Here is a 260612-nt window from a genome sequence, read left to right as displayed (position 1 = left end):
AGTTCTAATAAAACTCACCTTTATTAATGAAAAGTGCTTTGTTTACATAATTTTAGATTATACCCTTGCTGAGAAGGGGAGCAGAATAATTTGTAATTTTAAATCCCTTTCCTCCTATGTTACACAATATAATACAGTAAAGGCCTAAGCAGTCACTGCAGTAAAGTCTGTGTTACATGTGGTTATACACCCACATCAGTCAGTGATAGGTGAGTGGTTGCCATTTTTTATATCTGTTTGTCGTCTCCGTCGTGGAATTTCCAGTTTCATAGAATACAGTTAAAACTATTCAGACTGACATATAGTGACAAATGTTCAAACAGAAATAGTTATTAGTAGACCCCTGATTTGAAGGTTTTTAACAGTGCATTAATATTCCAGCAATTAATATGTGTACCTTGTGAGTGTAACTGTAATAATATTATGTTTAAAAGTTGAAGCTGTGAAATCGGATAATATGAGAATCAGAAGGGCTTCTAATGAAATTGCTGCGTCATATACTACACTCAATGACAGAGTTAATAATAGGCATCCTTTTAAGTTATGAGAGGCAGACAGTGTTAACCTGTGATGAATGACATTTGGTGGAGGGCTTCATGACATTTGCTGAGTGGGGATTTCCTATGACAGACATTTGTTACTTATGTCAAGAGTATTCAAGTAATAAGGAAGATTTATAGATAACAGACCAGGAAAGGAATGGGTAAATATATTCATGCTACAGAATAAAATATTAATGGCCTGATTATGAGAAATTGAACAAAGATCAAGATGTGCCATACCAAGAGAGATAAGGGACTATTTTATCAATCTGAAGGAAACCCTCCAAGATGTGCCACCATCCAACATACACTCCTGGAAATTGAAATAAGAACACCGTGAATTCATTGTCCCAGGAAGGGGAAACTTTATTGACACATTCCTGGGGTCAGATACATCACATGATCACACTGACAGAACCACAGGCACATAGACACAGGCAACAGAGCATGCACAATGTCGGCACTAGTACAGTGTATATCCACCTTTCGCAGCAATGCAGGCTGCTATTCTCCCATGGAAACGATCGTAGAGATGCTGGATATAGTCCTGTGGAACGGCTTGCCATGCCATTTCCACCTGGCGCCTCAGTTGGACCAGTGTTCGTGCTGGACGTGCAGACCGCGTGAGACGACGCTTCATCCAGTCCCAAACATGCTCAATGTGGGACAGACCCGGAGATCTTGCTGGCCAGGGTAGTTGACTTACACCTTCTAGAGCACGTTGGGTGGTACGGGATACATGCGGAAGTCCATTGTCCTGCTGGAACAGCAAGTTCCCTTGCCGTTCTAGGAATGGTAGAACGATGGGTTCGATGACGGTTTGGATGTACCGTGCAGTATTCAGTGTCCCCTCGACGATCACCAGAGGTGTACGGCCAGTGTAGGATATCGCTCCCCGCACCGTGATGCCGGGTGTTGGCCCTGTGTGCCTCGGTCGTATGCAGTCCTGATTGTGGCGCTCACCTGCACGGCGCCAAAAACGCATACGACCATCATTGGCACCAAGGCAGAAGCGACTCTCATCGCTGAAGACGACACGTCTCCATTCGTCCCTCCATTCACGTCTGTCGCGACACCACTGGAGCCGGGCTGCACGATGTTGGGGTGTGAGCGGAAGACGGCCTAACGGTGTGCGGGACCGTAGCCCAGCTTCATGGAGACTGTTGCGAATGGTCCTCGCCGATACCCCAAGAGCAACAGTGTCCCTAATTTGCTGGGAAGTGGCGGTGCGGTCCCCTACGGCACTGCGTAGGATCCTACGGTCTAGGCGTGCATCCGTGCGTCGCTGCGGTCCGGTCCCAGGTCGACGGGCACGTGCACCTTCCGCCGACCACTGGCGACAACATCGATGTACCGTGGAGGCCTCACGCCCCACGTGTTGAGCAATTCGGCGGTACGTCCACCCGGCCTCCCGCATGCCCACTATACGCCCTCGCTCAAAGTTCGTCAACTGCACATACGGTTCACGTCCACGCTGTCGCGGCATGCTACCAGTGTTAAAGACTGCGATGGAGCTCCGTATGCCACGGCAAACTGGCTGACACTGACGGCGGCGGTGCACAAATGCTGCGCAGCTAGCACCATTCGACGGCCAACACTGCGGGTCCTGGTGTGTCCGCTGTGCCGTGCGTGTGATCATTGCTTGTACAGCCCTCTGGCAGTGTCCGGAGCAAGTATGGTGGGTCTGACACACCGGTGTCAATGTGTTCTTTTTTCCATTTCCAGGAGTGTATTTAACTTTGACAAACTCAGTTTTACTGATGACCAGGGAGTCAGCAAATTTATGGTAAAACGTGGAGCAGATTCCAGGCTCCTGTCAAGCATGTTTCATGATTTGTGCATGGCTGAAGTGGTCCACCTTACGTAGTGTGTAAGGCAAACCACATCTACCTGCGACAGTGTGAGAAGAGCAATCTGACTTAAGTGCTAATGGTTAGTTTGACTTGCAAGCAGTTATTCAGGAAACTTTAGCTCCCACATGTAAGAAAATTTGCCGGGTGCAAAATTGTAATTTGAGAAAATCTGTCTTTGGAGGTAATTAAACTTTGTGAAGAAAAGACATAGCTTTTGTTTCACCACCTCCAAACTCGGCACATCTGTCAGCATTTGGATGTAGCATATTTCAGATGTATGAAGAGAGCGCAGACAGTTTTGGGGACAAGAGAAGCAGTGCAAAGCTGGATTGCGAACTTGACACTTCTCTTACTGCAGTTGAGTTTCTTGAAACTTTTAGCCAATCCTCTTCTCTTGTAAGTCAACTATGACGACACCCATTAGATATAAGGGTCACTCCAAAAGAAATGCACACTATTTTTTTTTAAATCCATCTTTTCTTCTACATGTTCGAAAGTCTTACAGTGTGTAGATATATCCTTTAGGAACAATATTTTCATTTCTCCACATAATTTCCATCCCTCTCAACTGTGTTACGCCATCTGGAACCAGTGCCTGTATACCTGCACGGTAAGATTCTGGACCAACCTGTTGGAGCCACTGTTTGACAGTGTGCATGAGGAAGTCTTCATCTTCAAACCTTGTTCCACGAAGAGAGTCTTTCACTTTCCCAAAGAGATGATAGTCACATCGAACCAGGTCAGGACTGTAAGGCAGGTGTTTCAGTGTTGTCCATCAGGGTTTGTGATCGCTTCCACGGTTTTTTGACTGACATGTGGCCGTGCATTGTCGTGCAACAGCAAAACATCCTGCTTTTGCCGATGTGGTCAAACACAACTCAGTCGAGCTTGAAGTTTCTTCATTGTCGTCACATATGCATCAGAATTTATGGTGGTTCCACATGGCATGATGTCCACGAGCAAGAGCCGTTCGGAATGAAAAACATCGTAGCCATAACTTTTCCAGCAGGTGTGGTTTTGAATTTTTTTTTCTTGGGTAATTTTGCATGATGCCACTCCATTGATTGCCTCTTCATCTCTGGTGAAAAATGATGGAGCCATATTTCTTCACCTGTCACAATTCTTCCAAGAAATTCATCTCCACCATTCCCTTACTGTTTCCAAAGTTCTTTGCATACCGTTTTTCTTGTTCCTTTGTGAGTCACTGTCAACATCCTGGGAATCCATCTGGCACAAATCTTTTTAACACCAACACTTTCAGTATTCTGCAAACACTTCCTTCCCCTATCCCAACCTAGTGCGACAATTCGTTCACTGTGATGTGTCTGTCAGCAGTCACCAATTCGTTAACTCTCTGCACATTGTCGGAAGTGTGTGCAGTAAGAGGCCTGCCGCTGCAAGGACAATCGTCAATATTGCCGTGCCCGCTTTCATAACGTAACCTGCTTGCCCACCAACTAATTGTACTGTGATCGACAGCAGCATCTCCATACACCTTTTTCAACCTCTTGTGGATGTTTACCACTGTCTCGTTTTCACAGCACAGGAATTCTATGACAGCACGTTGCTTCTGACGAACGTCAAGTTTAGCAACCATCTTGAAGACATGTTGTGACGGCGCCACTCACGGGAACAGGTTGAACTAAGTTTGAAAACAAGCGGGAAGTATGTATCTACACACTGTAAAAGTTTCACACATACAGAATGAAAATTGTATTTTTACAAAAATAGTGTGCATTTCTTTTGGAGTGACCCTCCTATAATTAAACATAATCACATTTGCCTGGTTCTTACAACCAAATAATTTATAGACGTCCCCTGCATCTCGCTTAATTCAGAGCTAAGCTATGAAGTAAGTCAAAAGTCTATAGACAATTTTTTTTATTTATTTATTTACAACAATCACATTCACTAATACAGCAAAGAGTAGCATTTGATTACTCCGTGTCCTCTCCTACAGCATCTGTGGCACTTACGGCAATACTTGTCGGTGCTGCTTGTCTGATGCAACTCCTGTCTTCCCATGATAAACGTCAACCCTGCACACACACACATGCGTGTTGATTAGATAAGATTCAGTTTGCGTTCCATAGACCAAAAAATGACATGATTCTTGTTGTTGTGGGACATTTCAGAAAGTATGTCATAAAAACATTTGAATATAATACTTACTTCCCTGATCATTTGTCAGGAGATAGTCGAAAATAAGTTAATACAATACAGTAAAATAGGACGGCTAATATTTACAGAATTAACACACTGTCAGAATGACACACTGTTATGCACTATTAATAAATTTATCATACGCAAAATACCTAATCTTGACTGTTGTGACCAAGTGTTGTCACAACTGAAATCTAATAGATATTTTGACTTAAGCTGACTTAACAGTCTGTGTTAAGATATTCATCTATGGAGTAGAGGCAGTTGTCTATCAAAAGGTCTTTCAAACTCTGTTTAAACTGTGATTTATTTGAAACCAAGTTTTTAATAGTTGCCGGCAATTTATTTTGTGTTTCTGAATATTGAACCCCTTTTTGGACCAAGGTAAGTGATTGTAGCCCTTTATGTAGATTATTCTTATTCCTAGTATTGATACTGTGTACTGAGCTATTGTTTGGAAATAGAGACGTATTACTTGCAACAAAAGTCATTAAGGAATAAATATACTGAGAAGCAGTGGTTAGAATACAATGTTCCTTGAACAGGTTTCTACAAGATGTTCTCGAATTTACACCTCAAATGATTCTTATCACACGCTTTTTCACCCTAAAAACTTGTGCTCGGTTTGATGAGTTGCCCCAGAATATGATCCCATATGACATAACAGAATGAAAGTAAGCAAAGTATGCACTTTATTATATATATATCTGTCTCCTACATCTGACATCATTCTCACGGCAAATACAGACTTGGTTAGGCGCTTAAGCAATTCTGTGGTATGCCCTTCCCAACTGAATTTATCATCAAATTGTAATCCCAGAAATTTAACACTGTCAACCTCTTCGATCTTCATGTCTTTATACGTTCTTCTCATGCTGGAAGGAAATCTCTTACATGTTCTGAACTGCATATAGTGGGTCTTCTCAAAGTTTAATGACAAAGAAATAGCTTTAAACCACTTATTAATGTCAGTGAAAATTTAATTAGCAGCTATTTCTAAATCTGTGTTTGACTTACTACTTATTGCAGTGTTTGTATCATCTGCAAACAAAACAAACTTTAACATCTGGCAATGTAGCAGATCAGAGGTCATTAATATACACTAGGAAAGGCAATGGACCCAAAATGGAACCTTGAGGAACACCACATGTAAGTAATTCCCAGTGAGATGAAGACTGACTGCTTACTACACAGGTATTTTGCAACGACACCCTTTGTTTCATGTTAGATAGATAAGACATTGCCGGTGACACCATAATACTCTAATTTACTTAGGAGAATGCTGTGGTTCACACAGTCAGAGGCTTTTGACGGGTCACAGAAAATGCCAGTAACCTGTAATTTATTATCTAATGAATTAAGTACATTCTCACGGTAAGTGCAAATAGCTTTCTCTATATCAGAGCCCTTCAGAAATCCAAACTGTGACTTGGATAATATATTATTTGCAGTCATATGCTTAAGGAGACACTTGAACACATCCTTTTCAAAGATTTTTGAGAATGCCAGCAAAAGTGAAATTGGTTGTTCTCGAATTTACACCACAAATGATTCTTATCACACGCTTTTTCACCCTAAAAACTTTGTGGTATCTCTCTATCCCTCGTCTTGTAAAGAGGCTTACCTTCAGCATATTTTAGCCAGTCTGGAAATGCTCCACTGATAAGAGATTGATTACACAAATAATGTAAGATAGAACTTAACTCTCATGAGCACTCTTTGATTAACTTTGTTGATGTGTTATTCACCGAACCTGATAACCCCAAGCTGTCAGTAACAGAAATGTAGTAGTTGTGTAAGAGGTTTGCAACTCTAACTGTACTTGTTACCAAAGTTTCATTTATTTTTTAGAGTCATCTGTTCCTCTTCCTTTTTGGCCCCACCTGTCTCTCTCTTCATAATATCCCATACAGTTTTTATTTTGTTACCTGATGGGATTATCTTTTTCTCATAATAAAGCTGCTTCGATTTCTGGATTACTTGCTTCAACATTTTGCAGTATTCTTTGTAATGCATTACAATTCTAACCTCAGAGCTGTTCCTAGATAGTAGAGTGTCTTCTTTTTGTCCCACGTGATATCTTTATTCCTTGTGTAATCCACAGTTTATTTTTTGGCTCGTGTGTGAGTTGAATTACCTTAAGGGAAAAACAATTCTCAAAAGTGGAGGCAACTTTATTAATGAATGCTTTGTATTTTCAATTTGAGTCAGATGTATTGTAAACAACTATCCAGTCCATGTCTTTGAGCAGTTTCCTGAATTTCTCAATTTTTTACATATTTATTACCCTCCCGTACTCAGATTTAGTAGATTTTTTTATCCTGACAAGTTTCAACATTTATCACAAGATGTTGCATGTCATGAGCAGATAGCCCATTTACTATTGATTTTGTGATCTGACTTTTTTCCCTAGATTTGTCTACAAAGATATTATCAGTAGCAGTCTCAGAGCATTTACATATCCTAGGAGCAAAGTTCACAGTAGGAACTAAATTGAATGATAGTGTTACTGACTGCAATAATTGTTCACTGACGGGGCTTTTCAATAAATCCACATTAAAATCTCCAGCAACCACTATGTCCCCCCCCCCCCCCCCCCTCTCTCTCTCTCTCTCTCTCTCTCTCTCTCTCTCTCTCTCTCTCTCTCTCTCTCTCTCTCTCTCTCTCTCTCTCTCTTCTACGAGGTGGGACAGCAGAGGTTCCAGATCTTTTATGAAGAGGTTAAAATCTGTGTATTCCTACTATTATAAAGGACTTATTATGAAATACTACTTATGTTACACAAGCTTCTAAGTGCTGCTCTGAGCAAAATTTATTAATATCAGTATTCTTGAAATCATAACAGTTTCTGACAAATATGGCAACTCCTCCTCTCTCCATATTTCCTGTGCAGAAATAAGAAGCTAACTTGAATCCTGTAACATTTAACATATCTATACCAGTGGTCATATGATGTTCAGACTGTATCAACTGGTTTGCTCAACTCTTAATTCTTCAACACAAATAAGCAACTCATTAAGCTTACCCCTTAGTTCCCCGATATTGTGATAGTTGATTTTGTGCACTGGCTGAATTACGACTGGATGAACCTAATATTCCTGCCAATTTTTGAGTATCTTTAGTTTCAATCGGAGGCTGTCTGCGTGAATTGTGTAGATTAAAATTTGCTTTCTGGCTGCCTGTTTTATCAAGGTGAATGTCATTTTCGGCTTGTCTCTCAACAACTTTCGTTTCTGCCCTTCCTACCCTAAAAATATTGCTGATCAGTCACTTGTAACTACTGGTATTTTACCGCTTGTGACAGTGCCCCCCCTCCCTAAGTTATTTGCTATTAGCCCAGACAGCTTACCCTTCCCTTCCCTTTCCTGTTGAGGTGAAGGCCATGCCTAGTATAGTCCCACCTGCTGATAGACCCAACAGGAACTGCACCGATATGAGACCCCATACCCGATCCATGCAGCCACTCCACCTCTAAATTAACTCTCCTAACAGAAGAGTTTAAAAGAGGCCGGTCATGGAAACTCAACAGAGACAGTCCCAACAACATTATATCTAGTTGCTGAAGCTATCTTCACCAGGTCACTCTCAATTGAATAATTTTGGTTCTATCTATGCGGTTGCCCACTCCACCCACTATTACCACGGTGTCTTCCTTTGTGAAGTCTTAACAAAGTGAACCTACATCCTCTTATAACCTGACCGAGACTTGCACTTGCAGTAAATAGGCTCTCTCTCACACTTACCTTTAAAATATCATGTGTTCAAGGCAGCAGAAGATAGAGTGGTTCCGGAATTTACATGTAAGTTCTCGAAATACTACGTATCCTCCTCCTCAGATCGAACACGCGGTATTTTATACATAACCATTATGTACATTGATATCGTACCTAGTATCCACATTTCAAAAGTAATCATTTATTGTATAAATTTATATACATGTTCTAGTCCCCCCCACCCTGCATAAATCCTTGTACTCTATGGAGCAGGCTTAAGATTGTTCTCTTTCCACTAATTCTTTACTCTACTTTGTTTTTAGAACATAAGCTTCTATTTATAGTTTCATTCCACATTACTCTTACTTATAAATGGTGAGGACTTTCACTTCACTTCACTTCCAATCACAAATTCCAGGTGTCATGGACATTTAAATATTACATCCTGTAGTCTTAAGTTTTTGTACTATTTTTCCTCAGCACCGACTAGTATCATTATTCATAGTAGTTTGTATTCTGGAGGAACTTTGGGCAAATGAAAGTGATCTTTCCGATACTCATAAAACATAATTCTAGTGGTATATAGAATTCAAACTTACCAGAATAATCCCTATAAAATGTGCAACTTGTGTCACAATACTGTCCATTTCCCCTTTTGGATCAGTACCTATACCTAACATATGGGTTGACCCTATGAGTGCACTCCCTGCTTCAGTTTCAGTAGGTACGCCCCACTTGATGCCTATGGTACAGGTCAATCTCCTTCTTAGTGCCCCTGTCCGAACAGTACAGGTCAGCCTTTCTTAGATCTGCCTTTTATATTCAGTAAATGCTGGGTGCATTCCCCTATCCTTTACGAGTAGGCCTCATGGTTCATTTCCCTACTATACATCTTTATGCACACTATAATGGAATGTTTTCTGGGAAAGTTACAACTCTATTTTACACCTCAACACCACTTCTTGATACTTCATTTAGTCTCCATCATAGTGCTCCCTTTCTTTTCAACTTATACATACTTTGTATATACTATGTCTCTATACACCATTTAATATATAATATGTTTACTTGGGTTATAAGTCTCCCACTAGCCTACAAATCCTCAGAACATTTGTTAGACTGACATTCCTTAATAATTACCCCCACTGATTTCTCTCTGACTTAGGAGGGTCTTCTTTTTTTATTCCCCCCCCCCCCCCCCCCCCCATGCCTCCGTCTTATGCCTACTCGGAAATGGTTACAGTTCTTATACATATATGATACTGAATCGTTATAGTTCATTATATGTGAATCCTTTCTCCTACAACACTTGACTGTTGTCCCCCTTAAAGATAGACAAGTTTTGTTCTTTGTAATTTTTTCCTTTGACGCTTATTTACTGAGATATTTGGCCAGGTCACAATCAATGGACCACCCTGTATAAAGTTGTTTGTGTAATAGAATTTTTTGTGTGTATGTGTAAGTATGTGTGTGCAGCCTGATTCTTCAGCCTACATATACAGGGTGGTCCATTTATCGTGACTGGGCCAAATATCTCACTAAATAAGAATCAAACGAAAAAACTACAAAGAACGAAACCCATCTAGCTTGAAGGGGGAAACCAGATGTCACTATGGTTGGCCCACTAAATGGCGCTCCCATAGGTTAAATGCATATCAACTGCGCCTTTTTAAATAGGGACCCCCATTTCTTATTTCATATTCGTGTAGTACATAAAGAAATATAAATGTTTTAGTTGGACCACATTTTCACTTTCTGATAGATGATGCTGTAATAGTCACAAACGTATAAGTACGTGGTATCACGTAACATTCTACCAGTGCGGACGGTATTTGTTTAGTGATACATTACCCGTGATAAAATGTACTGTTTATCAATTGCGGAAATGGTTAATATCGTGTTGATGTATGGCTATTGTGATCAAAATGCCCAATGGGCATATGTAATGTATGCTGCTCAGTATCCTGGACGATATCATCCAAGTGTCCGGACTGTTTGCCAGATAGTCACGTTATTTAAGGAAACAGGAAGTGTTCAGCCACATGTGAAATGTCAACGACGACCTGCAACAAACAATGATGCCGAAGTAGGTGTTTTAGCTGCTGTCTCGACTAATCCGCACATCAGTAGCAGACAAATTGTGCTAGAATCGGGAATCTCAGAAATGTCGGTGTTGAGAATGCTACATCAACATCGATTGCACCCGTACCATATTTCTATGCACCAGGAATTGCATGCCGACTACTTTGAACGTCGTGTACAGTTCTGCCACTGGGCACAAGAGAAATTACAGGACGATGACAGATTTTTGGACGCATTCTATTTAGTGATGAAGCGTCATTCACCAGCAGCGGTAACATAAACCAGCATAATATGCACTATCGGGCTACGGAAAATCCATGATGGCTGCAACAAGTGGAACATCAGCGACCTTTGCGGGTTAATGTATGGTGCAGCATTGTGGGAGGAAGGATAATTGGCCCCCATTTTATCGATGTCAATCTAAATGGTGCAATGCATGCTGATTTTCTACGTAATGTTCTACCGATGTTACTACAAGATGTTTCACTGCATGACAGAATGGCGACGTACTTCCAACATGATGGATGTCTGGCACATAGCTCGCATGCAGTTGAAGCGGTATCGAGTAGCATATTTCATTACAGGTGGACTGGTCGTCGAAGCACCATACCCTGGCCCGCACGTTCACCGGATCTGACGTCCCCAGATTTCTTTCTGTGGGGAAAGTTGAAGGATATTTGCTATCGTGATCCACCGACAACGCCTGACAACATGTCTCAGCGCATTGTCAATGCATGTGCGAACATTACGGAAGGTGAACTACTCACTGTTGTGAGTTATGTCATTACACGTATTGCCAAATGCATTGAGGTTGACGGACATCAGTTTGAGCATTTGTTGCATTAATGTGATATTTACAGGTAATCACGCTGTAACAGCATGAGTTTTCAGAAATGATAATTTCACAAAGGTACATGTATCACATTGGAACAACCGAAATAAAATGTTCAAACGAACCTATGTTTTGTATTTTAATTTAAAAACCTACCGGTTACCAACTGTTCATCTAAAATTGTGAGCCATATGTTTGTGACTATTACAGGGCCGTCTATCACAAAGCGAAAAAAGTGGTCCAACTAAAACATTCATATATCTTTACACACTACACGAATGTGTAATAAAAAATGGGGATTCCTATTTTTTTAAAAAAACGCAGTTGATATCCTTTTGACCTATGGCAGTGTCTTGTAGCGAGCCAACCATAGCACCATCTGGTTTCCCCCTTAAAGCTAGACAAGGTTTGTTGTTTGTAGTTTTTTCCTTTGACGATTCCGTGAGATATTTGGCCAGGTCACAATCAATGGACCACCCTGTATAAAACAAGTTGTAGGTTATTGGAAACCACAGAAAATAAGGAGGACTTCAGGGATAGAAGTATATGAATATGGAAAGCGGGAAAGATAAACCAGTTCTCAGATGAGAAGTAAGAAAGGGAAAAGTAGAAACGGATGCTAAGATTGAAGAAGATATCCCCAAAGACAGGAAACCCCCCCCCCCTTCCTTGCAATTCCTACTTCGCTGGTACTTGAGTGAGAAGCCAGAGGAGGTATGGTGCTAAACGTCTCCTACAGAACGGACATTCTCAACTTCACCTTAGAAGATCCCAGAAAAAAATAATAATCTTGGCAAACCCTACGGAACGGCAAATGGTGAAGAATCAGCCACACTTGTTTGCGAGAGTTGTTTGGAACGTTTGGTGTGTTCCGTGTTAGCCATGCATGTACTTAAACTACCCACCCCTTCCAAAAACTGATATAAAGCCTCCCCTAACATCACATCTCATAAAGGTAAAATTATGTATCGTGTTATCACAAAATCCCATTTTCTATTAATCTAACATTATTTGCAGTTTATTAATCTGCACCCAGATTTGCATCTAGACCAACTGGATGAGAGATTACTGTATTTTCAAAGAATAGCTTAGGCAAAAATAAGACCTAACTATATGCTGATGGTGGAAGAGACTGGCTGGCTAGGCATTATAATCGAAGCCACCGCTGACTAGAGCGGAGCGTGAAGACGACTTAAATATGTATCGGGCACGATCCTCTTAACAACCGAGGACACCATCTTCCAAATACTTAGCGGGCCCACTCCTTCAGAGACCACGGCGGCTGCTGTCGGCCTTACAATAGAGATCGCTGATGACAAGAGCGGAGCGTGAATGTGACTTAAATACTTAACGGGCTCGATCCTCTAACAACTTCAAGATGGCGTCGGGTACGCAAAGTGTTCTATAGAAAAGCCAGTTATATACAATTTAAGTCGTCAAAATAGTGTTTACATTGGTATTCGTTTGTGCTCTTCCACACATTTATGGATCCATAAATCGTGCATTAAGAACATACAAGTGATAAACCCGCATTGTGAATGTGACTTTGTTCAGTGCAATGAACGAGATAGTGAAATCAAGAAGTACAAGCCGGTACTGAAGAATTCGTCTCAGATACGCTTAAAAAAGAACTCTTAATGGCAAAAAACTATATTAAAGCTATTGAATCATTAATGAATACACTCAGTGTCGATATAAATTCTTCGTGTATGAAAAAGGAACAACATGCTATTTACAATATCTGTACGGAAACGGTTTGCGCTAGACAAAGTGCTTCAATATATGCTACAAATACGAGAAATACATTTCAACTCCTTGCGCACGAGAAACATGCACAAAAGAAGACTGGAATCGCAAAGAAGTCAGGTATTTGAACTGGTATAGACATACCACCGAAAGTCTGAAATCGGAAGCAAACAAATAGTATGTAGAGCAACTCTAAAGGCGTTACAAGTGTAGTAAATCGCTTAAAATTCGATTTAGGACCAGAAAGACAAAACAAGTCACTGAGAGAAGAGGCAACAAAACCAAAAATTTGTTTTTTCTCTGATAGCAATGGGCGAGATTTGGCCACTTTTCTTATGAATAAGCAATCGGAATTTTTAGTTACAGGAACTGTAAAACCCGGGGCTCCCCTCCAGGAAATAGTTAAAGACTGCAACCCACACCCAAATGACGTCTGTGTAGTTATTGCTGGAGCTAATGTTTTATGTAATAATGAGTCAAAAAATGCAGTGAGAGCATTACACGAAACGTTGGAAAGAATTTTGCAAATTAAGACGATCACCGCTAGCATTCCATACAGACATGACTTAGTAAAACGATCATGTGTAAATACTGATATAAGTTTGACAAACAAAGTTTCAAAAAATCTGTAAAGCATTCAAACATGCCAAGTTCTTAGACATTGACTCCGAAGAAATAAGCTACTTTACTCGCCATGGAAGGCACAGAAACCGCCTAGGAAAATGTACTTGCTGCATTATTAACAGAAACGTCCAAATGATATGAAAGCCCCGCGCCACCAATCTCACTGAAAGCACATGTACGTATTGAAACTGGACTATTGGAAGGAAAAGAAACAGCTGCATCAAAAAATTCTCTTGCAATTAATGAAGAAGTAGATAGGAAAACTTCACCTACAAAAACACAAGAAACTGGCGGTGAATTATTAGACACTCAAAATTTGTATGCCGTTACTCAAACAACAGCTCAACAAGAAAAGTTTATGATATCACAACATACTCCCACCACATCATATTCATCATTGGAGAGTCACGTTTCTTGTGGGAGTGCAGCTTCAAGCAGCAAGATCACAATATCTGCGAGAAGATCGTCAAGAAAAATAGAAAAAAGTGTCAGCTAATGAGGAAGATTTTTTATGGTCAAGTCACCTCTTTTGCAAGAGGATACAACAGACATAAATATTGTTCAAATAGAAGAATGAGACAACCTTAACATATACTGTCACAATGTACAAGGATTGAGAAATAAATTAAGTGAACTTGAAATTCTTACGAGTGATACTAATGTTTTGTCAGCCATGCACTTACTGTGTATTAGTGAACAGTGGCTAAAAGAGTCAGATTTACCCCATCAGTATGTTCAAAACTTTAGATTAGTTCAACACTGTTCTAGGAAGAATTACAAAGGTGGTGGAACTTGGATCTACATAAGAAATAGCATTACCTGTGAACCTTTCCATCCCTGTGAAGTGTATTCCTCAAACAAAAGCATTGAAATAGCTGGGGTAGTATGTGCCGACCTAAATATGTATAAATGTGTGTATACATATCACCTAGTGGTAACTTTTCTGTCTTCCTCAGAAACTTTTCACCACTGCTAGAAAAAGCATAACACAGAAACTCGAAAAATATGTGATAATCTCAACATTGATTTCCTTGAAGAATCTTCTTAAAAGTCGCAATTAGTAAATTTAATGGTGTCATTCAACTTAAATATGAATGTTACATGTCCAACGAGATTAAATGGCTGTCCTGATCACGTTGCTACTAACACTGATTCCACTGTAAGAAGTATAGATGTTGTTTTTGCAGATCACAGTGCACTAACAATACATTTTAGTGCACCACTCAATGTACTCCCAACAGGAAAAAGTTATTCAGTGTAGAAGTTACAGGAACAGTAACATAAATAACTTTGTACTTAGCTTAAATAAAGAAGACTGGTAAACTGTATTTGCTTCTTCGACTACAAATGAAAAATATAACAATTTTCTGCAAATTTTTGAATACTACTGTAATTGCCTTTCCCAGAGAAAAAGATTATTATTAACAAAAAAAGAATGCTTGGGTCACAAAAGGCATTAAAACTTCATCAGAAAAGATGATACTGCTGTATAGATTTAGCAAACTGGACAGCAGAAAATCCAAAGAATTCAAGGAGTACTATAAAAATTACAAAACCACATACAGGAGAGTTATCAAATGGGCTAAAAAAGCTCATAATGATGAAACAATTAGGTGCTTTTCCAACAAATGTAAGACCGTCTGGGGTATAGTAAATGAACAGACTGGTAGAAATTTAAGGATACAGGATAAAATCACACTAAATATAGAAGGACAAAAGACTAAAAATATACATAAAATTGCTAATAAATTCAACAGCTATTTTTCAGAAATTTCCAGAAATCTCCTAACCAACTCTTCAAATACTGTACACTCTCCTCCCAAAAACCTCCTGACTAACTCTCCAAACACTGTACACTTTCTTCTCAAAAACAATATGCCTCTGAACTCCTTTTTCCTATCTCCTACAACACCAACTGAAATTAAAGATATTATTAAAAAAAGAGTTAAAGATTTATTTTGGAGGGCATGATATGGTACCCTGCTTCTTACTTCTCAAGTGTTAAAATTACATCACTGGAGCCCTGTCATATATCATAAATACCTCATTTCTGGAGGGAACATTTCCAAACCAGCTAAAACTTGCTAAAATTGTACCTCACTACAAGAAGGGAGAGAAAACGGACATAGCAAACTATAGACCAATTGCCCATGAAGGATGTTTTTCATTGCAGTAGGTGCTGCAGAATTTCCCAATTTCTTTCACAGCCCTTTCACACAGGATAGAAGACGGATTAAAGTTGGAGATTAATACTTGACGAATATCTTCCCAAGCTATAAATTCTTTACAATCGTTTCCAACAAACTTAGGTCCGTTATTGTTCAGAAACCTTTTTGGTTTTCCTACCACTAGAAAATATTGTTACAGACAGGGAATCGCGGTTGGTGCATTTGCTTTCTTAATAGGATACAATTTAACATACAGTAGAACGCCTCTAATCCGACCTTGGATGGTCCGTCACTTCGGTTAGTCCGACCATGCTCAGGCTCGCGAGCCTGTGCCGAGTTGTCACTGACTGGACGCCTGTCGGGCCATTGCTGCAGTGTCTATCGCTTTGTTATACTGTACGTTATTATGCAGTTTTATCCTTTGTTGGGATTAAAAAACGTCGTTGTTTGCTTTATTCCGTGTTCTCTACAGTAGTTATTACTGTAGATTCGTAGTGTGTACAGTTGTCTGTTTTTCAACATCTCTGGATTCAAACGTAAACACGTAACTCTTTCATTAAATGAAAAATTAGCAGTGCTACAAAGACTGGACTAAGGTGAATCGCTCCAAAAAATTGCAAAGGAACTGAATGTAGGTGTTATGACAATTAAGGATTGGAGGAAGAATCGGAAAGACATTGAATTCTATACAGTAACGATGGTGGAAACACTCTGAAGAATCGCAAAACATTAAAAAAAACCTAAACTTGAACTGCTTGATAATACATTGTGGATGTGGTCTTGTCAAGAAACAAGGAAAGGAACTCCAATATCCGTGCCAATTCTCAAAGAAAAAGAGATAGTTTTGCACAAAAAACTGGAAGCCGAAAGTAAATTTGCTGCCAGTGAAGGCTCGACTGATCGTTGGAAAACTCGTTATGGTGTCCGATTTGTTTCTATTTCCAGTGAAAAACTATCTGCCGATGCCGGAGCTACTAAGGAGTTTTCTGTTAAGTTTCAAGAAATTGTAGAAGAAAATGAACTGTTACCCTGCCAAGTGTATAACATCGACGAGACAGGGCTGAACTTTATAATGTTGCCAACAAAAACCGCTCGCAGCTTCAAATGAATCCGTGGTAGGAACGAAACTTATAAAAGATAGAATAACAGTCATTCCTTCTAGTAACGCAGATGATACCCACAAGTTCCCCTTGTTCGTCATTGGCAAATCTGAGAAGCCAAGGGCATTAAAAATTGTAAACTTATCTTCCTTGACGGTTTATTACCGCAATCAAAAATCTGCTTGGATGGGCTGCAACCTTTTTAAATCCTATTTTTCTGGCGAGTTTGTGCCATCGGTCGAAAAAGACTTGAAGCAAAAAAATGTGCCTGTTCATGCTCTACTGCTGTTGGATAACGCACCATCACATTCATCTGAGGAATATTTGGTGAAAGGAGGCATAAAAGCTCCATTTCTGCCTCCTAATGTGACCTCACTCATCCGACAAATGGATCAGGGCGTTATCGAATGGTTAAAAAGGCGATATCGCAGAAAATATATCAGCTCAACCTTGGAAAAATCTGAAGGAGATCATAACGTATTTGAGGCAATGAAATTCCTGAACATCAAAGATGCTATCTACACAATCGCTGCAGCATGGGATGAACTGAAACCTGACACACTGCGGAAATCGTGGCATAAGCTTTGGCCACAATTTATGACTAAAAATGAGCATACCGAAGATGAGCAAAACAACGACGCACAGGAAATCGTTAAAGATTTATAAACTTTGGAGCTGAACGTCCCTGCCAATGAAGTTGAAAAGTGGATCAACGAATGTGACAAAGACTGAGACACTTTTGAAGAGCTCAGTGACGACCAGATTGTTGCCGCTGTTAGCCAGGAAACTGTGAACGAGGTCTCGGACGGCGAAGATGAACCTCACACCCGGATTTCACACAACGATGCAAAAAACGCTTTTGACGTCGCCCTTCAATACATCGAGCAGAATCCAACTTCAACTTCTGTGGATAAAAAAATGGAGGGATACTGCAGCTAAATCTAGAATAAGATCTGCTAAACAGAAATGTATCACTGACGTTTTTTCCAAGTAATTTGTTTTCGTTTTTACTGTAAAAACAATGCATACAGTATAATCATTTCTTAGAGGTAAACTACTGTGTGTGTAAAAACAATGCATACAGTAAATAATTTCTTAGTTTACACATACAGTAGTTTATCTCTTTGTAAAAAAAATTCTTTTTTATACACAGTGCTACAAACATTTTTGAGTTTACAGTATTTATCGCTTTACGTTATTAAGTACAGAACAGTACCGTAATTTGTTTGTAGTTTTTCCTTTTAAAACCAATGCATACTATAGTGTGTGTAGACATTTTTTAATTAATATATTGTTTAACACTGTGTAAAAAACATTACTGTGGACATCTTTTATTTCTTAAATCGTTTTATTTTTTGTACTAAATGTCTTTTAATATTTTTTGCAATAAATATAAGATTTTTTGGGTAATCCGATTTTTTTTTTCCATTTCGACTATGTTCACAGTCCCATTGTACTTCGACCAACAATCTATGAGGACAAAAATGTACAACACTCCTCTCTTTTATTTCATGATTGATGCAAAGAAATCTGGTGCCGTAAGCTCGTGTAAGGCCTTAGTAATGATTGCATACATTTTCTACTTAACATGAGTGTTAATCTCTTTTACCTCCTGACAGATTTCAAAAGTCCTAATTAAAGATGCTACCTTTTGTCAGACCTTCCACAAGCCTTATCACAGTATCACCACTTATACCAAGACCAGTATCATTATGTACAGTTCCTTTCCCTCAGTATATTTCAAAATCGTACACAATTCCACTAGAACCAGCACGGGCAAAAACTTTTATAATCCACTTGTGTGGCTTGCTTTTTACATACTGTTTCAGCCACGAATGACCTTTGAAAGGAATGATTAATTCATCCACTGAATGATATTCTTAAGGAAAAACCTTCTTTGTTTTTTTCTACAAATGGCCTCACCTTGAACAACTTGTCATAATCAGGGTCCTCTGTTTGTTTCATTTTAGTGTTGTCATTCACATATTAATAATTTCTTAGCTTATCAAACCTATTTCTAGGCATTGAGTCAGCTATTGGAGAAAATCTTGTATCCTCTGCCCCATACATTCTGTAACGAGGCATTTTCACAACACCTGCTAGGATATTTATCCCTATATACTTTTCTATTTCATGAACATTTGTATCTAAAGATGCACCTGTTTTCTGTGTGCAGTATAGATTAGATTGCTTGACTAGGTTATGGATAATGTCATCACTACACATTCTTCTGAAATACTGCAAAGGTGTCAGTTCCTCTCCTGGAGAGTCAGAAAAGACTGCATTACATAATGTGTCCACTTCTTCAATGTTCTTCATTCTCCACCAAAGATCCTGGTGTGTATCACACTGAAATTTCTGAGCTGAATGATTTGGTGCAAGGTTTAGCTCAGCAAGTAATCTTGAACCTAGGGGAACATCATCTTCATCATTGGCTTGAGGGTCCAGAATTTCAACCACATCAAAGTCCATTCCCTGAACAAAGTGTATATCCAGTGTAGTAGGGTCCTGCTGCCGAGCATTTTCAATCTCTTCCTCCACATCAGACGTATCAAGGTCCAAATCAGATAAATTACCTTCGAGAAGTAGCAATATTTCTTCTTCTGATGATGATTCATGATTGCGAGTCATCTGGTACACACACCAGGAATTTTTTACTAAAGCAGCAAAAAACTGGTAAATTATATCAATAAAAATTTTTAACATATTAATATTGGTTAGTATAATAAAGCTTCAAAAGAAACTTGAAAATATTAGAGTTACACATTTTGGTAAACTTTAGTCGAAGTTATTGCATGTACTACATTTGGTAACATAACAAATGCCCAATGATGCCAAAAGGAATCACTCATATTTGTGACTTCCAAGCAGAAAATTACTGTAACTAGCATTATTTTCAAAGTGTTTACTAGTTAATTTACACTTTCAACAATAATTTATTAGTGCAACTTTTATATTAGTTTGCTTTCTTTACCTTGATATAATATTTTGAAGGTCCAGCTGGGTGCACTGTACTGTAGACACCATGCAACAATACTTTTGTCAAGGCATTGTAGCCTGGTGCTCCCTGTTATAGCGAATGCTCGGTAGCCAATCTAAGAACAATGAACTTTAGAAAGCCCTACACACTTGTTAGAATCTTTCGACAAACAGTTCGGCCTTGGGGAAAAGTTAAATATGATGATGTCATATGGCATCACTGGGCTGGAAAGGGTTAATAACCATAGTGCGCCCTCGGAAGAAAAAGGCAAGCAAGAACGTATTTTTCTCAGTGAGGATGAAGAAATGCAAGGTGGAGGGGGAGGGGGACATCTTTGGCAGGCCTAATATTGAGAGTGTCTCTGCGAAAGGAAATAAACTCCTGGAAAATTGAAATAAGAACACCATGAATTCATTGTCCCAGGAAGTGGAAACTTTATTGACACATTCCTGGGGTCAGATACATCACATGATCACACTGACAGAACCACAGGCAAATAGACACAGGCTACAGAGCATGCACAATGTCGGCACTAGTACAGTGCATATCCACCTTTCGCAGCAATGCAGGCTGCTATTATCCCATGGAGACGATCGTAGAGATGCTGGATGTAGTCCTGTGGAACGGCTTGCCATGCCATTTCCACCTGGCGCCTCAGTTAGACCAGCGTTCGTGCTGGACGTGCAGACCGCGTGAGACGACGCTTCATCCAGTCCCAAACATGCTCAATGGGGGACAGATCCGGAGATCTTGCTGGCCAGGGTAGTTGACTTACACCTTCTAGAGCACGTTGGGTGGCACGGGATACATGCGGACGTGCATTGTCCTGTTAGAACAGCAAGTTCCCTTGCCGGTCTAGGAATGGTAGAAAGATGGGTTCGATGACGGTTTGGATGTACCGTGCACTATTCAATGTTTCCCTCGACGATCACCAGAGGTGTACGGCCAGTGTAGGAGATCGCTCCCCACACCATGATGCCGGGTGTTGGCCCTGTGTGCCTCGGTCGTATGCAGTCCTGATTGTGGCGCTCACCTGCACGGCGCCAAACACGCATACGACCATCATTGGCACCAAGGCAGAAGCGACTCTCATCGCTGAAGACGACACGTCTCCATTCGTCCCTCTATTCACGCCTGTCGCGACACCACTGGAGGCGGGCTGGACGATGTTGGGACGTGAGCGGAAGATGGCCTAACGGTGTGTGGGACCGTAGCCCAGTTTCATGGAGACGGTTGCGAATGGTCCTCGCCGATACTCCAGGAGCAACAGTGTCCCTAATTTGCTGGGAAGTGGCGGTGCGGTCCCCTACGGCACTGCGTAGGATCCTACGGTCTTGGCGTGCATCCATGCGTCTCTGCGGTCCTGTCCCAGGTCGACGGGCACGTGCACCTTCCGCCGACCACTGGCGACAACATCGATGTACTGTGGAGACCTCACGCCCCACGTGTTGAGCAATTCGGCGGTACGTCCACCCGGCCTCCAGCATGCCCACTATACGCCTTCGCTCAAAGTCCGTCAACTGCACATACGGTTCACGTCCATGCTGTCGCGGCATGCTATCAGTGTTAAAGACTGCGATGGAGCTCCGTATGCCACGGCAAACTGGCTGACACTGACGGCGGCGGTGCACAAATGCTGCGCAGCTAGCGCCATTCGACGGCCAACACCGCGGTTCCTGGTGTGTCCGCTGTGCCGTGCGTGTGATCATTGCTTGTACAGCCCTCTCGCAGTGTCCGGAGCAAGAATGGTGGGTCTGACACACCGGTGTCAATGTGTTCTTTTTTCCGTTTCCAGGAGTGTATATACAAAGTAGGCGATATTGATCTAGTTGATCTGAAAGACAACAATGGAAACTGTAAATTTATTCTTGGGAAATTATTGGTGTCAGTGAAGAAGTAGAGGACCTCACAATCAGTTTCATGAGGAAAGGGGTCACTCACAAAGAAACTTCTGTGAAGCAAACTTATATTGTAGCAAAAGTAAGAGGTTGAGATATCAGATGAGGTCTACATGTATTGATGTTACACATATCAATTAATATAGTTACATATTTACAGTAATGAAACAGCATTATGGGTTTGTGATAGGCTATGTCTTGTTAAGGGGACTTGTTTGTGAAAAGCTACAAACCGATTTTTTAAATTTTTGTCTTATAAAAATTCTCTGTAGGTTTCTGAATGAGAAAAAGTTACTTCCAGGAAAATGGACCGCATGTAGCGGTTCCACCTGCTTTTTATTTCTTCGTTTGTTGTCCTTGGTGTCTTGTTACTGGCTGAAATATGGGGTTTGTAATTCCGACAACGACTACTTTAAATGATGTAGCCAACAGGTGCACAATTACGTTTTAAAGTACTTTAATTTCACTGTTCACAAACCCGTTATAATACACAGTTACATATGTTTGGCCAGTGCAATATTGTTTAAACTTTCCATAAACCACATTAATAGTTTGCAGGCGAAACTCCACAAAGTCCTACTATAGTTTCTTTCTGAACATCTACAATCAGTAAAACCTAACCACAAAATTCACGCTTCTCAAAGAATAAGCAAGCACATATTGAGCACATACTGTCATTGTTGCAACACACAGCCGAATTGTTTAACTTATTACACTGTTAAGTAGAAGCATTGTTGTTCAAACCAGCACAGGCAATTCAACTGAGGACTGACTGTCTAGTGACCAAAAATTGAGCCCTTACATATCATCACAATGATAGTTACTGAAACTACACATTGTTTAAAGTAAAATTTACAGAAATTACTATTAAAACTTAACTCATTAAATTAACTGAATACATCGAAACATTGGTTCTTTTTAGCAGTTTCATCTGCTGCAAGAGTTAGGCCAAATTATTTGTTTAAATCATGAAATTAACCAACAAAATAATGCAAACAATACTCTTGACAAAACTGTTAATTACTTTGGATTTAATTCCTGACTGGTTTTGCTAACATGTTTTCGAAGAGAGCTAAATAGGTACTTTAAGATTAACAGTATGTCATCTTCCAAATATTTACAATTATCACAGAATTTATATTTGATTATATGACAACAATAGAATTTAAGTTAAGAAACAATTACTGATTTCGTCATATAATGAAAGGTACTAACTAGGAATAGTTGGAATTAATTAGAAAATCAATTACATAACCAAGGTAATCACAAAATTAAATTTGGTGTTATATTTTTAAAACTGAGGGCCAGTCGTTCTCTGTTATGTAAATGCAGATTATTTTCACATAAGCTAATGTTAAATAGTTGAAAGTAACAAAACTAATTTTAAGGAAGCAGATGGCAAAACAAGAAGGAAATTAAAATTATTCCAGCTTGCTTCGTCACATGTAAAAAGTACCAAAATTAGAGTAATTTATAAGTGGGTGCATACACCTCAATGTCTCTATAGCATACAGTTAGCTCTGTTAAAAATATAATTTTGCTCTCATTTGTTTCGTTGTTATGACTTTTTAGTCACTTATGTGGGCTAACCTGCGAAAGCTTTACAATTGCTTATATTTTGTTTATAAAAAGAGTTTAGTCATTGTTTGCTGTTGTTTTGGAGCGAATATTTTGTTTGATGCGAAGTAATTGTGTGCATGAGTTTTTTATTCCACTTGAAAGCAATTTGGAAGAATTAAGAAGTTCAAAATTAAACAATGTAAATTTTATGGAAATCCGTTCACCAAACGGATTAACTCTGCTAATACTGAAATAAAACGTGATACAACACTTGAATCAGCTTCAACTACTCCAAGTGCTTCGAAGCTTGAACGGAAATATTTGGACAATGGGCTTGACAGTATTGATGCTGATAATATAGAGACGCAAACTACTGATTGAGGTTGTGTTAATGTTGATATTTCTGCTCTATGTGAACCAATAAATAAAGCTTTGCAGTGAAATGAATGTGGCAATAGTGGTGTGAAGGTAGTTAAGATACATGCTAGAAGGGGTTGTGCATCAAAATTAAGAACTGTATGTAATTTTTTGTGATTTAAGCGATTGTGGTTATACTTGTGGCATAACTAAACACAGAGTGCATAACAAAAATATTAAACTTGCTTATGCTATGAGGTGTACAGGCCAAAGATACAGAAGTACACTAAGTCTTTGTACTCTTATGTACATACCTCCCCCTACAAGGTATTACAGGTACAATAAAATTATTCTACAGACTTCAGAAGATGTAGCAAATGATAGATTGAAAACTGCTGTTCAGGAAAGTGTAGACATTAATGACAGCAATACCTGTCTGTCTGCAGCCCTGGATGCATCCTGGCAACGAAGAGGCCATAGTTCCCCAAACGATGTACTGATAGCCACCTCCTTGGACAATGGTAAAGGCACTGATGTAAAATGTATTATGAAGTACTGTCATGGTTGTACTAGTGGAACTGAAAATTATAAAGGTTTGATTAATTTTAGTGGTTATAGTGGATCTATAGAATCTTAAAGTGTGGTAAAGATATTACACAGGGCAGTGGAGAAATATGGTGTGATGTATATATCTTACCAAGGAGATGGAAGACTCAAAAGCGTATCAAAAAGTCTGTGAATCCAAACCTTATGCTGACACAAAAATTGAAAATATGGAATGTGTTGGACATGTCCAGAAAAGGTTACGTGCAAGATTGAGGAATTTGAAGCAAAAGAAATTAGCTGATGGTAAGTGCATTAGGGTATGTGGTCGGTTTACAGATGAAGAAACAGGCTGCAGTAATATTACGGACCAGCCATAAGACAAAATAAAAATCACCTTTAGGGAAAGAAAACGACAGTATGTGCTACCTTCATTCATAAATTCTCCTCAGGTGACAAGATTGCTATAATGGAAGTTATAAAACCTGTACATAGGGGTCTTAGTGACACAAGATTATTAGAGAAATGTTTACACGGTAAGACTCAAAATCCAAATGAAAGCTTCAACATCGTATAGGGAAATGGATACCAAAAACTGTTCTAGTAGGATTAAATACTTCGAAAATAGATGTGCTACATGCCGTTCTATGTTTCAACAATGGCGCAGTATGAAGGCTTAATGTTATGGAATTGATGGGAGGGCCTGGTGGATTAAATATGCATAGAGCTCTAATAGCCATTGACTGAAAGAGACTCTTTGATGCATAAAAATCAGTGTTGGAAGCCACCAAAGATGCAAGAATAAGAAGAACAAGTGTGAAAGAGAGAAGGTAGGAAGAACAACACAGGAAACAAGATGAATATGGACCTGGGACGCATTAGTGCCAAGCAAGTTTTAGCTTTAACTTGAATTTCCTGAAAGTTAAATTATTTTATGTACTGGTACACTTTGGCTAAAAACTACACTCCTGGAAATGGAAAAAAGAACACATTGACACCGGTGTGTCAGACCCACCATACTTGCTCCGGACACTGCAAGAGGGCTGTACAAGCAATGATCACATGCACGGCACAGCGGACACACCAGGAACCGCGGTGTTGGCCGTCGAATGGCGCTAGCTGCGCAGCATTTGTGCACCTCCACCGCCAGTGTCAGCCAGTTTGCCGTGGCATACGGAGCTCCATCGCAGTCTTTAACACTGCTAGCATGCCGCGACAGCATGGACGTGAACCGTATGTGCAGTTGACGAACTTTGAGCGAAGGCGTATAGTGGGCATGCGGGAGGCCGGGTGGACGTACTGCCGAATTGCTCAACACGTGGGGCGTGAGGTCTCCACAGTACATCGATGTTGTCGCCAGTGGACGGCGGAAGGTGCACGTGCCCGTCGACCTGGGACCGGACCGCAGCGACGCACGGATGAACGCCAAGACCGTAGGATCCTACACAGTGCCGTAGGGAAACGCACCGCCACTTCCCAGCAAATTAGGGACACTGTTGCTCCTGGGGTATCGGCGAGGACCATTCGCAACCGTCTCCATGAAGCTGGGCTACGGTCCCACACACCGTTAGGCCGTCTTCCGCTCACGCCCCAACATCGTCCAGCCCGCCTCCAGTGGTGTCGCGACAGGCGTGAATGGAGCGACGAATGGAGACGTGTCGTCTTCAGCGATGAGAGTCGCTTGTGCCTTGGTGCCAATGATGGTCGTATGCGTGTTTGTCGCCGTGCAGGTGAGCGCCACAATCAGGACTGCATACGACCGAGGCACACAGGGCCAACACCCGGCATCATGGTGTGGGGAGCGATCTCCTACACTGGCCGTACACCTCTGGTGATCGTCGAGGGGACACTGAATAGTGCAAGGTACATTCAAACCGTCATCGAACCCATCGTTTCGCCCATTCCTAGACCGGCAAGGGAACTTGCTGTTCCAACAGGACAATGCACGTCCGCATGTATCCCGTGCCACCCAACGTGCTCTAGAAGGTGTAAGTCAACTACCCTGGCCAGCAAGGTCTCCGGATCTGTCCCCCATTGAGCATGTTTGGGACTGGATGAAGCGTCGTCTCACGCGGTCTGCACGTCCAGCACGAACGCTGGTCTAACTGAGGCGCCAGGTGGAAATGGCATGGCAAGCCGTTCCACAGGACTACATCCAGCATCTCTACGATCGTCTCCATGGGATAATAGCAGCCTGCATTCCTGTGAAAGGTGGATATGCACTGTACTAGTGCCGACATTGTGCATGCTCTGTTGCCTGTGTCTATGCGCCTGTGGTTCTGTCAGTGTGATCACGTGATGCATCTGACCCCAGGAATGTGTCAATAAAGTTTCCCCTTCCTGGGACAATGAATTCACGGTGTTCTTATTTCAATTTCCAAGAGTGTATTAAAGATAGAGAGCTGAAATTTTGTATATTGCCTTAAAACACACTTAACCAAAAAGTAGACTAGTCTTGTGACATACCTTTGAAAGTACCTGAAGTCATTTCCAAAATTTTTAAATTTTTGTACCACCATATTTTCAATCATCTGCTTCAAGGACAAATAGTGTAAAGAACTTACAGGACAAAAATAAACCATCTATTTTGTTTATGTTTTGACTACTGTGTACCTATGATCTATGTAAATAATTAGAATGAGTTTTTGACTTGCAACAAAAACATACAATTTTTAAAAGAAGTTTGATAGCTAAAGCTATGGTTCATTCATTAAAATGTTCCCAACAGATGTCTTAAAAGATGGTATGCATTATATGGGCTTACAAAACCTACTCTTTGAGTTACACTGTTGAGAAAACTGGCAATTTTTTAAGAACCACTATTCACATGGACATTAAATAAAGGCAAGTTTACACTAGCCATCACAGCACCATCTCATCAATGTGTATTCACACCGTCTGTCACATAGCACAGAGCTTCAAGTCACGTGATCTCAACTCACGTGGCCGCCCTAATCTGTTATTTTGATAGCGATCTTCACAAGATGCTTTTCAACTGTTTTTACATGTGAAATGCAGCTTGCAGTTAGAGCTTATCATTAGAGAAGGAAGATAGAGTTGCAGAACAACACAAAAAGGATGTGGGTCCAAAATAATGTCAGTATGTGGAGAAAAGAGATCTCACATATTATACAAGGAGCTCATAGAAGAGAAATCTGTATGTTATACATATTTTAGGGAGTCTAAGCACCATTAAATAGCACCCAAAATTACTGTATAGAACACAGGGTTATTAGCGGCCATCACCCCTTGAAAAGTAGATTTGTGTGAGGTTAAGTTGTGCAGCTTTGTGCAATAGTCATGTCTCCCAAAATACCTTTCCATTCAAGATTTATAGGTTTTTTCGTCTTGCATTTGGCTTTTAATTGTTAAAGTACCTTTTTCTAATGGAACTGGCCAATGAAACCACATAAATATTGACCACCGATGCTGCTTCACGCACAAACCACAGAGCAGTAAATAAGCCTACCACAAACACTTATTTAAATAAACAACTCTAATACATCTCTTGACATATACATCACAAAAAAAGTATTATGCTACTGTTGCCATGCCTGGAGGTTTCAGCTCATTTCTTTATCAACATCACGAGTCCACACAGTCTGTCGCGTCCCATCCCATCAAAACATTCTGAAATGCATTTCAAATGACAACATCCACACTTGCCGGCCTGTCACGCCACCATCGAGGTATCTTGGGAAGAAACTTTTGATGGCTAACGTCTTGTGTTCACTGTTAATCACATGACACTAAAGCTATTTCCACCTGTTACATGGTCATTTGCACATCCCTATGTTTCGTTTCACTGTGATTTTCTTGGTTGATATCAGCTGTCTGTTATTTATTATAAATTGTCTCGTTATTCCTTTTGTTAAAAGTTATAATTTTATAATAAAATATGACAAAACAGTAATTGAAGCAACGAATCACCCATCTGAGTTGTATGACATGAGCGTGCTAAATTACTTGTTTTCTACTACTTTTATAAAGCTCATTTTCATACATAGTGTGCAGTTAATATTTTACAATGAGATGGACTGCCATAAGGCTGACACTTGAAGTGAATAACGTACTGTGGGTAGAATCAGATTGATTATTCAGTGGAATTCGTTTGTTTATTGTCAGGTATTTGTGATGTTTCAGAAAGAAATGGGCTGAAACTTTCAGGCACTGCAACAGTAGCCTAATGTTTCTTTGTTAAGTATACATGAAGCAATGTATTATAGCTGTTTGTTAAAATATATGTTTGTGGCAAAAGCTCTCTGGATTTGCCAGAATCAGTGGTCAACATTTATGTGGTCACGCTAACTAACCCCAGCGCAAATAAGGCACTTGAACTATTAAAAGCGAAATACAAGACTTAAGAGAAACCTATAGATCTTGAAGGGAAAGGTATTGTGGGAGACACGACTATTGCACAACAATTTGCACTTATCTGGCAACTAACTATATTCCTTTTAGTAATTCTGGGTGCAATTTGATGTAACGCACGAAAAAACTGGTGCTTCAGGTTTCTTAAACACTCATAAAATGCAGATTCCTCGTCTGTGAGTTCATTGTAGTGTGCGAAATTCCCCTATCGTACCACGTAATGACATTTTTTGGACCCACATTCTTCTTCTGTTGTTTTACACTGCCTTCCTTCTCTAATATACAAGCTGCTCCTGCAAGTTGCACTTCGTGCGTAAAAACAGTTGAAAAACATCTTGCAAAGATCACAATTCCCTCGAAAAAACAGTTCAGGACAGAAATGCGAGTTGAGATCACGTGTTCTGAAGTGACTTGATGTTCCGTGACGTGATGGAGAGTGTGAATATTTACATCTTGACACGATGCCCGGTGTGAATCGCCTTTCCTAATCAAGCTCATTCTACCCACAGTGCTTTTTCCACTTCAAGTTGCAGCCATATTGCAATCCATCTCATTGTAAAGTATTAAATACGGTGCCGGTATGTATGAAAATGAACTTTATAAATGTAGTAGAGAGCAAGGAAGTTAGCACGCTGTATTGGTAAGTAAGAAAAGCACTGACAAGAAACATTAGCGTGACTGTTGTAAGCGTCAGCAAAAGATGAATTTTACGATGACGGAAGGCAGTAAGAATGAGGGAAACCATTTATGTTGACGAAATGTTAAGAGCCATATCAACTTTGGCAGAACACATCAGTATAATAGAAAAGGTATTTCAGAGATTTATAAAGTACGGAGTAACAGCAAATCTTAAAAAAATCTAACTTTGGCGAAGAACAAGTAAAATTTGTAGGACATGTCTTATCAGGACAGGGTATATTACCAAGTTCAAAGAAACTAAATGCCTTACGTAATTGCCCACCCCCAAGGAACAGAAAGCAATTGAAAGCATATATAGGACTAACATCCTTTTTCCAAAAATTTATACCACAGCAGCTTATGAATAGCGATGCCCTTTTTGTTGATAAAGAATAAGCCTTGGTTAGGCCACGCGGGATTAGCTGAGCGGTCTGGCGCTGCAGTCATGGACTGTGCGGCTGATCCCGGCGGAGATTCGAGTCCTCCCTTGGGCATGGGTGTGTGTGTTTGTCCTTAGGATAATTTAGGTTAAGTAGTGTGTAAGCTTAGGGACTGATGACCTTAGCAGTTAAGTCCCATAAGATGTCTCACACATTTTTAAGCCTTGGTTATGGGATGAGAGATGCCAGGCAGACTTTACCAAAATCAATATGCATTAATATCATCAAACATTCTGAGTCATCCTGACACATCGAAAGACTTTCGTTTAAGCACAGACGCCTAGTCTCAGTGACTGGGGGCATGTTTGTTCCAGATACAAGAAGAAGAAGGAAAAACTGTACCCAAAGTCATCGGCTTTGCCAGCAGAACTTTATCAGAGGCGGAAAGATCTTATTCCGTATCAGAACTGGAAAGTTTAGCAGTAATTTGGGCGTTTAAGAAATTTGAATATACGAGGGTCAGTCAAAAAGTAATGCCTCCTTTTTTTTCTACGTTTAATTGTCAGGAAATTTAAATGCAATTACATAGGTTGAAAACCACAACATTGAGGATCATTTTGTCATTTTTCAATGTAATCTCCGCCCATCTCTACAGTTTTGGTCCATCTTTGAACAAGGGCATGTATCCCAGCACGGTAAAAATCACAGCTCTGCTTCCTAAGCCATTGACGCACGGATGTTTTGACGGCCTCCTCATCTTCAAAATGAATCCCACGATGAGCTTCTTTTAGTGGCCCGAACAGATGGAAGTCTGATGGTGCCAGGTCAGGGCTGTATGGGAGATGAGGCAAAACTTCCCATCCAAATTTGACAATCTCGTCAGAGTTGTGACGACTGGTGTGTGGTCTTTCTTGCATTGTCATGCAAAAGAAGAACATCTGCCATTGATTTTGTTGGGCGAACTCGCTGAAGACGTGCTTTAAGTTTTTTGAGGGTTGTGACGTATTGAACAGAATTTATTGTGCATCCCTGCTCCAAAAAATCAACCAGAATCACACCCTCTGTATCCCAGAAAACTGTTGCCATAACTTTCCCTGCCGATCGCACAGTTTTGAATTTTTTCTTCCTCGGCGGGCTTGTGTGACGCCACTCCATTGACTGCCTCTTTGATTCGGGTTCAAAAAAATGCACCCATGTTTCGTCCCCGGTCACAATTTTTGTCAGAAACTCATCTCCCTCCAAACGGAAGCGCTGCAAGCGTTGGGAGGCTATTGTTTTCCTTGCCTCTTTATTCTGATCGGTTAACATTCTTGGAACCCACCGTGCACAAACTTTTGAGTACCCCAATTGTTTAATAATCGTGATCACACTGCCTTTACTAAGAGAAATAATGCGACACACTTCATCTGCAGTCACCCGACGGTCACCACGAATGATGTCATCAACTTGCTGAATGTTGTGTGGAGTCACTGCACTCACCGGCCTGCCGCTCCGCTTTTCGTCAGTCAACGGTGTTTTCCCTTCAGCTTCCTTACAACGACGAACCCATCGTCTAACAGTGCTGACATCCACTGTCACAACACCATACACCTTCTTCTGTCTTTCATGAATGCGTATGGGCGTTTCACCTTCTGCATTCAAGAATTCAATCACACAACGCTGTCTCAAACGAACATCGATGTCGGCCATCTTACAAACTTCTGCTGTGCTGCCACCTGTTGACACAGAAAGTTACTACTGCAGTGGATTGCAGAAGAAGGTTTGAGGAATGGCGCCAAATTCAAATTTTTCACTTAACTTAATTTTTTTAAGTAGAAAAAAAATGGGAGGCATTACTTTTTGACCGACCCTCGTAAAAACTCTAAAGACTATTGTGATCACCAATCATTGTCTTTTCTCTTAGCATGTAAACTGTTGCACCAAAGACTAGCGAGGTGGTGTTTGTACCTGCAAGAATTGAATTCTGAAACAATATACATAAAGGGCAGTCAGAATTTTATTGCACACGCATTACCCAGATTACCTCAGGGACTAGACGAGTTGAGTGAACTGTCTGAGCACGATTCAGAAATCCGTACATTATTGATGCAAAGTAGTAAACATAAATCACACTACAAAAAATTTTGTAAACAAATCAGAATAATACAGCAACAAGACAACAGGTGTAAGAGGATAATATAAAATCTAAACCGAAATGCAAACCACAAGGTAAGTAAATGGTATCACTTGTACAAAGGCGTTTTGTTCCACTAGAAGCACGAAAGTTCTAACCATTGGTGCGTATGCCTTCCAGAGAAATGTATCGACGAATTTATCAAACACACACACAATGTATGGGGACATTACAGAGTAACAAAATGTACAGACAAGATTTCCAAACTTTGTTATTGTCCTAATGTACAACGATGTGTTTCACAAATACTAAAAAAGTGTGCTATTTGTCAAAGAACAAAACCAACAAATATGACAAAGCTTACAGAACTACACCCCTTACTTACATAAGCTCCACTGGAAATGGTTTCTCGATATCGCAGGGCCATACCCTAGAGCAAACGGTGGTGTCAAATACATAATAGATCTATATGATATTTTCACACAATACATCAAACTTTATGCAACAAAACCACCACATCCAGAATTGAAGAGGATTATTTACAAAGAGTAGGGAAACAGATTAACAGATAATGCAGCCTATTTCGCAAATGGAAACAATTCATGAGTACACAGGGCATTAAACACATCTTGGTAAGTTTCTTCCACTCAGAAGCAAGTCCCTTGGAGAGGGTGTTTAAAGAATTTAATAGATTTATAAGGACTTACACTCATAATAAAGATTTAAAATGGAATGAATATGTGACTCCATTTATGCAAATAGTAAAAAATTTCCCCCACTCTTCCACAGGTTTCACTCCTAATGAACTTATGTTTAACACAAAGCAAACTGACGAATGGGAATCAGCCATACCAAAATTACCTACTAAGGAATTAACTTTACAGTATAAAATCAAACAAGCAGTAGTTATACTAGAGAATAGAGCACAATACAGAAAGAGAATATACAACAAAAAGTTAAAACGAGTTACACATTTTTTCGAAAGGCAACGAGTCCTCTTGAGAACACATCCCAAATCGACAAAGAGCGGTAAGTTGAACAAAAAATGGCAATTACTATACTTAGAGCCATATATTATTGTAAAATACCTTATCTTGGAACTTATAGGTTGGTATACGAAAGAACAGGGAGAGACAAAGGTCTCCACCCTCACAAAGACTTAAAAGCTTTTCACGAGCAGTGACGCGATGTCACAGCAGTTTTCTTGTCATAAAATATATTTATAATTAATGTCGTAGTTTTATAAGTAAGAAATTTTATTAGGTGTATTTTAAATGAAGTGTGTATAAACTCAAGTAATTTTCGTGTTTCCTAAGCAAAGACAAACATTTGTTTGGGAGGAAGTGAAAAAACACAGCTTCATGCGAAGCAAAATGCAAACTGGAGCAGCGTACGACTCAGCTCTGCGTGCTCTATAATGGATGCTTAAGTCAGTACTAGGGAAGAGACAATAACCTTGCACAAGTGCAACAGGCTAACTCACGGTGCAACCAAATAGAAAAGCGAAGCTGCACAAGTATCAAGCCCAATTTCAAAATAAAAAAATAACATGTAACAACTATATTTACTATGGGGGAACGAAAGAATATAATATTACATTTATATCAGCATGCAAAGTTCAATCAATACTAAAATATATGCATTGTAACTCGAATTAAAAGAAATCATTACAACGAAACATACAGGATGTGTTAGCTAACAAAAGGATAAGATACCGTAGGAGACGTCAAAGTAACTTTCTTTGCAGAGTAAATGAATAAAAGGAATATAAATGCAAATAAATAAATATATAAACAATTAATAATGAAATATGAAAAACTTCTCCAAACGAATGTGATGACCAAGTATATGCGTGGCTTATGAGCTATGAAACACAACTGGTTTTTAGGTTGTCTTTTATATTGCAGCGACCAGTGCATCGACATGGCGCAGAAGAAGAGATTTACAACGGGTGTTATAGGTAGCAAAAGAAAAAACAGGCGCATCTCAAAGAAATGATTTAGTTATTAGTATGTCTATGTGTATACTTTGGTCATCAAGCAAATGAAAAATAAGAATATACATTGTCGCAGTGCAATTACAAAACATTTATTGGTACCTACTGAATACAAAGTGCACATGCTCACGGTGGCATATGACCTAAAATGAAAATAATCAATTCATATTGCGTCACATGCAATTATAAACGACGACATTTCCACATAATCGTAAAGAGGTAAGCATGACTTAATGCAAAAACTTTTGCGTTAGGAACACAAAGCTAAATGTATACAATTATAAGCAACACAATGGTATACAGTACATAAGTCGTTAATACGTTTCGGTTCCATGAAAACGGAGTTCCCTGGCAAGTGATTTAAGAAAGGAAGAACAGCATTTCCTTAATAATCCATAAAACAGTAGAATAGTATTACTTATTCCATCCCCAACACAGGCAGCAGCGCCAAGCTGTACTTAAGTCAGCAATGTGTAAAGTAAAATCGTGATGTAAATGTTTCTCTCTATTTCTCCCTTGGAAAAAAGTAAATTCTCATGACTGACGTATGCATGACCTGAAAATAAAATGTGGATATGTTAAATGCGTATATAATAACACAATGTAATGAAATGTAAATAAGGTATTTGTATTTATGTACAAAAGAAAATTTCTTGGGAGTTAACAAACAAACTTTACTAACCAGTAACTGTAATAATTTTCTATGTTTAATACAAATAATGGGTGGAATGTCAGCTTTAGATATAAGCTATTGTAATATGCATATGTCAAAATGTTTTTGTGAATTTTATGTGTATATTGAGCCATATGTAAAAGATGAACTTGAAAAACTAACAGAAAAGAAAAAAACCTCAAGGACTAAAAACAATTCTCACACCATAGTGAACGACGAAATATATAGTGGTATCCAGACAAATGTGCAATAGTGCAATGTGTAATGTTTTAGTACTTAATAATTTTCTATTTTTAATACAAATAATGGGTGGAATGTCAGCCTTAGATATAAGCTATTGTAATATGGATTGTTATGTCAAATTTTTTTTTGTGAATTTTATGTGTATATCAAGCCATACGTAAAAGGTGAACTTGAAAAACTAACAAAAAAGGAAAAACCTCAAGGACTAAAAACAATTCTCAAACTAAAGTGAACGATGAAATATATAGTGGTATCCAGACCCATGTGCAATAGTGCAACGGATCAATTATGGTAATGTCATGCAGCAAACTACAATTCTGCAAGCATCACTTATCTTGTCGTCGGGTGTTGATACGCAGTGTTCATCCCACTGAAAATGTGGATATGATGGAGAAGATCCTTCCCGGGCAGTACGAAAGGTGAATTATATGCCGCAGCATCGGTTCTTGGAGAATAAACGCACATGCACCACACTCACAATGGAAAACCAGGCCACAACGAGCTATTCTACGGATAGTAGGGATCTCAGAATGAAAATGACACTAAAAGTGGGAGTGGAAGCGCGGGCGACCGTACCCAATAATATGTGGAACATTTAATGGTTGTTGCGCAGACAACAAACATATTTAGAGCGCATGCGCACAGAGACTAGCAATGTTGCCAAAGAGACAAGTAATCGCACTTAGAGCGCCCTCATGTAAATACTTGGTAAATTATCACTCCATATTTAAGTTGTGTGTTTTCCTATAAGATGTTATATAATCAAAACCAGCTGACATATCCAACCCAAAAATACAAAGAGAAATACGCCGACAAATAAAGATCATTGTACCCTCTTGAGCACAAACTTAAATTTCAGCTATACGAATATATACAAAACACTGTGGGCTTTCACTGCATGTTACCACACAGTATGGGAGCAATTCTATTAGAACGTAAGAAAAGCACTGACAAAAACATTTGCACAACAGTTGTAAGCGTCAGCAGAATATGTATTTTACTATGACAGAAGGCAGTACCAAATGAGGGAAACCTCATTCAATTTTTTTGTCAATTAATAGAGAGACTCTGTCTTTAGTTCTCGTGGCAAGAACGTTTTCCTTGTGAGTCAATGTTTTGTTTGAATAACAAGCCTATGAAAATACTACGTCTCAAAATTCGTTTTTTGTGCAAAACCATGAAAGTTTTCTTTTCTTCCACACACCATCTCAATGTCAGGTCCACAAGTGACCTGCATTGGAAGAAGAAACCCGATTAAGAACTGTTATACACACGGATAAATACATATGGCGGAAGCAGATGAATATAACCAAGGACACCACATAATTTCATGACACCAATGGCCCACAATTTACGAAATTTGTGAATTAAAGGAAAAGAGAATTTATTCCCTGCAGAAAACCATAAAAAATCATATATGCCAATAGCATACAAACAATTTGTTTAATTACATATATGGCCCCCCATGAACCATGGACCTTGCCGTTGGTGGGAAGACTCATGTGTCTCAGCGATACAGATGGCCATACCGTAGGTGCAACCATAATGGAGGGGCATCTGTTGAGAGGCCAAACAAACGTGTGGTTCCTGAAGAGGGCAGCAGCCTTTTCAGTAGTTGCAGGGGCAACAGTCGGAATGATCCACTGATCTCGCCTTGTAACACTAACCAAAATGGCCTTCCTGTGCTGGTACTGCGAATGGCTGAAAGCAAGGGGAAACTCCAGCCATAATTTTGCCCGAGGGCATGGCAGCTTTACTGTATGATTAAATGATGATGGCGTCCTCTTGGGTAAAATATTCCGGAGGTAAAATAGTCCCCCATTCGGATCTCTGGGCGGGAACTACTCAGGAGAACGTTGTTATCAGGAGAAAGAAAACTGGCGTTCAATGGGCCGGAGCATGGAATGTCAGATCCCTTAATTGGGCAGATAGATTAGAAAATTTAAAAAGGGAAATGGATAGGTTAAAGTTAGATATAGTGGGAATTTGTGAAGTTTGGTGTCAGGAGGAACAAGACTTTTGGTCAGGTGAATACAGGGTTATAAATACGAAATCAAATAGGGATAATGCAGGAGTAGGTTTAATAATGAATAAAAAATAGGAGTGTGGGTAAGCTATTACAAACAGCATTGTGAACGCATTATTGTGGCCAAGATAGACACAAAGCCCACGCCTACTACAGTAGTACCAGTTTATATACCAACTAGCTCAGCAGATGATGAAGAAATTGAGGAAATGTATGATGAGATAAAAGAAATTATTCAGGTTGTGAAGGGAGACGAAAATTTAATAGTCATGGGTGACTGTAATTGTGGTGTAGGAAAAGGGAGAGAAGGAAACGTAGTAGGTGAATATGGATTGGGGGTAAGAAATGAAACAGGAAGCCGTCTGGTAGAATTTTGAACAGAGCACAAGTTAATCATAGCTAACACTTGGTTCAAGAATAGTGAAAGAAGGTTGTGTATATGGAACAAGTCTTGAGATACTAGAAGGTATCAGATAAATTATATAATGATAAGACAGAGATTTAGGAACCAGGTTTTAAATTGTAAGACATTTCCAGAGGCGGATGTGGACTCTGACCACTATCTATTGGTTATGAACTGTGGATTAAAACTGAAGAAACAGTAAAAACGTGACAATTTAAGGAGATGGGACCTGGATAAACTGACTAAACTAGAGGTTGTACAGAGTTTCAGGTAGAGCATAAGAGAACAACTGACAGGAATGGATGAAAGAAATACAGTAGACGAAGAATGGGTAGCTTTGAGGGATGAAATAGTGAAGGCAGCAGAGGATCAAATAGGTAAAAAGATGAGGGCTAGTAGAAATCCTTGGGTAACAGAAGAAATATTGAATTTAATTGATTAAAGGAGAAAATATAAAAATGCAGTAAATGAAGCAGGCAAAAAGGAATACAAACGTCTCAAAAATGAGATCGACAGGAAGAGCAAAACTGCTAATCAGGGATGGCTAGAGGACAAATGTAAGGATGTACAGGCTTATCTCACTAGGGGTAAGATAGATACTGCCTACATGAAAATTAAAGAGACCTCTGGAGAAAAGAGAACCACTTGTATGAATTTCAAGAGCTCAAATGGAAACCCAGTTCTAAGCAAAGAAGGGAAGGCAGAAAGGTGTAAGGAGTATATAGAGGGCGATGTACTTGGTGACAATATTATGGAAATGGAAGAGGATGTAGATGAAGGTGAAATGGGAGATATGATACTGTGGTAAGAGTTTGACAGAGCACTGAAAGACCTGAGTTCAAACAAGGCCCTGGGAGTAGACAACATTCCATTAGAACTACTGACAGCCTTGGGAGAGCCAGTCATGACAAAACTCTACCTATCTGGTGAGCAAGATGTATGAGACAGGTGAAATACCCTCAGACTTCAAGAAGAATATTATAATTCCAATCCCAAAGAAAGCAGCTGTTAACATGTGAAAATTACCGAACGATCAGTTTAATAAGTCACAGCTGCAAAATATTAAAGCGGATCCTTTACAGACGAATGGAAAAACTGGTAAAAGTCGACCTCGGGGAAAATAAGTTTGGATTCTGTAGAAAAGTTGGCACATGTGAGGCAATACTGAACTTATGACTTATCTTAGAAGAAAGATTAAGGAAAGGCAAATCTATGTTTGCAGCATTTGTAGACTTAGAGAAAGCTTTTGACAGTGTTGACTGGAATACTCACTTTCAAATTCTGAAGGTGGCAGGGGTAAAATACAAGGAGCGAAAGGCTATTTACAATTTGTACAGAAACCAGATGACAGTTATAAGAGTCGAGGGGTATGGAAGGGAAGCAGTGGTTGGGAAGGGAGTGAGACAGGGTTGTTGCCTCTCCCCAATGTTATTCAACCTGTATATTGAGCAAGAAGTGAAGGAAACAAAAGAAAATTTCTGAGTAGGTATTAAAGTCCATGGAGAAGAAGTAAAAACTTTGAGGTTCGTCGATGACATTGTAATTCTGTCAGAGACAGCAAAGGACTTGGAAGAAGAGTTGAATGGAATGGACAGTGTCTTGAAAGGAGGATGTAAGATGAATTTCAACAAAAGCAAAATGTGAATAATGGAACGTAGTAGAATTAAATTGGATGATGCTGCGGGATTAGATTAGGAAATGAGACACTTAAAGTAGTAAAGGAGTTTTGCTATTTGGGGAGCAAAATAACTGACGATGGTCGAAGAAGAGAGGATATAAAATGTAGACTGGCAATGGGAAGGAAATCGTTTCTGAAGAAGAGAAATTTGTTAACATCGAGTATAGATTTAAGTGTCAGGAAGTCGTTTCTGAAAGTATTTGTATTGAGTGTAGCCATGTATAGAAGTGAAACATGGACGATAAATAGATTGGACAAGAATAGAATAGAAGCTTTCGAAATGTGGTGCTACAATAGAATACTGAAGATTAGATGGGTAGATCACATAACTAATGAGGAGGTATTGAATAGAATAGGAGAGAAGAGGAGTTTGTGGCACAACTTGACAAGACAAAGGGACCGGTCGGTAGAGCATGTTCTTAGGCATCAAGGGATCACAAATTTAGCATTGGAGGGCAGTTTGGAGGGTAAAAATCGTAGAGGGAGACCAAGAGATGAATACACTAAGCAGATTCAGAAGGATGTAGGTTGCAGTAAGTACTGGGAGATGAAGAAGCTTGCACAGGATAGAGTAGCATGGAGAGTTGCATCAAACCAGTCTCAGGAATGAAGACCACAACAACATATATATATGTATATATTTGCACAACACTCACGACATACGATTCAGACTGTTGCCTTGTTGCTTTGATTAATCTTTCATCGTATACTATAAAAATACATTTAACAAAAAATAATGAAACTGTAAGGGTCTACAGGTTGCATGCAGCCGTACGGTACATAATACGCACTCGCCAGCCAACCTGTCTGGAATGCTGACAATTTACTTAGTCAGTACACGCATGTCCGGCCACAGTGCGATGTGCGAGCAAGCTATTGGCCGCCGTCTAGAGCGCGGTCTTATTAACTAGCATGTCTCTTTTCTTAGTTCACCATGGAGCCTTTCGATACGATCGTAATTAGGATGTCAGACACAGTGATGATGGGTCCGTGTAGTGTGCATGTTTTATAATCAGCCTTTGTTAATAATACTGTTCAAACTTACTTCTCGTGTTCGCGTATTGCGTACCTCAAGGACCCACCGCTTACAAATCCTGACAAATATTTCGCCTAATTATCATCCGTGGCAACAACTCAAACAACCCCTTTATAGAAGTGGTGTCAGTATGGGGATAATTACGGAAAATCTACAGTCCTGAAGAGGTGCAGAACAACATGGACTTCGAGCAGCAGCAGCAGCATAAACAACTTCCGCCTATGCGGGGCCATCCAACACTGGAATTCAAGTTGGTCTACTCCAGTTTAACTAGTATACGAAAGGTAGTGGTGGATTTTTAGTTTACGTTTGACTGACTCGTTGGCGCTAAATTAGACGAAATGTAGCAATCCAGTCAGAGTAACGTTGTCGATCTACAAACTGTTATTAATGAATTTCTAGAAGAGATTCGGCAGTTACAAGCGGAAAGAAGCGAGCATAACATTCCGAAAGACTTGTCAAATGATAGTTCATGCAGTACAGGTACAACAACAGTAAAGAAATTTTCATCATTGCCATCAGTACCCGTGTTTAGTTGGAAACCCGAAGATGATGTGAAGGTGTTTTTTCGTAAACTTGAAGGTGCTGCGCTTTTAGGATCCTGGACAGATTCCGATAAGCTAGTAGTTACCAAATTAAGAATACAGGGAGCAGCACAAGATTTCATTAGCGTGGAGCCTACTTGCATGAAAACAGAAGATTACAATTGGTTTAGAACGATTGTTGTTCAGAGATTTAAACGTAAAAACGCCATCAAAATTTAGAGAGAGCAACTTCACAGTTTGCGAATGTGGCGAGATGAATCTATCGAGCAGTTTGCCGACAGAATTCGAAACATCAACGCTCAAACAAACGAGTTCGTGGAAGATGAAAATGAAAATTGCATTCAGTTGTTCAAAGCCAACCAGAGAGCCTTGGACATATTCATTCATGAGTTGCACAGAGAGGAAGTAAGCAAAGCTATTAATTGGCACGATGTAAAATGTTTCTGAAAGCAGTAGAATCAACTGTTGGTTTTGTTGAAGCACTAAGACTACCGAAAGACATGCAGAAACTAGAACGCAGAGTTTTCAACACGACACTACACTGTTACAGATGCAATAAGCTGGGTCGCAACAGGAAGAAAGGTAATGCGAACAACAGACAATCTGCCAGATTTTTAAACAAGTACGAGGACGTACAGGCCACCACTCCGTCCGCCCCTTGCCAGACACATTGACCTCTGTTAGTTCCAGCGAAAATCAGACCGAAAATGACTTCGTGATAGGTGCTGTACATCGAGGAAGAAACATCAAACTACTTATTGACAAAGGAGCACAGATCCCATTAATGTGGAGTGCCGTAGATAAACGGGATAAACTGGAACCGCCGCTATTAAAAGTGCAAGGGTTAAACGGAGGAATGCTACATAAGTATGAGAAGCTGATGTAGAATTAATTCTTGGCCAAGGCCAAGATGAAGGTGAAAATAAAGATAAAGATAAATACACAGCAAGGGTGCAAGAAGTTTCAAATAACGAAATGCGTTATGACGGTGTACTTGGATTTGATTTCTTACCCGCTAACGGGACAGAGATATTTTGTCGCAGAAAGAAAGATCAGACTAGGCCGTAGCAACTACAACCTAGGAAATCGTTCGTCAGATCGTACCTAAAGGAGCAGTATGGGAATAGACCGCTCAAACGATGCATCAGTTCAAACCGTCCGAGTCGATGTTCAAATTAATGAGCCTCAGCAAATTCCCAAAGGAACAGGAACAACAATCTACATTGAAATTAAGTCACCCCAAAGCAAGGAAGGAACTTTTTTTATTAACTGAGCGATCCGAGAAAAGTGAGCTACTGGATACAAGGCATTGTTATGTCGCTAGAAGAGTAGGTGAGACAGAATATTGCAAAATTCCCAGTTATAATAAGGAATATGAGCAATGAGGATGTTGTTTTGCCATGAGGAATGAAAGTTGCTGAAGTGTCGAGTGTAAGTAAAAGTGACGTAATATAGATTTCAGATGAGGTAACAATGCTGCAGTTATAAACACAGATTTTGGTAACAGTACCATAAAATTACAATGTGGCGACGAAGTTAATAATGATCTGAAGCGCAAGATTAGGAAGAAGATAGTACATTTGACAGCAGATGAATGGAAGATTTTAGCGCCTGTTTTGTTGGAGTATGGAGATTTATTCAGAGAACATGCCAATTTACCTGTCACTCATTTAGTTCAGCATCGTATTCATACAGGGAATGCAGCCCCAATCACACAGAATTCTTACAGAATACCATTCAGTGGAAGAGAGTTGGTAGAAGACATGATTAAAGAACAATTAGAAGCCGGAATTATAAAGCCAAGAGATCCTTTAGACCCACCATAGTGTTCGGCTGTTGTAATTGTAAAGAAGAAATCAATTTCTGGAGAACGACAGTTCTGTTTTTGTGTTGATTACCTGTCTTTGAATGCTGTGACCACACCCGACATTTACCCCTTAGCAAATTTAGTTGAATCCTTGGATTACTTGGGCAGATGTCGAATTTTTTCAGTATGTGATATAACAAGTGGTTATCACCAGTTACAGTACATCCAGATGATCAGGCCGAAACTACATTTGTAACAGCAGCAGGAGTGTACAAGTATCTTCGTATGCCTTTTGGATTTCGTAATACTCCAGCTACATTTCAACGCCTGGTGGATTCATCTTTATGAGGGCTCACCCCCAACACAAGCACTTGTTTACCTTTATGATGTAATAATTTTTGGTGAAATCATGAAGCAGCATACTGAGAGAATACAAGCTGTTTTCGAGCATATAAGAAGCTCAAACCTGCCTTTATCAACAGATAAATGTCATTTTGAACAAAGTAAAGTTAACTATCTTGGTCATGTTATAACCAGGTGTTAGACCTGATCCAAAATGAATTGAAGATGTAAAGAATTTTCCTGAACCAAAGAACTTGAAAGAACTACAATCATTCTTGGGATTGTCAAATTTCTACAGACGATTTATAGCCAGTTATGCGAATGTAGCACATTCAATGGCACAGCTACTGTAGAAAGGAGCCACATTTAATTGATCAGCAGAGTGCAAATGGCAATGGAAGAACTTAAAACTTCTCTAACCACATTCCCAGTGTTGGCCTATCCGGATTTCAGTAAACCTTTTATGCTTTCAACAAATGCATCCAATTTTGCTATAGGTGCAATCTTGTCTCAAGAAGTTGATGGTTATAAATATCCAATCTTATTTGCTTCCAGACAGTTAAACAAAGCAGAATGTGATTATACTACTACTGAGAAGGAGCTTTGTGTTTTGGTTTTTGGTATAACACATAACAGATGTTTCTTAACAGAAAGAGAATTTACAGTTATTACAGATCATGCCACACTTAAATGGAATTGAGCTTAAAGGATCCAAGGTCCAGATTAACAAGATGGGCATTAAGATTGAGTGAGTACCAATTTAAGGTTATTCTCCAACCTGGTAAACAACATGTGAATGCCGATGCAATGAGTCGAAAAGTCAATGTTTGAGTTATAATAAGTCGAGAAGAAGATTTAAAGGCAACTCAAGAAGAAGATCCACAATGAAAATTATGGAAATATGATCAACGTTTTGTGGAAATAGATGGATTATTGTACAAAATTACTAGTAAAGGAAACCACCTAGTTCTCCCAGAAAGCATGAAAGAGCACGTCATGAGAGAACAACACAATTCTTTATTATCAGGACATAGTGGTAAAAAAAGCAACAAACATTAAAATAGCTCAGATGCTTTGGTGACCGAGCTGCAAAGTTGATGTTTTCGATTTTGCTTCAAAGTGTGATTCCTGTAATAAATGGAATAATGTAGGAGAAAATAGAGCACCATTGCAAGAACTGCCAGAGAGAAGTGAACCATTTGAATGAGTAGGACTAGAGGGTGTAGGAGCGTTGCCTAAGACTAAAGATGGAAACAAATACATATTGACAATGTTAGATCATTTCTCTATATACCATCTCATGATACCAATACCTGATCAGAGCTCTGAGACTATAGCAAAAATTTTTGTAAAAAAATGGATTCTTAAGTTTGGATCACCATTAAGTATAATTAGTGACCAAGGAACGAATTTTATGAGTGAATTACTTAAACAGACTCATAAGCTCATGCTTATAACTCATTTAAGGACTACACCAACATACCCTGAATGAAATGGAAGAGTTGTGCAGGTCCACAGTACAATTATTAAAATGATTAGTGATTATGTGAGCAGCAAACACAATTGGGATGTCTATTTACCGTACTTGATGCGTTGTTACAATGCCAAAATGCACAGCTCAACTGACCTAAGTCCATATGAGAGCATCTATGGAAGAAGACTGCATTCACCCTTGGACTTAGCACGATCGACTGCCAGAATCAGCAACAAACACGTAAGGGATCTAGCACACAAGCTAAAGGAAGCATGGAGGTGAGTGAAACAGTGAAATCATCAATCCTTTCTTCAGCATACAACACGACCGTCAAGCAGCAGTGTCACAGTATAGAGCTGGAGATCTTGTGTATCTGAGCAAAGTGGTGTTAAAGAAGAGTCAGGTCAACAAGTTTAAGAAGTTTTGGAAGGAATCAGATCCAATCTTGGAGGTGTTGACGCCAGTCACTCTTAAGCCCCAGCTGCTACTTTTTTCATTTCTGGGTAGATTTCCTGTAGTATCGCAAGACGACAAGGACCGACCGAGAGGCAGACCGGCTGTTCTCAAACCCAGGAAGCGAGAATCGCGAGGTCGCAGTCCAGACTTCAAGGCTGAGGCATCACCACATTACGAGCGATCCTGTTGGAGACACCCCTACAATCTACGTAAATGTCTGTAATGTGTGAGAGTGCAATGTGTGTGCTTATTTCAGCCATGTAATTATGTGAATTTGTTGTGAAAATATAGTACTGAGCTGTTACACGAGTGCACACGTGAAACTGAACCTTTTATTCCACAGGTTACCTCAAGAAACTCTTTTATTTTATGTTCATTGTTAACTCTAGTATTTATAATTAATTAACCATGTTCATTTTTATTCTAATGTTTGCTATGATAGCGTATTCTAATAATGATGTGGTGATAGTACCACAGAGTACAGATGTTTTGTTTGAACCACAATCAGACATTGTAGTTTCAACAAGTAATGCAAAACTTGTACTCCAGCACAATCTGAGTGAAATCCAGCAACAGTTCAATTCTGTAAAGAAGCAAATTGATCTAATTCGTTCTGTTAAGGGTAATGATACAATTTGGGAAGTGGGTACATCTTTGTATAATAACTGGATCACAGCTAAAATGCAGGTAGAATCTACATTTGCTAATTATGAACAAGAGATTTACAGTTTTTTAAAGCTTAGGCCACACAAATCTTTAATTATGAATGAATGTGCCTGGTTTGATTTTGGAGGGAGTACCCTTCGTGCTGTATTTGGTACTTTAACTAGTTGAGATCTACTGGAAGTTAAAGGCAAAATATTAGCTCTTGAACAACACTCCAGAACAGATTCAACTAACCTCTCTAGCGAAATTGTCGTATTAAAGAATATGCAAAGAACCATTACTAACCACACAGTTTTGATTGAACATATTGTAAAGCAATTTATCTCAAATTTCCACGTAATTCGTAATGAAATGAAAGCAAATATCCAAGAACTATTCCAAGGATTAAATGCTGTGAGTGCACACTTAGATGTAGACACTCTTTTGTTAAGGATTACTGATAGTTTATCAAATGATAGAATTGATGGTCTTCAGAACAGCCTTAGAAAGTAGTTCAAATAATTGTTTGAGCAGTGTACTACTACACCCAGAACAATTTTTACAGATCCTACTATCAATTGAACGAAAGTTAGATGCAACATATACTGTGTTTTGCCCTGTTAACCACCACAAGCTCTTTAATGATTGAAGATGAATTAACTGTTATTGTTTCTATATCCATTGCAAGATCAAAACATTATTTTGAAATGTATAAGATTTATACTTACCCTGTGAAATGGAGACAGGCAGGCATTCCTGTTAAATATGTACTGAATTCTTATCTACCGATCAGCAAGGATCAAAGATATTGTGTGTCCTTAAATGAAAATGATTTGAATATGTGTAAACGTAGTCATAAGTTAATTTGCCCTGAATCGGCAGTATTCTTAGACAGTAGAGTGTACAGCTGTAAGAAAGAATTGTTTATGAATCATCCCCCAAGATATGATTGCCCTAGAATTTTAAAGCATCTGTATCATCCATTTCTTAACCATTGTTCTGAAGGTATAATTTTCTCATTTAACTCCACCCTTGATGTCACATTTACATGTAAAAATTATGATACACTTGAGCCCTTCAAATTGAGTAATAGTGGATTAATCTTGAATCCCAACATTGTGATTTATCATGTGAACTATTTGATATGCCTGGTGTAATGCCAACTACACTTCATGCAATTGGACATTTTCCATTAACGAAAATGTTATCTCCTTATTACAATGATTCATACATATTAACATATGGAAAGTATTCCTTATGTTTTTCGGAAGACAATAATTTAATTAAGGACATCTATTAAAAAAGTAATAATGAGTTAAGCTTTATTGAAGCAGCGAATAGAATAAAGTCCATCGATTCATCCAGTAATGTTGATGCATACTTGATTGTCAGTATTGTATTGAACTGGTTTTATTAATTTGTCTTTTGTCAACAGGATTTGTCATGTATAAAATTGTCATCCTGAAGGCACGCTTCTCTGTATCGAACGTTACTGTGTCTGCAAATGAAATACGTGTTGCAATGCCTTCTGATGGCACAAATGGCGAAATAGATTCATAACGCCCAGGAGGTCGTTTTGAGCCGCCTATGGTTGCTCTTTTTGTCTGGGGAGAGTGATATAAGGGTCTATGTGTTGCATGCAGCCGTACGGTACGTAATATGCGCTCGCCAGCCTACCTGTCTGGAGTGCTGACAATTTACTTGGTCAGTACACGTGTGTCCGGCCACAGTGCGACGAGCGAGTAAGCCACTGGCGTCCGCAGCGCGCTGTATTAAGTAGCATGGTCTAGGATGCTAATATGTCTCTTTTCTTACCTCATCATGGGGCCTTTCGATACGACCATAATTAGGATGTCAGACACAGTGATGATGGGTGCACGTAGCATGCGTGTTTTATAATCAGCCTTTGTTAATGAAACCTTTCGAACTTACTTCTCTTGTTCACGTATTACGTACCTCAAGGACCCACTGCTTACAAATCCTGACAAATATTTCCCCTAATGATCATCTGGGGCAACAACTCAAACAACTCCCGTCTTAAAACGAAACAATTTATTACAAACAACTAATATCAGCCACGAAAAACCGAATTTGGAGATGTGCACATGGCCATCTATCGGGTGGAAATGAGCTTAGGGATCACGAGATAAATAACTAACAGATGAGGTCAGCTGTCAATATTTTCTACCTGAGAAACCTGGATGAGACAGGATGGGCAATGTGAATGCTGCCATCTGAAGTGCATTTCAGAAAGTTTTGACGAGATGTGACATGACGTGACATTGTGAATTGGCCGTGAGTATCAATTTATTTGAATATTTCCTACAGTTTATAATTATATATTAATTATTATAAATTATTATATATTACAAATAATTTACTAGTTAATAATTATAATATGCTAGCAAAGGTTTCCAAGTGATTTTTATTTTGTACTTGTTCAATCAACTTTACTGTCACAAACTTCTGCAAGTACTTCTTGTGATATTTCAGCGGTGATCGACTTTAGCTGCCTCCTATGCTACACTCGATCATTGCTGCATCGATTAATATGTATCGATAATTATAGATATGCACTTAATTGTGTTACGAAATAAGAAGGGTAGAAGATTAAATTATATTTCCTACATTTTAATTAATTACTGAAAGAACGATACTGTACAGAAAATCGTAAATTTTGATCAGCTTTATCAGCAGTAATGGCACTGTAACATCCTTGCTTCCAGACTACTTTCCTGCCGTGCGCTGCTTACATTGCTTAAGTTATATAAAAGTGATGATATTCAGTTACTTCACGGTGTTCTCTGAAATTTATTCGTAACTAGAAAGTGGAGCACAAACAAAATACGCTATGCCATACAAGTCGTCTGGGCTGGGTTGCTAAATCATGTATCAACCAACTGGTTGTTTAGGAATGTCTTAAAAGTTTATCAGTTAATTTGTTATTAACTGATAAACGTTTAAGGTTGCCACTGCTGTTTCTAATCTGAGATCTATACAATTCCCATTTATACGAGCCCAGTCGTTCATTTCATATTACAGTTGACGATATTAATTCTTATGTCCATGCAGTAGTTCATTCCCAATAGAGGATTTTTTCCACAGTCCTGGTTTTGTCTGTCCGTACATGGTAGTGATTTTGAAATGTTGAATAAGCATGCATATATCCTTTATCTTCTGTGTGTTGATCTCCGTATTCATCTTCATTCACTGTGATGAGCAGGCTTCATGGCAGATGGGAAGTTAGAATATTGCACTGTTTTATTTATTTATTTTTGAGGTGATATTAAGCTATTTCTGTGCATCATGTCGATCTGCTGCGTAATTTATTGTTTCTCTCCAGATCAAAGAAACAGAAAGCAGGTAATTACCAGTCTCAAAACAAAGTTTCAAGTGGCGCCTAGCATAACACAATGCGATTTTGTATGTTAAATCAGGAGTAGTCAGCGATGAATCTAGAATTCCATTTCCTGGGGGGACACGCTTCTGAACGAGAGTCTTGTATGAAAGTTTTTAGAGAATAATTATATTTGCCAAATAACTATTATCCATATCATGACTGACCTCTGGCTTTGAGCTCATATTCTGTTCACATCGCATGACGAGTATTGATGTGTTATACCTTGACGTAATCGTCTGTCTACTATTATTTTGTGTATGAATATTAAATTTTAATTGAAAAGAGGGATAGAGAGGGGGGGGGGGGGGAGCATGCGCTGTAATATTAAAGAGGAAGCATGCTTTTTCGGCAATTTTTTGGCGAGTGTCAAATCTGAGGAGTCATAAAACACAGACCGCAATTAGCAGGAAAATTTCCTTTGCACATTTTAAAGATACAACCATAATTAACTTACAGACGAATTATCGTTGCTTTCCGGTTAGTCGTTTTGCCCTAATAATGGCGGGCGTAGATTGCTGCAATTCGCCTAATGGTGATACATATTAACAAGACGAAAAGTCTAAATGCAAGCTCTGTTGTTGCCTATCACAAATGTTATGTTTTATGCATATAAATTTACATGTTGTTAGTATTGTGGTCTTCAGTCCAGAGAGTTGTTTGATGCAGCTCTCCATGCTACTCTATCCTGTGCAAGCTTCATCAGCAAGTACCTATTGTAACCCACTTCCTTCTGAATTTACTTAGTGTATTCATCTCTTTGTCTACTTCTACGAGTTTAACCATCCACACAGCCCTCCAATACTAAATTGGTGATCCCTTGAAGTCTCAGAACGTGACCTACCAACCGATCACTACTTCTAGTCGAATTGTGCCACAAATTTCTCTTCTTCCCAGTTCTATTCAGTAAGTCCTCATTTGTTACGTGATCTACCCATCTAATCTTAAGCAGTCTTCTGTAGCACCACATTTCGAAAGCTTCTATTCTCCTCTTGTCTAAATTATTCATCGTCCATATTTTATTTCCATACATGGCTACATACCATACAAATACTTATAGGAAAGACTTCCTGAGACTTAAATCTATATTCTATGTTAACTAATTTCACTTCTTCAGAAACGCTTTCCTTGCCATAGCCAGTCTACGTTTTACATGTTTTCTACTTCGCCCATCATCAGTTATTTTGCTCACCAAATAGCAAAACTCCTTTCCTACTTTAAGTGTCGCATTTCCTAACCTAATTCCCTCAGCATCACCCGACTTAATCCGACTACATTCCATTATCCTCGTTTTGCTTTTGTTGATGTTCATCTTATATCCTCCTTTCAAGACACTGTACATTCCGTTCAACTGCTCTTCCAGGTCATTTGCTCTCTCTAACGAAATTATGTCATTGGCAAACCTCGAATTTCTATTTCTTCTCCATAGATTTTAATTCATTCTTCAAATTTTTCTTTTGTTTCCTTTTTTGCTTGCTTAATATATAGATACAGGTAATAGACTACAACCCTGTCTCACTCGTTTCCCAACCACTGTTTCCCTTTCATGTCCCTTCACACTTGTAACTACCATCTGGCAAATTGAAATTGCCTTTTGTTCCCTGTATTTTACCCCTTCACCCTCAGAATTTTAAAAAGTGTATTCCAGTCAAAATTGTCAGAAGCTTTCTCTAAGTCTACAAATGCTAGAAACGTACATTTGTCTTTCCTAAACCTGACTTCTAAGATGAGTCGTAGGGTCATTATTGCCTCAAGTGTTCCATCATTTCTACGGAATCCAAACTGATCTTCCCGGAGTTCGACTTCTACCAGTTTTTCCATTGGTCTGTAAAGATTGTGTGTTAGTATTTTGCAGCCATGACTTATTAAACTGATAGTTCAGTAATTTTCAGGCCTGTCAAAGCCTGCTTTCTTTGGGATTGGAATTACTATATTCTTCTTGAAGTCTGAGGCTATTTCGCCTGACTCATACAACTTGCTCACTAGGTGTAAGAGTTTTGTCATGACTGGCTCTCCAAAGCCTATCAGTAGTTCTTATGGAATGTTATCTACTCCTTTGGCTTTTTTTTTTTGGCTTATATCCTTCAGTGTTTTGTTAAACTCTTTACGCAGTATCATATCTCCCTTCTTGTCTTCCTCTATGTTCTCTTCCATTTCCATAACATTGCCTTCAAGTACATCACCCTCGGGTACACCCTCTATATACTCCTGCCACCGTTCTGCCTTCCCTTCTTTGCTTAGAACTGATTTTCCATCTGAACTCTTGATATTCATACAAGTGGTTCTCTATTCTCTAAAGGTCTCTCTAATTTTTCTGTAGGCAGTATCTGTCTTACCCCTAGTGATATATGCCTAGACATCCTCACATTTGTCCTCTAGCCATCCCTGCTTAGCCATTTTGTACTTCCTGTCAATCTCATTTATGAGGCGTTTGTATTCCTTTTTGTATTTTCTTCTTTCATCAATTAAATTCAATATCTTTTCTGTTACCCAAGGAAGTCCTTAGCTGAAGCCATAATAACCCTCATAGACGTAAGATGGCAGAGACTGTTTACAACTGCCAAGTTTAAACTGTGAGCAATGCAGTGCACATAATGTGCTTTTGGTTGTTTATCTAAAACAAACTTTTTTTAGTCCTCTGAACTTACCTTTCATATTCGAGGCACCATCATAGCACTGTCTTCTTAAGTTATCCATTGACAAATCAAGGCGAGCAAAAATATCTTTTAAAATACTAAACAGAGTTTGTGATTCACGTTGTTGGGTCTCGTATAAGCCAATAAAGTCTTCGTTGATAATTAAGGAATCATCGACAGAACGAATACAAAATGACACTTGTTCATGAATTGAAGAATCACGTGTTTCGTCAGCTATAACAAAAAATGTTCAGTCTTCTTGATTGAAGACCTTTCTCAGCACAGACTTTCCTAGTAGATCAATGATCTCATTTTGAATATTGTGGGACGTCCACTTATACCCTGAATGCCCTATCCTATCTTTAAACTCGGGTATGTCATTCTTTGAGAGTTCCAACAATTGAAAAAAATTTGAGTTTACATCTTCGTGCCCTCTAATTGTTAGTCCTTGTCGGCATATAAAATGCATGGTAGTAAAAATTGTCTTAAGAGCTAAAAGGCCTTTCTTCATATCACTATTTATTCAATTGGGAGGCCACACTTCGGTTAGCGGTAGAATTTGGTTTCAGAACGCCTTTACGCGTAAATGTATTTTCATGAAGACGGAATTTTTCCAAAGCCTTTTCCAGTTAGAAAACCCTATGGAAGTAAACGCATGTTCTTTTTTTTGAAGAAAATTGTAATAGATTTTTAGCATCTGTCTCTGCAGGTTTTGCAAAAACCTTTTTCGGTAGATGCTTCATATTCTAGCCACGTATATTTGATCAACCAAGACTTCTGAAATGATATTCCCTTACCGGATTGTCCAGGTTTCAGCTGTGAATGGTTCTCGCCTGAAGACAACAAAGCAATTGATGACAATTGTTGGAGGTTGACTTGTAGTATCACCAACATCCAAGCACACCTTTCTGGTAACAAATTTATCCATTGCAAACTTAATTCACAATACACTAAGAGACTAAAGTAAACAAATAAAATATAGCCATATAAAATAGTCCAATAGACACTGAAGTCAGCACTTAACATGTCTGCAGCATGCACTGAATGAAACTATCCACACTGAATGACTGCTTTATATAGCCAGTGTAGTAATGTCTCTGAGAGTCAAAGTGGTGTGTGGCGGAGGGTTCCAGGCACTTCCGCTCCAGTCCTTTTGATGTTTCTGTGGCTGCAGCACTGGCTCGCCGACGCCAGACTTTACCCGAAGGTTTACGCACCGGGATAAATTCTAAGTATGCCCGCAGCACCACAACTATCATGAATGATACCATTCATTCTCAGTTAACTTATCGTAATAATTATTTGTTTTAACTCATTACTGAATATATTTTAAAAGGTAGCTACCATCACCCAAGGAAAATAAAAAGTCCCAACATAATTTTGTTATTTTACAAAGCACAATATAACTAATAATTTCTTAAATTATTGGGGGGGGGGGGGGGTGTCAGGGGCAGATCCCCCAAATGAATTTTTGAGGGGCTCGGGCCCCCCCCTCAGGCCCCATGGAGTCTGTGCCTGTGAGTATCAGTGTTTGTGGTAGCATTGATGTTGGCGGTCTGTTGGCTCTGGTCACCAGATCAATTTGCCTGCTGAGAGTCTTCTTAATTAAACTCAGTACTGGTTCCTAAACCTTGCTAAGATTATAGCTGCAAGATTCGTTGATAGGATCCCTGGTGCAAATTTCTATTGCCCCTCTAATAATGCTGTCCCAGTGTTTGGAAGTCAGTGCCAAGAACCTCATGTGTTTGTTCTCCATAGCATGATTCTTGGACAGACAGTGCTCTGCAAACACTGGCCTGTTGGGACACATCAGTTGAGTGTGCCTCAGGTATTCTCAGCAATGATCTTTGACAGTGCACAGACACTGTTCAATATATATCTTTCTACATTGACACGGGATCTGGTGTGCGTTGGCCTTCCACATATTGCACCTTTGATGCTTTCCAGTAATGCTCGTGTTTTATTGGGTGGGCAGAAGACAGTATTTACTTGGTGCTTCTTCAATATGCATTGGATTTTTTCTGATAATGTGCTAGTGTATAGTATGAAGGCAGTGGCTGCCTCTCCTTCCATGTCTTCTTCCATCTCCACAGGCTATACTGTTTTGGTGGGGCAGAGAGCACACCTAACCTGCCATTCTGGTGGTGTTTTTTTAAAATTTTTTTTTAATACAGTTCTAAGGTGTTCCAGCTGTTGGGGCGCACACGCACTACTCCTAAAATGGTGTGCACCCTGTATACTAGTGTTTTTCATAGCCCTTTTCTCTTCAGAGGGTGTTGGCAGCTGTTTGCATGTAAATACAGGCCAGGGTGCACTTTGTTCCCATACGCATCGTGGCCCAGATTGCCATCAGCTATTCTCTTGACCATTACATCCAGGAAAGGGGATCTTTCTTCTGCTTCCCTCTCCAGAGAGAATTTGATGTTGCATCACATGGTGTTCAAATGGTAAGGAAGTCAAGGAGTTTGTTCCTTCCATAGTGAGAAATGAGAAAAACACTTGGGCTTCCATTTGGATAATGCCAGGGCTTCCTCCTCAAAGTACTCCACATACAAAATGGTGACCACAGGTGAGAGTGGGCTGCCCATTGTGACTCCTGTTTTTTCACAGTATTCTCCATTAAACAGAAAATACAGGGAAGTCGGGACATGCCCAAAATGATCTGTGGTCTTCTCATCAAATTTCTGCCCAGTAAGCTCTAATGATTCTCAGACATCACAATGATGTCAAAAGTCACCAGGATATCAGTCTTTCATCCTGAACTTGTCAAGGCATTTTACCCAATCTATAGAATTGCAGATATGATGTCTATTTACCCACATGAGGGCTTAGTATTTCCGTCAGGTATTTTGCCAGCAGGTATGTAGATGCTGTAATGTTGCTGACAAGGGGCAAAATGGCACAAATCTTTATGGTCTTAAGGGATTCATAAAATCTTGATAGTGCAGGTCCTCGAGGTAATAGTTTCTTCTTGACCCTCTGGTGAATTCGCATCCTTAAGAAGAGCCTAGTCTTGATATCCACCTTCTTTGCAGGGTCATTGATCTTCCTGTAGGAGTCGTCATGTAGCAAGCTCTGCATCTTTTCAATGTAGTCCTCGTGGAAGAGACCAACAGTAGTGTTGCCTTTGTCAGCAGGTAAGACAACAATCTCAGGTCCCTCATAGCCACCCTCTCTCAGCTGGTAATGTTTGACTTCATAGGCTTAGTTCTTGTAAGAGCATGACAGGTTTCATGACTTACTTTTTCAGCTGCTTCAGGCAGTAGTCACTATGCAACCTCTTCAACTGTGCTGACTGTATGCGACCAGAGTTAACTCTGGGGTGAGAGCACTGTTAAGCCCTTCTGAAACCGCATATTTACTGAGCTCCATGCCGATCACAGTGTCTCCAGTGATGCCTCTGACATGTTGACATCTTGTGGCCTTTTTATGGGTAGAATTGGTTGCCACCAAGGTAATACCACTGCCATTATACCATGCATATTGTATATATGCTAACATCCCGGCACTGCTCATGTCTCGTACATGGACAAAGCAATGTCACACCGAGTCACTGTGCAGTTGTTGAGTAGTGAGCTGACTGGCTAATGTGCAGTAGTGTAGTGAGCTGACCAGCCGCTGCACTGGAATTTGAAGCTAAGCACAGTAATCACACTGGTTGCCCACTGCCCTGATGCCATTGAATGTTGCTGCTGCACTCAGCTTCAAAATCCACACATGAAATTCTTCCATATTGCTGATGTAATGCTACTTGACTAACGCGCCAAAAGATTTTACTCTAGTATGTGAATATATCTTCCTGTTAACCTTGTTGCTATGGTCAACTATTTTCCTTTATCCAATTCAAAATTCTTTGGTTTTCACCAAATGAAAATCACTTCTTAAACATTTTAATTACTTTGGATGACAATAGCATGTTATCACCTGTATCTTCTTCATGTTTACTTCGATTGCTCTGGGCTATCACATTTTCTTGTTTCTTATTTCTGCAAGAGTTTTCTTCTTTAGCACCTCTTATTGATGTCTTGCACTTTGGGTGCCAAAACTATATGGTTGGTTTTGAATTTTATCCCATGTATGATCTGTCAGCCTGATGCACGTCTATCAAATTTTCCTCATATTTAATTTCTGGTTACTATTTTCAAAATTAATTCCTTTCGTGGTTCTGCTAAGCGGTGCCACAGAACCGTACCATTAGACTTCACCTTGCTGCAATGCATGGGTACTGGAAGAGAGCTCCAATCTGCCCAAGCTACTAAGTGACGTAAACACCTTAGTGGTAACTTCTGTATTTTAAGCCCCATGTTTTCAGTGTATAGCCTCAGTTACAGTGATGGATGAACGGATCTCTTACTTCACAGATCATCACAGATTACCGTATACAGGGGGGGGGGGGGGGGGGGGAGAATTTTTTATGATCATTTACATTCTTGTGCACATCTTTCTCCTTGACCTCCAAGGCACTGCCAAGCCCCAATGTCCAAAGAATGAGTGCTCTGCCACAGCAGGTGGAGAGGTTTAGGTGCTATCACACCTTGCCACTGTCTGGAGCTGCATTGACTTACACTTCATTTGCGCACATATCAAACTAGAGTATGTACAGTGGAACTTTCTAGATTTAACTACTTTAACTACATTTTCACTTATCTTTAACACTTATTGTTGGCCTAAGAGGATAAATGTGGAACATGTTATTCCTAAGAATGAAATGTTACACCACAGCATCAATGTAATATTCCATACCAAAGTTCTATAACAAATATGAAGATGAATACTGCCCCGACATCAAAGCATGTATTTTTCTATATCACATTTTTTGAGATGGCAATATTTTATTTAAATTGCCAAAACCAGATAATTGCCCAAAATGTGATTCAGATGAAACTGAACTGAACATTGCAAAAACGGCCTGTAAGAAAGAGAAGTAAAGCACAGCAAGCAGTTTTTGATAAAGACAGACATGAAGTAGCTTTTATGACAGGCATCCACCGCCCCCCCCCCCCCCTCCCTCCCTTGTTATCTTGTTACAGGGCCAATATTCTCTTAGAGGAAATTGTGAAAATATAACATCAGCATTCATTGTCAGATCATTTTTTGTTTGGGATGAAACAGTAGCAGCAAGGGGTTCAGGAAGAAGTAGCTCTGGGCACAACAAAAATTGGAACATTATGTACATTTGGATGCTGCCTATAGCAAAAGGAAGATTTTTGACTCTGAAAATCATTTCCCACTCTAGACATTGCATGTTGCCAAGTGATTGAGACTTTGGTGCGACAGAGAAATAAGTTCACCAATAAGCAGTTATGTACTCCCCTTGAAGACTAAGCGAACATCTAAGTATCGCCAAGAGAGACTACTTGGCACCAATGTTATGTCATCAGAAGGTTTTATATGCTCCAGTGATATGAGATCTGTTTAATCAGAAGAATGGCACATGGTGTTACTGAGAAATGCTAATTGCCTCATCCTCACTGCAGATGTGTCAAGGATCTTGTTAGTACCAAACTCATTTCATGGGGAAGATTGGCAGAAAATCAAATTAAACAAATGAGATTATCCTCCAACCTTACAAGGTACCAGTCATTGAACGAATCCTGTGTCACTTCCAAATGGACCAAAGAAAAAACAAGACCTCAATTCTGCACTAAAGTGGATACCTCTTATTTCTCACAACTTCTACAGAGCCATAAAAACTGAGGTAACATCTACAACTGAGCAGCAGTGTGAAAATGCTTCTGCTGACAGGACGTGATGACTATCAGTAGTGTTGTGCTAGTTACAGGAAAACAATGCATGCCACAAAAGATGTTGACCACTGATAGGAAAAAAAACATTTCTACACTATTAATACAAAGTTTGTATTTTTGCTCTTGATTTTCGTGCTTCAGTCTGAACAGTGAATATTACAGTAGTAGTAGTAGTAAAATATCAATGACTAAGATTTTTAAAATTTTTCAACTGAGTATCAAGCAGTCATTGTTCTTGCATTCCATATGTACAGAATTAACTGTACAGTACATTCTACCATCGTTTTCTCTTCCCATTTCATGTGTTATGTTTTGAGACATTTATTTTTTTATTTTTCAGTTATTACCTTTTGTGGACCTGGGTTCTACTTCTGCACTGTCCATATCTCTTCTTCATTTACTGCTCAGCTGCTGTTAATGAATCAATTTTTCAATTATGTTACCATTTCATTGCTGATTTTCAGTTTCATACTTGGGCTGTGATATTTTATGACTATTTAGTTCCTGGATGATCCTGTTCCCAAGTTACCTCCTCTTTGTTTGATGAAAGAACACTTGGTTCTTAAAGAGAGTGTTTGGTGTGTGTGTGTGTGTGTGTGTGTGTGTGTGTGTGTGTGTGTGTGTGTGTGTGTGTGTTTTATAGAGGATAATTATTTAGATTTACTGAAAATATGTAGTGCAATGAAAGTCTTTTCAGATCCACTATATTTATGGCAACAACACATGAATGAAAAACACAGATTTCACTGATCAAAAATAGACCATCACGTTGCAAGTGAAAACTGCATTTGCATTAATTTATGGGATGCAAATTTTTGGCGTGCTGTTCAATGTATATGGAAACTTTATTATTACTATTGGTTATTTTTAATACATAAAAAGGAATAAAAATACAGTAGAGCTCAAGCAAGTGAATTATTTGCCTTACATAACCGTAGTGCATTTTGAACATTGTCACTTGTAGAGTACAATCTATTGTGCTCAACACTTTTTTTTCACTGAACTTTGAATTTAAGAATAACCTTATTTTAAGGTTTCTTTTTACTATCTGTTGAAGGAATGCCGTGAAAGGCACTGAACTGTATTGCGGAAAAATACACAAACTCTTCCTACATCTATAATATTCAAGCAATTGCTTAGCGAATTCAGATTTTAGGTACTAAATGTGGTAAATACATTTTATCAAAAATTCTTTGTAATTTAGTTAATAAAAATCTGTGGTACAGAGATTTATAAAAATGGCAAAATGTGATAACCATCCTTAAATGTACACATGGAAGCTCAGATAACTGTTTTACAAATCACTGCAGCTTACGTATACTTAAAAAAAAGTTTTAACAGTTCATGATACAAGTGCCAAAAGTGCTTTCTTGTAATCTCCTGATGTGTCACCCTGGAAGAAGAATGCAGCTATAAGTTCAAGAAGGTATGCAAGTGAATAACAAATGAACAATTCTAACACTATTTAAACACTAACTATTGAAACTACTACCAACAGATTTTGCATTGTGTTATGACTATGACAACACTAGTGGTATCAAAAAACTAAGCTACTTACTGAGATAAAGCTCTCCAATGTTTTTCCATAACGCTCCTGAAATGATTGCTTAATATCGGCCATATCCACTTCACATCGTGTGGCCGTAATCCTTATTAACGTTCTGTCTTTTGTACCAAGTCCAGCCATAGCATCGTGGAGCCTTTCAGCAAAGAATCCAGCTTTGTTTCGCACTGATTTCACTGTAGGTGTAGGAGAAGACCAAATTAGTAACAATTTATACCACGTAAGCACATGCACACAAAAAAGCAGAGACCTTTTGATTTTACGTCACTGAACTATATGTGTACTGTCTACTACTACTTTCAAAAGAATAAATATACTGCTATATAAATCTATTCACCCTAGCTTATCAAAATCAAAACAAAATCTTCTAAATCTGGAAATCTGTGAAATCAAACAACTATATTACAACAATTACATGGTGATGGTAGATAATCTTTAGTGTACAGTCTTACACTACCAGTGTACTGTGTTCTCTCTATGGGTCCTGTGAAACTGTTACGATGTGTGTTCCAATTGACTGGCCTACAGCAACTCTAATTTAACATACGATAAGCCTCATATCAACATTTTCACTTCTGTCATGAGATTTTTTAGGAGACTTGAGTGGGAGTCCAAGGGCATTGACAAAAAAAAGAAAGAAAGAGCACTTACAGAAACAAAACTTGGGAAAGGATTTTAAGAATCCATCATATTCTTCAAAAATCAACAAGAGAAGAAGGTACACACTAGAACTGACAGCAGAGAAGGGGAAATATCAAGTGGTTTACATTGTGATATGACAAAAGTTAAAGAAACATCCATTGAATGTAAGGAACACTAAAGTTATATACACAGAAAACTAACAACCTAGTTATGGAAAATAATTAAGAAATTCACAGATCAAAAACAGTTGTTACCTTAGGAAGTGTGAAAAACAGCACAGTGGAATCATTTGCACTTGCTTCATTCTGTTCCTTTACATAAATATATGGTTTGACTCTGAATGCTTCTGGCAAGAGGCTACCTGCATAGCTATTTGCCACCAAAGCAGTATCAAACCTGTTCCAGTGGTATCTGGAGTGTTCACTCTTTTAGAGTAAATTCATGTGAAAGAGAGCTGCAGAGTAATATGGTTACAGTTGAAACACAAGGAAATGGGAAGGTAGATTAAATTTCAGCAGACTTCTTGTGCAGGGCCTATATCATAACATCAAATGGCAAGCACTGAAAGTGAATGGATTCATCTTGATGACTACAAACAGATATACTACTGTAGAACCAATAAAAAGAAAGTGGGAAGGGGGTTACATATGGAGAGAAAAATAATAATGGAGTTTGCACTCTTCAGGTTATTGCAAATTGTATCTAACACCTCAGAGGACAGTACCAATACTGGAGCAGAAAAAAGAAGCCTATACTGCTGACAGTTTACAAATCATTGGCAGAAAATATATTAACATTCATAATGCAACTAGAAACAGTTTTTAATAATGTCATGCAAGCTTAACTAGAAGATTTTTGTTTTTAGAGACTTTAACCTTGATTTTCTGTCAGTTTTGACCAGGGCATAGAGGAGTTCGTGTCCACCTTTAGATTATTTTCCACAGTTAAAGTCTCTCTCAGGCATGAAGGACACAGTCCACCAGCTATTGTCAGTTTGTTTGTAGAACCAACAACCTGTTGTGATTGATCTCTAAAAACAATTGCAGATTCATCTGCACCTGAAGGTCAAACGTTAACAATGAGATTACTTGTTGCGACCTCCTTGGCAGATTTGTTGCAAATACACTTTTGGAGTGCTACTGCGTAATGCAGGATCCTCACTAGATAGAATTAACTGAATATATCAAGAAAGTCCGAAGATGTCAAGCATGTTTTGTATTATCAAGAAATAGAGGAGAGTGTACTGCAGACATGATACACGATTTGGGGTGGACAGTGTAAAACACACGTTTCTTGTTGCAGCAGCATCCTCTCATAAAATTTCAATCACCAACTTTCTCCTCCAAATGAGATTTTCACAATAAAATAAGGGCAATCAGGGCTTGTACAGGTTTTCTATACAGGTTTTCTTTACACTGTTCAAGAGTGGAATAATAAAGACATACTGAAGGTGGTTCAATGAACCCTCTGCCATGCACTTAAGCATGATTTGTAGAGTATCCATGTTGATGTAGATGAGTTTGCTGCTGGATAACAGAGAGGGTGTATGTGTCCCAGGAGAACAGGGAACTCCGGGGGGGGGAAACAGGAAATTTTCCATCCAGGAGAAAACTGGGAAAAACTTGGGAAACTTTTAGATCTCCAGGAATTTTTCATTGTTTTACTTTTCAATTAAATTTTTGTAATTTTGACTGCTAAGAACTTTTACTCTAGTAAAGAATTTTACTATATCCTGTTATTGCATAATAATACTGCAACATTAAAGGAAACAAGAGGAAAAACAAAATAAAACAAGTTGCAAAGGAAATGTGCCATTAAAACAACAAAACACAGTGCATATACTATGTAATGCTTCATAACAACAAACTGTGATGTCAGAACTATTTACATTATGTTTGTTTGAGCTGTTGCCAGCGGGTTCATGCACATGGGCAGCTGAGTCAACATGATAAGCACCTACTCCCTCTTCATGCTACTTGATGTGGGGCTGGTAGTCATTTCAGCAGTAGCAACAAACTGCAGATGCTACCTGGAAAAATTTTCTTATAAACCCAAGCTTCTCCACATGACCCACATTTACATTTCATGATTTTGCTGTTTCTTCTTTGTTTAAAGCCTTCCAGTCACTCTAAAATAAAACTGATTTCTGTGGCCAGGAGCGATAAAGTGAATTGAAATACACTGACATAATTGTGGAAGTTATTTGCAATTTTATGATTTTATTTTATTTCAACATTTCTGGCAGTCCAGTAAATATTGCCTTGCAGAACAATGAAGTTATTTCAGTCTGTTTGCTACAGAAATATGGTCTTTATTAATCTTTTCTGCAGAGGCAGTCACAATTTATTTGAAACCACGTGTTTCATTCCCCACTAATGACTAGTTTCAACTGTTCACTGAATTTCAGGTGCACATTTTCATCTTCTGGCACACATGGCCAATGTGGGGGTTAATTTGCACCTTTTTGAAATCTTAAAGGAAAAATTTTAGGTAAATGTGAATAATTTTATTTTGATGTTTTATTTACCTCTCTTTACCTTTTTTCTTTGAACTTTACTTTTTTTGAAAGATGGAATGTAAGAAAACAAACTTTCACATTTTTAACTTAATTTTTTTACTTACTTTGAATTAAAATTTTAGGTATGTGAATTACTGTAATTATGCACATTTACTGTAATGATTTACCTCCATTTGCCTCTTATTTTCTCTTAATTTCATATGAATTTTATAATAGAATTTATAATTTTTATGTGAAAAAAGTGAGCTAAAAATTAGAATTTGGGACAGTGGAAGGAAACTGTAGGTACATGTTAACTTTTAAAAAGTAAGCTCCATGAATCTGGACATACAAGTCTGCATTTGAAGCCAAATTATGCATTTTAGTATACTTTATGAAATTTGGATGCTCTTCGAGTATCCTTAAATGCCCTATTTCTTTTATAACATAATGTAAGAAGATCTCATGATGGTATATACATACAAATACTTGGGCTTCCTGCACTACCACAGTTGCGAATTTGACTATACTTTCATAATACAAAGGTATGCAATGTATTGTAATACAAAAGTATGCAGCATACATTGTAACGAAACAAGCTGTATTGGGTCATGTGGGGTATCCGATACAGTAGGTTATGTAGTATGTGATAAAAGCTAAAACAGATGTGGGTAGTGCGTAAGGACACTTGATGAATAAAGTCACCTAGTGCAACAGTGTGAAATAGTTTTAACGAAAACATTGAACTGTGTCACAGACCAGTAAATGTATGTTCTTAATCAGATGAAGTAATGTACAGTTAGGATAAGTCATTATCACTTAGATACAAATTCTGGATGTTTTGAAGAGAAAGAACAAGTTCTGAAATTAGTGTTAATAGTGTCTAAATGTTAGTAACCCTTTTCATTCAGGGTTGTAATTATAATTTAATTATTAAAATTCATTGTTTACCATAATGCAAATTAACTGTGTAAACTATTAATTTTGGAAAACCTTAATATTTATGTATCTTTGCAAGTCAGGACAACATTCTTACAGAAATCACCAACTAAAAATTTGTAATTATACTCGTAATGAATGTTTCTGGAACAGTCTATAGAGAAATTTGGTGCAATGTTCACATATTACGAAAACTAGCGAAGAGTCAAACTGGAGATATAACCCGATTCAGAAAGACAATTCGTATCATAAATAATGTTAGACGAACGATCCATTAATTTCTTTGTAATACGATTTAAAGATTTGAGTGCATAATTATTCTATATTTTTAGCCTTCAAATGTTGTGAAAAGCCATTTTGGACTTTTAATTGTAATTTTGGTGTTTTAGAAATATTACCAGCTCAAAAATGTTTCATAAAATTGCATAATTACATGAAGATATTCAAGAATGTTCTGGACTGAATAATGAAAACTTAACTGTTAAATGTATGTATGTTTCAAGATTGCACTTGTAAAAGATCGTTAATTTTGCAAATATGCATCATCATTGTACTCGTTTTAATTTCTACTAAAACTCTGAAATGTCAGTTTTTGCTGGATTAACTTATTAAAATTGTAACCTCAAACATGAAATGACATAATAATGTCAAAGAATGCAACTGTTAAAAGATGTATAAATACACCTTGTCCAAAGCTTTGGTGTGGAGTGCAGCTGGAGTATTGTCTGGTGAGTTCTGGTTCCTGTAAACTTGTGACACGAGTTATCAACAAATTAATTTGTGTACGTCTGGTAGTGAGCAAATTTATCACCTCCAAAAACATAAAACATGGCATGATCAACTGTACTATGTTATCCATGAAATGATGGAATTGCTTTGTTAGATTTGGTGAATGGAGCTGGTATGAGAAGTTATGTTAGATTTGACATGAGAGCTGGGCTTCTGGACTGTTACATTTTAATGTGCTGCTGCACATTAAAGATGTTTCCAAAATGCTTTTTTTGGGAGGGAGGTTTTGTTTCGTGAAGTGCCGAGAAACTCTACACCAGTGTATAAACCCTTAACCAATGTAAAGATTGGTATGTTTTATAGTTTTGAGGATGTCGCACAATATTTCATCATCACAAATGTTCAAGATCAGATGGTGGTAGTTGCTCTAATCACTGCCACAAAATGCAATTGGTGATACTCGCGCAGCAGTGTGAAAAATTTACTGGGGTCACAAACAATAATTACGCATGCATGGGGAAGCAATTATAGTTGGAGGAAAGCAGCATTTACAGTGCTCTACATCTACATCCATACTCCACAAGCCACCAGACGGTGTGTGGCGGAGGGTACCTTGAGTACGTTTATCGGTTCTCCCTTCTATTCCAGTCTCTTATTGTTCATGGAAAGAAGGATTGTCGTCGGTATGTCTCTGTGTGGGCTCTAATCTCTGATTTTATCCTCATGGCCTCTTCGCGAGATATATGTAGGAGGGAGCAATATACTGCTTGACTCTTTGGTGAAGATATGTTCTCGAAACTTTAACAAAAGCCCTTACCGAGTTACTGAGCATCTCTCCTGCAGAGTCTTCTACTGGAGTTTATCTATCATCTCCGTAACACTTTCGCTATTACTAAATGTAATGAAGCGCGCTGCTCTCCATTGGATCTTCTCTATCTCTTCTATCAACCCTATCTGGTACGGGTCCCACACTGCTGAGCAGTATTCAAGCAGCGGGCGAACATGCATACTGTAACTTACTTCCTTTGTTTTCGGATTGCATTTCCTTAGGATTCTTCCAATGAATGTCTGGTATCTGCTTTACCGACGCTCAACTTTATAAGATGATTCCATTTTTAAATCACTCCTAATGTGCACTTGTTATCAAGAGAAAGAAAACTGGCGTTCTACGGATCGGAGCGTGGAATGTCAGATCCCTAAATCAGGCAGGTAGGTTAGAAAATTTAAAAAGGGAAATGGATATGTTAAAGTTAGATATAGTAGGAACTAGTGAAGTTCGGTGGCAGGAGGAACAAGACTTTTGGTCAGGCGAATAAAGGATCATAAATACAAAATCAAATAGGAGTAATGCAGGAGTAGCTTTAATAATGAATAGGAAAATAGGAGTGCGAGTAAGCTACTACAAACAGCATAGTGAACGCATTATTGTGGCCAAGATAGACACAAAGCCAACGCCTACTACAGTAGTACAAGTTTATATGCCAACTAGCTCTGCAGATGATGATGAAATTGATGAAATGTTTGATGAGAGAAAAAATTATTCAGGTAGTGAAGGGAGACAAAAATTTAATAGTCATGGGTGACTGGAATTCGGGAGTAGGAAAAGGGAGAGAAGGAAACATAGTACGTGAATATGGATTGGGGCTAAGAAATGAAAGATTATATAATGGTAAGACAGAGATTTAGGAACCAGATTTTAAATTGTAAGACATTTCCAGGGGCAGATGTGGACTCTGACCACAATCTATTGGTTATGAACTATAGATTAAAACTGAAGAAACTGCAAAAAGGTGAGAATTTAAGGAGATGGGACCTGGATAAACTGAAAGAACCAGAGATTGCACAGAGTTTCAGGGAGAGCATAAGGGAGCAATTGACAGGAATGGGGGAAAGAAATACAGTAGAAGAATGGGAAGCTTTGAGGAATGAAATAGTGAAGGCAGCAGAGGATCAAATAGGTAAAAAGACGAGAGCTAGTAGAAATCTTAAGGGTAACAGAAGAAATACTGAATTTACTTGATGAAAGGAGAAAATACAAAAATGCAGCAAGTGAAGCAGGCAAAAAGGAATACAAACATCTCAAAAATGAGATCGACAGGAAGTGCAAAATGGCTAAGCAAGGATGGCTAGAGGATAAATTTAAGGATGTAGAGGCTTATCTCACTAGGGGTAAGATAGATACTGATTACAGGAAAATTGAAGAGACCTTTGGAGAAAAGAGAACCACTTGAGTATGAACATCAAGAGCTCAGATGGAAACCCAGTTCTAAGTAAAGAAGGGAAAGCAGAAAGGTGGAAGGAGTATATAGAGGGTCTATACAAGGGCGATGTACTTGAGGACAATATTATGGAAATGGAAGAGGATGTAGATGAAGATGAAATGGGAGATACGATACTGCGTGAAGAGTTTGACAGAGCACTGAAAGACCTCAGTCAAAACAAGGTCCCGGGAGTAGACAACATTCCATTAGAACGAACAAAACTCTACCATCTGGTGAGTAAGATGTATTAGATAGGCAAAATTCCTCAGACTTAAAAAAGAATGTACTAATTCGATCCCCAAAGAAAGCAGGTGTTGACAGATGTGAAAATTACCGAACTATCAGTTTAATAAGTCACAGCTGCAAAATACTAACACGAATTCTTTACAGACGAATGGAAAAACTGGTAGAAATTGGCCTCGGGGAAGATCAGTTTGGATTCCGTAGAAATGTTGGAACACATGCAGCAATACTGACCCCCACGACTTATCTTAGAAAAAAGATTAAGGAAAGGCAAACATACATTTCTAGCATTTGTAGACTTGGAGAACGCGTTTGATAATTTTGACTGGAATACTCTCTTTCAAATTCTGAAGGTGGCAAGGGTAAAATACAGGGAGCGAAAGGCTATTTACAATTTGTACAGAAACCAGATGGCAGTTATAAAAATGGAGGGGCATGAGAGGGAAGCAGTGGTTGGGAAGGGAGTGAGACAGGGTTGTAGTCTCTGCCCGATGTTATTCGATCTGTATATTGAGCAAGCAGTGAAGGAAACAAAAGAAAAATTTGGAGTAGATATTAAAATCGATGGAGAAGAAATAAAAACTGAGGTTTGCCGATGACATTTTAATTCTGTCAGATACAGCGAAGGACTTGGAAGAGCAGTTGAATGGAATGGACAGTATCTTGAAAGGAGAGTATAAGATGAACAACAACAAAAGCAAAATGAGGATAATGGAATGTAGTCGAATTAAGTTGGGTGATGCTGAGGGAATTAGATTGGGGAATGAGACACTTAATGTAGTAAAGGAGTTTTGCTATTTGGGGAGAAAAATAACTTATGATGGTCGATGTAGAGGGGATATAAAATGTAGACTGGCAATGGCAAGGAAAGTGTTTCTGAAAAAGAGAAATTTGTTAACATAAAGTATTTATTTAAGTGTCAGGAAGTCTTTTCTGAAAGTATTTGTATGGAGTGTAGCCATGTATGGAAGTAAAGCATGGACGATAAATACAGGGCTATTACAAATGATTGAAGTGATTTCATAAATTCACTGTAGTTCCATTCATTGACATATGGTCACAACACACTACAGACACGTAGAAAAACTCAAAGTTTTGTACGGCTGAAGCCGCACTTCAGGTTTCTGCCGCCAGAGCGCTCGAGAGCGCAGTGAGACAAAATGGCGACACGAGCCAAGAAAGTGTATGTCGTACTTGAAATGCACTCACATCAGTCAGTCATAACAGTGCAACGACACTTCAGGACGAAGTTCAACAAAGATCCACCAACTGCTAACTCCATTCGGCGATGGTATGCACAGTTTAAAGCTTCTGGATGCCTCTGTAAGGGGAAATCAACGGGTCGGCTTGCAGTGAGCGAAGAAACAGTTGAACGCGTGCAGGCAAGTTTCACGCATAGCCCGCGGAAGTCGACGAATAAAGCAAGCAGGGAGCTAAACGTACCACAACCGACACTTTGGAAAATCTTACAGAAAAGGCTAAAGCAGAAGCCTTACCGTTTAAAATTGCTACAAGCCCTGACACCCGATGACAAAGTCAAATGCTTTGAATTTTCGGCACGGTTGCAACAGCTCACGGAAGAGGATGCGTTCAGTGCGAAACTTGTTTTCAGTGATGAAGCAACATTTTTTTCTTAATGGTGAAGTGAACAGACACAATGTGCGAATCTGGGCGGTAGAGAATCCTCACGCATTCATGCACCAAATTCGCAATTCACCAAAAGTTAATGTGTTTTGTGAAATCTCACGGTTTAAAGTATACGGCCCCTTTTTCTTCTGCGAAAAAAACGTTACAGAACACTTATCTGGACATGCTGGAAAATTGGCTCATGCCACAACTGGAGACCGACAGCACCGACTTCATCTTTCAACAGGATGGTGCTCCATCGCACTTCCATCATGATGTTCGGCATTTCTTAAACAGGAGATTGGAAAACCGATGGATCGGTCGTGGTGGAGATAATGATCAGCAATTCATGTCATGGCCTCCACGCTCTCCCGACTTAATCCCATGCGATTTCTTTCTGTGGGGTTATGTGAAAGATTCAGTGTTTAAACGTCCTCTACCAAGAAATGTGCCAGAACTGCGAGCTCGCATCAACGATGCTTTCGAACTCATTGATGGGGACATGCTGCACCAAGTGTGGGAGCAACTTTATTATTGGCTTGATGTCTGCCGAATCACTAAAGGGGCACATATCTAACATTTGTTAATGCCTAAAGAAACTTTGGGTTTTTGTATGTGTGTACAAAGCATTGTGAAAATATCTCAAATAATAAAGTTATTGTAGAGCTGTGAAATCGCTTCAATCATTTGTAATAACCCTGTAGTTTAGACAAGAAGAGAATAGAAGCTTTCGAAATGTGGTGCTACCAAAGAATGCTGAAGATTAGATGGGTAGATCATATAACTAATGAGGAAATGTTGAATAGGGTTGGGGAGAAGAGAAGTTTGTTGCACATCTTGACCAGAAGAAGGGACCGGTTGGTAGGACATGTTCTGAGGCATCAATGGATCACCAATTTAGCATTGGAGGGCAGCGGGGAGGGTAAAAATCGTAGAGGGAGACCAAGAGATGAATATACTAAGCAGATTCAGAAGGATGTAGGCTGCAGTAGGTACTGGGAGATGAAGAAACTTGCACAGGATAGAGTAGCATGGAGAGCTGCATCAAACCACTCTCAGGACTGAAGACAACAACAACAACAACAACAACGTGTACTCCCAGATAATTTATGAAATTAACTGCTTCCAGTTGCTGACCTGCTATATTGTAGCTAAATGATAAGGGATCTTTCTTTCTATGTATTCACAGCACATTACACTTGTCTACATTGAGATTCAATTGCCATTCTCTGCACCATGCATCAATTCGCTGCAGATCCTCCTGCATTTCAGTACAATTTTCCATTGTTACAACCTCTTGAAATACCACAGCATCATCCGCAAAAAGCCTCAGTGAACTTCCGATGTCATCTACAAGGTCATTTATGTATATTGTGAATAGCAACAGTTCTACGACACTCTCCTGCGGCACACCTGAAATCACTCTTGCTTTGGAAGACTTCTCTCTATTGAGAATGACATGCTGCGTTCTGTTATCTAGGAACTCTTCAACCCAATCACACAATTGGCCTGATAGTCCACATGCTCTTTGTTCATTTAACGAGTGTGGGGAAGTGTAACACCTTGCGGAAGTCAAGAAACACGGCATCTACCTGGGAACCTGTGTCTATGGCCCTCAGTCTCGTGGACGAATAGCGCGAGCTGGGTTCCACACGATCGTCTTTTTCGAAACCCACGCTGATTCCCAGAGTAGATTTCTAGTATCCAGAAAAGTCATATTCGAACATAATAAGTGTTCCAAAATTCTACAACTGATAGACGTTAGGGATATAGGTCTATAGTTCTGCCCATCTGTTTGACATCCCTTCTTGAAAACGGGAACGACCTGTGTTCTTTTCCAATCCTTTGGAACGCTACACTCTTCTAGAGACCTACAGTACACCGCTGCCAGAAGGGGGGCAAGTTCCTTGCGTACTCTGTGTAAAATTGAACTGGTATCCCATCAGGTCCGGCGGCCTTTCCTCTTTCGAGTGATTTTAATTGTTTCTCTATCCCTCTGCCGTCTATTTCGATATCTACCATTTTGTCATCTGTGCGACAATCTAGAGAAGGAACTACAGAGCAGTCTTCCTCTATGAAACTGCTTTGGAAAAAGACATTTAGTATTTCGGCCTGTTTCAGTACCAATTTGGTCACAGAGTGTCTGGACATTTTATTTTGATCCACCTACTGCTTTGACATAAGACCAAAATTTCTTAGGATTTGCTGCTAAGTCAGTACATACAACTTTTCTTTCGAATTCATTGAACACCTCTCGCATAGCCCTCCTCACTCAGTTGGTAGAGCACTTGCCCGCGAAAGGCAAAGGTCCCGAGTTCGAGTCTCGGTCCGGCACACAGTTTTTATCTGCCAGGAAGTTTTAGATTAGTCTTTGAAAGGAGAGGAGGAAACCAAAAGGTAATGGATCAACGTTGAACACAGTCCTACAATAAGAAGCGGAGGTATGCCTGTGTGTTGTGTTGCAAATGAATGGATCTGAAGCCAAGCACATGAAACCTGAAGATGTTCATTTTAGTGAAAATGTTGAAAAAAATTCACTTAGATCACCTAATAAGAACAGACATAATTCTTGCAATGCCGGCATCTGCCATAAAATATCTAGGTATATCTATCCAGAGCAGCTTTCAGTGGAAAGACCACATAAAACGAGTAGTGGAAGAAGCACATGCCAGACTCAGATTCATCGGAAGAATCTTAAGGAAATGTAACTCATCCATGAAAGAAGTGGCTCATAAGGCACTTGTTTGCTCGATTCTTTAGCACTGTTCGTGTATCTGGGATCCCTATCAGGTAGGACTGATAGAGGGGAGAGAGAGGATCCATTAAAGAGCTGTGCATTTTGTCATGGGATCATTTAACTGAAGAGAGAGCATTATGGAGATGCTGAAACTCCACTAGCACCTGTTACAAAAGAGTCATCGTGCATCACAGATTTACTATTTTGAGTTTTGGGACAGCACTTTTCAGGAGGAGTCAGACAACATATTACTTCCCCTCACATACATCTCGTGTATTGACCACGAGGAGAAAATTCGAGAAATTAGAACCAGTACAGAGGCTTACCAACAATTGTTCTTCTCACGCGCTATTCACGAGTGGAACAGGGTTGGAGGGATCGGACAGTGGTACCAAAAGTACCCTCCACCACACACCATTAGGCAGCTTGGGAGTATGAAGTAGATGTAATAGTACTGAAAATACCTCGGCATTGTGACTTAATAGAATAATCATGTGTGCACACTGAAATAACTAAAGATAATGGGTATTTTGAATCAATCTGCAAACAATTTAAAAGTTTAGCACTGGTTGATGTTAAGGATTGTATTACTTTAAATCATCCATCTGAACAACTGCAATTGTCTAAGAGTTTTCCATGCAAGACGTAGTCAGAAATTAGTTAGTAAAGACTTTGTTGATCCAAAAAAATAGTGTGGTGTGTAATGAACTAGCCTGCTTTAGCAAGTCAGGCAACATGATGTCCAAACTCTCAGAAACAGATCAGGGAAATGTATAAGCCTGGATATACTAGTCTTTGTCAAACAAAGAACACCAGAACATAGTAAAACAAAAAGTGGACGCAGTATGAACACTACCTCCCTGCAGTAAAAACAAGCTAATTTTGTTACACATAAATTTGCAGTTCTTAAAAGTAACATTACTGAATTGCAGTTCTGGCCAGACAAAATTAATTGCAGCGTTCTCTGTGTGAATGGACACTGGACTAAAAGTACAGTAACACACTTTTTTACCATTTGGTTGCTCATTGGCAAGAAGTTACTGCAGACCAAGCATTGCTCAAGATGAAGTGTGTGTCTATATCTAGATCAGGCTAAGATCAGTGTACAATGATTCAGCGTTTAATGAAATTAAGCGTATTGGGAAGCTCACATGGGCAAGTATTAGAGATTTTTTTTCTTTTTACATCTCAAGAGTCTCTAAAGTAAAGTGAAAAATAATGTTAGTATATTGCATCAGAGTATCAGGGATTTTTTTAGATGATCTTGTCTGTTTAGAAGATTTACAAACTGAGGGTGGAACAGACATAGTATGCCTGTCTGTACATTACACAGTCATATATATGGAAAAGGTAAATGGAGGATATAAACTTTCAGCACATGTAAGTAGACACACTATGGAGAGACAAACTGCCATATATCTTAAAATGTACCGTAGTGTGGAAAATTTACAACTAAAGAAATGTGTAGAGCAACATATAGAACCATGTGCATGTGAGCTGAAACTAAGTAACTGTACTTTTATAATTGTAGCTTTGGAGGTCCCCACTGGGAAATTTTCAGCTAATTCCGATTCTTTTTTGTGCTATTTGCCAGACACAAGGAGGTAAATTATTATTTGTGGGGATTTCAACATAGATTCTCTGAAACAGTCAAATAGAAAGCTTGACCCTGAAGTATTACTTCGTTTTTTCAATTTGAAGTCAGTCTTGGATGGTACAGGAAAGCAGCACACTGGAAGATAATATTTTTATAGACCAAGATAAATCTAACAAAACAAAAAAATTTCCTGTTAAGAATGGTCTCTCACATCATGACCCAAAGCTAGTTATAGTATGTGACATGGCACCATTCAGTGATGCAAAACAAGTTCTCAAAATAGCATTTTCAATTATGCTTTAACATTTGCAAATTTTAGGGAAACCTTGCAGCAGTTAGAGCGGGATGAGGTGTACAGGGAACATGAGTATAATTTAAAATTTAACCTATTCCATGATACCTTTGTGAGTATATTTGAGAACAGTTTCCGTAAGTGAGATATAATTGTACGAAACCATCTCAAAAGCCATGGCTTACTAAAGGGATAAAAACAACTTGCAAACAAAAGGGAAATGTATCATAGCTAGGAGGAGTAATGATCTAGAAACAAACATTAAGAAATGTTATTAAAAAGTTAGATTAGCATCTCTGATAATAAAATTAAAATAATCTGGAATGTTGTCAAAAGGGAAACAGGACAACCAAGAGCACAGGAAGACTGTGCTTCTATCAAACCCAACTAAAAGTTTGTTAAGTGAAAGAAGAAGAAGATATTTTTAATAACCATTTTTAAGTGTTTTACAGAAAATAGGATCCAACTAGTCATTAGGAAATGCAAGACTGTATGTGAAAGAGGCAATATATATGCAATTTGATAACACTGAAATTAAACCCACTTCTACTGAAATTAAGAAAATAACAAATTCACACACTCACAAGTAGAAGCTTGCATGGAATTTATGGTGTTTCCAACAGACTACTACAAACTTGTTTCCAACAGATAAGTAGGATTCTGAGTCACATATGTAATAGCTCACTGAAAAAGGGCATTTTTTGAGGCAGACCAAAATATGCTATTGTAAAAAGAAAAGGGCCAGATCTGACAATGGTTATGAAAGAAACTGGTATCGTGTATTACATTTATGGTAAGCTTTCAATTTTTTGTCACATGGGACTATTGCAAAGAAACTAGACTACTAAGGTTTGTAGATCAAGTTACAACTTACCTAATCAAGAGGCAACAATTAATGCATGACAACAAGTACATGTCAAAACTAAGGAAAATTAAGAGAGAACTCCCCTAGGAAATTAAGAAAGAACTCCCCTAGGCTCTGTCCTTGGGCCACCCCATTTTTACTATGTATGTTAATCGCTTCTTAAAGTGTATGGTATGCAAAAATGTTCTATATGCTGATATGAATATGATTTCTACTGGTGAAAATATGCAGGTAGTTTTAGACAAAAATAAGGTACTACTTGGAAAAGTAATCAATGGCATAAAGTTAACCATCTATGTATAAATGAAATGAATACAGAGGAACTATTTTAATCTAAATGCTCAACAAGAAGAAAGTTTCACACTGTTGCAGTTCAATAGACCAAAGACTCTAGGAGTAAGAATACAAAATATTTAACTGGTAAATGTGCACTTATGATTTTTCTGATATATAAATTGAGGTTTCCTCTCGATAAAAAATTGCTGATTCTGTGCTACCATGCATTCTTTCATAGAGAGTTTCAGCAAGGAGCACTGTCATGGGGAAATTCTCTATGTAAAAACTGTTTTCAGATGGCTCACAAAACCGATCAGGTGTATTCAAGGATTGGGTCTAGAGAAGCCTGTAAAAAAACTTAAGTCAACTCTATACTTAACACTCCCAAGCCTTTATACGAGCCCCTCCATATCCACACCCAATGACACCTGTGGGCTGAGGATGACAGTGGCCGGGCGGTACCATTGGGCTTACATATAAAATATACAGAAATTTGTGCCAAGAATGGATGTACATATGCACCGTACCACGAACAACTACATGCTAAACATAATGTATTCAAGCCTGTCGCTGATAAATAATAGCCACAAACATCTAAATCTGAAGATGGCCAATGAACTGCCACAATTGGTAAAAATTGTCACTGCATGTAAATTTATGGTAGTTTTAGAAGTATGGTTTAAAAAAATGGCACATTATTCAGTGGAAGAATACTTTCAAAGTGACTAAGGACATATATAATTGGGGGACATCGTCCTTAATTGTAAGTAAGAGTGTCTTAGCTGTGTAATCACAATAAACTGTCTTTTACATAGAACTTAGACATACCATATACATAATGTTACATTGGAAGAAAATGTATTCACATTTCTGTAGTTAATATGCACATATGTAATGGAAGAGATGATGTATTTAGTTAGACATGATTGCGTATATTTTAGAATGTAAATTTTGTAATGAGAATAGTCAATTTGTAAATGTGTTAAAAACTGTATGCATTCAACTTCAATTGACAAAGCCAGCTGCATGGTGAACATGTTAAAAAGCCTAACAAACATACATCTGAACATCCATTTGTGCCTAAAAGCATAATATTGTCCAACCAGAAAGTTGTAGCCAATGGTAATCACAGTCACTCAATGATGGTAAACACAATATGGTTTCTACTACATTATGCTATACATAAAATTTACAGTTTTCTTAATTTCCTTTGAGCTGTCTAATTTTTCAATCCTTATCTCACCTATAGCCAATAATCCAGCTTCAATATCACCCGAAAATTCATTCTTGACAGCTTTTTCAAAATCATGACCAGTTATGCGCTCATACTCAATGAAGATTTGTCTCAGCTGTGGATAACTTCTAGAGCACAGAATAGCATTGAATGTTGACTCATCAGTCCCAAAGCGCAGCTCTCCTGCAAGAAAAACCATACAGTAAGAGGAATTTTAACAAATTTATGATTTCAGAAACACTAGATTATTCCTATTTTTTTTTTATAAACCAGTTCTAATTCTGAAAGTAGATGACAAACCTACTGATATTTTCACTTTTAACTTTATGGCAGAGGGGAAAGAAAACAGATCTCACCTTGGAATAAATTAGTGTCTTCAACAACACTAGTGACACTATTATATTAAATAGGTGTCCTTGTATACCATTTTCAATATACTTCACACGCTTAATGAAGTAACAAACCTTTGCTGGGCATTCAAAAGAATTTTATGGAATGACTTTTCTGTACAGTAAAACTTTGCTAACAGTAACAACTAAATCATTACTTATTAGTCTTAACTAGTTGTACTGTTACCCACCTGCAGAACAGTAACATGTATGCGGGACAAAGCCTACCAGCTGATTATCTCTACCTTCCAACATGTGACACAGTTTAAATTATTTATATTTAATGATATTGTAACCTGTATTCATAGACTTATTTGTCTATTTTATTATTTCTGATTCAAATGATAAAACTACATTTTGTGTGTAAATTAAAAAAAAGGTCCATAGGTGTCCACAAGCAAAACATTAACAGTACCCCCTATGAATTTATTAGAGTTTTTGTACAAACAGCTATTCACCTTGCATGTGTAGCCGTACAAATGTCATGTCATCTCTCCAAGAGAAAGAAATATAAAACAATAGCTGTTTTTATAAACATTTTGTTTCTTCAATTGTGTACAACAACAGGAAATGATATACACAAAATCTCGAAACATCACGCTAAATGATAAAAAAAAAACAAAAAATGTAGTAACAGCGCGATGTGTGTGTGTGTGTGTGTGTGTGTGTGTGTGTGTGTAGTGTATACCTATCCTTTTTCCCCCATAACGTAAGTCTTTCCGCTCCCAGGATTGGAATGACTCTTTACCCTCTCCCTTAAAACCCACAGCCTCTCATCTTTCCCTCTCCTTCCCTCTTTCCTGAGGAAGCAATCACCGGAGGAAGCAATCACAGGTTGCGAAAGCTCGAAATTTTGTGTGTGTGTTTTTTATTGTGCCTATCTACCGGCGCTTTCCCGCTTGGTAAGTCATGGAATCTTTGCTTTTAATATATGCAACTACAAACAACTGACATGAAAACATGTACATAATGACATCTTTAGGCACCAACGATACGGCAATAAAATTTGACTCTTCACACACCCTCAATTTTTGCAGACAACTATAAATTAAGAATCGAGTCTTAAGTTCATGATTCTAGGACTGAAGTCCAACACATTCCTAGTGTTTTTGGGCAGAAGAACCTTTGTCAGTACATCAGCCATCGTATCTTCTGTTGACTGATATTTCAGTTTCAGCAGATACATTGTAGGGCTTAAAGTATGAAGTGCTGTTTGATGTTAATGTGTTTTAGCTTTGAGTGAAAAACTTATGTGCTAATAATTTTCCAGCTGTCACGAAACATAGTGATGTGACAGTATTCATAAACGCAACTCCTCCATTAATTCTGACTGTTGGATCACTTCCTCTGCTGCTTTGGTAAAGCTCATTTAATCTGCTTCAGCTGATTAAAGAGTTGTGGCACTCTACTTACGTTAACACCATGAGATTACTGATCTGGGAAAGATGAAGCTGTAGACTGAATGCTACTTCCTATCAGCATCTGCAAATCCAAAAATTCCTTCCTTATTCTTGATTTAGGCCAGTTTTTTATCCATGGTTCCTTTGAGATATCAAAGGATTCACTTAACCATTTGCCAAAGAATAAAATCATGGCTGAATTGCAACAGCTTTGCTTATTGACTACATAGAAAATGTCAGATCGAGTACCCATGACGATGCACAATGATGATCCAACCAGTCCTGTGAATGGACGACGATTAGCATGTCCTGCACTCACAGCTGTTGCTCCAACTTGCTCCCAGTCGCCGATGTAATAGGTGTGAAACTCCTGATATAGCCAGTTTGATGTGATGTAATTTTGTCGAAAGATTGCTTTTCTTTAATGGCACCCAAGTTCTCAACGTAATATGTGGCAGATAACTCATCCTTTATTTTTTTTTTTTTGGTCCTTTTTCGGTCTGCTTATGCAATTAAAAATTACCTACTTAAATAAGTAAGAAGACTGGATGGTTACATATAGTGCCTCTTAAGATATAGGGATCTGAACTTTTTGCACGAAAACCAGCTGATGTTAGGGTTGCATTTAACTCTGCATACCACTGTCTACCAGCTTGGCATAGCACATAAATGGCTTTGCTAAACTCACACACTTAATCACTATGTTTCAATGTCTGCAGTATGTCATTTGCCTTCTTCACTATGTGACTGTGTCTCCACATCTTTCATCTTTAGTAAAAATTTGGCCAAGTAAAGCTATTCAATAAATATTTGTGCGTAAATGTCACCACTGAGAAATATGGGGATATTCAGTTGTAAGATATGCATGTTTAATTTAACAAAGCTGTGTGTAGTCTAAATAACTATTCTTGGAGCAGCAAGTGTTTCTACAAAATCCACTCCAGGCCACTGGTTATATCCTCATGCAACTTTCCTTTTATTTGGCAGTTTGTCCAGGATAACGTTTTGACCCCAAGTACAAAGATGAGATAAGTAAGGATTCCTCTTCAGCCACCTTTCATCAGACACTTCTTTGGTTACACGATTTTGAATGTAGTTAGCTGTGTTGATGGCTTTGGTCCAAAATGATTGCCGTAGTCTTGACTCCAGAAGCATGCAGTGAGCTACTTCACCAACAAATGGTCTTTCATTTAACACAACTACTCTGCTCCAATGTCTGGACTGTTAGATACCACTGTATTCCAACCATTCTGAGGAGGAGTCCATTCTTTCGTTGCAGTACTCCTTACTGTTGTATGACAAAGTATCTAATTTTATGACAAGTGATTTTCAACTACGCTTTTGAATTCAACAAATCTGTCAAGAACTTCTCCTTAATGTCAAAGGAAACAGACATGGCACTGTCTGCTATGGTTGCTATAAGCACAACAAAAAAGTTTGCACTACCTTGAGATATTTCTCACAATGGCCCCCAGACATCAAAGTGCAGTTATGTCAGAAGTTCATTTGAGTTCCTTCTCATCTAATGAAGGGAGTGGATGTGATAAGACACTGCATCTAGTGAGATCAACATCACTCAATTTCAAACCTGTCACATATGGATTTTGCTCATATCTTTTGACTTCAGATGGTCTAACTGAGCATGCCATACTTGCGTATCACTTTTTGTAACTTTCAGCTTGGCACCAATGCATGCCTTTGGACTTTTTTCTTGTAAGTAAAACAAATTACCAAATCTGTTTGTGATCACTTTGACTTTACCGTAAGTATATTCCATTACTGCATAAATGTCACTGCATGGTAGTTGTCCACAACTTTTACCACTGAAATGAGATTGACTGAGCTTTGGCATGTAGAAAGTGGTTTCCAGCATTATGGAGTGACTGACTGCAGTTGTGATGTGTACATCACTTTTAGCTGTTACTTACATAATACTATTGTCTGCAAGCATTAAACTCCCTTATGCTTCTCTCACCACCCACACACCATAACATGGAGTCACAAAACCATGAAGCAAGGCTCACTCAGACGCCAATGGCCTTGCCACATTGGTAACACTGGTTCCCGTCATATTACCGACGACGTGGGCTAGAACTTGGATGGATGACCATCAGGTCTGCCGAGCACTGTTAGCAAGCAGAGTGCACTCCGCCCTTGCGAGGCAAACTAAGGTGCTACCTGATTGGAAGGTAGTACCTCTGGTCTCATAAAATGACATACGGCTGGGAGAGTGGTGTGCTGCCCACATGCCTCTTTGTATCCGCATCACACCTGTGGGCTGAGGATGATGCAGTGGACGGTCAGTACCGTTGGACCTTCATGGTCTGTTCAGACAGAGTTTAGTTTTTTTTTTAGGCTCATTCATACAGAAATAACAATGAGCTTTATCCACATTTTTGGCACCTATTACACTTAGTTTCTTGAAGAAGCACTTGCATCTTTGTATCCCTTCTTGTTACAAAAGCTGCATTTGTATGCTGAGTTTTTCCTTTTTTGTTTTGATTTTTGTTCTAATTTGTCACTATCCCACTCAGAACTTATTGGGTTTTCACAAAATGTTTACATGGTTGTTAAAACATTGCGCACTCTCAATTTGTGTTCTTCCAAGATTTTTAATTTACATATTGTAACATCTGGTAGATTATCAGAAGATTCAATAGCACATCTGAAGTAATTGTAGCTACCTGGAAAACTGAAGCAGCATTACAGACAATAAATTACGGTTTATTTTGGCATCTACTGCTTGTAACTTGTCCACAGCATCTAAGAATTCAGTAATCTGATGGGTCACTTCACTGCTAAGGTTGCATTTTGTTAATCATTAGGTGTTTGAGCACCACTGCTTCATGAACAGGTCTCTTGGATGCATAGATTGATTTAAGTTTAAGCTGCATCTGACGTGATGTACATTTTGCTTTAGCTTGGTGGCACTGGTGAACCAAATTAAGCCTGCTTTTACTTTTCCGTCTGCCACTAGCCTTACTTTCTATACAATTTCTATGGCAGAGAACATTTTTACCTTCATCAGACACTCCATGTTGCAGCAAGACTCCAGATATATACTCCCAGTAGCAGTGCCTTTAATTTTATTCTCCATGTGTCTTAATTATCACACAACAGCATTTCTGTTTTAACCCTGTGTACCAGTCATGTATGCCATACATGTCAAGTCAATGAACTTATTTCCCCACTTTTCATTTCATGAATTTAAGTTTTCATCTAATCAAAAAATGTTGTGTTTGCCTGTAACATAACATGGAGCACAAACTGTGGAATGAACTTTGGATAAAACACACACACACACACACACACACACACACACACACACAAAATGTAATTACAGGACAACTTTAATCCTAACTCACTGCATGGAGAATAACAGAACTATCAACAATTTACTTGAAAACATGCGCGCTGATATCTATTACATAGCAATAAAATTTGAATCTCAACAGAATGTGTGCCTTTTTTGTTAGTTTAGTCCTCCGAACTGATGAAGGATGTCTGCACTGCTCATGCACTCAGAAATGTCAGCTGGCAACAGAAGATGAGGGAAGAAAGTGCAGAACCTCTGACTCATCATGGTATCAACAGTGGAACCGATGAACTGGAAGCTGCCACCAATGCTGGCTCTTGACAGGGTCATAGCTGACGCATCTGCAGTCAGTTGAAAGGCTGTCCACAGAAGTGGCAACAACAGATTCCAACATAGCTGCAATGAAACACCAGAAGTCAGAAGTGGGCGGATGAAGGTGAAGAAATTCCAGCATCTGACAACTGCGAATCGGGGGGCAGAGTGTGGAAGACAAACCCTTCATGCCATTCCATCAGCTGGCAGCTAAACAAAGATGGAGATGTGTAAGACCTGAACTTTTAGAATCATGGAAGCCTGCATTGGTCCACCATGTGGAAGGAGATCACAAAATTCTGTAATGGTAAATTCACCACCAAAAAGGTTGAAAATGGCCATGATCTCCTTTCAGAAAGAGGAGGACTGGGAGGTGTCACAACTGGGGCAGACTGCCTACAGTCAGTCTTTCCAAATCGAGACCTCCTAAGCTTCCTAATAAAAAATAAAGCAGTCATAAAAACCACAATGGCAAGTACACGTAGATTTGGCACAGACAAAGGTACTGTCTCTACACCATGTTAACACACCACACACACAGCCTTTTCTTCATTTGTGTGATTATCTTGATGAAGTACATGAGCTTTACCTCCAGCACTATATATGATGCCACAATAAATAGTCACAAATATTAAGTGAGCAGAAGAGACAGTGGGAGTGGGAGAAGTATGATGATCAGATTGCACACTTTGGAGAAGAGAATCAATACCTTCTATGAAACAGAAACTTCTACTGACAAAGCAAAGCTTTTTATGCCTTTTAACTACAAAGTGGATAAAAATATTCTTACCTGCCCTGAGCAAAGCCTGAGCATCTCTGGCAGCAGCAGCCTGGTCAACTGAGTAATTCTCGTCACGATTCCCCTGTAGAAATTGCAAATATATATGTATTAAAAGAAACATATGGTCTTAAGAAAGATGAAAATAAATCCCCTTTAATAGCCACATAATCATTTAATTGTAATTTTTGAACAAAAATTACAATTAAGTTATTATTTTCAGTGACAATAATAAACATCATTGTCTACTTATTAAAATAAAATTTACTTTTCCTTTGGACAATATGAAATTTTATTCCACAGCATTAGCATCAACTAACCACTTAAGAGACAAAATTGCTATCCAGTATTTACATTTAGGATGCAGAATGTTTAGTACTGCCGACAGAACAAATAAAAGTTAAAGTGACAGTGCTATCTTATGCTATTATGCTATCTTAGCTTTTACACACACACACACACACACACACACACACACACACACACACACACAGAATCTGCTGCAGGCTTTTTCTTGGACTCTCTGGCTTTATATCAATTATGCTTTTGTCCATTAATTTATTAAATATACAATACAAACTGATTAATGCTGCCTGCCTCTGGCAGAAATACACTGAGTGTTGCAGTGGATGCAAATAAACTGACAATTTGTAAAGAATGGTTATACTTTTGCTATTACCATATTTTGTGACACTTTTTCATACATAAAACATTCTTTTGTGGACAAATATAATGAGTTACAACTTTAACATACCACACAGAGAGATCTCATGAGCCGTTTGAAGTGTCCTGAAGTGTCACTGGCCAAATCTTGTTCAAGAGAAGTCCTGTACACTGAAAATAAAACAGACTTTTTAATGATATGCCCAGAAATGGGGTTACAGATTTTTCAATAACTGAATACAAGCTTAAAATCAGAATTTTCTTTCATTATGACTATTTTTCAGTTCATATAATTATGCTACTAACCCATCTCTCAATTTACTATGGAACCACACAATAACATGGTGGCTACAGTTTCAGCACAACACCACTATTAACTTTTTGATTGCTGCATGTAAGTTTTCTACACACTTTATTGAGCACTAAATCACTGTCACCTACTCTGCTACCAGCACTTTGAACACAATTCACTTTGTGCAATTAAGACACCGAGTTACCCTTATGGCCTGTCTTACCCTTTGGTGAATATTTATTAGGTGCTGCCTGTGACCTCTTGTCATCTGAATTCTACCATCACCAAGCCTGAATAAACACAGTGGCTTTGAATATTTTTAAATTTTGAAGTTTTCCATAAATGAATTACTATACTAGCAAAGCAACAAAGATGGAGGCTCAATAATTTTGGAGTAAAAAAGGATTACTCAACAAACAGTATAAGTAGTGAAACATTGTCAAGCACACAAGAAAGAATGAAAATTTCTACATATGCAGTTACAGTGTGCCACTGAACACACTGCTTGTATGGCAACTTGGCAGGTGGGCTGCACTTGAGCATTGTCAGGTGGGAGGGAGAAAGAGGAGAGAAGAGGGATAACGGGTTTGGAGAGATGGCTGGTGGCTCAGAGGGAAGCAGGTGGTGTACAGCAAGGAGAGGTGGCAGTTACTTGGGCTATAAATGTGACACGCAGGCACCAGAGCCAGTTATGTGGTGCACAATGACATGCAAGCATGAATGGGGACTAGGTGACAGGTGACTGTTGGGTGGGGGGAGTGGGTGCATGTTCCGCCACTGAGTGGTGAAATCGGTTCTTTGCTGTAGTTGGGCCGTAGCCACTCATTCTGGTAGACAAGTGGTCGACAGTAATGCCCACTTAAAATGTTGTGCAGAAATTGCAGCAAAGCTGATAAATAGCATGGCTGCTTTCACAGGTGGACTATGTCTGATGGGTTATGATAAGTCTGTGATGAAACTACAGTAGGATGTGGGTGGGCGAATAGCACAGGATATGCATCAGCTTCTTCCTGGGAATATGACCATGTGCTGTGTGGCAATGGGTTGGGAGTGGCGTAGGGATGGACCAGTATACTGTGTAGGTTGGGTGGGCAGCAGAACAACACTGCACAAGAAGTGGGAAGGATCAGGATAGGATGTCCATTTCCAAGCATGTTTATGTATCAAGGCCCTGGTGAAGGGCTTCATGAGACCAGTGTACCGGGCATTCCCTCACAGGAAATGTGGAAATGTTCATCACTGCAGATACGCAGTCTACCAGTAGCCTGGCTAAATAGGAATAACATTTTTGTGTGGAGAGAGAGAGAGAGAGAGAGAGAGAGAGAGAGAGAGAGAGCTGTCAAAATGCAGCTGCTGTTGGTTAGTGAGCTTGATACGGATAAAGCCATTACAGTGGAGGTTGATGTCCAAGGTAGCGGCACATTGTGATGAGAAGTACTAGATAAAGTGGATGGGGGAGAAGGTGTTTAGGCTGAAGAGGAATGAGGATAGAGTGTCCTGGCCCTGTGTCCAGAACATGAAAATTTCCTCAATAAACATGAGACAGACAAGAGATTTGAAAATTTGGGAGACTGAAGATTTCCTCTAGATGTCCCATAGCCACAGTAGCTGTTCTGCAGACTTGTTTATATACCTTTCCATTGAAGGAGAAGTAGTTGTACCTGAAGATGTAATTGACAAGGTATATAAAGAATGTAGTAGTGGGTTTAGAGTCTAAAGGATGCTAGGAGCAGTAGTGCATGATAGCAGAAAGGCCACGAGCATGAAGGATGTTTATGTATAAGGAGTTGGCATCAACAATGATGAGATGGAATCCAAGGGGAAATAGGGTGGGGATGCTCTAGAATCAGTGAAAGAAATGGTTTTAAAGTCAGATGTGAGTTGCTAGGCTATGGGCATATGGCTGGAGGTGCTTGGTCAACGTGCACTGGGAGCACAGCAACCATCTGCAATGGGACATCCAGGACTGTTGGATTTATAGATTTCAGGAAGCATGTAGAATGTGGTTGCAGGAAGTCTATGGAGTGAGGAGGGATACAGATTCAGGGAAGAGGTTCTGAGAAGGGCCTATGATTTGAGTATGGATTGGAGGCTATGTAAGATTTCTGAGATGAGACCACTATCACAGAGTGTGCAGGTGAAGGGATCAGACAGTCTGTAGAAACTTTCTATCAGGTGATCACTACAATTCAAGAGATTAGTTGAACCTTTGTCTGAAAGGAGGATGACAAAACCAAGAACTCTCCCAAGAGATTAGTTGAACCTTTGTCTGAAAGGAGGATGACAAAACCAAGAACTCTCCCAAGAGATTAGTTGAACCTTTGTCTGAAAGGAGGATGACAAAACCAAGAACTCTCCAAGTCACAAACAGCTGTTTTTTCTGTTAAGAGGTCTGTGTTCTTGGGAAGGGACCTAGGGAAGTATGGTGAAGTGAAGTTGGATGTAAGAATTCTTTACATGTGACAACGGCATGGTTAGGTTGAAGGGCCGTGGTAGGATGGTAGTATGAATCTGGAGATTCAAAGTTCATTGTTGGGATTAGGTTGCTTTTGGTTGGAGGGATTGGTAGCAAAGAAGTGTTTCCACTGTAGGGATCAGAAGGAGAGTATGTCTTTGGTATGTCCAGCAGCACTGAGCTTTAGTGTGGGGCGCACAGTGAAGCTTTTGGATAGGACTGAAAGTTCCCTAGAATTGTGGTCCTTACTCTAGTCCTGGTACAGGCTTGTTCTATCACATCAGAGTCAGGGCCACCTGTGAAAGCACAGATAACATACTAGTTCAGCTGCAATCCCTCCACAGCACTTTATGTGGGAATGACCATCTAGACGTCCACCAGAGTAATGGCTACTGCCAAACTGTGGCCAGGATTAGAGTTGACCACCCAGGGGCAGAACACACTAACAATCACAACATGCTGGAGTTCAACTGCTGCTTCACAAGCTGTGCCATTCTAACGGTTCCCTTCAGGACCAGCTTTTCTTAACTACACAGATGGGAGTTAACCTTTTAACACATTCGTCACCTCTGTAATCCTCTTTGCCTCAATTTCTGCTAACCCCCTACACTCACTCCTTTTACTGAACACTCTCCATCTGTCCTGTCATCTCTTCCCAATCCACACATCCCTGTCATTATCCTTCTACACTACTCAAACGTATTTATTCCAGTGGCTATGTGTGTCTTTTCAACCCATGCACCCACTGCCTCTCCCAGCTGTCATAGAATGAGACCAAACAATGGGACTGAACAATGCGATCGTAGCACAGCTTATATCATCCTGTGCAGTCTTCAGTTGCTTCAAGTAGACTGAAAATAGTTGACTGTCACAGATTAAATCTGTGTTGACCGTCTGTGGAGTGGAGGCTGTGATGCTTCATATTTTGTATATTTATGTTACTTACAAGACATATGCTGTGGATTATAAAATATTCCACCTTTTGTGTTTGTCTACTAGCATAATAATCAATCCACAAACAACCTTCCAGACCGAGACATCTGTGTGCCAGAGTAGGTATTTGAAACCAGCAGGTTTCATCTGCATAAGCAGAATAAAGAATTCCTGTTTACACACGTAACATATTTTCCATCTTTCTTTTCCCATAGTTCTTACAGGCACTGGCGAAGTTAGAGTAACTTTTTATTTCACGTGTACTTTTGTGTATTAATACTTGTTTGGGAAGTGACCAATGACAAGATATTAATTTTTATTTTGGTGCTATGTCCCCAAACTGGGTGTAACACAGAATGACAACTTGGGAATTTTGCATTTTGACCTGCTTCCTTGATACAGTTACTGTTTTAAGTGAAATGCGAACTTTGGAGTGTTCCATTCCAAAACTATCTGGACAATGTGTCCCAGTAAGAAGTCATTCTTTAATTTTAAACAAGATGTTTGTTAAGTCTGTAGGGGGGGGGGGGGGGCAGTTTAAGTAATTTTTTACTAATTTAAGTGTCAAATCCGAAAGTCCCTGTAATTGTGCTAATTGATCAGCAATTAAGAGTTCATGGTGGTAGTAGAATTTGTATCAGACACTATAAACATGTAGCGATAATTGAAAAGTATCTTTCTGTGAAGTGCAGCTTGTCAAAGAAGTTTATGAAATGTTCTTTAGTCACAGTGTTGTTTACTCTTTCTTTTCACTTTTGGTCACTATATGTAACCAGAGATGTATTTCATGCATTGCCTCTGTAGTTGTCCTTCAATAATGTTGGAATAAATCTCATCAAATACTCAACATTTATTGGTGACCCCAATGTGATCTCGCCTCCTAATGTGTTAAACAACTGCAATGGCTGCAGCTTATGAGTAAACCTTCTGTGCCGTGATTTACACTCTGAACAACAATGCCACCCATGTCGCATACTACTCGCACATCTTACAGAGGAGCCTACACTATACTCATGTCAGAATCAGCAGCCAGAAGTAAAATGTAAGCAACCCCAGCAGTCAGCTGTATATCTGTGGAACCACCTCCCTTTTGGCAACAAAGCCCAATGCATTAGTTTGTTCAACTGGAGAGAGAGTTTGTGATGATGCATGCCACCACTGATGAGATGAAGTACAGCTACACCATTGCAGCACTAAATGAAGATGGCCAGCGAAGTATGCGGTATCCTAGCTGCGCCCCCAGCCACAGAACAGTATGCAACAATTAAAAGTGCACTTATCAAATGCTTGTCTGTCACAGTCACAGATGAAGAGACTTTAGGAGAAACTGCTGTGCACAGCAGAGAGCTTGGTGATCACATGCTGTCACCACTGTTATGTTGTCTACTCACTTTGGGAAATAGTGCAGTCATTGATGACAGAAGAAGTAGCATGTGGATGTCACGCCTGCCCAAGGATGCACAAAACGATCACAGCAACATTTGCATTGTCACAGACAACCCGGACCACCAACATCGAGTTGAATGGTAATTCATAGTCACTGATGTAGTGCATCTGACATTAGGAGCAGACTGTGTCACACTCTGGACTACATCCAGATCTCTGGCACCACCTTCTTCCGGACACAACAACCAACCTAAACAGCTACTGTCGATTTCATCAGAGTGACTGTGTTGGAATGTGAACAGTAACAGGTGATTCACTGTGTATTGCCTTCCTTGGCAATATCTAGAGATTATTTGAGAATCACTCAAGGTTGCACCAGAACAAAACAATATCGTGCACCACATATTAACAGCTCCTCATCCACTGATCCACGCACAACCACATTATTTGAAACGGGATAAATGTAAAGCAGCAAGACAGGAGTTTGCCTTCATGCTGGCACAGCGAATCTGAACTATCAAGTAGCAGCTGGTCTTTTCCTCTCCATGTTGTGCCAAAGAAAACTAATGGATGGCACCCCTGTGGCAATTTTCAGCTCAACGAATCGGCTATTCCTAGTCACTACTCTGTGCCTCACATCAAAGACTTTGCATACAACATATATGGTATATGCATCTTCTCTACTATAGATTTAGTGTTGGGCTACTATTAAATACCAGTTGCACCAGAGGACATTCCAAAATAGTCCATTTGGACTTTTTGAATTTACCAGGATGCATTTGGGCTATGCAACGCTGCTCTAATTTTTCAAAAGTTCATGGACAAAGTGATACGTGATGTCAATTTTATTTCATCTATATCAACGATGCTTTAGTGATGTCCAGATCAGAGAGAGCACCTAGAGCATTTACACCAGCTTTTCAAATATCTCTGTGCACACTGTTTATAAAACCGGTGAAGTGTGTCTTTGGCACACCAGAGGTGCAGTTCCTCGGCCACACTGTCTCCAGAAGAGAGTGTTGAGGCAATTTTTAATTACCCATAGCTGATAATACATTAGTTATATCAATTTCTGGGTGTCACAAACAATTATAGGCATTTTGTTTGTAACCATACCTTATTGGTGGCATCATTAAACAAGTACCTATGAGAGAAGCATAAACCTCGTGAAGAAGTGAAGTGATGAAATGGTAGAGGCTTTGCAGAACTGAAATCTGCTACTGCAGACACAACACTGCTGGCTCACCCAGCTCCATAAGTACCTCTCTCACTCATGGTCGATGCCTCTGTAACAGCAGCCAGTGCCATGTTGCAACAGATGAACCAGTGCTGGCAACCATTAGCATTTTTCAGCAAGAAATTTTCAGTACGACTGGGAGCAGTATGCTGCTGCTAAGAAATTCCAGTACATGCTTGAGAGGCAACAATTCACCCTGGTTACGGACCACAAACCTTTAATGTACGCATTTCAACAAAAACCTGACAAAGCCTCACCCCACCAGCTTGGCCATTTACATTTCATTGGACAGTTCACAATTAACATTGTACATGATAACGTTGAGAAGAATACAGCGGCTGACAATCAGGAAGTCAAGTGGTCATAAGTGTGGTGGTTCATGAAGCCCTCGTAACAGCACAACAGCCTGATGCAGAGTTGCGAGAGATTTTGGCAGAACCCACTGGTCTACAGCTCTGGCATCTCCCGCTGCCAGCATCACACTCCTGAGTATACTGCAATGTATCACCGTCAAAAGCGTGTTCTTTTGTGGCAAAGGGTTTCCGCCAGCAAGCTACTGTTTCACTGCATTGCGGTCACACCCAGGAGTCCACGGAACCACCAAGTTGGTCAAACAAACTTGTGTGTGCTACAGGTGGAGCTACTGTTTCTGTGTTCCCTACATGAAACCATGGATCAAGGTAGACAATGCGAATCACATCTGTTCAAGGCCCTCACTTGGCTTCTAGGAGCAAAGAGGATTAGAACCACAGCATACCACCCAGCAGCAAATGGACATGGGGAAATGATTGTATCTAGAGGTAAGGGCATTCTTACATTTTCACAATATTGGACTGAGTCACTGCCTATCATTCTGCTGGGCATCTGTGCAGCTATAAAAGAGGATGTGGGAGCTATGCTAGCCGAGATGGTATATGGAAAAACTGCAGTCACGCACAAGGCAAATGCGCTCTGTGGTACTGACAGAACGACAGTCATCATTCATTTGCATTCCATGAGTTGCCAACATACAAACAAGTTTTTGTTTAGCATGATGTGATGTATGAACCATTACAGTCACCTTATGAGGGACCCTACAATGTGCTCAAGAGGGGGCAACAAACAATTTAAGGGGGACATTGGTGATAATCTGACAACAATTTCAATTGACAGACTGAAGCCCACTTATGGCACTACCTCCACCAGCTGGGACAAGGCAATAGGAAGTCAATACAGTTACATCAGCACACCTCTTCCCACACCTGAGCCCAAGTGCCACACAGCTGAGGTTAGCTGGTGATGCTGCGAGCAGCAACAACAACAACTGCGAGCAGCAACAACAACAACTGCGAGCAATGCAAAGTGAATGGTTACATGGTCACGGCATTGTGAGCAATTCAATCAACGATATCATTGACATTTGGGGGAGGGGGGGGGGGGGGGGGCAGGCAAACCTTCTTGTGATATTGAAAAATTATCTAGCTGCAAAGTGCCATTTGTCAAAGTTTACAAGACATTATGTAGTCAAGGCATGTTCAGATAATGTTTATTTACGTAGTCAGAGTTGTTTACTCTGTTTCCGTGGTTGTTATATATAACCACACTTTTTTATGCATTGCCTCTGTAGTTGCACTTTGTAAATGTTGGAATACAGTTACTTTTCTCTTACATTAACTGTGAGAACTAATAATAAAGTAAAAGCAGAGAGGAGAATGAGTATAGAGCACATGTGGATAATCAAGTACAGGATTTTTTTCAATATTTTATTCAGAGTTACTTACCAAACATCTGCTTCTTTCGATATAATTACAGAAAATGCTTTGTTTCTACAAAACTGGTTATTATTATGAATAATTAATTACAGTTGAACTTACTGTATTCATATGCCTGACGAACTGTAAGAATCTCATGGTTTGAGAGGGTGCAGAGAACTTCAATAAGACATTCTTCATCTGTTCCTAGTCCACAAATAGCATCATGTATCTCTTTAGCATAGAACTGTGGTATGGGTGTCATTAACGATATAATGAGGTCTTCAAACCTGCCACTCAGCTCACTCTTTAAGTCTGAAATCAGGTCCTAAAAAAGGTGCAGAAGCATGCCACTATGTGTTACTATTCTTCACGTGCATCTGTTTATATTTTAATATATTTTTTTCATAGACAAAGCTGACATACTTTCCCATATAATGTCTTGAATTCTCTAGCTATATCAAGACGCTGTATATTAGTTCTGTAGCAAAGAACATTTATAATGGCCTTTTCATCAGTGCCAAATCCCTTCATTGCCTTACGAAGCACTTCAGCATCATTACGTGGATCAAATGGCTGTGCTGGCCTCAGTGTTGGTGTACCCTGTACAAAAGAAAAAAGAGCATGTTAGTTTTTTAAGCAGATTATGCTAAATAATGCTTCACAAAGAAACCATATTTGATAAAACCTCATTACAAAAAGAAATATACAAGGGTAATCCCAAAAGTAAGGTCTCCTATTTTTTTTTATAAGCACATAGATTGTTTATTTCTATAATGGTAAACATCAGTTTACAGCTTTAACATTTAGCTATTTTTCAACATAATCACCATTTCTGTCAATGCATTTTTGTAGACATTGTGGCAGTTTTTGTATGCCCATGTTATACCAGCTCTCAGTGGCTCAAAGGTGTTTAACATATATCAGAAAAAGCATAAACAGTATATACCTGTAAAGTTATGAGTGATAATAGGTAGCAAATTGATTTTACTTTACTTTACTGATTTTACTTTACTGATTTTACTTCATTTTTTAATAATCACAGATATCCAGGAGCAGAGGCAGTCAGTGATCATACACCAGTCTCAGTAAAATATTTAACATTTACCAGAAACCAAAATATTAATACAAAAGATGAAATACTAAAAACAAAGAACTAGCAACAAAAAGGGAATATGCTACAAGGAAAAACATTCTAGTCAACAGCAGTAACACAGTAATGACACCATGAAATAAAGTAAAAGAAACTAACACAACCTGCATAAGAGATATTGGGAAAAAATAATGAAGAGAGAAAACCATGGATACAGGTAATAAACTTCCTTCAACAAAGGAATAAATAAAGGTAAGGAAATAATAGGTTAAGAAAGATACAGAATCAATGATTGTGATGCAAAAATGCAGAGAAGCTAAGGAACAGTGGGGACGAATGATATGTAGAGATAGACAAAAAGATGAAAATATAATAAATGGTAAGCACACAAAAAGATAAAGAAATCACAATCTGAGATAATGACAAAATCATTACATAAAGACAGAAACAAATATTACTAACTGCAGATGGAACAGCCAACAGATGGAAAGAAAAGAGATTTCTCCAAGAATGCAAAACACAGATAAGAAAGAAAAATGAAGTCACAGTGAGTCTCTTCCAGATAATTTAGTAAAACGTCATACTTTTGTATAAAATCTAGATACAACAGACTGTCCCAATTACATAATTGATGACAAAAATCAGCAGGTTTATTGTTTAGCAGGTATTCCTAAATAGTCCACCTACACATGAAAAGTTAGAAATTGTAAACAGCTTTCAGTATTTAGATCGGATTGTCTTCAGGTAGTAACATGCTTTAAAAGATCAGTAACAGAATATAAAAAAAAAAGCTTCCAAATTTTGTAGTGCAGTAAGACATCTAAGGTGAATCCTTTCCACAGACTGAAAAGATCCATTTTCAAAATAAAGAAAATAAGAAATATAAAATTGTCTCCAAGCAACAGAAATCAAGTTCCTTTATTCTCTTAATTCTTCTAGATTTCCCAGTGAGCCATTGACATCTTGAAGTGGTGATTGTCCTGCCAGATATTAGAGTCATCCATGGAGAACACTTTGACAATGTGTCTCAGTCTTTATCAGCTGCTACCAAACACTGCTAGTCTAGTGTAATGGGTCCAATATTTATACCTACTGCCTACCACTTCCACGGTCATTTCTTGGCACTCTGTGTGTTCCCACTAGAGATGTCCTGAGATGATCTGTCTTTATCTGATGTGCCTGGTCAAAAGCTGGTGTTCCATTTTGGGTCTGGTATGCCTGACAGTTATCTGATGTTCTTTTCTCTGTACAATGCAACTGGTGCTCTGCATGGGATATGTTCCTCATGTCCACAGTTTCAAATAATCTTTTTGTTCAGTTCTGTTGCTGCAACCCTTTCATTTTTTGGCACCTCTAGTACAGGATCCCAAGGTTTACTGAGTTGGCACCAGCTGTCACCATTCGTGACGTTTTCCACCACCTTTATCTCCTTTGACTATCCCACTATCTGGTGGTTCATGCTGGAACTGTTTTAAGCTCTGGATAGTGCTCAGCAATGGCTGATTTATTTACCTGTTTCAGCCAGGTGTGCCTTGAACATTCTTCTTATCTGATCTCCACTATCTTAGTTGTTTGACCAATGTGCAACATGCCCCATCAGGAAAGTATGTTATAAATTTCTGATTTTCATAAATGGCCATCTTTACGTTTCCCAGTAGACTTTTCTCGGTAGGTGGACAGAACAACTAAGTGATGTTATGCTTCTTTAGAATCCCATTGATCTTGGCAAAAATAAACCCCCATAGGGCAGGTATGCCATAGTTTTTGCAGAAGACTGAGCAGGTGCTGTAGCTGGGTGATGGCAGCTGCTCGTGTGTGTTGGTGTGCTATACCTGCTGGGACCAAACGACTCACCTGCTCTCCTTTTGACCAGTACATCCTGAAACAGCAGCTGATCATCCTTTCCCAGTTATATGGCTAACTTAATATTTGGCTGGCAAAGGGTTAAGATGTTCCAAAAACTCTTACCCTTTCCCTACCATGCAGCCAGATCACAAAGGCATCATCCACATACCTGAAGAAGCATATGGGTTTGTATATAACCACCTTTAATACTTTCTCCTGAAGCTTTTCCATGAAGATATTGGCAACCACCAGACAGGCCTACCCAAAGCCACTCGTGTGTAATATTTGCCCCAAAGATGAAATAAGTTGTAGTCAGTAGATGCCTGAACAGGTCCATTGGTGCACTGCCAAATTTCTATGCAATCAGTTCCAGTGAGTTATTCCAGTAGTACCATGGAAAACAGGGAACCCACATCAAAATTATGTTGCATGAAGTCGTTAGTGGTTACTACACATCTCCACAACAATTTCTTCAAATACTTAGCTGCTGGGTACATTGATATGCCAGTGTTGCTGATGACTGGGTGTAGTGGCACATCTGCTTTGTGTACTTTGGCAGCCCATACAATGTACGTTGAATTGTTGCTCTAGAACTTAATTCATGACCTTGTCAGGCATGCCCATTGCCTTAAAAAGAGTCATGGTCTTGTTCATTCTGCCCATAGGGTCATATTCCAAATATGTCTGCTGTGTGTCCTCCGTACAATGATTAACATAATAGGTCTACTGCGTAACTACTGGAGTTCCCTTTGTCTGCTGACAAAACCCATGCTACTGATTCTGTCATCCCTGAGTTTGAGTACCAGCCTCCCATCAATGGAAATGTTCGATTTTGGATGTTTCATTCTTTGTTATCATTCTGCAGGTCTCCTGGCAAATTTCTCGTGCCATATTTGGTGGAAGTGTGTTGGTTACTTGGTCCACTGTGCTGATGAAACCTGAAATAGGCACATTTCTAGGAGCAGTTGTGAAGTTAAGATCTCGACTGAGTACATTCAATGTGGTTTCATCAAACTGGTTGCTACTTTGTTTAATCATCATAGGAGTATCCTTTACCTGCTGCCCTTTCTTACATATATTGTCAGACTTCGCAGACAAGCACACTGAGGCATTCTTCCACATGCCCTCTGCTAGGGCTAAAGAGGCACTGTCTACCAAGTCTCAATCTTTACCTGTCAGGGAGGCCACCATGTGCAGGTGACAGTTTAAAACCCCCTGGTCATCATATATAGCCTCCAGTTCTTTCCTGAGCCACATGCAACATGTGGTGATCAGGGGGCTTTTACATCTTCACATGTACAAAATGGCCTCCTTGGCACATAAAGACAGGACTGGATACAGTGCTTCTTCATTTAGCAGATTGGGCAAGGAAGAATGCCTCAGTGTGCCTGTCTGAAGTTTGATCATACATGTACCTCCAAAATAAAACACTTCCAGTGTAAAGAGCTGGCATTTAAACTTCAGGATGACACCTGCAGCAGCAGTGTTGTCAGCAGACAAAGGGAACTCCATGTGTTATGCAACACACTGATTATGAAAAACTTCATTAACTTCTGGAGTGTCCACCACACAAATTTCTGGATGGAGTTGACAAGACCAGGGCTTTTTAAGGCAACAATGACAGTCATCAAACAAGTACAGACAGACGGCTGAAAGTACAGAAGGAGAGAGAGCTATTACAGCCAACTGTCAGCAAAAGTGGTACTGTAACATACCCAGCAACTAAGTGTTTGAAGACAGCAAAGTATTTGAAAAAGCTGCTGTGCCCATTTGTAGTGATGTGTATTCACCACATCCACAACTCCGAGCACTTCTTGCAGCATCTCACACAACTACTTACCACTGGATCTGACAAAATGGTTAGTTTTGATGTAGTCTGGGCCCTCTTGACCAAGGTACTACTGGAAGACCCACCAGAACTGACTGCAGAGACATTTCACTTATTTTATTTATGGAGGCATATATTAAGAATAGACATAGGGAGTGGCTATGGGCAGCTCTATCTACAGGGGTTGCCAACCTGCGCATGGAGAAATTTTAGAAATGAGCATTAGAGAGAGCTAGATACAAATCCATATTCTTCTTCAGGCATGTCTATTTTTGTGATCTGGCCTCATAGCAGTCACAGGCTAAATGAGATTCTGGAATATCTTAACTCACAGCACCCAAGTATTAAGTTCACTATGAAACAAGAGAAGGATGGGTTCTGGAGGCACTGGTCCGAAGGAGAGCAGATGAGTCATTTGGTCAAAGTGTTTGGCAAACCAATCCACACTTTTTTATACCTTCAAACTAGCAGCTGTCATCACTCAGCATACAATATTTAAGTTCTAAAGACACTGGCCAATGGGGCACACACCTTGACGCACTTACATAGCTCGACATCAGAAAGAGCACCTGCACTGTCTTCTGCAAAAAATGGAGAGACAGTTTGACAGATTCACTAGGCGTTTCAACAAACCACTAGGCTACATGGGAAAGAAGAAGAGCAAGATGAAGCAATAACTAACATTCCTGCCCTCAGCAAGGTTTACTTCTGCAAAGATCAATAGGACTCTCAGGAAGCATAACCATAAGTGCATTTACTGTCTACCTACCACAATAATAAGACTACTGGGAAATGTCCAAGATGACTCATTTACAAAAATCAGGAATTTATAATATACATGGCCAAAGTAGCATGTAATACACTGGGCAAACAACTAGGACAGTGGATCAGATGTCAAGAACATCAGAGGCTCACCTAGCTAAGAGGTATAACTAAATCAACCATTGCTGAGCACTGAAAACACACACACACACACACACACACACACACACACACACACACACACAAAACCCATGGTTTCTGTCACATACCTCCATATTTTGAGACAATGTTATAAGGGTCAATAGAGAGAAAGGTCACAGAAAAACTCATGAATTGTGACACTGGATACCAACTCTGCTAAGCTTGGGATCCTGCACTGGAGCCAGAAAAAATGCAGCAACAGAACTTAACAAAAATAAAATAAGAGACTATGGACATGTGGAATGAACCCTGACAGAGCAACAGGTGCACCGTACCAAAAACAATGTCAGCTTACACCCAGGAACACTAGAGCAAAGACTGAATGTATAAGGTAAGGCAATAGATATAAATACTAGAGCCATTCCATTCAATTAGCAGTCTCAGGTAACTCCTGATGAAGATAAGTCACACTGTATGTACACTGTGTATTGATGATACTGGTACCAGGTAGAATACACAACACCTCAAGTTGTCCTCCATTCTTGTCAACAAAAGATAAAAGCTGATTATGTAAGGCATGAAGCAATTAGCAGTTAGGACTGGAAAATGCCTAGTAGAAATCCTTTAAAGGCATAGAATAAAGGTGGACACAAGCTTCTCAAAACCACTTTGAAATACTCCTGGAAAGAAATCACAAGACAGACTTAGTATCTTGGTTTGCTGGGTCAGAAATATAATGCTGAATGGTGATGAGTTTTCATTTACATTTAGCCCAGTAAGTCAATTTTAGTACGTTATTTGTATACATACAAGGCTAGGGCAGGTGGTCTTTATGAAGAAGCCATCCTGTCATTTGCACAAAATCATTTAGGAAAACTTATTTATTTATTTATTTACATTTTCTTTGCATGGAGCCATTCTAATGATGGCTTTTGCAAATGTCAGACTTTATACTATGGTTATATTTACATTTATAAAATACACTATATTCTGTAGCTGTTGCTCCTTATGTCTATTTTTTACATTTATCACATTACAACTCATATGCTAATGCCTCGTGTTACAATCACTATCTTAAAATTTGTTTAAAGAATGTAAACATTTTTCTATTAGAAAAGATTTTAATTTTGTTTTAAAAACATTTCCAGTGTACATTCTTAGAGTGTTTGGTAGCTTGTTATACTGAATCAAACCACTAGTATATGGACTTCTATCAGTTATTTTTAACATTGTTCTGTTATGGAAATAGTTACACTTTGTTCTAGTGTTGTGATCATGTACATCACTGCCCTTGATAGCTTCTGTTGGTTGACTTATAAAAAATAAAACTATTTTGAAGATGTACAGAGAATATATTGTCAGATATTTGTGCTGCACAAACACTTCACGACATGAATCTCTATATCCCATCCCATGTATATGTCTTATTGCTCTTTTCTGTAGTAGTATTCTTTTTAAATGTACATCAGCTGCACAGCCCCACAGTTCAATTCCGCAATTGAGAAAGAGTTAAAGTGTTCCATAATATACCAATTTCAGTGCTTGGCTAGGAACTATTTTTGCAAGCTGGCTGAGGAGATATGGCACTACTGACTTTTCTGCATACGAAATTTATGTGGTATGTCCACTGCAAATTTTCATCAACAGACACACCCTGGAATTTACAGTTACCATTTTCTGTTGCAGAGATATTAAACACACTATTCATATTGTTGTTGTGAGAACTGCCTGTTTTAAATGTCAGTAGTTGAGATTTGGTGACATTCACCTTGAGTCCCTGATTATTTAAGTATTTTGTTACTTCTGTTACACCACTAATAGCAAAAGATTCTACCTCGTTAGATTCACTCCCATAGAATAAGATTGAAATGTCATCAGCATAGCTTACAATATGGGAGTTAATGGGTTGTGCAATGTCGTTAATATAAATAAGGAAGAGAAAGGGTCCAAGGATTGAGCCCTGTGGTACACCTTGTAATACAGGTTCACTGGTGGACTGGGAGTTCATGATTTTATTATCTAGTTTGTATGACAATTTAGTGCTCTGTTTACAATTCAGCAGGTATGTGGTTAGAAGATTCATGGCTTGATCCCAAATAATGTAAGATTTTAGCTTTTTAAGAAGTACCCTATGGTCTACCATATCAAATGGTCTTGTCAGGTCCAAAAATATACCTGCAGTCTGCATCTTCTGGTCCAACAGACAGTAAACTTCATGGATGAATTGTGTAACTGCTGTGGTTGTACTTAGCTCTTTTCTGAAGCCATGCTGCGAATCTACAAGCAGTTTATGTTTTGTGAAAAAGGCACTTAGCTGAGAAAGGATAATGCTTTCTAATATCTTACTACAAGAGGGAATTAATGATATTGGTCTATAGTTGGAGACATCTCCCTTACTTCCCTTTTCATACACCTGTTTCACTACACTCATTTTTAGAACCGTTGGATACGTTTTCTCTAACGCTGCAATTAATCAGGTGAGTAAGAGGTTTAGAGACTTCCTTTAAGCATGCTTTGGTAATAGCACTGGATACACCATTCCATCCAGATGAAAATTTTTTCTTTAGCATGTATGTTGTCCTGCGAACCTTCTGCTCATTCACTTCCACAAATTCAAATTTCAGTACACTGGGTGAGATGGCATCGGGTCTCTACCTGTGAATCTATAATATGGGTCGATTGTTCACCAGAAATATAGTAGTTATTAAAAATATTACATGTAGTAACATGGTCTTTTATAATGTTACCATCATGTCTTATACCGAGTGGTTCCATGTTCATCTTGTTGGGACCTTTTCAGTATTTCTCAATCAGTTTCCAAGATGCTTTGCTTATGTTGTCCGACTGTTCTATTGTTTTTCTGTTAATCTGCTTCCTTAGGTTAACAATTTCAGTTTTAAACGTTTGCTTGTATTTTTCTTTGAAAACCATGCATAGTAATAGCTTTATAAAGTTAGTTTAGATCATGTACTGAGCATAATCAGATTTGTTGGGAGTTTTAGTCTAGGATTACTTCCATTTTGACAATGTTTAACTACCTTCTAGATTTCTCTGACTGGACAACTATATTCATAATGATGCAGTAGGGTTGAGTAGAATTCATTCCATTTCTCATCCGACCCTTTTACTTGGTACACAGAATCCCATTTTCTCATTCGCTAGTTTGTATTTAAGAGCATTAATATTTGAGGTATTCAGCATTCCTTTCTGTAGCACAATTTTTGTTATTTTAGGCACAACTGAATCATTGTATTCTGTCACCCGACAGAAGTGGTCAGCATAAAGAAAATTTAAGTTACTGTAATTTACCTTATCTATAACATCTTTGTTGATTATAGCATAATCTATTCTAGTGGAACATATGTCTGTCACTTTGGTGTCAGAGTTCACTATATTTACAAGATTGTATGAGATCAGTATATCACTGAGTTTCAAGTTTACTATTTGAGTTTGTATCTATTTTAAAGTCACATAATATAGTAAGGTCATTAGAACCGGCCTGACCAATAACACTACAAAGTTTATGGATAAACAGCATTACATCAGCATTTGGTGGCCTATATACTCCAATCACTTTATGCATTTTTAACTTAAGATCATTACTGTGGAGTACAATACCTGTCATTTCAATTGATCCTTCTTTGGTGTGGTGCTCAAGAAAGGAATTTTTTAGTTTCTTTATCCTTATTAACAAACTGCCACACCACCACCTTTATGGTTCTACCTACAATAACTGTTTGCTAGTATGTAACTTTCTAATCTATAATATATTTTTTCCACTGCATTTTGGCCCATGTTCCATTACTAGTACATGTGGCAGGTGTTCCTCTACCAATATATGTAGAACGTCTAGTTTGTTTCTGAGATATTGCACATCAAAGTGCATAAACTAAGGGTGTTATCCCTTCTTGTTTTTTTTTACCATCATGCACGAATCAAAATTGTCTGAGTTACACTTTTTACAACATTTTTCATACACTGGTTTTTTAGAACTTAAATCAGTGTGGCTGACAGATCGACTCCTCCATCCAAATACCAGGTCAGTGCCTTAACAACTGCAGTGTCTCATTTGGTTGTTCCCCATTGAGCAATTTTCTCTGATCCACACACAATTTGTTCCAGATCACTTTTAATATAAAACAGTTTTGCATTTCATTGCTGCATACACTAAGGGCAGCTGATGGTGACTCCTACACTAAGAACATGTTCCTGCTACGCTCTTTGCACTAACTCAAGTGTCTGAAAATCTGACTTCAGGCCATAAAAATGCAACTATGTCTCTTGCACAACATCTTGTCCTCCCTCAGTCCATCTGAGTCACCCCAACACACACACCCTCACACCCTCACCCACTACAGACCTTGGCACACAATTTTCTTATAACAGCATTACATTAAGTTTTAGTTTTGTTATGAGAGATGGTACTAGAGTAGTGGTTATAAGAGAACAACTGGGCCCTCTAAGTAATTTATGTATATTGTGAATAGCAACGGTCCTATGACACTCTCTTGCGGCACACCTGAAATCACTCTTACTTCGGAAGACTTCTCTCCATTGAGAATGACATGCTGCGTTCTGTTATCTAGGAACTCCTCAATCCAATCACACAATTGATCTGATAGTCCGTAAGAGCATACGGACTATCAGATCAATTGTGTGATTGGATTGAGGAGTTCCCAGATAACAGAACGCAGCATGTCATTCTCAATGGAGAGAAGTCTTCCAAAGTAAGAGTGATTTCAGGTGTGCCACAGGAGAGTGTCATAGGACCGTTGCTATTCACAATATACATAAATGACCTGGTGGATGACATCGGAAGTTCACTGAGGCTTTTTGCAGATGATGCTGTGGTGTTTCGAGAGGTTGCAAGAATGGAAAATTGTACTGAAATGCAGGAGGACCTGCAGCAAATTGACACATGGTGCACGGAATGGCAATTGAATCTCAATGTAGACAAGTGTAATGTGCTGCGAATACATAGAAAGATAGGTCCCTTATCATTTAGCTACAAAATAGCTGGTCAGCAACTGGAAGCAGTTAATTCCATAAATTATCTTGCAGTACGCATTAGGAGTGATTTAAAATGGAATGATCATATAAAGTTGATCGTCAGTAAAGCAGATGCCAGACAGATTCATTGGAAGAATCCTAAGGAAATGCAATCCGACAACAAAGGAAGTAGGTTACAGTATGCTTGTTCGCCCACTGCTTGAATACTGCTCAGCAGTGTGGGATCCGCACCAGATAGGGTTGATAGAAGAGATAGAGAAGATCCAATGGAGAGCAGCGCGCTTCGTTACAGGATCATTTAGTAATCGCAAAAGCGTTACGGAGATGATAGATAAACTCCAGTGGAAGACTCTGCAGGAGAGACGCTCAGTAGCTTGGTACGGGCTTTTGTTAAAGTTTCAAGAAAATACCTTCACCGAAGAGTCGAGCAGTATATTGCTCCCTCCTACGTATATCTCGCGAAGAGACCATGAGGATAAAATCGGAGAGATTAGAGCCCACACAGAAGCATACCGACAATCCTTTCCACAGACAATACGAGACTGGAATAGAAGGGAGAACCGATAGAGGTACTCAGGGTACCCTCCGCCACCCGTCAGGTGGCTTGCGGAGTATGGATGTAGATGAATAGAGAATCGTTTAGTATGAGTTACTTACAAAGACTTAGTTGCCTTTTTAAACAGATTTCCCAGTAATCTTTATTTCCTTGAGTAATTGTATGATTTTATTTCCTGATAAAACTGCCATTTTTGAGGTTTCTGTTTGTTTTTCCTTGGTAAATATACCTTCATACTGGCCCTTGTTCCATGATTATGTATAGACTTTTTCTCGATATGCACAACAGATGGACTGTGAACTCAGTGCAATAAGGATACCCCCACTTTCTTTTTAAAAATTAGTTTTTTTTACATGTAGCCTGTCTACTACTACTAGTTATTATTCTTACAGCACTTTTCTGCAGTTTAAAGACCGACCATGTTTTGTGCCTTCAAGCCCAAAAAAGAATTCCATACCTAAGAATTGAGTGTACACGGAATAGTATGCCACCAAAAGATGTTGGCTGTTACATACTGATGATAGCATCCTAAGAGCATAACATTCTGATGACATTCTTTCAGTCAGTATATGTGTGTGTTCATTCAGTGTTAACTGACAATCTGTAAAGTCACTGACACACACTATCTGATCAAAAGTATCTGGATGCTTACTGGTGGACATCAATAAAGAGTGAGTCCACATCTCATCTTTTCAATGGTTGAGTCTGCTGGGGACACTTTCAATGAGGTATCTGAATGTCTGTGGAAGAATGGAAGTCCATTCTTCCTCAAGAACTGAAACCAGAGAAGGTAATGAAATTGGACAACTGGGTTCTGTAGCAAAATCAATATCCTAGCTCATCCTAAATGTGTTTTATTCAGTTGAGACCAGGTCTCTGGTTGGTCGGTTTGTTTAAAAGAGGGGCGGAGGGACCTAACTGCTAGGTCATCAGTACCTTGTTTCAATTAAAATAATTCCACAAGGGAGGGAGTAACATAATTGAGTCATACAAAAAACAGCCGGAAGGAAGGAGAAAACCACAAAAATGACATGAGGGCAACGAACACTAAAATCGACCAAACTGGATCAAAAAACCACAGGGAAATGCAAGAAACATGGAGAGATCAAAACAAGAGAGCAGGTTACCATGGCTGGCTGACCATGAGAATAAATGGAGAAGCCAGCCACTTTGCAACACATTAAAACCTCCACACTAAAAGCACTAGGGTGGAGGACACAGAGGGACAAAGGACATGTGCCAAAACTTATAGCAAATGATAAAACCCACACTCATGAATAAAATGTAAAACTAAAGCTGCTGTTGAGGCACTGTCGCCCAACACTGAAGGTAGGGTGCTGGGAAAGTTAAAGGTCTCCCGCAGAGCAGCTAAAAGTGGGCAGTCCATCAAAAGGTGGATGACTGTCATTGGTGAGCCACAGCGACATCAAGGTGGTCCTCGCAATGGAGGAGATAACCGTGCGTTAGCCACGTATGGCCAATGTGGAGCCTGCAGAGGACAAATGATTCCCTGCAAGAGGACTGCATGGAAGACTTCCACACATTCGTAGTCTCCTTAATGACAAGCAGTTTGTTGTGGATACTGTTATGCCATTCCATCTCCCAAACCCAAAATACCCTGTGGCGTAAGACAGAACACAGGTCAGTTTTGGAGATGCCCATCTCCAGAAGCGGTTTCTGTGTAGCCTGTTTGACCAGGCTGTCGGCAAGTTTGTTGCCTGGGATTCTGACATGTCCTTGGGTCCACACACACCCCTGAATGACATGACCATTCCAGGGCATAGATGGACTCCTGAATGGACACTACCAAAGGATGGCGAGGGTAGCACTGGTCGATAACTTTTAGGCTGCTCAAGGAGTCAATACACAGGAGGCGTGACTCGCCAGGGCATGATCGGATGTGCTCAAGAGCATGAGATATGGCCATCAGCTCTGCAGTGAAAATACTGCAGCCATCTGGCAAGGAGTGCTGTTCAAAATGTCCGTGAACATACACAAAGTCTATGTGACCATCAGCCATTGAGCCATCGGTGTAAACCAATTCATGGCCTTGGTACATGTTGAGAATTGAGAGGAAGTAATAGAGATCTGCAGTGTTAATGGAGTCCTTAGGGCCATGTGAAAGATCCAAAGAATCTACAGCCTAAGGTGTACACCATGGAGGTGTACATGAATGGACTTTGAGGAGAGGTGGTAATGGGAAGGACTCCAGTTCAGACAGAAGGGACTAGACACGAACTGCAATCATAAGCCCTGACCTGGACTGCCAATGCGGGAGATGAACCGCCTTGGTTGGGAGAAGGAGACAGTAATTCAGATGCGCAGGAGAACTATGAACGTGTGCAACCTTACTGGCAAGCAGTTGTGCACACCTACCCTTCAATGAGGGACTCCAGCCTCCACCAGGACACTGGTCACCAGACTTGTTCTAAAAGCTCCCGTCGCTAGGTGGACGCCACAGTGGCACATTGGGCCAAGTAAATGCAACACTGTGGGCACCGCCAAACCATAAACCAGACTCCCATAGTCAAGGTGGGATTGAACAAGGGCTCTGTAGAGCTGCAGCAGCATAGAGCCATCTGCACCCCAGTTGGTGTTGCTCAGGCAGCGGAGGGCATTGAGGTGTGGCCAGCACTTCCACTTAAGCTGATGAAGGTGAGGTAGCCAAGTCAATCTGACATCAAAAACCAGTCCTAAGAATCAATGTGTCTCCACTACAGTGAGTATCATCATTAAGGTAAAGTTCTGGTCCTGGATGAACGGTACAATGCTGACAGAAGTGCATAACACATGACTTTGTGGCCAAAAATTGTAAGCCGGGGGCTAGAGACAATGACTGCACCTTGTGGATGGCTCCCTGTAGGCACTGCTCCGCAACACCAGTACTGGTGGAGCAGTACGAAATGCAGGAGTTATCTGCATACAGATAAGTTGAGACACATGGCCCTACAGCTGCTGCTACACCATTAATGACCACTAAAAATAGAGATACATTCAATACAGAGCTCTGTGGGACCCCATTCTCCTGGATAGAGATCAATGGCTGAGTATGTGCCTTATGCCACACTGAAATGTGCAGGGGCACCTCTTTTTAAGAGGTGGAGGTCGAGTTGTGACAGTAAATTTTCAACCTTCCTACCTTGGCCAGAATGCATGGCACTACCCCACAAGGGTCATACACGTTAAAATCTCCCGAAAGCAGGAAAGGTTTAGGGAGTTGATCAATCAGTGCAACCAATATGTTCAGGAGTACTGCACCACCTGGAGGGAGATATACATTGCAGACAATTATTTCCTGTGTCATCCTTATCCTGACAGCCACAGGTTCAAGAGGTGTTTGGAGAGGGGCACAGGTTCACTAAATACTTTGTTTAGGACAGACGCAAACTCCACCCGACACACTATTACAGTCACTATGGTTCCTGTAATATCCCTTACAGCCGCAGAGGGCAGGGGTACGCATTGCTGGGAACCAGGTTTCTTGGAGGGCAATGCAGAAAGCAGGTGTAAAGCTTAACAGTCGCCATAGCTCAGCCAGATGGTGGAAACAACTGCCGCAATTCCACTGGGGGATTACATGATCATGAGACTGGGACGGCATGAAACACTCGATGCCTCAGGGTCACCTGCTGCCACCAGATGAGTACCTGTGCAATCGACATCCATTGTCTCTCAGGGCCCAGCGAGACCTAGGTCCACAGCAGATGCCAAAATCTCCACCTCATCCTTAGACACAGGGTTTGTAGGTATTGGTGGTGTGGGTGCCACCACAGTGCCGGGGTTCTTGTGGATTTTTTCTTTTTAGTTTTCTCTTGCTGCTCCTTAGGTTTGTCCGGCTGGGTGGGCTTCACTGGTAAACCGTGAAGCCCTGTGACCAGCTACCTGTGGTTGCTTCAGCCAGTGGCAGGTGTAAACTTTGCCACTGGTAGGAACCTGGGAAGATAGTGACCCAAGGAATCCCTTCCTGGCAGGAGGAGCTGCTGTATAATTTCTGATATCAACTGCGAAAACTACAGTTAGTTCCATTAAAATCTGCTCTTGGGTAATTGAGAGACCGAAACCCTATTTGAGTGTAGTCAGCATATCAATGCCCAACTATTCATTGAAATTCATAAAGAAGGCAGGTAATGATTACATTGTTACATTTGTTGTCTTATTACTGCTCATTTCAAAAGTATTGCTGACTATTGTATAAAAATACATAGAGACATCAAGAACTACTACTACTACTACTACTACTACTACTACTACTAATAATAATAATAATAATAATAATAATAATAAATAGTATCAAACATCGAATTTATCAGCAAGAGACAAATCAAATTCTGTGGACACCTAGGCAGACTGTCTGGAAATGGAGTAACAAAGTCTACTGGACTATGTGACATTTCTTACAGTATTAATACCTTGGGTAACTGAAGTTAAGAATTTGACAAAAGCAAAGATTGATGTAACAAACGAATCAGACAGGAAGACATTCAGAAGCAAAATTGGTAAGTGGAAGTTTATGGAACCAGAACCATACTGACCAAACTGGATTGAAGAAAGAAAGAAGGCCTTCAAGGAGAAAATGAAGAAATATTGGGAAAATAAGAAGAACCCTAAGGAAGACTGAAAATAACCTGCTTATCATTTTCCAATGGGGAATTCACTAATAATAATAATAATAATAATAATAATAATAATAATAATAATACAGTTAAAAGTTGTTATATATTTTCCTTCTATCACATTTCTGCTTGCTAGCATCACAGTGCAGACATGTAATTGTTATGGGAGACACTAAAACCAGAAGATAAAATCTCATTCTGCAAATAATTTAAGGAGGCTGTTCCACTCAAATTTTATCTGGATCCAACCCATCACATGCCCACAGTCATGCCCTTTTAGATATAACAAAGAGCCTGTATAAAGTAATTCATGCCAGGTGTCTGCCTCAAGCCATTCTGCCCATGATGTTCTATTCTTAATGTAATCAGTGCAGTTTACCAGATAAAAATCTCTCATAATACCCTATAGAAGTTTAAAACAGGTTAACCACAATGTCCTACAAAAGAAGTTTTCAGATACTGCATGGCAGGATGTAAGCAATGAGCCTACATTGTCTGAAGTCCAGGACTTCAGTCACAGACACATTGCACCATTGTTTGGCAGACATACCCCTAAAGATTTTATCAAAATGAAGGTAGCATGTATAAAACTCATGTGAAATTTGACATCTGAACTATATGAGATATACAGGAAGTTGTGAACATTTTGCTTTGCTTTGCTCTGTTCCACAACGTCAAAAATTAGGCATGCCTGTTCTCTAATCTGTTTTGTATAGGATATCAATTCCAGCAGCACTGTGTGGAAAACTGCACAGTTTTATTATAGGAAAGAGAAAATCTGATACTATTTTCTAAACCTCTGAAGATGAATTATACCCACACCCACCAGTTGTCAGACATCTTCAATCTCTCTCGTTAGCGGTATGTATTGTTCTGTTCAGTTTCACCAATACCCAAGAACAATAAGCCAAAAGCACCAGGTGACTATAGGCAGATCAACATATTACGCACAGTTTCTAAAGCCTTTTAGTATGTCGTTCATGAAAAACTGACAGATTACCTAAAAACTTACAACATTCACAATAGCATCATCAGGCTTCCAAAAGCACCATAGCATAGCAACTGATTTGATCACAGTGACTGATGATGTAAAACAAGTCATCAACAGGTGTGAAGTGACCATTTTAAATATGCTCAGTTTCATCATGGTGTTTGAGTGTGATATATTGAGTGTGATATATTACTAACAAAAATTAAACAGCTGAATTTTCAAACAGTGCAACTGTGGTTCAACAGCTCCTTCAAAACTAGATGTCAATGAGCTGGTAGGAGTGTCATGCAAAACGTCCTAAAATAAGTCCCCCAGGTTTCAGTTCAGTTACTGCTCTCTCTGCACACCAACAATATTTATCCTGGTTTCATTCTCAAAACTAGCACTCATATGCTGACAACATCCAGCTGTATTTAAGTCCTAGCCCTAAAAACATTGCGTCATATGTCCTGGAGGTAATTGCAGCACATACATACATCACTAGCATTTCTTATAATGGCTCAAGTAATACAATGAATCAGTAGAAGCCTGGCCAGTGATGGCTGCATCTGATTGTGCCTAGACAGTTCACAAATTCCAGGTTACCAGACTGAACAGCATGGGAAAACTTCAGGATAGTTGGTTGTAGATGAGCTTGGATGATGAGAAACCATTCCCACCTCATACAATCATAATTACTCTTATAAGAGCTCTATTCAAAAAATTCTGGAACATTAATAATTTTGTGCCAATAGGGAGTTGGAGTGAAATTCAGCTGGCATCCACGCACATGCCTGTGTTTAATGTGTAACTGCTGGAAGCTTCACTTTTGTATTTCTGTTAGTTACTGCTCATTGCTGTATTGAGTAGAATGTTGCATCACAGTGTCTGCGGATCTCGAAATGACAAGAGTTAGAGGAGCAATGGATCTGCATTACGTTTTGTGTTAAATTCAAGAAAATCTTTACAGACACACAAAAAATGATACAGCAAGCTTTCGGTGATTAGTGCTTAAGCCATACTCATGTTACAAATGGTTCATATGGTTTAAAAAGGGCTACATGGAAGTTAAAGATGACCCTCGTTCAGGATGCCTTTTAATGTCTACCGATGATCATGTCAGGAATGTTAAAAAAAAAAAAAAATTAATTGTGGCAATCTAATGCTGACTGTCTGAAAGACTGCAGAAGAATGTACCATTTCAGTTACATCATGTCATGAAAACTTAACATAGCACCTTGGAATGTATTGTGTTGCCACCAAGTTCATCCCAGGATTCAGAAGTCAAGACCAAAAAGACCTTCACCATGCACTCTGAAGAGTTTTTGGATCATGCAAGTGAGAACCAGATGTTCCTTAAGAGAATCACAACCGCCAATGAGATGTGGGTCTACAGTTATTATGTTGAGACCAAGGATCAGTCTTTACAGTGGGTCTGGAAAGTTTCTCCAAGACAAAAAAAGCTCATCAGTTTAGGTCAAATAAAGCCACATTAATAGTCTTTTTTGTCTTTGAAGGATTAATTCATCATAAATTTATGCCACAGGGACCGACTGTTAAAGGTACTATCAGTACGTGTTGCAATGCCTGCGAGAAAATGTGAGAAGAAGGTCTTAAATGGTGAGAGACAATTCATGGTTCTCATCACAATAATGCACCCACACTTTCATCCCTGTTGGTGCATAACTATTGCACAAAAAAACTAAATGACTGTGCTGCCTCATCCTCCATGCTCTCCAGACTTGGCCCTGTGTACTTTTTTATTTCCAAAGCTGAAAACCCTTTTTTGAAAAGATGAAGATTTGCAACAATAAACAGGTCAAAAGAAAATTTGCTGGCAGCACCTCGTGCGATCCAGCAAGAGGCATATTAAGACTGCTGCCAGTAGTGGAAACAGCATTGGGAGCAGTGTATCAATTGTGGAGAAGAGTATTTTGAAGAAGACCATGCACAGTAAGTAAAAATTAAGCATAAAGAAATTTTGTGAACAGAGCTCTAGAAGTTTTTGAACAGACTTCATACAATGTTCCTTGACTGGAATTCTCTAGTTGGTTCCTCCTCCTCCTCCTCCTCCTCCTCCTCCTCCTCCTCCTCCTCCTCCCCAGCTTCAATAGTTTTCAGCAATGCTGAGTCTTCCCTCTGTTCAGCAGGAAGTCATTTAATGAAGTAATGATAGTTTTCATCCACAATGATGTGTTCCACCAAAAGATCCCCAGAAAGGCAATCAGTTCCGCATGTGCGCGCGTGTGTGTCTCTTTTGGCCCGTATCACCCATCTACCTTATGGCTTCTTTAGGCTAGTCAGCCAGCCAGCCAGCCAGCAAAGAGAATGGTGGTCTCCCACAACAGTGAATATCTTGCAAAATAAATACAGGTGAAACTTTTTGATAGCACAAATAACTGCAAGACATTCTTTCCCAGTCAAATATTCCTCTTACTTTGAGAGTATGTTCTCAGCATGTTCTTCAATTTGTACTGGAACTGCACCTATTCCATATCCACTAGTTTCAATGAGAGTTTGTCCTGGCACACTTAAACACTTAGGACTGGAGAACATGTTAGCACCTCTGAAGTGACAAGGGATGTTCTTTCCTGCATCTCATTTTATGAAAATTTGGCGTCTCCCTGCAATAGTTCATGCAAGAGGTGTGCCTTGGTACAGAAGTTCTTTATGAATCACTGATAGTATGGCCACATCCCACAAAAAACTTGTCACATCATGAATGGCCCATAGAGTTGGAAAAATCTGTGGTTGCTTATTTTCTTTAGATAAAAAGGGAATATCTCCATGAACTAGGTTTCAGAACATTTTTATTTCTTGGGTAATAAAGACAATCTTTTGGATTCTGGTGGAGGCCTATGGTCTGAGCACACCCCAACAGGGTTGTCAAGTAACAGTGCCATCCAGACAGCAGCCAAATCATCCATTCAATGTTTCTTAATAGATTGTCCATCATACGCTCAAATGCGGATGGAACGTTACATAGTTCAAACAGCACAATTTTGAACTCTGAGACTGTCACATGTTATGAAGGCATTCTTTTCCCAGTCAGCCTTTATTTGCTGGTTACTGATCTCCATGTTAATACCTGAGAAATGCTTTGCTTCTTTCATGAAGCCTAGGGTGTTATCAAAGTGTTGCAATGGGTAGACATCTTTTCATCAGCTTGTTCAGTTGCCAATGCAAAAATGCCACATGTCATTTCTGACAAGCACCACCAAAGAGACTCCTATGACTATGAATCATGTAATCTTGAAGCATCTTCTCCACTTCCTTCCAAATTATGCTATGTTTTGCTAGACTCCCTATATAAGTGCTATGTAACTGGTGGATAGTCCCATGGATACTTTGTCATTTTACACTCCAGATATTACAGCATCCATAAATTGGTGTGGAACAGCTAGCACTCACTGATGTTATTCCTCTCTCAAGCCAGATTCTTGGCAGTTCAATAATTGTTTCATCCATAGAATTGTCTGTAGTGGTAGTGGAGCATAATTTTCTGTTGATGGCACTAAGCTACCCATCCAGAAGAACTCTTTCAGTTGTTCCTATGTGCATATCTTTAGAGGCGAGTTGTAGCTGCTTATAACAGTGATCCAAGGTTTTCTTTTACCACCTGCAATGCTTATGATTTTCACTGGAAGCTTTATGCAGTCAACAAAAGCATCACAAACTGAGAATCTGGACTGAAGAGTGGAACTACTCCATGTCTATGACAGTGGGATATATCTTTAACAGCAAACAAATTTGTGCATCATGGTCTGAAAGGCTATTCACCCTTTTGCTGACAGAATGCCCATCTAGTAATGAAGAACGAATAAAACTATTGCCTGTGGCTGTGTTACTGTTCCGATGCACCCTGGTTTGGAAAAAACACAGTCTGCATCAGATCATATGAGTTTAGGAGATGCACCAACATCCTTATTCTTGCACAATCTCATACAAAATTAATATTAAAGTCATCACATATAACTAATTTTTGGTACTTCCTATGAAATGAACCAAGAACCCCATCTAGCTTGAGCAGAAATGCTCTGAAGTCAGAGTTAAGGGGACCTATAAACAACAACAATTAGAAGTTTAACTAAACTAAATTCAACTGCCCCAGCATAACATTCAAATATCTGCTCAGTGCAGTGTCGTGATACGTCTATGGACTCAAATGAAATCTTCTTCCCTCCCCCCCCCCCCCCCCCCTCCCCGCGCTGTCTTCCAATGCTAAATTTGTGATCCCTCGATGCCTCAGAACATGTCCTACCAACCAGTCCCTTCCTCTTGTCAAGTTGTGCCACAAACTCCTCAATTCTATTCAATACCTCATTAGTTATGTGATCTACCCATCTAATCTTCAGCATTCTTCTATAGCACCACATTTCAAAAGCTTCTATTCTCTTCTTGTCCAAACTATTTATTGTCCACGTTTCACTTCCATACATGGCTACACTCCATACAAATACTTTCAGAAACGACTTCCTGACACTTAAATCTATACTCGATGTTAACAAATTTCTCTTTTTCAGAAACACTTTCCTTGCCATTGCCAGTCTACATTTTATATCCTCTTTACTTCAACCATAATCAGTTATTTTGCTCCCCAAGTAGCAAAACTCCTTTACTACTTTAAGTGTCTCATTTCCTAATCTAATTCCCTCAGCATCACCCAACTTTATTCGACTACATTCCATTATCCTCGTTTTGCTTTTGTTGATGTTCATCTTATACCCTACTTTCAAGATACTGTCCATTCTGTTCACCTGCTCTTCCAAGTCCTTTGCTGTCTGACAAAATTACAATGTCATCGGCGAACCTCAACGTTTTTATTTCTTCTCCATGGATTTTAATACCTACTGCGAATTTCTCTTTTGTTTCCTTAACTGCTTGCTCAATATACAGATTGAATAACATCAGAGACAGTCAACAACCCTTCTCACTCCCTTCCCAACCCTGCTGCTTCCCTTTCATGCCCCTCGACTCATAACGGCCATCTGGTTTCTGTACAAATTGTAAATAGCCTTTCGCTCCCTGTATTTTACCCCTTCCACCTTTAGAATATCAAAGAGAGTATTCCAGTCAACATTGCCAAAAGCTTTCTCCAAGTCTACAAATGCTAGAAATGTAGGTTTGCCTTCCTTACTCTATTTTCTAAGATAAGTCGTAGGGTCAGTATTGCCTCACGTGTTCCAACATTTCTGCAGAATCCAAACTGATCTTCACTGAGGTCGGTTTCTACCAGTTTTTCCATTCGTCTGTACAGAATTCGCATTAGTATTTTGCAGCTGTGACTTATTAAACTGATAGTTCGGTAATGTTCACATCTGTCGCCACCTGCTTTCTTTGGGATTGGAATTATTATATTCTTCTTTAAGTCTGAGGGTATTTTGCCTGTCTCATACATCTTGCTCACCAGATGATGGAGTTTTGTCAGGACTGGCTCTCCCAATGCCATCAGTAGTTCCAATGGAATGTTGTCTACTCCCGGGGTCTTGTTTCGACTTACCACTAACTAATACCAATACAACCAAACTTCAAATTTTGGTTTTAGCTAAGAAATTGTGTGAAGGGTCCACTGGAACACTCAATGAAGTTAAAGCTGTGAATGAACATTTTACCACAGTATTTCACTTACAATAATAAGAAATTTACTAACCAACTCCAATGCACATACAAGTCTAAAAAACAGTAAGCTAATGTTTCCGAAAGTTTATTAAACCTTTATTTTGCCACAAACAGCACAAGGCACCATTGAAAACTGCTAAATTTAATAACTGCGTAACACTGCACAAACAACTTTATCAGAACTTAAGAACTGCTACAGCTGCAATTGCCTGCACACCACGAAATGTAAACACACTGCTAATATTTGGATGAATTCAAAAGACCTGTGTTCTGTCACTGATAATTATTCTAACAATATGTTCATGTTCTGTGGATGTATTTCCCATTTGAAATCTTCAGCATTACTGCTTTTGTCGAGGAATACAGTCTCCTTTAGCTGATGACAATAAGCATTTAACGTAACGGAACAAGTTTCTGTAAACCCTATCCATTGTCACCGAGAACTACTCTGAACACCATGTTAGCATACAAGCAAGATCAGCTACTAAGCTAAACACATGGCCTGTACTTTAATCTGTAATAGACTAAAGATACATCTATTAGCTAGAAACTGAGTTCCATGCATTCACACATGAGCTGAGCTTGTCATGAAATTTGTGTGTCTTAGCAACTTCATGCAACTGGGTAAATACAGTTTAATCTAGAGCATACTTATTTTATACAAATAAATAAAAGGTCATGAATTTATATCCTTTTTGACCTATTATACTCCTAGTTTTGAGATTGTTCTAATTCATCAAGGTTTTGATGTTCGTTGGCAGGGGATCCATATTTTCCCAACATTTTCCAACAGTTTAGTGAGGAACATATTTAGTAAATCTCAATTTGATGTGCTTCTGATGTCTTATCTTATGGGTATTCACAACACATGTAAAGTATCACTCATCCTAGAGGTTTCCAGAGAAAAATGCATGCCCCAATCTTATTTGGATAATTTATGTAATTTGTCTCCCTGCAAGATCGTTCTAATTGTACACAGCTTTTTAGATTTACACCATATCTATATGCTGTGCTGGACTAAGCAAAGAAAAAGAAACAATACAATACAATCCCTTCCCTCCTGGAAGGTTTCAAGGTAGGTGGTTACTTCCACAGTACAAACACTACTTACTTGTGATAAAACTACTACTTGTATAGCTAATAGGTCTATCAATTCTGACTTTGATGGCTCTGCTTGTATTACAAGTACAGGGACAAGATTCAAAAGTTATTCAATAATTTCATCCTCATTTGGCAAATCTGAGAAAGTATTACTGCCCCTGTGTGTTTCTCTCTTATCAAGGAACTTGTCAAATGGAAAGGGGCGCACTGGAGTGGAGAAGAGAATTTACTTCAAAAAGTCTTAACATTAGTTCACTTTGGCGATGGACAAAGGTGAATCTGGATATAGTAGAAGATGTTACCAAAAGTTATTTGCCAATCATGTGTAATGTATTACTGAAACACTGGGATAAGGGCATTAGCTTTACTGGCCACTGTACCTTAGAAATTTCCACATACAGTCTTGACTCTTGTCATCAATGTTTGAAATGTTTAGCTTAGCAGAAATTTGCTCTATTTTGATCTGCTTGTTACACTCTGGGCATCTCATATCCACTGAGTTATGTTTCTCTTTATAAACAATACAAATGCGATTTTGTTTTGTAATTCCTCTGCTGAATGATCACCATTACAATTTTTATGATGGTGAAGTATCATATTACACATTTAAAGGTATGGGTGTTCAATCATTTTTTTCCTAATTTATTTATTTCATCTCTCAGAATAAACTGATCAGCCAGAATATTATGACCACTAACCTACTATAGGTATAAATACATCCAGGTGATAGCAGTCGCACCTGGTGAGGAATGACTGCTAGTTAGACATAGGCACAGTGCCTGTAGTATCAGTGAGTGCATTGTCCATGTGTAGAATGGGGAAGGCACAAGATCCGAGTTTGACCGAGGGTAGATGGTGATCACCCAGTGGTTCAGCACGACCATTTTGGAAACTGCACAACTTATTGGGTGTTCAAGGAACGCTGCAGTGAGGATCTTCAACACATGGCGAAACTAAGGTGAAACCAAGTCCAGATGTTAGGTTGGGGACAATTCTCGCTACAAATGTCCAACATTGTAGGCTGGGCATATTGGTAAAACAGGACAGGTAGTGAGCTGTGGTGGAACTAACATCAGACTTTAATGCTGGGCAGAGTACAAGAAGTGTGTGAACACACAGTGCACCAAATACGCCTAACGACGGGCCTCCACAGCTGACTCCCTATGCACATGCCATTGTTACCACGACATGGGCAACTACGACTGAAAGGCGCATGTGATATCAGCACTGGATATTGGTGCAGTGGCAGAGCATTGCATGGTCTGATGAATCCCAATACCTTATTCACCATGTCAATGGGAGAGCGCGAATCTCTCATCTTCCTGGGGTACAGGTCCTTGACATCTGTACTAAAGGACAGAGACAAGTTGGCAGCAGCCCCCACTGTGCTCTGAGGAACTACAGACGGGCATCCACGAGCCCAGTAGCACTCGTGCACGGCACCATGATGGTGAAGGAGTATCATGCACTGGTTGCACACTACATGATGATCATATTCCCAAAGGCAGTGGCATTTTTTCAAGAAGATAATCTGCCATGTCACAAGGACATGAGTATGATGGAGTAGTTTGAGGAACACAGTGGGGAGTTCCAATTGATGCGCTGTGCCCCCTGCTTCAGCTCGCCAGATCTGAACTATCAAACATCTGGGATGGGACTGAGCATGACGTCAGACCTCATCACCTCCCACTCCCCAGGATTTATGAGAATTAGATGAGGTTTGAGTGAGTAGACATGGCGCTAACTCCCTCCAGTGCCCTACCAACACCTCACTGCTTCCACGTCACATTGCATCGCCAAATGTGGACATACCGGCTATTAGGTAGGTGGTCATAATGTTTTGGCTGACCAGTAAAATGTGCATGTGAGAAATGCCAAATTGCGCAATAGTAAGGGCTATTATTACTAAAGGTTCAGTGCAACTGGTTGGGTCAGTCATTTTTAAAGATATGAGGAAGGCAAGGGCAAGCTTCCTCCAATAAGACCATACCTAGTAAAGCACTGTGGTGTTCAAAGTAACTTCAGGCCGACAGTAATTTAATGAAGCAGCAATTCTAGTGACACTTGCAAAATATGCCAAAGGAAAGTCTATTCTACATATGTTTCTCCTGACATGAATATTTGTCATGTTTCTGTGGAAATAAAGGTTTTTCTTAAAAAGAAGCTATCCTTCACAGTGGCACTGTGTACAATCTGGCTTCAGCTGCCACAGACTGTGTGTGTGTGTGTGTGTGTGTGTGTGTGTGTGTGTGTGTGTGTGTGTGTGCGCGCGCGCGTGCGCGCGCGCGCGTGTGTGTGTTACTAAACCAAACTTTTTTCACCAAACCATAATTTCTGACAGGTACTGTAGGTGAAAAATATTTTACAACCTTTCTTCAGGGAGGTAACACCTAATGAAGAGACACATAATATGCCAATATGACTGCAATTACTACTAATTATCTGGTGACTTCATAGTTAAACTTCTTATAACAGCCAAAAATAATATGTTGTGTGAACTGTTGAAGCTTTCTACATATGTCAAGAATGGCCACTGGGGCAATGCTACCTTTACCAAGACAGTAACAATTTTAACACATATAAAATTAAAGAAATGCAGAGCTATATGTCATCAGAACAAAACAAACTGAATTTTATATCTGCTACACAGCGCATTAATAAAAAAGGTAGGGATCAATCAAATCTTTCCATAATTTCCAGGAGTGTTTATGATTTGAGTAGAGGTTTTGTATTACAAGAGACCAGTAATAGCTCTATAGTACCAGCAGAGTAAAAAAAAATTATCTTCAATCAGAATCCTGACAGAATATAAAATGGAAGTTATCACTCTCCTTTTAACATCTAAGCAAAGGGGGCAATAATAGGGTGGTGTGAAAAATAAGCCAGGGAGATGGAAAAATAAAGTCTGCCTTTTCAACATAATTTTATACTGTAATAATACTCATTGATCAGACAATAAAAGTACATATATCTTTATTTCTAGGATGCAGTGTGGCGGCACTTCTCACCTTCGTGTAGACTGCTGGAGAAGACTGCATGGCACTATACCCGTGAGTTGGATTACTGGCTGGAGAGGAGTAAATATTGGCATGACTCTGGCTATGCTGTGGGTACGGTGATGTCCTACCACTAGGATAGGGGCCAGACTGTGATGGATAAGGTGCACTCTGAGAAGGCACTGGTTGTGCAGGATATGTGGATGGCTGATTGTAAGAGGAATTGTTAGGATAGTTCTGCTGTGTAAATGATTGTCCAGGAGGTGCAAAAGCTGTGTTTGCTGAAGGATAAGGTGCCGAGCTGTAATTGGACGTAGTGCTTGGCTGAGGCATAGGCATACCTTGAGGCATAGGCATACCTTGAGGCACTGGCATGCCTTGAGGCATTGGCATACTTTGTGGCATTGGCATGCTCATTGGACAGGAAGGTGGAGGATAACCTGGTCCAGATGGAGCATACTGACTGCCTGCGCTGCCAGGATGCACTGGGTAACTCAGCTCTGCAGTTGCATGGTATGGGTTAGGGTACCCACCAGGGGAGGCCTGCTGGTAAGGTGGAAATCCAGAACCAGCCTTAAAAACAAAGAGAGAATCATTAAGAACCCTTGTAATAAATGGACAAGAATAATAATTTAACTAATAAAAATGGCCTGTTTGTTTCCTAAAAAGAGAAACTGGCTCACAGTTACAGCAGAGAAGCCAGCATTGCTTATAAAAATGGCAGTTACTCAGAATTCCAAGTGACTTGCTTTCTCATGAGAAATAAATTATTTTCTCAAAAGCATGTAAATTATCTTTTTTACTTTATACTATGTATGTTAGGTAATGAGAAATAGCCTTCACACATTGTCAAATGATAATTTAATATTTATAGAAATTACAAAGTTTATATTTTGAAGTAACACAGAAGAGTCACAGTTAATTCATACAAACTTATCTAACACAGATGTGAGAACCCAGTGGGACCACCAGGAAGAACATAACAGTATAGCAGTAAGGCTATTCTTTAACAGTCTGTACAATTATGACAACAGAATTATTGTTGGAACATTTTCTCTCTGAGGAATCTTTAATCTTGGTGTAGCAAAAACTATTGTTTCAAAAATATGAAACCCTCATTTATAAACTATGGAAAATTTTACACTGACAACAGTGACACACCCCAAGCAGTAACACAAACAACAATGTGCTCTATACAAGAATTCTAATGGTGCTCTCTCTCTCAAACTTCAAACAAGAAAAGGAATAATATAGACATAATGAAGTATCCTCAATGGATAAGAGCTTTCGATGACAGTGCCTGGCAGTCATTATTAGAAAAAGAAATAATGAAGGAAATTACACAAGCACAGAACAAACATGACGAAACAGAACCATTTCCAAACAAAGGCCTTTCTAAATTGTCTACCTGCACTTATTATTGCAACCTTTTCACTACCAAAAGATCGAATGTTGCACAAGAATCGACTAGAATTCCTAAAACTAATTGTTTGAGATAATTACTCAAATATGTATTATGTTGACTAGCAATATGAGTAACACTTAAAAATGGGGATTAGGGTGAAGGATACAGGTATTGCAGAAGCAGTGTTCATTATTTTGTAACATGCTTTCACATAGTGAAACATGAATTTTATCAGTTCTTATGAAAAACATTGTTTTGTCATTCAGAAGTACAAAAGATGACTCAGATGGAAGAGTATGAAAGGAAGATCAAGTTACTCTGTATACAGAAGGGAACAGTTACTTTCTATAGCTTATCTTTTTGAATCTTCTTTGTATGTCATCCACCACCACCACCACCACCACCACCACCACCACCTGCCTCACAGACACATGTACTTCAAGACAAAAACAAAGATGGACCACAAAGAAATACCTGAATGGGACAGAAAGTGGTAGATGTGATGTACATGCACAGACAAAGCAATGATTGCAATTTCAGAGAAATTGGATCATTTATTGAAGAGAGAGCTTCGCAACTTGGGCAAGTCATTCACCTCTGGCACTTACACAAGCAGTTATTTCGCTTGGCATTGATTGACAGAATTGCTGGATGTTCTCCTGCGGGATATCTTGTCAAATTCTGTGCAACTGGCAAATTCATGAGATAGAGGGCCTTGCCAATAATGCTTTAAACATTCGTAATCAGTGAGAGATTTGGCAACCTTGCTGGCCAAGGTATGGTTTGTCAACCACGAAGGCAAGCAGTAGGAACTCTCACCATGTAAGGGTGGGCATTATCTTTCTGAAATTTAAGCCCAGGGTTGCCATAAAGGACAACAAATGGGGCATAGAATATTGTCAGCATATTGCTGTGCCATAAGGCTGCCTTGGATGACAACTAAAGGGGACCCGCTATAAAATGAAATGGCACCCCAGACCGTCACTGGTTGTCAGGCCATATGTCTTTGCTTGTCATTGGGGCTCTGTTGTCATCCACGGCACCCTTACAGCACAGCAGCACATCAATGATATTCTAGGCCCCTTTTTTTTGTACTTCATGGCAAGCAATCTTGGGCTTACATTTCAGCAAGATAATGCCTGCCCACACATGGCAATAGTTTCTGCTGCTTGTCTTTGTGCTTGCCAAACCCTACCTTGACCAGCAAGGTCACTGGATCTCTCCCCAATTGAGATCATTTGGAACACTGGTCAGGGGCATCCAACCAGTGCAGAATTCTGAAGACCTTACATGCAAATTGGGCAGAATTTGACACGATATCCTTCAGGAGGACATACAACACTATCAATACAAAAGCTGAGTAACTGCTTGTATATGGGTCAAAGGTACACCAACACATCACTGACTTTTTCAATTTGTGAGGAGCACTCTCTCTCTGCGTGAGAACTTTCTTGTCATACAACAACAACTCTGAATTGTGTGTTTCATGAACACACTCTGGACATTTAGGCAAGCATTCCTCTTTAAGAAAACCACTGAACAACTATGTAGTAACTCGTGAATAGCTGCAGGCCAGTAATTGTGCAGAACATGGAAATTATTCAGGTCAGATTTGTAAAATTCTGGGTACCTTTGTGTGAAAATGAAGTAAAAATAGCAACCAACTTGCAATGATAATAGCTTTGGTAACAAATATGGACTATCGCTATTTATCATTTGTTTTAGAGGCAACAAAAATCTGATTAACTGAACTTTAAAACCTTTAAAAACTTACAGATACTGCCTCAAAGCTTGAGATTTGCAGCCTTTGTTTGGTAAATATTAATTCCACTTTCTTCAGCACTGCTTTCGCCGGCTGAGGCAGTACCTATCAACACCAACTGAAGGGGATGGACATCAAGAAGCCTATTGAGATAAGTGGACAAATTTCTGCTTTGAAGCCCCAAATACAGACTTGGGTCTGAACTGAGATCTGAAATAGGTGTAGAAGTGTGTCCGAGATACGAACATGAGCCTGTCCTGGGCACAGTGCATATATAGGAACTACAAGAGGAAGCATTAACACTGCCTTAAGGAACAACAGTGGCTGACACCTGGGCAATCCAGGTAGCAGAACATGCACTGGTACCAGGAACCACCAGTTGTTTCTCTAATATTATAGTTTTATCACAATATCATCATCATCATCATCATCATCATCATCATCATCATCATCATCATCTCAGGATATACAGATGGGCCCTAGAAATAAGAGTAAAGAAACATCTCAACAGATAAGGATGACAGCAATTAGACAATTTGTGGACTTTAGTGCTAAATAAAGCAAACAGCACTAACTATTCTCCACTACAAGCTTTGACACACATTGGCATGACTCCACGAACTTAGGCAGCTGTGATCTCATGACCTGACATTTTTGTTGACTCATGTAAACAGGTCAGCTTACTAAGCTTGTTTCAAATTGTAAGCACTTTCTGAGTTATGTTTTCTGTTGCTTCCAGGATTTGAACAAAAAGCTAGGCAGAGAAATACGCCTTGGTCCATGGGCTAATGCCCATAAAACAAAAATTAATCTAAGACAATTCTTTCAGGAGGGGGCTGAGAGATGTGCAAGAATTAGTGGCAACCACGTTGAGCCTCTCAGGGGTGTAGTAACAACAGAACAGAATTGTCCCTATCTCATGAAGTATTTATTTCAGGATACAGGTATCTTCTTAGGTCTTCAACAATCAGGTAGATTAGCAGTGACTTACTGTTCTTTTCTGTCTTCACTCTTCCTCTTTAGAGTGGTACAGGTGGTGCACCTTAAATCCCCCACGATCTGGTTGATGTATTCCAGTCCAGACTGCCTGTTGTGTTCTTCCATTCTACTGTCCCTTCAGTGATACATTTAACAGCATGATCATGTCTCAGTAAGAGGCTGACCCTGGGTTCCTTCTGTTTTGGATGAACTTCAAGAGACACTGCTTCTCTTCCTTCCCATTTTGTTGCCCTTCATGCCTCACCTCTTCGTATGATACCTTGTCTTCCAAGATTATCCTTAGAACAACACACAGTTGCTACTGCAGAATGCTGCTTCCCCAGGTGTCCATGTTTCATCTTCGTACAGCAGCACACACTAAACTAATGTCTTTCCTGAGATGTTTGTCTATGCAGCAAATGTGAAAGGGTTTCTTCTCTTGTTAAAAACTGCTGCCTTGTGGATTCAGCTTATCATATCCTTATTTGATCTTCCATCTGTTGCAATTTTACTCCCTCTGTATGAAAAAGATATGGTGTCAAGTGAGCACAAAGCTGATTTGTCTATTCATCACTAAGATTTTTGTTTTAGCTTTATTAATTTTCTTGTTGTAGGAAGAGTTGAGGATGGTTTCCATCTGGGCCAACATTGATTCTAACTGGTACCCTTCTGACCTTAATTCTGTGATAGCAGCAGCAAATCTCAACTTGTTTGATTTCTTATCATGGATCTCAGTTCCTCTGAATTTCTGCCCGACTTCATCTATTGCTCTCTGAATGTATACATTAAACAAGACTGGAGAGAGTTAGTATCTCCATCATACATCTTCCTTAATAGTAGCTGCTTCTATATGTTCTGCCCAACTTATCAAAACCACCTCTTCTCTATACACTTTCTGCACTGCAATACTGACTGTCCATCTCAATTCTGCCTTTGGTCCGCCTTAAAATGATAGGGGGTCAATATCTTTGAGACATGTGCTATCAATTTTGAGCATACTATACAAGGGTGATTTGATAAGCCTGGTAAATTTTCATGAAAGAATTGAACACTTTTGTTGCACCTTCATGACTTGTAAGCTTGATTATTCCAAGGATTATATAAAGAATTTCACCACTGCATAGCTTAGAGTTCATTGTTGACTACCATCTGAATTGGTCAGTATATTAGCTGCAATTGAAAATGAAGGAAACATTATTTCAAGGGTTGGACTGCTGCAAAAAAAAAGAATAAGCGAATTGGATGAAGTTTACACAGACTCTGCACCATCATTGAAGACCATTTACTTTTGGATTAATGAATTTAAATAAGGTTGGACAAGCACTGAAGATTAAGGGTGCTCCAGCTATCCAACTGACATCATCACAAAGGAAACCATAGACAAAATATACAATATGGTAATGCAAGACAGTCAAATAAAAATTTGTGGCATTGCTGAGGCCCTAGTAACCTTGACTTACTGGTTATTATCCTGCATGGAGAATTGAGTGTGAGATGGTTAATGCAATTGCTCACTGTTGATCAAAAGCACAGCTGGCACAACAGTTCAACACAATGTCTGATAATATTTAATTGCAATCTGCAAGATATTTTGCAGCAATTTGTGACTATGACATCCGGGCCCATCACTTCACTATACACCAGAGTCAAAGTGGCAGTAAAAACAGTGGGCAAAGGCTGATGAAAGGGCACTGAAGAAGGCAAAGGCCATTCTGACAACTGGTGAGGTGATTGCCTTTTTTCTTTAGATTCCCATGGAAGACAGAGCCATAACTAAACCCTATTATGCTTTAATGTTGTTGGGTCATTTGAAACTGGCATTGACTGAAGAGAGACCAACATTTGCTAGCAAAAAGAAGTGATTTTTCACCAGTATAATGCACCATCCCACACAACAGGGATAATAATGGCAGATGTGCATGAATTGGGCTCTGAACCAGTTCTTCATCAAACCCATTCACCAGACTTACGCCAAAGTGACTTCGTCCTGTTCCCTAACCTGAAAAAGTGATAGCTGCTGTCAATTTTGCAGAGTTAGACTATTTTTCTGCAGATGAAAAATCTGGAGGACTGTTAGACAAAGAGGCTGAGTCAAGAAGTAAGGTGAATTGTTTGCAAAACAAACATTTTTTCTTGCTTTTTATCAGACTTATCAAACCATTCTCATAGTTCACATCTATCTGCAGATGTTTTCTTTGGTCAGAATTTGGCACAAAATGACAGTATTGAGTGCTATTATGATGTACATAATGTTTAACATGACTGCAAAGTTTTTTAACAGAATTATCAGTTTCATCTATGCAGTATCCATCTTAAGAATCTTTCATTCTGCTGCACTGTATCATGTCAAAACATATCAAAATAACAAGTCAGATTGTGACTGTTTTTACATATTATGACTTTCTGTAGTGCATGAGAAAGATTCCGAACATGGCTATTGCACAGCCACAACTGGTTATTCTATTTAGAAAACTTTGCAGTCAAGACAATTAATTAAAATTATGTTTCCTTTGGCACTGGAACTAACGTTTTTCAGTCTGTTGAGAACTGCCCAGTTTCATATATAACTCTTATGAGTTCTTCTTCATGTAACTATTTTACAGCATCCTTGAGGTCTGCTGGTTCCCATGTTCTTCCTGACTGCAAGGTTGAACTCATGCAAAATATACACTGAAAAAATCTAAGCACCAAAATATAAAGAAATGATACAGTTTCAGAAACTTCACTGGGCTCTTACAGATACGATTTTATGTATAAAGACTGAAGGAGCGTGTGAAAATGTGTGCCAAGACTGGGAATCAAACCCAGGTTTCCTGCTTACTTGGCAGGTGTGTTAGCCATTAAGCCACTTTAGCACTGTAGTTCACACAACTGCACAGATTACCCTGGCACACCTCCCTCCTTGATCCGAATTCTCACTGCCGCCCCAGTCTACTTCAAATTCCCCTTACACAACAATACATGGCTATTGCTGACACAGACAGAACCAGCTGTCATCAGAAAATACAGACCTCCACCTTGCACTCCAATAAGCTCTCACTTGGCATCATTTAAGTCACAAAAAGGCAGTGATTTTGGGTCAGTGGAATGCACACTACAGGGTGTCTAGCTCTGAGCTCTCCTTGAAGTAACTGATTTTTAACAGTTTGTTACACCAGTGTGGTGTCAACTGCTGCTCAAATTGCTGCAGCAGATGCACTACAATGTGCAAGAGGCCTACATCAAACACGCTAGTCTTCCCTTTCAGTACTGCCATGTGGCTGTCTGAAGCCCAGTCTTGCAATCATACTTTCCCTGACTACTGATGCCAGCCATCATGCATAGTGGCTATATTCCTGCCAAGTCTTTCTTCAATACTGCAGAAGGAAGATCCATCTTCTCTTAGCCCTATTACATGACCTCGTTCAAAACTGAAAGAGTTGGTAATGGTGTGGCATCTTACAGGCATTCTTGATTGAAATCAACTCGCCATGTCCAGCCACCAAAGTAATTAATATTTAAAGCAAACATGACTTGCACCCTCATTGTGCTACTTGTGCCACTCACACAATTTGCATGAAATCTGAAGAGACATCTTTCAGATAAAAACACGCCTACCAACTTTCATTTGTCATTCTTCATGGTGTTACGATTCTTTTTCCACGAGTGTAAATTTGTGTTACACTTTCTGTAAACTTTAGCATTGATGTCTGTTTCCTGACCACTTCATTTGCTGCTCTTAGGACAGTACTTTCAAAAGACATCAATCTTTTTTCAGTATTTCAGGTTTTGTTCATAACTACTGTTTGTTTCTTCTACACCAATCTAATCACTTCAATTTTGAGTGTATTCATACACCATTTTTCACAAGTTCTTAATTGTTTTGAATCATATGCTCCAGCACAGATATGGGATACTGCTTAATGCTCTCTACATTATTTTGTCCAAGATGACTTTAGTTCTTCATATAATTGAAGGAAGACAATTTTTTCATTGTACCACCTAAGCTGTATCATTAATTTTTAATTCCTCAACCAGATTCACACACACATTGTCTGATAAATACTTTGATCAGTATCAAATATAACATCTTGTTTGCTGTGAATATGACTTCCTAAAGAATTGAGATACCCAAGTCACAAGAGGGAAGGATGCATGGGCCTGGGAGATGACTTCATAGCTATCAGGGATTTAACGCGAAGTTTCTGAGAGTATGTTGATTCAGTTAAATGTTGTGGAATGGGTCAGCTTACAAGAATAGTACACATGATTAGTGTGAGTATTAATGATCATTATCTTTGTCCTACTCATGGAACTACACTTGAAAACAAGTTGATTTTTAAGCTAACCCACCTGAGTTACAGCTTTGTCACTCCAGATACCTCATTCCAATTTAACATTTCACTGTTGTGTTTCTGTATCAAGTGCTTGCACATTTGCGACAGCAAACTTTCATCAACAGTCAATGTTTTTGCTGCACGACTTCTCCTACCCTACAGTCCAGACTGGTTAACCAAATTTTTGTGGCTGAATATATGGATGGAAACAGAGCTTTTGTGCACCAATGTCTGACCTGCCAACAACATAGTATCACCTGTTATGTCAATAATCTTCTTTGTTTATCTTGTCCAACCCAACCAATGATTTTAAACTGTTCACAGAAACTACACACACTGTAACTCATCGACTGCTTCACCCTTTGGCCTGAAGTTTTCCCTATAGCCAACACCACCACCGAAATGATTACAAGCACCTTTTTGTGCATGGAGTGCTAACTTTGGAGTGCCACTATGTACCACCACCGACGAAGACAGACAGTTTGAGAGATGACTATTAAAAATCACTCACTGTTTCGTTAGACATGAAATGTTTTCAAAATATGGCTTATGACCCAGCAGCAAATAGCTTGCACTGCCAATTTAAAATGTTTTAAAATGCCATCAGATTAATTACCTGATGAAATGAGAAACTTGGCGGGATCACCTATCCCTCCACTGACTGTCAGGCTGAATGCCAAGTCTGTTGCAGCAGACAGTACCATTAGAACTGGGAAAAGGGGGGGGGGGATTGGTAACTACAGTCATTATAAGTTGCAACATATACTGATGAATCCTGTTTATTCTTTAATTTTTTAATTTGTTGACTAATTTTATATGATTAACTTATTTTGTGTGTTCTCATGTGTACGCAATAAATACTATAAATGAAATATTTGTGCTAAAATGTAACAAGTTTTATGCTGCTAATTGCTTCACATTTTGTTACTTGGTGAGCTAAGCTAACTCTCAAACTTTAAACTTGTTTCTATTATAGCCCCTCACATTTAAATCTAACTTTTGTTCAGCATGGAAATTTCTTCACAAGGCCATATTTACTATGCTGACCACATTTAAATTATTTTTATAATCAGCAAATTTATGCTCTAGTACATCATATGATATCAAGTGCATTTAAAATTATTTGAATCCTTGCAGGCCCTTAATTGTGAATTGCACAGTAGTCACAAAGGTGTACATAAAAAATGCAACAGTGCATAAAAAATTGTTATGTTAGTTCAGGTCGGCCAGTGTAGCCATGCGATTCTAGGCGCTTCAGTCTGGAACTGAGTGACCGCTACGGTCTCAGGTTCGAATCCTGCCTCGGGCATGGATGTGTGTGATGTCCTTAGATTGGTTAGGTTTAAATAGTTCTAAGTTCTAGGGGACTGGTGACCACAGGTAAGTCCCATAGTGCTAGGAGCAATTTGAACCATTTTTTTGTTAGTTCAGTGTGCTGAGGAAGAGGAAGACATACAGGGCCAGCACCAATAGTGGTGGGTAAAGCACAGTGATGTTCAAACAAAAGTTATGGTACAACTGTTCTACTTTCTTGAACTATCAATCCCTTCAGTAGTAGAATTCATACAAGCTGACAGTTTTTAGTTACTGAAATCTGTAGAATGGTATCTTCTAACTACTCTAGTTCCCATACGTTTCATCACAATCCACAATGTAACTATCACTGCTTCCATCAGCAACATCAAGAGTATAGCTGTTGTGCACAGTTGTGACAGATCCTGTAGTGTGTTAATTACACACAGTTTTGAGTACAAATTATTATTTTTTTTTTTTACATTTAATAGTTCGGAATTTTAATACCTCGTCTCCACTCATATAGGCCTACAACATTTTTCATATAACAATGTGTAAATTCACAACTGTTGTATACAGACAAAGACTTCTAAGAAATTTATACATAGAGATTACATGAACATGCACCAAATTGCATTTCGATATAGGTCATTAATTCTTCATAGCAGGTAGACTTCAACATTCTCATTTTTCCAGACACACACAAGCTTACATTTTGTATCACAGTGTCACAGCATTTACACAAACAATGTCCTGAATACATATCCCACATATATCAACAAACAGCAACAAAAAGCAAAGCCTATACACATAGCAAACAAGCTGCCCGCACCAGAAACTGAATTACTTTATACAATGCAAAAATAACTGATTACAAATGATTGAAGCTGTTTCAAAGCCAAGAAGAATGAGATTTAAGGTTCACACTTTTGCTGTCATAACAAAATATTAAAGTATGCACAAACAAATCTGAAAACTGGAAACTATGATATGTTCTAGTAATGAAATTTACTTATTTCCAATTTTTATGCAGACTGCATATAAAATATTCTATATTTCTAACAAAATTATGGTTGATATTACACCCCATAAATCCAAATTGATATTACTACTATGCACTCAAATCAGCCAAATGCTTCATTACATATCAACATAAACATTAGCACCTATATTATCGAAGTCTCTATTTTTGTACAGCAGAATTATGAAGATCAATATGAAACATGCTGTACCTGTGGGTAGCCAGGATATCCCGGGTAACTCATCTTCCAGCTCCTGAAACAACATGTGCACTGACATTAGTACAAAAGTTGCTTAATGGAAATAAATTAAGTTTAACAGGCAATTAATAAATGTGTTATGAAGATGCTACACTGTATTCAAATTCACACTTGTCTCATTATATTTGTTGTTGTGGTCGTCAGTCCTGAGACTGGTTTGATGCAGCTCTCCATGCTACCCTATCCTCTGCAAGTTTCTTCATCACCCAGTACCTACTGCAACCTATATCCTTCTGAATCTGCTTAGTGTATTCATCTCTTGGTCTCCCTCTACGATTTTTACCCTCCACACTGCCCTCCAATGCTAAATTTGTGATCCCTTGATACCTCAGAACATGTCCTACCAATCAGTCCCTTCTTGTCAAGTTGTGCCACAAATTCCTCTTCTCCCCAATTCTACTCAATACCTACTCATTAGTTATGTGATCTACCCATCTAATCTTCAGCATTATTCTGTAGCACCACATTTTGAAAGCTTCTATTCTCTTCCTGTCCAAACTATTTATTGTCCATGTTTCACTATACATGGCTACACTCCATACAAATACTTTCAGAAACGACTTCCTGACACTTAAATCTATACTCGATGTTAACAAATTACTCTTCAGAAACTTTCCTTGCATTGCCAGTCTACATTTTATATCCTCTCTACTTCGACCATCATCAGTTATTTTGCTCCCCAAATAGCAAAACTCCTTTACTGCTTTAAGTGTCTCATTTCCTAATCTAATTCCCTAAGCATCACCCGATTTAATTTGACTACATTCCATTATACTAATTTACTTTTGTTGATGTTCATCTTATATCCTCCTTTCAAGACACTGTCAATTCCATTCAACTGCTCTTACAGGTCCTTTGCTGCCTCTGACAGAATTACAATGTCATCAGCGATCCTCAAAGTTTTTATTTTTTCTCCATGGATTTTAATACCTACTCCAAATTTTTCTTTTGTTTCCTTGACTTCTTGCTCAATATACAGATTGAATAACATTGGGGAGAGGCTACAGCCCTATCTTACTCCCATTCCAACCACTGCCTCCCTTTCATGTCCCTCGACTCTTATATTTGCCTTCTCGTTTCTGTACAAATTGTAAATAGCCTTTCGCTCCCTGTATTTTACCTCTGGCAGGGACGGGGGGCGGCAGGGACGGGTGAAGGTGAAACTATAGCGTAACTAGACGTCATGGACACAGGGTGAAGACTTGTATACTTCTTATGAGCCTCTGTGTAGGTTAAATGATCAAGGGACTTTTACTGCTGTATCTTCTTTTCCTTCTTATGTACTGGGCAATCTGGTGAACGTGGAGAATGATTGCCATGACAATTAACACACACAGGAGGGGGAACACAGGGACTCCCCTCAGGGAGTGGACGTCCACAGTCACCACAGAGGGGCTTGCGAACAGCGGGAAGACGTGTCCAAAACGCAAGCACTTAAAACACCTCATAGGAGGTGGGATGTACTGCTTCACATCACATCGATAAACCATTATCTTTACTTTCTCAGGGAGAGTATCCCATTCAAAGGCCAGGATGAAGGCACCAGTATCAATGTGATTGTCCTTAGGACCCCTCTGAACACGCCGAACAAGAAGAACAATGTGTTCCACAAAGAATAAAGGTTTGGTATTTGTGAAAGTATCCCCGTCAGTCCTGGTGCAAACCAGGTAGCGGGGGAAAGGCTTTGCCCCTAGCCAACGGGCCTGACCATCTTCCCAGGGGGTAGCCATGGAAGGGAAGGCCGAAGGGGCAGGAGAAGCAGCACTAGAAGAATCAGTTCCACACAGAGACGGCCACAGAAGAACAGCTAGAGTTCTGGACCCATATGCATTTCATTTGCATAGTGTCCGCCCTGATACCACCCACTCTGATCAGGGGCTCTCCTCACGGGCACCGCCTAGCCACAGCAAGGGCCGTCTGGCACGGCGGCCACTGCCGAGAGTTCTGATGCTCCAGGATGACGAGCAGCCACTCCAAGGCTTGCATGAGGTGGTCACAGCTCAGGTATCAAATGTGATCCCTGTGTGTTCAGAGGGGCTCAACCAAAAGGGTACATAGCGACCCCACCACACGAGCTGGCTATGCACCCTAGCATCATACGACATGAAAGGAAAGGTGGAATGAACTAGGACATGTCCGAGACACTAGGTAAGGTGCTCTTCCCCAAATGGCTCACACTACAGAAGAGAAATTTAGTAATGGAGGTCAAATCCCAGACGGGGACCAGGGAGTGCCAAAAGGAGGTGGTGATTACGCAACAAAGCCAAATTGTAAAACCAACAGAACCAGGAGGATAGCGGGGGGCCAAGATAACCAAGGACACCAAGAGAGGGAGAGGAGAAGGTGAGGGGGGGAAGGAGCAGGGAGAGGAAAGGAGGGGAAGGGGAAGGAAATGCAGCCCAGGAAAGAAGGAAGGCTGCAATAGCTCAGGGCTCCGTGCTCACCGTGCACGTATCCACAGAAGATTTGTGGACCCCCTGGGAGGGGGGGGGGGGGGCGGCAGAGAGTGTTACTACGAGCAGTAACTCTCCAGATGGCATTCCACTTTTGGGCAGAGGGGGACTGAAGCAGATCCATATATCCACAGCTGGTATCATGAAAGGAAATTGTGGGGGCAGGGGTAAGTATCTGCTTCTCTAGTCGAACGGTCAGCCAGTTCATTCCCTGGAATGCCCACATGACTTAGGACCCAGAGAAAGGAGACTGAACTGGTGGCATACTCAAGGGCAGAGAGAAGGTCATGGATAGCAGATACCAAAGGGCAACGAGAATAGCATCAGTCGATAGCCAGCATACTGCTCATGGAATCTGAACAAATTAAAACACTGTGGAGGGAGGCATGATAAAGAAAAAGGAGGGCCCTGTGAATGGCTTGAAGCTCGGCAGTGAACACAGTACATGATACCAACTATAAACATGGGTGTTCGAAGTTAGTAGGAAACATGAAAGCATATCCCACCTTATCGACTGTCTTAGAACCATCAGTGTAATACATGGTGGTACCCTGGAACTCAGCAAGGATGGCGCATACAAGACGCCGGTAAAGCACAGGAGCAACAGAGACTTTAGGACCCTGGAATAGAGCAGTCCTAATCCGTGGTATGGGCACCATCCAAGGAGGGGTATGGGAGGAAAGACATGGGGTGCAGTCCAGTGAATGGAGATGGAGATCCCAACCAAAGGAAGCGAGACACATGCCAACCAGCAATCCCACCAGTGGGCGGGTGTTAGGAAGGAGACCTCCCTCACTGGCAAAGAGCACAGGTTACACAGGATGGTCAGGGAGTTGGCGAATGGCAATTGCATAAGAAACTAGGAGCTGGCTCTGTCAGACGTGTAGAGGGTGAATCCCTGCTTCTGCAAGGATACTATCAACAGGACTATTGTGAAAGGCACCAACAGCCAGACACACCCCACAACGATCGACAGAGTCAAGGAGTTGCAAAGTGGAAGGAGCTGCTGAGCCATAAACCTGTTTACCATAATCCAGTCTGGACAAGACCAGAGCATGGTAAAGATGGAGAAGATGTGTGGGCCAGGAGGCGGAGAGCATTAAGCTTACACATACATGTGGTTTTTAGGTAGTGAATGTGGGGCAGCCATGTCAGCTTGTTATCAAAAATAAGGCCCAAGAAATGGGGCTGTGCTACAACGAGGAGCTGGTTGCGTAAATGAAGTTCTGGATTGGGATGTACTGTGGGTCGAAGACAAAAATACATAACCCGCATTTTGGAGGGAGAAAATTAAGGCATGGGCAGCAGTCCACACATAGGTCCATCAGATGGCACCTTAGACCTGGCCCTCAGCAAATGCTACTGACTGGGAGCTGCACCTGATGCAAAAATCATATACGTACAATGCCGGAGTAACCAGAGGCCCAACAGAGGTCACAAGCCCATTGATGGCAATGAGTAAGAGTGTGATACTTAGCACAGAACCCTGTGGGATACCACTCTCCTGAATCTGAGGGAAGTGCCAAATCAGACCTGGAAGAGCCGGCAAGGTGAGAACTCACAGATAAAAATCTGAAGGGGACCATAGAAGCCTGAGTAATGGAGGGTAACTAAAATGTGATGACGCCAAGCCATGTCATATGCCTTATGTAGGTCAAAGAAGACCTTGACAAGGTGCTGGCAATGAGTAAAAGCCTGTTGGATGGCTGATTCCAATCTGAGTAAATGGCCAGTTGGAGATCGCCCTGCCCAGAAGCTACACTGATACAGGGACAAAAGGCCCCAATATTTGAGTACCCAACATAATCTGCAGCTGACCATCTTTTCGAGCAGTTTACAAAGCACATTCATCAGGCTAATTGGATGGTAGCTGTCTAACATTTGGTTTTTCCCAACGCTTAAGGACAGGGATAACTATATTGTCTTGCCATTGTGATGGAAAAGCAGCCATGAGCCAAATGTGGTAGAAGAATGTGGTTGAAGATTCTGAAGAGCTGTTGCCTCTGGGGAACGTCCAAGTGTTGGATCATCTGGCTGTGGATGGAATCTGGGCCTGAGGCTGTGTCTCTTTGGGAGCTTAGAGCCTCCACCAATTCCCATCCAGTGAAGGGTGCATTATGTGGCTCAGTGTGGTGCGGGATGAAACTGAGCAGGGTCTGTACAATTCTGCGTTTGTCAGAGAAAAGTGGTAGGGTACAAAGAGGATGATGATGTCATCACAACGAGTGTCGCGAGGAGCAATGGATCAGTGCATAGAGCGCCTTGGTGGTTCAGACCCTGGACAGTTAACTGTCGCTGGCGACCCAGAAGGCTAGGAGCTTGGATCAAACCTGCGATGAAGAGGCATACGTCCCCAAGGAGGAAACTTAGTGCTCCCAGCATTACCTTTTACTCCACTTAATAAGATAATGAGCCTTTGCCTGGAGATGCTTAAAAGTGAGGATGGTCTGTGAAGGGTGTTGCTTAAATTGATGCAGTACCCATCGGCAGTCCTACACAGAAAATGTGACATCCTTGGTTCATCATGGTACCAGTGAAAGATGAGGGGGACCTGTGGATACAGGGACAGCAGTACCAGCAGCAAGAAGAACAGTGGCAGAGATGCGTTGCATTACTCCATCAATGGAATTAGAGGGGGAAGTGTGAAAGTTTACAGCAGACATATATAAAGGCCAATTGGCCCTGCAGAATGCTCACGGGGGTCTGTCTGCCTGGTGGCAGCAGGGGAATGATAGAATCACCAGAAAGTGATCACTTTCACAAAGATCATCATAAGATGACCAATGTAGGGAAGCCACGCGGGCAGCTGAGGAGATCGTGAGATCTACGGCAGAGAAGGTGCCATGGGCAGCACTGAAATTTGTAAGGGAACCATCATTGAGGTGAGACAAATCAAGGTCGGTGATAAGTTGGTCAATTAGGATACCCCTACCCATTGAAGTGACACTCCCCCCATAGTGGATGGTGGTCACTGAAGTCCCCAAGGAGGAGAAATGGGGGCAGGAGTTGCTGGTTTAAGGTAGACAGTGCAATGTGAGAAAGTGGCCTACCTGGAGGGAGATAGACATTGCAAATGGTGATTGCCAGAGTCATTTGCACTCTAACCACTATCACTTCCAAATTGGTGCATAAGGGGGACCCAGTCACTAATGTCATCGGAGCGAACCGAACTGCAGACCCCACCAGATGCTATCCCAGGTCTAGCATGTTTCTGACAATGCCCAATAAGCACAAAATGTTGGAGAGTGGTCATCGTGGAAATGCGTTTCTTGAAGCAGAAGACATAATGCAGAATAAGAGGAGACAAGACACTGAATTTCCTGTAGGTGACGATAGTACCATTGCAATTCTACTGGATGATCATGTGACGAGAATAGGAAGTAGACATAAGGAAGCCGAGGAGGAGGTGAGGTCACGTCACTCCGTCAGTAGTTGTCAGTGACCAGGATGGAGTGACATCCATAAATAAGATGTCATACTAAGGTTGCGAGGGGGGAGATGGCACCTCAGGGGCACCAGGGGCACCTTGAAATGAGATTTATGTTTCTTCTCCTTCTCAGGTGGAGGAGGGCTGGGCACAGGGGAGTACAGGCTTCTGCAAGATCTGGAACCAAAAGAGTGGGGAACATTGGGGTGCACAGACAGCGTGCCTCGTAGCCAAATGGTGATAAGAGCCTTCTGGCCTGAGGGACGCTGGGGAGAGGGGTCCTAGGAGGGAGCCTGATCACCAGCATATGCTGAAGAAGGGGGGGCATTTCTTCAGCCGGGGAGTGGGAGCAGCTCCCTGACGGGAGGTCGTGGGAACTGCAGGGGAGGGGGGATGGGACAGGGCTGAGGTGAGGAGGAAGTGAAGTAACAAAGGCAAAAGTTGAGGACAGTCACATTTGAGTCTCTCATACTTTTTGTGAGCCGCAGCATAAGGCAGGCAATCCAAAGACTTATTTCTTTTCTTTTTTGTAAGACGGGCAATCTGACGAGTGAGGGGAGTTGCGGTCAGCCCAGTTGACACACAGGTGGTGGAACACATGGGTTTCCCCTTCTGGAGTGGGTGGCCAGTCACCACACAAAGGGTCCACTGTACAGCGGGAAGACATATGCCCAAAATGCAAGCACCTAAAGCACCACATAGGTGGTGGGATATATGGCTTCACATCACATCTGTAGCACATAACCTTTACTTTCTCTGGGAGGGTAGCCCCCTCGAAAGCCAGAATTGCCAGTATTGGTGCGGTTGTCTTTGCAACCCTTCTGCACACGTCAAAATTAACACCATGCTGCTCCAGATTAGCATGGAGTTTTATCAGTTTGCAGGATGAGGTTCCTATGAAAAATTACTCCCTGGACCATATTCAGGGATTGATGGGGACTGATAGACACCAGGACATTGCCAAGATATAACAGGCACTAAGAGCTGCGGTTTGGGTTGCAGAAAAAGCTTTGATCAACAGGGAGCCCGACCACACCTTACTAATACTCCACTCCACCAAACTTGTCCTCAGTATTGTCCACGAAAAACAATGGCTTTGGGGCTGTGAATGTGTCCCCATCCATCCTAGTACAGACAAAATAATGAGGAAAGGGTTTCATCCCAAGACAGCAAGCCTGGACCTCCTCCCATGGTGTAGCCAGGGAAGGGAAAGTGGGTCATATGAAGCAGCATTCAATTATCCTTCACCATTCGAAGAGAAGGCCGTTTGAGAGCAGCCAGATTTTTGCAGCTTTGTACGATTCATGCACCAAGTATCTGCCCTGATACCACCCACTCCAATCACGGTATCTCCCCCATGGGAGCCACAGCAAGGGCCGTCTGGCAGGGTGGCTGTTGCCAGGAGCTCCAATGCTCCAAGACCAGCAACCACTCCTAGGCATACAAGGGGAGGGAACAACTCAGGTATTAGTAGTGTTGTTCCTGTGTTGTCACGGGCTCAGCCATATGGGTACACAACAGCCACATCACATGGACTGGCTACACATGCTGGTAACATAGCACAGTGGGGAAGCGAGAGGAAGGAATGGGGGAGAGGAATCTACAACTTAGATGCTAGGGAGGAAGTTCTTCCCCATATGGCTCGCGCTAAAATAGGACATTTTAAAGTCAAGGTCAAAACTCAAGTGGACAATTAAATGCCAAAAAGGATAAAAGAACAGGCAAAAGGAACAAAATTGCAACCAATACAGGAAACCAGGTGGATAACTAGGTTGACATAAATCAGAACACCGAGAGAGGGGAAGGAGGGAGCAATGGCGAAGGAGTGAGGATAATGAGGGAGAGCAGGGTGAGGGAAATGCAGACAGGGAAGGAAGAATTTGCTACAATAGCTTGGGGCCCCATGTACGAACTCACAAAAGAACTGTGAACCCCAGGGGGTCAAAGTTCAAAGAGGGGCAGCATGTTTTGTATCATCACAAAATAGGGGAGAGAGAGTCACTGAAATGACACAGGATTTTAGGTGGACATCATTAAAACAAAAGCTTTTTGCTGTGGCAGAATCTTCTCACAAAATTCCAACTACCAACATTCTCCTCTGAATTCGAAACATTTTCTTGACACCAACCTACGTAGGAAGAAACATCCCCATGGTAAAATAAATGAAATCGGAGCTCTTACAGAAAGATACAGGTGATTGTTCTTTCAGTGCACTATACAAGATTGGAATAATACAGAATTGTGAATGTGGTTCGATGAACCCTCTGCCAGGCATTTAAATGTGATTTGCAGAGTATCCATGTAGATGTAGATACATCTACCTATAGAATGTATCCACTCAAGTAGAAGTTAACAAATCTAGCAGCCCACCTCTGAATTGCTTTTTTGTCTTCCTTTAATCTGACCTGGTATGGATCCCAAACACTAGCAGTTCTCAAGACTAGGTTGCACTACCATCCTACATGATGTCTCCTTTACAGATGAATGACACTTCCCCAAAATTCTCCCAATAAACCGAGATTGACCATTTCATATCACTTTGCAATGTTACACCCTGATATATAAATGAGGAGACCGTGTCAGGTAGGACACTGCTAATGTATCTGAACATCAAGGGTTTGTTTTTCAATTCATCCACTTTAACTTACATTTTTCTACATTTACAGTAATAAGTGCTTCAGTTAATTATTGACTATTTTAATCAGCTATCTTCCAATCTGGCAGCAATATATTATAAAGAACTGTCCCTATTGTATATGGGCTGTTGTACGAAGCCTCTTTATTACATTTTATTCTGCGACAGTTTTTCCCTTTCCATTGTGTTTTCTTTATGTATATTACTGCTCATTATATTATGTACTGGATTCAACCTCCCAAACAAGATTGTCTGTATAATGTTTGTAGAGTGATGGAAGTGCTACATTTTCTGACTATTTCTGGACAAGGTTCTCTTGTTTATCTTAGCTACCACACTTACTGTATGTTCTTTGTAGTCTAAAAAGTGTATCAGTATAGACTAGTAGTCCACACGCCACACCTTAATACTAGACATGATGTACATTTATCAATCTGGTAAACATTTCACAGATGATTCAGTTCAGAAAGGTTGAGACCTACTTTAGTAAATCTTATTTTTACTCATTTTCCTACAAAAACTAGAGCAACAGGTGTTCCTCAGATACAAAGGCATGAGTATGGTCCAGTAGCTACAAAAATGTTTCAGTCCAATAGAGGTGGTGGTACTGATCCAGGCAAGCACATGGATCACTGGCATACATTTCAAGATAGGGCTTGAACCATTAAGATCAAGGTAACCAGAAATTCACTTGCAACTATACTGAAGGTTGGACCTACTGTTAAGTGAATCAGCAAACCTAGAAAATACAAAGCTAGTGGTACAGCAATAAAATAATTAAACAATAAAAAGTGGAAAATCAGGTCTGCTTCAATATCTTCCTTAATTTTTTGCTTGTGTTTTGAAGAGATTTTCACAACAACAACAACAACAACAACAACAACGTTAAAATCACTGTTAAAGCAAGAGGAGGATTGTACATATTTAAAACAGCAATAAAGGAATTTCTGTTTAGAGTATTATTAGAAAGGTCTTAGGCAAGTCATTCTGATGTTCTTAAAAACACTATTTCACTTTGTAGCTTCAAAGCCGGCTAATTTGTTGAAATAATTTCTATCAGGTTTATTAAACTCACCAAGTCGGTAGAAGAAAAAAAATGGTATAGATATACTCTCTCTCTCTCTCTCTCTCTCTCTCTCTCTCTCTCTCTCTCTCTCTCTCTCTCTCTCTCTCTAATGTGCACTGGCATCATGATCAACTACCAATCACCCAAGTTTCCATCATTCCTTCTGGAAGGAGCAAAAATAGAAGTACATTGCAGTAGCAGTTTCCTTGGGTAGTGTGGAGTTTATTAGAAGGCTCAATAGCTCATCAAATGTTATTCATCTACGCATGAGGAGAGGTCTTATCGGCATTCACGAATCTGCATCTGGTATCAAAGTGAATGACTAGTTGCTTCTCTAACCAAACTGACTGTCAGTTATTTCCCTGGGATACACACATGACTTTAGGTCCACAGAAAGACAACTGAGGAGGCAGTATGATTAAGTTAATAGAATAGATCATGAATAGTGGGTATCAAGGGGTGACAAGAGTAACATCCATCAGTATCCTGGAGACTGCTTATCGAGTCACAAGAAATTAAGGCTCGATCAATGGGTCTGTTCAATAAAACATAGGGCTCTGTTAATGGCCATCAGCTCCAACATAACAGTGTACATTTCTGGCAACAAATGTCATTCCTGACCAGCAAGAAATGTAAATGCATATCCCATCCTATCCACAGTTTAAGAGTTGCCAGTGTAAATGACAGTAGCATTTTTATACTCCTGACAGTGCAACTGATGCTGGAAAAGGTGAGAGGCAAAAAACTTCAAACATTTGTAATTTATGTTTTTTAATTAGTAGTCTGGGTACTAACAAAGTGCACAAGTGGGTACAGGCAGACACATGGAGCACATTCTAAGAACGGTCGGCAGAGGCCAATCCAACTGGCACTGCCACATAATGGTGGCAGTGTGAGGGAGTCTATCTCTTGTATGAAAAATAATGCTGCAAGTTGGATGGGTAAGGAATTGTCTGATGATTGCGTAAGTGAGCTAGAGTTGTAACCATTTGGAACTGATGTGGAAAAGATTCCTCCTTTCGCTAGGAGACAGTCAATGGGACTAGTCCAGAATATGCTAACAGGCAGTCTTACTCGATGATGATGATGATGATGGATGATGCACAGTGTCCAATAATTTCAATGATAAAGGTACCATTGAGCCATGAAGTGGCAAAAACATCAGAATTGGGAGAAGACCACAGACCTGTAAATGTGGAGTACAGTTGCACAATCTGCACCCCGAGAGGAGTGGGCAAGGAAGCAAGGAGCGTTTAGCTGTTGCATGCAGTTACCCTCTAGGAGCTACGTGAGCTTTGTACCAATAAAAAAAGACTAAAAATCGGGATTGTGCAACAGTATCTATGGGTTCGCTAGCGAAGTAGACTGTCAGGATGGACTGTGGTACAACCAGAGAGGTTCATGACTCGTTTTGCAGGAGGTAATTTGAAGCCACAGGTAAGTGTCCAAGCGGAGGCCCTACTGATAGCTCCTTGGAGCTAGCATTCAGTCAAAGCTACAGATTGGGAGCTATACCAAATGAAAAATCTTCAGTATACAGCATTGGAGTGACAGCTGGTCTGACGAAGGCCACTAGCACATTAACGGCGAAGAGAAGGGGACCAACATTCTCCACGGAGCCTTGAGATACAACGTTCCCGTGGACCCATGAGGATCTGAGTGGTGTGGCGTCCGTGGATGAGAAAATGGTGCGCTACAGGAATCTGACTGCGAGTCTAATGATTTACTATTGGCGGGATAGTATATGATGCTTTGAAAAAATTTTCGTGAATATATGTTTGACACTGTCAGCTTTTTGGGCGATCTGAAAAATTATGTAATTCTTGAAGAAACAAGTTAGCCAAGATCGTTAATAATTTAACTCTATTACTATGACCGGTTTCGACAAATCTATGCTGTCATCAGATTTTTTAATGTTGTTGTTGTCTTCAGTCCTGAGACTGGTTTGATGCAGCTCTCCATGCTACTCTATCCTGTGCAAGCTGCTTCATCTCCCAGTACCTACTGCAACCTACATCCTTCTGAATCTGCTTAGTGTACTCATCTCTCGGTCTCCCTCTACGATTTTTACCCTCCACGCTGCCCTCCAATGCTAAATTTGTGATCCCTTGATGCCTCAAAACATGTCCTACCAACCGATCCCTTCTTCTAGTCAAGTTGTGCCACAAACATCTCTTCTCCCCAATCCTATTCAATACCTCCTCATTAGTTACGTGATCAATCCACCTTAACTTCAGTATTCATCTGTAGCACCACATTTCGAAAGCTTCTATTCTCTTCTTGTCCAAACTAGTTATCGTCCATGTTTCACTTCCATACATGGCTACACTCCAAACAAATACTTTCAGAAACGACTTCCTGATACATAAATCTATATTCGATGTTAACAAATTTCTCTTCTTCAGAAACGCTTTCCTTCCCATTGCCAGTCTACATTTTATATCCTCTCTACTTCGACCATCATCAGTTATTTTACTTCCTAAATAGCAAAACTCCTTTACTACTTTAAGTGTCTCATTTCCTAATCTAATTCCCTCAGCATCACCCGATTTAATTTGACTACATTCCATTATCCTCGTTTTGCTTTTGTTAATGTTCATCTTATATCCTCCTTTCAAGACACTGTCCATTCCGTTCAACTGCTCTTCCAAGTCCTTTGCCGTCTCTGACAGAATTACAATGTCATCAGCGAACCTCAAAGTTTTTACTTCGTCTCCATGAATTTTAATACCTACTCCAAATTTTTCTTTTGTTTCCTTTACTGCTTGCTCAATATACAGATTGAATAACATCGGAGAGAGGCTACAACCCTGTCTCACTCCTTTCCCAACCACTGCTTCCCTTTCATGCCCCTCGACTCTTATGACTGCCATCTGGTTTCTGTACAAATTATAAATAGCCTTTCGCTCCCTGTATTTTACCCCTGCCACCTTTAGAATTTGAAAAAGAGTATTCCAGTCAACATTGTCAAAAGCTTTCTCTAAGTCTACAAATGCTAGAAACGTAGGTTTGCCTTTTCTTAATCTTTCTTCTAAGATAAGTCGTAAGGTCAGTATTGCCTCACGTGTTCCAACATTTCGACGGAATCCAAACTGATCCTCCCCGAGGTCTGCATCTACCAGTTTTTCCATTCGTCTGTAAAGAATTCGCGTTAGTATTTTGCAGCTGTGACTTATTAAACTGATAGTTCGATAATTTTCACAGCTGTCAGCACCTGCTTTCCTTGGGATTGGAATTATTATATTCTTCTTGAAGTCTGAGGGTATTTCGCCTGTCTCATACATCTTGCTCACCAGCTGGTAGAGTTTTGTCATGACTGGCTCTCCCAAGGCCGTCAGTAGTTCTAATGGAATGTTGTCTACTCCGGGGGCCTTGTTTCGACTCAGGTCTTTCAGTGCTCTGTCAAACTCTTCACGCAGTACCGTATCTCCCATTTCGTCTTCATCTACATCCTCTTCCATTTCCATAATATATTGTCCTCAAGTACATCCCCCTTGTATAAACCCTCTATATACTCCTTCCACCTTTCCGCCTTCCCTTCTCTGCTTAGAGCTGGGTTTCCATCTGAGCTCTTGATATTCATACAAGTGGCTCTCTTTTCTCCAAAGGTCTCTTTAATTTTCCTGTAAGCAGTATCTATCTTACCCCTAGTGAGATAAGCTTCTACATCCTTACATTTGTCCTCTAGCCATCCCTGTTTAGCCATTTTGCACTTCCTGTCGATCTCATTTTTGAGAAGTTTGTAGTCCTTTTTGCCTGCTTCATTTACTGCATTTTTATATTTTCTCCTTTCATCAATTAAATTCAATATTTCTTCTGTTACCCAAGGATTTCTAGCAGCCCTCGTCTTTGTACCTACTTTATCCTCTGCTGCCTTCACTACTACATCCCTCAGAGCTACCCATTCTTCTTCTACTGTATTTCTTTCCCCTATTCCTGTCAATTGTTCCCTTATGCTCTCTCTGAAACTCTGTACAACCTCTGGTTCTTTCAGTTTATCCAGGTCCCATCTCCTTAATTTCTCACATTTTTGCAGTTTCTTCAGTTTTAATCTACAGGTCATAACCAATAGATTGTGGTCAGAGTCCACATCTGCCCCTGGAAATGTCTTACAACTTAAAACCTGGTTCCTAAATCTCTGTCTTACCATTATATAATCTATCTGATACCTTTTAGTATCTCCAGGGTTCTTCCACGCATACAACCTTCTTTCATGATTCTTAAACCAAGTGTTAGCTATGATTAAGTTGTGCTCTGTGCAAAATTCTACTAGGCGGCTTCCTCTTTCATTTCTTAGCCCCAATCCATATTCACCTACTATGTTTCCTTCTCCCCCGTTTCCTACACTCGAATTCCAGTCACCCATTACTATTAAATTTTCGTCTCCCTTCACTTTAATGTTATTAATCGTAAATGCTTGTTACAATACTGAGAGTTGCATTGATGGTGTGCCAAATGAAACGTAACAGGGAACATCAGCACGTCGCAAATAAAATAACACACAACCAAAACATACTGCATGTCGTGCTGATGTCCCAGCTGAATGAGCATAGAGTACTGCGCACGTCGCAATCAATCCTGTCACTGTGATCAAACTGTAAATATGTTACTTCCGGCAATACGTTGTTTACATCTTGAAAAAAAATGTGAAACTTTAATATCCCACGTATCTGTCCTGTTTTTACACATTTGTTAGTAACGACATGAGTAATTGTTTCCATTACGGAGGCAAATTGAAATATGTGAAGGGATTAACAGTTACGTTTCATTGGTAAGTACCACAAAGCCAAGCGACTTTGGACACCACATGTTGGATGAGCCGCTAAAATGAGAAAGGTACAAGATGCGTACGGCTGAAATCTGTCGATTGGTTATGGTGACAGACTGACCCGTAGTATGGCCTAATTTTTACGTTTGTGTCATTTTTAAGCTGTCGATTTCACCTTTACGTTAGGTGGTCCGCTCTCATTTTAGTTGCTCTTGTATACTGGTAACAAAAAAAATTATGTTCTGCGCTTCTGAATACTCACGCCATGGATATTCCAACTCTGTTGGAGGTAATACTGGCTTTACTCAAAGTCTCATTTGTTACGTGCACTTGCCACACACACTGTCTTTTGTTTTTGTCTAGCTCCGTGACTTCCTTGAAACACGCGACCGCTGTTTTATCTCAGAACCACAGGGCACTAACTGTACGGTAGTCTGTGATAAGATTCCCGCTACCAACAAAGAAAGCAACGGTTGCACAAAAACGGAACCCCAACAGCCGTTATCCCCAATTTACACGAAATTTCTAACTTTATCCTGTTGCAGTAAGTAACTTATATCAAATACTCACTACAGCGGCTCAGCCTGCAAATATCTGGTCATTATTAGTCAGATATGTATCAGAACGTTCTTTTCATTATACCAGTACGTAACATCTGCATTTAATCAAGATATTACAGACAATTAGTATCTGTACTGAACGAACTATGTTTTGTCTTACATATACAGCACCAATTTAACGATACTTTAAAGCAATCCTGATTTGGGAGGCTTACAATCAAGAAATCACCGTCAATAAACGTATGACAGTTATGTCCCTCTGGGCTGTCAATTTACTGAAACGTTTGTTCTATGTCAATACGTTCAGAATTATTTTTATGACGTTGGGACAAATCGAGGACAACGTTCTAAAACGTAAAATTTCCTGTGTTTTTACAACTCCTCTACACACCCCAAATACAATTATCTACCGAAAGTATTCGGATACCTATTACCACACAATATTGGATGTGTCCTCTTTAGGAAAGCTTTAACTCAGCTGGAAAAATGTCTAAAGGAATGGCAGTCGATTCTTCAAGAGACGAAACCAGGAAAGATAGTGGTGTTGGACACTGGAGTCTGGAGGAAATTGACCTACCAATCCACACAGAGGCGTTCCATTATTGAGTTTAAGTTGACAATTCTGGCAGTCAGTCCATTTCAGGGATGTTTTCTACAAACCTTTGCCGCACAGATGCTGCTTTATGACACGCTACATTGTCATGTCATGCTACTACAATAATTGTCCCCAAAATGTTCGTCTACTGTACACGATACACAAAGCTATAAAATATGTTCACATCCTTCCACACTTAGCGTTTCAGTAAGTGCAGTAACGGGATCACACACTAACCACGAAAAAATCCCTATACTGTAGTACCATCTTGTCAGTGCTTCAATGTCTGCACTATGGCAGGTCACGTACTCTAGGCATTCGCCAAACCCAAATCCTTACATCGGACTGCGGTAAAGAATAAAGTGAGTCACACACCAAATACCAGTGACCCATTACTCATTGCCGTCGCCCTTCGCACCACCTCAAGCGTCGCTTGGCACTGCAACGAATTGACGCATGGTGCAGGGAATGGCAACTGAATCTCAAGGTAGACAAGTGTAATGTGCTGCGAATACATAGAAAGAAAGATACTTTATCATTTAGCTACAATATACACTACTGGCCATTAAAATTGCTACACCAAGAAGAAATGCAGATGATAAACGGGTATTCATTGGACAAATATACTAGAACTGACATGTGATTACATTTTTACACAATTTGGGTGCATAGATCCTGAGAAATCAGTACCCAGAGCAACCACCTCTGGCCTTGATACGACTGGGAATTGAGTCAAGCAGAACTTGGATGGCATGTACAGGTACAGCTGCCCACGCAGCTTCAACACGATACCACAGTTTAACAAGAGTAATGACTGGCGTATTGTGACGAGCCAGTTGCTCGGCCACCATTGACCAGACGTTTTCAGTTAGTGAGAGGTCTGGAGAATGTGCTGGCCAGGGCAGCAGTCGAATATTTTCTGTATCCAGAAAGACCCGTAAAGCACCTGCAACATGCGGTCGTGCATTATCCTGCTGAAATGTAGGGTTTGGCAGGGATCGAATGAAGGGTACAGCCACGGGTCGTAACACATCTCAAATGTAACGTCCACTGTTCAAAGTGCCGTCAATGCGAACAAGAGGTAACTGAGGTGTGTAACCAATGGCACCCCATACCATCACGCTGGGTGATGCGCCAGTATGGTGATGACGAATACACGCTTCCAATGTGCGTTCACCGCGATTTCGCCAAACACGGATGCGACCATCATGATGCTGTAAACAGAACCCGGATTCATCCGAAAAATGACGTATTGCCATTCGTGCACCCAGGTTCGTCGTCGAACACACCATCACAGGCGCTCCTGCCTGTGATGAAGCTTCAGGGGTAACCGCAACCAAGGTATCCTAGCTGATAGTCCATGCTGCTGCAAACGACGTCTAACTGTTCATGCAGATATATGATGGTTGTATTGCAAACGTACCCATCTGTTGACTCAGGGATCGAGACGTGGCTGCAAGATCCGTTGCAACCATGCGGATAAGACAGCTGTCATCTCGACAGCTTGTGATATGAGGCCATTGGGATCCAGCAAGGCGTTCCGCATTACCCTCCTGAAGCCACAGATTCCATATTCTGTTAACAGTCGCGACACGATAAACCGCAATCGCGATAGGCTACTATCCGACTTTTATCAAAGTCGGAAACGTGATGGTATGCATTTCTCCTCCTTACACCAGACATAACAACGTTTCACCAGACAACGCTGGTCAACTGCTGTTTGTGTATAGAAATCGGTTGGAAACTTTCCTCATGTCAGCACGTTGTAGGTGTCTCCACTGGCGCTAAACCTTGTGTAAATGCTCTGAAAAGCTAATCATTTGCATATCACAGCATCATCTTCCTCTCTGTTACATTTAGCGTCTGTAGCACGTCATCTTCGTGGTGTAGCAATTTTAATGGCCAGTAGTGTAGCAGGTCAGCAACTGGAAGCAGTTAATTCCATACATTATCTGTGAGTAGGCATTGGGAGTGATTCAAACTGGAATGATCATATAAAGTTGATCGTCGATAAAGCAGATGCCATACATTCATTGAAAGAATCCTAAGGAAATGCAATCCGAAAACGAAGGAAGTAGGTTACAGTACGCTTGTTCGCCCACTGCTTGAATACTGCTCATCAGTGTGGGATCCGTACCAGATAGGGTTGATAGAAGAGATAGAGAAGATCCAACGGAGAGCAGCGCGGTTCGTTACAGGATCATTTAGTAATCGCGAAAGCGTTACGGAGATGATAGATAAACTCCAGTGGAAGACTCTGCAGGAGAGACGCTCAGTAGCTCGGTACGGGCTTTTGTTAAAGTTTCGAGAACATACCTTCACCGAGGAGTCAAGCGGTATATTGCTCCCTCCTACGTGTATCTCGCGAAGAGACCATGAGTATAAAATCAGAGAAATTAGAGCCCACACAGACGCATAGCGACATTCTTTCTTTCCACGAACAACATGAGACTGGAATAGAAGGGAGAATCGATAGGGGTACTCTAAGTACTCTCCGCCACACACCGTCAGGTGGCTTGCGGAATATGGATGTAGATGTAGAATACGTGGTTTATTGGAAGCTACTCGACCACTGTACCCCATTCTTTTTAATTCCCCACACACTAACACTGTGCAAGCAGAACTGCTGGTGGCACTAACTCACGACTGATTCTTTCCATCGAGTCATGCGATGGTTTTACAACCACCCTCAGCAGTTATCTGCGGCCCCTGACCGTCAGTACTTTAGGTCTGCCTAGACATGGTTTAGCTGGTTTCATTCCACAACCACATCTTCAACAGCCGACTTTGGCAGCTTTAGAAGGGTTTAAATGTCCTGATGGATTTGTTACTCAGGTACATTCAGTAATTGGTCCACCTTTGATGTCTGAGCTCTTCTGAACAACCCACACTGCTTCTATACTCATTCTCTACTGACAACACTACACTACCCACCTTTTATACTTTCAGTCTCGCCTCTCCTGACATCTAATGGTCAGTTACTCATCATGTAGTGGTGCCTGGATGTTTTCGATCAGATAGTGTACTGTTAATACCGTACGTGTATTTTCTTCGTATATTTGAACTGGATAATAATATCTAATCCTCCTGTCAGTTAAAACTGTGTGCTGAACCTTTTCCTCAGGAGTGCAAACTATGAGGATCTTCGGAAAAGGAGATATATTGGCAGATGGAAGTTATGAGCCGAGGGAAATGAGGGAACGACGAAAGAGATGACTGATGATTGACGTCTGTGATTAATTTCGCAAAACAAAAAGATAGGGCAATGACGTGGGTACACAGTAATTGCGTAAGGTACTTTGATCTATGTGAGTCGGTAGCTCAGTGTGCCCAAATTTTCTAAAAATAACTATTCTATAAAAAGTTCAACGATCATATGGAAGTGCTGTGCCGAATTACATAATAGATTACAAGGCACCAGTAATTGTTTTATATGTCGTTTTAATTTTGATGAAATGCATTTTATTTCTTTTTAAGTCTGTAATTATCAGACTTAACCGCTTTTTTTACCCAACTTGCTTTTTAGTCACGCGAATAAGTGCCATGCTAGAGATAAAAAGGTCTTTTGATCCCCCGATCAAGCCTACGGTTTTTATCTTTCACTTTTCCATTCTGTCAATGTTAACGGGAGAAATGCCGAGATGCGCATGGTTCGGAATTCACGTTGTACTATAGGTCCCACAATAAAAAGGCTGCGTAAATAGTTCAAACGTCGGAGGAAGTCAACAGTATACCACCTTTAACAAGACATAGTAAAACATTGTGTTCAAACTTTGCGTCGTTGACAGTTTTACTCTACCTTATCCCTAAAGACATTTCTGAAGTATCTAGTAATATAACCCAACAGAAAGCGGAGTGCAGTAAGGAAAGATTGAAGAAAGAAAGAAAGAATGTGTTATGAATCTTCTTTAATGGGGGCAGGAATAGCATCACTGGAAATAACACCAAACTTTATAATCCGCAGCATGAACACTAATTGTGTGTGTGTGTGTGTGTGTGTGTGTGGTATTTATCAAATATTTGTCGTGGATGTTCATTACATCGGATTTGCTTCCAGCTTCTTTTTCGTACCACTGTGCTGTGTTACTACTGTAACTAACTGTTTATTATTTGAATGCAAATGTATTTGTTAGAACAGCCTCCAGGATTTTCGAACTGAGTTATCTGCCCTATACTGTAAACAATTTCGTAAAACAGCTGAAACTTGGAATAGAACGTTTTGTAAAAAGAAAATGGTAAACTGCGTGCAGTATAAACGCTGAAAAAGCAATTTCGCTTAGCACATACGCTACTCTGCTGCAGAGTGAACCATTCATTCCTGAGTTTGTATTAGATAATAGATAAACTGCACCAACTAACTCCGAGGGGGCTTCGTGTGTATTGAGGATTGACACCCACGTTTGTAAAGACCGCACACACCGCCCAAGTTAAAAGGGTTAACAGGCCCCAAGGGCAGACTCGAGCTTACACATGACAGTGTTGCTGTGACAGAGATGGACGACGGACAAATTTTCATTGGTTGCCATTGAATTCATATCAATGCCCAATTGAAGCCGATGTCAGTATTTATTTCACCTGATAATGTAAAACTTGCCTGACAATATAACAGGTTACAGTGAGAATATCAAGTGGTAGGCTCAAACAGTGAGCTCACAAAGTTTCGTTGCTTTGTCAACGTAACATACCACAGGTCACGAGATCTGTGGTAACACTAACTTTAGTGGCCCGGTTTAAGCAAGTTCATGTACGGATGTCTCAACAATGAGGCTCAACAATAATGTGAGATGTAGGAACTACAGATTCAAGTTAAACGAGCAAACTCTAAGAGATAACTAACCGCATTTATGGCTTTCTAGTAATTCGTCTATCTTTTTAATTAATGTACAGAAGAACAGTGATCTGTTGCGTATTTACAGTGTTGTAATCACTATTGATTCTGCATTCGCGAGCATAGTCAAGTATTCACTGACCTGTTGGCAACACGTAGTGGGTTTAAAGCACCGCTCAGTTCCATCGTCAGCACGAAGTAGAAACAGTTGGACGATGATACCGAGACTCAATTTAAACCTCTAATTTGTTACTACCATAGCAAAGAATATCAGAGAATGCTCGGGTTTTACGAGTTATACCGGTCAAAAGGAATAGTATTTGTGTTTACCTGTAAATCTACGTTATATCTCCCCCGACGCGAACAAACAAAATAATTTAATGCAAAATGTCTAAATTTTATACCTGCAGGTAGTCTTCGTTTTGTTGGAGCCGGCTAGAGCCACATTAACCCTTATTTTATTAGGCATTCAAAATTCCCTCACTGAGTGGGCTTCCTGCGCTGTTCTAGAAAACAAACTTAATTTTTTTCGTCTATCTGGCCAGCTACTGCTTACTAACATTTTGGTAAAGAAGTGGTGTCTAACGGCTGAATGATTACTAGCGTTGCAAGGTACTCTCTGTGATTTATTGTGTTTTATTCAACCGTATGTCTTTGTCTCTTCCAAATCGTTACTTTGATATTCTCCATTTTATCGAATATCATCCTCCTTTGCCGACGTTTAGGAAGAGCGAGCTCGCATACAGAACTACTGGCTTCAGGACGATTTCACAGTGCTATCTTTGTATTTTGTGTGAGACTTTTTCTGTGGATATCAAGTGATATCTACTAGACTTTTTTCCAGTCTGTCCAGGTTCACTAAGTACTGCTTTGTCCAGCTCTTTACACTAAATTTTCCCCGAGATACTTTAGTCAACAATTTACTGTCATTACATTGGTGTGTGGAAATGGATTTAGAACCTGGACTCTTTTCTCTGGCGGGGAGTGGTGTTACCGACTGAGCTATCAGGACACTATGATCCGCCCTCGTAGCTCCAGTGTCATTAATATCTCAAATTTACAAATTTTTCATAATCAGTTATGTGGGCGTCCACTTCCGAGAGTCTGGGAAGTGTAAGAGAGGTACTGGACGATTTGTGAAGGTGACGAGTCGAGTCTGGCTAGCCTACCTGGTAAAACTGACCTAGAAAGGTAGGCATCGTATTTCAAGTTTGCTAAACAGCTTTGTTCAGTACGTTTCACACCAGTGTACAATCAACTGCAAAGATTAATTGCATTACTTAAATATGCTACAAAAAAAGGTAAAGCATCAATCCAAGGGTTGGTTTGAGCTTAGCACCGCTTTACTATATAGGCAAGGTGCTACTGGAGATGGTATGACGTTGCCTTCATCTGACCGTTGAACTGATTTACCCAACCAGTGGCAAGGGACCTACAGGCTAAAATAATCTTGAACAACGGTTGCAACTCTGAATTTTTCACATTAATGAATGTTAGTTGCGAATTGGTTGGTCGATTGTTTTTTTTTTTTGGGTGGGAAGGGGGGACTAAAAAGCGAGGTAATCAGTCCCATGACCTAAGAAGGCAGAAATCAAAAGGAACAACACCTCGAAGGGAACGATCTATTGACACGTAATCAGCATGGCTTCAGAAAACATCGCTCTTGTGCAACGCAGCTAGCTCTTTATTCGCACGAAGTAATGGCTGCTATCGACAGGGGATCTCAAGTTGATTCCGTATTTCTAGATTTCCGGAAAGCTTTTGACACCGTTCCTCACAAGCGACTTCTAATCAAGCTGCGGAGCTATGGGGTATCGTCTCAGTTGTGCGACTGGATTCGTGATTTCCTGTCAGGAAGGTCGCAGTTCGTAGTAATAGACGGCAAATCATCGAGTAAAACTGAAGTGATATCAGGTGTTCCCCAGGGAAGCGTCCTGGGACCTCTACTGTTCCTGATCTATATAAATGACCTGGGTGACAATCTGAGCAGTTCTCTTAGGTTGTTCGCAGATGATGCTGTAATTTACCGTCTAGTAAGGTCATCCGAAGACCAGTATCAGCTGCAAAGCGATTTAGAAAAGATTGCTGTATGGTGTGTCAGGTGGCAGTTGACGCTAAATAACGAAAAGTGTGAGATGATCCACATGAGTTCCAAAAGAAATCCGTTGGAATTCGATTACTCGATAAATAGTACAATTCTCAAGGCTGTCAATTCAACTAAGTACCTGGGTGTTAAAATTACAAACAACTTCAGTTGGAAGGACCACATAGATAATATTGTCGGGAAGGCGAGCCAAAGGTTGCGTTTCATTGGCAGGACACTTAGAAGATGCAACAAGTCCACTAAAGAGACAGCTTACACTACACTCGTTCGTCCTCTGTTAGAATATTGCTGCGCGGTGTGGGATCCTTACCCGGTGGGATTGACGGAGGACATCGAGAGGGTGCAAAGAAGGGCAGCTCGTTTTGTATTATCGCGTTATAGGGGAGAGAGTGTGGCAGATATGATACACGAGTTGGGATGGAAGTCATTACAGCATAGACGTTTTTCGTCGCGGCGAGACCTTTTTACGAAATTTCAGTCACCAACTTTCTCTTCCGAATGCGAAAATATTTTGTTGAGCCCAACCTACATAGGTAGGAATGATCATCAAAATAAAATAAGAGAAATCAGAGCTCGAACAGAAAGGTTTAGGTGTTCGTTTTTCCCGCTCGCTGTTCGGGAGTGGAATAGTAGAGAGATAGTATGATTGTGGTTCGATGAACCCTCTGCCAAGCACTTAAATGTGAATTGCAGAGTAGTCATGTAGATGTAGATGTAGATGAACAGCACATTCTAGTCCAGGGTAATGGATAGCGTGCAAACAAAGACGGAAAACGGACGTCAGGGCAGCAGGAAAAGGAAAGAACTGGAGGGGGGATCGTTAGAAACATGAAAAACTGAGGTGTCCCAGAAACGCTACATAGAGAGACACCAGAATCGCCATCAACCCTCCTCGACACCCACGTCATACCATACCATTACAACAATACAACGGGGACAACGCCAGGGAGAAAATGCAAAACAAAACAGCGTAACAGGTGACAAATGTATGGAGAAGGCGGGGAGAATCTCTCCAGTATGGAGCCAAGCTCAAGGCCTCCATAACCAACACCTATGCTGAGGAACTCAAATGCCAGAGGAAAATTCAAGGACTTATACCTGAGAGTACAAACAACTTTTGCAAAGGAAACCAAGGACAGATGTAACCATGCGAGGGTCGCCCACTAACAGCCGAGACAATGAAAATGGGAGAGCATATGTCGTGTGAAGGTCAAAAAGATGGAACAGTCCAGAAAAATATGGATCGCCGTAAGGGGATCCCCGCAAATACAAAAGGGGGGGGGGGGGGGGGAGGAAGGGCACTCACTGCACATTAAAAATCCATCTGTCAACCTAGTATGGGCAATACGAAGACAGGGAAGGATGGTAAAGACCCACCAGGAGAGGCAGCCTGAAAAACACCACTTGGTGGGAGTCTCCTTGATGATGTGAAGTTTTATTATACACGAAGGTAGCTTCCCTAGAGTCGGAACACGATTGAGCAAAAATGGATTTCATGTACAGCCACAAATCGTGGGAGTGGGTGCCGCCCCTCCTCCCCCAGACAAATGATCACGTTTATTACTCGAGATACCTATGTGGCCAAGAACCCAAAGGAAATCAGCAGAACAAGCAGCACCACCAAGATAATCAAGAAGGTCGTGGATGGCAGAGATCAAGGGGTGGCAGGGAAAACTATGAGCGATAGCCTGAAGGCCCCTTGTGTCCATACATAACAACACTCGTGTGGTTGAGGAGAGTAATGAAGCAGATGGCCCAATGCATTGTCATCGATTCCACAGTAATACCTCATGTGACAGGCAAGAGATGGTGTTCCACTCCACCAGAAGGCATGAAATCAAACCACATGATTGGCGGATTTACAGCCATCTGTGTATATAAACAATGGTATCCTGAAATTCCAATAAAAGCTTTCGAAACAACAGACCACCACTGGAGTCACTGAGGCTTTCGGATCTCTAAAGAGATCCATCCGAAAATGAGGTCGAGGAACTAACCAACAGAGGGTGGTTGGGAGAGAATGTGGGGAAGAGGACAAGGAGGGGAGGCGGGAGTCATAGCAGAGAGAAGCGAGGCACAACCTAACCGCTAAACCCATCTGAGGGTGGGCAGTGGGCAGGCTATGGCCCAAAGCCACAAACAAAGAGTAGGAGGGGTGAGCAGGGGCAGTGCAGACAATGGTGGCATAGGATACAAGGAGCTGGGATCGCCGAATTGGAAGAGAAGACTATCGACAGGGCTAGTGTAAAAGGCATTGGCAGCTAATTCGATACAATGATAGTTAACTGGATCCATGAGCAGTGATCCTTAAACTTGACAACCATAGTCCAGGCGAGACAGAACTAACGCCTGATATAGGCTGAGATGGGTCAAACAATCCTTGCCCCAAGAGATGTGGGAAAGGAAGTGAAGAACACAGTGTTTTAGCCAGCCTTCAGATGATTGACACAGAGCAACCAAGCAAGCTTGTTAAAAGAACTGAACTGGGGACTACAATCCAGCCCTAGGTGTTGAGGTAGGACTCTGGATCAGGATGGATCGTAGTATGGTGACATATACATCACCCTCACCTTAAGGGAAGAGAATTGAACACAGAGAGATAATGTCCACGAAGCACACCAGACGGCACCCTGGAGTTGCTGTTCCTCAGAAGCCACCAAGTAAGACCTAGCTCAAATACAGAAATCATCCACAAACATAGCGGCAGTGACCAATGTTATGGCAGAGGCCCCAAGTCTATTAATAGCAACTGGAAAAAGGACACTTAATACAGAGCCCTGTGGAACACCATTCTCATCAGTCCAGAGCCGAGAACAGCGTCAATCCGGACTCTGAACGATTGGAAAACAAAAATCGGGAAGGGGCCCTGAAGACTGCACTCATGGATGGCAAGGAAGATGTGATTGTGTCGAGCTGAGCTACACACCTCAAAAAGATTGAGGAAAACGGTAACATGATGGTGGCACTGATAAAAGGCCTGTAGAACTGTGGTTTCCAATTTAAGTAGGTAATTGGAGTTCGTCTGTCTCTAAAGCCACACTGGTAAGGAGACGAAACGTCCCAAGATTCAAGGGCGTAATTGAATCAACAAGCCACTATCCACTCTAGTAAATCGTAGGGAACATTTGAGAGGTTGATAGGCCAGTAACTATCAAGGGGGCGACGGATGCTTGCTAGGGTTAAGGACAGGAATCTCTGTCTCCACTGAGAGCTAAATACTCCACTTTGAGCTAAATATAGCTGAACACCTGGAAGAGGGATTGTCGTCGTGGGAGGGCCGAAAGTAGTTCCCATTCAGTAACATTCATTGCAAGATTCCACCTGACAAGAGCTAATACATATGCAGCAAGCTTCAGCCTACTGTTTCCAGAGGACAAAGGAACCTTGGTAGGAAGCTGATGCCACTGCAAAATGGGTCACGAGGTGTTCCACAACACATGATGGATCTGTACAGAGGCGACCTGGAAGGGCATGGTCCTGAATGGAAGGCTGCCACTAACAATATTTAAGGGTGTTGAATGTAGCATACACCCTGATGAAGGGACAGAATAACCTAGCGAGGAGAAAAGAACTACCGACACACCCATTTGCTCTCTTTAAGTAATGAGTTTTGGCATGAAGATGATAATACTGGTGGAGGAATGGTGTCGCTTATGATGTTTTAAGGCGTAACTGCGATCAGACAGCGGCGGCAATGGCCATCCTCCACTATGGAACTGACTGACTGAATGGGGTCTATCAAGCAGGGAACAGCAAATCCGGCAGCGTGTAGTATCTTATGAGACAGATCATGGACGACTTCTTCAGAAGACCCTGACAAAGAAGGTGCACCACAACGGAAAGCCCAGAGGGGAAACCTACTCATCTGAAGGTGGGAAGGGAATGAGAGAATCAGTGGGATGTCGTCACTATCACAGGTCATCGTGTGGCGGCCAGTGTAAGAAATAAATAAGGGGAGAGGAGGAGTGAAACATTAATGGCAGAGAAAGGGCCATATGCAACGCTGATGAGTAGGGGAACCATCATTAAGAAGGCAAACGCCGTGGTGCAGAAGAAATGGGTCATGGGTCAATGGGGAGGCCCTGACAAGATGACATGAACATATTTGGATGGGCACATGACAGCAAGGTCTTTAGGGCCCGCACAAAAACAGATTAGCATGAGTGTCAGTAAAATACACAAAACAGGGCTGACAAGATGAAGAGGCACTTCCCCACAAAGGGTGATGGGCATTAAAAGCCGCAAGGAGGAGGAAAAGAGAGGGAGGGGGGAGTTGCTGGAGGAGGACAGTTAGGGCAGCAGATATAGATGGCTTCTCAGGAGGGAGGGAGGGAGGGAGGGAGGTTGCAAACTGTGATGGCAGAGTCCCAGTAGACCTGAATGTCAACCACTTCTAATGTGGTATGAAGTGGGATCCATGAACTAACAATACCCATAGAGACCAAACTGAAGACACCACTGGAAGCCCTCAAAGGGTCAACCTGGTTCTGACAATGCATGGAACTCATGAAGTGTTGGTGAGTGAACATTGGTGAAACGAGGTTCCTGGAGAACATAAGCTGTCGAAGAAAAAGCAGTAAGGGATTGCAACTCTGGGAGGTGACAGTAGTATCCATTATAATTAGAGCAAGTATTCAAATGGGAGGCGAATGGGCTGGAGCCAATCACGCCATTTAGGAGGGCAGGGCACAGAGGGAAAGCAGGCTATCTGAGCACAGAGGGCGAATAGGCTTCTGCAAGATTCAGAACCAAAAGAGAGCAGGCGACCTTAGGGCTAACAGATTGTGTCCTGTGGCCGAATTGTGGTAGCAAGCCTCTGGCCTGAGAGTATGGGGAGATGGTTCCTGGGAGGCAGCCCACACCTGGTGGGCGTCGAAGGAGGGACACTTCTTTGGCCGGAGAGGGGAAGTGGCATCCGAAGGGTAGGGCGTGACAACTGCAGGGAAGGTGGAGAGGAGGGGGGGGTCAGGACTGGGGTAAGGAAGGGGGAAGGACATAACAGAGGCAAATACAGAAGTCATTGACACAGGGTGGAGTGTCATTTCTGATGAGCTGCAGTGAGAGAGACGATCCATGGACTTACACTTTTGTATCTCCTTTTTTCTATGTAAGCCACATAATATGGTAAGTATGAAGAGTGACAGTCGAGACAATTTTCACACAAAGTGATGGAACACAGGGGATTCCCTCATGGAGTGGGTGTCTAGTCACCAGAGGGTTTGCTGTACATCGGAAAGACGTGCCTGAAATGCAAGCATCAAAAGCACCACATGGGTGGCAGGACGTACAGCTTCATATCACACCGATAATACATAACCTTTATCTTTTCTGGGAGAGTATCTCCCTCTAAAGCCAGAATAAAGGTGCCAGTATCAACGTGGTTATCCTCATGAACTTTTTGCATATGTTGAACAAAATGAATGCCCTATTATTCCACATTACCACAGAGTTCCTCACCACTTTGAAAAATGAGGTCCCAATGAAAAATTGCTTCCTGGACCATAGGCACTGGGAGATCACTAAGACGATGACAAGCACAAAGAGCTGCAGAAGAAGCTGTGATCAACAGGTAACTAGATTGCACCTTACTGAGACTCTACTTCGCCAAACTCGTCTTTGATATTTTCCACAAAACATATTGGCTTTGTGGCAGGGAATGTGTCCTTGTCCGTCCTAGTACAGGCCAGGTAGCGGGGAAAGTGTTTCACTCCAAGTTGGCAACCCTGGCTCTCCTCTCAGAATAGCCAAGGTAGGGAAGGTCAAAAGATCATAAGAAGCAGCATTCAACGATTCGTTCCCGCTCTAACAGATGTCTGTAGGTGAATGACCAGATTTTTGGACCTTGATACGCTTCATGTGCAAAGTATCCGTCCTAATACTACCAACCCCAAGGCTCTCCACATGGGCGCCACCCATCCACACCATGGGCTCTCTGGCTCAGCGGCCATTGGTGAGAGTTTCAATGCTCCAGAATGTGAATTAGGCATACATGGGGAGGCAACAGATCACATATCGAAAACGTGATCCCTATGTTATCATAGGGCTCAGCCAGATGGGTATATAACAACCCCACCTCACATACTGGCTACACATGCTGGTGACCTAACGGGAGAGTGGGATGGGGGAGAGGAGCTACAGATGAGCAGGAAAAGGAGAAATATGGGTGAAGGAAGCCACGCCATAGAACCTAGGAAGGGAGTTCTTCCCCCAAATGGATCACATAGCAGACAGGAAAATTTACAAGTGAAGGTCAAACCCCAGAGGGGAACCAAACGCCAAAAGGGAGGGATGAAAGAGAAAAGGCAATGGAAACAAAACCACAAGGAATACAGGAAACCTGGTTGATATAAGTAACACAGAGGGGGGGAAGAAGGGGGAAGTTCAGAAGCAGCGAGGATGGGGAGGGAGAGGCATGGGGAAGGAAATGCAGCATGCGAACGAAGAATGATGGGTTGAAATAACTCGTTTGGACCCCGCACGAACTCATGAATGCACCGTGAGTTTCAGGGGGGGGGGGGGGGGGGGTTGAGAGGAGGAGTGTTGGATGTGAAAGAAGCGAAGAAATTAAAAAGCCAACCATAGCATTTTAGCACTGAGCCATCGAGCAACTAGACTTTTTCCCATTTCATTTAAAGATTTGGTGGTCATTTTGTAATTTTCTCAGATAACATATTTAAATATGATTCTGAGATTTCGTTTAAAAGCTCGTTGTCGGATAGCAATTTATGTAACAGACAAGACGAGGACGTTGTCTCCAAATGATATTCTGTGGTCCTCCCTCCGTGACCTTCACTCGTTCACTTCATTCGCTAGTGCCTCAAGGTCTTTTCAAGGACAATTGCAACGCAATGGACTGAGTCCGTGGCATTTTCTATCTCAAACTAATCCTAGACACAATGTGATATTTGCGATATTGTGCTTGTTAATGGGGCTCTATGGTCAAAGTTTTTAGATAATCTCTGAACAATTCAAGTCTGTTTTAACTGTACTGCTTTGCTTTTCAATGTTCACCGAGAATCATCCTGTGTGTTCGCCGGTATATCAACTTTTACAAAGGTCCTCTAGATGTGTGTGCGTGTGCGCGTGTGCGTGTGCGTGCGTGTGTGTGTGTGCGTGTGTGTGTGTGCGTGCGTGTGTGTGCGTGCGTGTGTGTGCGTGCGTGTGTGTGCGTGCGTGTGCGTGTGTGCGTGTGCGTGTGTGCGTGTGTGCGTGCGTGCGTGTGTGTGCGTGCGCGTGTGTGCGTGTGCGTGTGCGTGTGCGCGCGTGTGCGCCCTGTTACGGACTCTACTGGGATTTCTAGTCCCCCAAACGGCAAGCGAGAATTGGGGCAATCACACATATTTCATGTTGCCACACTTATCTAGTGGATCGTAGCTGCAGGGAATAGGGAAAATTTATTTTCTGCTCAAATGGCTCTGAGCACTATGGGACTCAACTGCTGTGGTCATCAGTCCCCTAGAACTTAGAACTACTTAAACCTAACTAACCTAAGGACATCACACACATCCATGCCCGAGGCAGGATTCGAACCTGCGACCGTAGCAGTCGCACGGTTCCGGACTGCGCGCCTAGAACCACGAGACCACCGCGGCCGGCATTTATTTTCTGGAAAATTATTATTTCACCCTTAAGTATACACATTTCTAGTCCCAGTGATTTTTCACTTGTTAGATATATCTGTCCATATGAGATTAACAGCAGATAATGTACAAGAAAAGAAGAAAGTGATTTATACTACCGCCTGATTTTTTTCACTCACTTCCACTAGTCCACTTTCGGCCATATCGCGTTCTACATTGTTTGTTGTTGTGGTCTTCAGTCCTGAGACTGGTTTGATGCAGCACTCCATGCTACTCTATCCTGTGCAAGCTCCATCTCCCTGTACCTACTGCAACCTACATCCTTCTGAATCTGCTTAGTGTATCCATCTCTGTCTCCCTCTACGATTTTTTACCCTCCACGCTGCCCTCCAATGCTAAATTTGTGATCCCCTGATGCCTCAGAACATGTCCTACCAACCGATCCCTTCTTCTAGTCAAGTTGTGCCACAAACTTCTCTTCTCTCCAATCCTATTCAATACCTCATTAATTATGTGATCTACCCACCTAATCTTCAACATTCTTCTGTAGCACAACATTTCGAAAGCTATTATCTTCTTGTCCAAACTATTTATCGTCCATGTTTCACTTCCATACATGGCTACACTCCATACAAATACTTTCAGAAACGACTTCCTGACTAATGTATATTCGATGTTAACACATTTCTCTTCTTCAAAAACGCTTTCCTTGCCATTGCCAGTCTACATTTTATATCCTCTCTACTTCGACCATCATCAGTTATTTTGCTCCCCAAATAGCAAAATTCCTTTATTAATTTAAGTGTCTCATTTCCTAATCTAATTCCCTCAGCATCACCCGATTTAATTTGACTACATTCCATTATCCTAATTTGCTTTTGTTGATGTTCATCTTATATCCTCCTTTCAAGACACTGTCAATTCCGTTTAACTGCTCTTCCAAGCCCTTTGCCGTCTGACAGAATTACAATGTCATCGGCGAACCTCAAAGTTTTTATTTTTCTCCCTGGATTTTAATACCTACTCCAAATTTCTTTTGTTTCCTTCACTACTTGCTCAATATACAGATTGAATAACATCGGGAGAGGCTACAACCCTGTCTCACTCCCTTCCCAACCACTGCTTCCCTTTCATGCCCCTCGACTATTATAACTGCCATCTGGTTTCTGTACAAAATGTAAATAGCCTTTCGCTCCCTGTGTTTTACCCCTGCCACCTTTAAAATTTGAGAGAGTGTTTATACTCCGCAAATCACTGAAGTGCGTGGCAGGTAGTACTACGTCCCACTGTACCAGTTATTAGGGTTTCTCCCTGTTCCATTCATGTATGGAGCTTTGGGAAGAATGATTGATTGAATGCCTCTGAGCGTGTAGTAATTATTCTAATCTTATCCTCACGATCCTTATGTGAGAGATACGTAGGGGGATGTAGTACATTCCTACATCCATTTAAAACCGGTTCATGAACCTTTGTTAATACACTTCCTCAGGATAGTTTACGTCTATCTTCAAGACTCTCCTATGGATTAAACAAACCTGTGACCACTCGTGCTGCCCTCCTCTGAATGTTTTTGATGTCCCCTGTTAGTCGTATTTGCTACGGGTCCCATATACTTAAGCAATATTCCAGGTCCCATCACACGAGTGATTTGTATGCAATCTCCTTGGTAGACACTAAGTCGACCACCTGCTTTACCCACGACTGAACTAATGAGAGCATTCCATTTCATATCCCTGGGAAGTATTACACCCAGGTATTTGTACGAGTTGGCCAAGTCGAACAACGACTCATTGATATAGTCCTAGGATACGACGTTTCTCCGTTTTTTAAATAGCACAGTTTTATATTCCTGAACATTTAGAGAAAATTGACAATATTTGCACGACTTTGAAATCTTAAAATCGGACAGTATTTGTGCAGCTTCTTTTAGATAGTATTTCGTCATAGATAACTGTTACCTGTAAAAAGTGAGGTTACTTTTAATATTGTCCGCAAGGTCATTAATATATACACACAAACAGCAATGGTCCCAACATGTCCCTGGGCGATCTGACGATGATTCATGCTGTGTCCTCCCTACCAAGAAGTCCTCAATCCAGTCACACTTGTTACCCCATATGTATTTCTGACAATAAGCGTAAATGCTGTACCAAGTCAAATGCTTTTCGGAAATCAAGAAATACTGCATCTACCAGGTTGCCTTGATCCACGGCTTTGAGTATGTCCTGTAAGTGCCAGTTGGGTTTCACATGATCGATGTTTTCGGATTCCATGCAGTTTGGCACTGATGAGGTCATTCTGTTGAAGATGCCTCTGTACGCTTGAGCTTAGAACATGTTCTTAGATTATACAACGAATCTATGACAAGGATCTTGGACGGTAGTTTTGTGGACCACTTCTACTACGGTTCTTGCAGACGGGTGTGATAAATGCCTTTTTTGAAAAACTGGGCACCGTTTTCTGTTAGAGATCTACGACAAGTTGTAGTTAAAAGAGGAGCTAAGTCGTGCGCAACGGAAACTGACAGGGATTGCATCTGGGCCTGGAGCTTTGTTCAGTTTTAAGGATTTTAGCTGTTTCTCAACACCACTGACAATGATCCTGGTCATCTTTTCAATGGTACACCCATTAAATTTAAGTAATTCTCCGGGGTTTTCCTTTGTAAAGAAACATTTCAAAAGGGAGTTAATCATTTCAGCTTTTGATTTGCTACCCTCAACTTCAGTCCCTGTCTAATTCGCTTGGGACTGGAGACACTTTCGTGCCACAGCCTTTATATACGACCAGAATTTCTTTGAGCTCTGTGAAATATCATTTGACAATATTCTGCTACGGTAGTCATTTAAGGCATCACGGATTACTCTATTGACAGCCAAAAGCGTTTCATCCAGCATATCTGTGTCTGTCTGCACTTTATTTTACACCTATTATGGAGTACTCTGTTTCTTTAGATGTTTCTTCACAGTTACTGTGGAGGTTCCCTCCCATTATGAATTGTTCTGGGTACATACCCATCCAATGCATAGTCAACTGTTCTTTTAAATTGACACTACTGATTTTTATCTAGTTTATTGAACATAATACCTTTCTGCTTGTTTTAGCTGTCCTTTGTACTTTGGTAATCATTGTTGCCACAACCACGTCATGGTCACTGATACCAGTTTCGATGTGGACGTTCTCAAGCAGGCCAAGTCTATTTTTGCCATTAGATACAATATATTTCCATCGTGAGAGGGGTTTCTAACTATCTGTTCTCGCCAATTTTCAGAGAAGGCATTTAGTAATGTTTCATTGGATGTCTATCATGCCCGTTACTAAGAAAACTATAATTTTCCCGGTTGTTGGACGATTGAAGTCTCCATCAATGATTACAATATGATTGGGGAACTTAGTGGCACGTGCTCGCAGTGTTGCTGTTTTGCAAGTAAATGGCCAAACGTGACCTGCAGCACGGCGGCAACACTGTTCCACGCCACTGCAATCCGTCAATCACATAAAGTTAACTAATGCGAAGATATACAAGAATGCGTCAAAGGTTACTCCACATTTTGCTTGTATGTATTCTCCATTAAGAAGCAATTATGTTTCGTGAAATACATCATCGATCTACACGAGAGCCTGCGTTCTGAAATGTGACAAATTTCATTTTTTCGTGCAAACACCGAAGCTACCGAGATTGTTTTGCATGCGTGGAATACACATGCCTGCTCCGCGGAAGCGCCATTCAGCCAGGGCTTCGGCTAGTCGGGCCACGCCCACAACGTCGCCAGCGCTCGGCTGGGAGAGATGTGGAACTACAGTCAAGGCTGCAGTTCGCGTGCCCTGCGGGGAAAAAAACAAAACAAAGCCAGCTACAGAGTGCAGACCCTACAGACTCTCCTGGCTGTAGGCAGGGGCTACTCTGTTCACGAACCACAGCATCATTCCTACAGTTGTGTGCTCAGTCATTCGAAAAGTGTGTACCCTAATTTAGTATTTCTTAGGCATAGAAATCAAGTCACGGATTACTAGTCGGGCAAGCAAACGAGAAAAAAATTGTCGCGACCTTGTTTACACCAAAGACGATCGGCTTAACCAAGAGAAACTACGGAAAATCTGAAGATGGATGGATTTGAACACAGTCCGATTGGATTATTATAATATGTGCCCACTCCATGAGTCACTGCTGAGAGTACTTAATTCACGATGGTGGTGGATAGTCTGGCGATTAGGAGCACACACCACATCCCTTTCACTTATCCGGGAAATACTGGCAGTGAAAATTCCTTGCATTGCCGGAATTTCGAAATACAGCCTCTGAATAGATCAATATCAGAGAAACTTTGTGTAGGTATGGTAGAAAGCTGTACGCCTTAATATATAACGCGAAAGATACTTTTCGTAATAGCGCAAATTCATCTCTGAAGGTTACACCACTAAAACCTTGCGAAGTACCAAATTTGAACTTCAAACCATCACGTATTTGGAATTCTAATTATATAAAAATATAATCACTTCTGAATTGCATCCAATCAGATTGCCACTATAGACGTGTGTGTTCCACAGAACACTAGATTTTTCTGACTGCCTCTGCAATGAGAAGTGTGTACGTGTGCAGTCACACTGCTTGCTTGTTGCATAGTTTCCTAAGCTCGTGATGAGGAACTGAACATTAATCACCGTCACTACGCAAATAAAAAGACCGTAAAAATGCTCACTTTACTCTGTGTCCATTGTTAAAAATGATGCGTTAAGTAGTCCTAAATAGTTTCCAAACAATATGAATTTTTCGTCTACGTATTAGAAAGCTTTTAATACTTCCTAGAAACTAAACTGACATCCGCCAGTTACATACGAAATGTCTGATATCTGGGGGATCCCACTCACGTTGGACGTGAACAAAAAACAAATAAGCAGCCGTGAATTCATACGTAATCTTTAGTATTGCTCGAGTGCGTTGCTTTCACTTCTGGTCGGATTAAAAGAATACATCAAAGCACTTTTGAGACGAGCTGCTAGATTTGTTACCAGTAGGTTCAAACAATACACAGATATTACGGAGACGCTTCGGGAACTCAGATGGGAATTCCCGTATGGAAGGTGACGTTCTTTTCGGGGAACACAGTTCATGAAATTCAGAGAACTGCATTTGAAGCTGACTGCGGAACGATCCTACTGACACCAAGACATTTCGTCTAAGGACCACAAATATATGCGACATTAGGGCTTATACGGAGGCATATAGACAATCGTTTTTCCCTCGCTGTATCTGCGAGTGGAACAGGAAAGGAAATGATTTTTAGTGTTACTGGGCACCCTCCGCCACACTCCCTGCAGTGGCTTTAAGAGTAATGTCGATGTTAAAGGCAGTCCAACGTACACTTCTCGCCTATTGTAAACCTAACACCTGCGCAGCCAAACTAACTACTTTGATCAAGAGCGCCCAAAAGATACACTACTGGCCATTAAAATTGTTACACCAAGAAGAAATGCAGATAATAAACGGGTATTCATCGGACAAATATACTAGAACTGACATGTGATTACATTTTCACGCAATTTAGGTGCATAGATCCTGAGAAATCAGTACCCAGAACAAGCACCTCTGGCCATAATAGCGACCTTGATACGCCTGGACATTGAGTCAAACAAAGCTTGGATGACGTGTACAGGTACCGCTGCCCGTGCAGCTTCAACACGATACCACAGTTCAAGAGTAGTAACTGGCGTATTGTGACGAGCCGGGTGCTCGGCCACCATTGACCAAACGTTTTCAATTGGTGAGAGATCTGGAGAGAGTGCTGGCCAGGGCAGCAGTCTAACATTTTCCGTATCCAGAAAGGCCTCTACAGGACCTACAACATGCGGTCGTGCATTATCCTGCTGAAATCTAGGATTCAGCAGGGATGGAATGTAGGGTGGAGCCACGGGTCGTAACACATCTGACATGTAACGTCCACTGTTGAAAGTGCCGTCAATGCGAACAAGACGTGACCGAGACGTATAACCAATGGCACCCCATACCATCACGTCTGGTGATACGCCAGTATGGCGATTACGAATACACGCTTTCAATGTGCGTTCACCGCGATGTCGCCAAACACGGATGTGACCATCATGATGCTGTAAACAGAACCTGGATTCATCCGAAAAAATGTTTTGCCATTCGTGCACCCAGGTTCGTCGTCGAACACACCATCGCAGGCGCTCCTGTGTGATGCTGCGTCAAGGGTAACCGCAGCCATGGTCTCCGAGCTGATAGTCCATGCTGCTGCAAACGTCGTCTAACTGTTCGTGCAGATGGTTGTCTTGCAAACGTCCCCATCTGTTGAATCGGGGATCGAGACGTGGCTGCACGATCTGTTACAGCCATGCGGATAAGACAGCTGTTATCTCTACAGCTTGTTATACGAGGCCATTGGGATCCAGCAAGGCGTTCCGCATTACCCTCCCGAAGCCACAGATTCCATATTCTGCTAACAGTCATTGGATCTGGACCAACGCGAGCAGGCTACAATCCGACCTTTATCAAAGCCGGAAACATGTTGGTACGAATTTCTCCTCGTTACATGAGGCATCACAACAACTTTTCACGAGGCAGCGCCGGCTAACTGCTGTTTGTGTAGGAGAAATCGGTTGGAAACTTTCCTCATGTCAGCACATTGCAGCTGTCACCACGGGGTCAACCTTGTGTGAATGCTCTGAAAAGCTAATCATTTGCATATCACAGGATCTTCTTCCTGACGTTTAAATTTCGCGTCTGTAGCACGTCATCTTCGTGGTGTAGCAATTTTAAAGACCAGTAGTGTAGTTTGTCGGGTTGGGGGCGGGTATGGAGTACTTTTAATACACTGACGGAAAAAAGCACAGCACCAAGGAAGTTGGTAGGCGGGTTTCTATATCTAAAAGATGTTACTCAAATTTCGCGCCAATCGCATAATAGTGGCGTTAGTAGCGCCACTATGAGGATGCAAATCAGATTTGCTTTACATACACGCTGTAACGGTTGTGAGCGTTAATTACAATTAAGATTGGACGTGGTGAGTGATGTTAGTTAAGAATGGTCGCCACTATCAAGGCTACAAGGGCTACAAGAATCTGGACGTTCCCTCTGTGATATTGCAGAAAGACTGGTCGCAGGAATGTAGCCACTCTACATGATTGTTATCAGCTGTGGACACCAGAATGTACGCTCGCAAGAAGCCTGCGCTCTGGACGGGCACGCAGCACTATCGAGAAGGAAGACCATGTTCGGCATATGGCTCTGGCGCATCGTATTTCAGCTGCAGCAGCAATTTCAGTAACAATTTGTACTACAGTGCCAAACTGTTACAAATCTGTTACTTCAAGCGCAATTCTGAATCAGAACCCTGTAGCGTGCATTCCGCTGACCCCAAATCAACGCCAATTGCGACTTCGTTGGTGTCGAGCGAGAAGTCATTGGAGGGCATGGTGGAAGTGTGTTTTGTTTCCCTGTGAAAGCTCGTTCTGTCTCTCTGCTGGTGACTGCCGTTTGTTGATTAGGAGGGGACCAGTAAAGGGCCTGCAACCAACCTGGCTGTGTGCTAGACACACTGGACCTACAACTGGTGTTATGATCAGGAGTACCATTTCGTATGACAGCAGGATCACTCTCGTGGTGATCCCACACACGCTGACAGCACTTTTGTACGTCAACCTGGTGATCTTTCTTCTTGTGCTATCATTCAAAAACAGCATTCCAGGGGATGTTTTCCAACTGGATAATGCTCAACCACATACTGATGTAACCAAACCTGCTCTACAGAATGGCGACATGTTACCTTGGCCTGCTCGATCACCGGATCTGTCTCCAATCGAGCACACATGGGGTATCATCGGACAACTGCAGCGTCATCCACAGACAGCACTAACCGTGCCTACACTGACCGGGCAAGTACAACAGGCATCAACTCCTTCCCACGAACTGAAATCCGGCACCTGTGCAATACAATGCATTCATGTTTGTATGCTTACATTCAACATTCTGGAAGTTACACTGGTGATTTAAGTACTAGCATTTCTCATTGCTAATGACTTACCTCTCGCCTACATCTACTTGTGATCTTGCAGCGTTAATCTTTTTTTGTGGGGTTTTAGGGCGCAAAACATCTAAAGTCATAAGCGCCCAGTAAAGAACCAGAAAATGCTGGAACCGCGAGGGAAAAACCATTACGAGGCCCAATACAAAAGGGAAGAAAAAACAAATCTAAAACATCATCAAGACGTTACTGAAGAGTAACTAAAAGACGTCGACAAGAAACCGGTGTCACCAGGTACAAATCAAATCTCTTTGGTCATATTACTTCTTTTTAAAAAAAACTTTAAACGCGAGCCAGAACTCGCACGTCATCTGATAAAATGTCCAGCAAAGCCGGTGGCAGCCCGACCCTGAGACTTAAGTGGCTAAAATAGGGGCACAGGATCAGGAAATGTCTGACTTAATGGCTGGGTGCAGGATCGCCACTCAACAAGTGGCGGTGACTAAAGCGGCAGTGCCCTATTCGCAACCGAGCTGACATCACAGCAACCTTAATCAAATATGTTACCTAGACAAATGTATTCCCGAAACTTCAATACTCTATTTTTTGGTGTTGCGATTTTTTCCGACAGTATTTTGGAATACGAATAGCTACTTAACTTGCCATAAAGTTCTACTTCAGCCCCTGACAAAAACGTACTTTTAAATCTTTGTCTGGAAGGACACCTGACTACACTATATTTTTACCTTTCCCTGGGAGCTAGGGGAGGGGGGCCGTCTCCCCCTTGCCCTCGCGTATGGACGCCCTTGGAATCACGATAGCTTCATAACACCGCAAATGACAACCTTCATCATCAACCATCAGCTTTATCGCCGGCTAGTGTTTGGAGCGTTCCCTTGAGCGAAAAATACCGCTATTAACATGTACTAAAAATGAGCGTATATTTTTTTCCAGTCTACAACATAACAACTCATTTGTGGAAGCACTGATTGTACGTAAGCGATGTGAATAGCAGCTGCAGATGCTAAGTATCACACGCACCAGCTTAAGAAACGTAGCTTGAATAACTGGCGTAGCTGTTTTATTAAATGAAACACTATTTGACTGATTTGAACAGTTATAATGTCAGTCTAAAGATTCGTTAAAGGGAAAGCGGAAGGTTTGAAGTATTCTGTGACATTTTTATTTTTTGTTTCATTGCCATGTGTGTCGTGGCGTAGCTCTCAACATTTGAAGTTCTTTTCAAATGGTTCAAATGGCTCTGAGCACTATGGGACTTGACTTCTGAGGTCATCAGTCCCCTAGAACTTAGAACTACTTAAACCTAACTAACCTAAGGACATCACACACATCCATGCCCGAGGCAGGATTCGAACCTGAGACCGTAGCGGTCGCGCGGCTCCAGACTGAAGCGCTTAGAACCGCTCGGTCACCCCGGCCGGTTAAGTTCTTTTCACATCGGCATTCAGAACATAATGGCATAGAAACGAAACATGGAGGGCTCGTGCTTCCTGGTCGCGAGATACTGTCACAGGATATACACAGTGTGTGGTGAAAGGATGCCACTAGTTAATGACAACTGACAACTAAGTGATGTGCAGAGTAGTGCAACTCTTACGAATGTACTGTCCGCTGCCGAGAAGAATGCGCGCGGCAGGAATTTGGCTCTGAGAAGGGCGACGTGGTCTCGACATAATAGTACACTTTTCTAAAAATATTTTCGTGTATGCACTTATGTCAACATCATAACTGTGATTAAGAAGTTCGAGAGACGTCAGTTCTCAAGTTTTCAGTGTTCTGATAACATCCGAAATAACGTCAGTCAAATTTTCCAGTCCTATGTCCATGGTATCAGTAGTTCTCGTATCAGTTTATTAATACTGGTATTGTGTATGCAACTACTGGAGTGTTGTTTCGTCATGGTACATGTTCTGTTTTACTTAGTTAAAACATCGCTGATGGTAGGACTTTTTCTTTATTTTCTTGCTTTTAATGTGGATGTGATTTCTGCATGCACGGTTCACTAGAATGTTCCGTAACACTGAAACCATTAATGCCGACCTATGGATCACAACAAGGTGGACCATTAAGTCTACTGGTAAGATGCAGTTTTTCAGACTGACATCAAACCCAGCTCATGTTGAGCACAGGGGAGGAAGTGATAGGAATATTTCCCCGTTAGCCAATTCACCCCCAGCAAGCAATCATTTCTGCTGCCTACTTTATAGCTGGAGCACTCATGAGCCATTAAAATTGTTGGTTTGAAGTAAGTAGGTTTATCTTAGAGGTGTGCCAAAGAAAGAAGGAAGATCAGAGTTCAACGAACTACCGACATCGAGATAATTAGAGACGGAGCACAAGCTCGGAACGTTTCAACGACGGAGAAGGACACCGCCTGTGCCCTTTCAAAGGTACAATCCCTGCAATTTCCTGCAGCGATTAAAGGAAATAAAACCTAAATCTAGATTGTTGGGCGCGGATTTGAACCGTCGTCCTCCGGAATGCGTGTCCAGTGTGCTAAACACAGCGCCACCTCGTTCGGTGCCGGCTAAATAAGCGGAAAACTGGAAGCAGGCCTACTCCTAAAGCAACAGAACTTTAGACAAAAATAATTCATCGACCATCTGAAAAGGATATAATGGTAGCGCTGCCCACAGGGAACATTCGTATGAGATCAAGAGGAGGTAGCAATCAGTTGAAAACCACGCGAATGAAGATACGCCGTGGTAGGATGGACTAACAGTAAGAATAACACCAAAGACCCATGTGTGACTATGGTGACCAATCATGGGGCAGCGATATGTACATATACAGATGGCGACAGCATCGCGTACACAAGGGGTAGAAGGGCAGTGCATCAGCGGAGATGTCACTTTTACTAAGGTGATTCGTGTAAAAAGGTATCTGACATCATTATGGCCGCAAGACTGGAATTAACATACTTTTGAATGCGGAATAGTAGTTGGAGCTAGACGCATGGGCCATTCCATTTCGTAAATCGTTACAGAATTCAGTATTCCAAGATCCACAGTCTCAAGATCTACCATCAAATTTCAGGCATTACCTCACCACGGACAACGCAGTGGCCGCCGGTCTTCACTTAACGACCGAGAGCAGGGGCGATTGCTTAGTGTTTTCAGTGTTAACAGACAAGCAACACTGCGTGAATTAATTGTAGAAACCAATATGAGGCGTAGCACGAACGTACCCGTTAGGCCAGTGCGGCGAACTTTGGCTTTAATCGGCTATGGCAGCAGACGACCGACGTGAGTGCCTTTCGTGATAGCACGTATGGTGTCACAAGGCTTAGGCCTCTCCCACCCCTCATTAAATCGATGAAGACTTATACGAATAATTGTAAGAACAGTTATTATTATTATTATTATTATTATTATTATTATTATTATTATTATTATTATTATTATTATTATTATTTTCTTTAAGTTTGTTTTTGGGTTTTCAGAAATCCTGGGAGAAGATAAACTTATGTTGCAGATAACGTGGAAGACGTTGCCCAACGATCACCACGAAAGTTCGATGTAGCTGCAAGTGGGTAAGGAATAAAACGAATGCTGCAAACTCCCATGGAAGAGCCTGGGGCGCGAGGGCGCCGAGCTTCCTAGGTCGTTGATGGACAACGTCAAAGGAAGAGATATTCTGCTTTCTCTTTGTAAACAGATCGAGCCGGCCGCGGTGGTCTAGTGGTTCTAGGCGCTCAGTCCGGAACCGCGCGACTGCTACGGTCGCAGGTTCGAATCCTGCCTGGGGCATGGCCGTTTGTGATGTCCTTAGGTTAGTTCTAAGTTCTAGGGGACTGATGACCACAGATGTTAAGTTCCATAGCGCTCAGAGCCATTTTTGAAACAGATCGATCGACTCTTTAAAGGTTCATTTACATAGATAAAAAGTAGTAAAGACATAGGAAAGGAAGAGTTGCGGCGTCAGAACGAAAAGTGACACATCGCTCAGCAACGAAGAAGGACGTAAACAGCGGGCGTTACGTGGTGAAAACATATCAACTGATAAAATAGTAAGTCTGTAATTAAGCATAAAGCCACGGTAAAACTACACACAACATCGCCTGCAGCGCTTCTAAAAATGGTTCAAATGACTGAGCACTATGGGACTCAACTGCTGTGGTCATCAGCCCCCTAGAACTTAGAACTACTTAAACCTAACTAACCTAAGGGCATCACACACATCCATGCCCGAGGCAGGATTCGAACCTGCGACCGTAGCAGTCGCACGGTTCCGGACTGCGCGCCTAGAACCGCGAGACCACCGCGGCCGGCGCAGCGCCTCTCCAGGACTCTTGAGCATATCTGTTGGACGACTGGGAAACTATGGCTTGGTCAGATGCGTCCCAATTTCAGTTGTAACAAGCCAATGGCCCATATTGGCAATAAGGCACTGAGCAAGTTGGTGGTGGTTCCATAATGATGTGGGCAGCCTTTATATGCAATTAACTGGGTCCTCTTGGTCTTTGGCCACTTGGAGACCATTTGCAGCCATTGATGGACTTCATATTCTCAAATAACAATTGAATTTTTATAGATGACAATGCGCCATGTCACCAGGCCGCAACTGTTCGCTAGTGATTTGAGGAACATTCTGTGCAGTTCGAGCGAATGATTTGACCTATCCAACACTCATGGGATATAATCGAGAGGCCAGTTCGTGTGCAAAATCCTGCGCCGCCAACACTTACGCTGTTACTGACGGCTATAGCGGCAGAATGGCTCGATATTTCTGCGGGGGTCTTCCAACGATTTGAGTCCAAAACACGTCGAGTAGCTGCACTACTCCGGGCGAAAAAGAGGTTCGTCTCGATATTAGGAGGCTTGTCGCCTTAGTCTACATTACTGAAGTAGGGATTCGCGATCGGGAATAAGGATGCGTTTACACTCAAATCTGCGACATGTTTTTGTTGCACACATTTCCAGCGCTGTTCGCAACACTTTCTTGTTGAGTTCTCTGTCGACACTGGCGGCAAACTTTTCTTTTGGCTTATTCACATCGTCTGCACCTGCATTCTTCAGAGTATTCGCATCGTCGGCTATGCTATGTCTAGTGACGAGGAAAGTACTGATATGTGGCGTCATGCCGTTAATACAGAACAATTTAGGCAAACGAAGAGAAAGGCGCAGTTAATGATGATCGGAAATATACTGTAGAAAAAGCAGCACAAATATCCTGCTACAGGAACTTTGTTACTCGTCGTTTTTCGGCAATAGGAAATTTATTTCAGAGCCTAGTATATTTACTTTTGAAACAAGTCGTATCTCAAAAACGGTTCAAATGGCTCCGAGCACTGTGGGACTTAACATCTATGGTCATCACTCGCCTAGAACTTAGAAGAACTAAAACCTAACTAACCTAAGGACAACACACAACACCCAGACATCACGAGGCAGAGAAAATCCCTGACCCCGCCGGGAATCGAACCTGGGAACCCCGGCGCGGGAAGCGAAAACGCTACCGCACGACTACGAGATGCGGGCGTATCTCATATCACGCAAAAGTTTACAGAGGACTGGTTCAAAGAGCGGATTACGTAAATGTAATGGTAATTGCATTAAAGAAATATCTGACATACTTTCTTGAATGTTTTCAGTTACACTCCCAAAACCATTTATTTCGTCGCTATTACTAGCGCTGGATGCGACAGAAGAATCGCTACTTTTCGATGCCCATACCAGACCCCACGCTCAATGACGGCGCTGTTCGTCTGGAGTTCTGCTTCAAAAGCACTTTATTAATTTTGTTCTGCGTAATTGCCCTATGGAGTGGCTAGTTTCCAAAACTTGCATGTGACGTACATTGCAGACGCACCACACTTCTGTTCTCTGCCTCTTCCTTCTTCAGTGCCTTAGTTACTAAACCACGCGCTAAGTAAATGTTGCAGTAAATCCCAAGCTGGGTGACTGATATTCCGCTGACCTTATGCCGTTTCCGTTTCGAGGGCGGGGGAGGAGGAGGGGAGCCAATTCTTGAACTACTTTTAGTGTTATGTAGCTCCTAAAGACTACGGAGAATGGTAAATGCATCAGTTTGATATCAAGGACTCAGTCCCAGAAACGACTGAGTCGTAAGTCTTAAGCCAAAGATAGTTGCTACCTCTGACTGGAATACATGTAACTGTTGCTGCTAAGATCTTAGGGAGGCAACTTTCAGAGGAGGCAGTATGGACCAAAACAAGAAAAAAGTCTAGAAACATGGGCTTTAAAATGCGTACCTTATGAGCTATGAACACTCGCTAAGTAGAATAGGTGAGTTCCACAGTATCTAAGGTACACAAGTGCTCATAGCTTTATGGTATGCATTTTAGACCCATGTTTACTAGTATTTTCTGGTTTTGTTCCATACTACCACCTCTGAAAGTGGTCTACACCACAATCTTAGCAACAACAGTTCCAGTATATGTATTCCACAATTAGAGGTATCAAGAAGATTTTCGCTCATAACTTTCGACTGTTTCCGGACCGGTGGCCATTAGCTCAAATTGATTCATAAGCAAACCACGTTGTCTTGTAAACTGTTTCAGGGACACTACCGCTGCCCGTCTTACTGCCCTCGAGCTGCTTCTCCCGTTGGCATTTTACAACCAGTGATCTAATCTGTTCGTCTTCCAAGTTGCTACTTGTGTGAAATGCAGTAGCAGTTTCTTCTAGTCAGTCCTGTTTCCTATTTGCATCCTTTTAACTGGAACTTCTTACACTCCATGAGCATTCATCTTCCCCTTAATCTATATTAATTCCAAAAGTGCCCCATCCACTCCATTGCAATAACAATCAGTTTAACCACAAACGCAAACGAACCACAGAGCTACGTAACTAAAGAACAAACATTAGCGCCGTACAGCAGCAATGGGACAACTTACAGGAAACAGCTCCCTTTTATCTTTACCGACATTACCACTGATAGCTGCTTCGGTGTTCATACATTTTTCCAACATCGGTCATGCAGAAGTTGTCGGAAACATTCTTGGAAACGCTGTATGAAATATTTTTCAAACCCTGTGGACGCGCGTTGGAACATTCTGGCGTATGTTAAGCCGCTATATATTCTCAGCGATTTTGAATTTATAGTTATATGAAACTGCCAGATATGGGCACTGTGCAAGTGACAAAATTGATCAATCACTTATCTCTTCGGTAACACAACGTGGTGACGACAAAATGATACAGAACCTTATGTTTGGGGAGTTCCAGAACGAAATAGTATGAAAAGACGATCGCTATATTTCAAAGGTGCAAAACAATGAGTGGACCAAACAATTGACGAGTCCTGAACATTCAGAGATCTCGTAAACATAAGTGCCTCACTGAGCATTAACAATTAATGTAGTATGTCATAAGTAAACCAATACCTATTGTAAGCTATCAACTGATGGTTTCGTATTTGCTCTTTTTCGGAAAAAGAAGATATTCTAGAGGCGCGAATTTTGGATTAGGTTTTGTTTATCTTATATTGTTAGTTACGTGATTATTTCACTAAAATACCGGTTGTGTTGTTAGTGTATTCTTACACGCCATCCATTTGCTTCTCTACTAACTAGCCAGAGTGAAAAGTTCGGAAATAAGTGAAAAGTTCATATATTGCACGTTCAGTTCTTTGTTTACTTTAGTTTCGTCAGGTAAACAATACAGATTTAACCGTTTCTATTTCTCCGGGAGTTTTGAATATTAATTGAGTAGTCTACGAAATTAATTTCGACCAAAGCTAAAATTTGTTAGTGCGAGTGATAAGTGTATGACTTTCCGTAGTGTTGGTAATTTCGGAGTGTGGTGTGAGGGTTGTTGCAGTTTCTTTCATGTGGGTAACTGCAGCGGTGTGGGAATTGGGCAAATAAACAAGGCTCACTGGCTGTGTAGGATCTGCTGTAGAGATAGGAAGATAATGAAACAGGAGGACAAGACTGTCGCCCTTCAGGCGGAACTAGATAAGGTAAAACAAGGTCTAGAAAGGTTAAGGGGGATAAGGGAAGAGAGAGGTTGGAAATGACAGGGTATAGAAGAAATAGGAATAGGACTCTCTCAGTGTTGTCACTGTGGAAAACAGGTTTGATCTGTTGTCACAATTGGAAACTGGTGAACCCCAAGCTCAATACGTGGTACTAATACTTGGAACAAGAACAGTCTACACAAAGACCTAAAATCATTTATCTTGGTCCAAAAGGTGGTCCAATATTCAGGAAAAATGTTCAACAAATTGGCAGGGATCGTAAACGGTTTCCGATAAAGCACAGTTCAAACAAGGTTTGAAAGGCTTTTTGATAACCAACTTCTACGGATACCTTAACTGGGACTGTTTGACCAGCTTAAATAAAAAGCTTTCAGTTTTGGCATCACTTTGTCACGACACTTAACATTAGGTGTTATTAAAAATGATTAACTATGTTTTCTTCTGACATTAATTCTGTAAATATTAGCAGTCCCAGTTTCCTGTAATGTATTGACCTATTTTGACTATCTCCTGACAAATGATCAGGTTAGTACGTCTATTTTATGTTATACTATCTGACTCATTCCAACCCACGAGAATCTGCTCATTTTTGGATACATGGAACGAAAACTGAATCTAACCTATTTGAATTCTGTCACGATAACTAGCCAGAGATTGAATATAATGTTTGAAGATCACTTCTGCATTACTGTTTTAAACGTTAAAATTGCCTGCACAGTTCGGTTCTGAAAAAATTGAAACATCTGCGACAAGAATTACAAAAAAAGAACAAATTTTAATGAAAACTGGACTAGTTCGGAACGAATGGTGCCATATTCAGCCTCAGACCACGAAAATTTTCAACTCTTAGAAACGCAAGAAATGCAGAAAAAACCGATAATTCTAGAAATTGAAAAACTTTTCTGAGTTTGTACTAGTGTTTATCTCACCTTATGTCCGAACTTCGTTTCAACATCATCGATTACCAAAAATGCAAATGTCAACTTAAGTGAAGCAAGCTAATTATATATCCTGGACAGAAATTTTATTTTGCCATCGTTATGTTTAACGTTAGAACACCGAAGGTGGGTGGGGAAGATAATTCATTGTTACTAAACCATCTTAAATTTTATAACATTATACTCTAAGGCATTTATTTGTATGCACTTGTTAATTACAATTATAACGTCTCCAATGGCGTATCACAAAGGAAGTACAAAATGTACCAACAATACCAGACTGGCGGGAACCGCGAATTGATACCAACTTAAATTTTACGAAGGCTTAATAACCTAGAGTAAAAAACTATAATTACAATATTATGAAATATGTGATGTTTTCCTTTTTTTCCAGTAAACTACAACAGCACGAATTTATTGAGGCGTTTGAAAAGAAAAGGGCCAAGTATGTTATTCATCTGGGAACTTTAACAGCTGAAAATGGATCACCCTTTTATACATTTAGCACATAACCGATCGAGCGCCAGAAATGATACAACCGTTAATTTAGGGTGGCCTCCAGAATGGAAATAGTTTTTATATTCACCGGTCTCTCAGAATTCCGATGTTTTCCACTCATTGCGTGCACAATCAGAAGAAGCCTTGTGGAACTGCTCTTTTAATTCCAAAGGCGAGTGGCTACTCTGTCGTAAAGAAGCGTTACATCGACGAGAAGGCACTGGTATTCCTTGTAACCAATACTCGCCTAGAACTGCTTGTATCTGCTGCTTGTTGCCCATGTGTCACAGGTAGCCTTGGACGCTAACGCCGGCCGGAGTGGCCGAGCGGTTCTAGGCGCTATAATCTGGAACCGCGCGACCGCTACGGTCGCAGGTTCAAATCCTGCCTCGGGCATGGATGTGTGTGATGTCCTCAGATTAGTTAGGTTTAAGTAGTTATAAGTTCTAGGGGGCGGATGACCTCAGCAGTTAAGTCCCATAGTGCTCAGAGCCATTTGAACCATTTTTGGACGCTAACATTCTACTTGTGCTGAATTACATTTTTCTTAGAATCGCTAAAAAAATTGAGCAACAGCGGACTTACAGATGCAATTGTCGCCTCCGCTTCGACCCAAAATAAAGGGCGCTATGAAGTTACGGGATTTTTCTGTCAAATAATTAATCTTCAGCCCACGATATGGTCACTCACCCGTCTATCACCTGTCAGAACCGACCAATGCACACGCACAAAGAATCTTTTATCTGCTAATGAGTGTTGACGTATTCAAACCTAGCTTGTGTACATGTTTGAAAGTGAAAGGCAGCATAGATACAAGAGAACGCACGAGATAATTCTTATACGTGTAAAGATAATTATTTTGAAGTAAATGTTAGGTGGTTTTATGGATTGAGAGCTATTGGCAAAGGACACACTGCAGCAAAAAACGTGTGCCGTGATGAATATGACACGCCCACCTTGTAAAATCCACAAGTATGCAGGATTTATTGGAGATGCCTTGGAATCTGTTGCATGCGAGTTAATGCAGGGTGCTGCAAACGAAGCTGTTGAAATAAATGATGGTATGACTGACATACCAGTAGCTTTTGATGGCACTTGGCAGAAGCGCGGCTACAGTTCTAAAAATTATGTTCCTACGGTGACCAGTGTGGATACTCGAAAGGTAATAGATATCCATAGTTTAACCAAACATTGTCATAAGTGTAAATCAGGGGATGAAGAAGGGCATATCTGTGACAAATTATGAAGGAACAAGTGGTGGTATGGAGATCTCTACAGCTATTGAAATTTTTAGTAGATCTATGGACGAAAGGGGAGACTCAAGAGCATGTAACAGTGTAGTAGCCGCTCAGCCTCATGGTGAGAAGCTTATCACAAATCTGGAATGTGTTGGTCATGACCAGAAGAGGATGGGTACCAGGTTGAGGAAGTTTAAACAAAATTTGAGAGAGAAAGTTTCTGATGGTAAAACTATAAGAGGCAGGTTGACAGACAAAATGAATAATGAACTACAGCAGTATTATGGGTGGCCATTAGAAATAATACTGAGGATTTGTTGAAAATGAAGCAGGCAGTATGGGCTACATTCTTCCACAGACTGGCAACTGATAAACCAGTACACCGCCTTTGCCCTCCTGGACCTGATTCATGGTGCAATTACCGCCATGCCCAATAATCAAACAGTTCATATAGCCATAAACATTCCACCCCAGCAGCAATCATGGGTATCACAAAACCTATTTACAGAGAAAAAATCCCGAATTGCTGAAGAAGTGCCTGCATGGTCAGACTCAAAATCCCAAAGAGTCGTTCAATAATCTTATATGGGCTCGCTTACCAAAAAATGCTTTTGTTGGAACGAAGACACTCAAGTGGGGGTCAGTGATGCTGTTATTGCTTTTAATGATGGCAACACTGGTAGGCGACAGTGCTACAGCATATGGGCATTAATCCTGGAACAAACTGCATAGAGAACTTTAACGAATGGACAAGATTCGCATTGATAATGCACAGTACGCAGCACAGTTTGCCACTAAGGAGTCCAGAACGAAGAAGAAAAAATTGGAAAAGATCAAGAGGATGATACACAGTACGGTGTAGGGTGCTTCTGAGTGACTAAAAATAAAAGAATTAAGCATATAATAGACTTACAATATTTTGAATCTTCAGAAGCCATTCCTGAAAATTTACATTTTCGATTCAGTTTTTCCCTAAATCTCAGAAAGCACTTCGAGTATTCAAATTTTCAGGGAGTAATAACATACATATCATGAGAGTATTGAACTAAAAGAACAATGTTATGTATAATAAAAATTATGTAGGATAACGTACAAAAAGTACACAAGCTTTAACCGTGTAATTAAAAAATTGCATTTCCGAAAGCAGTGGCTGAAACGCAATTAGCGTAGTTCATTAGACTCAGAACATATAGTTTAATGTTCTGTAAAAGTTTCATATCAATCGCCACAGTGGTACTTGAAATACGGGGAAGCCAAGTCACTAAATTTGACATTGTCGGGATAGGGCTTTCCAACTCCCCTTAACGTCAACATCATGGTTTGCGTAATATGATATTTAGTTTTGTGTGTGTTATTGACAAAACATATGATCTGTAATTTTAGCAAGAAAATAAGTTTCTGAACTGCAGATATCGTTTATGTTCATTTTAGACCTGAAAATTTACCTTTGAACATTACTTTTCTACAAGGCAACGCTTGAAATCCCTAGTATTTTCGTGAGAATAGGAGCATCACCTATATTGTTACTGATGCTACAGTTCTTTATTATCCCATCTGGCTTGTCTGAATTTATTTCCATGCCTAAAGTGGACTAATTTGGAACAACTATATTTTATATTCACTCAAAAACGATTGAGGCGAACAATGATAACTTGTTGACTACAGTATAGTAATAACCTAAAACAGAATTTAAACGTCATTTAAGATAAAATATCAAAATATAATTTCACACTAAATGTGAATGATTTTTCTAGAGTGCCTGTCAAGTGTCATGAAGGTTCAACAGCGGAAGCTTCAAAGAGCGCTCTCTCAAATGTTCTGAATGTACACGCAGTGACTATGTGGGAAGCATCAGAATTCTGACATACTGACGATCATCGAAACGATTTATAGCGGTTACGAGTATAACAATTATTGCGTTCGATTGGTCTTCTGCCAAATGTGTGAAAGCGTGATTTGTTTTGAACTGTTAAAAAGATTATCTACTTTCATAAAGATACATAAGATACTTAAGTCATCGTTTCGAAAGATGAAATAATTCATGCCGTTGGAGTTTGCAGTTATCTGTAAAAACTGACTCCGTGAAAGTAAAATGTTTTCATAATTTTAAAACTGTTGTGAAACGACTTTTTCGAAAATCGGTATCCTACGCAATACGGAGTGTTTCTAAATAAACAAACCAGTTTAGTTTCTATATGATTATTTCTGAATTAGGATATAATCAATCCGCATCCGTGGCAGAGGACGCGCGATTGGAAAATGGCAAGCGACGCTATTGCCACTAATAGCAATATCCACTGTCCCACATAATACGGGTCCTTTACGGTGAGCCTTCTGACTGTGGACAGTTGTTAAAGCATTCGGTCAACCAGGTACCAAGATCACGCAAGTGCGTCAGCAGCACAGAGCAGTTGTTCGGTGACGTGACAAGGACACTAGATAGCTCGTACGGGAAATGGCCATCGGCGAAAGGATTTTTCCTGTCACGCGCGGCTCAGTGACAACAGGTTGCCGTGCAACAACATGGCCCCAAGCTTGCAAAGATAATTTTTTCCAGTGCTAGTGAGGCCATTAAATTTACGCGTGACTGTCAACAAAGCTGTAAACATAAATTCGTGTGTTGAAAAGGCAACAATGTGTCAGATTCACTCTTATTTTGTTGTGTAAACGTTGGCTGTATATTACACTATCTGTTCTATCTTTGTCACTGAACTCCAAAGAAATTGCTAGGACTCGCGGAATAAAAATTACACAACACTTGCAATGAACGAAAGTTTCTTCAATGACCCCGCTGGTTCTGTGGTGCAAGTGCAGTCCGCTCTGCTAGACAGTGTTCGACGTACGCAAATTACAAATGAGAGGTGCTAAGACACATAACGGGACTTTGTATATGTAGAACTTTTAATGCTTATCTTTTATGATATGCAATACTACAATAAATCCGAACAGAACTCAGCAACGACTGACTGAATTAAAGCCTCCACGTCCATCCCACTCAGAAGTTAGTTACGTACAGAGTGGCCCTTGTTAATTAATGGTGACTACTTCCTTAGACTACACAACATAGAAGATGATTCAACTGTTTGCCACTCCGTCCGAAAGCGAGTGCATTGAGATGTTACGTCGACAACTCACTATGACACTCACGTGACGCATACCAATACGCGAGTGTGTTTCCCAGTCCTACGTCACACCACGTCACCAAAGTGAGGCTCACATGCGTCAAGGGCTATTCCGGAAAGTGTGGGTGACGCCGGTGAAAGAACAACAGATCGATGCTTCCTCGGGGCACGTGATGCTGACGTACCGCCGGAGCACTCTGTGTATCCAAAATTACACAGTGGCAACCTCCTCTGTTTGCATCAACAGGCTGAGACACGTACTTCATTCAACCAAGTTCGCTTCTTAACAATTCAAACGCGATTTTAGTCACGTAAGCCTCACTAGCAACAGCTTGAAATCAGTAACCTGTAGCAGTAATTGCCGGCTAATATGATCCTCTTTCCCCTCCCCTCCCCACCCCTCTTCTCCACTCTCCTCTCCTCTCCTCTCCCTACCATCTCTCTCTCTCTCTCTCTCTCTCTCTCTCTCTCTCTCTCTCTACACACACACACACACACACACACACACACACACACACACACAAAAGAGATAGAGAAGAAGATACTAAATATCGGCGTGTTACGTAGATGATCCAAATGTCAAGTACAAGCAATTCATATACGATACTTACAAATCTGAACAAGTATCCCAATGCTCGTAGGTTGGCACAAACTCTTGCGAGATGAGCCTTATTAAGCACACAACTGACAGTGACGTCTAAGTAGCAACTTACTAGTATACACAGCTCCGCCCACGACTTACTGAGACCCTAGCTGCTCCGCAACTGTTATGTGACAGCGCACGACGGCGTCTCCTGGCACTACGCCGGCGCTGCAGAGGGCAGCAGTGTTGCCAACTGTCGCGAAGCGTTCAGATACCACTTGGCGATAGCCGATACGACGTGCACACTACTATAGGAAGCACAGTTTCCTCCTTGCCGACGCGTTTCCACTGAAATCTGGAACCGATCCCGGCAGCACTGTCTAGATAAATAAACACTGCCTCACGTCAGTAACTAGTCTGCTTGAGACACTTCCTCGAAAAGTTCGCTGACGTAGGAAAGACATGGTTGTTCACAAAAAAAGTGGTCGGTTTACGTTATCCACCGGCAGGCACTTCAGATACCTACTGAGAGTCATGTCAATTGTCGGTGTAAGGTATCTACAGATTCTTCAGATACGGGTAATAAGTGAATGAAGACATAAATAAAATAAGAAATGATCATGAATGAAAGCTCATTTTCTCCTTCTAGCAGTTAAACATCACAGTGACTCAGCAAATAATTTATGTGCAGTTGTTATTTTATGCTGTACTAGTGTTTCCCCTATCGACGTACATTATTCATCCCCCAGATTATTTTACAAGGACAGTATTATCGTCTGTAATAGACAACAATAAAACAATAAATACATCCAGGAATATATTGTTACAGGACTACTTTTACAAAGTTTAAGACATTGGACATCTACAACGATACTCTTCAACCCATCTTGCGGTGTGCGGTGGAGGGTACTACTATCATTTCCCCGTTTTCCAGTCACAACTGTTGCGCGGGATTAATGGCTTTTGCTATACCTCCACAAGAGCTCGAAGTTATCTGATCCTATCGTCAGTCATTTGGCGAGATGTATGACGAAAGGAATATGGTGCATGACTCGTTCTCGTTGGGAAGTGCGTTTTCGGAATTCCAACTGTAAACATCCCCATGACCGATGTTTGAAATGGAGTTGAATTAATACCCCTTTTATGCTCTTATGTAACTTGATCAAACGAACCTGTGACGAAACGTACTGCTCTTCTTTGTATCTTCTCTCTTTTCTTTAATAGATCTACCTGGTCTGGATCCCAGAGACATCATCGGCACCTACTCAATAATCGGTCTCAAGAGGGTTATTAAACTACCGGTAAATTCTCTGTGGGCGAACTATCTTGCTTTAAAAATTTTATCCGCCGAATCTCCGTCGGCATCGGTCTTTCCTATAAGTGTTTCTATATGGTCGCTCCATTTCAGGTCGCTATGGATGTTTGCTCCTAGACATTTTATGGCTCTAACTGTTCCCAATGAATTGCCGACAGTGTAGTCTCAGTATATAAAAGGCAATGTCCCAACTGACTGAATCATCATCGCCCAGCAGAAACCGTTAAGGACAGAAACTTGAAATTTGGAGAAGATATGGATCTTATACAGTAGGCGTCGTTTACGAAGGGATTTTTCGAAATTCGAACCCCAATGGGGGTGAAATAGGGGTTGAGAGTCGCTATTAAGGCAATTTTGAAGCTAGACATAGGTTTTTGGTTTTCGGTCGGAATAAGGAAATATGTGTCTCAGCATTTTTGGAAATTTAACTCTGTGGGGATGAAACAGTGGGTGAAAGCTTTTTCTTAAAGTATATCGTTATTAAAGCTTGAAAGTCATTTTAAAGCTGTATCTATGGACATCAGTATTTTACTTCTCGGTTACAAATAAAAAATACGTGTTTCGGTGTTTTTGGAAAGTGAACCTCTAAGGAGGTGAAATAGGGTCAGACTGATTCACTGACTAATCGTCGCCCAGCCGAAACCGCTAAGGATAGGAACTTGAAGTTTGGAGAGGGTGTGGTCTTATACGGCAGGCGTCGTTTAAGAAGTGATTGTCCGAAATTCCAACCGTAAGAGGGTGAAATAGGGGATGAAAGGGCGGTTCAATCCCGCGTCCGGCCACCCTGATTTAGGTTTTCCGTGATTTCCCTAAATCACTCCAGGCAAATGCCGGGATGGTTCTTCTGAAAGGGCACGGCCGACTTCCTTCCCCGTCCTTCCCTAATCCGATGAGACCGATGACCACGCTGTCTGGTCTGCTTCCCCAAAAAACCAACCAACAACCAAAGGCTTTAGGAAAGTATGTTGCTATTAAGGGAATTTTGAAGCCAGAACAACGAAAACTGACATCTGGTTTCTCAGTCAGAAAATTAACAAAATACATGTTTTAGCATTTTTGGAAATTTAAGCACTAATGGAGTAAAATAGTGGGTGAAAGTGTTTTTGAAAATAAATAATTACTAAAGAACTATTAAAGGATTTTAAGGCTACATCTGTGACAACTGGTACTCGGGTTTTCGTTTAGAAATAAAAAAATATATATTTTTCAATATTTCCGGTGTTCAACCCCTACCTAAATGAGCGCAATAGGGGATGTAAATTTTTATGAAAATATTTCATTTCCTAGGAAATGTCAGCTTTGGCGACTGTTGTAAATATAATACAATGTTTGTTTTCCATAGAGGTATGTTCCGTCTACGCAATTGATTGAAGACAGTTTGTTTATTGCCATACGCATTTCACTTCTTTTATTTGTGCAGCATCTTCAGTGGCCTGTAATACATGTTTCTTTTCATACATATGATAAATGTATTACGTAGTAGTTACAATACGTTACTATGTAACATTTTTGGATGTTTTTCTCTTTTTTTGAGGTTAGAATCAAATTCACGACGGAAAACAGAAAAAAATGTTCGTTTTCTTCATCGGTGCCATTGCTCTGCTTTGTATCAACACCAACAGCAATGTAGCACTGTTGTGAGGTACTCGTCGAGTAAGCAATTGAACTACGCTCCCTTAGCCTCATGCTGTGCACACCATTGGATACCTCCAGCCCCCCTCCTTGTTGCGATTAGAAGCCAATATTGTGTCTGCATGGCAGACAATATGTGGGGCGTCGAATGCCGTAAACGTCATTGGCCTTTTGCGACCTCGTATTCTATGGGTTCCTTGTGAGTATTTCGAGATGAAGAACCAAAGGTTCGGGAACGAATAATTAATGCAATGCGTCTTATTTATGGCACGCAAGTTGATTGCGATCAACTAGGATGACTGTACAGTATGCAGCTGTAATTATTGCTATTCTGATCAGATGAAGCGCTATCTGTCGGACATTTTTTTAACTTTTGTATTTTTTTGGTTCTAATAGAACCCCATGTCATTCCAAGCATGTGTGTCAATTTGTACCTCTCCATCTACATTATTCCGTGATTTATTCAGTATTCAAATTTATACTGACTTTTTGATCACCCAGTATATAAACTGCTCTCTAGTGTGACATATGTATCTATATTTATTAAAGGCATTGTCCTGACTGACTGACTTGTCAAATTCCCAACAAACCCGCCAAATTTGCAGAGGATGTTGATATGAGTACTGTAGGCGTTGTTTAGGAAGGGGTTTTTCGAAATTCCACATCATAGAGTGTGAAATAATGGATGAGAGGCTTTTTGAAAATATGTCGGTATTAAGATAATTGTGAAGATAGAACTATGAATAATGTTATTTGGTTACTCGGTAAGAAATAAAGAAATGCATGTTTCAGCATTTTTAGTGGTTCAACCACTAAGAGGGCAAAATAGTGGGTGAAAGTTTTTCGAAAATAAACAATTATAATGGTACCCCTACAGCATTTTCACAGCTACGTCTATAAAAATAGGTATTTGACTACTCGGTTAGAATTAAAAAAAAATACGTGTTCCTGTGCTTCTGGAGTTCAACACCTAAGGAGATGAAATTTTTTAAGAATATATTTCGTTGTACTAAAACTTTTTAAGGCTAAACCGATGGAAATTGGTATTTGATTTCTCGGTTAGATGTACAGAAATAAGCGTTAAGGGGTGAAAGTTTCTGTGGAAATATCACCACAAGAACTCAAAAGACATGATAAACAAATTCTTCAGACTTATGCTACCAGCATCTCTTTTCGTTATAAGTACATTCGGAAAAGAGACATGCTTCTATGGCCTTAATTAGCCTGAATAGAAGGTTTAGCAATTTGAAGCTTAATTAACCTGAATAGTTTAGAAGGTTTAGCAATTTGAGAACAGCATAAAAATTTGGTAAAAGAAAATAAAAATATCTGTGCAGACCATACAGTACACGCGAGCGAAGTAGCGGGCGCTAAGTTAATATTAAATAAAAATGAATACTAATTAAGCGATCGGGGTAGCGCAGTGGTTAGCGCACTGAACTCGTATTCGGGAGGACGGCAGTTGAAACCCGTGTCCGGCCATCCTGATTTAGGTTTTCCTTGATTTTCCTAAATCGCTAAATCGCTTAGGGCTAATGCCTGGATGGTTCCTTCCAAGGGGATACGGCCGTTTTCCTTCTCCATCCTTCCACAATCCGACCTTGTGCTCCGTCTCGAATGACATCATTGTTGACGGGATGCTGAACACTAATCTTATCCTCCTCTACAGTATCTTAATATGCACTCCAGTGCGACATTTGCATATTAAATAAAAATTATTAGGAGTTTCAACAGGAAGAATTCAGGATTAGCTATAGACATTAATTTGTAGAAGCAAAGTTCCTTTGGACGACGGAACTTCAAATAAATATACAAATTACATTTATTCATGTTGTTGTTGTTGTTGTTGTTGTTGTTGTTGTTGTGGTCTTCAGTCCTGAGACTGGTTTGATACAGCTCTCCATGCTACTCTATCATGTGCAAGCTTCTTCATCTCCCAGTACTTACCGCAACCTACATCCTTTTGAATCTGCTTAGTGTATTCATCGCTTGGTCTCCCTTTACGATTTTTACTCTCCACGCTGCCCTCCAATGCTAAATTTGTGATCTCTTGATACCTCAGAACATGTCCCCCCAACCGGTCCCTTCTTCTTGTCAAGTTGTGCCACAAACTCATCTTCTCCCCAATTCTATTCAATACCTCCTCATTAGTTATGTGATCTACCCATCTAATCTTCAGCATTCTTCTATAGCACCACATTTCGAAAGCTTCTATTCTCTTCTTGTCCAAACTGTTTATCGTCCATGTCTCACTTCAATACATGGCTACACTCCATACAAATACTTTCAGAAATGACTTCCAGACTCTTAAATCCATACTCGATGTTAACAAATTTCCCTTCTTCAGAAACGCATTCCTTGCCATCGCCAGTCTACATTTTATATCCCCTCTACTTCTACCATCATCAGTTATTTTGCTCCTCAAATAGCAAAACTCCTTTACTACTTTAAGTGTCTCATTTCCTAATGTAATTCCCTCAGCATCACCCGACTTAATTCGACTACATTCCATTATCCTCGATTTGCTTTTGTTGATGTTCATCAACATGCAGCTTTACTGTATGATTAAATGATGATGGCGTGCTCTTCGGTAAAATATTCCGGAGGTAAAATAGTCCCCCATTCCGATCTCCGGGCGGGGACTACTCAAGAGGCTGTCGTTATCAGGAGAAAGAAAACTGGCGTTCTACGGGTCGGAGCGTGGAATGTCAGATCCCTTAATCGGGCAGGTAGGTTAGAAAATTTAAAAAGGGAAATGGATAGGTTAAAGTTAGATATAGTGGGAATTAGTGAAGTTCGGTGGCAGGAGGAACAAGACTTCTGGTCAGGTGACTACAGGGTTATAAACACAAAATCAAATAGGGGTAATGCAGGAGTAGGTTTAATAATGAATAGGAAAATAGGAGTGCGGGTAAGCTACAACAAACAGCATAGTGAACGCATTACTGTGGCCAAGATAGATACGAAGCCCACACCTACTACAGTAGTACAAGTTTATATGCCAACTAGCTCTGCAGATGACGAAGAAATTGAAGAAATGTGTGATGAAATAAAAGAAATTATTCAGATAGTAAAGGGTGACGAAAATTTAATTTCCCTTCCATTCAACTGCTCATCCAAGTCCTTTGCTGTCTCTGACAGAATTACAATGTCATCGGCGAATCTCAAAGTTTTTCTTTCTTCTCCATGGATTTTAATACCTACTCCGAATTTTTCTTTTGTTTCCTTTACTGCTTGCTCAATATACAGATTGAATAACATCGGGGAGAGGCTACAACCCTGTCTCGCTTCCTTCCCATCCACTGCTTCCCTTACATGCCCCTCGACTCTTATGACCGCCATCTGGTTTCTGTACAAATTGTAAATAGCCTTTCGCTCCCTGTATTTTACCCCTGCCAACTTTAGAATTTGAAAGAGAGTATTCCAGTCAACATTGTCAAAAGCTTTCTCCAAGTCTACAAATGATAGAAACGTCGGTTTGCCTTTCCTTCACGTTTCTTCTAAGATAAGTCGTAGAGTCAGTTTGCCTCACGTGTTCCAATATTTCTACGGAATCCAAACTGATCTTCCCCGAGGTCGGCTTCTACCAGTTTTCCCATTCGTCTGTAAAGAATTCGCGTAAGTATTTTGCAGCTGTGACTTATTAAACTGATAGTTCGGTAATTTTCACATCTGTCAACACCTGCCTTCTTTGGGATTGGAAGTATTATATTCTTCTTCAAGTCTGAGGGTATTTCGCCTGTTTCATACATCTTGCTCACCAGATGGCAGTGTTTTGTCAGGACTGGCTCTCCCACGGCTGTCAGTAGTTCTAATGGAACGTTGGCTACTCCCGGGGGCTTGTTTCGACTGACGACTTTCAGTGCTCTGTCAAACTCTTCACGCAGTACCGTATCTCCCATTTCGTCTTCATCTACATCCTCTTCCATTTCCATAATATATTGTCCTCAAGTACATCCCCCTTGTATAAACCCTCTATATACTCCTTCCACCTTTCCGCCTTCCCTTCTATGCTTAGAGCTGGGTTTCCATCTGAGCTCTTGATATTCATACAAGTGGCTCTCTTTTCTCCAAAGGTCTCTTTAATTTTCCTGTAGGCAGTATCTATCTTACCCCTAGTGAGATAAGCCTCTACATCCTTACATTTGTCCTCTAGCCATCCCTGCTTCGCCATTTTGCACTTCCTGTCGATCTCATTTTTGAGATGTTTGTATTCCTTTTTGCCTGCATTTCTATTTTTTCTCCTTTAATCAATTAAATTCAATATTTCTTCTGTTACCCAAGGATTTCTACTAGCCCTCGTCTTTTTACCTACTTGATCCTCTACTGCCTTCACTACTTCATCCCTCAGGGCTACCCATTTTTCTCTACTGTATTTCTTTCCCCAATTCCTGTCTATTGTTCCCTTATGCTCTTCCTGAATCAGTCTACAACGTCTGGTTCTTTCAGTTTATCCAGGTCCCATCTCCTTAAATTCCCACCTTTTAGCAATTTCTTCAGTTTTAATCTACAGTTCATAACCAATAGATTATGGTCAGAGTCCACATGTGCCCCTGGAAATGTCTTACAATTTAAAACCTGGTTCCTAAATCTCTGTCTTATCATTATATAATCTATCTGATACCTTTTAGTATCTCCAGGATTCTTCCATGTATACAACCTTCTTTTATGATTCTTGAACCAAGTGTTAGCTACGATTAAGTTATGCTCTGTGCAAAATTCTACCAGACGGCTTCCTCTTTCATTTCTTACCCCTAATCCATATTCACCTACTATGTTTCCTTCCATTCCTTTTCTTACTCTCGAATTCCAGTCACCCATGACTATTAAATTTTCGTCTCCCTTCAGTACCTGACTAATTTCTTTTATCTCATCATACATTTCATCAATTTCTGCATCTTCTGCAGAGCTAGTTGGCATATAAACTTGTAATACTGTAGTAGGTGTGGGCTTCGTGTCTATCTTGGCCACAATAATGCGTTCACTATACTGTTTGTAGTAGCTTACCCGCACTCCTATTTTCCTGTTCATTATTAAACCTACTCCTGCATTACCCCTATTTGATTTTGTATTTATAACCCTGTATTCACCTGACCAGAAGTCTTGTTCCACCTGCCACCGAACTTCACTAATTCCCTCTATATCTAACTTTAACCTATCCATTTCCCTTTTTAAATTTTCTAACCTACCTGCCCCATTAAGGGATCTGACATTCCACGCTCCGATCCGTAGAATGCCAGTTTTCTTTCTCCTGATAATGACGTCCTCTTGTGTAGTCCCCGCCCGGAGATCCGAATGGAGGACTATTTTACCTCCGGAATATTTTACCGAAGAGGACGCCCTCATCATTTAACCATACGGTAAAGCTGCATGTCCTCGCGAAAAATTACGACTGTAGTTTCCCCTTGCTTTCAACCGTTCGCAGTACCAGCACAGCAAGGCCGTTTTCGTTTGTGTTATTCATAAGAGAAGAAATTAATAATTTGCCCATTATCAATTACAAAACGCTTTGTGTTGCTACCAAAGTGTTTAGGTCGTGGTTGCTATGGGGCAAACACAACTGGCAGGCGAACTTAAATAAAAGCTGAAGTGCATTTTACTGGGTGGTCATCAGGCTGCTATCCCTTTCAAACGATGTGGTTCCGTTTGAAGCCACCAAGAATTTTCTTATTTTGTGGTATACGCACAGTAGCTACGTCAGAAGCCGCCTTCTATGTCTCAAGTACGTTCAGATGGCTCAAATGGCTGTGAGTACTATGGGACTTAACTTTTGAGGTCGTCAGTCCCCTAGAACTTTGAACTACTTAAACCTAACTAACCTAAGGACATCACGCACACCCATGCCGGAGGCAGGATTCAAACCTGCGACCGCAGCGGTCGCTCGGTTCCAGACTGTAGAGCCTAGAACCGCTCGGTCACAGCGGCCGGCTGTCCAGTACTTGCTACCCTCTAGCAGCTACAGGTTGAACTACTTTATATGTTTTAAATCTTGGCACTTCAATGGGCAAACGTAAGAACCATTTTTGTATGCCGTGCACGATTTTCTTTGTTTTCAAATTGTGATTGAATTTGTCTCTTTAAGGTGTCTGCGCATAGATTAGAACTGCACTGTTCAAATTTATACCCTGTGTATTGCGATAATAATTAAATTTTTGTGTTTATTTACGTAATTATTGTGGTGTTCCTTTTTAAGCCATTGCGGCTCTAAGGGCAACATTACTAGCACTGAGAGGTTATTATATTTCCAGTTTCACACGATGTACTTTCGCAGAATAAAGGAGAGGTAATTCTAGCATGCCGTTTGGAAGCGATTTCTTCTGATGCCGACTCAGATTTTGACGGTAGTAGTGAAAGTGGAGATGATGTGCTAGCTGAAGACAGTGATCTCGATTTGTCGATGGTGCACTATAACAAATAGATTTCCAGACTAATCAGAAAGACCTGGGTGTCCAAGAAGATTATCAGAACCATTAACAAAAAAAAAGTAAAAGTGTTATTCCAGATTAAAGGCATGCAACAGAAGCAACGCATACATGGCACTTCAAGGCACAGTATACACGGTAGCGCAAAGAAGCAACCTCACAGAATCAGATGGAAGTGTGCTCTCTGTCTAGTAGCCCAATGCTTATCTGCAGAAAGGAACCACATTTTACTTTATCACCAAAAGTAACGACATTTCAAGCGCAGTGGCTCCATTTGAAACCACCACATTTGTGTTCAATTAATAATGTATGTAACACCCGTTTATCACATTGTTCTGTCTCAATGTATGTCTCATAATCTAACAAAAAGGAAAATTCAGAAAAAATTAATTTTTAATATTTTGCGTCCGCCAGGATTATAGGCACGGAGGAAGACGCGCTGCAGAGGGCAGCGGCGTGTTGGCGGGTGAGGCGTGTTTAGCAGCAACCAAGTGACGTCTCTCGCAGCTCGGGTAGAGGTCTCCCCTTTTCCTTATGGGCGACAAGTGTCTTCTATCCCGGTTCTATCACAAGTGTATCTCCAAGGCGATCTCTTGGCGTCCTCCAAAGCTATGTCTTGGGGCGTGGCCTTACATCGACTAGCTGGCTCTTATTCTTTTCCACCAATCAAATTATTCTTGGCCACCCTTGCGAGATGTTGTGGCCGGCCATAGTTCCCACGGCTCGGAGACCACATGCAGACTTCATTGTGGGTGGGCTATCACAGTCCTCTCGGTAGGAGAGCACACGCAGCCGCTAAAATGCATTCGCAGCTAGCATTCCTTTCCTTAGCAAAACGCGTCATTTCACAGTAGCGTCTCACGCCCTACAGGGGAATCCAGTTGTGCTCTCCCCTGGCACACTGCTAACGTCTTATCTACAGCTTAAAAGGTGTCTCACTCTGCCTCCCTTCCACTCTTCTCTAGAGCACAGGTAAGCCATCCACTGGACGATAGCCTGGATGTCCCGAAGGGCGTGGGAGGACGTCTCCTTCGGTCCGCCCACTGCCTACCTATATCTCACAGAGGCGGGGAGGGTTGTGACTGGGCTTCTATACTCAGATTTATTGGGCGTCTTATGTGGTCTCTCCATTTCAGTTCGCTATGGGCGTATACTCCTAGATATGTTGTGGTTGTGACTCTTTCCAGTGAATTATTGACGATTGTGTAATCCGAAAATATTGAGCCTTTCCGCCTATTTATGCGCAACACATTGAGAATATTTGGTACAGATGGCTCTGAGCACTATGGGATTTAACGTCTGAGGTCATCAGTCCCCTAGAACTTAGAACTACTTAAATCTAACTAGCCCAAGGACATCACACATGACCATGCCCGAGGCAGGATTCTAACCTGCGGCCGGCCGCTGTGGCCTAGCGGTTCTAGGCGCTTCAGTCTGGAACCGCGCGACCGCTACGGTCGCAGGTTCGAATCCTGCCTCGGGCATGGATGTGTGTGATGTCCTTAGGTTTAAGTAGTTCTAAGTTCTAGGGGACTGATGACCTGAGATGTTAATTCTCCTATGCTCAGAGCCATTTGAAACATTTTTTTCGCGCGGTTCCAGACTGTAGTGCCTAGAACCGCTCGGCCACTCTGGCTAGCTACGAATATTTATGTTGACGTTCTAACGTAGCCACCTTATGGTTAATTAATTTAACTTCACAACACTTAAAAGAAACTAACTTAGTAACAAGTCTGAAAACGCATTTTAATTTGATACTTCCGTGTATGTGTTGTATACTACAAAGAGCCAAATATGTACAAGCGGGTGGACTATGCGAGGAAAATTTCGTTTGACAAGGTATATCATTTGGCACACTGTGTCCTATGTTAACGCTAGTATTTTAAAATAAATTGTAATTTTTGCTAACTGAGGTAATCATTATTACAATCTTAGGAAATAATGGAGAATATAAAATGTAGATTGGCAATGGCAAGGAAAGCGTTTATGAAGAAGAAAAATTTGTTAACATCGAGTATACACTCCTGAAAATGGAAAAAAGAACACATTGACACCGGTGTGTCAGACCCACCATACTTGCTCCGGACACTGCGAGAGGGCTGTACAAGCAATGATCACACGCACGGCACAGCGGACACACCAGGAACTGCGGTGTTGGCCGTTGAATGGCACTAGCTGCGCAGCATTTGTGCACTGCCGCCGTCAGTGTCAGCCAGTGTGCCGTGGCATACGGAGCTCCATCGCAGTCTTTAACACTGGTAGCATGCCGCGACAGCGTGGACGTGAACCGTATGTGCAGTTGACGGACTTTGAGCGAGGGCGTATAGTGGGCATGCGGGAGGCCGGGTGGACGTACCGCCGAAATGCTCAACACGTGGGGCGTGAGGTCTTCACAGTACATCGATGTTGTTGCCAGTGGTCGGCGGAAGGTGCACGTGCCCGTCATCCTGGGACAGAACCGCAGCGACGCACGGATGCACGCCAAGACCGTAGGATCCTACGCAGTGCCGTAGGGGACCGACCGCCACTTGCCAGCAAATTAGGGACACTGTTGCTCCTGGGGTATCGGCGAGGACTATTCGCAACCGTCTCCATGAAGCTGGGCTACAGTCCCGCAGCCGGCCGCGGTGGTCTCGCGGTTCTCGGCGCGCAGTCCGGAACCGTGCGACTGCTACGGTCGCAGGTTCGAATCCTGCCTCGGGCATGGATGTGTGTGATGTCCTTAGGTTAGTTAGGTTTAAGTAGTTCTAAGTTCTAGGGGACTAATGACCACAGCAGTTGAGTCCCATAGTGCTCAGAGCCATTTTTTTACAGTCCCGCACACCGTTAGGCCGTCTTCCGCTCACGCCCCAACATCGTGCAGCCCGCCTCCAGTGGTGTCGCGACAGGCGTGAATGGAGGGACGAATGGAGACGTGTCGTCTTCAGCGATGAGAGTCGCTTCTGCCTTGGTGCCAATGATGGTCGTATGCGTGTTTGGCGCCGTGCAGGTGAGCGCCACAATCAGGACTGCATACGACCGAGGCACACAGGGCCAACACCCGGCATCATGGTGTGGGGAGCGATCGCCTACACTGGCCGTACACCTCTGGTGATCGTCGAGGGGACACTGAATAGTGCACGGTACATCCAAACCGTCATCGAACCCATCGTTCTACCATTCCTAGACCGGCAAGGGAACTTGATGTTCCAACAGGACAATGCACGTCCGCATGTATCCCGTGCCACCCAACGTGCTCTAGAAGGTGTAAGTCAATTACCCTGGCCAGCAAGATCTCCGGATCTGTCCCCCATTGAGCATGTTTGGGACTGGATGAAGCGTCGTCTCACGCGGTCTGCACGTCCAGCACGAACGCTGGTCCAACTGAGGCGCCAGGTGGAAGTGGCATGGCAAGCCGTTCCACAGGACTACATCCAGCATCTCTACGATCGTCTCCATGGGAGAATAGCAGCCTGCATTGCTGCGAAAGGTGGATATACACTGTACTATTGCCGACATTGTGCATGCTCTGTTGCCTGTGTCTATGTGCCTGTGGTTCTGTCAGTGTGATCATATGATGTATCTGACCCCAGGAATGTGTCAATAAAGTTTCCCCTTCCTGGGACAATGAATTCACGGTGTTCTTATTTCAATTTCCAGGAGTGTAGATTTAAGTGTCAGAAAGTCGTTTCTGAAAGTATTTTTATGGAGTGTAGCCATGTATGGAAGTGAATCATGGACAATAAATAGTTTGGACAAGAAGAGAATAGAAGCTTTTGAAATGTGGTGCTACAGAAGAATGCTGAAGATTAGATGGGTAGATCACGTTAACTAATGAGGAGGTACTGAACGGAGTTGGGGAGAAGAAGAATTTGTGGCACGACTTGTGTAGAAGAAGGGCTCGGTTGGTAGGACATGTTCTCAGTCATCAAGGGACCACCAATTTAGTATTGGAGGGCAGTGCGGAGGGTAAAATTCGTAGAGGGAGACCAAGAGATGAACACACCAAGCAGATTCAGAATGATGTAGGTTGCAGTAAGTACTGGGGGATGAAGAAGCTTGTACAAGATAGAGTAGCATAGAGAGCTGCATCAAACCAGTATCAGGACTGAAAACCACAACAACAACACGAAATAGTGATAATTGTAATGGTCTTTAAAGATCATTTGGCTCTGCAACAGAAGCATAATTCACCGTTATATTTTTACTCTCAGAAAATTACATTTTACACCTTAGGAAGTAATTACCCCTAGGCTGGGAGTTATTGCTTTAAGGCGGCAAAGACTCCATTATGAACACGTCACTGAGTTTGAACCAGGTAATGTAATAGGGCTACGTATGTTCCTTCAGCGATATTGCAGAAAGACTTGGCATGAATGTTACCACTGTACACGACTGCTGGCAGCTTCGGACACGGGGATGTACGGTCGCAAGAAGACCGAGCTCCGAACATTCACATGGCACTACCGAGAGGAAAGACCGGGTTTGTCGTATGGCTCTAGCGCATCGCACTGCATCTGCAGCTGCAATTTGAGCGGCAGCTGGCACAACGGTGACACAACGAACTTTCACAAATCGATTACTTCAACGACAGCTCAGAGCCAGGCGCCCTGTAACGTGCAGTCCACTGACCCCGAAACACCGCCTTTTGCGACTTCAGTGGCGTCAAGTGAGAGCTCATTATAATACATGGTGGAGATGTGTCGTGTTTTCTGATGAAAGCTAATTCTGCCTCGGTGCCAGTGAAGCCGTGTGTTGGTTAGGAAGAGGCCAGTCAAGGGGCCGCAACCAACCTGTCTGTGTCCTTAGCACACTGGACCTACACTTGGAGTTATGATCAGGGGTACAATTTTGTATGCCAGCAGGAATACTGGTGGTTTTCCAACGCACCCTGACTGCAAATTTGTACGTCAATCTGGTGCTTTCAACTGTTGTGCTGCCTTCATGAACAGCATTCCAGGGGGTATTTTCCAACAGGATACCACTCGCCCATATGGCGTCATTGTAACACAACACGCTCTTAAGAGTGTCGACATGTCCCTTGGCCTACTCGACCACCAGATCTGTCTCTAACCGAGCACGTATGGGATATCATCGGACAACTCCAGCGTCACCCACAAAAAGCATTAACCGTCCCTGTACTGACCGACCAAGTGCAACAGGCATGAACTGCGTCCCATAAACTGACATCCGGCGCCCGAACAACGTAATGCATGCATGTTTGCATGCTTGCATTAAACATTCTGGAGGCTACACTGGTTATTAATGTACTAGCATTTCACATTTGCAATGGCTTATCTCGCGCTTCTGTTAACGTCTGATTTTGCAACGTTAATCACTTAAGGGGAGGTTTACTATCTTTTGGTTAAAAAATCAGTTTTTTAAAATTGCATTTTGGGATCCATAAGTGTGTTTAGAATCCACCCCTGAAACGGTTTTTCCGAATACGGAACGGAAATGTTTGTTATTTGTGGTTGAACAAAAAAATGCACCTGCCTGAAATCGGCTTTTTTCTTGCTTACATGTTTAATGCCAAATATTTAACTCATTTGTAAAGTACCCAGAAGATTTATACATTGGACCTCGATACTTAAAAGAATCTGCCTCTATAAAAGAAACGAACACGTAACGGGTTAATGCGTTGCACTTACGAGACGAAAAGTTGATAAGCAATCCTCTTGGAGGACCATGTGAGGCAAGAAGAAGAGAGTGGGGAAACTGTCCTTCACCCCATTACTCACTCGCTTGTGCCCTGTGGTTGTCCATGGTTTGTCTCACTGGTCGTCCAAAGAATGTTGCTTTACCAGTAGACTCTACTGTTAGCCTCATCTTGTTTCATTGTTCGCCATCTATGGACCCCCCCCCCCCCCCCCCGTTTCCTTTAGCTTGTACGTACAGCGCCAGAGAGAATGAGGAAAGCCCTCCTGAAGCGTGCACGCATAAATCACAACCACACGTAAGCAAGAAACGGACAAGGAAATCTTACCATTTGAAATGTTTCAAACAAACAAAAAAAAAAAAAAAAAAAAAAACAGAAACGTCTATCGTGAGGGAAAATGCGTTTCAGTTGTTGCATACATAATACTAGTGTTAATACATTACTGATACAGCAGTTTCCTTTAGTTTTTACGTACAGCGCCAGAGAGAATGAGGAAAATTCTCGTGAAGCGTGCACGCAGACATTACAACCACACGTATCAAGAAACGGACGAGGAAATCTTACCATTTGCAATGTTTCAAACGATAAAAACGAAACGTATATTGTGAAGGAAAATGCGTTTCAATTGTTGCATACATAGTATCAGTTTAATACATTACTGATACAGCAGCGTGATAAATGGAGAATATGACCAATATTTTTGAAGAATTATCAATGCATTGATGAGGTGCAACGATTTAATGTAATTGCACCGCGCGAACCAATTGAAGTTCGTCGTAGTTACAATACTGACGCAATTGGGTTCCTTAAAATGATTTTAGGGTGGCAAATACTGTTCCGCCTTAGCACATAACAGTACTCGCTGCCAAATTCCTACGCGCGCACTCTTCTTAGCTGCGGATAGCACAGCGTCTTCACTTACCTTTTCGCTGATAGTAATAACCACTACGCACAAGACCACATGCAAATCAACACTATCCTCACAATAACGACCTTATTAGTCAAATGTTTTAGCGGAGCTGAAACAAGACTCCCTAGAAACTGCACATTGACTTTTGTCCGAATTTTCATAGCCAAGCGAAGAATGCTACCTTGCAAAAACAAGACTTAATTGCTTGAAAGTAATGAGGGTAAGTAAGAAACAAAACTTCAAAATAAAAAGAAACTAAAAAAATGGCCAAAGTTATGTTACCTGACTTTTTCTAAAGGTGGGAGCTAAAATAGATTAGAGAAATTTATGACGCATCTTTGAATATACACGAAACCATGTACAGCAAACGAAGTGCCGGTTTAGAAGTTAAAAGTTCCACCACACAAATATTCTAAGTACTCTTTAAAATTCCTAGTTAGACATTGAACTTCAAATCATTTAGTATTGGTTAAAAACAGTCTTGGTTGCAAATTTAGTTTCTTATTTTTCCTTAATAAGGCGAAACGCGTCTTTGAAAAATAAAAAAACTAAAATTGCAGCCAAGACTGTTTTCAACAAATACTGTTAAGCACTGGTTTGGTGTATGCCGCATATGGATTGGAAGAATTTATTTAAATAATTTTGTTGTTGTTGTTGTCTTCAGTCCTGAGACTGGTTTGATGCAGCTCTCCATGCTACTCTATCCTGTGCAAGCTGCTTCATCTCCCAGTACCTACTGCAACCTACATCCTTCTGAATCTGCTTAGTGTATTCATCTCTTGGTCTCCCTCTACGATTTTTACCCTCCACGCTGCCCTCCAATGCTAAATTTGTGATCCCTTGATGCCTCAAAACATGTCCTACCAACCGATCCCTTCTTCTAGTCAAGTTGTGCCACAAACTTCTCTTCTCCCCAATCCTATTCAATACCTCCTCATTAGTTACGTGATCTACCCATCTAATCTTCAGCATTCTTCTGTAGCACCACATTTAGAAAGCTTCTATTCTCTTCTTGTCCAAACTAGTTATCGTCCATGTTTCACTTCCATACATGGCTACACTCCAAACAAATACTTTCATAAACGACTTCCTGATACATAAATATATATTCGATGTTAACAAATTTCTCTTCTTGAGAAACGCTTTCCTTGCCATTGCCAGTCTACATTTTATATCCTCTCTACTTCGACCATCATCAGTTATTTTACTTCCTAAATAGCAAAACTCCTTTACTACTTTAAGTGTCTCATTTCCTAATCTAATTCCCTCAGCATCACCCGATTTAATTTGACTACATTCCATTATCCTCGTTTTGCTTTTGTTGATGTTCATCTTATATCCTCCTTTCAAGACCCTGTCCATTCCGTTCAACTGCTCTTCCAAGTCCTTTGCTGTCTCTGACAGAATTACAATGTCATCGGCAAACCTCAAAGTTTTTATTTCTTCTCCATGAATTTTAATACCCACTCCAAATTTTTCTTTTGTTTCCTTTACTGCTTGCTCAATATACAGAATGAATAATATCGGGGAGAGGCTACAACCCTGTCTCACTCCTTTCCCAACCACTGCTTCCCTTTCATGCCCCTCGACTCTTATGACTGCCATCTGGTTTCTGTACAAATTGTAAATAGCCTTTCGCTCCCTGTATTTTACCCCTACCACCTTCAGAATTTGAAAGAGAGTATTCCAGTCAACATTGTCAAAAGCTTTCTCTAAGTCTACAAATGCAAGAAACGTAGGTTTGCCTTTTCTTAATCTTTCTTCTAAGATAAGTCGTAAGGTCAGTATTGCCTCACGTGTTCCAACATTTCTACGGAATCCAAACTGATCCTCCCCGAGGTCCGCATCTACCAGTTTTTCCATTCGTCTGTAAAGAATTCGCATTAGTATTTTGCAGCTGTGACTTATTAAACTGATAGTTCGGTAATTTTCACATCTGTCAGCACCTGCTTTCTTTGGGATTGTAACTAATTTCGAGCATCAGTCAGAGGTATGTCAAGTGTTTCTCTTCTCTTATATAGTTTACTTCTTACTTTTAGACAAATCATTTGGCCGTTTTATTTATTTATTTGTTATGGCGTAAAATATTGTGAAGTGGCTAGGGTTGGCAACGAACGTAAACACTTCGTAGCGGCCGAAGATCAACCGAATTTGGCCACCTTATAGTGTGCCGCAAATAGTGCCCAGAAGCAGAACGGCTGAATAGATTCGCAACAGGCGTCATCCTAATTTTAAAAAAAATTACCGCCAGAAAGAGAAATTTATGAGAAACTGATTCGTTCAAGACTCTCGAACAGGGCAAGCGATATTGGCGTTCTGGGCAGACTGCTGGGGAAACGGCGTGAAGTCATTGGGAATACGAGAAGCGGAAAGCGTGAACATTACACGTGCATTGTTAAGGCAAACAAATCGTTTTGTTGAAATAAACAAAATACAGTTGTTTGTTAGATATTATTGCTGAAAGTCATTGCGCTTTTGGTGAATACAAAAATGCTTCATATAAAACTCCAGATATCGTTTATCACCGATTTCTGAACATAGCGAACTACAGTGCAAATGGACGTCATGCTGTAAAAGAGGTGAGCATGTTAATGTGAATAATGCAAGAATTTGTTTAGAACATTTCCATCCCAAAGATTATGAACGGGACTTAGGTAATGAGCTTCTGGGGCTGCCATTGAAAAAAGATTAAAATTTGACGCTGTGCTATCACAAAAAATTCAGGTTAGCGTGGAAATGCGTTCGAGATTGTCGCAAGCACCAGCAAGGACAACGTGCAGATAACTGCCAGATACTCATTCTCTTTATAAACACGTTTCTATGTACTATCAGTTTTGGAACTATTTGTGATTGTTTTCTTTTTATAGCGACTATGGACGTTTCGTTTCTACAACGAAACCGCAATAATAATAATATAATAATAATACTTTTCTAAAATAGATTGGTTGATTAACAGGTAACGCCAGCAAGAGATCGCTGACGAAAGAAAAGAGCAAGAAGTCTAATTTAGAAGCTTTATCTCCGCAGAAAATTAAATTTGAATAGTCTACCAGCTCTGAAGTAGTTCTCGACCTAGACGTTGCTGCTGAAGAGGAAACAGATTAAAAACTGAAGCACAACTGGTGACGAAAGAAAATTACGCTTTAAAAAGAAGCAACAAGGGCCTGAAAGCCAAGTGTTCGAAGTATGTGTGGAACTAAATAAATGTGTTTCTGATGGAATAGAATAATAAATTAGGGATAATTTAAACATCATTTTGTCTCGCTATTTCGTATCAGGCCAGATTCTATCTTTACTTAGTAACAAAAAGAGAGCTTTCTCACCGAAATCTTACAGATGTTTCAGATGGCTCTGAGCACTATGGGACTTAACATCTGTGGTCATCAGTCCCCTAGAACTTAGAACTACTTAAACCTAACTAACCTAAGGACATCACACACATCCATGCCCGAGGCAGAATTCGAACCTGCGACCGTAGCAGCAGCGCGGTTCCGGACTGAGCGCCTAGAACCGCACGGCCATCGCGGCCGGCCGAAATCTTACACTTACTTATGGAAAAGAGCTGTAAGTAGGCTGTTTAGGTTTTTTTTATTGGTAACGCCGCCGCCACGTAGCGCTCTGTATGAAAACCACTGGCTGTGCCGAGTACAGTCTGTGGCTGATTGGCATTGTTGTCTGCCATTGTTGTGTTGGGCAGCGGCAGCTGGATGCTAACAGCCCGTAGCGTTGCGCAGTTGGAGGTGAGCCGCCAGCAGTGGTGGACGTGGGGAGAGAGATGGCGGAGTTTTGTAATTTGTAAGACTGGATGTCATGAACTATCATATATATTATGACTATTAAGGTAAATACATTGTCTGTTCTGTATTAAAATCTTTCATTTGCTAACTATACCTATCAGTAGTTAGTGCCTTCAGTAGTTTGAATCTTTTATTTAGCTGGCAGTAGTGGCGCTCGCTGTATTGCAGTAGTTCGTGTAACGAAGATTTTTGTGAGGTAAGTGATTTGTGAAAGGTATAGATTAATGTTAGTCAGGGCCATTCTTTTGTAGGGATTTTTGGAAGTCAGATTGCGTTGCGCTAAAAATATTGTGTCAGTTTAAGCACAGTCTTGTATAATTTTTCTAAGGGGACGTTACAGAGCTATACTTTTCTCTGCTGGTCAATACTATGGAAATGGACCAAACAATCCAAGTGCAGACCTGGAATTCTGGATGAAGTGCTGGATTTATGAAAGCTAAGGCAGGAACATTTAAATCTCTAGAGAAAATGGAAGTTTTCACGAGATGAATATAGTGTCCGCGTGTGTCATGACTCGTCACATGATATAAATTAGGACCAAACAGAAACGTCCTGGTTCGTGGTTTGTTGCTATTATGGAAACATTTTGACTTCGGTAGTGCCATGATAATGAGTTACTTCTGAAAATAATAAAGCATTTCCAAAGCAATTGGAACCCAAACTGCAACAAAAATTTGTAATATTGTAGGCAAACACTCAGATGTCTGGAAGGAACTCGGAGTTTCCACAACACAAAATTCCGAACCCTACTAATCGAGCGAGAAGAGTATGTGTTTTCTATGGAGCCCCTCATTTGCTTGAAATCCATGTTTTAGATTATGGAATAACTCTGCCCAACGTGATTGTTTTGAACAAGAATTTTTTCTAAAACTGTTAGAAAAACATAGTGGGGAGTTAAGCACCGTACTTCACATAAGAAGTCTCACGTCGAAATAAGAGTACGAGCTCTGAAGAATGTACAAATGGCCGCACAGCTGTTATCAAACCATTGCGCCCTAGCTGCGGCTATACAAAGAAGAGCAAGGGATTATAACTGAACTGGTCAGTGACGCCTTTGATGTTTTAAACTCAAGTGTTCATATGGATGACAAGACACTTCTTCGAAGTGGTTGTACTCATAATTTTAGAAACAGAAGAACTTATTTAAACGCCTCCTCGAGGTTTGTTTCAACTTGAGTTGTGGAAATAGCAATGCCTGCTGTCATCCTAAAAGGTTTCCATAATTTCAGTAAAACCTCTCTTTGAACTTAAGGGTGGCAGAAAGAACATGGGAGCTGCGTACACCTTGACTTTGAGGCTAAACCAAGACTACGTGGAGAACTTTTTTTCTAAAATTCGTGGTCGAGGCACATTTTACAACACCCCAACGACTTTCGAAGTGAAAAATAGAATGTGAGTTCTAATACTGACTGAAATTACAGAGACATACCCTCGTCGGCAACTACATCCGTTAAGGAGAGCAGTAGTGAGGTGGTGTCACATGTTTCTTGAACAGAGGAAACCGAACACGGCTGTATAAAGTTCGTCACTAGTTGTATATTAACGTAACTGTAACTATGAATCCAGATTTGGACTATATTAATTTCAGCAGAGAGGAGATATGTTCCAGTTTGCAAGTGATGAACCAGCAAGCAACGGTGACTGGCAATTTCAAGGTCTGCTGAAATATCTTGCAGGCTTCATAGCAATTAAATGCAAGCAGAACATTGACAGTTCTCTGGGTTCCGGTTCCTGATTCAGACTACATCGCTGTTAAGGACTAGATACACTCCTGGAAATGGAAAAAAGAACACATTGACACCGGTGTGTCAGACCCACCATACTTGCTCCGGACACTGCGAGAGGGCTGTACAAGCAATGATCACACGCACGGCACAGCGGACACACCAGGAACCGCGGTGTTGGCCGTCGAATGGCGCTAGCTGCGCAGCATTTGTGCACCGCCGCCGTCAGTGTCAGCCAGTTTGCCGTGGCATACGGAGCTCCATCGCAGTCTTTAACACTGGTAGCATGCCGCGACAGCGTGGACGTGAACCGTATGTGCAGTTGACGGACTTTGAGCGAGGGCGTATAGTGGGCATGCGGGAGGCCGGGTGGACGTACCGCCGAATTGCTCAACACGTGGGGCGTGAGGTCTTCACAGTACATCGATGTTGTCGCCAGTGGTCGGCGGAAGGTGCACGTGCCCGTCGACCTGCGGCCGGACCGCAGCGACGCACGGATGCACGCCAAGACCGTAGGATCCTACGCAGTGCCGTAGGGGACCGCACCGCCACTTCCCAGCAAATTAGGGACACTATTGCTCCTGGGGTATCGCCGAGGACCATTCGCAACCGTTTCCATGAAGCTGGGCTACGGTCCCGCACACCGTTAGGCCGTCTTCCGCTCACGCCCCAACATCGTGCAGCCCGCCTCCAGTGGTGTCGCGACAGGCGTGAATGGAGGGACGAATGGAGACGTGTCGTCTTCAGCGATGAGAGTCGCTTCTGCCTTGGTGCCAATGATGGTCGTATGCGTGTTTGGCGCCGTGCAGGTGAGCGCCACAATCAGGACTGCATACGACCGAGGCACACACGGCCAACACCCGGCATCATGGTGTGGGGAGCGATCGCCTACAGTGGCCGTACACCTCTGGTGATCGTCGAGGGGACACTGAATAGTGCACGGTACATCCAAACCGTCATCGAACCCATCGTTCTACCATTCCTAGGCCGGCAAGGGAACTTGCTGTTCCAACAGGACAATGCACGTCCGCATGTATCCCGTGCCATCCAACGTGCTCTAGAAGGTGTAAGTCAATTACCCTGGCCAGCAAGATCTCCGGATCTGTCCCCCATTGAGCATGTTTGGGACTGGATGAAGCGTCGTCTCACGCGGTCTGCACGTCCAGCACGAACGCTGGTCCAACTGAGGCGCCAGGTGGAAATGGCATGGCAAGCCGTTCCACAGGACTACATCCAGCATCTCTACGATCGTCTCCATGGGAGAATAGCAGCCTGCATTGCTGCGAAAGGTGGATATACGCTGTACTAGTGCCGACATTGTGCATGCTCTGTTGCCTGTGTCTATGTGCCTGTGGTTCTGTCAGTGTGATCATGTGATGTATCTGACCCCAGGAATGTGCCAATAAAGTTTCCCCTTCCTGGGACAATGAATTCACGGTGTTCTTATTTCAATTTCCAGGAGTGTATAAGACCAAAAATTCTTAAGGTTTTTTGTTAGATAATTTGGCAAAATTTTACTTTGTAATTCATTGAACGTTACTCTCATTGCTCTCATGACTTTCTTTTTGCTTCGCTCAGCTTTTGTTGGTCATCTATATTTTGACTTTGCTTAAATTTGTGGTGAAAATCTCTTTGCTTCCAAAGCAACTTTCTAATACAGCTATTAAGCCACTGTGGGCAACTGCACATACGGTTCACGTCCACGCTGTCGCGGCATGCTACCAGTGTTAAAGACTGCGATGGAGCTCCGTATGCCACGGCAAACTGGCTGACAGTGACGGCGGCTGTGCACAAATGCTGCGCAGCTAGCGCCATTCGACGGCCAACACCGCGGTTCCTGGTGTGTCCGCTGTGCCGTGCGTGTGATCATTGCTTGTACAGCCCTCTCGCAGTGTCCGGAGCAATTATGGTGGGTCTGACACACCGGTGTCAATGTGTTCTTTTTTCCATTTCCAGGAGTGTATATAAAGTCGGTAAATGGATGAAAATAATCTACACAGTCGCTCAGTGATCTGTCGTACTGGCAACGAAACGGAAGATAATACAGAGAAAGTCGGAATACCGAATCTGGTCTTCCGAAACTGTTTCACTGTGGAAGAATGTAATACTGTCCCTCCTTTCAGTCATCACACGGACGCCGAAATGGCACATATTGCGATGAATGATTGCCGAATAGAAAAGCGATTAACAATCGCTTAGTAGTGAAAAGGCATCTGGACCATGTGAGACACGTGTAAGATTCTACAGAGATAATGCGGCACAACTTGTTCCTGTTCTAACAGCGTTTTGTCGTAGGTCGCTGGAATAACGGAGAGTACTTAGCGACTTGGAAAAAAGGGCAGGTCACTCCCGTTTGTAAAAAGGATCGTAGTAGAGACGCATATAATTATAGGCCTATATCGCTGACGTCTATCCATCTTAGAATTATGAAACATGTTTTATTTTCACATTTCATGGCGTTTTTGCAGAACGAAAATTTCTACAAAAATCAGCACAGATTACGCAAACAAGGATCTTTCGGAACTCTGCTCGCCCTATTCGTCCATATTCGTAGCGCCGTTGGCATTGGCGCTCAGGCATGCCGCCCTGCTTGACTTTAGCAAGGCATGTGACACCGTCCCGCACTGTCGCTTAGTGGAAAAAATACGAGCTCATCGAGAATCGGACCAGATCTGTGACTGGATTCGAGACTTCTTTACGGATAGAACTCAACAAGTCGCTCGTAACGGAAAAAGTGTTGAAATGTGAAGGGTATTCCAGGTGTATCCCAGGACTGTGGGGCTGTCTGCAGATGATGTGGTCCTCTATAAGAAGTTAACAACGCCTGAAGGCTGCAGTGAGCTGCAGAAAGACCTTCAGAAGACTGAAGAATGGCGCAGGGACGCATTTGACAACGAACGCAAATAAATTACCTGGAAAACTGTGTAGCAGGACGTGTATACACGCCAACTGCAGCGAAAAAGGAAAGGAGAGATGACTAACATCTTACCATGAATTTAGGGGAGGTGTAGTTACAATAAATTTCAGCTGCACAGCTACACTGCACATTACTGGAATTTGTGATAATGGGGATATGCGCAGTGTTTAAAAAAAAGACAATATTTTGGGTATAATTATAGTCTTTATTCAAAACCATGGACCTTGCCATTGGTGGGGAGGCTTGCGTGCCTCAGCGATACAGATGGCCGTACCGTAGGTGCAACCACAACGGAGGGGTATCTGTTGAGAGGCCAGACAAACGTGTGGTTCCTGAAGAGGGGCAGCAGCCTTTTCAGTAGTTGCAGGGGCAACAGTCTGGATGATTGACTGATCTCGCGTTGTAACATTAACCAAAATGGCCTTGCTGTGCTGGTACTGCGAACGGCTGAAAGCAAGGGGAAACTACAGCCGTAATTTTTCCCGAGGGCATGCAGCTTTACTGTATGATTAAATGATGATGGCGTCCTCTTGCATAAAATATGCCGGAGGTAAAATAGTCCCCCATTCGGATCTCCGGGCGGGGACTACTCAAGAGGACGTCGTTATCAGGAGAAAGAAAGCTGGCGTTCTACGGATCGGAGCGTGGAATGTCAGATCCCTTAATCGAATCAGGTAGGCTAGAAAATTTAAAAAGGGAAATGGATAGGTTAAAGTTAGATATAGTGGGAATTAGTGAAGTTCGGTGGCAGGAGGAACAAGACTTTTGGACAGGTGAATACAGGGTTATAAATACAAAATCAAATAGGGGTAATGCAGGAGTAGGTTTAATAAAGAATAAAAAAATAGGAGTGCGGGTAAGCTACTACAAACAGCATAGTGAACGCATTATTGTGGCCAAGATAGACACAAAGCCCACACCTACTACAGTAGTACAAGTTTATATGCCAACTAGCTCTGCAGATGACGAAGAAATTGAGGAAATGTATGATGAGATAAAACAAAGTGAAGGGAGACGAAAATTTAATAGTCATGGGTGACTGGAATTCGTCAGTAGGAAAAGGGAGAGAAGGAAACATAGTAGGTGAATATGGATTGAGGGTGAGAAATGAAAGAGGAACCCGTCCGGTAGAATTTTGCACAGAGCATACCTTAATCATAGCTAATACTTGGTTCAAGAATCATAAAAGAAGGTTGTATACATGGAAGAATCCTGGAGATACTAAAAGGTACCAGTTAGATTATATAATGATAAGACAGAGATTTAGGAACCAGGTTTTAAATTGTAAGACGATTCCAGGGGCAGATGTGGACTCTGACCACAATCTATTGGTTATGAACTGTAGATTAAAACTGAAGAAACTACAAAAAGGTGCTAATTTAAGGAGATGGGACCTGGATGAACTGAAAGAACCAGAGGTTGTAGAGAGTTTCAGGGAGAGCATAAGGGAACAATTGACAGGAATGGAGGAAAGAAATACAGTAGAAGAAGAATGGGTAGCTCTGAGGGATGAAGTAGTGAAGGCAGCAGAAGATCAAGTAGGTAAAAAGACGAGGGCTAATTGAAATCCTTTGGTAACAGAAGAAATATTGAATTTAACTGATGAAAGGAGAAAATATAAAAATGCAGTAAATGAAGCAAGCAAAAAGGAATATAAACGTCTCAAAAATGAGATCTACAGGAAGTGCAAAATGGCTAAGCAGGGATGGCTAGAGGACAAATGTAAGGATGTAGAGGCTTATCTCACTAGGGGTAAGATAGATACTGCCTACAGGAAAATTAAAGAGACCTTTGGAGAAAAGAGAGCCACTTGTATGAATATCAAAAGCTCAGATGGAAACCCAGTTTTAAGCCAAGAAGTGAAGGCGGAAAGGTGGAAGGAGTATATAGAGGGTTTGTACAAGGGCGATGAAATTGAGGACAATATTATGGAAATGGAAGAGGATGTAGATGAAGATGAAATGGGAGACAAGATACAGCGTGAAGAGTTTGACAGAGCCCTGAAATCCCTGAGTCGAAACAAGGTCCCTGGAGTAGACAACATTCGATTAGAACTACTGACGGAATTGGGAGAGCCAGTCATGACAAAACTCTACCATCTGGTGAGCAAGATGTATGAGACAAGCGAAATACCCTCAGACTTTACCGAACTAGTCACAGCTGCAAAATACTAACGCGAATTCTTTACAGACGAATGGAAAAACTGATAGAAGGGGACCTTGGGGAAGATCAGTTTGGATTCCGCAGAAATGTTGGAACACGTGAGGCAATACTAGCCTTACGACTTATCTTAGAAGAAAGATTAAGAAAAGGCAAATCTACGTTTCTAGCATTTGTAGACTCAGAGAAAGCTTTTGACAATGTTAACTGGAATACTTTCGTTCAAATATTGGTGGCAGGGGTAAAATACAGGGAGCGTAAGGCTATTTACAATTTGTAGAGAAAGCAGATGGCAGTTATAAGAGTAGAGGGGTATGAAAGGGAAGCAGTGGTTGGGAAGGGAGTAAGACAGGGTTGTAGCCTCTTCCCGATGTTATTCAATCTGTATATTGAGCAAGCAGTAAAGGAAACAAAAGAAAAATTCGGAGTAGGTATTAAAACCCATGGAGAATAAATAAAAACTTTGAGGTTCGCTGATGACATTGTAATTCTGTCAGAGACAGCAAAGGGCCTGTAAGAGCAATTGAATGGAATAGACAGTGTCTTGAAAGGAGGATATAAGATGAATATCAACAAAAGCAAAACGAGGATAATGGAGTGAAGTCAAATTAAATAGGGTGATGCTGAGGGAATTAGCTTAGGAAATGAGACACTTAAAGTAGTAAAGGAGTTTTGCTATTTAGGGAGTAAAATAACTGATGATGGTCGAAGGAGAGAGGATATAAAATGTAGATTGGCAATGGCAAGGAAAGCGTATCTGAAGAAGAGAAATTTGCTAACATCGAGCATAGATTTAAGTGTCAGGAAGTCGTTTTTGAAAGTATTTGTATGGAGTGTAGCCATGTATGGAAGTGAAACATGTATGATAAATAGTTTGGACAAGAAGAGAATAGAAGCTTTCGAAATGTGGTGCTACAGAAGCATGCTGAAGATTAGATGGGTAGATCACATAACTAATGAGGAGGTATTGAATAGAATTGGAGAGAAGAGGGGTATGTGGCACAACTTGACAAAAAGAAGGGACGTTGATAGAACGTGTTTTGAGGCATGAGGGGATCACAAAATTAGCATTGGAGGGCAGCGTGGAGGGTAAAAATCGTAGAGGGAGACCAAGAGATGAATACACTAAGCAGATTCAGAAGGATGTAGGTTGCAGTAAGTACTGGGAGATGAAGGAGCTTGCACAGGATAGAGTAGCATGGAGAGCTGCATCAAACCAGTCTCAGGACTGAAGACCACAACAACAACAACATTCAAAAGCAATCACCAGAGGCCGGAGCAAAACTATCCTCTGTTTCACCAGCCGAAGGATTTACTGGTCCCAAAATTCTTGTGGCTGTGACAGTTTTTTTAACGTAGAAAATACATGGAAGTCGCAGGGCAACACTTCCAAGCTGCTCCCTCCTGAACTTGCCCTCTTACACTTTGAGTAAGCTCTTTGGCGCGTGGATCCGTGTTATTGTGGAGCGGAATCACCCCCTCCGTGAGCAGCCCATGCCGCTTGCTCTTGATGGACTAGCATAAACTACGGAGTGTTTTCCAGTGCATGTCAGTGTTAATGGTTTTTTCTTGCTCTAGGAATTCGACAACTACCGGACCTCGGATTTCGTTAAAAAACGGAAACCATCATCTTGACTGCTGAAGGCACAGCTGTGAATTTTTTATGGTCACATGAGACATGTGCACAAGCACCATGAACACTACACTCGCATCATTAGCTGTCTCACTACGTTATCGCGAAACAGCATAAGCGAATTTTACCGGTTTGGGTGTTACAACGTATCGTACCTTCTCATTTGAACACTCCTTATATAGTTGCTGATGAGTTTTCTGGACTGTAAGGCAGTGGTCGAAGAAACTTTTCGGTTCGTGTCGTTTCGTCCAGAGCTACGCTGGTCATCTTTGGAGGTGCTCCTGGTGACGCAGAGTCTGGACAAGACTCCTAAGATGTCCAGCGTAGCTCTGGATGCAACGTTAGGAACAGATAAGTTTCTTCGACCACGGCGTTACAGTGCAGAAGACTCATCAGCAACTATGACATCTGGTCGTGAAAGCTTTCATTGTACTCCTTACATAAATATATAAATAAACTAGCACACTTTGCTTACCTTTAGACTATTATGTAATACAGTATCATGTTTTGGGATAACTCCAGTAACCCAGAGCAAGTTTTTAGAGTGCAAAAGCGTGTTAATAAGATTCTTTTACGGTGTAGATTCAAGAACAACACGCGGAAACCTGTTCAGAAAACTGGATATACTAACTACTGCTTCCCACTATATTTATCCCTTAATAAAGTTTGTTGTAAGCAGTATGCCTCGTTTCCCAACCAATGGTTCAAATGTCAATATTAGCAATAAAAACAATCTCTTTCGTTCCACTTCTTAAGTTCTGCCCAAGAAGGTTAGCTGCAGTCGGCTTTACCACTATGAGTGATGATGAAGTCATGCTTACATAATCATGTGCATTAACCAAGGATATTGTTCATCCCACTTCTTCAAATAAACACACGAGAATTTAATCTTCTTGCTTTGTGGCGATTATATATCTTCATTTTCACTGCGAAAGCACATAACATAAATTGATCTACTTTAGAAACAATTGAAGAAACACGTGAACGCTCAACGGTATAGCGGGCACAATTACGGAGAGAATTCTACAGAAATCGGAACATTTCTCGGGTTTCGATTGTTGCAAACTTAAAGAGATCTATCAGTACCGGCTCTTTGGAAGCGTTGCGGAATATTGTTGTGCTGTGTGATCAACTGATAAAAGGGTAGTGTAACGAATATATTAAATATGGACGCTTGTACAGTCCGCTTTCATTAGTTCTTGTTACTCCCGTTATTTATACCATAGCTGCTGTTTCGTGCGAGACGCGCATCTGTAGGTTGCCAGTACTAACCGAGAAACAAGTAAACATTCGCCTCTCACGATCTCTCTAGACACGTAGGCTGTTTCATTCTTTCTCCGTTCCTCATTTTCCCTTGAGCCAAACCATCTTCGTTCTGTAGAACAACGAACAGAAAAAGGGCTCTATGTCGACAATAGTATCGATTACTATACAAAAAACTTTTCGAGATCTGTCGTGTCGGTCAGGGAATTTGAACTATCATGTCGGTCAAAGAATTTGAACTATCGATGTTACTTCGCAGGATTAATTTTTGTAACAGTGATCAGTGAATAAATATACGGGAGAAAAGGGCGGTCAATAAAGGAGCTGGGATTATTTAAAAAAAAGCTGCAATACGAGAGATTCCAGGAAATACGGGAGAGATGGTCACACTACTGGAGATAGTAACTGCCGTAAAAGATCCGGGACAAACCATTCGGTGCGACCTAAAGTGAAATGATCACATCAAACCAACAGTAGGAGAAACAGATACGAGGTTGAGATTCATAAGAAGAGTTTTGAGGAAATGTAATACATCCGCTAAAGGAGTGGCTATAAAACAGTTCGACCAATTTATGAGTGTTGTTCATCAGTCTGGGACCATTACCAGGTTGGACTAATAGAAGAGATACACGAGATCCAACGAACAGCAGCACGTTTTGTCACGGAATAGTTTAGTCTTCACGAGAGCTCATGGAGATGTTCAGCAAACACCAGTGGCAGACACGATAACACAAGCATAGTGCATCACGAAGAGGTTTACTATTGAAATTCCTAGATAATACGTACTGGGAAGAGTCGGGTAACAATTTACTTCCTCCCTCAAACGACTCACGAAATCACACAACGAGAAAATCTGGGAAGTTGTAACTAATACGAAGGTTTGCCAACAATCGTTCTCACTCTCCATTTGCGAACCGAACAAGGAAGGGGGAGCAGAGAATGGTACTAGAAACACACTCTGCCGCGCACTTTAAGGCGGCTTGCTGAGTATAGATGTACAGGTGGATGTAGAGCATGTCGACGGGCAATGGGCAATGGGCATGGTCATCAGGATGTCTCCTCATCACTTTCCGTGTCACGTGGAGTTCATCTGTTGGGACATCATCACAATCATCAACCAGAAACGGCGTGCTGCCCCTACTAGGTAAATACAACTAATTATATTTCTGTAGACGTTCACCTATATTCTTAAAGTTACCGTCTTGTGCACGATAGAGTAATTAGTATCCATCCAATTGACGGGTGATGAACATGTAGGATAGCTGCTATGTAAGGTGGTGTTGCATCACAGAACGGCAGCGAGCCGTACAACAGTGGCTAGTTTACACTAGATGTAGTGCTACACTCGTCAGTAACGAAAGGTGTATTTGGGATTTGAGAAGCCATCCATCATAGAAGAGGGCAAAGTTTAAAATTCATAATGAATGCTCCTGAAGCAGTCATAGTATAAAACCCTACGTGTGTGTGACAAAAAAGTGAACCTTTCTGAATTTGAGATTAATGAAGACAGAGGGACAGCCTTGAGAATCAGTGCTAAATTCAATGTGTGCAATAGAATTACTGATGCTGTAACTGGTTGGTCCTACATTAAACGTGATACAATATTATCATTTAAAGGAACTGGTTGTGAAAATTAACTCAAGGCTTAAATGACACTATGGTTTATTATCAAAGACATGAATATTAATGCAATAAATTACAATTACACTACTGGCCATTAAAATTGCTACACCAAGAAGAAATGCAGATGATAAACGGGTATTCATTGGACAAATATATATTACTAGAACTGACATGTAATTACATTTTCACGCAATTTAGGTGCATAGATCCTGAGAAATCAGTGCCCAGAACAACCACCTCTGGCTGTATTAACGGCCTTGATACGTCTGGGAATTGAGTCAAACACAGCTTGGATGGCGTGTAAAGGTACAGCTGCCCATGCAGCTTCAACACGATACCACAGTTCATCAAGAGTAGTGACTGGCGTATTGTGACGAGCCAGTTGCTCGGCCGCCATTCACCAGAAGTTTTCAGTTGGTGAGAGATCTGGAGAATGTGCTGGCCAGGGCAGCAGTCGAACATTTTCTCTATCTAGAAAGGCCCGTACAGGACCTGCAACATGCGGTCGTGCATTATCCTGCTGAAATGTAGTGTTTCGCAGGGATCGAATGAAGTGTAGAGCCACGGGTCGTAACACATCTGAAATGTAAAGTCCACTGTTCAACCTGCCGTCAATGCGAACAAGAGATGATCGAGACGTGTAACCAACGGCACCCCATACCATCACGCCGGATGATACGCCAGTATGGCGATGACGGATACACGCTTCCGATGTGCGTTCACCGCGATGTCGCCAAACACGGATGCGACCATCATGATGCTGTAAACAGAACCTGCATTCTTCCGTAAAAATGACTTTTTGCCATTCGTGCACCCAGGTTCGTCGAGTACACCATCGCAGCCGCTCCTGTCTGTAATGCAGCGTCAAGGGTAACCGCAGCCATGGTCTCCGAGCTTATAGTCCATGCTGCTGCAAACGTTGTCGAACTGTTCGTGCAGACTGTTTTTGTCTGGCAAACGTCCCCATCTGTTGGCTCAGGGATCGAGACGTGGCTGCACGATCCGTTACAGCCATGCGGATAAGATGCCTGTCATCTCGACTGCTAGTGATACGATGCCGTTGGGATCCAGATCGGCGTTCCGTATTACACTCCTGAACACACCGATTTAATATTCTGCTAACATTCATTGGATCTAGACCAACGCGATACGATAAAACGCAATCGCGATAGGCTACAATCCGACCTTTATCAAAGTCGGAAACGTGTTGGTACGCACTCTCCTCCTTACACGGCGCATCACAACAACGGTTTACCAGGCAACGCCGGTCAACTGCTGTTTGTGTGTGAGAAATCGGTTGGAAACTTTCCTCATGTCAGCACGTTGTAGGTGTCGCCAACCTTGTGTGAATGCTTTGAAAAGCTAATCATTTGCGTATCACAGCATCTTCTTCCTGTCGCTTAAATTTCGCGTCTGTAGCACGTCGTCTTCGTGGTGTAGCAATTTTAATGGCCAGTAGTGTATATTGACAAGACGTTACAAAAATGTTCCCTACTGAATGTATTGCTATCTAACGCTCTGAGTTGGCAAAGTTACAGACAGAGATAGACTTGCATAAAATCTCGGATCTAATTCTACGAAATTGGCGTAGTAGCCTGCTTATGATGATCACAGTGACACTTTGTCTGGAGCCAATACGCAAGAATCCTACACATCTGTGGAAGTGTTGATAAATGAGCCAGTGTCAACTGTCTTGCAATTGACCTACAGTATTCCCCGTTGGAGATGTTTACCACAATCTTCACTGAAGCGTGAGCAGGGTGGAGGCACAATAACTCTGTGACCTGAGAAAGCAGCCAGAATGTAGCCTCCGTCTCCCGTCTGTGACTTCAGATGCATCAGCCTCTGCATCTCGTAAATATTCTCTCTCATTTTGCGTCCCAATCACCACCTTCCAAGTCCATGCTCCCTAGCGCCTCTAAAAACATAGCTTGCTGCTGTCTTCACGCCAACACTACGCGTCCACTAATCTTATAAAAAGTTGTCTCGGTCGCCCAATGGCGTAATCGTGTCATAAGCAAGATCTCGCGCTCAAAAAAGTCGAAACTCTAACAATATGAACGACATTTATTTCCCAGTTTTCTAAATAATTTGCTACCGAGTTTTACGTCATCATGTCTTCACAACTAACGCTCCAATCACTGCTCAATCTGCTATCAAGTAGCCTCGCGTTATAGGACCCATGAAAACTTAAAAAAAAAAAGCTTGCTACTTGGATAGTAGCTGACTCTGTTCCAGAGTCGTCTGTAAAGTAGGCCAGAGCTGTCTTTGAGCTTTTAGGAAAGCCAGGAGAAGTTTATATCTCCAAATATTTCACTTCACAAGCTGACAGAATTCCGTCTTTCAGAACGAAGGACTATTTCTTTCGGCCACCCTCCGACAACGGCTGGTCTGCCTGCACTCTGTGCGCTCTGCCTGCTATTTCTTCCCTGTTTCTGCGAAGGTAAGCCCAGTAAGTAACACAGAGTCTCCTATACTAAGTTAAATTAAAAGAAAATTACGAATAGAAACTGACATCGGACATACCATCATTCTGATCATACATATCTCGTTAACCTAATTCAGCTCCTCTTCTGTTGCATAGTTGAGAGATGACCAAAGAGTGTAAAGAGGTTACGTGAAGGGCTTGCTGCATTTCAGTACAAACTATAAGAAATCGAAAGAAGAGGAAAAGTGTCACAAAAAGATGTCCAGACACCGAAACATGTACAGACTGTATTTAGAAGACAGAGAAAAGCACACTTTCGTCATGTCCCTTGTACATTATTTTCTATCTTTCTTAATAATGTCAGATATCACCACTTCCTGTCATTCCCTGCCCCCTCACTCTCCCGAACCACCAACTGGAAGACACTATTCCAGTGCCAAAGGAATATAAAATAAAAAAATCTTTTTATGACATTTGTTTAGTACTTGTTTACAGACAGTGTAGATTTTTTCGTCGCTCATGTATTGTAAGATGTAAATAATATGCTTACAGGAAAGACATTAATTCCTCTTATAACTTTAGCAATACATCACAAGAAACGCAAGCGACAAAAGAACCAGGCAACAATAGCACCAACTCTACGAACACAAGTAACATTACCGTCCCATCAAACTCAAGTCAAGAATACGTACTGAGTGAATCATTGGCATGACGTTCCATTCCGTTCCACTAACCGTGAACGACACCAACTGTAATACACTGCGAACAATTTCACGTGATGTCTGGACATACCTTAATTCTTTTCTTCATAACGATAGCTGAGCGATCCTACATAAGGATCTTCATCGAGGCGATCTTGAAATATTATCATCAGCATTGTTTGAACTACACAACGTCTTTTTTGCCAGGTTACGACTAGCGTTTCCTGTTCATCTCCTTCGCTGTATCGCTCGCGTACAAGCCGAAAAACCCGGTGCATGCAGTGCATCTCCTTTTTAAGCGTTTTCGGGTTCTGAAATGGACCACGGACAGAAGAGTAGTGACTGCTCTTGGATACTCAAGAACCTTAAAAGCATGCTTCCGTGGTTATGAAGCAGCACAATCCTTAATCCTCCGAATACCGAGTGTGACCTTTGCCTTTCCCCACTGTAAAAGGTACTTGGTTATCCAGTTTCGTATCACTCACTACTAATGGTTACGTCAACGTATTTAAATACTGTGATTTATGGGTGTGCTGCAGACGACTACACCCTCGGTTTTAGTCTATTTCTGCAATTTACGAATGCATTAATCCATACTGAAAAAAGATTTTCCACTCGCTGCATAAATCACTGGCCTCTTTCACATCTTCCTGAAGGCCAAATCCTTCCTCAAGACAGAATATATCTCTATGAATGAAAGCATTGTCAGCGAACAACCTTTACCAGTGACGCTCCAGATCATGTACTGACATGCAGCGATCAACTGCGCCTCTTATCACATTCCGCTGACGCAGGTTCGATGTGACATTCATGAGAAAAGAAACTGTGGAAAGAACGGGGAAATGAGTGCCTGTAACAGTCTTCATATCTGTGTACTGTACTCCATTTCTTCTATTTCACGTGTTTAAACGCAGTGTATCAGAAGAAAGGAAAACTAGTCTTTAGCTTCACGTCAACGACGTGGCTGTTAGTGGCGGATCACTATTTGTGCTGCGGAGGGATGAGGAAGGAAATCGGCCGACTCCTTTTTAAGTGTGTCATCTGGCATATGCTTTAAATAAATTAGGGAAACTACAGAAAACTTGAATGTGGAAGGTGGAACGCGGATTTTTCTTACAAAGCGTGTACTGGAGGCCGTAACTAAGATCACCACAACATATGACTAATGAAGTTTGTACTCTCTTCTAAAACATGTGTCGTCTAATAGGCACGAAGTCTGAAATTTGGTCTGATGCTCCAAGCTTTTACTGCCACCTCACTCCACTGATCTTTTAACCCTTTAACTACCAATTTTATTTTAAAAAAACGGTAATCTATGGTTATTTTAATTAATGTCTTTTCAGAAGTAACAATACAAAAAGAATACTTCCCATCGTTTCGTTTTCTAAGGGGCTTGAGGGGATAAGGGAAAGCGCATATAGGATTATTCATAAGTGCCCCAACGGTTTCAGAAGACGACTGTGCAAAGGCAGCAAGACTTACTGAAAACAGACATATACCAGTGGACAGAGCATTCTCCAAGATATTAACTCACACTACAGACGCTCAGTATGGACTAAGTTTATGATATGGCAAGCGCCAGTTCCTGGGTGCGAGTCATTGACACGATGTGTCCGAGAAGACGCGAAGGCAGCCTACTTTGCGAATCTGGCATTTGGGCTGTCTCTCTGCATGTGCGAACTGATTCAGTGTGACAATACGAAGAAGACGCGAGTTAACAACGATACTTGAGGACAGCACAGTCTACATGTACAGTCTGTAATTATATGAACTATGCTAACATTAGTATGCTTCCATTTAACAGTGGGACATAGAAATAACAAGCTATTAATTCCAATTGGTTCTCTGATAACTTATCGAGGACACATACGTACTGATGATAGCCAAAGAGTTAAGCAGGCACTTGACTCACTGCTGTATTCTACAAGGCATAATAAACTCGTCGATAATTGTTTCGGTTGTTATCGCAACGTGTCTTTTTGCTCTTCAAGGTGTCTGCCCATGTAACTTACTTTTTTCCACCTGCCAGATCTCGCTTTCTCTCGGACTATTATTTGTAGTTACAGTACCATATTTCTCTTCTTTAAAATGGGTGTCCTTTATTGTTGCCTCTTACATTCAATCTGTTTGTTCAAAATATTTTGTTGCTCATTTTGTCATAGTTTACCTGTGTACGTTTTCGTGCGTTGAGGGCCTCTGGTTACTGTTAAGAGCAAGAAACTGAGAAGTCATTAAGCAAGAATGGCGTCACAACACATTTACTCAGAATGGGAGATAAACGATATGAGCGTACAGGAGTAAACATTTGTGAAACGAGTTTCGTAACATGCAATTCACAAGTGATGAAGTTGCCTTCACATTTAATCTTATCTCTCATCTCTTTAGAAATTCTTCCTTTCCTGCCATTTCATTGTGTCGAGATTATGTCACGCAAAGCGTCATTATTCTGTCACAGACTTTGATAATTCTGCTGTTTACAAGTGCGTGGCTACTGTGTGAATTATTTCGGAGCACAATTCGGCGCCTTTCGCTGTCTTTCACTGCCAGGAAAGAATTACTATGTTTTCCTTGCATTCCACTTATTTTATTTTTGGAGTACGTTGATGCTTAAGTTTCTGTAAATAAAGCGTAGTTTTTGTTTAATTCATATCGAGTGTGTCTGAATGAACAGCGTGTACACTTAAGAGAAAGGCAATAAAAATATATATGGCCATATACGTTGTATCAAAATATTCAGCAGAGAAGTATGTAAGAGAGAAAAAAGGGTTTTCTTTTATCTTCACCTGTGACGGATGTTGAATAACGGACTTGTAGTGTATTGTGAAGTCAACCCTCGAAAAAACTACAAGTATTCGAAACGCAGTGCTACAAAAAGTTATTAAAAGTTAAGTTGAGGGTTTGCCAGTAGGTCTTGAAGGCATACGATGAGTAACAAACAAAGAAGTTAGAAAAAGTCTTTATCGGGAGAGAGGAGAAGTTAGTGGAGCTTGTGCTAAGCTATATAAGAATCTTGCGATTGAAAGGGACAGTAGAGGAGGAAGCGTTATGAGCTCAGGCGAAAACTGAATTCTTAAGAAACAGTTCTGTCAGTCACTATCAGTGAGAAAAATAAGCTGAATTTTACTTTTGAGAAAGTTCTTGCTCTTTCTGTAGGCTTGTGGCTGTTTCATAAGAATATATATTTTTTAATTACACTATGACTGGTGATGTACCAAAAGATGTCCAATAGTCTGGCGGTACTGACTCAGCTGGTTTAACCTGTGGGTTCATCGATGTCTGCGTGACTCACATAAAGTTAATCATTGTTCTCTATTCAGGAGATATAAAACATACGAAGTATGGTCGTACGAGACCTAAACGGGTATGATTGTCATTATTTTTTCATGTTGCGTGGTAAGCCATTATATGATGGAATCGAGACTAGATATTAATTTATAAAACGTCATGGTATCTTTCCACTAAACTTAAGTAAAACTGAATACCTTTGGTATCCTGCCACACAAGGTTTCACACGTTAACTCAATAAATGTAATTTTGAAATACTTTGGCCGTTCATTCTCGCGCTGACATGTAATACCAGTAGAAGGCTTCAGGTTTCGGATGGAAGCTGTTTTCAAAGATGGAACTGTAACTTATTTTGCCAATTTTCGCTCATTAATATACTATTCTGTTCTAGAACATTTCTTAGTTTAATAAGAAAGAATAATACAGAAATGTTGTATAAAATATACATGCTTGTAGAGAACTCTTCAGACGATTCAGATAACAGACTCGCAGTAAAACCTTTTCCTTGTGAAAATTTCCGTCAATAACCAATCACAGGTTATAAAAAAAAAAATCGTCCATAAATACTCACTACTGGCCATTAAAATTGCAACACCACGAAGATGACGTGCTACAGACGCGAAATTTAACCGACAGGAATAAGATGCTGTGATATGCGAATGATTAGCTTTTCAGAGCGACACCTACAACGTATTGACATGAGGAAAGTTTACAACCGATTTCTCATACACAAACAGCAGTTGACTGGGGTTGCCTGGTGACACGTTGTTGTGATGCCTCGTGCCACCCACAGACATCCGAACCCACCTCTGTCCGCCAATGTAGAGTGGTCGATGCCGACAGCCTGTCGTCTTGTCGTTCAGTATAACAGCAGTTGTCTTCTACGAATCAAGGTAGTCATGCTACACCTTGACACTGTGGCGCATAAAAAGATAGCATAATGTAGGAACCAATTTCATTAGTTCAATTTGAGTGTACTAAACTTCATAGCACGCCCGGGTTTCTGGGTCCGATTCCCGGCGAGGTCAGGGATTTTCTCTGCCTCGTGATGGCTGGGTGTTGTGTGATGTCCTTAGGTTAGTTAGGTTTAAGTAGTTCTAAGTTCTAGAGGACTGATGACCATCGATGTTAAGTCCCATAGTGCTCAGAGCCATTTGAACCATTTTTTAAACTTCATAGCCATAACATCTCCGAAGACTGTTTCAACATATATCTCTTGTGAGCAGTGTAATAACATGTATTAATGACTGTTGAACATTGTAGCTGGCTAGTGAAAGATGTTTGTTCTGAAGATTTGGTCTTTACAACTTCCTGGCAAAGCAAAATTGTGGGCTGGACCGGGTTTCGAACTAAGGACCTTTGCAATATGCTGTACTGGCTGAATTATTCAAGCACGACTCACGATTTATCCACACAGACACGTTTCCACCTATCTCCTACCTTCCAAACTCCAAAGTTCTCCTTCACACATTGTTGGACTAGCATTGCGGAAGAAAGGATGCTGCGGAGAAACAGGTCAGCCACAGCCTAGGGGTTTGTTTCTAGAATGAATTTTCACTCTGCGGCGGAGTGTGCGCTGAATTGAAACTTTCTGGCAGATCGAAACATTGTGTCAGGCCAGGACTCGTACCTGGGATATTTGCCTTTCGCAAGCAAGTGCTCACTGCCTGAGCTATCCAAGCAGGACGCAAAGCTCGCTTTCACAGGTAGGCGATGAGGTAACGGTGGAAGCAAGGCTATGAGGGCAGGTCGCGAGCCGTTCTTGGATAGCTCAACCTGTGAGCTCTTGTCTGCGCACTGGGAGCTGTGTCCTGCTGGTAGGTGCCACCGTGCCGAGGAAAAACAAACTGTATGATTTCAGCCGTAAATAGAAATATTAAAAAAGATAGGAAGATTTTTCTGTTTAGCAAAAGTGACAAAAAGCTGATTACAGAGTACCTGACGGTGCAACACAAAAGTTTTGTTTCAAGTACAGATAGTGTTGAGGATCAGTGGACAAAGTTCAAAACCATCGTACAATATGCGTTAGATGAGTATGTGGCAAGCAAGGTCGTAAGAGATGGGAAAGAGCCACCGTGGTACAACAACCGAGTTAGGAAACTGCTGCGGAAGCAAAGGGAATTTCACAGCAAACATAAACATAGCCAAAGCCTTGCAGACAAACAAAAATTACGCGAAGCGAAATGTAGTGTGAGAAGGGCTATGCGCGAGGCGTTCAATGAATTTGAAAGTAAAGTTCTATGTACTGACTTGGCAGAAAATCCTAAGAAATTTTGGTCCTATGTCAAAGCGGTAAGTGGATCAAAACAAAATGTCCAGACACTCTGTGACCAAAATGGTATTGAAACACAGGATGACAGACTAAAGGCCGAAATACTAAATGTCTTTTTCCAAAGCTGTTTCGCAGGGGAAGACTGTACTGTAGTTCCTTCTCTAGATTGTCGCACATATGAAAAAATGGTAGATATCGAAATAGACGACAGAGAGATAGAGGAACAATTAAAATCGCTCAAAAGAGGAAAGGCCGCTAGATCTGATGGGGTACCAGTTCGATTTTACACAGAGTGCGCGAAGGAACTTGCCCACCTTCTTGCAGCGGTGTACCGTAGGTCTCTAGAAGAGTGTAGCGACCCAAAGGATTGGAAAAGGGCTCAGGTCATCCCCGTTTTCTAGAAGGGACGTCGAACAGATGTGCAGAACTATAGACCTATATCTCTAACGTCGATCAGTTGTAGAATTTTGGAACACGTATTATGTTCGAGTATAATGACTTTTCTGGAGACTAGAAATCTACTCTGTAGGAATCAGCATGAATTTCGAAAAAGACGGTCGTGCGAAACCCAGCTCGCGCTATTCGTCCACGAGACTCAGAGGGCCATAGACACGGGTTCACAGGTAGATACCGTGTTTCTTGACTTCCGCAAGGCATTCGACACAGTTCCCCACAGTCGTTTAATGAACAAAGTAAGAGCATATAGACTATCAGACCAATTGTGTGATTGGATTGAAGAGTTCCTAGATAATTTCGGAGCATGTCATTCTCAATGGAGAGAAGTCTTCCGAAGTAAGAGTGATTTCAGGTGTGCCGCAGGGGAGAGTCGTAGGACCATTGTTATTCACAATATACATAAATGACCTTGTGGATGGCATCGGAGGTTCACTGAGGCTTTTTGCGGATGATGCTGTGGTGTATCGAGAGGTTGTAACAATGGAAAATTGTACTGAAGTGCAGGAGGATCTGCAGCGAATTGACGCATGGTGCAGGGAATGGGAATTGAATCTCAATGTAGACAAGTGCAATGTGCTGCGAATACTTAGAAAGATAGTTCCCTTATCATTTACCTACAAAATAGCAGGTCAGCAACTGGAAGCAGTTAATTCCGTGAATTATCAGGGAGTACGCATTATGAGTGATTTAAAGTGGAATGATCATATAAAGTTGATCTTCGGTAAAGCTAGACTGAGATTCATTGGAAGAATCCTAAGGAAATGCAATCCGAAAACAAAGGAAGTAGGTTACAGTACACTTGTTCGCCCACTGCTTGAATACTGCTCAGCAGTGTGGGATCCGTACCAGATAGGATTGATAGAAGAGATATAGAAGATCTAACAGAGAGCAGCGCGCTTCGTTGCAGGATTATTTAGTAATCGCGAAAGCGTTATGGAGATGATAGGTAAACTCCAGTGGAAGGCTCTGCAGGAGAGACGCTCAGTAGCCCGGTACGGGCTTTTGTTAAAGTTTCGAGAACATACCTTCACCGAAGAGTCAAGCAGTATATTGCTCCCTCCTACATATATCTGGCGAAGAGACCATGAGGATAAAATCAGAGAGATTAGAGCCCACACAGAAGCATGCCGACAATCCTCTTTCCACGAACAATACGAGACTGGAATAGAAGGGAGAACCGATAGAGGTACTCAGGGTACCCTCCGCCACACACCGTCAGGTGGCTTGCGGAGTATGGATGTAGATGTAGATGTAGATGTAGAAGTGGGCATGGTCCCCCAGGGACAGATGCATACTTGTGTCGATCCAGTGTGCTTTCCAGAATGACGAGGTTACACAGACAATGCCCTCCTGCCTGGAGCATTCCGACGATTGTCCGATGGGATATAAAACGTATGTCATCTGTAAGGTCGACTGCTCGCCACTCAGTGGGCGACCAGTTGCGGTATTTACATGTTGATTCTAACCTTTATCGCCGATTAACAGCAGTCAGCGTGGATTCATGAAGGAGACGCCTGCTTCGGAGGCCCATACGCAGCAGCGTTTACTTTAACGGTCACGGAGGAACAATGTTGGTAGCCCCTTGGTTCATCTGGGAGGTCAAGTGCTCAGCAGTTGCAAGTCTACTCGCTCGTACACGCCGTTTACCCCCTTAAAGGTTTCGGAATCATTCTGACATGAGCTCCATCAGGGATGAAGAAACTACTATTGGCACACATGAAAATTTATGCTGTACCAGGACTCAGATCCGGATTCCGCGCTTGTGACGAGCGGTCGCTTTAACCACTTCATCTATCCAAGAACCCTTCCAGGACCTACCCAGACTTTCATATGACACACTGCCTGCGACCCCATTGCTATCAAATTTACTTTCAGTTCTTCGTTAACTTGTAATTATGTCACATAATTTTTTTTAACGTTTGTTGCGCGTCTGTCAATACACTCATAAAGGTATAGCAGTGAAGGTGTTCCTGGAAATCTAGAGATAGCTTTTTTTCTTTTTTTTTGGTCTTGCTTTCATCGCCAAGCATAACGTCAGAGCTGCTAATCTGATGTCTTAACTTTCCTAAAGCCAAATTGATAGAAATCTAAAGCACTCCGTCTTCAGGCCACGAGTGGCCTACCGGGACCATCCGACCGCCGTGTCATCCTCAGCTAGGATGCAGATAGGAGGGGCATGGGGTCAGCACACCGCTCTCTCGGCCGTTATGATGGTATTATTGACCGAAGCCGCTACTATTCAGTCGAGTAGCTCCTCAATTGGCATCAGGAGGCTGAGTGCACCCGGAAAAATGGCATCACCGCATGGCGGCTGGATGGGCACCCATTCAAGGGCCGACCATGCCCGACAGCACTTAACTTCGGTGATCTCACGGGAACCGGTGAATCCACTGCGGCAAGGCCGTTGCCCGATAGTCGTCTAACAGATCTCAAATTTTCTTTTCCATTCTTCTGTATATTAAGGTGGTCATCAACTTAGATGCATGAGTTGTTTAGCTGGTTGTGCGATAATTCTTGACTTATCAGCCAATTGTTATGTTCGGGATTGAGTGGATGATATTCTTCCGCAAGCCGGGTGCTGCGACTTCAGTCTCGTAGATTCTACACATTAACTAGAAGTGTCGTTTGGTTGCCACTTCGCTCAATGATTTTAGAAATTCCTTCAGCGTTATTTGATTGCAAGTCTTCGATAGCTCTGCTAAACTGTAATACTGGATCCAGTATGTCTTCCATATTGACTCTTATTTCTTCTGTGGTGACAAGCATCATGGAATAGCGATGTTCACATACATAGATGGTGGTAGTCTTGCGTATACAAAGTACGAAAGGACAGCGCATTTGTAGTCAGGTCATTCATGTGCTAAGGTTTCCGACGTGATTACGCCGCACGACGGGAATTAACAGACTTTGAACACGGGACGCTAGTTGCAGCTAGACACAGGAACATTCCATTTCGGAAAGCGTTAGGGTATTTTGTATTCCGAGATCCATATTGTCAAGAGTGTGCTGGAAATATCAAATTTCAGGCATTCCCTCTTATCACGGACAACGCAGTGGCCGACGGCCTTCACTTAACGATCGAGAGCAGCGCCGTTTACGTAGAGGTGTCAGTGCTGACAGATATGCAGCACTGTGTGAAATAATCACAAAAATCAGTGTGGGTTGTACGACGAACGTATCCGATAGGACTCTGCGGCGGAATTAGGCGTTAATGGGCTATGGCAGCAGACGACCGACGTGAGTGCGACATCGCCTGCAACGCCTCTCCTGGGCTCGTGTCCATATCAGTTGGACCTCAGACGACTAGAAACGGCGGCTTTGTCGAATCATACCGGTTTCAGTTAGTAAGAGCTGATGGTAGGGTTCGAGTGTGGCGCACATACCGCTAAGCCATGGACCCAAGTTGTCAACAAGGCACTCTGCAAGCTGGTGGTGGGTCCATAATGGTGTGGGCTGTGTTTACGTGAGATCGGCCTGGGCTTCATTTGCTAAGAGTTGATGGTAGGATTCGAGTGTGGCGCAGATTCCATGAAGCCATGGACCCAAGTTGTCAATAGGACACTGTGCATGCTTGTGGTGTGTCCATAACGGTGTGGGCTGTGTCTATATGGAATAGTCTGAGTCCTCTGGTCCAACTGAGCCGATCATTGACTGGAAAAGATTATGTTCGGCTACGTGGAGTCCATTTGCAGTCAAACAACGATGGAATTTTTATGAATGACAATGCGCCATGTCACCAAGCCGCAACTGATAGCGATTGGTTTGAACAACATTTGGACAATTCGGGCGAATGGTTTGGTCAACCAGATCGCCCGACATGAATCTCATCGAACATTTATAGGACATAATCGAGAGGCCAGTTCGTGCAGAAAATCCTGCACCAGCAACACTTTCGCAAGCGTGGGCGGCTATAGAGGTAGCGTGACTTAGTATTTCTGTAGCGAACTTCCAACGACTTGTTGAGTCCATGCCACGTCGAGCTGCTGCATTACGCTGGCGAAAGCCGACACGATATTGAGAGGTATCTCATAACGTTTCCTCCTCCGATGTCTTTGCAAATTGTGCAGGAAGTGACGGGGCGGATTTTTAATTAGTTCTCCGGAGCACAGGTTTTCAGTCTCTGCGTTGTGCAGGGTTTGGAACTTCAACGCAGTCATGGATTCAGGGTTGAATTCTGAGGAGGAGTGGCATGGATATCAGTGCTTTTTACTGTCTCCTTCCTCCCTCCCTCAAATACAATTCAAATGTTTTAATACGATAATAACAACTTGAGTACTTTGTAGATTGCCTTAGCATAACATAAATGAATAACCATTTACACGATATAAACAGCTGTCAGTATTTCACTTAGTACTACGATTGTGAACACATGTCTGGAGACCAGGACTAAGTGAGTGAATAAATGAAACGGTGGGGGGGGGGGGGGGGGGGTAGGGAGGGGAAGGTGATGTTTCTTTCAGTCGTTACCGCTTACGACCAGGAAAGTCATTGTATCTGTTATTTTTCCATAGAAAGGAATTCCTCCAGGTCGAACAACTAAAATAGAATAAAAATTAATTTGAAATACGTTGGTGTGTCTATTCTTTGATTTATCAAGATTTTTTTATCTGTGTAATTCTCAATTTTTGTACCGTCAGCGTTTGAAGGCACTAGAATCTAAAGACAATAGACGCACAAGTCACTCTCGAAACGTTAAACATTTGAAACAATATCCGGTATCTGATCAAAAGTATCCGGACAGTTCAACGTAATGCTGAAATGATCACAAGATAGCATGACAGGTTTCTCCACCAGTATGAAACGAGGCAGGGACTACTGAACTGTCCGCTCAAGCTCCTCCTAACAAATTTCAAGTTGGTAGATATAAATCCCCCTCTACCCTACCCAAAGCATCAATAATTACACAAAATAAAGACACAAAACTGCATAACAAAGGACATTGAAGCTCTCGGAAAGGCTACCTTCCCCTCCATAAGAGGAAGGAATGAAATGTGCCAAATAAATAAATACTGTAAAATAGGGAGAGAAAAAGTTGTGTTGATGGTAGAGAAGCGGTAACGAAAGGGTTGGTTGGTCAGAATAGCACAGAGACTTCGAACGTGGATTAGTTGTTCGATGTCACCTGATTAGCAAATCCATCCGGTACATTTCAACCCTTCTAGAGCTGCCCACAAATCCACTGTTGGTGAAGTGACTGTGGAGTGGAAACACAAAGGAACAACCGCAGCTATACAAAGACTAGGCAGATCTCATGTACTGATGAACTGGGAGCGCTGAGTGTTGCGGAGGGTGACTGTGAAAAAATTACATGAAATCAACGGAAGGAATCACTCGTGAGTTCCAAAGTGCTACCATCAGTACAGTTAGCGCAATGACTATGTATAGAGAGTTAAAAAGGATGGGGTTCAGTAATCGAGCAACTCTTCAAAAACCACTTTTTTCTGTAGTCAACGTTAAGCGAAGCTTGTGGTGTGAAGAGGGACCCCACTGGATACTAGATGACTAAGACGAGTGATGTGGAATGATGAATTACATTATACCCTGCGCAATCCGATGGAAAGGTTTGAGTTTGGGTCTCGCGAACGCCGGGGGAACGTTACCTTACATAATACAGTATTGGTCATTAAAATTGCTACACCAGGAAGAAATGCAGGTGATAAACCGGTATTCAATGGACAAATATATTATACTAGAACTGACACGTGATTGCATTTTCACGCAATTTGGCTGTATACATCCTGAAAAATCAGTACCCAGAACAACCACCTCTGGCTATAATAACGGCCTTGATACGCTTGGGCATTGAGTGAAACAGAGCTTGGACGGCGTGTACAGGTACAGCTGCCCACGCAACTTCAACACGATACCACAGTTCATCAAGAGTAGTGACTGGCGTATTGTGCCGAGCCAGTTGCTCGGCCACCATTGACCAGACGTTTTCAATTGGTGAGAGGTCTGGAGAATGTGCTGGCCAGGGCAGCAGTCGAATATTTTCTGTATCCAGAAAGACCCGTAAAGCACCTGCAACATGCGGTCGTGCATTATCCTGCTGAAATGTAGGGTTTAGCAGGGATCGAATGAAGGGTACAGCCACGGGTCGTAACACATCTCAAATGTAACGTCCACTGTTCAAAGTGCCGTCAATGCGAACAAGAGGTGACCGAGGCGTGTAACCAATGGCACCCCATACCATCACGCTGGGTGATGCGCCAGTATGGTGATGACGAATACACGCTTCCAATGTGCGTTCACCGCGATTTCGCCAAACACGGATGCGACCATCATGATGCTGTAAACAGAACCCGGATTCATCCGAAAAATGACGTATTGCCATTCGTGCACCCAGGTTCGTCGTTGAGCACACCATCGCAGGCGCTCCTGCCTGTGATGGAGCTTCAAGGGTAACCGCAACCACGGTCTCCGAGCTGATAGTCCATGCTGCTGCAAACGACGTCTAACTGTTCATGCAGATAGATGATGGTTGTCTTGCAAACGTACCCATCTGTTGACTCAGGGATCGAGACGTGGCTGCACGATCCGTTACAGCCATGCGGATAAGATACCTGTCATCTCGACTGCTAGTGATACGAGGCCGTTGGGATCCGGCACGGCGTTCCGAATTACCCTTCTGAACCCACTGGTTCCATGTTCTATTGACAGTCATTGGATCTCGACCAACGCGAGCAGCAATGTCACGATACGATAAAAAGCAACCGCGATGGGCTACAATCCGACCTTTATCAAAGTCAGAAACGTGATGGTACGCATTTCTCCTCCTTACACGAGGCATCACAACAACGTTTCACCAGGCAACGCCGGTCAACTGATGTTTGTGTATGAGAAATCGGTTGGAAACTTTCCTCATGTCAGCAGGTTGTAGGTGTCACCACCGACGACAATCTTGTGTGAATGCTCTGAAAAGCTAATCATTTGCGTATCACAGCATCTTCTTCCAGTCGGTTAAATTTCGCGTCTGTAGCACGTCGTCTTCGTGGTGTAGCAGTTTTAATGGCCAGTAGCGTATGTAGTGCCAAGAGCGTTTATCGTGGATGGCTTGTGGTTCCATTATTAGCTAAAGAAAACGCTAAATGCCGAAGGATACGAGCACATTTGACAGCACTGTGTACTCTGCACAGTAGAAAAAAAATGGTTCAAATGGCTCTGAGCACTATGGGACTTAACATCTGTGGTCATCAGTCCCCTAGAACTTAGAACTACTTAAACCTAACTAACCTAAGTACATCACACACATCCATGCCCGAGGCAGGATTCGAACCTGCGACCGTAGCAGTCGCGCGGTTCCGGACTGAGCGCCTTAACCGCAAGACCACCGCGGCCGGCCCGCACAGTAGAGGAACAGTTCGAAAAGAGGATTGTTTGTATCAGCATCACAACTAACCAAGTCGTATAGCAGCATTGGTGAGGCAATAGATTGTGGTTGATAACATTCCTGGAATGAAATAGCCTGTCCAGAGTCTGTCTTGATCCCAATGGCATGCAATGGGATGAGTTAGGTCGACTCTGCTCCAGACTTCGGTGTTCAACATCACTATCTTGTCTGGTATCGGTTCTTGAGGAAGAGCGGATGGTACACCTCCACAGATATTCAGTCACGTCATTGAAAGTATTCCCAAAAGAGCTCAAGCCGTCATAGAGATACGGCCCGTATTAATGTCCACCAACAGATGTCCCTATACTTTTGACCATATAGCGTATATTAAGACGCGGTCGATTATTCATCACCCTTCTTCATTCTCTTTTTTCCAACCAAATTTTTGCATGGAAATATAGACCTATGTTAGCAAACGCGTGGCGTAAATCTGTTTACAAAGTTGATATTCCTGTTGTTGTTGTTGTTGTCTTCAGTCCTGAGACTGGTTTGATGCAGCTCTCCATGCTACTCTATCCTGTGCAAGCTTCTTCATCTCCCTGTACCTACTGCAACCTACATCCTTCTGAATCTGCTTAGTGTACTCATCTCTCGGTCTCCCTCTACGATTTTTACCCTCCACGCTGCCCTCCAATGCTAAATTTGTGATCCCTTGATGCCTCAAAACATGTCCTACCAACCGACCCCTTCTTCTTGTCAAGTTGTGCCACAAACTTCTCTTCTCCCCAATCCTATTCAATACCTCCTCATTAGTTACGTGATCTACCCACCTTATCTTCAGTATTCTTCTGTAGCACCACATTTCGAAAGCTTCTATTCTCTTCTTGTCCAAATTAGTTATCGTCCACGTTTCACTTCCATACATGGCTACACTCCAAACAAATACTTTCAGAAACGACTTCCTGATACATAAATCTATACTCGATGTTAACAAATTTCTCTTCTTCAGAAACGCTTTCCTTGCCATTGCCAGTCTACATTTTATATCCTCTCTACTTCGACCATCATCAGTTATTTTGCTCCCCAAATAGCAAAATTCCTTTATTAATTTAAGTACCTCATTTCCTAATCTAATTCCCTCAGCATCACCCGATTTAATTTGACTACATTCCATTATCCTTGTTTTGCTTTTGTTGATGTTCATCTTATATCCTCCTTTCACGACACTATCCATTCCGTTCAACTGCTCTTCCAAGTCCCTTGCTGTTTCTGACAGAATTACAATGTCATCGGCGAACCTCAAAGTTTTTATTTCTCCTCCATGGATTTTAATACCTACTCCGAATTTTCCTTTTGTTTCCTTCACTGCTTGCTCAATATACAGATTGAATAACATTGGGGAGAGGCTACAACCCTGTCTCACTCCCTTCCCAACCACTGCTTCCCTTTCATGCCCCTCGACTTTTATGACTGCCATCTGGTTTCTGTACAAATTGTAAATAGCCTTTCGCTCCCTGTATTTTACCCCTGCCACCTTTAGCATTTGAAAGAGAGTATTCCAGTCAACATTGTCAAAAGCTTTCTCTAAGTCTACAAATGCTAGAAACGTAGGTTTGCCTTTTCTTAATCTTTCTTCTAAGATAAGTCGTAAGGTCAGTATTGCCTCACGTGTTCCAATATTTCTACGGAATCCAAACTGATCCTTCCCGAGGTCCGCATCTACCAGTTTTTCCATCCGTCTGTAAAGAATTCGCGTTAGTATTTTGCAGCTGTGACTTATTAAACGGATAGTTCGGTAATTTTCACATCTGTCAACACCTGCTTTCTTTGGGATTGGAATTATTACATTCTTCTTGAAGTCTGAGGGTATTTCGCCGGTCTCATACATCTTGCTCACCAGCTGGTAGAGTTTTGTCATGGTTGGCTCTCCCAAGGCCGTCAGTAGTTCTAATCGAATGTTGACTACTCCGGGGGCCTTGTTTCGACTCAGGTCTTTCAGTGCTCTGTCAAACTCTTCACGCAGTATCGTATCTCCCATTTCGTCTTCATCTACATCCTCTTCCATTTCCATAATATTGTCCTCAAGTACATCGCGCCTGTATAAACCTTATATATACTCCTTCCACCTTCCTGCCTTCCCTTCTTTGCTTAGAACTGGGTTTCCATCTGAGCTCTTGATATTCATACACGTGATTCTCTTCTCTCCAAAGGTCTCTTTAATTTTCCTGTAGGCAGTATCTATCTTACCCCTAGTGAGATAAGCTTCTACATCCTTACATTTGTCCTCTACCTATCCCTGCTTAGCCATTTAGCACTTCCTTTTGATCTCATTTTTGAGACGTTTATATTCCTTTTTGCCTGCTTCATTTACTGCATTTTTATATTTTCTCCTTTCATCAATTAAATTCAATATTTCTTCTGTTACCCAAGGATTTCTATTAGCCCTCGTCTTTTTACCTACTTTATCCTCTGCTGCCTTCACTACTTCATCCCTCAGAGCTACCCATTCTTCTTCTACTGTATTTCTTTCCCCTATTCCTGTAAATTGTTCCCTTATACTCTCCCTGAAACTCTGTACAATCTCTGGTTCTTTCAGTTTATCCAGGTCCCATCTCCTTAATTTCCCACATTTTTGCAGTTTCTTCAGTTTTATTCTGCAGGTCATAACCAATAGATTGTGGTCAGAGTCCACATCTGCCCCTGGAAATGTCTTACAACTTAAAACCTGGTTCCTAAATCTCTGTCTTACCATTATATAATCTATCTGATACCTTTTAGTATCTCCAGGGTTCTTCCACGTATACAACCTTCTTTCATGATTCTTAAACCAAGTGTTAGCTATGATTAAGTTGTGCTCTGTGCAAAATTCTACTAGGCGGCTTCCTCTTTCATTTCTTAGCCCCAATCCAAATTCACGTACTATGTTTCCTTCTCTCCCTTTTCCTACACTCGATTTCCAGTCACCCATGACTATTAAATTTTCGTCTCCCTTCACTATCTGAATAATTTCTTTTACTTCATCGTACATTTCTTCAATTTCTTCATCATCTGCAGAGCTAGTTGGCATATAAACTTGTACTACTGTAGTAGGTGTGGGCTTCGTATCTACACTCCTGGAAATTGAAATAAGAACACCGTTAATTCATTGTCCCAGGAAGGGGAAACTTTATTGACACATTCCTGGGGTCAGATACATCACATGATCACACTGACAGAACCACAGGCACATAGACACAGGCAACAGAGCATGCAGAATGTTGGCACTAGTACAGTGTATATCCACCTTTCGCAGCAATGCACGCTGCTATTCTCCCATGGAGACGATCGTAGAGATGCTGGATGTAGTCCTGTGGAACGGCTTGCCATGCCATTTCCAACTGGCGCCTCAGTTGGACCAGCGTTCGTGCTGGACGTGCAGACCGCGTGAGACGACGCTTCATCCAGTCCCAAACATGCTCAATGGGGGACAGATCCGGAGATCTTGCTGGCCAGGGTAGTTGACTTACACCTTCTTGAGCACGTTGGGTGGCACGGGATACATGTGGACGTGCATTGTCCTGTTGGAACAGCAAGTTCCCTTGCCGGTCTAGGAATGGTAGAACGATGGGTTCGATGACGGTTTGGATGTACCGCGCACTATTCAGTGTCCCCTCGACGATCACCAGAGGTGTACGGCCAGTGTAGGAGATCGCTCCCCACACCATGATGCCGGGTGTTGGCCCTGTGTGCCTCGGTCGTATGCAGTCCTGATTGTGGCGCTCACCTGCACGGCGCCAAACACGCATACGACCATCATTGGCACCAAGGCAGAAGCGACTCTCATCGCTGAAGACGACACGTCTCCATTCGTCCCTCCATTCACGCCTGTCGCGACACCACTGGAGGCGGGCTGCACGATGTTGGGGCGTGAGCGGAAGACGGCCTAACGGTGTGCGGGACTGTAGCCCAGCTTCATGGAGACGGTTGCGAATGGTCCTCGTCGATACCCCAGGAGCAACAGTGTCCCTAATTTGCTGGCAAGTGGCGGTGCGGTCCCCTACGGCACTGCGTAGGATCCTACGGTCTTGGCGTGCATCCGTGCGTCGCTGCGGTCCGGTCCCAGGTCGACGGGCACGTGCACCTTCCATCGACCACTGGCGACAACATCGATGTACTGTGGAGACCTCACGCCCCACGTGTTGAGCAATTCGGCGGTACGTCCACCCGGCCTCCCGCATGCCCACTATACGCCCTGGCTCAAAGTCCGTCAACTGCACATACGGTTCACGTCCACGCTGTCGCGGCATGCTACCAGTGTTAAAGACTGCGATGGAGCTCCGTATGCCACGGCAAACTGGCTGACACTGACGGCGGCGGTGCACAAATGCTGCGCAGCTAGCGCCATTCGACGGCCAACACCGCGGTTCCTGGTGTGTCCGCTGTGCCTTGCATGTGATCATTGCTTGTACAGCCCTCTCGCAGTGTCCGGAGCAAGTATGGTGGGTCTGACACACCGGTGTCAATGTGTTCTTTTTTCCATTTCCAGGAGTGTATCTTGGCCACAATAATGCGTTCACTATGCTGTTTGTAGTAGCTTACCCGCATTCCTATTTTCCTATTCATTATTAAACCTACTCCTGCATTACCCCTATTTGATTTTGTGTTTATAACCCTGTAGTCACCTGACCAGAAGTCTTGTTCCTCCTGCCACCGAACTTCACTAATTCCCACTATATCTAACTTTAACCTATCCATTTCCCTTTTTAAATTTTCTGACCTACCTGCCCGATTAAGGGATTTGACATTCCACGCTCCGATCCGTAGAACGCCTGTTTTCTTTCTCCTGATAACGACATCCTCTTGAGTAGTCCCCGCCCGGAGATCCGAATGGGGGACTATTTTACCTCCGGAATATTTTACCCAAGAGGTTGCCATCATCATTTAATCATACAGTAAAGCTGCATGCCCTCGGGAAAAATTGAAAAATTACTGCCGTAGTTTCCCCTTGCTTTCAGCCGTTCTCAGTACCACAACAGCAAGGCCGTTTTGGTTATTGTACCAAGTCCAGATCAGTCAATCATCCAGACTGTCGCCCCTGCAACTACTGAAAAGGCTGCTGCCCCTCTTCAGGAACCACACGTTTGTCTGGCCTCTCAACAGATACCCCTCCGTTGTGGTTGCACCTACGGTACGGCCATCTGTATCGCTGAGGCACGCAAGCCTCCCCACCAACGGCAAGGCCCATGGTTCATGGGGGGGGGGGGGGGGGAATTGCTGTTGTATGATTTGAAAATGTTTTCACTGTGACTTTAGATGCTGGACGATAGACCATAAATGATACAGCAGATTCGCACTTTGGCCTTTTGAAATGTGCATACTTTTCCATTCCACTGTGTTCTAAACACGTCAGTGGAACTCCACATTTGCACTTGGGTGACGAAGATGGGAGGAATGTACCACAACATAGTAAATTCTGTTTGGGAAATATGTCTGGGTCAGTACGGCATGTGTTAACATATATCGCATCAGTTTGCCATTAGTACCTCATGTATCGCTTGTAAGTCTGCTCGTCGTAACTATGTGTTACACGCTGTTGTTTCTTTAGCGACTTGTGGTTCGGTAGATTTTAGACTGGTTAACCTTCAAACATTCCTTGTACACAAAGCAAATTTTTACACAGAAAATGATCGTATGGTATTATTAGTCGAAGACCCAGGCTAGGGTTGTTCGACGGCCTGGTGCAAGGCTTTCTGTTTGACGCCACTTCGCTAACTTGAATGTCGATGAGGATGAGATGAAATGATTAGGATAACGCGAAAACCGAGTCACCGAGCGAAGAAAACGTCTATTCCTGCCGGGCATTGAAGCAGAAAGATGGTTCAAATGGCTCTGAGCACTATGGGACTTAACATCTGAGGTCATCACATGTCCAGGTGATAGTCAAATTTTTTTCATACGTTATGTAGCTAAATCCTGCACAGTGGTCATCACAGCACCATTGATGCCTCCTCTGAACTATTCCAGTGTCCTTGGCAGTAGGGATACATAAACACAGTCCTTAATGTGCTCCCATAGGAGGAAGTAAGGCGACCTGGGCGACAAGTGGAACAGAGCCACTTCGTCTTCACCACTACGTCCAATTTAGTGACATGAAGGTTCGTCGGTTGGGTAGCGACGAACATCAGTGCTCCAGTGAAGAAATGCTCCATCTAGTTGGAAGATGGAATTCTCGCAATCAGTAGACAGCTGTGGAAGTCGTTACAACTGCAATATATCAAGGTAAGAGATAAATTTATCGCGGATGTAGAGGAGTGTTCGATACGAGTCGTCGACTTTGACCAATGACATGGGAAACATGCGACGAACGCCGTCAACAAAACGGCAACTATAACGTGATGTTACTGGCGATTTTTTCAAACGGGCTAAGTTGCAGCACGTCCCCACAAGTAACACATTCGCTGACATCGCCAACTCACAACCAAATTGTTACCTTCCAACCTAAACTATACCTCGGGCTAAGCTACATATCAATGTGTCACCACAATCAATCTATTTTTGCTTTCACTTTCGTTGCCTACGCCAAGTAACAAGAAAAATGTTAATATGTGCACCGAAACGTGAGGTGACATCAGCCATTATCAATACGACAGTAGCCAAAGCCGACGACTCTTATCGAACATTCCTATTGACCCTACCTCGCATATTCCAGCACGCGAAAACTCTTTTCCCACTTTGTCGTTATTTTATCAAGGTACTATACTCGTAACTTCAAATGATGGGTACAATCCAAACTCATGTTACGGTTCTATTCATGCATCAGTCATTTTTTATAGGTAATACTTTGGATAATATACAACTTTGAAAACGAATGAATCTTTTTGGTAGTTGCTTGTTAGTGGAGAGTCCTTCCTTTGGTGGCCGAGCGGTTCTAGGCGCTACAGTCTGGAACAGCGCGAACGCTACGGCCGCAGGTTCGAATCCTACCTCGGGCATGGATGTGTGTGATGTTCTTAGGTTAGTTAGGTTTAAGTAGTTCTGAGTTCTAGGGTACTGATGACCTCAGAAGTTAAGTCCCATAGTGCTCAGAGCCATTTGAACCATTCTGAATCGTTCCCTTTCCGCCCTGTTTTATTTAAATCCTAGATGGTTTACTGATTCTACCTGTGGACTGGAGAAACGTGTCCGATTTGCCGTTCTCATTATTTCTGTCCAACATATGAATGGTTCAAATGGCTCTGAGAACTATGGGACTTAACATTTCAGGTCATCAGTCCCCTAGAACTTAGAACTACTTAAACCTAACTAACCTAAGGACATCACACGCATCCATGCCCGAGGCAGGGTTCGAACCTGCGACCGTCGTGTTCGCTCGGTTCCAGACTGACGCGCCGAGAACCGCTCGGCCACACTGGCGGCAAAAATTTAAAAACACTGCCAGATATTAACAGGTGGTTTCCAACAGGTGATAAGGTGACTCGTAATTATTTTCATCTTCCAGGTGAAGAAATTTTGAAGCACAATTCAACTTTGAAAACCTGATAAAATGTGGGCGCCACAGGAGAACTCTCAGTGTGTGCGCTGGTTCGCACAGACAACGTCCGATAACCAAGCGCAACGAAACTTTCGAACACTATATGGAAGGCAACCACCGTCTTTTATGGAAACGGGTAATGTTCTCCATAAAAATCTATTTCAGACTACATTGTGGATAAGGTATGGCGGGCGTTTGCAAGGAGTCCGACAAAACTAATGCATACAGCGGTCAGAGAATTGAGACGATCAACACAGTGCACTGTGTCTTGCATTAGAGATTACGGCTATATCTACAAGGTGCAGCTGCTTCAGATATTAAAGCTACGGAAACAGCTCCGCGCGAACAGTCTGAAGTGTGTATGCTAAGCAAGATTGACGCAAACAATGACTTTCTGGAAAAGATCACTTTCTCCGGTGAGGCAACGTTTCGTGTATTGGCAAACTGAATCGTTATAACGTTCATAGGTGGGCTTCACAGCATCCTCATGCTACACGTGAAATGGAAAGAGACAGCCTTCACAATTCTCTATTATTCTAATCTCGTATAGCGCGCGGAAAGAAAGAACACCTATATCTTTCCGTTTTCTTTTTTTTTTTTTTTTTTGGGGGGGGGGGGGGGGGGGTCATCAGTCTACTGACTGGTTTGATGCGGCCTGCCACGAATTCCTCCCCTGTGCTAACGTCTTCATCTCAGAGTAGCGCCTGCAACGTACGTCCTCAATTATTTGCTTGACGTATTCCAATCTCTGTCTTCCTCTACAGTTTTAGCCCTCTACAGCTCCCTCTAGTACCATGGAAGTCATTCCCTCATGTCTTAGCAGATGTCCTATCATCCTGTCCCTTCTCCTTATCAGTGTTTTCCACATATTCCTTTCCTCTCCGATTCTGCGTAGAACCTCCTCATTCCTTACCTTATCAGTCCACCTAATTTTCAACATTCGTCTATAGCACCACATCTCAAATGCTTCGATTCTCTTCTGTTCCGGTATTCCCACAGTCCATGTTTCGCTACCATAGAATGCTGTACTCCAGACACACGTCCTCAGAAATTTCTTCCTCAAATTAAGGCCGGTATTTGATATTAGTAGACTTCTCTTGGCCAGAAATGCCTTTTTTGCCATAGCGAGTCTGCTTTTGATGTCCTCCTTGCTCCGTCCGTCATTGGTTATTTTACTGCCTAGGTAGCAGAATTACTTGACTTCAATGACTTCGTGACCATCAGTCCCGATGTTAAGTTTCTCGCTGTTCTCATCTCTACTACTTCTCATTACCTTCGTCTTTCTCCGATTTACTCTCAAACCATACTGTGTACTCATTAGACTGTTCATTCCGTTCAGCAGATCATTTAATTCTTCTTCACTTTCACTCAGGGTAGCAATGTCATCAGCGAATCGTATCATTGATATCCTTTCACCTTGTATTTTAATTCCACTTCTGAACCTTTCTTTTATTTTCATCATTGCTTCCTCGATGTACAGATTGAAGAGTAGGGGCGAAGGGCTACAGCCTTGTCTTACACCCTTCTTAATACGAGCACTTCGTTCTTGATCGTCCACTCTTATTATTCCCTCTTGGTTGTTGTACATATTGTGTACGACCCGTCTCTCCCCGAACGCTTTTTCCAGGTCGACAAATCCTATGAACGTGTCTTGATTTTTCTTTAACCTTGCTTCTATTATTAGCCGTAACGTCAGAATTGCCTCTCTCGTGCCTTTGCTTTCCCTAAAGCCAAACTGATCGTCACCTAGCGCATTCTCAATTTTCTTTTCCATTCTTCTGTATATTATTCTTGTAAGCAGCTTCGATGCATGAGCTGTTAAGCTGATTGAGCGATAATTCTCGCACTTGTCAGCTCTTGCCGTCTTCGGAATTGTGTGGATGATGCTTTTCCGAAAGTCAGATGGTATGTCGCCAGACTCATATATTCTACACACTAACGTGAATAGTCGTTTTGTTGCCACTTCCCCTAATGAGTTTAGAAATTCTGATGGAATGTTATCTATCCTTTCTGCCTTATTTAACTGTAAGTCCTCCAAAGCTCTTTTAAATTCCGATTCTAATACTGGATCCCCTATCTCTTCTAAATCGACTCCTGTTTCTTCTTTTATCACATCAGACAAATCTTCACCCTCATAGAGGCTTTCAATGTATTCTTTCCACATATCTGCTCTCTCCTCTGCATTTAACAGTGGAAGTCCCGTTGCACTCTTAATGTTACCACCGTTGCTTTTAATGTCACCAAAGGTTGTTTTGACTTTCCTGTATGCTGAGTCTGTCCTTCCGACAATCATATCTTTTTCGATGTCTTCACATTTTTCCTGCAGCCGTTTCGACTTAGCTTCCCTGCACTTCCTATTTATTTCATTCCTCAGCGACTTGTATTTCTGTAGTCCTGATTTTCCCGGAACATGTTTGTACTTCCTCCTTTCATCAATCAACTGAAGTATTTCTTCTGTTACCCATGGTTTCTTCGCAGCTACCTTCTTTGTACCTATGTTTTCCTTTCCAACTTCTGTGATGGCCCTTTTTAGAGATGTCCATTCCTCTTCAACTGCGCTGCCTACTGCGCTATTCCTTATTGCTGTATCTATAGCGTTAGAAAACTTCAAACGTATCTCGTCATTCCTTAGAACTTCCTTATCCCACTTCTTTGCATATTGATTCTTCCTGACTAATGTCTTGAACTTCAGCCTACTCTTCATCACTACTATATTGTGATCTGAGTCTATATCTGCTCCTGGGTACGCCTTACAGTCCAGTATCTGATTTCGGAATCTCTGTCTGACCATGATGTAATCTAATTGAAATCTTCCCGTATCTCCCGGCCTTTTCCAAGTATACCTCCTCCTCTTGCGATTCTTGAACAGCGTATTCGCTATTACTAGCTGAAATTTGTTACAGAACTCAATTAGTCTTTCTCCTCTTTCATTCCTTGTCCCAAGCCCATACTCTCCTGTAACCTTTTCTTCTACTCCTTCCCCTACAACTGCATTCCAGTCGCCCATGACTATTAGATTTTCGTCCCCCTTTACATACTGCATTACCCTTTCAATATCCTCATACACTTTCTCTATCTGTTCATCTTCAGCTTGCGACGTCGGCATGTATACCTGAACTATCGTTGTCGGTGTTGGTCTGCTGTGGATTCTGATTAGAACAACCCGGTCACTGAACTGTCCACAGTAACACACCCTCTGCCCTACACCTGTTATACCATTTTCTGCTGCTGTTGATATTACCCGATACTCGTCTGACCAGAAATCCTTGTCTTTCTTCCACTTCACTTCACTGACCCCTACTATATCTAGATTGAGCCTTTGCATTTCCATTTTCAGATTTTCTAGTTTCCCTACCAGGTTAAAGGTTCTGACATTCCACGCCCCGACTCGTAGAACATTATCCTTTCGTTGATTATTCAATCTTTTTCTCATGGTAACCTTCCCCTTGGCAGTCCCCTCCCGGAGATCCGAATGGGGGACTATTCCGGACTCTTTTGCCAATGGAGAGGTCATCATGACACTTCTTCAACTACAGGCCACATGTCCTATGGATACACGTTACGTGTCTTTAATGCAGTGGTTTCCATTGCCTTCTGCATCCTCATGTCGTTGATCATTGCTGATTCTTCCGCCTTTAGGGGCAATTTCCCACCCCTAGGACAAGAGAGTACCCTGAACCTCTATCCGCTCCTCCGCCCTCTTTGACAAGGCCGTTGGCAGAATGAGACTGACTTCTTATGCCGGAAGTCTTCGGCCGCCAATGCTGATTATTTATCAAAATTTAGACAGTGGCGGGGATCGAACCCGGGACTGAAGACGTTTTGATTATGAATCAAAGACGCTACCCTTTTTTTATCTCAATTTGTTCTCTTTTTTTTCGGTGCATCTGCTCGGGGCGGACGTCGTAAGACATCCGTTTAAGTTCGTTGTTGATCGATTAACTCAGTTTTTTTATTACAGAGGGCAGCTAATCCTCTGACCGAACACGCTGAGCTACCGTGCCGGCTTCGTTGATTATTCAAACCCCTAGACCACGGGTATCTTATCCGTGTATCTTTCCGTATGAGCTCTGATTTCCCTTATTTTATCGTGGTGATCATTTCTCCCTATGTAGGCCGGTGTCAACAAAATATTTTCGCATTCGAAGGAGAAAGTTGGTGATTGGAATTCCGTGAGAAGATTCCGTCGCAACGAAAAACGACTTTTTTTTTAATGATGTCCAGCCCAAATCCTGTCCCATATTTTGCGATAATACAAAACGTGCTGCTCTTCTTTGAAATTTTTCGATGTACTCCGTCAGTCGTATCTGATAAGGATCCCACACCTCGCAGCAGTATTCTAAAAGAGGACAGACAAGCGTAGTGTAGGCAGTCTCCTTAGTAGATCTGTTACATTATCCATGTGCCGTGCCAATAAAACGCAGTCTTTGGTTAGCCATCCCCACAACATTTTCTATGTGGACTTTCTAATTTAAGTTGTTCGTAATTGTAATACCTAGGTATTTAGTTAAATTTACGGCTTTTAGATTAGACTGATTTATCTTGTAACCGAAGTTTAACGAGTTCCTTTTAGCACTCATTTGTATAACCTCACAGTTTTTTCGTTACTTAGGGTCAACTGCCATTTTTCACACCATTCAGATAGCTTTTCTAAACCGTTTTGCAGTTTGTTTTGATCTGCTGGTGACTTTATTAGTAGATAAACGACAGCGTCATCTGCAAACAGCTAAAGACGGCTGCTCAGATCGTCTCCAAAATCGTTTATATAGATAAGTAACAGCGAAGGGCCTATAACACTAACACTTCCTTGGAGAACACCAGAAATCACTTCTGTTTTACTCGATCACTTTTCGTCAGTTACTACGTACTGAGACCTCTCTGACAGGAAATCACGAATCCAGTCACATAACTGAGACGATATTCCGTAAGCACGCAATTTCATTACGAGCTGCTTGTGTGTTACAGTGTCAAAAGCCTTCTGCCAGGCACTTGAATGTGATTTGCAGAGTATCCATGTAGATGTGGATGTAGAAGATCAATGCTTGGTGCGGACAGATGCACAATCGTATCGTTGGTCCATTCTTTTTCATCTGCCACAACGGTAATGTTTACCTGGACATGTTCGAGAGTTTCCTGTGCTACATTTAGAGCACATGCAACCTGATGTCATAGTCCAGCATCATGGGGCATCACCCCACTGATCTCTAAACGTCCATCATTTCTTAATAAAAGTTTCTGGATAAGATGGTCGAATTCAATGGCAGCCACGATCCCCTGACTTCACACCACTAAACTTCTTCCTCTGGGCTTTGGTAAAGAATCTGGTGAAGACAACCAATGATGGAGACCGACAGGACATGGAAGCGCGCATTCGCAACGCATTTGAATATGTCACCGTCGAAATATTGAATCGTACGTGGACAGAAACGGAATTCCGACTATACATTATCCGTGCCACTGAGTGCACACATTGACGTGTATGAATGAGGAAACACATGTTGGAAACATTTGTTAATACCTAGTATAGTTTTAAAGTATACTTTCAAAAAAGTTTTAAAGATATTAAAGACTTAACTTGTAAATATAATTTGTGGACACCCTGCATTTTATTTCCCGAAAATTATCTAAGAAATCTGAAAACTGATGTACGTTAAATAATAAACGCCTGTAATAAAATGATGTTGCGCGGGGATGTGAGGAGGCATAATTCCATAATACCCCTCCCTCCTTCTGAACCTGTGCCTAGTGAGTCTTGATTCCTTCCTGTCCACCGTTTTCCTGTGCGCTGTTCCTTAGATTAGATTAGATTAGATTAGTACTCGTTCCATAGATAATGAATACGACACTTCGTAATGATGTGGAACGTGTCAGGTTAATAAAAGCTGTATATACAAGATATTACATTAGACAAAATATAACATGACACTCAATAATTTTTTATTTTAATTTATATATATATATATATATATATATATATATATATATATATATACATATATATATATATATATTGCCCACTTACTATATCCAAAAATTCATCTAATGAGTAGAAGGAGTTGCCATTAAGAAATTCTTTTAATTTCCTTGTAAATGCTATATGACTATCTGTCAGACTTTTGATGCTATTATGTAAGTGACCAAAGACTTTTGTGGCAGCATAATTTACCCCCTTACGAGCCAAAGTTAGATGTAACCTTGAGTAATGAAGATCATCCTTTCTCCTAGTGTTGTAGCCATGTACACTGCTATTACTTTTGAATTCGTTCGGATTGTTAATAGTAAAATTTCATAAGCGAATATATATATTGTGAGGTTACAGTGAAGATTTCTAGCTCTTTAAATAAGTGTCTGCAGGATGATCTTGGATGAGCTCCAGCAATTATTCTGATCACACGCTTTTGTGCAATGAATACTGTTTTACTCAATGATGAGCTACCCCAGAATATGACGCCATACGAAAGCAGAGAATGAAAATAGGCGTGGTAAGCTAATTTACTCAGATGTATATCGCCAAAATTTGCAATGACACTAATAGAATAAGTAGCTGAACTCAAACGTTTCAGGAGATCCTCAGTGTTTTTTTTTTTTTTTTTTTTTTTTTTCAGTTCAACTCCTCATCAATGCATACACCTAGAAATTTTGAATATTCTCCCTTAGCTACTGATTTCTGTTCGAAGTCTATATTTATTAATGGGGTCATTCCATTTACTGTGTGGAACTGTATATACTGAGTTTTGTCAAAGTTTAATGAGAGCCCACTTGCAGAGAACCACTTAATGATTTCTGAAAAATATCGTTTACTCTTTCACCAGTTAATTCTTGTCTGTCGGGTGTGATAGCTATACTTGTATCATCGGCAAAAAGTACCAGCTTTGCATCTTCGTGAATATAGAATTGCAAATCATTAATATATATTAAGAACAGCAGAGGACCCAAGACCGAACCTTGCGGCACCCCATTCTTGATTGTTCCCCAGTTTGAGAAATCACCAGTTTTTTTTTTTTTTGCGTATTATGTGAACTGTTTATTTCAACTTTCTGCACTCTTCCAGTTAGGTATGATTTAAACCATTTGAGCACTGTCCCATTCATACCACAGTACTTGAGCTTATCTAGAAGTATTCTACGATTTACACAATCAAAAGCCTTTGATAGATCACAAAAAATCCCCACGGGTGGCTTCCGGTTACTCAGAGCATTTAATATTTCATTAGTGAAAGTATATATAGCATTTTCCGTTGAAATGCCCTTCTGGAAATCAAACTGACATTTTGTTAAAACTTTATTTTTACAAAGGTGTGAAGCTACTCTATAATACATTGCTTTTTCAAGAATTTTGGATAAGGCAGTCAGAAGAGAGATTGGGCGGTAGTTGTTGACATCAGACGTATCCCCTTTTTTATGCAGTGGTATAACAATGGCATACTTCAGTCTATCTGGGAAGGTAACCTGCTTCAGAGAGCTATTACCTATGTCCTCTGCGGACCACCAGCGTTTTGCCCTCACGTTTAGACGTCTTGTGCACAGCAACGCAGTGAAACCTTTGCAGAAGCCACTAGCAGCTGGGAGACGGCAGTGTCCGGGTAACGGGATCATGGCCGGCCCGGTGCGTTCCGAGCCGCTTTCGGCACCCAAATGTGTGTCAGCAGAGCGTCCGCCGCCAGCCCGTTCGTCAGCAGTGGCGCGAGTTCTAAACGGCTGGCAGGTGGCCCATTCGTGGCTGCTGCTAACGACTCACAACACGTGTGACGACTTTCTCGCTACACAAAGCAGTAGGCTCTTGGTGTAACTGGATGTTTGAACACGCTTATCTCCAGAACCACTAGTCGAATCTGTATGGGGTTTTCACAGGTAACTTGAACGTAACTTGGAGTAACACGCGGGCTTTATTTAACCAAAATCGGTTGGAATACACTGCCGAATAACTGGCACCACGCAGGGAAGCCGTACCGTACACTGCATGCAGACAAGCTCCACACATCCCCCACACAGTGAGATGATCTATGGCCGATCTCCCTCTACTGTATAACGATTTTGATTGTTCCAGGAATGTAGCGGCTGCAGCAACTGGGATACATCGTCATCACTTGCCACGGTAATGATGCATGATACCCATACTAACAAATCGAACCTTGCACGAACTATCGCAGCTAGTAAGCCACTACATCCCACTGTCGCAGAGGTTTTCTTCCCACGGCACGAGCCTTGGCACTTTTTTCCCTCTGCTCTTCAAATCGCTACCGTCACTCGCGTTTCGTCCACTATCTGTCACCTGATGGACCGTGTTAATGTGTCGTCTTACCCAGACGCACGAATAACATCTTAGCCCAGCATCCTGTGATCCACTTACTAGATAACTAACATGTTGACGGAGGTGACAGTAGAACTTTTGGTTTGGTCACCAGGCTGGTGCGGGCGTGGAGAGGCCCCATCTCTTTTTTTTTTTTAAAAAAAACGAAAAACGGTTCACGAGAAACGTTACAGTAATTTAAAGTTTCATCTGAAACCGTCGTGGTTGTTTGGACACGCTAATCTACAAAACTACCAGAAGAAATTTTCATAAATTTTTCACAGGTAGCTTCAGCGTAGTTTGGGACAACGTAAAGGCTTTGTTTAAGCAAAATCAGAACACGGAAAAAAGTATAACGTAATTTAAAATTTTATGTAAAATTATACCCATGGTGGGTAGATCACGTAAGTAATGAGAAGGTACTGAACAGAATTGGGGAGAAGACAAATTTATGGCACAATCTGATTGGAAGAAGGGATCGGTTGGTAGGGCACATTCTGAGGCATCAAGGGATCACCAATTTAGTGCTGGAGGGAAGCGTAGAGGGTAAAAATCTTAGAGGGAGACCAAGAGATGAATACAGTAAGCAGACTGAGATGAATGTTGGTTGCAGTAGTTACTCGGAGATGAAGAGGTTTGTACAGGACAGACTAGCATGGAGAGCTGCATCAAACCAATCTCTGGACTGAAGACCACAACCACACCGGCCGATGAGACCGAGCGGTTCTACGCGCTTCAGTCTGGAACCGCGCGACCACAACGGTCGCAGGTTCGAATCTTGCCCCGGGCATGGATGTATGTGATGTCCTTAGGTTAGTTAGGTTTAAGTAGTTCTAAGTTCTAGGGGAACTGATGACCTCAGAAGGTAAGTTCCACAGTGCTCAGAGCCATTTTTGAACCACAACCACAACAATATGTAAAATCGCCTGCTCAGCTTAGTAATTCAGACATTTATCTCAGTGACATGATCGTCATTGAAAAGTACACCAAAGAAACAATACATAGCTCTGTTAGTTTTGAAGTACACTAAAGAACCAACAGACGGCGCTGTTAATTTTTTTCAACTCAGTGATAGATGTATTGAAAACAACGCGAATTAAAGAAACAATTTACTCTTTGAAAAAAGCAGTTTACGTTTTCACGACTACACTGTAAAACAGATTTCGATGCAGTTTGGTGTTGAGAAAGCTTCAACCCTGAGTTAGAACATACACAAGTTAGAAAAACAGTAGTTCTGTAAGAGGACTATGTAGGAAATGGTATTTTTTTCTTACATCAATGATCATGAATCGTATTCAAAATTTATTAAATTTGTTGCTCAATGTACACTTTTTATAAAGTATAGCTGCTTCAATATAACGATGCGTACTCCAACGCACATTCCTTTGCACGCACCACTTGGCTATGACGCTGCGTCTGTCACTGCCCTGAAGGTGAGGCCACTTTGGTAGACACACACACACACACACACACACACACACACACACACACACCATGATGTATGCTTACCTGAACTGGTACGCACGCGAGGGCAGGTAATGTTATTGTGTGCTGCTTACTTACCATCACTCATTATAACAAAACTATTGATATGCCAGTGTAGCTGCTGGTAACAGCTACGATGTATGGTTTTAAAATAAGTACCATTTTTAAATTCAGCCACTGCAGGGCTGCGGTCGACATTTGGTGCATACGCACTGTGTACTGTACTCTGTTGGCAAGCCACAGACGCCATTGCAGAGTCATTCGGCGTGTTTACGATTGTATTTCAGTATTTGGAATGCCTCCTCCGATTGAGAATTCCACAGACTGTGAAGTACGAATTGCGATTCGTTTCCTTTGTGCTAAAGGCGTGAAAGCGGCTGGAACTCGTCAGCAGATCAGTGAATGGGGTGGTGAGAGCTTATTAAAGACGGCCATATGAATGTGGATGATGAAGAACGAAGTTATTACTGACGACTTGATGCAGAAAGTCGAAGAAAAATGAGAGAGAACAGACGCTTTACGATTTCTACATTACCTAGAGAGTTTCCTCAAGTATCAAGAAGTGTGCTTTAAGCAGTTATTACAGAACGTTTAAATTGTCTAAAGTTATGATCACACAGGGTATCGAAAATGCTGACGGAGGTGCACAAAAGCAAACATTTAGCTAGTTTTTTTTAAAAACTTTTCTAGAGAGTTAAAGTGAGGAAGTTTTTAAGACGAATTGTCACATGCGACGAAGTGAAGTTCAAGCTAACAATTTCAGCCTGGAAAATCGTGTGTATTGTTTTTTGAGGTAGGGATAGGGTGTAGCTTGTGGCGTTTCTGCCTTGTTGTGACTCAGTTATAATAAGATCTTAAAAAACGGCGCTGTGTATTCCAAAACAAAACGCGTGGCATTCTGAGCAAGGGGACCGTTTTGCTTCACGACAACACCCGTACACGTGTGGCCAGTCGAACTCAACAGCTGATCGCATCATTGACTGGGAACAGCTTATAACACTTCATACAACTCTGATCTAGCGCCCAATGAGTCTGCATTTGAAGAAGCATGTGGACGTCTATGAAGATGTCAAAATGACCATGCGGCCAGGTGGCAGTTTTCTGCGAGGATGGTATGCGTAAGCTGGTTGTGCGCTACTACAAGTGCCTTGCTATTTGTGGGATTTATGTAGAAAAGTAGATTAAAGTACAGCCTTTCATGTAAAAATAAAATTGCTAGAAAAGGTCTACTTGTTTTATTAGTGTTTCAAAATGGTGCTTACTTAAAAAAGCACTCCTTGCAGTTAAATAATGTAGTGGAAACATCCAGAACATAAAGCCACAGGTACTGACAATTACATCAACCGATATTTGCGTGCATTTATTAATCCCAAAAAGATTTTTTCCCCAATTTTCCTTAATTTTCTGTCTTTTTATACTTTACTAAGGTACTTTACGTCTCAAAATCGTAGACAAGTATGCATCGAATTCCTTTGAATGGGCAGTTCAGTGTAAGCTGGGTTTCTTCTGATATATATTGCCTGATAAAAAGAGTGAGACACCAAGAATGGGAGGAGGAAAAGAAACGAAACTTCACAGGTAGATAGGGTATGTAATGTTATTTCAGTGATTTCAAAATCGACTCAAATTTACAAAGAATTTGGCAGTATGAGGCAAGTAGAAACATTGTGACCACCCTGGACTGGATGCAAGCAGTGATCCACGTGGGAAGCGTCTCCTAACGCCGCTCTGTCCTCTCCTGATGAGAGCTGACCCACAAATAGTCCTTTGATATCCTGGATACTGCTGCTGGGACACAGCTGACGCTCGTGTAGGCCCCAGACACGTTCTTTGGGAACACATTTTGGGATCTTACTGGTCACGGGAGTACCTAAACATCACACAGACAATTTGTAGAGACATATGCCATGTGTGGACGAGTACTGTCCTGTTAAAAAATGTCACCACAATTCTCTCGCATGGCGTTCCCCAAGGTAGTGTTATAGGCTCTTTGCTGTTCCTTATCTATATAAACGATTTGGGAGACAATCTGAGCAGCCGTCTTAGGTTGTTTGCAGATGACTTACTTTGTGTGCTGCCTTAGGCCAGGTCTTGTTATTGGCGAAGCCTCATCAGAGAGGTCCACCGCATGAGCGTCTAGGGAAGTGATTCCAGTGGTGGTTCCCGTTGCTTTCCACTGATGATGATAAAATGATGATGAGGACAACACAACACCCAGCCCCTGAGCGGAGAAAATCTTCGACCCAGCCGGCTCTCGAACCCGGACCCTTCTTCTTTTTATCTCATTTTGTTCGTATTTGTTCGTTGAATCTGATCGGGGCGGACGTCGTAAGTCACCCTTTTAAGTTCGTTGTTGATCTATTAACTCAGTTTTTTTTTTTTTTATTACGGAGGGCAGCTAACCCTCTGACCGAACACGCTGAGATACCGTGTCGGCGACTAATAAAGTCATCAGAAGATCAAAACAAATTGCAGAACTATTTACAAAAGATATCTGAATGGTGCGAAAAATTTTACTAAAATGTCAATTTATGTGACGTACCGTCACACTCTCTAGCAAGGAATTTTAGTAGTAAACCACGTCGTGATGCAGGACGTGTCTCTTACAGCGTCTGCCACCGGAGTTGATCGAGCGTCTTCGTGATGGTTTCGCGGCTCTACCCGAACCTGTAAAGAAACTCTCCGTTTTTCTGTGAAATTTCTCTATTTCCTCTATCAACCCTATCTGGTGTGGACCCCACACTGACGAGCAATATTCAATTATACCTGTATGTCAAATGAGGGTTTTGTAAGGATTCTCCCAATGGATATGAATCTGATATCTGCCTTACATGAAATTAGTTCCACTTTAAATCGTCCCGTACGCATATTTCTAGACATTTTATGGATGTGACTGCTTCCAGTGACTGTTCTGCAATCGTCTAAGCATACATAGATCTTTCTGCCTATTTATGCATTGTATGTTGCATTTGTTTACGCTGAGCGTCAACTGCCAACTCCTTCAAATGGTTCAAATGGCTCTGAGCACTATGGGACTTAACTCCTCTAGAACTTAGAACTACTTAAACCTAACTAACCTAAGGACATCACACACATCCATGCCCGAGGCAGGATTCGAACCTGCGACCGTAGCGTCAGTCGTCTGCAGGTCTTCCTACATTTCGGTACAATTATCTAGCGTCGAGTGTTCTCTGTCCACAACAGCATCATCGGCGAAAAGTTAGGAAACCCGCGACGTTATCCGCTAGGTCACGTGCATGTACTGTGAAAAGTAGTTGTCCTAGAACACACTCCTGGGCATGTCAGAAGATACTTTTACGTCTGGAGATTTCTGTACGTTGAGAATGACATGCTGTGCTCTATTTGCTAGAAACTTGTCAGTCCAATCATACAGTTGGTCTGATACACCGCATGCTCTTATTTTGTTCATTAGGCAACAGCGTGGAACTGTATCGAATACCTTACGAAGTCTAGGAGTGCGGCATCTACGTGGGCGCCGGCATCTATCGTCTTCTTGGACTTGTGGTTAAACAGAGCGACCTGGATTTCACACGATCATTGTTTTCAGAAGCTACGTCGATTTCTACAGAGGGGATATTCGCTCTACAGAAATGTCATAATATGCGAGCATAATATATTTCCCAAAATTCTACAACACACTAACGTCAAAAGCACAGGTCCTTAGCTTTGTGCGTCTGTTCAACGATCCTTCTTGAAAACGGGATGACTTTCATTTTTTTCGAATTACTATAATACTGGCCATTAACACTGCTACACCAAGAAGAAATGCACATGATAAACGGGTATTCATTGGACAAATATATTATACTGGAATTGACATGTGATTACATTTCCACACAATTTGGGTACATAGATCCTGAGAAATCAGTACCCAGAACAACCACCTCTGGCCGTAATAACGGCCTTGATACGCTTGGGCATTGAGTCAAACAGAGCTTGGATGGCGTGTACAGGTACAGCAGCCCATGCAGCTTCAACACGATACCACAGTTCATCAAGAGTAGTGACCGGCGTATTGTGACGGGCCAGTTACTCGGCCAACATTGCCCAGACGTTTTCAATTGGTGAGAGATCTGGAGAATGTGCTGGCCAGGGCAGCAGTCAAACATTTTCTGTATCCAGAAAGGCCCGTACAGGACCTGCAACATGCGGTCGTGCATTATCCTGCTGAAATGTAGGGTTTAGCAGGGATCGAATAAGGGTACAGCCACGGGTCGCAACACATCTCAAATGTAACGTCCACTGTTCAAAGTGCCGTCAATGCGAACAAGAGGTGACCAAGGCGTGTAACCAATGGCACCCGATACCATCACACCGGGTGATACGCCAGTATGGCGATGACGAATACACGCTTCCAATGTGCATTCACCGCGATGTCGCCAAACACGGATGCGACCACATGATGCTGTAAACAGAACCTGGATTCATCCGAAAAAATGACGTTTTGCCATTCGTGCACCCAGGTTCGTCGTTCAGTACACCATCACAGGCGCTCCTGTCTCTGATGCAGCGTCAAGAATAACCGCAGCCATGGTCTCCGAGCTGATAGTCCATGCTGCTGCAAATGTCGTCGAACTGTTCGTGCAGATGGTTGTTGTCTTGGAAACGTCCCCATCTGTTGACTCAGGGATCGAGACGTGGCTCCATGATCCGTTACAGCCATGCGCATAAGATGCCTGTCATCTCGACTGCTAGTGATACGGGGCCGTTGGGATCAAGCACGACGTTCCCTCCCGAACCCACCGATTCCATATTCTGCTGACTGTCATTGGATCTGGACCAAGTCGAGGAGCAATGTCGCGATACGATGGACCGCAACCGCTATAGACTGCAATCCGATCTTTATCAAAATCACACGAGGCATCACAACAACGTTTCACCAGGCAACGCCAACCGCTGTTTGTATATGAGAATTCGGTTGGAAACTTTCCTCATGTCAGGACGTTGTAGGTGTCGCCACCGGCGCCAACCTTGTGTGAATCCTCTGAAAAGCCAATCATTTGCATATCACAGCATCTTCTTCCTGTCGGTTAAATTTCGCGTCTGTAGCACATCTTCGTGGTGTAGCAATTTTAATGACCAGTAGTGGAGCAACACTTCGCTCCTGCAGCGACCTACAATACACTCTTGCTGGAAGACGAACAAGTTCTTTGGCATATTCTGTGCAGTACCGTACTGGTATATTGTCAGGTCCAGTGACCTTTCCTCTGTTGAATCGTTTCATTTGATTCTCTATCTTATGGTCAAATGTTTCGATATCTGTCATTTTGACGTTCGTGTGACGATTTAAAGGGTGAACCACAGTGCGATCTTCCTCAGTGAAACGGTTTTGGTAAAGAGTTTAGTATTTCGGCTTTCTCTCATTACAGTCACAGAGTGTCGGCGCAATTTGTTCCGATTCGTTTACTGATTTAACACAAGATCAAAACCCTTTAGGATTTTCTGCCACATTTTCATTGAACGTTTCAGTTTACCCTACGCTAATTTTGACTGCGTACAGTTTTTGTTTGTCTGTAAGGGTTTGGCTACGATTAAATTTGCAGTGAGGCCATCTTTGCGTTGGCCGCATCTTTTTAGCAAGGTTGTTAAATCACAGCGGGTCTTTCCCACCTGTCACAACTTCACTCTGCACGAACTCGTCCACAGGGTAAGGCGTACTGTGCAATGCTCTTCAACTTTGTCAATGGAGATACGTTTCTCCAGCCGGCTGGTCCGCGTGTTCGCCAACTAGCGGCACCACTTGACTCGGGTTTAACAGCATAAACAACGACCACGAAGGAACTGCCGTGCGACCTTCACGTTTCGCTGCAGGAAAACGCTATTCTTGGATGCAAGCTGCCAATTTGGTATTGCCTGGCAGCCGTTAACGAGAGTTGCTTACCTATCACGTACCAGAGTGGCATGTCTACCATTCACATACTAGAATTGCCTTCCGATCAGACAAAAGAGTAGCACAGGCAATAGCCTACGGTGCAACCATTCCGCTCCATAGCAACCTCTCTTCCAACTGTCCAATGAAATGCAAAGTATCTGACGTCGGTAGCCACCAAATAACCGAAATAGACAGTTTGTAGAGAAGACATTTACCAGTTTTCAGCAGTTAAAAGCGTCGAAGGGAACCACAGTAAGTCGATCGATACGTCGGCAATTTTATTGCTGTAGTGTTTTATAATGAATGCCCAACATTTTCGGTTCCGGAGATGAATTTTTCACATTGACTGCTCAGTGAATCTGAAATCTGTTTGTTGTCGGTCTTGCAAAGTAGAAATATCTTCCTACCTTTCTTTAGATTTCTGTTCAGTGATGTTGAAACGACGTTATGATCACTGATACCTTGTTCTACTCTGAGTCTAAAACTTGGGGTCTGTTGGTGACCGGGAGATCGTATACCTTATCTTCACAAGTCGGTTCCTTGATTAGCTTCTCAGGGTAATTTTCGGAAAAGGCATTAAGAACAATTTCACATGATTCACTGTACCTAATACCACCTTAATTACTGAAGTCTCCGACTAGTAAGATGAAATCTCCACCTATTACTGCAACATGCCTAGGAGATTTACGTCAAATCCTCTCCGAGTTCCTCCACAGATGTTCTGCCGCTACCGCTCCTAAAGTATGGGGTCTAAAAAGGGATCCGATGACCGTCATTGATACACCTTTAACACTTTTTTAAGTCAAATTACTTCATATTCGAAATCTGTACTAACCCGACTGGATATTATCGTATTTTTTATAGCTACAAACAATCCTCCACACCGGCCGCTGTGGTCGAGCGGTTCTAGGCGCTTCAGTCCGGAACCGCGCTGCTGCTACGGTCGCAGGTTCGAATCCTGCCTCAGGCATTGATTGTGTGATGTCCTTAGGTTAGTTGGGTTTAAGTAATTCTAAGATGTTAAGTCCCATAGTGCTTAGAGCCATTTGAACCATTTGACCCAATCCTCCACCACTGGCGTTCAACCTGTCTTTGCGATATGATTTCCAATATCAACTAAGAATTTTACTGCTATTAATATATGGTTTCAGACAGCTTTCTGTCCCTAGTACTGTGATGACATTGTTACCGTTTATAAGCAAAACTTCTGTGACCTTTCCATAGATTTTCCTGCAGTTAACTAATACTGTATTATTTGTATTTCTTCGACCTGCCATGACGAAAGCTACTACCTTTAATTAGTGGGGATAGTATTTTTTCCTGTCTGATCTTATCGGGCATGTGGAGGGAAGCACGCCACCCATGTTCACGCCACTTGCACTTCTCTACCCGAGCAGTCGCCTCCTGCGTGTAATGCTCGCCTGACCTATTGGGAGGGTGGGAGTGGGGGCAGTCTCCACAATTCTCCAATCGATAGCAGACGTCGACAAACTCTCATCCAAGTTTGTCACAGAATCTTCTGTGCCTTTGGCTGCAGCCTTCCACTCGGCTTCGAAGTGGAGGACCACTATCAGTTCTAGGACACGATGTTGCTCTGCATCCACCCAGCGTCTTCGTTAAAGCAGCCAACCGCCTGTAGAAATCGAGACTGGCCTCGGAACCCAGTCTAACGTTGGAGCTCCCAATGATAAGCAATCCCACCTTGTGCGGAACTGTCAGGAAGATCGGCCCCAGTGCTAAGACCCTCGTGCTCACTCAGTTGTATTTTCGGCGGTGGGCAATACCTCAAATATGTTTTTAAGGCTTAAGGAGTTAGTACCCACTTTAATCTTGCGTCCAGAGATGCTGCTATTGTTGGCAATTTAGAGTCGGGCAAGTGTTGACCGGCCAGCCACAGCCTACGGCGGCAGCCAGAAGCCTGTCTACCGTGACCAAACTAGCTTCTCCAACTGTCTACGAGCAGTGGTCAGTCCCCCTGCATCCCTAAACAGGAGGCGTAGTCATTATCTGTCTTTTATCAAAGCTCATCTTTAACACAAAGAATACAACACTAACCAAAGCAGTCGCTGGTAGCAGCCTAAGTACTACTACTCCATTCTTCCGATTTTTATTTCAGTCAAAGTCAACTCACGCAACATAAATACACTAAAGCTTACGCAAAATCTGAAGGATTCACTCTGTTCAAAATTGGTTGGTTCAAATGGCTCTGAGCGCTATGGGACTTAACTTCTGAGGTCATCAGTCCCCTAGAACTTAGAACTACTTAAACCTAACTAACCTAAGGACAACACACACATCCATGCCCGAGGCAGGATTCGAAACTGCGATCGTAGCGGTCGCGCGGTTCCAAACTGTAGCGCCTAGAACCGCTCGGCCACTCCGGCCGGCATTCGCTCTGTGAATGACAGCTACAAATGTTTACAAATAGAGTGATTTTTCTGATGAGTCGATGTTCGCAGCACGGAACAAATATTCTCCCATTTACTTGACTGTGTTCAGTGTGAGAAGCTTGTGATGTGATAATATATGGCAGAGAACGTTAAACATAATAATCCATTCAGATCGATCTGTTATTACAACCTTTATTTCTCATTCACATTCGTTGACTTCGCCAATTCACAATCAAATTATCACATTTCAACCCAGTCTTGACCTCGGGCTATGCTACAAATCAATCTGTCACGATAATCAGAGGAAAGTGGTGGTAGTGGTCGTGGGGGGAGGGGGGGGGGGCACAGTCAAGCCTTAGGCCTGATGATGATATCTTTTATAAGAGTACTGCAACGAGATTTTTAGTCTGGTTAAGAGCTCTTGTAAATTTCGATCAAAAACATTTATTCTTTTGAACACTGGGTCCAAAAACATAGGTGGAGCATTTAATGTGTCATTCTCTTTCTTCAAAAACACATCTGTCAAAATCTTTCAGAAGAACAGCAATCAAGCTGGTGTCCAAGATTAGTTGTTAAGAGTATGCTTTTATTAGCTGCATGAAATAATTCATTATTGAAAATATAGTAGGTTTGTTCTGGCACGTCTCTCGTTAAACGCTCCAGATATAACCTTATAGCAAGACCTTCACTTGTTTAGCGCTCCTCAGCTTCATAGCAGTCAGTAAAAGTGATACTAACAGTCCATGATGAATCTCCGTTATGTAAAGTTTATTTGATATAAGAGTGAAAAATAGTGATTTTATACATCCAGTATCCAATAACTATCTGTAGAAAAAGAATTATAAAAGCTTGCTATATTGAGGAAAAAGTGCCCGTTTACAACAGCCTCCTGTTAAGGAACATTTAGAAATATGTCTATTTTATTCAACATTTTTCAACAGTCGTCTGCATCAATAGTGGTTTCCTATTCCATTTTACAGTGTGGCTAACTCTCCTATGATAACGTTTGTGTGGATTGGCCTTTGTCCAGTTCCCATAGATACTGATAAACAATGAACGCCTTAAGCAACTGAGAAGTTTGTAGTATCACGCTGCCAGGTGCAGTCTCGTAAACCGCGAGATTCATGTGATCCAGAAGAAAAGGAAATCAGTTATGATGCACGTCAACGGAGCTGATATAAAACAAGACTGTAAAAACATTCCTAACTTTGCTCAAACTAGACAACAAGACGTGGTCTAACATCGGCTGAAAAGTAGGCCAACTTTCTAGAAAATGTGTCTACAATCAATTATTAAATTTCATGCTAGTATACATAGGAAATTCTAGATATCGGTGGCGTATTATATGAGCCAGAAGAGATCGTGGCTTTTTTGTATCAACACACAAATGTAACACACCTGAAGAACGTCTCTTTATCTCCAACAACAGACTCCTTCCTTTCATATACTTCGATATAGCGTGGGTCTGGTGTCAGGCCCCAATGCGAAACGTGGGACATTCTCATAACAGGCTTATCAATAGAGGTTGTGTGGTCCAGAAATCTTGTTTCAAAGATAGTAGTAGAAAAATCACTTTAGCTCACGAAGATAGCATCTTTTATTTCAACAAATCAACAACGCTTGTTCCAGTATGGGATACTATCAGCTGCAGATGTCCTAAGCTTACAGAGACATCGAATACATACTGCTATACTTCTCATAAGTAAAGTAAAACTATGATTATCCTGAACGTTGTTTTGAATAACGCAATGCGTCACTACGCGTGGTTCTCTTTGTTGGAAATGATAAGATCTTTCTACCTCCGACCTTCTGTCTTAATTAGTCAATTTTAGAGGGACCTGCAGTTTTGTGGGGGTTCTGAACGACAGTGCAACTCGACATTTCTCCCATAACAAAGGCGTTGCCAGGGATGAAAGAAGTGGTAATCCTAGGACTGACTGATGATCGGACCCATACCTTTCGATCTGTATTCTGCCATTTTCAAAAAAATGGTTCAAATGGCTCTAAGCACTGTGGGACATAACATCTGAGGTCATCAATTCCCTAGACTTCGAGTACTTAAACCTAACGAACATAAGGAGATAACACACCATGCCCGAGGCAGGATTCGAACCTGCGACCTTAGCAGCAGCGCGGTTCCGTACTGAAGCGCCTAGAACCGCTCGGTTACAGCAGCCGGCCTGCCATTTTCCCAATATTTTTTATCTTCTTGTATTTTAGCCATTGAACCATCGGGTCAGAATCATTATAATTGCAATGATTAAAAGAAAGAAAACTGCTCCCTTTAATTTGGTTTTCGTTATTGTGTAAGGCACTACTCCCTTTTCACGACGTAATCCAATATTTAGGGTTCACTCAAACTAGTGAAATGCGTTTATATTTTAGTATTCCAGCCGAATACAACGTGGCGGAAGATATGAAAGACTTGAGACTGTCATTCTGCACAAAAAAGAAATTTTTACCTGTAACTCCTTTTCGCCAGTAGGTAAACAACATGGTAGCTGAGACGATATGATTGCTGTCAGGGTTACGTAGTGCACGGGCTAAAACTATTTTAACGATGTTTCTTAATGGAGCTTTCAGCGTTTATTGCAAATGTGGAGTACGAGCTAATTTATCTCTTCCTTTTGAAGGTTATAATACAAATTATTACAGTGACAGTAAAACAGATTCTCAAATCTGATTCATTCTTGAATGTCGAATACTTGGACAGAAGGAGTCACTAAGGGCTACCTACCTAAAGTATATTAGCAACAAATTATGATTAGTGCTAATGTATTCAAGCTGATAACTGTAGAAATTACTTCTACATTAATACACAGGTGTGTAAAAATTAAAGACGAAAGTAACTTTAGCATGGGTTTCACTCACGAGTAACACAGGTGGATGAAACTTGGACCATACACAGAAAGTATTCTTATCGTATAGTAGAGAAGATAACTGAAAGAAACTCGTAATGAGTCGAACAGAAATGACACTTTTATTCAAAGACAATAATTACGCTAAACTCACCGTGATTTATCATGGTCCCCTGGTCGTTACAAAAGGTGAGACATTGTTGCTGCCGGCCGCTGTGGCCGAGCGGTTCTAGGCGCTTCAGTCTGGAACCGCGCGATCGCTACGGCCGCAGGTTAGAATCCTGCCTGGGGCATGGATGTGTGTGATGTCCTTAGGTTAGTTAGGTTTAAGTAGTTCTAAATTCTAGGAGACTGATGGCCTCAGATGTTAAGTCCCATAGTGCTCAGAACATGGTTCTTTATAGGATGTCTGACCACCATGGACGGCAATGCATACTCTGCAACGAGCTCCAATTCTGACCGCAAGGTTGGCAAGGAGTCCTTGTGGTAGTGCGTTCCATTCCACGACCAGCGTGGTTGACAACTTTTTGTTGTTGGTGAACGTGGTCGCACTGGTATTACGTATCCCCAACGCATCCCACATTCGCAGAATATCCTCTCATTCCAAGAGTTCCTCCACTTGCGCTGTTCGATGCGCTCACAACAACGTTCACTGGTGAGTGTACCATCTTACAAGACTTGGAGGTGAGTACACCCACGCAGCATTATGCCTTCCCATACCATAACACCTGGACCATCAAACGATCATGTTTGACAATGTGCCTGGGTGCATTATACACTGCGTGGTCTAACGTATCCGGCCACCTGGCTGAAAATGACTTACAAGTACGTGGCGCCCTCCATCGGTAATGCTGGAAGTCAATATGGTGTTGGCTCATCCTTAGCCTTGATGACAGCTTCCACTCTCGCAGGCATACGTTCAATAAGGTTCTGGAAGGTTTCTTGGGGAATAGCAGCCCATTCTTTGCGGAGTGCTGCACTGAGGAAAGGTATCGATGTCGGTTGGTGAGGCCTGGCACGAAGTCGGCGTTCCAAAACATCCCAAAGGTGTTCTGTAGGATTCAGGTCAGGACTCTGTGCAGGCTAGTCCATTACAGGGATGTTATAGTCGTGTAACCACTCCGCCACAGGCCGTACATTACGAACAGGTGCTCGATGGTGCTGAAAGATGCAGTCGCCATCCCTGAATTGCTCTTCAACAGTGGGAAGCAACAAAGTGCTTAAAACATCTGTGTAGGCCTGTGCTGTGATAGTGCCACGCAAAACAACAAGGGGTGCAAGCCCATCCATGAAAAACACAACACCATAACACCACCGCCTCCTAACTTTACTGTCGGCACTGCACACGCTGGCAGATGACGTTCACCGGGCATTCACCATACCCATACCCTGCCATCGGATCGGCACATTGTGTACCGTGATTCGTCACTCCACACAACGTATTTTCACTGTTCAGTCGTCCAATGTTTGCGCTCCTTGCACCAAGCGAGGCGTCATGTGTGGTTTATGAGCAGCCGCTCGACCATGACATCCAAGTTTTCTCACCTCCCGGCCAACTGTCACAGTACTTGCAGTGGATCTTGATCCAGTTTCGAATTCCTGTGTGATTGTTTGGGTAGATGTGTGCCTATTACACATTACGACCCTCTTCAACTGTCGGAGGTCTCTGTCTGTCTTTTGTGCTGTGCGCTTCCCTTCACGTTTCCACTTCACTATCACATCGGAAACAGTGGACCTAGGGATGTTTATGAGGGTGGAAATCTCGCGTGCAGACGCACGACACAAGTGACACCCAATCATCTGACCACGTTCGAAGTCCGTGAGTTCCGCGGAGCGCCCCATTCTGCTCTCTCACGATGTCTAATGACTACTGAGGTCGCTGATATGACGTACCTGGCAATAGGTGTCAGCACGATGCACCTAATATGAAAAACGTATGTTTTTTGATCACATAGTGTATGTTCCCACCTCTCGCCATGTGAGGCTACGTGAAGTACCCAGGAACACTGTCGAGCATGACGGTTTTGGTGGTCTAGGTGTTATGGCATGGGGAGGCATAATGTTGCACGAACGCACTGACCTCCAAATCTCTGAATGCGGTACCCTCATAAATCAGCGTTATCATGACACTGTACTCCTTCCCCATGTGCGTCTCTTGATAGGGGCATTCGGATCTGACGACTTTTTTTATGGCTGACAATGCGCGACTGCGTCGAACATCGCTGGGGAAGGAAAACTTGGAACGAGAGGATATCCGGCTAAAGGACTGACCTGCTCTTTCCCCGACTTAAATCCCAAGGAGCATGCATGGGATGTGTTGGGGAGGCGTGCTATAGCACCTCTACGTGCACCAACGATCATCCTTGAGTTGTCAACTGCGCTGATGGAGGACTGGACCACCCTACCCCAAAGAACTGCTCACCAACATTGTGGCTAGGGTGAAAGCACATGCATTGACGTCCGTGATCAGACACCCTATTAAGAACCATCTTCCGCCTTTTGTAACGATCAGGAGACCTTCATAAAAAGCGGTGAGCTTGTGCAATTCTTGAATTTGAATGAAATTGGTATTCCTGTTTGTCTCATTTCGTGTTTCTTTCATTTACCTTCTAAACTACATTGTAGCAGTTATCTGTAGTGATGCAAGTTAATCGTACATCATGCGAAAGTTATTTTGCTCTTAAATTTTGCACACCAAAGGAGGAAAACAGCTGCTTTGAAAACAGCCACCGCTCATCGCCTTACGGCCAGTTCACATCAGCCGTCACAGCACGGACACACGTCACGCCACCGTCACGTCACGGCGCCGTCACGTCAAGGTGTATTCACACTGCCCGGCACGTCATGGAACGTCAGTCTAAGTCACGTGATCTCAATGGTTTCTTCGCGGGAAAGGCGATCTTTGCAATATGAGTTTCAACTGTTTTTCGCACGATGTGCAGCTTGCAGGTGCAGCTTGTATAGTAGAGAAGGAAGAAAGAAGTTCAAAACAATGCAAAAAGGATGTGGGTTTAAAAATGGCATTACATGGTACAGAAGGGGAATTTCACACACTATACTAGGAGCTTGAGGAAGAGGAATCTGCCTTTTATAATTATTTTCGAAGTCGAAGCACCAGTTGTTTCTTATTTTTACTTCAAGTAGCAACCAGAATTACTACAAAGAACACAGTGTTACGAGCTCCCATCACGTCCCGTGAAAAATAGGTTTGTTTAAGATTAAGTTTAGTTGCCAGTCCAGTCAAAATTATTGTTCAATAGTCATATCTCCCACAATACATTTCCCTTCAAGATTTACAGTTTTCTTTTATTTCTTGTATTTGGTTTTTAATAATTAGTGTCTTATTTGTACTGGGTTCAAATGGTTCAAATGGCTCTGAGCACTAAGGGACTTAACATTGTGGTCATCAGTCCCCTACAACTTAGAACTAAGTAAACCTAACTAACCTAAGGACATCACACACTTCCATGCCCGAGGCAGGATTCGAACCTGCGACCGTAGCGGTCACTCGGTTCCAGACTGAAGCGCCTAGAACCGAGCGCCACAACGGCCGGCTATTTGTACTGGGGTTAGCAAGTAAAACCACACAAATATTGATCACTGATGTTTTCAAAACTGCGAGCTACTTAGCAATAAATAAGCCTGCCACAAACACATATTTAAACAAACAACTCTAGTATAAAAAGAACAGCGTTTTGCCCCTCCTACAGTGCCTGAAGGTTTCAGTCCATTTCTGTGTGAAACGTCATAAATGCCTAACAACATACTAATAAATTCTACTTACCAATCAATCTGATTTCACCTACAGCGGGGTCAGGGATTTTCTCTGCCTCGTGATGACTGGGTGTTGTGTGATGTCCTTAGGTTAGTTAGGTTTAAGTACTTCTAAGTTCTAGGGGACTGATGACCATAGATGTTAAGTCCCATAGTGGTCAGAGCCATTTGAACCATTTTTCCACCTACAGCACTCTTTCATATCAAGCTGCAGCTATATTGGAATCCATCTTACTATGAAGTATTAAACACGGTATATATATATATATATATATATATATATATATATATATATATATATATATATATAATGAACTTTCTAAATGTAGTAGGGGGCAAGTAATTTACTACATTCATGCCGTACAGTCCAGAGGGCTGCCTCATTGCTTCAATTAATCTTTCGTCATTTATTATAATGTTATAAATTTTAACGACAGAAATAACGGTACGAAACAATTTATAACAAATAACGAAAAAGAAACAACTGTTATCAGCCACGGAAACCAAGACGTAACGAAATATGGAGATGTGCACATGGCCACTTATCGGGTAGAAATGAGCTTCGGGGTCACGTGATCAACAACGTACGGATGATGTCAGCCGTCAAAACTTTCTTCCTGAGCAACCTGGACGGTGCCGTGACTTGTGTTGGGACGGCCAGTGTTGATGCCACTATTTGAAACATTACAGAATTATTTAACGGGACGTTACTTCACGTGACGTGACGGACAGTGTTAACTGACCTTTGTGGTACTCACCTGCTGTTTTTAAATAACATGTCAAACAAATTATATACGTAACTGCACATGGACAATTATCAGCTGTCTATATTGACAAAGTAAAGATCTGTTTAGCACAAACATTAAACTTACAATGAGGTGACAAAAGTCATGGGATCCCTCCTAAAATCGCGTCGGACCTATTTTTGCCAGGTGTAGTGCAGCAACTGGACGTGGCATGGACTCAACTAGTCGTTGAAGTCCCCTGCAGAAATATTGAGCCATGCTGACTCTATAGCTGTCCATAATTGCGAAGTGTTGCTAGTGCAGGATTTTGTGCACAAACAGACCTCCTAGAAATGTTCGATGGGATTCATGTCGGACGGTCTGGGTGGTCAAATACTTTGCTCTAATTGTACATAATGTTCTTCAAATCAATCGCAAATTATTGTGGCCCGGTGACAGGGCCCGTTGTTATTCACAAAAATTCCGTTCATGTTTGGAAACACGAAGTTCATGAATGGCTGCAAATGGTCTCCAGGTATCCGAAGATAACCATTTACAGTCAATGATCTGTTCGATCGGGCCAGAGTAACCAGTATATTCCATGTAAACACAGCTCACACCATTATGGAGCCACCAGCTGTTTGTGTAGCGCCTTGTTGACATTTTGGGTTCATCGGTTCGTGGGGTATGCGCCACACTCGAACCCTGCCATCAGGTCTTACCAACTGAAATCGGGACTCATCTGACCAGACCACGGTTTTCCAGTCGTCTAGGGTGCAACCGATATAGTCACGAGCCCAGGAGAGTTGCTGCAAGCGATGTCGTGCTCTTAGCAAAGGCATTCGCGTCGGTCGTCTTCTGCCATAGCCCATTAACGCCCAGTTTCGCCATCCTGTCCCAACGGATACGTTCGTCGTACGTCCCACATTAATGTCTGCGGTTTTTTACGCAGAGTAGCTCGTCTGTTAGCACTGGCAGCTCTACGCAAACGCCGCTGCTTTGGGTCGTTAAGCGAAGTCCGTCGGCCACTGCGTTGCCCGTGGTGGAGGATAATGCCTGAAATCTGGTATTCCTG

At 41.4% G+C, this 260612-nt stretch overlaps 2 protein-coding genes across 3 annotated transcripts; both read right to left on the bottom strand.

Annotated features, from left to right (window-relative positions):
- Positions 1 to 4263: 4263 nt before the first annotated feature.
- On the bottom strand, positions 4264 to 28863 carry LOC126318053 (uncharacterized). Its single transcript, XM_049993206.1, has 4 exons — positions 26829 to 28863; positions 26628 to 26692; positions 24051 to 24196; positions 4264 to 4434 (listed from the first exon to the last, which is right to left on the bottom strand). Exons 2-4 carry the CDS (start codon positions 26690 to 26692, stop codon positions 4307 to 4309), a joined length of 339 nt encoding a protein of 112 aa, XP_049849163.1. The 5' UTR covers positions 26829 to 28863; the 3' UTR covers positions 4264 to 4306.
- A 28770-nt stretch (positions 28864 to 57633) lies between these two features.
- On the bottom strand, positions 57634 to 179357 carry LOC126272750 (annexin B9-like). 2 transcript variants are annotated; one of them, XM_049975854.1, is made up of 10 exons: positions 179136 to 179357; positions 126721 to 126763; positions 115747 to 116307; positions 89627 to 89803; positions 89324 to 89528; positions 81259 to 81338; positions 80517 to 80589; positions 74319 to 74492; positions 58366 to 58547; positions 57634 to 58200 (listed from the first exon to the last, which is right to left on the bottom strand). In XM_049975854.1, the coding sequence occupies exons 2-10, from the start codon at positions 126751 to 126753 to the stop codon at positions 58150 to 58152; spliced, it is 1536 nt and encodes a 511-aa protein (XP_049831811.1). In that variant the 5' UTR covers positions 126754 to 126763; positions 179136 to 179357; the 3' UTR covers positions 57634 to 58149. The 2 variants fall into 2 exon arrangements, with proteins under 2 accessions (XP_049831811.1, XP_049831821.1); XM_049975864.1 differs by having other exon boundaries at positions 179238 to 179352.
- Positions 179358 to 260612: the final 81255 nt, after the last annotated feature.

Source organism: Schistocerca gregaria, chromosome 1 (genome assembly GCF_023897955.1).
Source record: "Schistocerca gregaria isolate iqSchGreg1 chromosome 1, iqSchGreg1.2, whole genome shotgun sequence".
NCBI classification, from domain to species: Eukaryota; Metazoa; Arthropoda; class Insecta; order Orthoptera; family Acrididae; genus Schistocerca; species Schistocerca gregaria.
Note: the sequence above shows the minus strand (reverse complement) of the source record. Positions and strands in the feature narration are given on the sequence as shown.

Excerpts from the sequence above, each read along its gene's own strand:
- LOC126318053 (XM_049993206.1), bottom strand. The coding sequence starts at position 26,692 with ATGATTGAAAATATGGTGGTACAAAAATTTAAAAATTTTGGAAATGAC. Across the intron at positions 24,197-26,627 it reads GACTTCAGGTACTTTCAAAG|TTCCACTAGTACAACCATGA; the intron begins GTATGTCACAAG and ends TATAATTTTCAG. Across the intron at positions 4,435-24,050 it reads CCAGGGCTGCAGACAGACAG|GGTTGACGTTTATCATGGGA; the intron begins GTATTGCTGTCA and ends GTGTGTGTGCAG.
- LOC126272750 (XM_049975854.1), bottom strand. The coding sequence starts at position 126,753 with ATGAGTTACCCGGGATATCCTGGCTACCCACAG. Across the intron at positions 89,529-89,626 it reads TCAAGACATTATATGGGAAA|GACCTGATTTCAGACTTAAA; the intron begins GTATGTCAGCTT and ends CACCTTTTTTAG. Across the intron at positions 74,493-80,516 it reads TCAGGCTTTGCTCAGGGCAG|GAGAGCTGCGCTTTGGGACT; the intron begins GTAAGAATATTT and ends TTTTTCTTGCAG.